The following is a 288,358-nucleotide window of genomic DNA, read 5'->3' on the forward strand; positions in this document are numbered from 1 at the left end:
ATTGAATCTGTTTTCTCAACAATCTTTTCTGGAGATTCAGTATCTGACTCTGCACCCATTGGTGTTCTGCATAATGAACCTGGATTAAAAGTTAAATTAGGCATCATTGTTTTCTCTCGATGTATTTCAGTTAATTCTGAGTAAAAATTTTCAGCCACTTTCTGAATTTCTGCATTTAATGGAATAGTCAAACCTGGATGTCTAATTTCTCCTTGATCAAAAACAGGCTGAATAGGACCAATCGTTACTGGAACTGTTACTGCTTCCATGCCTTTAGTTAATTGCCGAATTAATTCTTCTTTTGATCGTAAATATTCTGAAGTACTTGGAGTTTCCTCATCTCTTCCAGTACCCATTAAACCTCTGGAGTGAGTCTCATTTCTTGAAACTGGAGTTTCAGGAAAATTTCTGCTTTCACCATATACACTAGAATTAGTTCTTGTTTCTAATCTTTTAGGAGTTTCTGTATTATTCGGGTAAAATCTGGGTGATTCTTCATTAAGGGGAGGTGCACTTGGCGTGGTTCCTGTAGAAACCAACGGGGTAGACCATGAACAAGCTGGTTGTAAAGGAGTCTGTTTTTTATTCGTAAGGTATATTTCTTCTAAAACTGGATCTTCCAAATCACTTTCTCCAATATTATTTTTCTTTTGGGTATTCTTTTGACCTGGTATTTCAGTAATCATTACTCTTACTGGATAGAGACCATCACACATGTCTGCCTGTCTCCATCGACGCATTCTATCCTCATGTGTTTCTCTTTTAAAATTTGATTTTGGAGGTCTTATTATACCACTTGCTTCTCGTTGTAGTTGAATCATCTCATCCTCCCATTCAACTAAAGCCTCAAATTGTGTTGGTCTAGGCTTCGGTACAAGAGCCAACATTTTTTCTCTCACATTTTTCAAAATTCTCATATTAAATGAGCCATCCTCTGGCCAAGCTAAAACACCATCATCCTTAGTATAAATCATCTAATTGTCAAACCAAAACAAGTGTGATAACCATATTCACCTTCCATATAGGCTGCAGGTGTTTTAGACTTATGAAGTAATTTTCCACCTCGCGTCTCAATTTTCTTATCGGGTGAAAAGAAATTTTTTATTTTCTGAAGCCATGTAGGCTTTTTCTCCTCTTTTTTGTAGTAATAACTCATGTTTTAATCAAATCCGTTTAATTTAAAATGATCGTAAATGTTTCCTGGTTGTTCCACAAAATCAGCCAATCCGTGCGCGAAACACCAACAAGCCAATCAGGTTAAGCTACGTCACCACCTTGCTCAACCAATAGAATTGTTGCTTTCCGAAAGAGCCAATCAGCTAACAGCTCGTCAGTATCACGTGAGCCAATCAGCGCGCAAGCTGTGACGTATGTTATCCAATCACAGCGCAAACCCTGTGACGTACACAGCCGCTGCAGCTTCTCGTCTCTCACTCCAAGCGCTCACCCCTCCTTCACAAAATATTTTCACTGCGCCATTTTAAGAAAACTTTTTCAATGAATTTCAATTAATAACAACAAATAAACAAACCATTTGTCTGATTCGCTAAAATAAGGTGATAGTTTATACAGTCATTCAAGTATTCTTTAACGTGGAATAGACGACGCTACTCTCACAGAATATTCAATCGTTGATAAAGTAAACTTTTACTCTACCCTTCTAACAGGTAATAACAAACTCGTTTCCCTCTGAATGCACATAAAGTAGCAATACAAAGTTTGACTCGGACGAATTTACCAATTCATTTACGCACTTACAAACAGAAAGTTTCCCTAACCACATACATGAAATCTTGGTAGGACTTTAACCAAACCATAGAAATCGACATTTGCCAGTAAAAATAGACGACGCTACCTTACCCTTCACACAAGCTCAGATAAATTCTACTACTCTTTTCGCAGTGAGTTTTAAAGCAGGCTCTAAGTCCCTATACTCGAAAGCTATGATTTCATAGACAATCCTCACTATACATTCTACCTAGCACACCTAAAATCCCTAAATTCGTGTTGTACGTCCGCAACACTAGTGATAACAATACCACTATTTTGAAACAGAACAAATGCACTGTGCAACTTCACTTTGTTACACCACTCATATGCCGGCACAACTAGGAGTTTTCACACTGCAGGAAAAAACCTTTCGACTACATGTAACAAGTGAACAAACTCAACATATGTTAAACATCAATCCTATGTAAATACCATGTAACATGTTGGTTGCCATAGCAACCGGACTCTGCTACCAGAGAATTGATCCAGCGCCCCTATAGAAAATATGTCATAAACAACGCTACCCAACTTCACAATACTCACCATTAATCATAAATCATTCACAAGGCCCATAAACCAACATGACATATTTTGAGCAACTTATATATACATTTATATACAGATGCAGTATAATGATTTCACCATGGTTTTTGTAAAGCTTCACGTTTAATTAAGCCACTTAGGCAAATGAATCTGCTGATGGTAACGACTTATGAAATAACAAGGTCAGCTTGTCTTTTCAAAAATCTTATTTATTAACTATTTATTCGAGGAAAGTGCATTTTATTAGAATCTCTTTACTCAAGCAGTATTATTTGAGGATTAGCAAAAGAACCAACAGTTTCAAGCAAAATCAATTAGCATGTTTTAATGAAGAATAAACAGTTTTTCATCACCTAAGCCCTAACTTCCCTGTCTAAGTCTCACTTCAGCTAAGGAATAAAAGTAAAAGTCATTTAGCCCTATTGATCCTTACGTGCTCCAAGAATGTCCGTCAGCACGTCACGCCTAACTGGAATCAGGAGTCGATGAGCAGCAAGAGCGCCCTCCCTCCCATGGGGACAGTTTTTATACCTTTTCTAACTAACTAAAGTATCATTATCGGACATTTTTTCTGTCAATCCAAAGTTTTGATTGGCTGAGCCATGTCAGACCACTGTCAGGTCACGCTCCTCTGACCAAGTCCGGGGCCTAATCATAGACCTTATTGTTCTTAGTCTCACCATTCTCTTTGCTTCCTCAAAACGATACTTTTGACGGGGAGAAACATTTACTTCCTAATCTTGGCAGGCCTTACAACATCCTGTCCTGTCCTTGGAAATGTCACCAAGAACACATTCAACTCGACCAGGATTTCTTCTGCATAAAGCGTTGTCAGCTCAGCAAAAATGTTCCGCGCATGTGTGAAAATTTCACTCTGGTCAAGTCTCGAAGGCTGCAGTGCTGGCAGCTATTTTCTTTAGGCCCACTCGCAGAACTAATGCATAAACAAACACAAAATACCAATTAATTTGAGAAATAAAGTTCCTTCTGTTACCCACCCACCTTTGCTAAATATTAACCCATTAATCTATGTTACCTAGCAGAGGCAAATGAAGCAACAAACAGATTTGTGCAACATTTAAGACAGAAAAACAAAACATGAGCACATAGAAATAAGCACATGCCATTATTTAAACAGCCGCATTTAATTCTGACAAAACAATAGACAAGATTAGTTTATTATTTTTCACTAACATGCATTTGCAACAAAAAGCCATTATATGAGCACATATATTAGTTTCCCACGTGTAATGATTTGCAATTTTACTCTAAGTTGATTAATAAAATTCACTCCATTCACGTTTTAGTATAATTATTTATTATGGAAGTTCAATTTTGCGAGTTGAAATAAATATATTTCCAAATTTCGCTCCATCATGGGCATGCAGGACACGGAGTGGGTCAGGTTTGCGGGAAAAGGCATAATGCGGGAATGAAGCATGGATTGTGGATTACGGAATTTGTTGTCCATGAAGGGCGCCCAGCAGAGTGCAAGAGAGAAAGTTGCACGTTGCCGAGACTACAGGACAATAATGAGCCTGGATGCATAGAACGTCAGTAGGCGCTGTCTCGGGGAAATTTTACTTGGGTTTGGGCTCTGGGGGATGGCAGGGTGCAAACACGAAAAAGGGGTGGGAGACAGAAAGGGCGCCAAAGGGAGTGGGGGATGGGTCACCAACGCAGGCGGTCAAGTAAGACACGGCGTAGGGGGTAGTGAGAAGAAAAAAGGGTGGTCATCAGAGGAAAGGAAGTTGTAAGAGTAGGAGGAGAACAGGGAGGATCGCCGATGGTACGGGCAGGCGAATTGGGTGTAAGGGGGGGGCGGAGGCGGCTCCACTACCAGGCAGGGCAGGGAGCGGCAAATAAAGGGGACGGGGCGGCGATGCGAGGCGAAGGGAGGAGTGAGCATGGAGAAGTATGCATCACTCCACATCTTCCGTCACTAGTCCGGTGTCCTCCCCTTGGTACTCCTGTTGTTTACGTCCTCTGCAGTATGGATCACTCCCTCTCATCGGTGTCATTCGGTAATAGCCAGATTTGATGGGGGGGCGGGGTGACAGGAGTAGCTAGGCAGGGGGCACAGTGGGGCGCGGCCGGAGCGAGTGACGCCCGGTCGGACAAAGGACTAGAGAGCAGGAAGGATTGGCAGGGATTTATACTACATCCGCGCGGAGAGTAAAGGGCAACAGTCGACTGAGCAGGGATACGCCTGTTTTCAAGACAAAGTGGCGGCAGTGATTATAATGGCGTGATTCATTTGCTCACCGGTGCTTAGAGGCAGCGGTGGGCAGTAGCACTTAGGCGAGTTTTACATGGCTGAGTGCGGGGTGCTTGTGACAGGTGAATTATGGTCCACTTTTCCCTGTTCAGGTTGTTCGAGTAATTATTGGTTCCAGTTGTATCACTGTGAGCGGGTAAACACCACTTGGCACGGAGGTGGCGACTGAGTCCATGGTTAGGGGCTTAGGCATGCTCCTGGTGTGAAGGGTGACGGGGAGGGGGCGGCAGCTAGGCCCTAATATACAGGTGTTTGCAGTTGGTGCGATGGAGGGAGGGGTTTGATTTAGAGTGCCGTCGTGCGTGGGACGTTGGGGTTGGCATGGGCGGTGGAGGTGAAAGGGGGCATGGGGACCACCGGACGGACATTTGGCAGCGCCGCGAGCGGGGGGAGGTAGGGGTCCAGGCGGAAAGTGGAAGGTGGAATACATTTCTCGAATAAATATTAGATTACATGAGACAAAAGTGTCAATGGGAAACGAGCAAAATACAAGAGGCAGCGAACTGTACATTATGGGAGGAAAGGTAGCATGTGTGCAAGTTACAAAGGAGCGGAAAAAGTACAAGTAAAGGTATAATACCGCAATAAAAGGCAGACACTAAAACACAAGTCCAAAGGTTGCCTAGGCAAGGGTCGCATGGGTGGGGGGGGAGGCGCAGGAGGGTTAAGCTCAAGGGGAGGCCATTAAAGGGGACTTTTCCAAGACAGTGGGAGTCTCACTTGAGACAAAAGGGGATGGGGGGGTCAGGAGCACGAGGTGTGTGCAAAAAAAAAAGGGAGGGGCGGAGTTTCAGGGCGAAGGGACGCGCAATTTTATTTATGTAATTGGTGCGTTTTATATAGCCCAGACTTTACCCGAAGGTGGGAGTCCTTCACAAATAAGGTTAATAGTGTGGCTTGTGGCGTTTTTGGATGAGGACGTCTTTGCAGAAGTGCGCCAAGGAAGACAACATTAGGAAAAGTCAGGAGAAAGCAGAGTGTCGAGCCCCACCCCTCCCTCTTTTCTCGTGCGTTTCGGCAAAGATCTTCACTCCCGCTCATCCTACCCTTCCCTCCCTCCCTACTATCCGGTAAATGAGAACGGCAATGAGACACCAAGCCTGAGCCTACCTTAGGTAATGCTTCGGCACATGGCTGAGCGTCATAGGGAATAGTATGAAGTGATTCATTGCGTGGGATGGCCGGTGATGTGTTGCAACATGCCGGAGTGCGGGCAGGAGATGGGTGGAGAGGTGTACATCCTGTGGCTGGGGGCAAGGAGAGGGGGGAGGGAGCTGACGAAAGGCTAGACGCTCGTGGAGAGTTGCGGATACGGGAGGGGGAGCGCAGGGGCAGAGGGTGTGGCGTAACTAGAGGGGGGGAAGCCTTTGCTGGTGCAGGAGGAGGACAGCGCAGGAGGAAAGGGGGGGCGGTCGGAACGGCTGCCATTGGAGCGGGCAAATTGGCAGTAGTGGAAAGGGCGGGGGAGCCCTGAAGTAAGGTGCCAGACTCCGAACGGCAGGGCATGCGGGCAGGCTTCACGCGTGGATGAGGCGGTGGGTGCGAAGTGGGTGCGGGGTGTGCATAGGGATGGGGGGGCACGCCCCAGTTCCTGTTTCGCTGATATCACTAGGCCAGTTTTGTCCCGCACCCGGAGTTGACTCTACGATAACTGAATGTAACTTAGTAAGTATGGCCCAAAGTTTATTGGTTACGTAAGTTGTTTTCCCGATGGGTGGTGGAGGTCGGCGCGTCCCCCGACGGATGCTGGTCTCCCTAATATCGCCGGTCAGAATATTTCAAAGTTACCGTCCTCTCCCCTTTATTTCGTTTTGCCTCCCCTTAATTTGCGGCACCCCCACTACAAGAAGATCTAGGTGCTCCCACAATTCTTCGCCCATCCTATTCCCTGCCTAAAAAGTAGGTTTGAAATTCTCCACCTGAGAACTGGCGAATGAGGACGCACGTTTCAGAGTCACCCAGCGCACACAAAAAAAAAAAATTCAACTAATGACACCTAGCAACTAATTAGCACCCAGTTCTCGGACACCTTCCGTTGAGAGTGAGAAGGATACTACAAGGACTGGGCAAATGAAGTGCCAGTCAAATGTAACAACAGTAAATTGGTTATTCAAAAAAAAAAAAATCCGCACATTTACAGCAGCTGACCGGAAATGTTTGTTCTCTGCCGTCAGTCTTTTCTTAGTGCTTTAGTCAAGTACGTGTAAGGGTCTCATATTCCCAGACATCTAACAGCCTATTCGCAGGAGGAAGGGGGGGGGGGCGCTCTCGGAATGGCTGCCATGAAGAGGGCTATTTCTTTATCTATGTGTTTTTATATAGCGCGGACTTTACCCGAAGGCGTCAGAGCGCTTCACAATAGGGACAAGAACGGATACATGAGAACATTGCAAGTGAACAAATTACAAAAGAGAAACGTTTAGTTATATGGAATAAACAGTGCTTTGAGTGAGCCGGTACTCGCCGGTGCGGCACTTCCAAATGCTTTAGTATCAGTATGCACATTTGAACACCAATTCAATTTCAATGACATTAAATGTGGGCCCCTGGCCGGATCCCTTTCACGGCCCAAAGCCCCCCCCCCCCAAGCCCTGCCCCCTAGTCCAACTAAAATTACAAAAGGTAACAATGGGTACATTACAGGAGGAAAAGTGATGTGTGGAGGTTACAAAGTACTAGTAGAGGTATAATACTGCAATAAATGGCAGACACTCCAACACAACAACAAACGTTACGTAGGCAATGGTGGCACGTGTGCAAGTATCGGAGGAAATAATATGTAAGACGTAGCAACAGTGTGATACAAGATAAAAGAGACGTGTGCATGTTACAAAAGAGTACCAAACACAGGTAGAAGGATAATACTGGTCCTGCAGGGGCTTGCGGCTGGGCCGTCAGGATTGACGGGTGCACCGAGATGTGGTGCGGAGTGTTGGAGGGTAAAGAAAGGTATACAACACCAGTTACGCAATGTCCTTTCCCCTGTTCTTCTTTCTTTTGTGTATATGTTTTCCCCTTCTCTTCTCGGAGTATCCGACTCCTATCCCCCCTAACACCCATGTTCAAACATCGCCCCCAGGGGTAGTCTTATCTGTCCGGCACTGACGTGGTGTAAGCCCTGCTGCTCTCATGGGGGGGGGGGGGGTACGCAGCTCAAGTAATGGCTGCCTGCCACTGCTGAGATCTGCTAGTCCATGTCAGATCAGTGACTGCGCCGACCAGCTGAAGTATTCATTGCCTCACGTATATAGTAGTTAGTGTCAAGTATGTTTCGTCACTGAACTTCTTTACTCATGTCTCAACGCTTCACCAGCACGTCCACCCCCTCTGACAGTTCTGAATTCACTTGTGACCTCTCTACTCCTAGGCCCATAAACACGCAAAGGAGGGGGTCCTCTTCAGAAAGAACGGGTTTCACCAGAACATGTAGGGTCTCAAAGAGGGTGAAATATGCTCTACTCCTTTGTGGCGGCGCATTTGTATTTGCTCCCTATAGGAGTAGTACATATGTAGACCGCAGGAGGCATTATATAAATAAAGACTCATAGTACTACTTCCATTTCAGTGGGGAGGAGGGCCAGGCAGCCCGCGAGCACGAGCCCCTGCTAAGGGTCGCAGGGACAGAAAGTGACACATGCTTCAAACATAAAGAGCATCCTATGAGTCCCACTCTATACCACCCAACGACAGCCTAGTTGTCCCAGGGGATCGCCACCAACGCATGACCCGGCACCTGTCTCCCCCGGAGGGTATATACCAAGGCGAACTAACAATATTCTTTCGAGACTCATTTGCAGAGTTGAACATTGCCAGTTATAATTATTCAAAATAGAAGGCCATTTGGGGGATAGCATTAAAGTCAAAGGGGTAACACAGGGTCCCTCGCAACATGGGTATTAACAATAAAGGACTTTGTGTCGGGGAAAAAAAAAAAATTACTTAGCATGCAAAAAGTGGATTCAAAGGATAACGCCAGCTGCATTGTTATTATAATAGAGGGCGTGGCTGAAATTACGTTTAAAAAAAAAAAAGGGGTGCTTAGCTTAGTGGGGTGCATGACTTGTTTATTTGTGTCTGTCATTGCACTATATATATATCACAAGAAGTAGCAGCATACTGACAAGAAGTCGGGTCTATGGGCTTTGTCAATGGAGGTTAGTTGCAGAAGTTGAATAAGCAGCAACTAAGGCTTGAGCTAAAGTATGTGGCAGGGTTGAAAAATTATGCGAATTGCTTATAATAAAATTATCCATTGATCGCTTTGTATACTTAGTAATAGAAAGGGTAGTATTCCAACATAACATAATACGAAAAGAGCCTCTGATTTAAGAACTAGGAATTCGCTAAGGTTTACCATCCCTGCCTAAATATGTTTTGTGGTTTGTTTTCATAGCCTCAAGGGTGGTGGTGCGGGATTACTAGCTGTGGTGAAATGGGAATGGAAATTCACAACCGGCCTTGGGGAGAGGGGCAAGGCTCATGCCTGGGGTTTGGGGTGGGGGATGTTGGAAGAATGATGAGCTCCTAACACCCTCTGCCCCCTTCCCCAGATACTCCATCAATGCCGGATGGGGGGGGGAGTACAAGGGTGGCATGAATTTGGTAAAGGGTCAGTGAAGAGGATAGAGCGTTCTTTGTAGGTCACACACTGAGAAGTAGTCCACATGCGTTTGGGGTAACAACATAGGGAATGTACGGCCCACAAGGGTTGTGAATAAGAGATTAGGTACTGGTGGTATATTGCAGTGGGAGTTATGCTACCATCAATAGACACGCCTGGGGCTCAACACTAGGAGGGTGCCGGTAGGGGACAACGGCAAAAAATAAATAAAAACGAATAAATAAAAAATAAATAAACAAAATAAATAAATCAATAATTAAATAATTTTTAAAAAAATAAAAAATTTGCCAATGCGGTTAACAAGGGCGTGTGCGACGAAGTCTGGGCACAGGTGGTGCGAGTAAGAGGGCTAATATGTTGCTTTTAATTTGGATTATAAGTAAGGAGCAGTGCAGTCGGACGGAGAAAGGGGCAGTGGTGGTGGAGGTCACGGACTGGGCGAAATAAAAAAATATATTTTTTTAAAACTGCAGGATGGGCAGCTGGCTTGAAAGTATAAGTAACACCGCCAAGACAGCGCTGGGGGGTACAGTAGCTAGGGTATGCACCACTGCTGCCAGGCTCATTGCCATAAGTGGGGGTTTTAAGAGCTACCATGGGCGTGAGATGGTAGGTTAACAGACAGGGTAATGCATATGTTGCAGGTTGGCCGACTTTGGCAACAGGGGAACATGGCTTCCAGGTCAGAGTTGGCTGGTCATTGGGTCGGATTGTTTGCGGCAAGGTACTACCAAGATAGTGCCCCCTTTGTCCAGACCAGGGGGGAGCACTTGCCGGGTCACAGATGCTGTGCTAGCGCCAATTCACCATAACAGATGCGAATATGCAGTAAGGACACACCGCAGTGGATGGGATCTAGGTAGTTGGAGTGAGTCTTTGGTGGCTCGCAGGCACACATGTCCTGAAAAGGAGAATAATTGGTAAGTGTAGGTATGGACCTACTACGACGCAAATGCACAGTGGGGGCACACGGCAGGTGGAGGGAGCTGAGCTGGTTAGAAGGTGTTTTGGTTGAATAATAAAAATTAAAAAAAAGGAAAGATAAGATAAGAAGTGAAAAATTTCAATGGTATGGCTAAATACTTGTGCTTCCCAAAAAAAAAAAAAGGCACCAATGTGAAATGTTTAGTCAAGCTTGCCAGTACAACTTCTTAGTTTGAGGCTAACTACGATGCAGGAGAGAGTATAAATAGATAATTATGCAAAAGAAAGACACAGGGACGGGAGAAAGGTATAATTTGCACATAATACTATAGAAGGTATATGGGAAGGCGTAAAAGGTTCCAGGTTATACAACAGAAGGAAGTTTCACATGGATGGAGTGTCGAGTTGGCAATGTGGTTATCAAACAGGGCAAATACGATAGCTGAGTAAAAGTTAAGCAGAAGGAGTTTTCTCTACAGGTTCATCAATGTTCACATGTTAGACAAGTTAAATAACGATTTAGCCTTTAGTTTGTGGGGAAAGAAAGGGCATGCAGCCCGGAGGCAATTAGCTTCTGCCCGGTGAAAAGTGTGAACAACTGAAGTATGAATTAATTGGTACGAAAGTAGTTAATACGGACCACACAGCATAACCTTTTCATTAACTCTAATAAAAGAGAGAGGGACCCCAAGACCAAAGGGATAGGGTTCCACAATTGACACAAGTCAAAATAAAATTCCCTTTGGGCGAATTACCAAAGAAACACAAGTTCTTACAGACATATACATATAGACTCATCAATATTAGATCATAACAAGGAAGCAATATCAAAAACAGTGAAAACACTATAATAAAAGTATATCTGCACAGTTTATTAGCATACACTATATTTAGTTAAAAAATGGGAAACATATACAAAACGGAACACTATAAAAAATTATACATTAAACATTCCTATTAAAAAAAGGAGGTACAAATAGAAGGCTAAATTCCAACAAAGGCTCAGAATTTTCCTTAGTCTGTTTTTCACGTATTCCTCCTTATGTATCAACGCGTTTCGGCGGTTTGTTTAGTATTTAACCACCTTCATCAGGACAAATGACAATAAATGTTTCCCAATGGTTCTCGATTCTTTTATATCGATCAAATTAGTGTCAGGGGTACTCTGCCTCCTTCTATATCTCAAAAGATATTCGTCCAGCGAATTATCTCTTCAAGGTTAAAATACTGTTGTCCTCCTAATACATCTTCATCGTGATTAGGGGATCTCGGCACTTATATTCTCCGATGTTTCCGGACTTGATAGCTAACAGCATGTACCAATATAAATATAAATATGGGATGATACGGCCACGCACGCGGATTCAGTGTTATCACATATGCACACTTTATTAGGGTTTTTGTTTAAAATTACCTTGCTAGTCAGGAATCTTGAGATCAAGGGACCATAGACCACACGTGAGATTACCAGCGTGTGCAGCCCTCTCGGCGAACGAGAATAGACGACCCGCGTGCTGGCAATCAAAGCTGGAAACGGTTTGACCGTTTCTTTGGTAATTCGCCCAAAGGGAATTTTATTTTGACTTGTAACCTTTTCATTAAGCCATATAAGAGAGATCAAATTAGCAGGTGATACTGAATAACTGTATATAGCATACAGGTGGATTGCCGGCATTGCCCAGTTAGGCTCCTGGCTGGGTACAGGTAATAACAGGCGGGAGTCCTTTACTAGAATACATCCTAACTCAGAAATATGGGATGCTGGAAAAAGGGAAATAGGGTGTGGAAATCGGTGCAAGAAGTATAAAAAAAAAAAAAAATGTAATGCTTATGCGTTATATGAAAGTAATTCCTAAGACATTTGAGTCACCATTGCTGTGTTTTTGTTCTACTTCACAGAGTGCAGAGCGGTGTTGGGCGATCAAGTACTGTGACCTTTCCAGGGCTACAGACAGAGCTGGCGGCAAGAAAGGGGGAATTCAGCATTGCTTTTCAACAGTCAAGGGTGCACTGCTTAAAGATTATATAATGCCGCAACTAGTCAACAAGTGCTAATGTTGTGATTATTGACTTCTGTGGGAAATAACTTCCCATCTATAGGTAGGGGCAACTCTTTTCTCGTTATAAAGACATTTTTAAAGGGGGTAGGTTTAGGTAGCATCGGGCACACCATGATTAACTTGCGGCAGCCGCACTATTACAGAGCAGATGGTGTGTACCTATCGGACACGGGAACAGATTTCCGGCTACGGAATATGCTAGCCGCATTGAATGCAAGGGGCTGTTGGTAGTTCGTAAGAATGGGGCCGCAGTAATGGCATGGGGGGGCCTCGCGGGCAGCGATAGCTTCCAGCGAGGCATGGGGGTACTTACAAAGCGATCCAAGAATAGTACAAAAAGCAGGTTGCAAAGCGGGCACAGACCGCAAACGGGCAGTCATGACCCAGGGGGTCACTGTCAAGCTCCCCGAGCTCTCTGTGTTCAGGTGAACCGGAAGTAAACAATTACACAACAGAGGGCAGAGCCTGGGACATGGAGGAAGTTGGGGTACCGGGTACCGGGGCACCTCGCAGAGATGGGTGGGGGAACAGCCAACCAGGTTTGGCGAGCAGGAAGCACATCGGCTTGCCCCGGTAACAAGAGGGTACGTACCGGAAGGGAAGAGGCCCCGGGCTGGGGTGGGAACAGACGCTTACCCGGAAGGAAATGTGTGGACACCGGAAGTGAAAAGGTCACCCGGCCGGGTGGGAACCGGCTGGTTACCCGGGAGTGAGTGGGCACCGGAAGCGAAAAGGGCCATCCGGTTGGGTTAAAGCAGACGCTTACCCAATTTGTTCAAAAGACCTACTTTGGAAGGAATGTAGCGCTCTGGTGTTCCGAGGGTCTCGGCTGAGCCCCGGAAGCACCTGCACGCAATGTATCACCTTCTGGCCAGGCGTGGCCAGAAGGCTATAAATAAATGGACGGAGGTCGCTCGGGACTTCCGGTCCGATCTAGTAACCTGTGTGCATGTCTGGTCATTCATGCGTGTCCCCTAGCTTGTGCCCGCACAATCACCCCAACCAGCACTGATGTGCCTGTGTTTTAACTCCCCAACACTCATGTGCCAAACTGTTGTCATAATTGCAAATGCTTGTTTTGGTAGGCATGGGGAGATTAAGTGATTTGTTCTCACACCTCTAACATCAGGTCATAGAAAATTGGTTATTATGTTACACTGAGAAACCCCACAAAAAAGATATATAAATTTAAAAAAACAACAACGCCAGAGTTTAATAAACGTGAGGGATTTGATACAGTAAAGAAGACATGCCGCCTGTTTCATCTCCTCCGTCTTCTATTTCAAAACCAAGCCCTTATGACGTATCACGTAAGGATCGAGTACGCCGTAAGGCGTGCCTTGCTTTGCGTGTGGCGCATGCGTGGTATGGGTGTTTGGGTACGCAGCTGACAGCTGGGGCCGGTCCAGAGACCTGACTATAGCGGACCTAACGCCAGGGTCCAGGCCGGAGCAGTGGAGAGGGCTTGGCAGCAGTACCGGGGCAAGTCAGATCGCCGTATTGGATCGAAGGAGGTAGCGCCTGGGAAGCCTCCACAGCAGCGAGAAAAAGCAGACACACTACCGCCGCCATGTACGGGCACTTGGACCCGCAGCGTTCCCCGTCCCGGGATTTTAACAGCATCGTCCAGCTATGCAGCGCCAATGTACAGAGGATCAGTGGCAACAGTGAGTATGATTGCAATGTGCACTTAAGTACTAGAGCAGAGGTCTTCCAGTCCTTTTATTCCGAGGTCACCCACCCTTCAAAGAAAAAATGTACTTGCACGTGACATGAATAGCTAACATTGTTTCACAATTTCTATAGCAGATTCAGTGTATTTCGTGAAAGCTATGAGCTTGTTCGCGGCACATTAGCCGCCTTCTTCAATAAAGTTTAGGCAAACTGATAATTCAGTAGTGCATTTTAATTGGTCCCAAAAAATAACTTGGAAGAGAGCAAAAAATGTCGTCTGCCTCTTTTAAGGACATCCAAAAGGAAACATTGTTATTATTTTTTTTCTAACAGTCAAGTAGGTGAAGTAAAAAATATTGTGAACACGCTGAAGATTTGTTTTTATTGAATTATGAGTATGTTACAGTTTAATTCTTTAGAAATCAATGTACAGGCATATTTTTATTTGCAACAATGTAATAGTAAAAAAGCAGCAGCATCTTTTGTAGTGTCCTGTATCAATTTGAAAAGGCATACTTTGTATTTGTTAGCAACATAATGAGGAAGATAAAGTACGAAAGGAGTGCTTAACGCAAATCGGAAAGATGTTTTCTTCAATTAATTAGACTATATAAATGATGATAAAAAAAATCCTGAATTATTTTAGTAGCCTCTCTCTAGACTAGAGTAAACCTTTTATAAAGTTGCATGGGGACTTTAGTCTTGGATTCAGCTATTCGCATTAGGGTGTTTTCTTCCTTCCAATAATCTCAAAACACCACTCGTGCCTACTACGAGAGCCATGTTCTCAAAAGAGAACTTAGACCACCAAAGTGATTATATGTGTTCATAGAAAGGTAGCATTATTACTTTTTTATAATCTACATCATTATTAGAGAAATACACACTAACATTTAAATTGGTAGATCACATGAGCCAATCCAACACCCTCGTTTGTGACCAATATCTTAATCAGTATCGACAACATTCGTGAACGTGCTTGCTCTTCAATGTTTCAGTTAAAGATTCTTCAGTGGGGCAATAACAGACGGTTTCAAACTTGAATCATTAAAGAATCCTATAGTTGATAGGCTGAGATATTCTAACATTTCAAGAGACAAAGGATTTCACATTCTGAAAGGACAGGTTGCAAATACGACAGGAGTACCCCAGATAAGGATTGTAATAAAAGATTCATATTTTTTGAAGCTTTGAGCTTGTTTTAAACTTTGGAAATTCAAAACATAAAGACTCGTTGGCCCATTTCTGGGTCAGAAAATAAAGACACATGCCGTTACACAGGATTTCCACGTTACTCATGTTTAAATAACTTGATAATGTGAGTTGTTTCATAGTGTGATAATATGCTACCTGACTCCGAAAGGATGAGAACGCTCCCAGACTTTAAGAGCTGACATTTTTTAACAATTGATGTTCATTATTACCTTTTTGTTTTATTACAGTAGCACAGTTGACATTTCCACCGTTTAAGTGATTTTCAGGTTTCACATTTAAAAACTATTACAATGCATGGGGAATTGGAAATGGTTGTGCCAGAGAGTAGCATATAACGGACCAAAGAGATAAGTGTAGGAGGGTCAGAAGTTCATTAGAGGATGCAAGCACGCCCTCTAACAACTGCTAAGTGAAGGATCGTGGCTCCACTCTCAAGATCTGTGCTAGAGCTCTGTGGTCATCTCACCACCTTCAGAACAACTTTGCTTCATGTTCTCCCCACCCCCTTCTTCAGTATTGGCTAGGACTAAACACTGCATATGTTACTTGCCTTTCAAGCCCTCATTGAGCATTCTAGAGTACAAGCACGTGACCGCTTTAAAGGTCCCTGCTGCCATCATAGTGTACTGGCAGGCCATTGATGTCTTAGGTTCTACTAGGCCTTCCTTCCAGTGCGCCTGCATCGCTCTAGTCACCGCTGCATGTAGCAAAAAATCTCCTTTCGGCAAGTCGAATCTCTCCTGGAGAGTCTGATAGGGCAGCATGGCCCCGTCCCCATAAAGGTCACCCAACATTTGCACCCCAGCGTCCTCCCAAGTCTGCAGTCGCGACCAGTCCCAGCCATGAGGTAATGCCGTAATCATCCCAAGTGGTATCTCGGGAGCGTACGGATGAAACACTCCTGCTCTGCGTTTAGAGCGATTCCAGCAGTCTGATTGTTTTCTCCTCTGTGAGAAGGTCTCTGAGGTCTAATTTCTGTTGCAAAGCTATGTAGGAAAGGACGTGGCGTGGTGTTCCCCTGCCCCTCGCATGTTCCAGACCCCTAAATTCTCGCGCTATTTCTTGTGTGAAGACCTGTAGTTGGGCCGCTAGATAGTATAGCTCAAAGTCTGGGACCGCCAGTCCACCCTCAGCGTTGGGTCGTATAAGCGTTGCCTGCGCCGTCCCGTACGCCAAAGAAAGGACACTATTAAAGACTTTAGCAAGCTGAAAGTGGAACTAGGTATCCACACCGGTAACGTTCGAAAATAATATAAGAAACGGGGGAATGCCACCATTTTTAAGAGGGATATACAGCCCGTTACTGATAACGGGAGCGTGGTCCAGAAGGCCATGCTACCTTTTAGTGCCCTCACGCCCCGGCCCACATTTCCCTCCAGCATGTCCGCCGCCATATGATAAATGAGTACGCCTAAATATTTTAATCAGGTGGGTTCCCAATTCACTGCTCGGGTCAAGCATGGTCTGGTTTCTCCCTGTCTCACCGGGAACAGACATGTCTTGGACCAGTTGACTCTCAGGCCCGAGATGTCCCCAAACCTTGATAGTAGGTCCTCCGCCCCTGCCATTGCTCCGTCCGCATCTTCCAGGAAGAGCAGTAGGTCGTCTGCGTAGAGGGACACATATTGTTGCCCATCTCTGCCTACCAGGCCTCCGTAGTGGTTCCCAGACCTAAGTTCAACCGCCAGAGGCTCCACCGCCAGGGCGATCAGTAGTGGGGATAACGAGCATCCCTGCCTTGTCCCTCGCTCTACCGGGTATTGTGACGATAGCAACAAACCTATTCTCACCCTGGCCACCGCAGACGTGTACAGTACCTTCGTCCATTGCAAATAGCCCTCTCCTAACCCAAATCGATCCAAGACTTTGTATAGGTACTCCCACTCAAGACTATCGAAGGCTTTCTCTATATCCACCGACAAAATCATTGGCTTGTGCGCCTCCGGGTGATCACCGTCCAGTAGCCAAAGAATTCTCATAATGAGAGGGATCACTTGCTAAGTATATATATTTATAACATCTTAATTATTTTGTAAAATACAGCACAGCCTGGGCATTGTTAAAATTGTGTGAGGTGCATGTGCTTGTTGAACTGAAGATTCTACTCCACACTCAACCTTCAGTAATAGGCATTGAGTGTTCAACCTGACTGCTCCTGAATTTCAAAGTTTAAAGAGTGTTTACTTGGCAATTAACTGAGTTTACAAACGTTTTTGGCTCATGTGGTTGCACGCATAATCTTAATACTTATCACAAGGATTGCCTAGTTTCCTCTTATTTTCAAATTCCAGGATTAAATTGTTGACCTGTTTGTGGAATCCAGTGCGTGTGTGAGATGTGGTGTCAAGGGCAGTCAATTAGAGCAGAGGCAGAAGCTTAAAAGCCAGGCGTGTACGCAGTGTGATTGGTGTTTCCCATTCTCTAACCTCTGATACAGAGTGGCTCTTACTCTCACATCTCAGCAATGTGACTTATTGATGTAACTGCTAGTGTTGGGATTTCTTAGCACACCAAGCTTGGCACACAGCTCATAAAAAGCCTCATAACACTTTGAATAGGCTGGGCACCAATTATATTTGCTGCACGCCTTTCTTTTAGAAAACGCTGTTGCAGCATCTGCAACCATGCTAAATGAGTGATAAACCCCAGTAATGATTGACAATGCCTGAAGGTACTAACCTGCTTATGTGTCTGAGTCACAATCCAGGCTGTGAAAACCTACACCTCACCCGGGCTGTGACTCATTTCATTGGTCAGGCAAATTGACCTTATCCAGGCCAACATGAGCAGATTTTGTTCTTGACACTGTTCACTTTGCTAATTCTTTGGTTTTTAACCTGCACGTTTGTCGTTCTTCTTTTAAAAATTTTTAATCAGAAATCGAAATTGCTCACTTACTGCACTGAATGTTGTTGCTACCGGGGTTGTGACACGGTCACTCCCTACACTGCTTCTCACCCAATAGGAGGGTTGACGTCAGCTGGGAGGGGGGCGGAGCCCTTGACGCCGGAACAGGATTTAAATGCATGCCTGCGGCGCGAGCACTCGTTTGAGCAGATTTTGTTTGTGACACTGCTCACTTTGCTAATTCTTTGCTTTTTAACCTGCACATTCGTCGTTCTTCTTCTAAAAAATTAAAATTGAAAATTGAAATTGCTCACTTACTGCATTGAATGTTGTTGCTACCGGGGTTGTGACTAGGTCACTCCCTTCACTGCTTATCACCGAATAGGAGGGTTGGACGTCAGCTGGGAGGGGGGCGGAGCAGTTGACTTGGGAACAGGCTTTAAATTCATGCCTGCGGCGCGAGCGCTCATTTGAGCAGATTTTGTTTGTGACACTGCTCACTTTGCTAATTCTTTGCTTTTTAACCTGTACATTCGTGGTTCTTCTTTTAAAAAATTGAAATTGCTCACCTACTGCATTGAATGTTGTTGCTACGGGGGTTGTGACTAGCTCACTCCCTACACCGCTTTTCACCTAATAGGAGGGTTGGACGTCAGCTGGGAGTGGGGCGGAGCCATTGACGCCGGAACAGGCTTTAAATTCATGCCTGCGGCGCGCCTAAGGCAAACCCGTCCGCGCCAGGCCGGGGCATGTTACTCTGCCCAAAATATTATTACTCAGCGGCTAGTCTTCAAAATATAGCACCCAAAAAAATGCCACTGCTAGAAACTCATCTGGTACAAAAAATTGCAAAACCTGGAGCTCCTAAATCCTAATCCTAGACCTTACACCCTCACCACAAATATAGGTTAACAGCTCACTAGCCCGGCAGCCCTGCCTACAATTGCTACGAATATAGGTCTGAATAAACGGCTAGCTAAGGACCTCAGTGTGATGTATCTAAACACGTGCTCTATGGCCAAGCATCAACTAGAAATTTTTAATATATGGACTACTGATTTCCCAGACTTGGTACTATTGACTGAAACTTGGCTCATAGAAGAATGATCCCCAGAGATTCTAACAGCCCTTCCTGACAATTATTTGCTTTTTCATACTGACAGACTGCCAGGCAAAAGAGGGGGTGGAGTGGCGGCTGTTATTAAAAAAAAAAAGAACTATCCATTACTACTATGCCTCACTTTGAACTGCCATCAGTTGATTCCTTAGTAGTTAAATTGGACCTACACAACAGTACTCTCCTGTGTGTGGTGTTTAGACCCCCCAAATCTATGCCTGATTTTCCCAAAGCTCTAGCAAATCATATTGCGTCTTTGACCACACATTACGACAAACATTTGGTCGCAGGTGATCTGAACTGTTGGGCTAATGAAGCAGATGGAGGTACTTTGTCTAAGAAACATACGGAGTCCCTCACCAGCATCAACCTCACCCAACCTATTCATTTACGTACCCATACCGGAGGCCACACTCTTGACCAAGTGTGGTCTACTAATGTTACCTTATACAACTTGGTAAATTAACCATGTGCATGGTCAGATCACTATGGGCCAGATGTAGGTGGCCAAATACCGAGCGGTAATGCAGAAATTCGCAGAATTTCTGTGTTACCGACCGGTATTTGTCTGAGTGCAATGTAGGTGAGTTTAAACCTACTTGCAAAATAAGGAATTGCAAAATAGCGATTCCTTATTTTGCTCTTGCATTTAAGGACTCGGAAATACCGATTCCTTAAATGCAATGTACGTAGCATTAAAAAAAAGTGCACTTCAGCCTTAAGGAATTGCTAATTACCACCAACTTCAAGTTGGTGGTAAGGAGCGATTTCCTTTAAAAAAAAACAACTTTTTTTGCTTTTTTAAATGTGCCATGTGGCACACATCCATGGTGCTCCCGCTATTTGCGATTCTGTAATACCGAATCGCTAATAGTGTATATCTACCCATTCATCCCTATGGGCCTCCTAGCCCATAGGAATGAATAGCTAGGTATTCCTTAATGATGAAACTCAATTACCGATTCGTTATTAAGGAATCGTTAATATTTTAGCGATTCCTACCTACATTCAATCTAGCGATTCCTTAATAGCGATCTGGTAAAAATCGCTATTAAGGACTCGCTAAATTGAAGCTACCTACATCTGGCCCTATATCATTAGCTTTAAACTGAATAATCTGTCACTTTTGAAACAATTATCCCACTCTAGAAGAACCTTCTGAAATTGGAATCGTGTTGATCTAAAAGCATTCCTGGATACTCTCTCCTTTGAGCAGGTTTCCTCTGAAGGAGATTTAGACCGTAGGGAAAGAGAGATCACTGACTGGCAAAGGAAGGCATTTAACATCCATGCCCCCTTCAGACTAAAAACTCTCTCCTTAGGCAACATGAAGCATCTAAATGGTTCACAAAGGAGTTGGAAGCTTTAAAACTTCATGTATGCCAAGCCGAACAGAAATTCCGGAAATTGTACTCTATAGAGGCCAAAACAAAATATATAGCAAAACTATATGAGTACAAAATAGCTATTGTGGAGGCCAAAAGAGCTTTCTTCACTAATAACGTACTCAACTCTGATAATAGCTCTAAGGAAATTTTCAGGATTGTGAAAGAACTTTCCAATCCAAGCCGCGTGGCTCCAGCTGTTAAAGCCACTCAGGAACTATGTAATGATCTGAACTCTTCGTGGAAAAAATAAAAAAAATTAAATACTCAATTGTTTGTTACAAAAATAATATTGAAGACGTGTGGTTCCTCCTAATCCTTCCTCTCTCGACACCTTTTCTATGCTAGATAAAGAATGCTTCCTGGAATTGGTAGCGAAGTTTAAATCTGGCTCCCCCAAGGAGGAATGCCCCATTAATATAAAGAAAGCAATTTATCGGGCTTTCCCCGATACCTTTCTTGAGCTCTCGAATCTCTCTCTGTCTCGGGGAACTGAACCGTCACCCTTTAAGGAAGCGGTAGTCATCCCACTTAAAAAAAAAAAAACAAGGTTTAGATCCTAAGAAGTTGGAAAATTACAGACCTATACATTGCTCCAGTTTCCAGCAAAATTACTGGAAACTCATGTTGCATCCCGTCTCAGTTCTCTTCTAGAAGCATCCAAGTTTCTGGACACTCACCAGACTGGTTTGCACCCTGCGCATTCCACCGAATCTGTGATCCTATCCGTCCTGGACGATCTTAAAGGACAGGCCGGCATTGATCACACTCTGGTTCTGATCCTCCTTGACTTGTCTGCGGCATTTGACACCGTGACCCACAACATTTTGTTGGACCATATTGTTGCAGCGGGTCTTGGGGGCTCTGCACTCGACTGGTTTGGATCCTTTTTAGAGAACCGCAAACAATCGGTGTAGCTTTTGCCCCACAAATCTAACACTGTTGAAATGAGCTGTGGCGTCCCGCAGGGCTCCTCCCTGTCGCCGATCCTTTTTAATATTTACATACGTCCCCTAATTTCGAGTCTTCGGCAGATGGTGGTAAAAGTCTTTAATTACGCTGACGATATGCAGCTGATTTTTACTCTGGAGAACTCCACCGAATGCAAAGATTTTGTTAGGAGCTCTATGATGTATGTAAAAACCTGGATGGATAATAACCAACTAAAACAACTCTGAAAAAACTGAGATAGTCATCCCAAGCAACAAACTTACTCACTGGACACACACTTACTGGCCACCTGAGTTAGGTGCGGCCCAAATCCTCAAACCAGCGATCAAGAGTTTGGGTCTTCATATTGACTCTGACCTCTTTATTAGCACCCAAATTAACGCTGTTACTTCTGCCTGCTTTGCCTAACTTCGTAAACTGCGTAGCATCAGACGCTTCTTTAGTAGAGAGGCCAGCATTCAAATTGTGATTGCCCTCATACTTTTAAAGTTAGATTATGGAAATGCCCTCTATCTTGGCATTGCACTATATCTGAGACACCGTCTTCAGATGATTCAAATTCAAGCTGCTAGAATCATCCATCTTAAGGATAGGAGATGTCACATGAAATGAAATGAAATGAGTCTTATAATGCGCTACTAAGCCCGGAGGCATCAAGGCGCCTAAAAAAGAAATCAAAATGACAAAATAACCAGCACTACGGATACGCCTTAGAGAATAACCACGTTTTTAGGGCTTTCCGAAAGTTCTGGACCGACGGTTGGGATTTGATTTCAAAGGGAAGGCTATTCCACAACTTGGGGGCTACTGTTGAAAACGCCTTCCCGCCGCATTTAGTTCTACGAGCGCGAGGCACCACCAACAGACTCTTGGTTGAGGAACGGAGAGCTCTCTCCGGTACATATGGGCACAGCAGTTTCCTCACGCCCTCAGCCCCATTGCCAGCAAGCGCCCCAAAGGTCACACAGAGAGTCTTGAAGGCAATCCTGGACTCAATAGGGAGCCAGTGCAGATTTTTCCTGGCAGCCGTGGCGGAGGATAATCTAGGAGCATCCAGTACAAATTTGTCCGCCGCGTTCTGGACAGTCTGTAGGCGCTGCATCAGACCTTTGTTAGCACCAGCATAAAGAACATTACAATAATCAAGTCGCGAGGCAACCAGTGCAACGACGACCTGCTTGCGAGCCTGAGGGGACAAATAGTGCTTAATTTTTCGAAGAATTTTAAAAATGCCCCAGCAGGTAGCGACTGTTCTATTGACCTGCTGTACCATTGAGAGATCTGGGTCAATAATTACCCCCAGATTCTTCGCAGAATCTGTAGGTGTGGGGCAGACTCCCAGCGAAGGGGGCCACCATTCGGCCGTCCAGATGTTAGTGTTTCCACCAAAGACCAAAATTTCGGTCTTCTCCCCATTCAGTTTGAGTGAATTGTTAATCATCCACTTAGCAACCGCCTCCATGCAGCTTCTAAAATTATGAATGGGAGCGTGCACCGAGCGAGAGAGGGACACCAAAATCTGTGTATCATCAGCATTGGAGACTACCTCCATCCCAAACGATCTCACCAGCCTGGCAAATGGGGCCACATAGATGTTGAACAGGGTCGGAGTTAATGCCGACCCTTCAGGGACCCCACATCGCACAGGTGTGGGAGGAGATAAAAAGTCTCCCAGCTTAACCCTCTGCTCCCTCTGATCCAGGAAAGAAGCCAGCAAGCTCAAATCCACGCCATCTACCCCTATCTCCCTCTACCCCTATCTCCTATCTCCCTGTAAGAACCGAGGGAGACAGGGTATCGAAGGCGGCTGTCAGATCTAATAATATCAGCAGGGAGGTATGGCCCTGATCAACCTCAGTGCGGATGTTGTCAAGCACTATCGTCAGGGCCGTCTCCGTGCTGTGGGCTCTCCTGAATCCATGTTGGGACTGATCTAACAGACCCGAGGTATCCAAGAACGCCACCAGATGCTTGTTTAGATGGGTCTCCAGCATCTTGGCTGGGGCCGGGAGCAAGGAAATAGGGCGGAAGTTCTTAAGTACTTCAGGGTCTAATGTGGGCTTCTTAAGAAGGGGCTTGACTACAGCACTCTTCCACTGGTAGGGGAAAATACCATCCTTCATTGCCCTGTTCATGATGTCCAAAAGCAGAGGCAACAGGGTATCTCTGCATTCCTTGAGGACTTTAAGAGGACAGGGATCTAATGGAGACCCTGACCTCATCTTGCTTAAGAGCAAGTCAAGTTCCTGCAGGGAAAGCGGTGGAAACACAGACAGGCTCACAGTGGTGGTGGGGGCATCAACTTCGAAGGGGAGGAGAACAGGACCAGGAGAAGGGGGGTGCATTAAGGCCTTTTGTGAATCAAGGGCCGAGTAGATGTCTGCTATTTTCGTATGAAAATATCCTGCGATTTTATCACAGAGGCCTTGTGAGTACACAATAGGATCAGGCATCTGTAATGTACAGAGGGAATCAACTATCTTAAAAAGTTCTCTCGGGGAGGTAAGAGTGGTCGTTAGATGGGCGAAATATTCTTGTTTCACCTTAATGACCTCCGCCTTATATTCCTTAAGGAGAGATTTGTGTTTCTCCCTCTCTAGGGGGTTCCAGCTCACCCGCCATAGCCTTTCCTGCCTCCTACACCCCTGCCTCAGGAGTCTTAAAGGCTACGAGAACCACGGGGCTGATGGTCTCTGTCGGGCAGAATAACGCAAGGTTACAGGGGCTAGCACATTTACTGCTGTCATAATAGCATTCGTTAATTCGAAAGCAGCTATGTTAACATCTTTGGCTGAGCTGATGGCAGATATCTGAATTAGAGGGGCAAGGGAGGAATTAGTAATCTTCCTAAAATCTCTTCTAGGTTCCATTTTACTAGGACCAATCCACTTACGGTTGCTAGGAAAAGCCTGAAGTTCCAATGAACGGCCAGATGGTCGGACCAGCTCAGTGGAATAGGTAGATCTGTTTTTAACCTAGGATCGTTCGAAAACACCCCATCCAGGATGTGACCCGCCTGGTGAGTAGGAGATTTACCCAGCTGCTGAAGACCATAGGCGGACAAGGAGTCCACGAGAGAAAGAGAATCTCTGGAAGCAACATTGTCCAAGTGAAAATTTAAATCGCCCAAGACCGTCAATTGGGCGCAGCCAAAATAGGGTTCCAGGATGTTAAGCAAGGACTGGCTAACGTCAGTTCTAGGACCCGGGGGTCTATAGATCAGTATGCCCATAAAAGGGGCAGCACTGGGAAGACCAATTGAAAAGTGAAGAGCTTGGAAGGGATCTAAGGAACCAGACGGTTCAGAAATACGACAGGTATGGGATGTATTATAGAGAATCCCTAGCCCACCTCCTCTGCGCCCACCTCCTCTATCCAGCCTGACCAGCGCATATCCTTCCGGAATAGCGGCCACCAGGTCAGGGCCGGAAGAGTCTGAAGCCCAGGTTTTAGTTATGAACACCCAAGTGGGCCTTCTTACCAGGACAAAGTCACTAAAAGCTATGTTATTTTTCACCAAAGATCTTGCATTAATGAGGAAACCACTTTCGATCGTGGGACTAGTGATACGGGGTAAGAGAGCGGGAAGAGGAGACCTAGAGGGGTCACCTATCAGCAACTTGCAACGGCTGGCAAAGCAGCCACAGCAAGGTGAATTTCGCAAAACCTCCGGAGAACAGGAAAAGTGACATGGTAACCGGGATGGTTTATAGGCACAAATATCCTGATAGGAATATTTAAAAATTACGTGAATATCTACATCAGGTCCGCGTGCCTCCCCATAGGTCCCGTCCATTATCCCATCCTTAGCGCGGACTGGCGCAGACGGGCTGGACTCTGACGTGACTCCGGTGTTACTACGGCACAACCACTGCGCGCAAACGGGCGCTTGAAGGGCCGCTTTAAATGCAGGTCTAGCCTGTCCTGATGACAGCTAGCACGCCAACATAAATGGCGCCGCCAGGCGTCCACTTCTACCCCCAAGATGGCCGCTACACAGAGGGCGTGAGGCCGGGGACCCGCCAAAGGCGGTGAGTACACCGATTATAGTGCAAGAATGAGGGCGATACGGTTAAAATCAGGGGAAAGTGCCGAAATAATTAAATAACACAAAGACAAGAAAGGGTTGTTTAAAAGCGCTATCGCGTTTTTGCAAAGGAGAGCCTAAAAGCGCCTGCCTGCGTCGCGCGAGTTATCTAGTCAAGGGAGCCCGCCTATACTGCCCGCCTTAAATGCAGGTCTAGCCTGTCCTGATGACAGCTAGCCCGCCAACCAAAATGGCACCGCTAGGCGTCCACTTCTACCCCCAAGATGGCGCTACACAGAGGGCGTGAGGCCGGGGACCCGCCAAAGGCGGGGAGTACACCGATTATAGTGCAAGAATGAGGGCGATATGGTTAAAATCAGGGAAAAGTGTCGAAATAATTAAATAACACAAAGACAAGAAAGGGTTGTTTAAAAGCGCTATCGCGTTTTTGCAAAGGAGAGCCTAAAAGCGCCTGCCTGCACGCAAGCGTTGCGCGAGTTATCTAGTCATTACCCTGCTACTTAAAGATCTCCACTGGCTTCCATTGGAGCAGCGTGTGATGTTTAAAATCGGCTGCATCCTTTTCAAAGCAATTCAAGAAACCGGCCCAAGTTTCATTCTCTCATGCATCAGAAAGCACCTACCTCAGCGTAACCTGAGATCGAAACATCTGAATCTTTTGATGGTGCCTAGAATTAAACTGAAACAAATTGGTGGGACCCGGTTCTCCCATCTGGGCCCGAAGTTCTGGAACTCATTGCCTATTTCTATTCGGCTGGAGGCTAACTACATGCGGTTAAGGAAATCTCTAAAAACCTGCCTGTTCTCCCTGGTCTATAATTAGCTGATACTCTTTCTGTTTTCACTTCTTTTTCTGCTCAAACCCACCAGCGCCAAGAGACCTGTAGGTGAACATGCGCCCACATAGATTCCCAAATAACATAACATAACCTGGCACATTTGTATGTGTGTGCATGTTACGATTTGTAGAGAGCAAACCTAGCTCAAGGACATAGTAGCACTAAACAGGGGGCACAGTTTAATGGAAGATGTAATTATTGGGGACAGGTTAAGAGAAGACTATCGAATCGGGGGTAGTACTCCTTGAAGAGGTGTGACCTCAGCTTTTTCTGAAGTACAGGAGAGTTGATGTTGATCTGATGTTGATAGGGATGCTGTTCCAGATCCTGAGAGCATGATCAGAGAAGGCTTGCTTTTCTGGTTTCATTCTTGCAGTGGTTTGTCTCTAGTTTGGTGACGTCCAGACTTCTGGTCTGAGGCTGTCTCCCCGAAATGGCTGGTTTCCAGGTTGAATCCTTTATAACTGATGCACCTGATCTTGAAGATGATCCTGGCTCGAAGGGTGAGCCAGTTTAGGTCTTATTATAATGTAAGTGTGGTGTGGTCAAAGCCCTCAATGAGCTGTGCTGTTGTGTGTATGATACCTTTCATGGGTATTAGAATGGTATCGGGGAGACAGTTCAGCAGGATGTTGTCTCTGTCAAGATGGGAGAGGAGTACTTTCTTCAAAAGAGAAAGTTGAAGAAAAGCAATCTTGGACTTCTGAACAATGTGTGTGTTCTGTTTCCAAATCAGCCCTGATTCTCTTGCCACAACAATTTTAATGTGCTGAATGTAAGATTTACAGTGCTGACTAAAAGTGGCAGTTTGATCCAGGTCACCTAGAGTTAAGGATCCATCCAAGTACAGACCCACTAAGTAACTCAACGGTGTCCATGATGCAATTATTATGCACATAGGTTAATTCCCTTTGCAGTTCAGGTTGGAATGTTCCTAATGGAGCAGAACCAAGTCTAATTTGAACTTGGCTGGTTTAATTTAAGATAGCACAGTGGGCAAAAAACGATGGACTGGGATCCGTCCAGAGTAAATAGCAATGACTGATATACCTCAAGCATTTCATCCATCATGTCCTTTACATTCCTCAATGTGACACCTTACGTATGATGGCTGATCTCAGACGTGTGTCCCGTGCTCATTGTGCTACTGGAACCAAGTTGCACCCAATTGAAAAGCCCCAAATAGACCCAAACCTCTCTTGGATTGCTTGTGTTCCAGTTCAAAGAGGGCCTGACTTGGCGTTTTGTGCTGGACTAATCTGACGTAGCATGGTGGGCAAAAATAATGACCGATTGGGATGCGACCCCAGGTCATTTTTAGAGGCTAAGAATAATTTCAGCTTTCTGCCACTTTTGTCTTCTTCATCCATTAGCCTAAATACATTGCTTGATACTGCGAGTTGTATGCAGTAAATAGAGGATGGTCTGAGGTGATAGCAGATCTAGCACAAGTTCTCCCAGTTGTCATCATCTATTAGTTCCTCTTTGTGATATCCCTGAACTAGGAATATCCTAGTTTATCAAGGACTTCACCATCTATGGGTATACAACAATTGTCATGTTAGTACTGAATTAAAATGAAGACTTTGTTCTGTTGAAAATCAATTGGATACTTTCAGTTCTGTGAATGTGGCTTTATTTGGCTTACCCAGCCACTGCCAAACATGCTGTTAACCCTTATCTCCAGCATCTCCTAAACCTCCCTTTGAATTTCCCAATGGGATACTTGTGAGACAATGTAAGGACGAAAGTGAAATGGTCTGCATTACCATTTTCCACTTCATTCACCATACTTTCTCTCAGCCTGCTTGGGGAAAAGTGGCCTAAAATGAAGGTGGCATGGTATGCCACTCTACATTTTGGTTCTCATAGTGCTCATCTGAGATTCAGTCCTTTTTTCACAGTTTTTAAAGAGCCCAGGAATCTGTGGTTCTTGACTTTTCTCTTCACCACAGACCAGCTGGTCACCTCAGTTATCTGTACGTTTTCATCATATTGACATAACAACTGTGTTAACTGACTTGCCCTCCTGTGCAGTTTTGCTGCCATAGGGCTCCTTGACCGCTCTGTAGTGTCTGATCCATGCAGCTTCTTTCTTGCCTTGCCTCTTTGGGTACAATCATAAAACCTTCTGCCTCTCTTCTGAGGTGCATGTCCAAATATGGTGGTCATATTAGATCTTTGGTTTCTGCTGTTTCTTTTTCCTTTCAGTGATTAAAGTCAAGAACACTTTACATTACTGGTCTTCAAACTATGGGATGGGTTTGCCGGGGTATGCAATGTGATGTCCAGAGGAGTACTTAATCTGTTCTAGGATAAAGTAAACAAACATCATGGTTAAACAAGCATTTGCAATGCAATCTCTCGCATTTGTGAAAGTTAGAGCTATTGGCGTTGGGAACGACATTGTTTTTTACTATGGTTTGTTTTGTTTGCAGCGGATGATCATATTTGCGTGGTGCAATTGCCATTCGTATTACCTCATGGCGCTGGAGAACCAGACGATGGGAAATAGGCTACAAGGGAGGGGAGTTGGAAAATATATGACACAAATGGAAAAAGAAATCAAAAAAATAGAGAAGGAGTTGCTGTAAAGGGTTGGAAAAATGCATGGCGGGAGAGAGCGTGATCTTGGAGCAGGGTATGAGTATGAGAGAAAGGAAGAAAGGAATGGTTGGAGAAGAATGGGACAGGGGAGAAGGAATATGAGAGGAAGTGGGAAACTGAGGGCGGTTGTGAGTTTGTGAGGAAGAGATTAGAGCAGAAGTGACAAAAGAGAGAGCTGGGGGGAGTTTAATTGGGAAGAACCCTGGTGGGACACTTTTTTTCTGTTAAAACAATAGAATAAGGCCTAAAACTCTTACATCTAACTTGTATCAATTTTAGTGCCTTGTGTCGGCATAGACCAAGTACCATGTATGCTTGCCTAACTAGTACATTATATTTTTACTTACCTGCTGCATCGCACCAAATATTTGACATCAATTAAAATGCACTTCATTAAGCATGACTTATTCAATAAATATTTGCCTCAAAACAGATTTTCCAGTTGTCAGCTATGCGTGTAGAAAACATTGGTCACTAAAATTGAAGGGCACTATAAAACTAATAACTGGCTTCAAATAGTGAGGCACATTTTGCAGTGCTATAAAAAGTGTGAGGAGCATCCATCCCAAATGGTACATATTTCAGCCACATTAATAAGAAAGGCTGAGTTTGTCACCTCTTTAGTTAAAGCAGTTATATGCATGGTGCAACCATATTATGCCGGTAGCCATTAAGCTAATCTGCCATCGTGAAGCAAATATGAAAGGAGGTCTTGTAATGCAGTCATCCTAAAATACATCTAAGCAAGGGAGGCATAGGCATTTACATTAATTAACCACATTTCTCGTGACCTGTTAAAAGACATATATAGTGTTGTATATTAATTATTTCCTTCATTTATAGTATGCATTTTTACTATATGTTGCAGGAGGCTTACAAGATACTAAAGTTGTGGTTGAGCGATAAAACAAAACAATTAGAAACAATACAGTTCTCAGCCTGTTCTCTGATACCAGCTAAGCTGTGACAGAGCAACAGGAGTGTAAACACAGAATCTCGAATGTGGTCAGTAAAACCAGACCAATAGACATTGACATACACTGGATTTCAAGATAATTCAAACGTTATTTTTTTGTGTAAAATACACAGCAAAAATATACTGTTTTTCTCAGGATTTAGACCAATATTGGGGACAGAATGGAGAGCTTTTTGGGGGGTTTTTACAAAAAATTTCAGAGCAAATTGTTTTGCAGCAACGGCGATATTTAAGTTCCTGGATGAAATATACTCATAATGATGGAAGACGCAATATGTCGGTTAAGGTAACTATGTGATAGAACATCCTGTGCCAAGCTGAAGAGAGATACATTTCCAGAAACCCAATACAAGTTGATCGCTATCAAGTCTTGTACTTAAACCCTTCTTAAAAGTGGAAAGTTAAATTCTGATCTCTGGGCAAAAACAAAAGTTTTCATGGGGTTGTAATTAAGAGTTATGTGATATGGTATTTTCTACTTGTGGTAAATTCCATTCTATACTCCGTCTAACTTTTGATGCATGCCTAAGTATCCAAATAGAATTAAAGGTGGCTCTAGCACTCGTTTGTGTCTCACAAGGCACTGTCTCAAAAAAAGGAATAAGCTACACAAAACGTATATAAGTTAAAGGCATTGCCTATTTAGGTATTGTGAGCTTACCTGCTATAGGTATTCTCATTCTTGAAGCTCTAACATGATGCATTATGGAACCACCTTAGTACAATATTTACAATAATTAATACTGCAGTTAATATTGTGTGCTTTGCATATGTCTAGCGAACGCAAATGTTCATATGGGGGGAGGAGTCGGGTTGGCGCAGTGCCAGTAAGAAGTACTGCCAGCACTGATCACAATCTCCATCGTTGCTAACAGCTTGTGCTTCTAGGATGCAGCGCACTCACTAAGAGGGGTTGGTCCCCAACTCAATTTGTCAGCCCTGTGCGACCTGTTAACTGCCAACGTCTGTAAGTTAAACCAATCAACGTGTTGAACTGTAATACCTCTTTGTGGGTGTTTGTCCGACCGCAATAACACACAGAAAAGTTTCTCTAGTCCTTGGCTCCTGAGTGCCAAGTGAGGGGGTGAATAAACATTTTTAAAAGTGCAGCTGCCTTGGTGAAAGATGAAACTCTGTTCGCTGTGTCAAAACAATGGCAGGATGAGAACTGCAAACGTTAAAAGTGAAGTCAGATTCACGCATTAGATTAAGTGGTGTTTGCTGGCAAAGCTGCCCCACTGTCCCTGTAGCCTCGTATGTGTGCTCTCTGCTGCCCAGACAGCAAACAAAAAAGAAAATAGTGCCACAAACTACCATAAAAGAAAAGTTAGAGCACATGTAACAGGGGCAGTCAGCTGGGAGGGTCGTAAACAGCAAAAGTAGGTAAGAAGTAACCATATTCACTAATCGGAAGCAGCCATTTACTAAGGGCATTAATTGGTGTTAATTGCAAACGTAGGAGGTGCTTTAAGCCCATGTTCTGGATACAGCACGTCTCTAAGAGACCGTGCATGGGCTGCCTAGGCTAGACTTAAAAAGCAGTGCCGTGATTTTCAAGAAAAAAAACAGAACGGCCAGTGGCCACTTTGAAATGAACCAGCACAATGTGTTTTATTCTTTTAGTCCTAGCTGACGGTACGCGTCGAGGGGGGTTGCTAATTTACATCCAGCTTCACGCCCCTCATTTTAAAATCATAGCATGTTTCCAGTCATTTATAAGTGTACTTTTAAAAGCGATAACTATAATGTTTGAAATATTAACTATGTTTGGGGCTACTTAGTTACATCCTGTGAAACACCTTCGGTCACTCACAATATTATAGTCTACAGTTGGTTGCATTTTGGGACTTGTTGTTTCACTTTAAACATGGAAAGTGTTTTTCTGTTTCACGTAGGATTTGTTATTAGACTATCCTTTAAAATACCAATCAAACCTCACACTCTTACTTGAAATGTTTGGCTTGCTTACTATGTTTTACACAATGTATATTTTTTGTGATGCTGTAAAGAACAACATTGACAGTTCTGTCTGTATAAGTGAGGGTGTGTGTCCTTTTGTCCAAATAGAATTACATATTCATGATGTTGACAGCCTAGAAGACTATGGTTACAGCTTGGTCTCGGTGCTTTACCTTCAGCTCAAATGAGCTGTAGGGCACTTTTCACCGTGAATGCTGAGTTGGAGAAGGAACTTTTCCCTCTGACATCCAAGTTTCTCAGCAAATACAGAATACTTTTTTTCACAACAAATTTGATTGAGTTTTCAGTTGTAATATTCGGACCAACATGGCCCTCTGATACAAATAAAGCATCCCAAACACACTGCCCATGCTAAGTGACACAGTTATAGGAAATATCAATCAATCCTATTGCCCCTCCCATGATCCACATAGCAATCGCATGGTTTGGCATTAAATTATTGTATTTCTGCATCACGTAGGGATTCCACAGTGAGGAACAGAGCAAGAACCAGACCCCTGTAGTCTGCCCACTGCTGCCAAATCTTGGTTGTTTTTTGTCGGCACCCCCTGCCCGATATGCTGCGACTGCCGTACCCATACAATGATACATTCCTTTCTTCCAGGTACCCACAGAGAGTGGTGTTGCATGCTTCCATAACCTTGCAATATCCCTTTCACCAGGGTTAGGCCCTTTTATATCTGTTACCACCTATCCCCTTGGTACTATGGAGCAGGAGCATCTTGCTGTTGAACGGGACCTCCCAGGGCAAGACCTCCTCCAGGCACGACACCACACCCCGCCAGAAGCCCGTCAGGGCAGTGTAATCCCACACCGTATGTAGAAAGGTGCCCTCGCTCATGCCACAGCGAAGCCATACCGCTGAGGCAATAGCACCCATGCACCATAGGTGATGTCTGGTAAAATAAACTAAGTACAAGTATTTTAATTGGATGATCCGAAGTCGAGATGGGATCGCCACCTTGTGGTACCTTCAGGGCCTCTGTCCAGTTGTTGGCTATGTGGATATATCCCTCAGTCATGTCTGTCAATGACCTAGCAGTGTGGTGGCACTATGTGTTTAGTGATTCCTTGATCTGTTTTATCCTGTTTGCCCAAATCCCCCATCAATAATTTACCTTCCAATGGATTGAACTCTAGTATAGCTTGGAGATCTCCAAGAGAGGGAGTTAGAGCGTGGCACATCTGTAAGTATTTATAGAATTGATGTCAATGTAACTGAAAATTGGTATGTAGCTCTTGAAAGGACTTTAGGACCATGCCTCTCATTACATCTCCCAGAGTGGATATACCTGTCGTGTCCCACAGTCAAACCCCAGAAGGCGGACACCACCCGGCCCAGGAAAACCCCCACCCCATAGTTTTGTCATCTAGGTCACCTTCCCCCACCAACTCCTCTGCCGAAGCGATCGCCTCCATAAATGAATCACTACTTGAGTCGCCAGGGAAGGGGATATCTCAACTTCCTTCCCTATAGAAAGTCTTGTCTCGGCACATCACCCATCGCCCAGCGTTCCGTCGCATTAGCTGGATTAGTCTGCAATGCATACCACCATTCATTTATAAGTAATAAAAAGTAATAAATGAGATGCATCATAATAGGAGTATACGTCTGGTGCTGCAATGCTGTCATTCTAGTTAGACTGAAAACATGTACGGAGGGCGATACATACCACTACGCCACTCCAGAGAAACTGGGTCAGAACTGTATTCACTTGTCTTAGCCATTCCCCAGGAATGGTAAAGGGATACCTTTTGTAGGTGCTAAAAAATCTGAGGCATTGGCCCCACCTTAAATATCCTCGAGCGACTCAGCAGAGATAAGGGAAGCAGGGACCAGTGCTGACCTCCTCCCTCACATGGGTAAGCTGGGGACTATATTGTGGGCCCAGGATGTGCCAGGATCAGGAGTAATATACACACCCAGATATTTAAACCTGTAGGTAGCCAATGTCACCTCGGATACCGCGGTGGTCTCATTAATAAAGAATGCCACTGACCTGTCGACATTCATATGCAGCCCCAAAGTCTCACCAAAGAGCTGCATAATTTGCAAGATACGAGGGCCAGAGGATCGGTAAGAACAAATAAAACATCATCTGCGTATAAGGCTATTCTGTCAGACCACTCCATGGACCACTCAAACCCTCTCACCAAGGATCGGAGCGCATCCATGCCGCTAAAGGTTCTATTGCCAGGGCAAATAATAAAGGAGACAGGAGGCATCCCTGCCAGGTGCCCCAGCCTATTTCAAAGGGGGCAGAGATTGCTCCAGCAACCCGAACCATGGCTGTTTTTGTGGTGTATAAAAGCCCAACATATGATATGAAGCGCGGGCTGAAATTGATACTAAAGAGGAGAACAAAGAAGTATTGCCAACTGAACAAGCCAAAGGCTTTATCTACATCAGACAGTAACACAGCGGCGGGCTTTCGTATCGGTCCACCATAGCCAATGATTGATAGACTCGCTCTGTATTATGGCAAGTAGTACTCTGAAGCATAAAGCCCACCTGATCGGGGTGGATTAGGTCCGGCATGTGTTGCATCAGTCTATTGGCCAGGGTTTTGACCAAGAGTTTTACCTCAAAACTGATGAGAGAAATTGTCCGGTATTATGAAAGGCCTCCGGTGGGCGCCCAGGTTTGAGGAAGATTACGATTTTTGCATGTCGGTGGTCCAGCCAGAGGATGGCGTCTTTCAAAACCGCATGAATGGCATCCAGCAAAGCACTCCCTAGATGCAGCACAAATAGCTTTACAAATTCACTGGGGAAGCCATTAGACCCAGGAGCTCGCCCAGTTCGTATCTCGGCCAGAGCCTTCGCCAGCTCCTCTATTGTGATCTTTTGATGTAGTTGGGTACGGGCTGTAACCGACCAGGATCGTGGTGGGATATCCCTGCACTTATTCGGTACCAATTTGATCATTCTCGGCATACCACTCGCCATAGTAGGCTGAAAGGCTCCGGGCAACCTCCCGGGGACCCAACAGTAGCTCCTCATGAGAATCCTGCTCCACTGGCACTGGTGCCATTGCGTTAGTGGCTCGGCATAGTTTATGGAGTGTTCGACTAGATTAGTTGCAACTTTGTGTGGGTTGCCATGCTAGTTTTTCCCCATTGAGAAGGTGTTGCTGGTTTAGCTGTTGGGTCAGACTTAACTGAAATCTTGCTGCCTCATCCCCCGCCACAACCCCCTCCTCCACCAATCCTTGGCTGTCCCTCCAATTTTTCTATTTGCTCTTCTAAGTCTACCCGTTTTCGAGCTGTACACCTGCATTCTCCCACACAGAAGCTGATGTTGACATCTCTAAGAGTCGTTTTAAGTGCCTCCCATAATACTTCCTTGGAGGGCGCTGTGGTTGCATTAAGTGAAAAGTATTCCTCAATTGCACATTGAAGGAGTGTTCTATATGATGGGTTCTGGAGGTGCCATGGCGACATGCGCCACCGAAACCTTGAGCGTCTTGGTGCACATGGAGCTCCAGCAACACCGGGAGTGATCCGACATCCCCCGCGGTTGAATATTGAGAGTTGATGCTCTATGGAGATAAGTATTAGGACTCAATAGGTAGTTTAGCCTGGAAAAAAGTACCACGAATCCGCAAATAATATATGTAGCCCCTCTCATCAGGGTAATAGGATCTCCATGCATCAGACCAGCCCAGTGTAGTTTCGATGGCGGCCAGTTTGGATTCCTGCAGATCATTCTGTCCGCTTCAAGCACGCCATCTATCGACCCCAGTGTCAATGACGTCATTCCAGTCCCACCTACCAAAGAGAGACCATTGGTTCAGTCCCGCATAAACGGATAATACACTCCATAAAGGAGGCCCTAATTGTCGGGCATAAACACTGCCTAGCGTTAGTAGCTCCTTGCGTAGCGTACCAGTCACTATTACATTTTAAACCTCAACACAAATGCCAATACTGATGTACATTCACCCATTCATTCAAACCCGATGATCACACTCCTTAATTGCCATGGCCATATCATTATTCATGATTCTTTTTTTAATTCGTTTGTTTTTTCAAAAAGATTTATTTCCTAAAATAAGTTTTCATTTTGACAGAACCTGAGCATCAAATGGTTTTGTAATATGTTTGTGTATTGTGATATCTGAGTATTGTCCTTGTGTTTGGTTCATTGTTGTGTATATTGTAATCGGTATGTCCCTGTGCATTGTAATGTTTTTGATACATTGATTGCATGAAATTGATAAATACCTTTTTTGGAAAAAAAAACTAATAAAAAAAGAATCATGAGTAACAATATGGTCATGGCAATTCAGGTGTATGATCATCGGTTTTGAATGATTGGGTGAATGTACATCAGTATTAACATTTGTATTGAGGTTTAAATTATAGATGGCCTAGCTTTACTGATTATGGGCCGAATCCGATACAGTTTAGGAGTCACTATTACATAGTGGCCTTAGACATCGGTCCAGAATCTATGGGGTTGGAAAGGCACCCTGCGGTGAACTAAGATGCCAGTACCTTCTGAACCCCATGTGACTCTTGAATGGAATACTTTTGTGTAACCATGACTAGTTAGGCAGGGAACCTTAGAGCACAGGAGATGGGTTTCCTGCAAGAGCAAAATATAGAATAGAATAGAATAGAATAAGATTTATATAGCGCTAAAAGTCGAGTTGGAAATAGTGACACTAAACCCAAAAAGGGTATCAAGGCGCAAGAACCTGAGAAATACCAAGAGCAAGAATAATCATAGCCAGTTCGTAGAGTTAGAGGAGAAAAGCAGAGCCAAATTCCTAAGGAACTAACACGAAGAAGGAAACAGCCACGTTTTCAGCAATTTGCGAAAGATGGACAGTGAAGGTTGGGTGGCCAGTTCAGGCGGGAGCGAGTTCCAGAGCCTAGGAACAAGCCAAGAAAAAGCTCTACCGCCCCACCTCGCTTTGCTGATTCTCGGCACCTCCAGCATATTCCTTGAGGCAGATCGGAGAGCTCGGTTTGGAGTATAGGTCTTCAACAGGCCCTTAACCCCTTCTGGACCTGATCCAAAAAAAACACTGTGAGCAAGACACAGAACTTTAAATGAAATTCTTGCCTGGACAGGCAACCAATGCAGTTCTTTTCTTGCTGCCGTCGCTGATGAATGTCTCGGGAGATTCGAGACTAATCGCGCTGCAGCATTTTGGATAACCTGGAGTTTGTATATCTCCTTCTGGTTAATCCCACAGTAGAGGGCGTTACAGTAATCAATCCTGGATAGCACCAGGGCGACCATCGATTGTTTGCGCGCCTTGGGAGATCAGAACGGGGCTATCTTCCTCAGAGTGCAGATAATAGAACAGCAGGTAGTGACCGTTCTATTTACCTGTCGGTCAAAAGATAAGGTGGAATCAATAATGACGCCCAAATTCTTTACGAATTTTGCCGGCCGAGGGCATTCGCCCAGAGCTGTGGGCCACCATTCCTCGTTCCACAGATCCTGGTTCTTACCTATTACCAACACCTCCGTTTTCTCACCGTTAAGCTTGAGATAGTTTCTTACCATCCAGGAAGCAACCCTCTCCATACAGGCCTTGAATTTAGCCGCACCGTCTTCCCCTGACTGATTTGCCGAGACAATAATCTGTGTGTCATCAGCGTACGATAACACCTGATAGCCAAAGTCCCTTATAATTTTGGCCAGGGGGGGTCACATAAACGTTGAACAACACTGGACTTAGCGCTGAGCCCTGTGGAACTCCACATTGTACTGCCATAGTGGGGGACATAAACTCACCCAGCTTCACTTTTTGTTTTCTCGAGTGCAAAAAGGAGGAGAGGAGTTTCAGAGCACTGCCTCCTACCCCTATCCCCCTTAACCTCTCCACTAGGATAGAGGGGGACAGGGTATCAAAAGCTGCTGCTAGATCCAGCATAACCAACAGCGTGGTTTGGCCCTTATCCACCTCAGTTCTAATGCTATTTACTACCACCGTAAGGGCGGTTTCCGTACTAAGAGATGCACGGAAACCATGCTGAGATGGGTCCAGGCAGTTTTCCTTATCCAGAAACGCTGTCAAATGCCGATTTAAGTGCACTTCCAGCATTTTTGCTGGGGCTGGTAGTAGCGAAATCGGCCTAAATTTTTTTAGCACCTCTGGATTTAAGGAGGGCTTCTTTAACAGTGGCTTAACCACGGCAAGCTTCCACAGCTGGGGAAAAACCCCCTCTGTAATGGCACCATTTAAGATGTCAAGAAGTGGTGGCAATAAGGTGGCTCTGCAAGACTTTAAAATTCTCAGCGGGCAGGGGTCTAAGGGAGAGCAAGATTTGAGGGAATCAAGAATAGAATTTGCTTCCTCTAGGGATAACAACGGAAAATTCACAAAAGAGGGGCTAGGGGCCTCAGTTGTCTCTATACAGTTGAGATGTGAGGACGCTGTATCATAGTCCACTTCATTGTTCATCCTCTGGTTATGAATGTCCAGTGCTGTATGAATATCAGCTATCTTGGTCGAGAAGAAGTCAGCAATATTATTGCACAACAGTTGTGATTCCGTCACCGAAGAAGCTGACTTCGGGACCGATAGGGAATTAATGATTTGAAAGAGCTCCCTAGCTGATTTTGACCCAGTTGTAATTTTAATAAAGTGATTCCTTTTTTCCTCAATTATTGCTTTTTTATAGTCCTTTAATGAGAGTTTGTGTTGTGACTTCTCAAACTCATTCGGCCTGGCTAGCCATGCCCTCTCCTTTTGTCTACATCTCTGTCTAAGTCCTCTGAGTCGTTCAGAGTACCAGGGGGCCGAGGGAGATTTTCTGGCCGTATAACGTTTTTTAAGCGGTGCCAAGATATCTAATGCGCTTTCCAGTCCGTTTGACCAGCATTGCGTCGCAAAGTCTGAGCCGGGTTCTAGACAGGAATCGCTTATAGGAAGAAGCAATGATAGCGTGTCGTTATTGACATTTCGATAATTTCTCACAACCTCCCAGGGATTATTGTTATTATTAGCCGGATCAGCAATCGTGGCCCTATTCACAATGAAAGGGACAGCGTAGTGGTCAGATCACGTGAGAGGAATAGGAGGCAATGTAGTCAGCCTGTCGTCATATCTGCATCCAGTTGTTTTGCCTGCAGATGCAAAACACGTTTGAGGGTTTACTTGTACTTATACCAAGGTCTGCTTGTCTCTGGTGTATTATTAGGGTTTGGGTAGTGGTTCATTCTAATGATATCCAAGAGAATGCTGGTGTGGTGTTGACTGTTCTAATGGCCACAGCCTAAGGGTATCTGGTGATGCTCAGCACCAGCAACATAATGATCTGCTTTCCCCTACTGGTAGAGTGCACAGGGGAGTGATGAGGTAAAACTTCACCTGCTGAAAGGATATGCCTACTTCTTAGAGGAGGAACAAAGGGAGCCCTAGACCGCTTCAGTTGTTAGCCAGATAGCATACATGGAATGTGCTACAGCAGTTCTTAAGGCCTCATCTCTTGTTGGCTTGCATATAAATTCCAGTTTCTCAAAGCTGGCTTTATATGCCTCAGTGGCCAGCAAGACAAATCACACAAGCCAACCTCCAGATCTCCATGATTTAAAGTTTGGAAGTACCAGTCTCTGCCAGGCACAACCTGGAATGGCACTGTATTCCCCGGTGGAGAAGCCCTCATTGTCTGCATATTTATACTTGGAACGACCTTTCTGTATCGGAGTTCCCAAACCCCTGGGTATATCGCCTTCTTGTTGGAGATATCCAAGGCATTGTGTACAATTGTCTGTAGTTCCTAGTGTGAGATAACACGGGCCTCAGATCCTTGTTACTCATTGGTACAGAGGCTGTTAGGCTAATTTACTATGTTTAAATACTGAGTGGAAGAGGGTGAGATCCCACCTTCCCCTGATTATCAAGGTATGCAGTGCACCACTTAAATCTAAATAATCCAGTCAAAAGAAAGTTCACACTGAAGCTTGCAGACTGCCAGCCAATTGATAGCCACCTTAAAGCCCTCCTGTTCTTGCCCCTAGGGCTTCACATGGTCTTCAGGAATACCATTAGGTTGAACATGGCTGATTTGACTTTATAGTCACAAGGGCTAGCACTTAAGCTGTTTCAAACTATTGATCCATATTGTGGACTGCAGGGACCACCTATTCGAGTTGTTGCTCCAATTTGTTCTTAAAAACATGTTTATTGAGATATCTCATTCTGTGATGGTGGGTGTCACTTTTGGAGTATTCTAGGCTCTACCCTAAGTTGTACCCACTTTCCGTTGTTATCTTGTCAGGCCTTCAACAGTAGAAACTCATGGTCCATTTGCTTTAGTCTGCGGCAGACTGGAGGTGTTATTGTTGCTACTTGTGGATAGGTCTGAACTCACTTCTTTTCATCTGTTCAAGAGTATGGGCAGTGTGTTCGAGCCTTGTGCTATAGCACTCACCCTATCTCTTCCAAATCAACTGCCAAAAATGCTGGCCCCATGCCCTCAGGCATGGGGCCAGCAGTCTGCAGTCTGGTGGGAAAAGGACCATGCACCTCTTGAGTGCTTTCTGTTTTAGTGTAAATGTAAACATTTTTCAGTTTTCAAAACCTTCTCATTCACCTCTTCTCAAAAGGAGTTCTGTTGAGAATTCCACCAATCTGTCACAACTGGACTATCCAGCGTGATAGCTAATATTCACTAATGTTATGGAGCAAAGCTTGGCTTTAATTCCAACCAGTGCCATTAGGAGAAATACAGAGACTGGAAGCATAATCCTTTTGCTTGTCCACAGCCTGCCCCAGAGACCGTAAATCCATATCTCAATGATAGTTATGATAACCAGAACCCTGAGTGTAAAGCAATCTTCCTAGCCTCTGAAAACTTAGTCCCAATGTGAACAAAGCACAATTGACCTAAGGTTGTTGGTCACTGCAACTTAATTGCAGCTTGGCCAACGCACTGTGAGGTTTTATCTCTACTTAACCTCCAGCTCTTCCAAAGTTCGGAAACAAGGTGAATATCTCCCATGCTTCCTCGGTGGATAAATCTCTAGCAGATTCCCGTCTCTTTATTTGATGCTCCTTTTGTGTACGAGGATTCTTAAGGCTTTCAGTGTAAAGAAATAAGCTTGTCCTTGTCAATCTTGTCCCCAGTTCTGAATCGGCAACAATAAGGGATCCAAAATGTCTTGTTTGACACCTGCTTGGGTTGTAAAACTAATAACATAATTCACTAGTTGTTACCTTTAACCTTGCATCTTTGGGTCCTAGGTAGGAGGTGTGGAATGGAGTCTGACTTGGGACTTTCAACTTTCCTAGTAGCTTACTGAACCCTTCTCAAACTTCAAGGTGAATTAAAGCTAGAGTATCCCTTTCTCAAAGAGAGCTAAACAGTGCTCCTACACATCACTGGACTACTGTGGTCACTATTTTGTCTCCTCAAAAATAGGTGGGTAACAGAGGCTTAAATGGTAATCAGTGTAAAAACAGAATAAATAAGAGAGTCCAATGTGAGTTTAGAATCATCTGGTCCAGAAGCCGATTGTCCACAACAGTCCTGCAAACTGAAGGAATTGCCACCCAGCGCTCTCAGTGATTGCAACGTTTGTATAGCTGGTCCCCCTGCCTAATGATCACCTACAGATGTAAATAGCTGTTTGACCACGTATCTTTGGAAAATTAGACATTCAAGTCTATTACCTGCATCAATACATAAACAGCGCAGCAGAAGAACAATTTCACTTGGGCTTTTCCGCACATTTGAGCCTTTTTTTCTTCCTACCTTGGCTCACCATGGTTGTCCAAATCCCATTTACCCCTTCTCCCCTACTTTCTGGTACTCCTCAAGCATTTGGGGAGAATACACCAACAAAAGTAATATAGAATTTCCCACAAGCATAATGTTTTATGGATGGTCTGTCTACATTACATATTCGAATTGCAATAAGGCTGCTTTCACCTTTCTATTCTTCTGAGGTCTATAATATTTGTATAATTGAGCTGAATAATTATTCATCTAACTGTTCAACCTCCTTAAAGATTGTGAATTTGTGTTGCCTGTGAGAAAAGGGTTGATAAGGCCACTTACTAGTCTTGTAACTGATCACTGCGATTAGACAGATTTGGTCCAGGTTTTCGTATTCTCTCTGCATTTTTCATACATATTCTGAAAAGAAAGGCCCAGCAAATTTGGCCTGACTTCCTAAACAGTTTTCATTATTTTGAGCGTTTTGCTACTGCTTTTAAACTTTTTATTCATCTGTATGGAGAAAAACTAAAACTGTGGTTGAACTCCCGGCAGTGAGCAGCAGTGACTGTTTCTTGTGAGCCTATGAATTAAACTTCATTTTCAGTTGGCGGCAAAGGAAAACTGTATTTAGCTTTGTTCTGCTGTCATGTGCTGGGTCACATGAAAGTGTTTGTTTTAATTGGCATATTAATGTAGGCTTCGCCAGACAACATGTGTTCTTTTCCACATGACTTGAGTGAAATATGTCTGTAAGAGTTAGGATTACTATTTGGGGTGGGTGACTATGCACTTCAAGGAATAATCACAACCCTTGTCAGGCAGGGTGAACCATGAAAGTCACTAAAGTAAGTTTGAGCTCAACCCCCTGGTAGCTACTGCACAGAGCAGACAGGCTTAGCTTAGGATAATGTGTACAGTATTTCTGCAGTAATAAAGTCAAAATACAAAACAGTAACAATCATTGGAAAAGAATAAAATGTATTAAATAAAGTGACACCAACATGACAAATCCAATAAGGGGAACCGGAGATGTGAGTTTTTAATTTTTAAGTAGAAATAGCGCCAAAAAGCACAAAGCACCAGTGTTAGTCAATAGTTTTGGTAGACCGAGATGCTGGGCACACTTTGAGGTTGACCGCAATGGAGTGCGGATCGGGTACACCAACCAGGTTCATCCTGGTCAAAGATTTTACCTTATGACTTGAGCTTTTAAGTCCCAACCCACCACAGGAATACTCTTCTAAAGACCCCAGGATTTCATGGGAGGCACTTAGCAACTCACAGGGTATCAGGCTGAGGCCAACAGCAGGGTCCAATCCAGGCCCAGTTGCCACTTGTCAGTTGGGTACTACCATGAATGGGCCTCTCGCAACTTCTTCTTGACGTATAGGCACGCAGGTCAGCCAGCTGACCCTAGGAGTCAAAGTGTTTGTCCCGGGCATGAGAGCAGATCCAGTTCTTTAGGGTATTTCGGTTCACTGGCAGCAGTTCCAGTCATCTTCTAAGCTTTCTGCAGTTCAGAAAGTGGTCTGAAGTGGGTACCTGGCGGTGCCACATTTATGGCTGGAATCCGCTAGAAGGGTGGGCTGTCTTGTGGGCATCCGCTAACCAATAGGGGAAAAGTTCCTCAGTCCAGTCTTACCATTTTTCGATAGTTGTGTTTGCCTTGCTGCAAACAGGCCCAATATGCCTTGTGTCATGGCATTTACAATATGGTGAAGTTCCTCTGCCTCACTGAACTGTGGCTCTGAGGGCTGGTGTGTATGTGGGCAGTCAATTTCAATTTTATTTATTATGGTTTGGCTCTTGGTAAGGGCCACATAAAATTCAAAAGACGAATACAAACAGAAAAAAAACAGAAATTCAATCATACATACAAGACAAATTTCATCCATAGAAAAATTGACAAGAGAAAACAATGTCAGACCTCTCCAGATTCCTTAATAAATAGCTAAAAAACATTAAAAAAAGTTAAAAATATAAAAGCAAAAAAATTTCATTAGGACAGTGTAGAAATCGTAAAAAAGTATTCACATCAGTAATACCCAATTGGAGACATGATTTTAACCATTTAGACTGCAATGAGCGAAGAGCAGGACAAATCAACATGACATGCATACGATCCTGAATACTCAAGTTACAAAAATTGCACATGGAAGAGGTTCCATTCCATTTAGATAGAAGTGAATTTAAGGGCACTAAATCATATCGTAAAAGAAACCATAATCTACGAACACCATGTGGCATGTTCCATGTGGCATAAGGTTGGGCCAACTTCATAGCATAAGAATTAAGGAGAAGATCGCAACCCCCTTTTTCTTGTATTGTGTTCTTGTCTATTTGATAGCATAGTTCCCACGATGCCTGTTTTAGCAGGAGTTTTAGCTGTGACGATGAATGGAGGAATAAAACACTTTCATCTAGCATTAAAAGTGACACAGCTCTTCTGAAACTCCTTACTAATCGGGAGAACTCTTTAAAGTTGCCCAACAATTCCTTTTTAAGGAGGGCTCTCATCGACCCCAATTCGGCTCTAGCCAAGCAAGCCACCCATCTTACCAGGGCACATAGTCCCTGAACCCAGCTGCTCCTAAGGCCAAAATCAAGCCTACATGCTGCCAAAGAGCACGAGGTAATAAGGGTGGATACGGATCTTAAGAGTTTCCCTTCAATTTTATTACAAAAATCCCAATGCTTCAACTCTATAAGTTCTATGCCATATAGTATCGTAGGGGGAATCTTTGCCCTAAACACTTCAAGAAGACAAGCAAAGTGTCTCTTTCCGGTGGCAGAGTAGAGAGAATTTAAACCTTTGCCATGCGCAAGTGCTTTGCGTGAAATGTGCTCGATATGGGGTCTCTCACTCAAATTGGCCGCAATGATTTTACCCAAAAAGGTATAGGTTTTAACAACCTCTAGTTTCTGACCACCAATAAGCCATCCGAAATTTTCAGAACGGCATTTCTTTTTTCCAGTAATACACATAATTTTGCTTTTAGATATATTAATCTTCATAAAATGGGCATCAGCAAAAACGTGTAAAGCTTGCAACCGATTAGCGAGACCTTTGGGGGTTAAATCCAACACCAGAATATCATCAGCATACATGAGACAAGAGATAGGGGTCCCCCCTACCACCGGAGCTATACCCGCACAAGCTGACAAAGAAGCGGGAAGATCTGCGGTGTATAATGAGAAAAGTAGTGGTGCCAGCAGACAGCCTTGTTTGAGGCCGTTCAAAGAAGGAATTTTATGCGAGAGTCCCCTCTCTCCCCCCTGGAGAACACTACACCACGTTTCTGAATGAAGTACTCGTAACAGATCCAATAGATATAGTGGTAAACCAAGGGCTGCTAACTTTCTCCACAACGTTCGACGATCAACTTTATCGAACGCCGTGGAGAAATCAATAAACGCGGCGAACACCACTCCTCCTCTTACACATGTATATTTATCAGAGATCACATGTAGGGTGGTGTGGTTGTCTAACGTACCATGTCCCCTACGGAAACCCGTCTGTTCACAGGGTAAAATATTATTCTCCTCGACCCAATTTTCAAGCAAGCTTAAAATACATTTGGCAAAAACCTTTCCAACTGAGTCGAGGAGAGCGATCAAACGGTAATTCATGGGGCAGTCCCTAACTCCCTTCTTAAAAATAGGGACCAGTATACTTCCCTTCCAAGAGGCAGGGACCATTTTAGTATCAAAGCAGGATTTGAACAATTGGTAAAGAATCTTACTCCAGAGCGAAGGTTCCTGCTTTAAAACCGTCATAGGGAGTTCATCAGGTCCCATTGCGCCGGACAAACGCATGTTTTTTATGGCCATTTCTATTGATTTCTCTGTAGGGTAATTAATAGGCTCCTCAGATGTTAGATCAGGGACACTATCTACAGCCGAAGCTGCATTCCCTGCATACAACTTCCTAATATGAGCGGACATACCTCTTCAGAGATAGGAATGGGAAGAGGGGTGCTTCTGGTGCCGCATCCCCTCCCAATTATGGACCAAAATTCTCTAGTTTTGCCATGCACAACTGCCTCCCGCAAGTTTATCCATACTAGGTCTTCCTTCTCCTTTTGTAGTCTCGCTTTTAATCTGATTCTCCTTCTTTTTAACCTCGATATTTCTTTGGCTCGTTCACCTGATCTACCTAGATATTGCACTCGGACTAATTTTATTTATTTCCTTATTCAGGATGCGCAATTCACTAGGAACAAATACCTTTTTCCCAGAACCACTAATCTTTTTTACATCCAGAGTGATCTTTCTCATACATTTTTCAAAATTAGCAATTTCAGAACCATACCAGCCATTTAGTTCTAGTATAGTTTTGCATAAAATATCATGCACACATCTGATGGTAGTAAAGTTCCAACAACACCTACCCGCAGATCCCTGGAAGGTGACGTCATTGTTACCAAAAGACCAAGACTTGGGTGGAGGTTTGAAAGAGAGAGTTATAGTAATTATGCTATGATCACTTAAGGATGTAGGGGATATCATAAGATCCTGGACATATGGGAAAATGTCATAGTCAGAGATCACATAGTCGAGAATGGAGGCACTAAAAGGAGACTTATGAGTAAATTTCGCGGGCACATCAGAGGGAAATCTCCCATTTAAAATGAGCCCCTCAACTGCGGATAATTCCTCCAGGAGAATCTTCCCTCTTTTATTAGTTATTATTTTATCAGGGAACAGCGATTGTGGGATGAACTGGGCCTCTTCTTTGGGTGTATTTCTGAATAAATTTAAACTAGCGTTAGAGATTTTACAGTTCAGATCTCCAACTAAGATAACATCAGGTGGAGAAGAAACATTCTTGATCTGTCCGATATACAGAAATACGCGCTTCAATAAAATATTATAACACTCTTCAGGAGGGATATACACATTGATAATTACGACACCCGATTTGTTTGGAAAACTGGGGAGATTCGCTATTGTTATCGCTTGAAATAGATTACTAGGATCAATGTAATGCGTAAATCTCCAGCACAGTTTATTGGTTAACAAGCAAACTATTACCCCTTTAGCATGACCTTTCCTGGATGGGGCAGCAGGGGCTTCCAACACATAATAATCCTTCCCTACATGGATGTTGTCGGGGCACCATGTTTCTTGGATGCAGATCACATTTGCTCCCAGCGAGAATAAAAAATCAAGCTTCTCAGGACTACTATGTATCCCGGCCGCATTCCAGGAGATAATTTTTAATTGATTATTAAAGATGATGGAATAATTTGGAATTATCTGTGCTCTTAGATGCAAGGGCACTATGTAGCCAATTCCACCGGTGATTCTCCTCTAATGGCGCAGAGTTTTGGATTAGTGGACGAGGCAATGCCTTGGAGACCGACCGTTTCCCCTTAGATACCCAAATCTTTAGATCCTCAAACGGGGTAGATGCCCCATCCAACTTATCACCCTTTTGGGTCATCCCGTGGGGAAGAGAGGTCTTAACAGAACCAAGAATAGGCAAAACATCAATACCTCTACATTGGAAAATCTCCACTTGCTGTAATATCAGATTTACAATGAATTTAGAATAAAATTTCACTCTTATACCAGTTACACTATCTTCACCTAATAGGGAAACTAACTCAATATCACTTGATTGAATAAGGTGAAGACTTTCCTGGTCATTAAAACATTTAAGCAACCATGATCTATTTAGGGGCAAATTTACATCAAATAGAGGAACAAAGTCCAAAACACAGGTGTCCACATAAGTCATTGTTTTTGTTTTGTTCGCCTGGGGAGAGCGGAGTGGGCCTTTACTGGCCCCAACCATAGGAGCAAAAGAAGGAGCCAAAGGGTTGAGATCCCCCAGTGCAACCGGAGTAATGCTCCCTGTCTCTACCAAAGGGGGGGCAGTCGGGCCATGTCCACCTCTCTGAGGCAAATTTTCCAAAATCAAAGGCAGAGTATTACAGTTAGTCTCTGGACCATAATTTGAGAGGCAGGATTCACTTGCCATTTTAGTGGTCACCAAGTTAGAGTCAATGGCATTCTCCTCATTATCAATTAGAACGATAGAGTCTTGAAAGATTATCTGCCTTTGTCTTTTCTTCCTGTATTTACGCAAAGGTTTTATTTTTTTCCCTTTGTCATTTCTATGTTTCCGTTTTTTTTTGTAATTTCTTGATCCTCATCTTCTTGTTGCTCTATTTTTCCAGGTTTGAAAATTGGGAATAATTCCTGTACTAAGGTACCTACTGCACCAGACAGGTTTTCTTCCTCTATTTCAAAATCAGAGTTTTTTACACAATTAGTTGCCGCAGAAACTGGCGGGGCCGTGCTGTTATTTTCTTGATCCATAGCTGAAGGCTTTGTATCGAGCTTCTCTGGAGGCACATTTGTATTCCCCGTTACCAGGCCGATATCAGTCGTGGTCGAAGAAGCACTCCTCATTTCAGGAGCCTTGTGCAGCATTGCCTTCAATATTTTGGTAACTGAATCCAAGATACAGTCCGAACTGCCCACAAATTTGCCCAAAAGACATAATATAGAGGATAACAAATGTTCAAGGGCAATCAGAGACTCCGATATTGGTTTTTCTCCAGTAGCAGCAGGAGGACAAATACCTGATAGATTGAACTCAGGGGTTGTAGAAACGTTTAACAACGCGGACATATCCTGCGCATTTATGGAAGGAGTGCTACTATATAACAATAGGCCAGATGGGGTAGCGCCCACTGATGGCTGAATAATTTCTGAAGATTTCAGACTTCCTACACCCACATATCGGCCACAAAGTTCCAGGTCAATGGATGACAAGGAAAGATCTTCACCTGACCTAACATACGCAGTAGAAGCCTGTGGGGCAGGAGAGTTTTTAATTTGGTTTTCTTCCATAGAGTGAACATGAGGCCCCGTGGGACCATCAGAAACAAAGAGAACAGGGCTAGTCCCTGCAGTTATTTCTATTTGTGATGGGTCTATCAGTGTTGGGGGAGAGACCATATTATCAACCACTTGAGATGGACCAACCTGTGTAATAGAAGATAAGCCATCATTTGCGTCAACAGATATTTTCTTATCCACTACTTTTTCCCACAGGTCGAAAAGCTGACATTGTCCCTTTAGCGAGTAATTATTCACTGATTTATTTCTCAAGGGGTTTGATTTTGTTTTTGCACAGGTCCTTCCCCCCACTAATCTCCCAGAACGGAGTTTCTTTGTCATCCTCAGAATTATTTTCCCAAAGGGGTATCGTCGTTAAAAAAGGGTATATCCACTGAAGTTGTAATATAGGCAATGATAAATGAACCGTAAAAGAATGTAAAAAATGGAGAGGAGAGATCAATTGATCTCGAGTAAATAACTATGGAGACAAAGGAGTTTGCTGTACCTTCTCGGGTGACACCTCGTTCTCAACCGGTATAGTGGTAGGTATGAAATGAAAATAACCTGGCCCAGCCCAGCCTACCTCAGTCACCGAGGGCCACAGAGGGCCCGCCCTTTGGCCGGGTTTAGCCCCGGGCGCTCCCGCGACACGGGGGTGACGCGCCTTTTCAGCGCCGCCTGGCGCGCTCTGGTGCCGAGATTCCCGCCTCAAGGGCTGGCGGGATATGTAGTTTTATGCCCCCCTCTACTCGGCGGCCGCGTGGATGAGAGATGCGGCGAGAGGGGGGCAAGCGGCAGACTCAGGCACAAGAAAGATTTCTTCCACGTGGCTCGGGCCAACAGTGTCCACTCGAGGTAAGGGGCTCAGAAGAGTTTCCACAGCGTCACCCGCTCCACCGGGGTGACGCGCCTTTTCAGCGCCACCTGGCGTGCTCTGGTGCCGAGATTCCCGCCGCAAGGGCTGGCGGGAAATGTAGTTTTATGCCCCCCTCTACTCGGCGGCCGCGTGGATGAGAGATGCGGCGGCGAGAGGGGGACAAGCGGCAGACTCGGGCACAAGAAAGATTTCTTCCACGTGGCTCGGGCCAACAGTGTCCACTCGAGGTAAGGGGCTCAGAAGAGTTTCCACAGCATCACCCGCTCCACCGGGGTGACGCGCCTTTTCAGCGCCACCTGGCGCGCTCTGGTGCCGAGATTCCCGCCGCAAGGGCTGGCGGGATATGTAGTTTTATGCCCCCCCTCTACTCGGCGGCCACGTGGATGAGAGATGCGGCGGCGAGAGGGGGACAAGCGGCAGACTCAGGCACAAGAAAGATTTCTTCCACGTGGCTCGGGCCAACAGTGTCCACTCGAGGTAAGGGGCTCAGAAGAGTTTCCACAGCGTCACCCGCTCCACCGGGGTGACGCGCCTTTTCAGTGCCACCTGGCGCGCTCTGGTGCCGAGATTCCCGCCGCAAGGGCTGGCAGGATATGTAGTTTTATGCCCCCCTCTACTCTGCGGCCGCGTGGATGAGAGATGCGGCGGCGAGAGGGGGACAAGCGGCAGACTCAGGCACAAGAAAGATTTCTTCCACGTGGCTCGGGCCAACAGTGTCCACTCGAGGTAAGGGGCTCAGAAGAGTTTCCACAGCGTCACAGTTGGGCAGTCTACTATTGTAATCCTAGTGTCCTCCCACATCTAACACTAAAATTCAGTTTGAGGCAGATCCTGTACCCACAACAAACCTAGAGGCCAAAAGCCTAGCTTTTCGAGTAGTCCCACTAGGCCACAGGTTTGGCTAGACTCAAACCTATTCAATGTCAGGTTACCGTCCCGGGTGATAGTGCACTCAAGAAATCTGCATAACATAACAGACAAGTCTGGTAGGACAAACCAGACAGTAGGTACACAACAATTGTCTTTGCATCCTATTCTCTCCCTTTTCAAGTTTTCCTGAAGTGTTAAATGTGGTTTAACAGACTTGTAAAACAGGATTTGACGCTGTAATATCAGAAAGGACGGCCGCAGTCCCTACCCTTGCTTATTTTCATAGAGTTCTGAGAATGTATCTGTGCCCCTTGAGGCCAGCCTATTATTTGCTCCTGGGAAGCATTTCACACCTTTTTCACACCTATTTAGAATTGAGAGCTGGCAGAGATTTACAGTAATCTTAACATGCTGGCAATTCAGGCAGGTAAAGGGTAACTTTCTAATAGTTAACTTTCTCATATACTTATTAGAAATCTGACTCACAATTGAATTGTATTTTTTTTATAAGTAATAAAAATGTTTGTTTAATTATATTTCTTGCTGCTCCCATTCCTGAAATATAGTATTAGTATTTTCATCTGTACTCTGGTTTTCTACATAGGATACTTCAGAAGAACGGGGGACCCCACATCAATAAAGGGCAGGTAGATGGGGAAAAACTGAGTATCAAACGGGAAAAGAACCTGCCGGAAGGTTTAAAAGGTTGGCCTATAATAGGTCCAAATTAAGAGTCACTCTGAACCCTAAGAGGATATCTCATAAATGCATCACAATTAGAATTGTAGCAAAAAAGTTTATTATGGGTTATCATGATTCATTTTTTTCTTTTTTTGTATTTTTTTTAGATACAAGAAAATATGTGCAACAATGACAACAATAAATAAATATACACTAAATCTTTAGGGTTATTTGCTAAACAGGGCCCAAGTTTCCACAAGAACTATCACCAGACACACAAGCAGTCTTTTCCTGTTTTCTACTTAGGATAGCCAAGCCTGCCACAGTAGAAATAGCTTTTAGGGCATTGTCATTGAAGGGACTTTGTAATATTCATTTTCTACATGTCCTACTTCAAATTGCCCTGCACCTTACCTAGTGGGCTCCAATGCTTTACTTGTTAATAGTATTTATTTGGAGAGGTCGCAGTACCTCATTTTGCACTGCTAATGTAATGGTGGCACAAAAGGTGCTGCTGTCCGCTAGTGGCTTGTAACTTCCAGGACGTTGTATACATTTTGTGCCATATACTAGGCACTTGTAGGCAAGATAATTATACCAATTAGGAGTATTCCAATTCAACAGTATTTAAAGGGGGGGGCAGCACAGGCACTTTACTACTGGCTAGCAGGGGCAGGGCTGGCTCTAGACTGTTGCGTTCCACCACACCATGCGCTGAACTTGAAGGGTGCCTCATTACGAAATATTTTAAGGAATTAAAAGAACCAGCTGCAGAGTTCCTTATCTGCCCAACAATTCTAAGTGGTAATAAAAATGTCAAGATACGTTTGTGACTAATATACCTGCTGGAGAGATCTGAGTTGTCTAGTGGCAGTTTTTACTCATCATAAAGTAGTGTAAAGGTTAATGTGGATACTGCAAAGCGCTGGTAACCTGCAGAATCGTATTTCTTGTAGATAGCTCAGTGGGTTACTGCTTTTGTCACAGAGCACATTCTTTTGCTTGCAGTTAATAATTTACAATCCTTCTAATATAGCGCAGTGTGCTGTGAACTGGCATGAAAGAGCTGCACTTTAGCACCTTACTTCCGTTCCACAGTCTTTCATTGACAAAATGGGCTTCTATGGGTAGAAATAAATTCTTATTGGTAATGCTAACCTGTAATGCCCAGCATAAGTTAGCAGTCTAGTGCTGAAGCCTGTATTCACACTTAACACCCACCCACCACTGATGTCACTGGTCATGTGACACAGCATCAATAAAAGAGGCCGAGCGCACGTGCTCTGGGCCAGTTGCACCAGACATCCAGTGTCAGCATGTGTGTGCCTGCCAGCATGTGGGCCTAGGGCCCTTCACAGCTCCTTACAATGGCGACGAGGCGGTAACGCGATGCCACGCGTGCCAGCCGTGAAAACATCGTGAAGGAAAAAGGAAAGGGGTGCTGCCTGCAGCAAACAAGGCACACCCCTAAGAAGACGTGAGCCGGCCGCCGCGAGGCCCACGAGGCGTGTGAAGAGCCTCGGGCCTGGAGGAAAAGAGGGAGGTGACTGGGAGCTCACCCCGCACCTCCTGTGCCCAGCGTGTGTGCCCCCTGCCTGGGGCGAAGAAAGAGACCAGCGCGGAGCCCAACCGCGTGGCTGAACAGGCCCGTCGGCCGAAGGTGAGCCCTGGCCGTGACCGGCAATGTAAGCGGAGCCCACTCGCATGGCGTAAATGTGGCCGAAAATAGACGTTATATAAAGGCAGACCAGCGGAGCCCACCCACGGCCTGCCTACTGGGACGCGGCGTTGGCCGCAACTGCCCCGGCGATAAAGCAAGGCTCGCGGAGCCCACCCGCGGCCTGCCTACTGGGACGCGGCGTTGGCCGCAACTGCCCCGGCGATAAAGCAAGGCTCGCGGAGCCCACCCGCGGCCTGCCAACAGTGTCCCCCGCCGCGTGTGTAAAGTGCGGCGGCGAAGGAATGAACTGTATATAACAGCAGGACCAGCGGAGCCCACCCGCGGCCTGCCTGCGGCGTCCCCCATCCCCCGCCGCTGAGCGTGTGTTGAATGTGGCGGCGGGGCGGAGAATTTAAAAAGAAAGCACCCGCAGCGTGAGGGGAGCTGCTGGGCGCCTAGAGGAATAAACTGAATTGTCAGCGGAGCCCACCCGCAAAGCGCCAACACCTCCCCACCCCGCGCAGCGTGTAATGTGTGAAGCTGCAGCGGTGGGGTGGAGAAACTAGGACCAGCGTTCGCCCGCAGCCGGTCAAAGCAGAAAGTTAGAAGCAGGTCGCCTGCGGCAACCCGGAGGATAATGCCAACACCTCCCTACCCCCTGCGCGGCCCGTGAAGGAAAGAGGGCTGCTGCAGGGAGGTTCGTTGAAAACAAAAGTAGCTCACCGTAGTGAAGCGGAGTTCCCTGAGAGAGCGCCTGACCAGCGCGCACTGTGGACGGCAGGAGCTGCTCAGGCCGATCGGAGAGCTGCAGGCTGTTTGAACGGGAGCAGCAGGAAAATGTGTGCCCCAACAGCATTTGCACAGGCACACAAAGAAAACAAAGAGGAAAGCACATACCTGTCTGTGACTGCCCCGGGAGTAAAGTAATGAGGACGGGCTGAGGTCAGAAGAAATCTGCACCGGCATTCCTCCAAAGAAAGTGATAAGGCATCGGAGGGGCCGGAGAGGAAGCGAGAACAGTGAATGGGAACAGGATAAGGCAACACTGCCACCTAGCGGCCAGCAGGCGATATCGCGCCCACCAGTTAAATAAGCAACATGATGGCTGCAATGAGGTGAAGGACATAGATACTTCAGACAAGTGCCAAAGATTAGTTAGCAGAAGCAGACTAAAGCTATAGAGAGGACAAAAGAAAGAATAGCAAAAGGAACTGAAAGGCAACACGAGGACAAAGCGAAGCCTGGCACAAGTGACGCCCAGAGACTGATGGAGAACCACCTGCTGGCAGGTGGCTACTCGCAAGAAGAGAGGAACGCGCCACAAAACCACTGGAAGAATTCCTAGGGAAAAGACTGCCATAATCACACGACGGAGAGAGCAGGTCAACGATCTAAAGCAGCAAGTACCCGACGACACGGACGAACAAAGGAGCAGAGTACACGCCCAGTAGGTGTCGACGCCACCGCAAGGAGTAAGAGGTGGATCTAAAGTGCGACACGGCTAGGAGCTGCGTAAGTGAAAGAGCAGCGACAGTGGTCAAGTGCAAGAAAGCACCAGGAACTGCGTAAGTGAAGGAGCAGCGACAGTGGTCAAGTGCAAGAAAGCACCAGGAGCTGCGTAAGTGAAAGAGCAGCGACAGGGGTCAAGTACAAGAAAGCACCAGGAGCTGCGTAAGTGAAAGAGCAGCGACAGTGGTCAAGTGCAAGAAAGCACCAGGAGCTGCGTAAGTGAAAGAGCAGCGACAGTGGTCAAGTGCAAGAAAGCACCAGGAGCTGCGGAAGTGAAGGAGCAGTGACAGTGGTCAAGTGCACGAAAGCACCAGGAGTGCCCAAAGTGCTCAAAAGGAGAGCGAGGAACGGAGGTCAGCACTGCAACGCCAGAAGCGCAGGCACTCTCCAGAAAGCTGAGGAAGACGTCAGGAGACCGCGCAGGAATGCGACAAGAGTGCAAGAATTCCACATCCCGCACGACAGGACCGCGCAGCACTGCGTCGGAACGTGCCAGGAGAGTCAGGAATCAGGAGCGCCAGAGTGACGCCACACGGCGACGCGCCAACGCCAAAACACCATGAAGGTGAATAGCGACCACGAAGAAGATAGCACAGCATCACGACTCATGCCGAAGGTGAAAGCCGACCACCAAGTATGGTCGCCAAGAAAAGAAAAGAAGCAACTGAGAGGATGGCGACAACCGGTCCAGTCACTAGAAGGAAAGACCAATGTCTGAGAGCCATGCCCAGAACAGAGGGAAAACAGGTGGAGTGCACGCCACCTGGAGAAGACTGGCTGGGAAGGCCAAGGCAGTACAGTGACCAAATCACGTCGCAAGAAGGAACAAGGAGAAGAAGGGCGTGATGCCATAAAGAAAAGGAAGAAGGAACAGTAGAAAAGGTCGCAACGCTAACCCTGGAAGTGAGTGACAAGAAGACAGTGTCCTAGGACAAGACCAGGATGACACGTGCAGAGTGCGCAACTGCATGGGGAAGCCTGGCCAGAGAAGATGAAGGAAAAGGGACCAGGGTACGTCGTGAGAAAAGGAGAAGAGAAGAAGAATGATCGTAGTGGCACACCGCCACCCAAGAAAGGAAGAAAGGAGAAATCGGAATGGCAAGCTGCCACTGCAAGAAGAAGTCGCCCCTGCGGAAAGAAGCAAAGTGACAAGCACTGGAACACCTGAGTGCAAAGGAAGACCAGCCTGGCAAGAGCACCGGCAGTGCAGACCAAAGACAACCACCTACGAGCCATCCATCCACATGGCGATCGCAGAAGAGAGCAAGCTAGACGGTTGGCGACATCAACCTCTGTGGTTTGAGCGGAAGAGTTGGATGACGAGACTACTCAGGCCTCTGGAGGTTGAGGACCTGACCTACATCGCACCAGCCCGTGACAAACCAGAATCGGAGGCCTCGAGGGACTCTGGTGGCAGCAAGTCCCGCACGGGAGACAGGTCTACCGATGCACGTCTGCAGGACCCAAGGGGATGAAAGCCTCGCGAGCGATGAGAAGAGTCTACAACCCAACCTTCAGGTGGAACTAGGACACGACGGTGAAGCTCGTGGAGCGCCCTGCTCACGGCCCGAAGGCTATGGTGGAGCACCACGACCGAAGACACCAGTCCAGTGGACGCCTGGCAAAGAGGTCCTCCCGGACATCTGGTGAGAGAGGAATACCGGCGAGAGGGGCATCCTAGTGAGAGGGATGTGTGCACCTACTCTATTCATCTGCCAAGAGTCAACATGAAAGCCTGCCCGGAAGAATATAACTAAGCCAGAAGAGAGAACAAAACTAGAAAACTGTCAACACCTGTATCATCTAGTTATCTCTCATTACCAACGGAGCAAAGCAAAGGCAGGGCTGAGAACAGCAGACAGACAGCACAGCCAAGGAAAGAACCCGCCGAACAACTGCGGACCGTGCCTCCGAGAACTGCAAGTACTACAAATACAAATACAAGAACTATACTGCCTGCGGTTTGCAAGCAGCCAAAGAGACTCATTGTGAAAACGCAAGTCCAGTGTTATTTTCTGTGTTTTCTTTCCCCCACAGGTTTTGGACTTTTTCTGTTTGGTTTAATTTTTAACCAATTTGGAAAGGGATGTAATGCCCAGCATAAGTTAGCAGTCTAGTGCTGAAGCCTGTATTCACACTTAACACCCACCCACCACTGATGTCACTGGTCATGTGACACAGCATCAATAAAAGAGGCCGAGCGCACGTGCTCTGGGCCAGTTGCACCAGACATCCAGTGTCAGCATGTGTGTGCCTGCCAGCATGTGGGCCTAGGGCCCTTCACAGCTCCTTACACTAACCCACCACTGTGTTACGTTTTAAATCCTGAGTTTGTGCTTCTTCAGACCAAACACTCGTAAATATACTGCTTACCAGTATGGATGACGTGTGGCCCCTACACCTTGTAGTCCCCATTGCAGTATGCAGCAATTCCTATACATTGATTTATGCACTTGTATCATTCATTGTTTCTGTGCAATGTGTTTGTGATGTAAAGACACATTACATTGGTATGAGTAGGGCTATAAAAGAAATTAAATACATGTGTGGGGGGTATGGCGACTGAGGAGACCCCTGGATGATAGTAGTGAGGGATTTCTGTGGAGAAGGTCATTGGTGGTGGGGTCTCCTACAAAGATTGTCGCACCAGGCACCGTCGGCGCTAAAGCCTGCCCTGACAAGAGGTAAAAATGCACAAAGTTCTAAAGCCAGCAAAAACATTGGGTCCGACATAAGGTAAAAAAAGCAGAGCTAGTCATGCAGAAAAAGTGGAATTCCTACAGTATTAATTCCGCTTTCCAATTAAGGTGGCTTTACTGCTCGACTTAAATGTATTCATTCAGCAAATAACTTGCAAGTCACAAGATGGTCCCACTTAGTAAATAGCTTAAAGAGATAGCATCTTCTGCTAAGTAAGATCTTCCTGTAGCTAGTGGAACAGAATAGCGAATTGAAAGCGGAAGAGAAAACACTGAACCTTTTTTAGTCCTTTTATGTCTGGGCTAGGACAGCATTAGCTATAGGAAGAAAAATACGTATAGTGTAAATAATACATATAGGAGAGCTTTGAGCCAGCCCCCTTCAGCTATTGTTTACTGGAAATGTCAATCGCATTGTGAATCAGCCCACAGTTCGGATAGTTAGAGTGAAGCAATGGTTTAGCCTGCTTCAGCCATTGCTGTGTAATTCATCTTGTGACGCAGCCCACAACACAGCCATTCAGTGACTAGTGTGTTAGTCAGCATTTTGCTTAGGCATAGAGAAGTTTCTGCAAGGAAAGGTAACAGAAGAATTAATCTTCATGGATTGTCCATGGCCTTCAGCACATTAGAAATCGGTCAGCGGCTCCTGTAATCAAAAGAAATCCAGTGACTGCAGCAATGATCTGTGGGCATGGGACCCTTCAGTATTTACGATGGAAACATGTTTTCGGGCTCCATGCAGGCCTTCCACTAGTAATTACACTAATTAATGCTTTCAGTGAACCGCTGGCCACGGCTATGAAGTGCAACCCCTCTGTAAAACAATACAGCACTCAGTGTTCATGAGTGCAAGATCTTTTCTGAACCGGCCTCCACAGATGGCTAACCTGCAGACGTCACAAGTAGTTTCTTGTTCTGTGTCTCGTGCCGAGCATGCTGTTTTATAATGGATGGGCCACACCCTTTAACATGACACTCATTCCAGCTTGCTGAGAGGGAAAAGCCACATCTTTATTGACACCGGGTACTGCACATTCAATTAAGTGGTGAGGCCCGGGGCTTATTCTCAATACAGAAGTAGCGCCTGGTGTCATACCCAACCCAATGATTCTCCAGTGGTTGACATTTAAGCTTTTAGTGTTTACACTGAAATAACATTTCAGTAAGCGCAGAAGAAAATGGCGAGAGGATGTGGCCTTGCGACCAGAGCTGCCGACTTTGGAGCTGGGAAACAAGGTTCGAGTCTCGGCAGGGACGCTCAACATTATGTGATTCTAGGCAAATCACTTAATCTCCCCGTTTTTCCCAAAAGTGAATGTGTCGTTGTAACATTCTGTGATTCTGGGCAAATCACATAATCTCGCCGTGTTTACCAAAAATGAATGTGGCATTGTGTGAAGTACCTGGTGCTCCAATACCTTCGGGTCGAGTTTGCGCTATATAAATCTTCAAAAAACGAAAAGATTGCCCATGAAGGAACATTGCCGTCCTGGCGTCCCACACAGTTTTTATCATTTTAATAAGGCGTTAAAAATTATTTTTGCAAAAGCTATATTCTGAATTTCGACGTGTGCCGCCTTCGATTGCATTGTTGCCTAAGTATAGGAAAATATGCCCTGCAGTGTGGTTATCGCAGTGAGCTGATCTTTCTGACGCTTACGAAGGTTTTCATCAGTCCCTGGTTCGTACCACTAGCTTTTAGTGTAACAATTCAATACAGCCCGGCCGTGCAATCCCTTACTGGTGTAGGGTCGGGCCCTAGGCCCTCCTGCTAATAATGAGTGAGACACAGGACACACTGCATACAGGGTACAACTGGCCCAGAGCACGTGCACTCGGCCACTTTTATTATAGCTGTGTCACCTGACTGGTGACATCAGTGGTGGGTGGGTGTTAAGTGTAATTGCATTCAAAACACTAGAATGCTGACTGACGCTGGGTCCTTACATCCCTCCGAAAATTGGTGAAAATCAAACCAAACGGAAAATGTCCAAAACCCTGTGGGGAAAAGAAAACACCACAATATAACATTGGACTCATGGTTTCAAACAAGTCTCTTTGGCTGCTTGCAGGCCGCAGACAGTGTAGTTCCTGCATCTAGGATAAACCGTTCTCTGTGGCTTGTTCATAGTTTGTCCGTGCCGTCTGGATGTTGTTCTCAGCCCTGCCTTTTACTTTGCTCTCTTGGTGACGCTGAATAGTTAAAGAGAGAGATGGATGACATGGGTGTTGTTTGTCTTCTGCATTCTTTTCTCCATGCTGGTTCCATGATGTTTCCGGGCAGGCTTCAGTGTGTCTCTTGGCAGGTGAAGAGAGTAGGTGCAAACATCCCTCTCACTAGGATGCCCCTCTCGCCGGCGTTCTTCTCTCACCAGATGTCCGGGAGGACCTCTATGCCAGGTTTCCACTGGACTGGTGTTTTCGGTCGCGTTGCTCTACCATAGCCTTCGGGCCGTGAGCAGGGCGCTCCACGAGCCTCAACGTTGTGTCCTAGTTCCACCTGAAGGTTGGGTTGTCGACTCTTTCCCTTGCTCGCAAGGCTTTCATCCCCTTGGGTCCTGCAGACACGCAACTGTGGATCTGTCTCCCGTGCGGGACTTGCTGCCACCAGAGTCCCTTGAGGCCTCTGCTTCCTGGGTTGCCACGGGCTGGTGTGAGGTGGTCAGTTCCTTGGCTTCCGGAGCCCTGAGCAGTCTCGCCATCCAATCTTCCATTCAACCCCAGAGGTAGATGTCGCCAACAGTCTAGCTTGCTCTCTTCTGCGATCGCCATGTGGATGGATGGCTCATAGGTAGATGTCCTTGGTCTGCGCGGCCGGTGCTCTTGCCAGGCCGTGTTCTCCAACGCACTCGGGTGTTCCAGTGCCTGTCACCTTTCTTCTTTCCGCAGGGGCGGCTTCTTCTTGCAGTGGCAGCGGGCCACTCTGGTTTCTTCTTCCTTCTTTTCTCAGTGGCAGTGGCCACTCTACTTCTTCTCGCGATGTAACCTGGCCCTGTCTTCTTTCATGTTCTCTGGCCAGGATTCCTCCGTGCAGCGCGCGCACTCTGCACGTGTCCTCCTGGTCTTGTCCTAGTCCTAGGACACTGTCTTCTTGTCACTCAACTCCCAGGGTTAGCGTCGCAACCTTCACTTCCTCTTTCGATCGCCTCCATTAATTGTGATGTTGAAGTTCGTTGGTCCATGTCCACAGACTGCGCCTTGGCTGAACTTCTTGGACCTCGTGCTGGTCCCTTCTGCCGAGGTCTGGCAGGTAAGCCTTGTGGTGCGAACATCTGGCCGGTCGACTTCGTGCTTTGTGACCAGGCTGAGTGGCCCGGTTGCTCATGTGTTGAGACTTCAATGCTGCGGGTTGTCTGCGCAACCATTTTCCTTGCGTCGCAGTTCGGCGTGCTTTGTGCGCTCTTCAGGTCTTCATTATGACTTGCTTCTTTGGGCTAGTGCTGTCTGCACTGTTGCGCATTTGTGTCATGCGCTGTCGCACTTCCTAGTGCCGGGTTTCAGAACCATTGTCGGTTCGTGTGGTGGTACGCCTGTCTTTGCCATACTGCTGCAGCAATGGCCTGTGGCCACCAGGCATCGCTGTGTCCTCTTCTGGCGTGGCGTAGGTGATTCTTGGGTGTTGCATTTGGAGGGTTGCGTCACCACTCCGTTGACCTTCTTCTGGTCTTGCTTCTCTTGTTCGTTGCTGGTTGCAATCCTTTTGAACTTCTCTGGGTGCACTTGCTGGGTGCTTTTGGGTGTCTGCTGAGGAGTTCTTGCACTCCTGGTCCTGGGGTGTTCTTTGCGCTTCTGTGTCTTCGGATGCTTGCTGCACACCTTTCCTCAGTGGCTTCCTCCGTTCCATGCGCTGACGTGTACTTTCCGCGTCCGTGGTACACCTACGCACTATTCCTTTGGCGTCTTGCTTTTGTTGCATGATTCATTGTAAACTTCCTTGGACATGACGGCGGGCAGGTTGCTGCCCTTTGTAGTCTCTTTGCTGCTGTGTGTCTACTTTTATTCTTTGGCAGTCTGTCCTGCTTGGCAGTCTCCACTGTGTCCTAGTGTTTTGTTCCTTTCTCTGCCAGTGCTTGTTGTTTTCCAATCATGGGCTGCACTAGTGTATTGTGGCCACTAGATGGCAGTGTATCCTTTATTTCGTCGTGGGCCCGGGTTTGCTGTGACCTTGATGCTTCCTGCTTTCTGCTGGGAACGGAGCATCGGCTGATCAGATCTGGAGTTGCTGTTCGCACTTTGCTGGTGGGGAGCTTGCTTTTCTGGACTCCCGAGGGTCTCTCACTCATTCTCCCATGGTGGGCCACATCCTCATACGGCTGCTTCGCCACAGGACTCACTCTGCCCTACGGCGAGTCTCTTACTAGTCCATCAGCCTCCCCTGGGCTCTGCGAGCACCACAACACGTTCAGTGCACGGGGGGCTCTTCTCATTCAACTTGTGTGACTTCTGCCTCTGCATACGGTCTCTGTTGGGAGATGCACTCGGCCCTGGGCAGCAGATGCTTTCGCAAGTCAGTCGCGTGAGGGGCTCGTGTTTCCTGGTGGACTCCGCATTAAATGTGATGCGCAGGTCTAAATGTGCTCTGCTGTCTTTCCCTTGAGCTCCCCTCCCACCGCAGCAACTTCACTCGTTCTTACGCTGCGGGGTGGGGGGGTGGCGAAACATTAGCACTGTTTATTTTCCCGTTGTACTCGGGCAGGAGTGGGCGCTGAAGGACGGCTCTACTTCGGCCGCCGAAATACCCTGCTGCATCGAGTCAGCCTTGTTTTCTTGGTTCTTCCGCCCCTCGCAGCAGACCTCATTACACTTGGGCTGCGTGGGGGCTGGCGCCGCTCCGATCGGCTGAGGGCGGCATGCTTTTACTTTCCGCTCCGACCCCCACCGCAGCGGCCTCCTGCATTTTAACGCTGCGCGGGGTAGGGGTGTGCAGGGGTGTCACCGGGCACTGTGTAACGTGGCTAGTAGACACTGTCCACATTTATTGCGGGTAGGCTCTGCTTCAGTTTTCCACTCCCCCGGTGCTCTTCACACGCCCCTTCACTGTTGAGGCATATAGCGCTTCGCTGCGGGGCTAAAGGAGCGGGGTGAGCTCCCTCTGGCTCTCGTTGTGCTGGGGCCAAAGTTAGTGTTTATAGCGGGTGGGCTCTGCTTTATATATGTTCTCGGCGGCGCTATCTGGTGGCCGCCATTATCACGGTTATGATTGTTGCGGGTGGGCTCCGCTTTTGATGTCCGCATATGTATGGGCTCACCTTCAGCCGACGGGCCTTCACCTTCCACGCGGGTGGGCTCCGTGGAGGTCGCCTCACAGTTGGGGCTGTCGCGGCCGACGCGGGTGAGCTCCAGTCGGTCCGCTTAAACACGGGCTCAGTTGCGGCCGGTACAGGTGGGCTCTGGCTAGTCCGCTCTCTCCGGTGGGATCGCCGGGTTGCGGTCACCGCGGGTGGGCTCTGCGTGGTCAGCACTTTCTCTCCTCCAAAGCACTCTTCGCATGGGGCAGGTCGTTGCGGCGCATGACGTGCGGGGTAGGCTTCCGGTCACCTCGACATCTGCGCATACGACTGGGGCACGGCACACGCCCCGTGGGCCTCTCAGCGGCCAGCGCCGATCGTCGTACGGGGTGCCCTCAGGCGGGCAGCATTCTTTTCCCCATTTCCATCGATTTTCTTTTAGCTGCGGCACGCGTGTCTAGCGTCCGCCCTCGTCGCCATCGTAGGGTCGGGCCCTAGGCCCTCATGCTAATAATGAGTGAGACACAGGACACACTGCATACAGGGTACAACTGGCCCAGAGCACGTGCGCTCGGCCACCTTTGTTATAGCTGTGTCACCTGACTGGTGACATCAGTGGTGGGTGGGTGTTAAGTGTAATTGCATTCAAAACACTAGAATGCTGACTGACGCTGGGTCCTTACAACTGGGATCTACCACTGCAGTCAAGCATGCTACAGCGTTTCTGCAGCAGGTTCAGTGGCACCGGGGCATAGATTTGAGGGGCCCACTGCAGCCTGGTAATTGCTATATATTATGCGTCCCGCAGAAGCCAGAGCCCCCATTTCTTTCTTTGAACTGTGGCCCATGACACACTGGATACGCTTCTGCACAGGTAGATACTGTGGTATGTTTGGCCGTTAGCAAAATATAGCGGTATGAATCAGTTTGTGTTTTTTATTGAGTTGTGTTTTTTCAGAACGTTAATTGTTAAACATCTGCTAAAAAGTTGTTTAGGATAAAATAACCGTATGGTTTTCAGACGATTTTCATTTGATGGTTGTTTCATCAAATATTTACTACATTTAACAAGCTTTTTTCTGTTTGCTTAATTCTACTTACCATAGTTACTACACAAATATAGTTTTCGAAAGGTGGAAGCCATTTACTTTCTGTAAATAAGAGGGCTTCTTAACCTGGGGCCATATTACAAAAGGTGCCCTTGGGGCATGTTGGTATTAGAGAAGGGGCCTCAGACGCTTGTGCAGCCCCTTTTGTAATACCGAAATTGCTGGCGCACATATAGTGTCAGTGCTTTCTCAAGAGGGAATTCCCACTTTTGCATGGGGGCGTGCCCTCATGCAAATGAGGGAATTCTTTTGCCTCTGCGTCCGCGATGTATTATCGACGCGGGTGCAGAGGCAAGAGGCTGTCAAGAGGCGCACTGTCAGTGTGCCATCTAACAGGAGGCACAGTGGCACACTGTCAGTGCGCCCCTTGATAGCATCCCTCTAGAGTGAGAAATAGGGGGGTCCTATGGACGACCCAGACATCCCATTGCAGGCGGGCGCAGTCACTCACTGCACTCGCCTTGAAGAGGATCTCAAATTCCTTTCTAAATTGAGTCAAATCAGATTCAAGAATCACTCTGTTTCATGTTCTTCTCAACCTGCTTAGAGATCTCACCTGCTTTCTCTTTGTGATGCTGTTTGTGCCACTGGCATTAAGTTGCTCCATTTGGTAGGTCAGTGACCTACCGACCACCACGATTTAGCATTTTTGTATGTTTAGTTGGAGGTGACCACTGGCTTGGCTTCTTTGCAATATCTGGCTTTTCATGTTTCTCTATTTCAGTTTGAAAACGTGCATGTGATACTATAATGTGTATCCCTACTGAATGACCTCACTAAGGTGCTGGGGAACTGCTGAAATTGCCATTGGGTGGTCTGAGGCGGCAAGTATTTTTATGGGCAGACACAAGGCTTTTAAGAAGAAAGGGTGATTTGCTTTTGGGTTGGTGAAGCACTTTGCAAGAAACTGTTTAATTCTTGTCTTAACAGCTTTCCTGAGTGAGTTCTTCCACTGTATGTTTGGAAGTCTCTGGCATTGCACCTTGTACATCATCACTCCTAATTTAATGAGTTCTGGCTGACTTGGCATACTTTGTTCCTTCCAAGAATTATGTCACAAGTCCCTGCATTAGGTGCTCCATAGTTACTCTAGTATGTTGCTCTCCAGCAGAGTCCCACCGTAATAAGTGGCTGTGTCACTCAATTTTGGAAGGAGACAAGGCCACTTATTACGGTGGTTGAACTTTTATTTGTTGGAGACTATCCTCTCTGCATGGACTATTGTGTTAGAGCCATTTTCTGTAGGCGTATTTTCATCTTGACAAAAGGTGGCTATATCTAATTTTCATGTTCTGAAAAAAATCTTCATAAGGACTATTGTGTTCTATTATTTGGTGTTCTGACATTAATTCTATTTAAAAGATGTCAATCATTGCCATATTAACCTTGGAGCACCTCTAATATAAGAACATTATTTTTTATCATATTGCAAATTCATAACTTGACATTTAAGCCCTGATGAAGTTCCAAAAGGTTCTATCTTTGGGTAACGAAACGCATTGGCTGTTTTTATGAACTATTTTGAAATAAAAGAAGAGATTAAAGAAATAACACCGGACTACATGTGTTGTGTGTCGCCAGACATCTTGGGCATCAGAAAACTACATTATCCCAATAAACCCAACTTGGCTTTGCCGTGGACACGGAACCACCACTAACATCGTGGCATTAGCCTTGTTGATGGACGTGGCTAACATGGCAAAGTAGTCCCTATTTCTATGTTTTATAGACTACCCCACAGCTTTCGACCACATAGACTGTGCCAAACTATGGAAAAACTGGAAAGCTGGGGGTTTCCAAAACCCCTTCTAGACCAGCTGATACTACTGCACACTGAAACCTGGATCAGGATTAAACTAGGTGCAGGGGCGCACCTCTCAAAGTGAATCCCCACCTCTAAAGAGTTAAAGCAAGGGTGAAATTAGGAAAAACTTTGTTGTCAAACCTGTTATATGCGGACGACCTAGTGTTGATAAGTCGGACCGCATCGGGCTACAACATCTTTTGAACACAAAAACAATCAGTGGAAAGGAGGGGCGCGTATCTAAAAAGTTGGCACAAGATCCGAAGCTCTGAGGCAGGGTCCCTAAATTTGCATCTTTGGATTGAGCTTTTTCGCCACGAAAAATGACCTGCCAGGGAGTATCTGTTCGACTCCCTAAAGTTATTGTGATTGAAGGACCTTTGGGGAGCCTCTACAGACCACCACACCTTCAAAAAAACGGTATCAAAGGTAACAAAAAGGGTATCCGTTCTAGAAGACAAAGGAACACTGGCTAAAAGGGCTCATGGACAGTTCTTAGCGATTACGAAGCAGTCAAACCGCAACCTTACCTGAAAATAGGAGTCTAAACGAGGACAAAAGAAATATTCCTAAAGTTGCGGCAGGGCATCGTTCCGATCATCCCACACCTTCCACCTTGGGAAAGGAGACCAGGACCGCAGTCCTGTCGCCTATGTGGAAGAGGAAACTAGGATCTTGGCCACGTCATCTGCATTTGCCCCAACTTAAAGGATGTAAGAAAGACTTTACTACGACCATTACTCGAGCAGAATGGCACCAGGACTTGTAGGCAGGCAATGAAGTTCTGCTTCAATCCAGCTGAGGCACAACTAAACTGCAGGCTCACAATAGTTTTCGACACAGTAACCAAGAGACTCAAACGCACATCACAAGTGGACACTGGTTAAACAAAAATAGCGGAGCCAGGCTGTACTCTGTCAGACTCAGCAAGCCTAGCAATAGCACCCTACTGACGCACAGGCACTCTAGAGCCAATGAAGGTTGTATGCGCAAAAACGTGAACTTTAAGAGGATATATAACAGCTGTTCAGCTCGGAAAGTGCCTGCCACCTCAGTTTTCCCTGACGCACAAGCACCTTAGACCGTTGAAGAGCATAACGCCCAAATTCGTAATTTTAATATAATGTATAATAATGGCTTTAGCATTGTTTTATTTATTGATTATGTACAAGAAACCTTCATTGTTATGAGTATGCAAAGGTTTTAATTAATCTTTCATAATAAAACTACTTACTTACGTTCTTACTCAGGAAACTGTCAGGCCTGTGTCAACTGGGAAAAACGTTTTTGGTCTCAAAGTTCACAATGTCACATTAGTCCCTGGCACAGAAGCAAACTATTTTGTGCGTGGATGTATCCCTTGTGAAAGGGGGGAATGCTGTCACTCACAGTTAAGTTAGCCCTTTGCTGAAGAAGGCTGACCCTCTGCCCCATGTTGTAGTGAACTGAAGAAAAATGTAAATGACACAAAAACACAGTGGCGTTATAGGGTTCACTGAAACCCCATTTAAGTAAGCCTATTTACATGTAAATCCAAACATCTTGGCTAATACCAGACCTAAAAAAACAACATTTAAATCCTAACTACCCTAGTCTGCAAAGTAATTGGAGTTGAATGCCTTACTGATTAATCGGTAAATATGGAGCACCCTGAAACAGACGCCACCCATCTTAAAAGCTTGTCAAATCACTCCGCAACGTAACTACACAAGAGCAAGTTACATTGGTTCTGGCGGATGCCTGTGTTTGGTGAATACATTGTTTGTTTTTCTATGAAATTATCAGCCTGATTCATCAAGCTCCCGTTTTGCGAGCCCCTAATAGCGATTCATAAGGAATCGCTATTAAGGACTTGCAAAACGGGATTCATGTAGGAATTGCAAAAAATATTGCGATTCCTACATGTTCCTTATTTGCGATTAGCAATTGCAAATAAGGAATAACTCCCCATTCATTCCTATGGGCCTGTAGGCCAATAGGAATGCATGGGGAGTTATTCCTTATTTGCGATTAGCAATTAGCTAATCGCAAATAAGGATGCGATTTCAAGGGTGCAGGGGTGTCCAAAGGACACCCTGTAGCACCCCTGAAATGTAATCTACATTGGTGTTGCGCACACACATGTCCAAAGGACATGTGTGTGTGTAACATGCAACATAGAAAAATGCATTTAAATGCATTTTTCTAAGTTTTTGCTATTTACCACGAGGTCTGACCTCTCGGTAAATAGCGGCCCAAATTTGCAATTTCGCAATTTTAAAATGATTCATGAATTGCATTTAACGAATCTCAAATAGAGATTCCTTAAATGCAAATCTTCGCAAATGTGCGAATTCTGTAATAGCGAATTTTGCATTTGGGATGATGAATCCCAAATGCAAAAATTGCACTCGCAAAAGGCAAGATTCTGAGAATCTTGCCCTTTGCAAGTGCAATTTAGCTTGATGAATCAGGCTGTACATCTTTAATCTGTAGGACTTTGTGCAGAATTTGAACTTCAAACGTGGCCTAGCCGTGACCCCTTTTGTGTGTTTTTCCTTGCGTTTTAATCAAGGCTGTATGACTTAAGCAGAGTTTATTCCATTTCCAATCATTGGATTGTGATAGTTATTTAGGCCAGGTACTAGTGTTAGTCACTTGCCTCATTACCACTTAGAGGTCATCTAGCTTCGGTAGAGGCCAATCACTGCATCTTTTCTTTTGGATTGTCGGTAGATGTGTCATATCAGGCCAGTTACTGAAATGTTGGTGTGGCTAGGGCACAGTCACAGTCATTTATCTGAAATAGCTGCGGAGTTGGGACAGAATCGTTTCTGTTAGCTTTACATATAGAAGTCAGTGGAGCAGAGACTGAATCTGTAATGTGTCACATTGTATAGTTATTAAACATAAATTAACAAATTAAACTCCTATTTCTAGATCAACATATTTCAGTGGCCTTAAAATTAATTTTTAAATGAAAAAACAATGTTGAAGATAGAATTCATTGTTGTAGGAGTTTTATTAAGGCCTTAATGCGCTTAAGAATGTTTTTCATTAATATCGAAATAGTCATTTCATTTTAACCCTTTATTAATTTACTTTTTAGCAGCTGTCTCAGTGACAGCTTGTCATCGATACGTTAAAAAGTATAAGCATAGAGAGCGAGTTGGATTTAGGACCCTCCCTCAACCTGTCCATTCAGCCATTTGCTTTCGTTCATGTGTTTTCTTGGTTTACCATTGCTTGCACGGGCTTCCCATGATTAGTGGGTTCAAGAAGTAGTCCTACACAACTCCCATCCCAGCCTCCCTCACTTTCACTATTAGTTTCTACTCAGTTCTCCATCATCCCACCCACCAATTTTATTCTTCTTGTTGCGTCCCAGCAGCCTAATGTTTCTCTCCCTCCTGGTGCTTGATGTTCTCGTTCTCTCTCCCACTGCATTGGCTCATCTGTTTTTTACTTTCTTTAAATGTCCAGCCCTTCGCAAACATTGGAGATTCTAGGAAAAAGAAGAAAGGAGGTTTGTGCAGGTAGTCATAAATTTGCTTTCTTACTTTCATGAAAAGGCAATTTGAATCCAGTTGCAGAAGTTCAGACAATACTGCCTCATCGAAAACCCCTTGAACAAGCATCGGCAAAGCCAATAGGTCTCGCCTATGCGAAATCTGTTGGATTTGTATACGTTTCTTTTCTTTTAGCTATGTTCTACAGCAGTGCAGCTGCTGTGCAGCATGGCTGAAGGTAAAAAGACAAGGGGTATTATGTGGCCACGTCTGGTGAGGCAACACAAAAAAAATAAGAATTCAACCCTTCTGTGCAGCAGCAGCACTGCTGTACAACATAGCTAAAACACATTGATGCACTCAAATAGTGCTCACTTATTCAAGTTATTTGGCGTTGACAATGTTTTTTTTATTTTTTTTAGCGTCAGGAAGGGTGCAGTTGTCACAGGGCAAGCATCAGTAGGGGAGGGGTGACCGGGGAAGGAACAAGAAAAGTGAGGCAAGCAACAAAGGGGCCAAGCAATGACATGGAAGGGGGCATGAGTCAAAGAAAAACAGGTAAGCAACACCGGAGGGGGAAGGAGGAGGGGAAGAAACACCAACAGACAAGCAACAACGTGGAGACACTACGGAGGTGCAAGCAACTGCAACAATGGGATAAAGAGGAAAAAAGTATTTCAATCCCAGTACGAGCAGTGGGAGGGCACTAAAAAGAAGCAATCCGTGCTTGGTCCATGCTCCATGGAAGGGAGAAACCAACAGGGAGAAGGTGAAACCAGCACGCTCTGACTAATCAGCAGCCAAGAAATAAGAATGTCGTGCAAGAAACAGCATATACGCTGTCTCAGGGAAGCCCTAAAACTTGAGGTTGATCACCTTTTTAATCTGGGGGCAGGGAATGCGGATGCCACTCTTGCCTATTATTTCTACAGAAATACAGAGCCTGTCTAGGAGCATTTCAACTTTGAACTCTGCCAGGCTTTGCTTTCATCCAAAAGCCTTGCTGGATCAACTGGAATAGAGCAGAGAAATTGCAGTCATTGCATGGAGCCCAATGTTTTGCTTATTATGCCTGTTGGCAAATTACCACTCCAGGGGTTTGTATGGCCATCTCCACTCAATCTGCAAATCCAGGCCTTACATAGGATACTGGCCTTAGATTACATCCACGTTTATGTTGGACCAGAAGTATTTTCTTCTGGGAGATGGTTTCGATCTGTTTTTCAACATCCGAGAAACAAAGGAAAGGATCAAGAGAGTATGAGGTGGGAAATTGTTATACTATTCCCCAAACCTGGAGATGTAAAATGAAGGAGTGTGTTTGCATCTTTCAAATTCTCAGTCGAGGGTCAGGAGGGAGAGAGGCCTGGTTGAAGCTCAGTATGATGTCCGTATAGAGTGATTAGATTCAATGATGCCAATAAAAATGTGTCAAGCACATTCAACCCAATAGCATGTGCATGGCCTTTGCCACAGTTTCAGTCTGTGAGACGCAAAGACCTGGTCACATGTCAACTGAGGTATAACTCAATCTGAAGTAATGCCATTATACAATTTTGAAGAGTTAATTTCATAGTTTGTGATTTATTAAAACAAGAGCAAAAGAAAAGCAGCCAACACGTGTTTCGTCGCTTATGGAAATAATCCTGCGACTTCCTCAGGGCTCGGGAAGATACAAAGAGTACTATCAACATGTGGTTAAACAAAGCAAATGCAGTAACGGAAAGAAAATAAACAGTTTTCTCAGAAGTAGTGGTAACTCGACACCTTAAAAGTAGAAACCCTATAAATTCAAGCAATGCAACCTTGTGTGGCTAAGTGAGATAAAGAAACAAAATGCAGTTCCTTTGTAACATTGTGAGCACTGTGTATGATGAAAGTACTAAGGTAGTGATTGGTGAGGTATTTACATTTCTATTATTCTAGACACAATCTGTAGTTCAATGGTATTCAAGAAAGGAAAAAAGTAGAGGTTGAAGGCAACTTGCCCAAGTCGGGAAAGGAAAGAAGCCCAGATTAAAAAAGAAAAACATGTGTCCCAATATAAATGAGGGGGGGTAAAAATGATTTTTTTTTTTTTAAATCAATGAATACCAATAAAATGCTACCTGAATAAGAAGTTGATAATCATGTAGTCTGTGAGGGATAAGGGTGAAAAAGATAAGGGCGGGTTTGAGTGACTATATATATTGGGGAGGACTGTGGTGGTAGAAATGTGAAAACAATGGAATGAGCGCTTACCGCTCTGCCGGTGATAATTCCAACCCGGCTGGTTAAGGCTTCAACACTCAAATAATGAGCAGGATACGTAAGAAAAAAAAGTGTAGTAGAATCTAAATGCGGATAGAAAAGTAAAACTACAAGTTATTGCTATCCTCTGCATAATACAACAGTACAAGTGATATTGTTAACACTCACAAACCGGATCTTACCATAGATACGGTGATCTGGTCAAAAATCAAAGAGCTGCGAGTGTTCTAAGAAGGACTAGAGTCCTCGTTGCGAATTTGCCGGTAAAATTAGGCTGAGATGAACTCATGGTTGATGTAATGCCATCAATTCCATCTATGAGTAAAGGTGGTGTTCTTACCTCCGGCCGGTGCGCTGTGATGTCTCGCGACCCCCTCTATTCCGAATGCTTCTCCAGGTGCGGAAAAGCTACCTGACCCGGAAGTAGTTTTAAATGTTCAGAGTAGCCAAAAACTAGAATGCTGACCCATCGTTGTGCAAACTTTGTTACCTATGTCAATGACAAAAAGGTCAAGTGTAAATCTCTTCTAAAATGGATAACCAGTGTGAGAAAGAAGGCGATAATAGTCTAATCGTTATCATTTGAACTATGTATCTACGCTCTGGTCGAGGAGAAAGTTGCGTCGTTCGTCACAAAGTTGCATATAATAGTATAAAGGACCAAAATTAAGGAAATTGGCACGAGGTCAAAAATTATCTTAAGTGGGTTGCACTCGTACCAAGATCAGGGGGAAAAAGGAGGAGAACCAAGAGGAAAATTAAAGTAACAGGTATATTAGAGTGAAAGAGATATTGCGCGAGTAGCCATAAAAGTGAAGAGTGGATAAATGCTCGAATAAAAACTCATTGAGAAAAGAATGATGGGCAGCCAAAGGATATGACTGAATATAAGTAGTCAAGAAGCGGGTGCAGTAGTTAAGACTACAAAACTATAGAAAAGAAAATGCTAGAGTATAAAAAGTCAAAAAGTCGGTATGTTGGTTGTGACAAGTAGATAGAGATAAAAGGGGAAGAGCATAGAAGAAATGTTGTATGATACACTGCAATTAGATTAACCCTTACTGACAGTCTCAAACATTGTCACAAAATCAGAGACGAGTATAGAGAGATGTCTCGATATAAAAATGAGTATTATTTCCATAAACACGTATTGGCTGGTTTTCTTTTGCTCTTGTTTGAATAAATCACGAACTATGAAATGAACTCTTCACAGGTCCTACCTAACCCCAAAGCAGATCCAGCGCAGGTTTCCGGAGGCCCAACACTGTTGCCCACGATGCAAAACTGATGAGGCTGGCATTCTCCATATGCTTTGGGCTTGCCCTAACCTTAGGGATTACTGGGGGATGCTCCGCTCTATACTTGGGGAGATCACACGTCTCATAATTCACGACAATCCTATAGAGTGTCTATTGGGTCTGTGCAAAAGAACTAGTACCTTGAGGGTACAGCAACGTTTCCTAGATTTGGCTCTTGTATTGGCTGAAAGGACGCTCACTATGAGATGGAAATTGCTCGATGCCTCCCCCATTATCGGTGTGGCAAGATGATATGATCAGCTGGGGTGGGGCCGAAAGTGCAGCTCTTAGGCGGGAGGAGACATGAAGACTGTGGAAACACCCCATATCCATGGACTGGGACATCATGCTAGAGGAACTTAGGCCGAAAGACCTCCTACTTGAACGCCTCAACCCCACCCCATGATGTTCCCAGTCACACGTCTGGGCCAATAGTGGCGGGTACCGAAGAGACCGCACCAGTAATCTTATAGCACACCAGCATTGGTAGACAGACTCAGGCACCTCACAGAGAAGACAGGATGGGAGGTATTCAAGAAAGGACAGACCAGGAGAGAAGGAGAGTGGGAGGGTGGGTGGAAGGGTTTGTGTTTTTGGGATTGTTATAATAATTGTGAACTGTAATTCTTTCCAGAGATATAAGACTCATTTGCACATATATGTCAATCATTTTATTTTCGCACTGACTACGGTATGATGTACTGAGTACGCACTGTGCTATTACGTCTGTATTACATGGAGATTTGTGCACAATCTGAAAATCAGGAAAAATGGAAATGTTATAACTTCCTTGATAGGACACATGGTTGTTATTCTGTAACGCTCAAAGTTTGTTTAAAAAAAAAAAAATGAAATGAACTCTTCAAAATTGTATATTGACATTACTTCATATTGAATTATACCTCAGTTTACGTTGCCCAGGTCTTTGCGCCTCAAAACTTGGTGTAGGGCATCCTTTCACTTATCTAGGGGTTTAAGGGATTTTCCACTTTCCAGTTTAGGCACCGTACTTAAACAATCTCCGGATCAACAATTGCGTCTATACAGCTGAGCGCCACACTTCCCGAGTTACTCAAAACCCTTTAGCGAGTGCACATTTACGGTTTCAATCTGTATCTGTATGCCCCATCAGAATCCCGTACACTGACTTCAGAATATCTTGGAGTTAAGTGGAATATATAAATATTCCTATGTCCTTCAAAATAAGTAAAAGCTATGAAATTGGTAATTAACCCAATGTGTCCTTGAATCGCTTAAAAAGTAACTTTTCTCATTACTGAGATTTGATGAACAGAAGAATGTGTTCAGTATCTTGCTGACACATCTCTACCTTCTGCCAGTGCCCCGGGCGCATTTCATAAATTGAAAGTACTTGTACAATAAGAGATGTATGTTCCTGGTATTCCCATTTTTGCCATCTCTCTGCAGGCATAGTGTTCTTGTTGGAGACCGGGAAGGAAAGAGAAGGAATATTTTGATTAATTAAACATTTTGACCCCTATAGTACCATCAAATCCCCACACATAAAAACAATTATATACTGATTGTGTTCTATCACAGTTCTTGCCTGACCATAGTGTGTCAGTTCTGCATAGGTTCTCAATAGTCTGTATTTCTACTGTTTACTCACTGCTGGTTCAGTGGGATTGGAATTTGGGCCATGGTTTTACACAACACTGCTTCAGCCAGAACACCCCTTTTCTCATGTAGTTGAAGGCCAAATGCAGCATCGAAGGTTAGGAAACAAGAAGTCACAATCTTGGCCCAGGAAGTCATTTTTCTGCATAGTCTGTGCCTATGCTTCTGAGGCAAGTGCAAAATTGTTGATTGCAACTAGAGCAAACGTAACTATACGGTTTAGAGATTTGTGCATGCACCCCAAGTATTACATAAGGATTAATGTCTCTTCAATCCTGAGGTAAGTTGTGGTAACTTAATGGCCATGAGAGCAGTACCAATCGTAGTACGTCCAGCACATAATTTTGCATTACTTAGCTATAGTCACTGACCACATGCATAGCATTGGTCTAGAGAGCCTTAGATGCAGCAATGAAGAGTTTAATCATTTCATTCACCTTTAACACGTGCCATGAACTAGGTCCTAAAAAGGAGGCCAATAAAACATTACATGTGGTAGAATATCTAGGGTGTGTGGTAGAATATCGAGGGTGTGTGGTAGACTATTGAGGGTATCCAAGATAAGATACAATGCGCAATGTATATGATAACCATAGCTGAGACTGGTCATCCATTCTGTTACAGTTCTTAGGCACGAAAGACATATGCTTAAAACTGCATTTTTGTTGGACATACTTTATAGTACCACAGAACACAAGCACACATTTATTAATAGTACTTTATGTGAAGTCATATAGAGAGTGTTAAGGAAATTCAGTGATGCAATGCACCTTTTCAGGAACAACAACGCGGTGGCAATTGGGAGTTTTAACAGTGTACTACACTGCAACTGTTGAGAAAAGGTGGAGGTTGGTCAGGAATGAAAGTCTTATCTTGTTTAGCACTGACAGTGTAGTGATCAAAGTCAATAGGGGCTTGAACTATGCTGTCCAACAAAATTAATAATGTGAGTTAGCTGGAGGGCAGAATTACAACCCACTGCAGCCCACATGCAAGTATAATCTTTCTTTGTTCTCCTACTGCAACATGCTACAACAAGGACTATTGTCTGGTACGAGGGACCTCTAGTCATGGCATAAAGGACTGTCGCCTTGCACGAGGAAAGTGATGATTGCAGTTTTTAAAAACTTGTAGAGAATGTGAAGGTTTCAGTTAGCTGAGAGATTTTTTTATTTTGAGTTTTTTGTAAAGCTCATGTCCTTTGTAGGTGCAAAGCACGAAACAATCGGCAAGACTTGTCAGGCAATCTGCACAAGCATATCCAAATCGACAAGGTTTGGCTTGCATATTTACTTACAAGCTATGCCTTCTGGCTTTGCCAATGATTGTTTATTGGTGTGATTAATGCCTTTTTTTTAATTATTTTTCTACATTTAATTATAGGGAATCGCCTTACCCCCAAATCTCTTCCCCATTTTTTTTATTCTGATTTGTATGTATTTCTGATGTGTTTTTTCTTTTTTTTTTAATACCCCAATTTTTTTAGCCCAATGTTTGATTATTTAGAGCCTTTATTAATTTTGCGTGGAGTATTGATTTTTTTCCACATCTTTCCAATTGTGACGTTCATAATCACTACAAATGCAACTAGAGTCTAACATCAAATCCGTCAGTAAGGGTATAGAAAAAAACTTGTTTATGCTTATAACAAAAAATAAGCAATGTCAGCCTCACCTTCTCCAAGAAGTCATTTACTTGTTGTATGTGCCATAGTAGAGATACTGTGTAGAATGTTTCAATATAGTCTGTAACAGTGTCGTTGATTTGAGTCTGGGTTCTGGCATTGATGATGTCTATTCACGTCTTTTCTGTATTCCCGACCCTTGATGTTTCAGCTTTTTTTTGTTATACGTTTCAGCAGGGAGACAGCCAAAATAGAGCCATTTTTGTCTTAAAAAAACGTGAGTGTCCTTCCTTAATCGGGTTTATTGGCATGTATGTATGTGATCAAAACAACCCATTCTTTGTAGCAACCCTATCTATGGCAGCTGTATTTTATGTCAGTCATGTCCCAGCTGATTGATTTGAAGCCTCAACCTCAAGCTCCTTAATACGGTCCTAAATGCAGCATAACCATAACTGGCAAAATAGTACACCACACAGTCCACCAGTTAACCCTGTTAAAATGTTGTTTTTCTCTCCCGTCTTTACCAGCTGAACCTAAATTCTTTCTGCAGCCCTTTTCAATTGGGCTCCTAAATGTCAGCCTGAATGCTGTTTCGCTTGGGGCAGCCATGTTGTAGATCCTATGGGGAAATTATAGAGCGAGGGCCCTATTTCTTAGAGGTTCCAGCAATATTGAACTGGGTATAAATTGTTCGACTAAGAAGCTCAGCAAATGTTCTATGCCCCCCCAACTAGGACCATATCAAATCTTGTATGCAGTTTTTGTAAGGAGGAAAGGAACGAGTTCTCCCTGCCTACCACATTCTTATGTTCTAAAACTTGAGCTCGGTCTATAAAGTGAAGAACATCGGTATTTTATGTTTTTTATGAAACCGGTCTTTAAACCCTAAATAATGCAGTGGTTAATAATGCTAATTTACAACTCTACATTCTTAGAAAGATCTTATAATTCTGTCAGACAGCCAACTGTATAGAACTGACAAGGCAATTGGTGATTGCACTGTGAGTTATTGCAATATTATTTACAGTGTACTCCCAAGAAAATAATCTTCAGATTCACACAGCATTGCTTTGCCTCATGCCTAAAAATTGTGAGCAAATAAACCCAGCACTGAAACCCCCCACTAACTGCTATTTGAGGCAAGGATACAATTTGGAATACAATTCTGAATCATATGATTTGCGCACAAAGCCTTCTGGAACTTAGTCCCAAGGGAAATCATCGCCCGTGTTAAGTGTCCCTCCCACAACCTGGTTCTAATAGACCGAAGAAAGCTAAAGAAAGCCCTACACTAACTTTGATCTGAACTCATGCTGCCAACTTTCTATCAAGAGAGGTAGATAGTTGTATATCCTTCTCTTCGTACCATTGCAAGCAATTTCTATAATATACACTCACAAAAACAACTTACTGGCATATTATCAAGAACTATCACTTCTCTATTTTTCCATCTCCTCTTTGATCTTTCACAAACTGTACTGAGAAAATAATCGGTCTGCTGAAGCTCTTTGAATTAAGGGGGCATGGCTTGACCACAAAAGATGGTAAATGCGTAAGCACTTAGCTCCGAGCCGGCCCAATTGTAATCCTGCAGCATTCGGGGAGCTGAGATGGCGGCTGAATTGGGGATTGCCCCAGGGATGCTGACCAATCATAGTTCGCCCATTACTTGGGGCCTTGGTGCTGCTGGATTCTATGGAGGAGGCGGTGGCCAGCTGTGCTCTGCAGCGTGGATGGGCGAGAGCATTGGGGGGGGACTAGGAGTGGCCTGACTGGCTTTGAACCAGAGCAGGGGGTTCCAGAAGTCACGTGCCGCTGGTAACACAGCCTGAGTGCAGAAACAGTGTGGTGCTGGGCCCGCCACACAATACCGGAGCTGCAACGGCAAGATCGGTGCCGCCTTGCACGTGTCTGGAGGGGGACGGATTTGCAGCCCAAGATGGCGCTTGGGCATTGGTACGCTGATGGCTGAGGGAGTGGCTGGGAACTCACTTTCCCCAAGGAAAACTATGCCTGCAGCGGGGCGGCTGGCATGAGGCCCCTGACTTGGGGCCTGCTTTTCCTGGTGCAGGCGGTGTGAGGTCTGCACCTGCTGTAAGAGCCCCGCCCCTATAGGTGAGGGGAGCCAGGCTTGTGATACCCGTTGGGCCTTGGTCAGGGAAGAGACTGGATTTAACATCCATTGGACAGACTATAAGGTCCGGGCCACCCATGGGAGAGTGAATTACCCCCTGACTGGCTTTTAGCCGCTATGCTTATGGAGGGATCTGGCCTCCTTTGGAAGAACTTAGGCCTGTCCCTGGGGCATAGATCTGCAGCCTGTGTTGACCCCGTTCTGCAGTCTTATTAACTGAGACATCACCTCTGGCGTAGTTCACTGGCTGTAATAGTTGGGGGTGCCATTTAATCTGAGCTGTGATGAGACACCCCTTGTTCTTATACGATCTGCTGGAGCATGCTGGAACTCTGCTCCTCCACCAGGACTATGGGGAAGAGAAACAAGCCCTCCAACACTATTTGGTCACTGTTGAGCTGAGTTGGGCCATCTGTTTTGTTCTGCTTAACGTTCTGATCATATGCATAGCCCTTTTGTGAGAAAATCTTGGTAGGACCTTTTCTCGCTTTACATAGGAGGGTAAGGCATTGGAGGAAATTCCCTCTCTCCTTTCTTGGACGCACAGCATTATTTAAGATGGTCACTGTCTCCAGATTTTCTTACACACTCCAGAAGTTACCCTTGTGGATCGTGGCTCATTATACCACTGTATAGGAGTGTGTTTGATGGAAAATGTTCCATCCTGGTTCTGCAGAATTACCACTGGGCCTCCTAGTTGAATGATGAATTGGCATTTGTCCCCAGAGAAGAACGCACACTAATGGTAGATTGCCAAGCTTTTAGAGGTTACAGATACCCTGCAGGTCTATATCGAAAGCACATGAAGGAGTCCTTTTCATCGCCTGCCAGGGCTGCTGTTCAAGCTTGGAAGACTGTGTGCAGTAATGTGATGTAGTCTGAACTGGATTAAAAAAGACCTCTTCCCAGTTCCTATTCTCTAGAAGGCCTAGATCGTAACCTACCTGACACTCAGCTTGGCCAAACCCCTTGGAAAAAATAAGAATATATACACTCACATTCAACGTAAAGACTTTAAGGAGGATTCCATTTAGTTAATGCCCTGAGGACCGTGGAGGGGATTTTTCTGTAAATCCGGTAGCAATGTCCTTTGATTACTGCTTTTTGGGAATGAATTGTTAAGCGTCTATCCGATTACAGAATCCTCTTTCCCCATGTCTGCTAAAAGGATTATTTTGGATTAGTGTGAAATGATGCCCCAGCTGGATACCCTCAACTATTTCTGTTGAGTTGGGTTGATGGTTACTGAGAGACAGGTGTATCACATTTATGGGGTAGACAGACCGTCTTGGACTTTGGTATGTGATGTTTTCAAATGGATTGCGGCATGGTGACTGAAAAAGATCATGCACCCCAGTCATGGCTGCCCATGTAAGTTTGTCAAGTTATATGGGGTGGGGGGTCAGATGGACTACCATGGCTTTGCACATGTTCAATGGTTGGAGGGGAATGGGTGAGACTGCTGGACACAATGTTAGTTCAGAGTGCCAATTTTTCCTACCCCTATTTTGAATAGGGCGCACTCAGCCAGTTTCTTACTTTGCGATATGCTTGTCACCGTGGTGGCATGTTTGGCTGTCTGTGTTTACGTTTGGCTGTATGTGTTTACAAAATACTTTTGTTAGAGTTCTGCTTGATATATAGTGAAATAAAATGTCTTTAAATGAAGAAAAGGGCCAAACTAGCATCTCACTGCTGCCTCTCAATTAATTACATAAGAGCGAAACATAGCACTTCTCTCCTCTTTCAAGGGAGGATTGAAGCATATGTAATATATTGCCTCAAACGAGTTCCTGACGGTGGCTTGATCAGTCTGGATCCTTTCCATTCTTTCTGTTTTAACATATTTAGAAAGGTCTGTCAATTTTAAGATTTCTTGGATCACCAATGTCGATCTCATGTTTCTTCTGAGAGAGGACCACCAATTCTCTGTAGCACTGCATAGAAATGCGGGCCAGGTTTTTGGCTTAAAGCTTAATAGAGATAAGTGTAGTTCAGAGATTTGATTCTTTAATTCAGTAATGGTGTCTTTTGTTTCTGAACATTTATTGTTCATCTTAAGTAACCCTTACTGTCAGTTTCCTTGGGTGTTCTCTGATGATGTTAATATCCTAACAGATATAACTTCCAAGCATGTCATTGAGACGTGGATTGCTTTACAATATCTGGTAATGTCACTTCGATTCATTTAAATATTTCATTGTCAAGTGCTCCAGCAGAACAATGATTCCTTTCTGCAATTAGTAGTTTATTGAAAAGGAGACCGAATGTACCCATCTTACTTGGTTGTATTTTCTTAAGGACATTTCCTCTGGTCTTTGCAGCATATTTTGTATAATAGATTATATTACTGCTGCCCTTATGTAGATTCTGCTCTGTTGCCTGGTATTGTCAACTCTGATTGCAACCATAGCCTGCCTTTCTCTTCTCTAAATGCCCCTAGAGGTCAGCAAGCTCAGTTTATTCTAGCTTTACTTATTAATTTAATTACTAACAATTGAAGCTCGCCTAAGAAAGCTGGTTACTAGAGAGACCCATGAATAAGAATTACCAGCATTCCTATACCTATGTATGAGTTGCCAGGGTCCAAATTTCCTCAGGTGCAGTCAGTTCAAAATGCCCACCTTCAGGCAACACCAGCCCTCAGTCAGATGAAGGAGGAGTATTAGGGTGGGTACTGCGGTGAAGGAGACCTGGAACTAGAGGTACCTGTAATCAATAGATAATGACAATATCAATTGATGGCATATATTTAGAATATGATACCGGGGGTGTGGATACACCCCCAACCACTCGCACAGCTTGATTGCGCCATTTGGGCCTATATCTTTTCTTTTTTAGTCATCAATGTATTCTTTATGTACTTACTTCTTTTCGTCTTTTTTCCACATTTATTTGAAATATACATCCACATATGGAAATATATGCCATTGTCCAAGTTTCTGATATTCATGCTGTGTCCATCCGGACCTCTCTACATAAATACGACTGAAGCAGAGTTCGTCAAAAGGCAGCGTTTATTCTAAAAAAAACAATGCATTTCGGGCTGCAAGCGCACTTCTTCGGGGGTCACTATAAGAAACAATAAAACATGTCTCAATTACACATATACCATAATATTGCGTTTAGCTCTGTGAAACAGCGCAAATTCATATGCAATTTATGTTTGGATGTATATTTCAAATAAATGTGGAAAAAAGACGAAAAGAAGAAAGTACATAAAGAATACATTGATGACTAAAAAAGGAAGGATATAGGCCCAAATGGCGCAATCAAGCTGCGCGAGTGGTTGGGGGCGTATCCACACCCCCGGTATCATATGGAGTTTTAGTCTTTGGTGTCACAACGGGTTGGCACCCACCATTCTTCACGCGGTTAAAGGAGAAAAGACAAGTTTGCATAGTAAAAGTGAAAAAGCAAAAACATAAGGTGTGTATCCCACCCCCATATTATATATTTAGAGTAAGCACCATCATCAAATACCTGTGGAAAGAAGTTCTCTAACTTAGAACTGCCATCTAGATATTCAGGAACTGTTGAACCACGTTCCTTACAAATGGGAAGCATTTCTTTTCATAGGCATCAAAGTAATACTTAAAATTGGCATTCTAGCTCAGTAGTTAAAGTTCACCCAAGATTCTATTGTCTCAGGTTCTCTTTTTGCAGGGTAATGCTTCCTTGGTTTAAGGTTTTACAGTTGCATTTTTATTGTGAATCGATTTTAAAAATGGGGATTTTCCATTCTACTCATTTTGATCTTATCAACTAGGTCCACATCCACTGAGATCTCATCAGGTGAATCCACATTACTTCAGAAACTCACCACATTAGGATCTCATCAACTGAATCCACACTACTTCAGAGACTCACCACATTAGGAAGTTTTTTGGATTTCGATTGTTCAGAATGCTGGGGAGTACCCACTCATCTCGATCCATACAAGCTTGCAAAGTGCATGATGGCAAATGGGATTTTGGCAAGAAAGCAAGATCTCTCTTTTTTCCAGACTTGCGAGATCTTGCACTCTTGGTCATACGCTTGCTCATTTCTCAGCCTCTTTTGCAAAATAATATTTCAGAAGGCTAAACAACAAAATAACAAATGGACCAATGGATACACACTTTATCTTCTGAGCATCACCCAGTCTCCGCTCCTTGCCTAGCTGATATCTCGTGGGATCTTCAACTACTTGAGGCTGACTTATAAAAGCTTACTGACATCACCTCAGAATTGGCTAATGACTTTGTGGCCTACAGGTCGTTAGGGAAGAACAGACCTAATCAAGGGACAGCCACTAACTACTGCACTACTACTCTGTCTTCTCCCCTCTTATTGAAGAGATTATCGCCCTACGCAATTTCTCCCCTCCCCCAAATGCGTAGATCTGTTCCCTGCCTGATGCTGCCTCCAGACAGTGTAGATTTAAGATCTCCCTAACATATGCGGACTTTCACTCCCTCCTTCTTACTTACAACTCCACTCACACAGTCAATTTGGGTAAACAACTCCATATTCAGTCTATCTCCCCTAATTCTCTCAGAATACCCAGACACAACCCTAATATTATAAACACCTCCAACCTCAAACAAGTTCTCATCACACAATCTACCTCATCTGACTCAACTAGCCACTTGAAATGCATACTTCTCAATTGTAGATCTGCTGTGAAACACTCCGCGGATATCGAAGACCTTCTCTTGGTGCAGGACCATGACCTTCTAATACTTATAGAAACCTGGCTTAAGGAGTCTGCAGGTCCAGTCCTAGACATCCTAGTCCCTCCTAGCCATAACATCATCAGACTTACTGTGAAACAGTCACTCACTGCTACTCTCCTATCTTGCGTATACATGTGCATAGACATCTCAAGCAACCTCAGGCCTCTATGCACCTTGCACACATTCTTCCATCCGCCGGGTGAGAACTTCACTTTTGTTGAACAAACTATGGAAACCATCTCCTCAAATGTGGATCAGCACTGTCCACAAATCTTCCTTGTGACTTCAATCTTCACTGGAATGACGTTAATGACCCTGCAGTGAATAACCTCAAAACCTTCCTAGTTGACCTTAGCATGATTCAAATATGTGGCACCCCCACTCACAATCTGGGCACGATCCTGGACCTTATTATCTCTAAACCCAACTTTATTTAACTTCACTCCATTGTCCTGTGTGACTGGACTGATCACCACTACATCTCCTTCCGCATCATGGAACTGTGGACTAAGTTAAAATCTGAGCCTAAGAAACCTAGGCACTGGAAACGATCCATCTGAAATGCAAACCTGGATGAAATGATATCCCTTAGCAACATGACCTTACCACCTCCTACTCAAATGTTTGGGGTCCACTGAGCACTACAAAAACTCCATATCGAGCATTCTGGATGCTATCTCCCTCTTGCAACTAAAAAAAAGGTCCAGCAAAGACTCCAAACCTTGATTCAGCGAGGGGTTAAATACAGATAGACGCTATCTAAGACTAGCCAAACAATCCTGGAGAGGCTCGCCGACTCCTGAACCCCTTCTGAACCTCAGATTTAGGAGGAGCATGTACAACAAACACATTAAGAGCGCTAAAGCGATCTTCTTCAGAAATCAACTTGATAAAGCCAGACACAGGCCAAAAAAGCTTTTTGGATTAATTAACCGCATGCGTGCGGCCGCTTTTCCCGCTTAATGCGGCATTTTTAAAATTACCGCGATTCATGACGAGCTCAGCTCGTCATTAGCAGACGGCAGGTAACGCTGATGACGAGCTGAGCTCGTCATCAGCATGCAAGGGGTTAAACTACTATCCAACAATCTTCCCATTCTTTCGCCAATGGCCTCCGTTACACAGCCAAACTGTGATGATTTCTCTGACTTCTTCCTTGGAAAGATGGATAAGATTAAAACTGATCTCCAAACCTCGATGAACCAGCTGGCAGACCCTTCCCCTCCCTCCACCCAGTCACCCCCTGTTCAAGGGTACAATACCAAAAATAGTGCCTCCTAGATCATTTTCACACCCTTTGACAAAATCTCTATACTTAACATACTTACTACACTTAAACCCTCTAACCACTTCAATGAGCCGCTACCGCCCAGTTTCTTCAATGAAATGAAGAGGTCCCTAGGTCCAATCTGGATGAAGATTGTAAATGCCTCCTTACAGCAAGATTTGATTCCTGACTGTCTAAAGGCTGGCCTGATTACTCCCATTCTTAAAAAAAACCCTCTGCTGAGCAAGACAACCCTAATAACTTCCGCCCAATCACTACCATTCCTACGCTATTGAATCTGCTAGAGAAATGTGTCCATGTCCAACTTTGTAGCCATATTAATCAATTCCAGCTTCTTGATCGATCCTAATCGGGCTTTCACCAGGGTCATTGCACCAAAACGGCCATTACCCACATCATGGATGACGCTCTAAAAATACTGGATCAGGACGAAGCTTGCCTTCTAATCCTCCTTGACCTCTCGTCAGCTTTTGATAGGTCGAACATGACAACCTCTTGGATATACTGCAACAGAGGATTGGTCTCTCAGGATCAGTTCTGAACTGGTTTGCTTCATTTCTTCAGAACAGATCGCAGAGAATTAGAAAATCACTCCCTCTCCAACTCTTCTCCGATCACTCTGGGGGTCCCTCAAGGGTCTCGCTCTCACCAACACTCTTCAACTTGTTCATGGAGCCCTTAATGCAAATGCTCCAATCATCCAATATACTGTATCACATGTACGCGGACGATACCCAATTGTACCTGAAAATCTTGTCCCCCGATGACATCAATTTACTCAATTCGATCCTACTCAAAACCCAACTCTGGTTGACTTCCAATCATCTAAATTAAACTCCATCAAAACGGAATTCCTCCTTATCGCCCCTCCCAAACAGACCTCTACTATCACTGAATACATGAAGCAGCTTACGGCTCTCAACTGTGTTACGCACATCATTGACTCTACCAAATCTCTCTGAAAAATACTTGATAAGGCCCTGAGCATGCAGGAACACATCAGCACTGCCACCAAAGGAGCGAACTTCCAAATGAGCATACTAAGAAAGTTAAAACCCTTCCTTCCTCCAGAAGACTTGAAGTCTGCTGTTCAAGCACTAGTCCTCTCCAGGTTGGAGTATGGAAGCTCAACTCTCTGTGGGCTTCTGAGCTACAAGTTTGCCCCGCTGAGGGCCTCTCTGAACTCGGCGGCTAGGCTCATCACAGGATCCAAAAGAAATAACCACATCACGCCGGATTTGAAATCTCTAAACTGGCTACCTATTGAGGCTAGGATTCATCTTAAAATTGCTTGCATGGGGCACAACGCCCTTCACCTTAACACTTCTTAGTACCTTGCCCGGAAACTGGAATTCTCAGGTGGTTGCAGATCTTTGAGGAGCTCAAACACTTTATTGCTGAAACCACAAAAATTTCAAAGAAAGAAAACCTATAACCGAGCCTTCTCCGGTATCGCCCCGAGAATATGGAATCCCTAAACGTCCTCTTTCAAAAAAGAAGTCAAAGCACTTCTTATGCATACACTCTGAACCTGGATTAGAACTACTCCCCCCGTAAACAATGCGCTGAGACCCCCTCTGGACACGTCTGCTCCTTTACTGTATTTACTGTATTTTTGTGTTGTTCTGTTACTGCGGTACTCTTGTTACTCGTTTATTCTGCCCTGTCGAATTGTTGTTCCCTTATTATGTGAAGCACTCCGAAACCAGCTTGGGTCACGTTAGCACTATATAAAACATTATAAATAAATTTAAAAAAACAATAAAAAATGGCATTGATTACCTTCATTAAATTAAATAATGTGGCAATCATTCTTGGTTGTTACCTGAGCGAGAATTGGGACTAATGTCCCTAGATGTCAATATTCTGATCAATTCATGTCTCAACATAATGTCTTTAAGAAATGAACACTCAATAGATGTTTCCAAAACATTACTTTGTGCTACTCAGTAGTGTTTACAAAACATAGTTTCTTGGAACTTCTTCATTTAGCTCCAGGGAAGTGTGTATAACAACATAACACTCATTTAGCTTTGGGGGGACAAGGCACACTCTTATCAAAGTCCCAGAGGACACTGCTGTTATGAAAGGTGCATAATAACCTCTTATTGTGAAATAACAAGAACTGAGTGGCTCTTCTGTTTCTGAGTCAGAGTGTGGATCTGTATCCATATGCAATGCACCCCCTGCAGATCAGAATTACTGCAGCAGGATCGTCTTGCTCCTAACGCTTATTATGTATATGAGCATAACTCATGATGAGTGAGACACCTGTCCATTCTCCTTTGTGCTTAGGAGTTCTGTCCAGGTGGGCCTCCCACCAACTGAGAAGTTGGGTTCACAACACTATGTATACTTTATATAACTAACAGGGTGCACAATCTGCTTTTGGCAAGTAAGCTCTTCCTTGCATCTCTCCCCCTCCCCTCTACCTACCATCCATTATTTCTTCTCTCTTCTAAAGTTCTCTAGCTTCTTTCCTTAAACTCCCTTTTGGTCATGCAGCACAGGTAGCCTGATAAAACACACAGTACTGGTCTCATGCTAAACATAATTAGGATACATAGTATTATTGTAACCGGGATCCCTTGTCCTGGACCCCAGCCCCCACCAATCTCGCCAGTAGAAAACGAAATCCCACCATCTGTTCTTCTCCATTACCTTGTACTCTTTCTTCAGAGACCACAGTCTTATGTTTGTTGATTTTCCACAGTGCCTGCCATTTCTGGATGACCACACGTGTCATGCCTCTCTTTCAAATGCAGTATTTTTTGTCCATCAGTTCTTTCATTTCCACAACCTCTGTGATGGGGCAGTAGGTGGTTGATGACATTGTCTTTGTACAAATTTGGGTCCCAATGTAGGGGCTTTTCTCAAGGTACAGGGAAGACACCAGCTGCAATTGCTCCACCAGTATGGTAGTGAGGAGGCTGCACAGCCCCTTACTAGTACCGACTGTTACCTTTACGTCAATTGTAGAATTCCAGGGTGGCAATTTGCCCTGGATGATGAAAGATCAAGAAAGTGTGGAATCCAGGCATCACCCTTCAGGAGCTCGAGTGGGACTTTAAGTATGACGATCCTGGTGCTCTGAACAAGGACACGTAAGACTAGGCTACAGACCAATTCATATAAAATGCACCATGTCCTTTAATGCACTCTTCCTCGTCATGCACTGCATCTGCTAGTCATACAGTCTCGTTGGTAGCCTTTTTGTGGTGAGTTCTTAAATAAGTTGGTTAAGGAGGCATATCCTAATTACAATTGACTGTAGTACCCTTCCATAAATAATAGTGGTCGCATTTGAGAGACACTAGTGGGGAAAGGGCACCTGACAATCCCATCTATTTTAGACGCTGACCAATGCCATGAATTTGCTTGAGCAAGCACATCTGTAATTTTGAGAGGCCTTGTACCCCTGCTATGCTAACTCTCTTAATAAAGTTAAGAAGTTTTCCCTGAGAGACTTCGAAGAAGGGGAGACCAAGAATAGATTGTCTACATACTGCATTAATACATACCCCATTGTAAACATATTGCTATCCATGTCCTCCTTTGGGACCTGGAAGAGAGTGGGTGACTCTGTATATCCTGGGGTACCCAGTAGATGTGAATTGAAACCCCTTAAGTGTTAATACAAGAAGGAGCTAACTATCAGGATAGATGGGGGATGCAAAAGAAAGTAGAACACCGGTCTAGAACAGGGAAATATGTTACTGTAGCAGAGTTTGTTGCTCACTGTGCTACTTGGAACTAAGCTGAAGAGGCCCATTTAGGCTGAACCTGGTGTTGGGTTGCTTTTGTTCTGGTTCAGAAAGGACTTGGCGGTTTGTGCTGGACTGTTCCCACTGGAGGAGGACCAAGACATATGGTTTGGTCTAATATGAGATGCCGTTGTAGGCAAAAAACGATGGGTTGGAATGCTACCTCAAGCAATTGCCAGTGGTTAGACTGTTTGCTAGCATTCCTTCCATCACCTTTTTTGTGTTTGATATATGTAAACAAGTCTGGATTGGGGATAACTAGGAAAGCAGGAAGAGCTGTGTTAACTGCTGGAAGAATTCGCACAAAGCAGTTACTTTCCTTCTTTCTTAGTTGTTTAACATACAAAATAGGGATATTACCTTGACCGATGCTGGGTACGATAATCCTGTGGGCTATTAGGGCTGACAATTCAGGTTGAATGTCCTCCTCTGCATCCTGCAGAGGATTGTAAGATCTTAGACAATAGCTTTTATTCATCCAGATGTGCACTGGTTGCGGACATTGTATTTGTCCTATTTTGTTTCCATGGGTGGACCAAAGGAAAGGGAATTAACTAGTCAAATGGTCTTCCATTGAATTAAGTGTCCCTACCAGGGAAGCTTGATGTGTGACATGTAATACCACAGATTTGTCATGGGGAGGTCGAGGAGAACCCTCATCTGCAGTGCCGCACATGGTACATCCCAATATATAGAGTAGGGCCCTTAATATTGGATTGACAAAAGAAATTGGACCGAAACAGGTTGGTAAACCGGATGGTATTGACATAACTTGTGATCCCTACTCTGTCTGTCTGTCTGTCTGTCTGTATCTATCTCATTCAATCAAGGCATTCTGTACTTTGCCGTTCAATGTGAAGGAGTTGGAAGATTCATCTTGAACTGTGTAACAAGTATTCCACTGATAATGAACTAAGTGAACCACTGGGAGGTACTCCTGTAAGATACAAATGTAGGTGCAAAAGGGATTGCTCTCATAGAATACACATACGTGTAGGTAATATTGTTCACTAAACATTCCAAGTTTAGCAGGATTTTTAGGGGGGTTGATTGGCAATAGGGCAATAAATATCATTGCATACCAGGATGAGGCCACACTTCCTAGATTTCCAAAATTAAGTAAAAATTGGTAAATTAATCCTTGAATCAAGCCTTATTATGTGTTTCCATGGTCAACTTTAAATTCCTAAATTTTAAATGGAAGCAAAGAGAAAAGGAGGAAAACTGTGAGCTGGTAAATCTAACAGGGGTTGGCACTGCACAAGAGTCTGTATATATTATCTACAACATACTAGTGATGTCCACCACCGGAGCAGTGTGCTGTAGCATGTGTAAAGGGTGATCATTACAATTAAGCTGATCAGAGCCTACTCTCTTTACAAGAAATAAATCAATAGAAATTTTGCAGTTTTAGTTATTTTAGGTAACTATACCCCGTGCCCTAAGGTAACTAGAATCGCGCCTCCGCCATGCACAGTTTTCTCATCAGTAATTTTATTGCAAATGTTGCAGTGATATTATCATAGATGTCATAGAAGAGGTCATGACCGATGTAATATGCGGGGTATTTAGCAGTGTATGGTGAGGGTGCAAGTTATAGTTACATTAGGACACGAGTTATCGTTTTGTTTTTTTACATAACTAACTGCTGAATTTATATGGTTGTATATGTGTAAAACCTGAACCTAACTATAACATCCCTGTAACCTTTGGCTTTTACAGTTTTTAAATTCTATTTCCTAACTATAACGTCCCTGTAAACTTTGTTTTTTTAGTTAATTTGACGTTTTTTTCTAATGTTATGTAATATTATTTAATTACCATACGTTAATCCAACCGCCACCGTTTGGCTTCTGGCCAGGCCCTGAGGTCAACCCCTGCATGCAGCCATCTACACTCTGCCAACGGCCTTTGGCTGTGCACAGTGGGGGGTTGGCCACAAGGCCTGGTCTGCGGCCAGGTCCTGTGGCAAACCCCCCAAAGGCAGCAAACCTGCGTTCCCCCTCCCCTGGCCACTTTTGATCCCTGGGACTCCATCCTCCATGGCCTGGCTAATTTGTTAAGGGGAAGGGGAAGGGGGTACAGGACCCCGGTCCGCTATTGACCCTAGACACCCCATCCCCTGGGTACTCGCTACATATTTCAGGGGGAGGGGGGCATGTGGTTCATCTTCCTAGGCCAATCTCGACCCTGGGGACACAATCCCCTGGACCCTGGCACCATATTTAATGGGTAGGGGGTACACAGCCCCCCCTCCCTGGCCTTATATCGGCCCTGGGGACCCTACCCGCTGGGGCCCAGCACATTTTGTGGGGTAGGGAGGCACATGCATGAGTGGCTGTGTTGGTCTGTGAGTGGGTTTACAAGTGGTTATGTGAGTGTGTGTGTTGCCAGTAGGTAGTTATAGTTCTGATGGATACATCTGCCTGTGGATTCCTCACCTTTTGAATATCTCCAGTGCCAGCATTCCGCAGAAACTTTTTCCTAGCTCTCTACGCCGACGAGGTCGTCACAATGCCATGGCTCCGCTCACGACTCCGTATGAGGTCACTGGAGCCATAAGAGAGCCTTGTCGGTGTGATGACGTCAGTTCCCTTTTTTCCGCGACGTCGACGCATAACGGTTTTCTGGGACTCCTCCTACTGTTTCGAGTTACTTTGTTATTTCTCCAGGTTTCTACTGTAGCTTTCCGATGACGAGGAAGTCAGGATTCAAGCCCTGTAGAGAGTGTGGGGTTATATGTCCATCACTGACCCCAATGAGGACTGTTTGTGGTGTTTATCATCAGACCACGACGTCGAAGGATGTTCATGCTGTCGCAAGATGAACCCGAAAGCTTTGAAGGAACGAGAGGCCAAGCTCTTCATGGCGAAAGCAAGAAAAGAGAAGAGGGGTCGGAAAAGGTCCATGTCGGAATCATCGATCTCGCATGCTTCGAAGTCGAGGAAGTACAAAAAGAAGAGGAGGCATGGCTCTCAGTGTCGTTCGTTGAAGTGAAGGGCTTCGAGATCACCTTCTCCGGTGCCTCGATGTCGTCAAAAGAACTTGGTATCTCCATCGCCTTCACCATCTCCTCGGGTGACTGCGGTATATTATTCTTCACCCAAAGGTAACCTGGCGCGGTCGCCAACGTGAGGAACTCTCCGGCTTTGGGAGGCTTGCCGGCGCAGGACGAACCTTCTCCTGAGCATGAGACTGTGCCTGTGGCTTCACCTGTGGATCCGCCTGTTCCGGCGCCGGATGTACCTCATTTGGATCCTGACTCTGCTCCGTATCCTCCATTTCCTGGACCGGGTTCAGATACCGCGCATTTGTTTTTTAAAGCTATGTATGGCGTTTTTGCCAAGGCAGCCTTCCTCTCCGGAGCACCTTCAGGTCCTGTGGGTCCGCTGGCCTTCAATTTGGACATGCATCAACATTATGTTCAGGCACCCTTAGTGCCATTTATGCAGACGGCGCCGTCATGGCAGTTTCCGGCTCTGAGGTTTTTGATACCGTATGCGCATTCCCCTGCGCCTTCTGGTGGCCTATACTCTCGACTTCGTACGGCGCTGGTTCCTGCTACGAACCCTCCATCGACGCCGGCTCCGGAGCTGTCGGCGCCGTGTGTGGTGCGCCGACGCCGTAACCGAAGTTGCGTTCGAGAAGAGAGGCACAGAGACTGTTGGAGGAAGAACAAGTTCAAAGGGAAGAGGCTGAAGAAGGCAAAATTGAGTCAGTCGATTAATTTGAGGGGCTTCAGGAGGCAAGTGGCATGGACACCTCTCCAGAGTGGGAGCTTTCTTCTTCAAAGGCCTCACCACCTCAAGAGGTGGCTCCCTATCATACAGTTATTAGAAAAGCTGCGGAGCTTATGGGCTTGCAATGCCTACAGCAGAGTACAAGCAAGATTTGCTCACAAAGGTTTTGCATTCTCCATCTTCAATAATTGAGCCACTGTTGCCATTTAATGAGGCTTTAATTGAGCCTATTCTAGAAATGTGGCGTAAACCTCTTTCTGCTCCTGCTGTTTCGAAATCCGTGGCAAGGAGATATAGGACAGCTCCAGGAGACCCTGCCTTTCTCTCATCTCATCCATCCCCTGAAAGTTTAGTGGTACAGGCGTCCTGTTCTAAACAGTCTACAGGTTCATTTCCTCAAGCTCCTGCCGATAGGGACTCTAAAAAATTGGAGCAATCGTCCAAGAAGGTCTTTTCTTCTTCTAGCATGGCGTTAAAGTTAACCAATGCTACCTGTTTGTTGGGAAGATACATACACACCCTGATGAATTCTGTTAAACAATTAGCACCCATGCTGCCTGATGAAGAGCGTGGTAATTTTATATAGGTATTGTCGGATGCACAGGCTGCAGCTCGTCAGGTTATACAATCTGGTCTTGACACAGCTGATTCGGTGGCCAGGGCTATGAGCTCCTCCATCGTTACCAGGAGACAGGCTTGGCTTAGATCCTCTGGGTTTTTCTCCAGCTGTGCAAGCTACCCTCCAAGATCTGCCGTTTGATTGATCAAAGCTTTTCGGGGAGAAGGCTGCTTCTGCGTGTCAGAGATTCAAGGATAGCAAGGCCACGGCAAACTCCTTAGGGTTGCAAACTCAGTCAAGGGGGTTTGGATATAGGAAGTATCAAGGGTTTGGAAGGTCTTACTTTCGTAGCCACCGACAGCCTCCGCAACAACAGCAGCAGCAAAACCCTCTTTACAAATCCTACAGAGGGAGAAATAGGGATCTCCAACGTGGATCGGCTCATCAACTCTCCTCCTCGTCTACCTCCCCTACTTCCCCAGGTAACGCAGGAAAGCAGCCCTAGATCCCCCACCCTGGAACATGTAGGGCCTGTGGGTGATCAGCTGTCCCACTTTCTACAGGATTGGAAATCGATCACTTCGGACGTTTGGGTTTTAAATCTTGTAGAGAATGGGTATGCCCTTCCCTTTCGGGAATTCCCTCCTCCTTACCCTCCTTGCTGAGGATTCTGTTCAGAAGATCATTTGCTTCTTCTCCAGAAGGAGGTCCTTGCCTTATTGCAAAAATGTGCGATAGAGTTGGTCCCAAGTAGGAGAGGGGTCAGGGATGCTACTCCTGGTATTTTCTGATTCCCAAAAAGGATGGCAGGTTGCGTCCGATTCTGGACCTCAGGGTCTTGAATTTTTACCTGAAACAGGAGAAATTCAAGTTGCTGACCCTTATTCAGGTTCTTCTGGTGCAGCAACAAGAGGACTGGATGATGTCGATCGATTTGCAAGATGCGTATTTTTCCATCCCCATCCTGAAGTCGCACAGGAAGTATCTCCATTTCACGGTAGAATCGCAGCACTACCAGTTTGCGGTTCTCCTGTTTGGTCTTACTTCTGCACCTTGAGTCTTCACAAAGGTGAAGGCAGTGGTGGGAGCTCATCTCATGAGGTTGGGGATTCCAATTTTCCCTTATCTGGACGACTGGCTGCTGAAAGGGTAGTCACCAGAGATGGTGCTTCATCATCTGTGAGTAACAGCTCAGCTGTTGTTCAATTTGGGCTTTTCAATAAATGTGCCCAAATCTCACCTGGTGCCCTCTCAGGGCATCCTGTTCATAGGGGCGGTACTGGATACTACTGTGTGTCAAGCTTTTCCACCTCCACGAAGGATTCTCGACATTCAGGAGATGATTCCTGTGTTTCACGATGGAGCGGTTGTTCCGGTCCTGAAGGTCCTTCGCCTACTCGGTCTGTTCACTTCTTGCATACTGTTGGTCAGTCATGCACGCTGGCACAAGAGGGCACTCCAGTGGTGCCTCCACAGGCAGTGGTATCAACACAACGGAGATCTAAGGGAGTCAGTCAGAATCTCCAGAGACGGAGCAGCAGAGCTGACTTGGTGCAGCGTGCAGGGCAACCTGTCTCAAGGAAAGCCTTTTCAGCCCCCTCCTCCGGTGGCAACAGTGATCATGGATGCCTCCACTCTAGGGTGGGGTGCTCCTCTGGGGGATCTGGAGGTCAAAGGTCTTTGGTCTCCAGAGGAAAGGCTGCTTCACATCAACCTTCTGGAATTGCGGGTGATACGTTTGGCACTAAAGCCTTTCCTTCCTTCCCTTCGCGGTCATTCGGTTCAGGTCCTGACGGACAACACTACCGCGATGTGGTACATCAACAAACAGGGAGGCGTTTGGTCGTATCGTCTCTTTCGAGAGGCTCTGCGACTCTGGTCCTGGGCTCAGAACCATCAGATTTGTGTGTTTGCAAATCATCTAGCTGGAGTGCTGAATGTTCGTGTGGATAGTCTCAGTTGGCATTACTCGGCCGATTACGAGTGGCAGCTTCATCCGTAGGTGGTCTGTCACATCTTCGAGATGTGGTTGTCTCCTCGTTTGGACCTATTTGCCACTCACGACAACGCGCACTGCCCGAGGTTCTGCAGTCTCCAGTATATGATGCAGAGAGCGCCGGGGGACGCGTTTCAAATGGATTGGAGCTTGCAACTCCTTTACGCGTTTCCTCCCATACCCTTGATTCCTTGGGTTCTGAGGAAAATTCGCGAAGACCGGGCCCAAGTTATATTGATCGCCCGGGATTGGCCAAGCAGGGTGTGGTACACAGATCTACTTCACCTCATCGCACCCTCTGCTCCGTCTCCCTCTGAGGGCACGCCACCTCTCGCAGTCGCAGGGGCAGGTTCTGTACCCCCACCTCCAGAGCCTGCAGCTTCATGCCTGGAGATTGAACCTGGCAACAGGAGTTCCTTCTCTCTCCCGCCGGATGTAGTGGATGTTAATTTGTCGTCCAGGCGACACTCCACTAAGTCTATTTACTCCTCCAGATGGTCTAGATTTGTCAAATGGTGTGGAGAGAGGTCCATTGATCCTATTAAGGCCCACTTGTCAGATGTTCTTCAGTTTTCACTTTTCTTGACTCAGCAGGGTTGTGCTGTGGCCACTGTTGAGGGCTATTTGTCGTCTTTATCGGCGTTTCTTTGTTTGCCAGATCAGCCGTCTTTGTTTAAATCTCCCATTGTTTAAGGATTTATTAAGGGCCGTACCAATAGGTTTCCGCCATCCCCCCTTTGTTATGCCTCAATGGGATTTAAATCTTGTTTTGACTTTTTTAATGGGTTCCACATTTAAACCCTTATAGTCCTTTGTGACTCCTGTCTTTTAAAACTGTCTTTCTTGTGGCTATTACCTCAGCCAGGAGGGTAGGTGAGCTTCAGGCTCTCAGTATAAAACCCCTGTTTTTGACCATTCATGCTGAAAGGATGGTCCTCAGGACCAGGGCTGCTTTTCTGCCTAAGGTGGTTACTCCCATCCATCTAGGGCAGTCCATTATTTTTTCTGTGTTCTATCCGCCCCCCTCATCCTTCCGAGGAGGAGAGACTTCATTGTTTGGATCCTAAAAGAGCGGTTCGCTTTTATTTGGATAGGACTAAAGCCTTGCCATTGAACAATCAGCTCTTTGTGGGCTACGCTGGATGCATGAAGGGCAAGGCTGTGCACAAGCGCACTCTTTTCAGATGGATCATCTTGTGCATCAAGATCTGCTACACCCTGGCTGGTATGGAACCGCCTGAAGGTATTACAGCTCATTCTACCAGAGCCAAATCATCCACCTCTGCTTTGGCCAGAGGTGTTCCTGTAGGCTGCGACTTGGGCCTCCCTCCACACATTTGCAAATCATTATTGTATGGATTCCGAGATGAGGAGGGAGGACCATTTTGCGCGCTCTGTCCTGCAGGATTTTTTGGTATAGAAGGGTGGACACCCTCCTCCGGGAGTGGTACTGCTGTGGGATTCTAGTCAAAAGGTGAGGAATTCACAGGCAGATGTATCCATCAGAAGAACAAGTTACTTTCCTTCGCTAAAGCTTTTTCTGGTCGATACAGTATCTGCCTGTGGATTCCTCACTGACCCATCCTCCTCCCCGTTGTCCACCCTTTTATACCTTAAAAGTGGCATTGCTTAGCATGGTTTTTTTGCATTGTCTCTTCTATCTGCCTTTGTGTGGTTTATAGGAAATGCTTTTATTCTTTGGCTTTCCTTTCTTTTTTTTTTTGACACTGTGTATTTGTATGAATATTGTGTATGTGTATACTTTGAATCTGCTGTTAGTCCACCCGTTAGCCTCGGAGGCACAGAAGAAATGGGTGGAACTGACGTCATCACGCCAACGAGGCTCTCTTATGGCTCCAGTGATGTCATACGGAGTCGCGATTGGAGCCATGGCATTGTGTCGACCTCGTCGGCGTGGAGAGCTAGGAAAGTTTGCGCGTAATGATGGAGCAGGGGATATTCAAAAGATGAGGAATCCACAGGCAGATACTGTATCCACCAGAAAAAGCGTTACCGAAGGTAAGTAACTTGTTTTTAAGGACCTAGTTTCCATAGAAAAATAATTTTTTGTTTTGCCAATAACTTTGGGGCGGTTTGACGAATCCTCACGGAATTTGAAAATTAGTTTGCCACACATTTCATCTGCTGTTGTGAAAGTTTTTGGGTGATCTGTCAAGCGGGCCGAGAAAAGGGGTTTTTCCAAAACGCGTTTTCCCCCATGCAATTTCCCATAGGTATTTTGAACATGACTACAGCCCGAACTACTGGACGGAATTACACCAAATTTGGCAGAAAGCTAGCTCTTGGTAGCCTATTTTCTCAAAGCTTGGTGATCTAGAAGTTAACCTCCCTCTACCATAGATTTGGGCTGATCACAGAGCTCATCCCCTTCTGGATTCCTTTGCATAATAGTCCTTGCATTGCCACATCTGCAGTGTAGGTGAAATCACGGAGATGGGCTAAGGTTATCTCACCAAGTTTCACTACAGCGCTTGCTCTGAGTCGTCCCATACCTGATAGTTTCCCCACTGTAACCAACACTCAAGTTGGCGATTGGATTCTGGGAGCACTAGATTCCATTGCACTAGTGGTAGAGAGAACAGCTCGTAGAACTAAACCTACTGCTGACTGGTTCAATGAAGAATTAGCCATGCTCAAAAAGAAATGTAAGCACGGTGAGTGCACATGGCGTAGGAATTTTGGTCAGACCAGCACGGAGGCATATTGTTCTGCTTTGAAAATCTATCATAGTCTCAACATGCAAGTGCGGCGTGAATTTTATGCTAATAAAATTGAATCATTTCAAAATTCTGCTTGGAAAACCTTCTCTATTGTTACAGGGCTTACATCACTGCCTCAAGTCTTTGTTGCAACTTCTTCATCTGAGGACAGTTGAGATATGCCTATGAATTTTTTCTCGGACAAAGTTGCCTCTATTTTTTCGTCTTTTCCAGAGGCGGCTAGAAATGCGTGGATGCGTGGTTTGGGCCTTCCACTGAAAGCATCCGCCTGCTCCAGTTTGAACCCTTTGAAGAGGGTGAACTGCAGATTTGTATGTCATCGATCAAGTCGGGTTCTGCTCTCTACCACTTTGCTCTGGGCATTTTGGTGTGTGGAACTGCTGAACTTGCCCCTGTATTCAAAGTGCTGCTCAACAGCTCTTTCATGACTGCTCAGGTACCCCAGAGCTGGAAGCATGCCTCTGTAGTGCCATCGCTTAAAAAGCCTACTGTTGATACATCTAAGCCAGAGTACTATAGGTCGATCTCTCTGCTTCCCTTCCTGTTGAAAGTGACAGAGAAGTATATCAACTGGCAACTGTCAAGATTCATTGAGGAGAACATAATGTGGCTTTAGCCCGCAGTATAGTACTGAGTCAGCTCTTATGTTAGCCTCCGAGTCCATGCTCCAGATTATGGACAGAGGGGACACTGCAGCTTTATTGCTGCTGGATTTAAGTGCAGCCTTCAACACCGTATCCCACGGCCGCTTATTAGAGCGGTTATGGGGCTACGGTGTAGACCACAAGGCTTTAAAGTGTCTGACATCTTTTTTGTGTGGTCGCACCTTCCAAGTCCTCTAGTAGCCCTTCTGTTATAAGGTGGCTCCTTTGTTGCAGGGTGTCCCACAAGGCTCTTCATTGAGCCCTACCATATTGAACTTGTATATTCGCCCCCTTTCAAACATAATCATGCAGTATGGCTTTGAAATAATATCTTACCCTGACAACATTAAGTTAATTGCCACCTTGTCACAGAACTCTGCCACTAATGCTGACTCCTTGAGGGCTTGCCTGTCAGAGGTGTCCCAATGGATGGACCTCAACTGCCTGAAGTTTAAACGCAGATAAGACAGAGGTCCTGATCCTAGATAGACAGCCCTCAATATGGTCCCCAGCATGTTGGCCAGAGTCTCTTGGTTCCTTTCCCCAGCCTAAACCCAAGGTTAGAATCAAATCACAGCCTTAGCTGGCAAGTGTTTTGGAACCATTAAATCCCTCAGAATCTTTATTCATCTTTTACCTGTACCGGCCCAGAAGAGAGTGATTTAAGCTTTTGTGATCTCCAGTCTCGACTACTGCAACGTCCTTTATTAGGGAGCCTCTCATGCTCTCTGTGGATACGCGCTTTTCCTACAAAGCCCTATGTTTCTGTTATAGGATTTTTAGGAAGACTGGTCAGGCTTACCTGCACCCTCTTCTTACACCTTATTGCTCTAGGAGATGTCTCTGGTCTTCAGAAGCACTGTTAGTGCAGGTTCCCAGAGTTCAGAAGGCTCCCTGTGGTGGAAGATCTTTTACCTTTCTTGCAGCCAAGCTCTGCAACTCCCTCCCATTGCAGCTGAAGAAATCTTCACCTATTTTGGAAAAATCTCAAAACTTGGCTTTTCAGATTGATTGTTTCCTGAGTCTGACATCTCTTCAGCTGCCTCTGACCTCTATTGCTGGGACACTCCTTTCAGGAGTAGCTCTGCACTTTATAAATCACATTTCGTTTCATTATATGTGGTGTAGAAAGCGTGCTTTTTGTGACTTGATGGAAATCCATTCGGTAGTTTTAGTGATATTAACCAAACTAGTATATCTAGGGACGCAGATCCTCCGTAGAGTCGACATTACCCGTGTTGAAATCAGATTGGCTGCCAACATGTCAACCAGGAAGTGCTGGCAGCCATTTTGGGACTCTGCCTCAGCCATGTCCCATGTAAAAATAAAGAAAAGGGGGAGGGTAGGAATACCCTGATCCCCTCGCCCTGGTGCTGGGGTCCCACAGATACCCCGCCAGGACGCCCTGGTGCTGGGGTCCCACAGATACCCCGCCAGGACAAAAAAGTTTTTAAATAAAAAACATTAAAAAACATTTGCATCAAAATCGCAAAAGTCATTAAAAATAAAGAAATAAACAGCATGGTCTACAGCGATTGGTTTTATTGAAGCCCCCGGGTGGACCTTGTCCTGGAAGCTAATTTTAATATATATATATATATTATGAGGAAGAGCGCGCATACGCCCCCCTCCCAATTGCTGCTATGCGCTCCGTGGAGTGCCACCTCCCCATGGACAGGCAATTGATCAGATATGAGGGGAGTGGCCTTGTGGCCCCCCTCTGTTGGCCTTTTCAGGCCCCAGGGACCGCAACCTCCTCCGGGCTTGATTGCAAAAATAAGAGGGTGCAACACAGCCCCCCCCCCTTTTAGTTATTAATTGCCTGGGGACCACCACCTCCCTGGGGCAGGCCCTACAAGAAAAAAGAAGGGGGTTGCACACCTCTCCCCTCCCGGAGCCAGTAATGGCCCCCGGAGACCGCCACCCCCAAAACCAGCTCCTTATGTCCCATGGTGTCCACCCCTGAGACATAGCTGTTTGCTTTGAGTGAGGGTGTCTTCTTTTTCAAAATAATTGTTTATTAATCAATATTTATTAATTAAATTAATAGGTTTTAATTGTTGATACACAATTGATTAGTTAATGCATTGCCAAATTACATTTTATTACTTCCAGATTACTACATGTTAAAATATTTTGCATTTATACAGTATTTTGGAAACAAATTACAAATATTTTAAAGATTTGTTAAATTTCCCTGTACTTTACTATAGAGCGATCTCCACCCCGGTGACGGAGATCTCCACCAAGAGGTGAAAGTTTACTTGCAGCAACTCTACACTCATGAACTCAGTTGTATGATGCTCCAGTTCCTGATTTGAGGTGGTAGAGACTTGAATGTCTACACCAGGAATGGTCAAATTACAGTTCAGTGGCCAATAACTACCCTCCTGACCTATACATGTGAGCTGCTCTTTACTGGACCAAGAATACATTTTTAGAAAAATGTTGGAAATTGGAACGTCCAAAGCAGCTGAAGCATGCATCAATTTCATAGTAAAGTCTTTGCACCCCTGCAGATCTATCCATTGAGCAGATCATTGCTGCTATCAACACAGACAGAGACATGCACGCACTCAAGGATATAATTGCAACTCAATCATGGAGAATGCATACTCGACCTCTCACAGATGACGTTGAATATCAAAAATGTGCAAGAAGAATTTTCTGTCACTCAAGAAAATATTCTACTAAGAGTTTCGAGGATTTTCCTACCTGAGAGCTTGAGACGATAAGTCATTGAACTAGCACACGAAGGACATCATGGCATTGTAGCCGCCAAAGGAGCCCTCTGAGACAGAATGTGGTTTCCTTGCCTTAAGCGAGTTGAGAAGGAACTAAAGCATGTCATGTGTGTAACTAGTAATCTCCCAAGACAACACAGCATCCGCATAATATGTCTGAACTTCCAAAACCAGCATGGAAGAAAATTGCAGTTGATTTATTTGGCCCCTTAAATGGCCATCATCTCATGGTAGTTATTTATGAGTACTCCCTATCATCGACCACCCATGACCGTCATCGAGAGGTTAGACAATAATATTGCAGCGTAGGTTGTTCCCTCCATCCTCCAATCAGACAGTGTTTCACCCTTCAATAGTAGAGAATTCAAGGACTTTCTTGGTCATTTGAATGTCAAGCATCAGAAAAGCACACATTTCTGGCCACAGGCAAACTGCTTTGTTGAACGATTTATGGGCACCCTGAAGATAGTGATTCAGCATGCTGTACTCAAAGTACTAGATCTGAAGTCCGGCTTCTGTCCAGCCCTTCGTGCCTATCGGTCAACACCCTATTCTACAATAGGGGAAAGCCCTACCACTTAGCTTTGTCCCAATGGCTTTCCCGAACAGCAATCACAGTGGAATACAAGCCCAGTAACAGACACTGATGACATCCGTGTTACGGACACTTCTTGCAAAAGTAAGATAATAGTTTATGCAGATAAGTACTGCTGCTTTTGGGGCACGGTTTTAGGGGCCAGAGACCAGGTCCTAGTCATACAAAAACAGAAACCTAAGACTGATTCTGAACCACTGAGAGTCGTGATAAGTAAAGGATGTATGGTGGCCGCTTAACATCCCAGAAAGTCAGTTATGAGAGACTCGTCACATTTCAAGCATCTGACTCCATGTTCATCGGCTCAAGAACGTACGAGTGAGACCAGTTCACCTGAATGCCCAAGTCAAGCATCTGAGGCTACATCTATGATACCAGATGACCGTGCAATTACTTCACCTCGTATGATTTGATCTGGGAGATTGGTGGTCCTAAGTAGACCCCTCACAAATTTACATTATAAGTTGGGAGGTATTTGGGTGGTGTATTTGTGTGTGGTCACCAAACTCTATGTCGTAGTGTGTACTGTGAACGGTTGCATACCAAAGAATAAAGACTTGTATTACAGCTCCATGTGCGGAATAGTCTTTTGTGTGCTCCAGAGCTGGGGGGGATGCTACAGTCTTTTCCTCTGCATTGTTCTGATACTTGTACAAGTGCATCAAAGGCACCAGAGTTGGTGGCAAGCAGTGAGTAGTGAGAGTTCAGAGGGAGATCTCTGCCATGCCTAGCACAGAATGAAAACAATGCAAATAAATAGTAAGTGGGCCTGAACTCGCTGCCTCATTCAAGCCACCGTCTGCCACAGGTTCCATGTATCTTTCAAAAGCAAAAATGTGCGCTGTTCACGGCGTCCAGTGAGCATCGTGATTCTAGTGCAGTTTACACTTCTTAGACAGATTCACCAATTACGTGCTCGCCCCACTTGTATTTCTTCAGCGTTGTAAGTATTTGGACCCGACCTCGGCCCCCTTGAGACAGAAAATCTAATCCTCTGGGAAGAGCACGGAAATAATGATTCTCTTCCAGGGGATCCTCATCAATAGTCATAAGCATTAGAATATTCCCGCCCATGCGCGGGACCCCCGGAAACAATATATTATATGTGCCCCACATATATATAGACATATATATATATAAATATATATATATATATATAAAAATAAGCAATTGCAGCCAAATAAAACCATAGAGCTGGAATATGCCGTGAAGAATTTCCACCATACAGTGTATTTTGCATTAGAAACATGAGAAACAACACCAATGCTTGTTTAGAAACTGTTTTAATGCTTAGAAAACAGTAGAAATTCTCATAACACACTGTAAGCATATACAGCTCCCAGGCTGCATTGCAAATCCCCAGTCTAAAAAGACTGAAAAGCTAACCTGTAGCTGAATGTACTAAAACTGACGCCGTGCCTTTAAGGCACCTCTGCCCCTAGCTTCCCATCATGCCTCAGGGGTTACAGTTAGGTCAGTTGTTCTTTCCGGCTCCTTCAGGACGGACCCTGGATACACAGCTCCACATTTTTCTGCCTTTTTCAGTCAGAAAATCTTCTATAGAACAATTTTTTGATTTACTTTGACTTTTAACAACAGGGTCAAGTAAATAGCTGCTTAGCAGTCGATTTTTTGTGAGGTTTTCCTGTCAGGATGCCCTCATTATTTGATGATTGCCCTTCTTGTGGCCACAAGAAGGCAAAAACAGACTCTCATGAGGTCTGTATTTTATGTTTGCCAGAGGATCATGATCCTAAAGACTGTTCACATTGTAAAAATCTGTCTGACAGGACTCTTAGAGACAGAGAGAGGAACAGGCTCTCTGGTCTGGCCCAGAGATCCATGAGAGGAAGATCTACAGAGAGGAAGAGTTCAAAGAGACCCAGAACTCCCTCCAAAGGCAAGTCAGAGCGTCCATCAACCTCAGCACCGGGCTCGGCGCTGAAAAAACGGCATCTGATAGACATTGCGAGAGAAAAAGCTCCGTCGACGTCGGGACCGGCGTCGATGAGGGAGTCGTCGTCGAGAAGTTCACCGACGACGAAGAAAGCTCCGCCGTCGTCAACTAGGCGACGATCGGCGTCGAGAGAAGCCACGAGATCATCGTCGACGAGAAGATCGACGTCAAGATTTGAATCACCTCCGCCGTCGTCAACCAGGCGACGATCGGCGTCGAGGCACAGATCACACCCGCCGTCGTCTCAACGTCGACAGGCTCCTAAGAGTGTGACACCTCCGCCGACGTCTCCACGGAGGCGCTCGGCGTCGAGGAGTAAGAGCCCCCTCGGACGCTCGCCGTCGAGGAAGGGATCGTCATCGACGGCACGTCGGTGCTCGACGTCGCATGTCAGGTCAACGTCGAGGGCATCGTCGACGACAGGACAACGACGATTGGCATCTCCGTCGCCGACAGACCAAGGTCGGTCGACGTCGAGACCTCCGTCGACGGCAGGGCAACGCCGTTCGACGTCGAGACCTCCGTCGACGGCAGGGCAACGCCGTTCGACGTCGAGACCTCCGTCGAAGGCAGGACGACGCCGTTCGACGTCAAGGGAGAAGACTCAGTCGTCGGCTCATCATCGCCGATCGACGTCGAGGGACCACAGGTCAACGTCGAAGCATTCAACGTCAAAGGTTATCACTCCGTCGACGCCGCAGAGGCGTTCGACGTCGAGGGAAAGGCTTTTGAGACGTCCTCCAACACCGGTGAGACGGAGATCTCCTTCAGTGCCTTCGACAGTCCTAGTGACACAATCTGCTTCGCTCCATTCCTCCTTAAGTGCCTCGGGTTCATCGAGATCCTCTTCTAGGAGTAGGAGTCCTGTGCAAAAGAGTCCCCAGCGGCGGTACATCACACAGACAAGACTCTCGCCAAGATGGTATGGTCCGTTGAGTAATTGGAAGGATTCTGGGGCAACAGAGAGACTACATAGGTACTTGAGTCCAGTCCACAGGTCCCCTCTTCAGCAGCTGGCAGAAGAGGCAGATGGACAGAGTCCTACCATTCACCGATCACGCTCACGAGAGAGAAGAGCGGACAGGTCGCATACCCCCAGGGTCTCCCGATCACCAAGGAGGGAACAACCCAGATCTCGAACACCGAGAAAGGAGGTACGGACTGAGAGATCGAGATCTCCAGTGCATCATAGGAAATCACGTTCTCCTCGAAGGGAGGAACGACCTAGGAGATCACCAGTGAGGAAGGAGCATTCTCACCACAGGAGAAGAACTCCATCATCCTCCTCTCCATCTTCATCTAGATCTTCTAAAGGGGATTACTCTCCAACGCTGGCAGACAGCCCTCGCTCAAGAGCTTCCCCGCTTGTATCTGGACGTCTTGCAAAGGGGTGCTCACAAACTGAATATGGAGATGGCTATTCCAGAGGTGTCCACTACTGTGATTTTTGAGACCCTTCATCACAAATCATATACACGGCCTTTGCTCCCATTGGTTCCAGGGATAATGGACCCAATCAAAGAGGTTTTCCTCACGCCAGCAACGATCAGGGCAGTACCGGCACGTATCCAGAAGAAATATAGGCCGGCCGACTCAGATCCTATCTTTGTTAAAGGAGAGCCTGCGGCGGACTCAGTTATAGTAACCTCAGCTAAGAAGAATCTCACAGTCGCTCCTTCTTCGTCAGTTCCTCCTGACAAAGACAGCAAGACGCAAGATTCTTGGGGACGCAAGGTATGCAGCACAGCAGCTTCATCCCTGAAAGTCTCTAGTGCATCAGCCCTTCTGGGAAGGTACGATAGAGCCCTATGGGACTCCATGGAACGATTCAAAGGGAAATTGCCCAAGGAGGACCAGAAGGACTTTGAGGAGACAGTGACGGAGGGCTGTTTGGTGGCAAACCAAATGATTAGTTCATCAGCAGATAACGCCCTTCTAGCAGGACATGCCTACTCACATGGGATATGTGCGAGGAGATCCTCTTGGCTACGTTTAACTGGACTCAAACCAGATGCCCAGCAGCGCATCCTCAATCTACCTTTTTCCGGATCTTCACTCTTCGGGGAGCATGCCGATCAGGAAATTACCCGTATGAAGACTGAGTTAGATACAGTGAAGGCAGTTGGTCTGGAAAAACAGAAAGGGCTGTTCAAACGACGCTTCAAGACCAACAAGAACCGGGGAGGCCAACAGAGGGTTCAAACCCCTCAATGGTCTCAAAACAAGCCACAAGGAAAGCCGCAATACAGAGGAGGAAGGTCGAGCAGAGGCAGAGGCGGACATAATCAGTCCTCTACCACGCCTAGAGGAGGCAAGGCCTGAGCAGTGGCTTCCTCTGGAGCCGTTACCCACTCCAGTGGGAGGAAGTGCTGCACAACACCTGGCAGAGTGGGTCAGCATCACAAAAGATCGGTGGGTGCTGAATATACTGCGCAATGGATATGCGCTACGTTTCCGGAAGAAACCACAACCGATTCCTCCAAAAAAGTCTCGCTCGTACCAACTAGAGCTCCTCAAAAGGGAAGTGAGCGTCCTCTTAAAGAAAAACGCAATCGAAGAGGTACCCCTATCCCAAAGGGGGAAAGGAGTGTACTCAAGATATTTCCTTGTCCCCAAAAGAGATCAAAAAGGCAAATTCAGACCTATTTTGGATCTTCGACTCCTCAACAAAGTGGTTGTCAAAGAGAAGTTTTGCATGTTGGCACTCCACCAAATATGTCCTCATCTACAAATCGGAGATTGGATGTGTTCGGTGGATTTACAAGACTTGTACTTCCACATTCCTATTACACCAGGTCATCGAAAGTACTTGAGGTTCCTGGTAGGGACCAAGCATTATCAGTTCAAAGTGCTTCCTTTCGGACTCAAATCCGCACCAAGGGTCTTCACCAAGTGCATGGCAGTGGTAGCGGCGTGTCTACACAAAAAAGGTCTCTTTGTGTACCCATATCTAGACGACTGGCTCCTGAAGAGTCCGTCCCCTCGTCAAGCCACCAAAGACTGTCACCTGTGTCTCCAACAACTACACAGGCTCGGCCTTCACGTGAACACAGTAAAATCGGTCCTGCAGCCCACGCAAACTATCCACTATCTGGGAGCAGTTCTAGACACAAAGTTAGGAAGAGCGTTTCCTTCGCAGGAGAGACTGTCTTCCATGGGGCAAAAATGCAAAAAGTTGCTTCAGTTTCCTCGTCCAAAGGTGCGAGAAGTAGCGTCTCTATTGGGCTCCATGGCGTCCTGCATCTTCCTAATACAGAATGCCAGGTTGAGGATGCGGCCTCTTCAAGAGTCTGTGGAGGATCAGTGGGACCAAGCGACTGGAGATTGGGAGGATCGAATCATCCTGTCTCAAGCAGCACTGACCTCAATACAGTGGTGGACTCGCCCTCGGAATGTCCTGCAGGGAGTCCCTTTTCAGCAACCTCTTCCTTCGCTGTCTGTGGTAACGGACGCATCTCTGGAAGGCTGGGGTGCTCACATGGGTCATCTTCAGATTCAAGGTCGCTGGTCGACCAACCTTCAGACATACCACATCAACATGCTGGAGCTTCGAGCAGTTCATCTGGCGCTCAAAGCGTTCTTTCCAGCAATAACAACGGACAAAATCCTGGTTCAGACGGACAACACTACAACTATGTTCTATCTGAACAAGCAGGGAGGAACTCGATCTCGCCCTCTGTCTCTGGAGGCCCAGACAATCTGGCACTGGCTTCTGGCTCGGGGACTGTCGGTGGTGGCAGTACACCTTCCAGGCGAGCTAAACACAAAAGCAGACGCACTCAGCAGGCACTTCGAAGATCAGCCAGACTGGGTGCTAAACGACGAAGTAGTCGAAGAACTCTTCCGTTGCTGGGGTCGTCCAGACATAGACTTATTTGCGGACGACGAAAACGCCAAATGCCACGCCTTCGCGTCCAGGTTCCACCGGCCAGGGACTCAAGGGAACGCTCTCCTGCTGGAGTGGACAGGAATGTTCGCTTATGCTTTTCCCCCTCTGGCACTGATTCCGAAGGTGGTGGCCAAGCTCATCAGATCGAGCATGGACATGATCCTAATTGCTCCGGATTGGCCGCGACAATGGTGGTATCCAGACCTGTTACATCTGTCGCTGTGTCCACGCAGACGTCTGCCGTGCAGGCCAGACCTGCTGAGCAAGATGAACGGGAGGATCCTGCATCCCAACCTCCCGTCGCTGAACCTGACTGCATGGCTCCTGAGGTCTTGCAATATGGACACTTAAATCTGCCTCCGGAATGTATGAATATTTTAAGAGAGGCAAAGAGACCTTCCACAAGGGCGTCTTATGCGTTCAAGTGGAAAAGATTTTTCATTTGGTGTAAGGACCATGGCTTTGATCCCACCAAAGGACAAGAAGAGGTAGTTCTTCCATACCTCCTATACTTAGCGACATCAGGGTTGAAATACGCTTCTATTAGGGTTCATCTATCCGCCATAGTAGCGTACAGAAAATCACCTACACAAACGTCGTTTTTTCAAGTCCCAGTGGTGAAAGATTTCCTTCAGGGATTAAAGAAGGTCTATCCCCCTGTGAGAAATCCTTCTCCTCCCTGGGAGTTGAACCTGGTTCTCTCCAGACTGATGTCTACACCGTTTGAGCCTATACACAAGGCCTCCTTGCAGCATCTCACTTGGAAGGCGGCCTTCTTGGTGACAATAACCTCTGCGCGCAGGGTTAGCGAGATACAAGCACTCTGCACCAAGGAACCTTACACTGTGTTTCACCACAACAGAGTAGTAATGAGGGCTCACCCTTCTTTTCTTCCAAAGGTGGTATCGGATTTTCATATAAATCAAACGATTACCCTTCCTTCGTTCTTTCCTAACCCATCGACCCCAGCTGAGAGGTCGTTGCACTCGTTAGATCTTAAACGGGTGCTAAAGTTTTACCTAGAAAGAACGAAGGACACCAGAAAGACAGACCAACTCTTTGTCAATTATGGTGCTATGAGGACCTGGTTTGCAGCAGCCAAAAGATCCATCTCCAGATGGATTGTCTCTTGTATCAAACTAGCATACCAGCTGGCTGGCAAACCTTTGTTGCAATCACCCAAAGCTCATTCCACTAGAGGGAAAGCAGCCACAATAGCTTTTTTGCATGACATTCCTATGTCAGAAATATGCAAGGCTGCGACATGGAAATCAGTCCATACCTTTACAAGGCATTATTGCCTAGAGTCTGATTCCAGAGCGGATTCTCAAGTAGGGCAAGCCTCCTTGAGAAACCTATTTGGGTAGAATAAGGCCTATTTTTGGGTCTACGGATATGAATGTTATCTGTTGATTCCTTTGCCCGCAGGGATGAGGTGAGGCTCGCTACTCTATTCTAATGCTTATGACTATTGATGAGGATCCCCTGGAAGAGAAGGATTAGTTACTTACCTGTAATCCTAGTTCTCTTCCAGGGGTATCCTCATCAAAGTCATAAGCAACCCTCCCGCCTCCCCGGGCAAAGGACTTTGTTTATTAATAGGAGATGTTTTTTAACCTGTTATTACCATGGTTTGGTTTTCAGTCTCCGAAAAGAACAACTGACCTAACTGTAACCCCTGAGGCATGATGGGAAGCTAGGGGCAGAGGTGCCTTAAAGGCACGGCGTCAGTTTTAGTACATTCAGCTACAGGTTAGCTTTTCAGTCTTTTTAGACTGGGGATTTGCAATGCAGCCTGGGAGCTGTATATGCTTACAGTGTGTTATGAGAATTTCTACTGTTTTCTAAGCATTAAAACAGTTTCTAAACAAGCATTGGTGTTGTTTCTCATGTTTCTAATGCAAAATACACTGTATGGTGGAAATTCTTCACGGCATATTCCAGCTCTATGGTTTTATTTGGCTGCAATTGCTTATTTTTATATATATATATATATTTATATATATATGTCTATATATATGTGGGGCACATATAATATATTGTTTCCGGGGTCCCGCGCATGGGCGGGAATACTCTAATGCTTATGACTTTGATGAGGATACCCCTGGAAGAGAACTAGGATTACAGGTAAGTAACTAATCCATACTGCTGTCCTATACACCCATAAAATAGGCATATTGCAGCAACGAGTCTGCATTGTAAAATGTTAATTTTATCTGAGAGAAAGAGATATTAGAAAAGGGTATAGGGAATACCTTGGCGAGAGAAGGAGCAAGAAGGTCATCAAATTTAATTTCGCCCGAAGGCGCTATCCTAGCAATAGCGGACCTTGGGCCCGACCTTACAGCAATACCTTTAGTGAACCAAGAAGCATGGTATGTGTCAAGTGCATCCTCTGGGTGGCTTAAGTTCTATCGCACGGAACAGCATTATAGTTTGTTAAATCAAACACAAGAGAAGGTTTTCTCACAGCGCACATCCTAAACTCCTGTATTTCAAGGTCCTTTCAATGATGGAAAAGGAGGCAAAGTCAAATAAAATATTTTCCTTGGATTGCCCTGTATGGTATGGTCATGTAGGGAAGCCGGGATTGCTGCCTGGTTTTCTGACTTAACTTTGTGCAATTCAGCCAGTAGATGGGTATTTTTTCCCCTCTTTTATTTAAAAGTTAATGCATTATCTTCAATTCTTGGCACATGCAGTTAGCGCGTGGGTGGCTGATAGAAGCCACATGAAGGCTTAGTTCATTTTGGATCGAGGCTTCAAGAGAACATTAAGCTGAGCCTGAGTCAGGCATCTGGCTATAGCTTGCATCAAGACTTTAGTGGTTCTTTCACATTATGGCAGTTAAGGGCACAAATACATAAGAAGCTTATGACTATCATCATCCATTTTAGTGAATCTGGAGTCCCAACACCGCAGTGCAGGATTCTTTGTTTCAAGATTCATAACTTTCTCGTTACGACATCATTTAGTGAGTAGACTAAGATTCTTGGTGTTCGTTCCCTTGTCTAGTGGTGGAGGTTGGGTGTTTTTGTCTGTCCACCTCCGTGAAATGCACACCTTGTTGCGGGAGTCTTTGCCAAGGATGTTTTATAGCATTGGCTATTTTAACTGAGCCTATTTCTAAGCATCTCTAAAGTTTACAGACAAGAGACTAAATACATAAGGCTATTGTGAGCCCTAATATTCTATTTAGTTCCTGTTCAATAATCGTTACTTCCTTTGTACACTTGATTCGCCAAAGGTTAACAAGCTGGGAAGGGTTGCCCCAGGGCGCGGTAGAGGGATAGAGACTCAGGTACACCAATTTCACAGAATTGTCAAATCTGGGGATTCTTCTAGACACTAGGGACATAATTCAGAGGACAATATGGAAGGATTAACTCAAAATTGTTCCATGACTATCCACACCATGTACATGTTTCGCTTTCCCTACATTCATATTATACCCCCAACACATCTTCCTCCTCCCCCACACAATTTGATCCCTACCCTGATGTCATCAAAGCAGGCTCGGTCACACCACATACCATAATTTTTTGGCCCCATGGTCAATATTTAGAGTACTCCTGGTCTACACCAAGATGTAAACCTCAGCTTAGAAATGGTGAATAGCAAATGAGTGGTGAGTTATATTTAGCAGTAGATCTATAAATAAGTAAATATACACATGTATATTTACCTTTGTGGATCGGACCCTTTGCTAAAATTACTTGCTAAAGTTAATCTCCTGGTGATTAGGACTAGCCGAAGTAGGCAACTGTTAAGAAATGTGGTTTAATACTTTATTTTGTGTCTGGAAAGCACAATTATGAATATTCTACAGCCTCATACATGTGTCAGCTGGTGTGTAATAATGTGAAAAAGATTTTTGGGTTGTAGTGAATTCAACGGATTTCCACATAGATTTTGCAAACTGTCATATTCATTCTAAATACGTCATTGACTCTTTTCACTTACTTCAACATCTTCAAGAATTGAAATGGAAATTCACCCTGGTCAGTCAGTTATTTTTAGTTCCTGGATTATTTGTGAATTGAGTCTGCAACAGACACATCTCTGTGACTTGCCCAAACAAAGCAATTTGTTGTGTTTATCTGTAAGAGTTCTTTGAAGATGTTGATCTTTATAGTGCAACTTTAGTTATGGTAAGAGCGTTCACTTTTTCACACTTGACTTTCCGGTAGTGAGGGCAGCAGTCACAGACTTCTCCGAGAGGGAGTGTGCAGAGCAGAGATCAGAACTCAACAGTCCACCAGCAGACACAATAACATAATTTCCAGCATTTTATGGAAAACGAAGATTCTTTGTTATATTATGTTGCTGGTCACTTAAAAAGCGCACAGCTACTCCCAGGAGTGTCCCGGTGCCGAGAAAAAGAAACCAGTGACAGAACAATACCGGCACACGTATATCAGCTGCTGTATTGTGAGAAAAGCCAGGTTTTTAAGCCACGCCTAAAGCGGAGAAGATCCTGAGCCTGACGTAAAGATGGCGGCAGGCTGTTCCAAAGCTGAGAGGCTACCACCTGAAAGGAACGTCCACCCAGACGGAATCGAGAGAACCTCGGAACAGTCGAAAGCTGCTGGGTGGAAGACCTCAAATTTCTAGATGGAGCATAGTGCTGTATTCTGTATCTCCAGTATGAGGCCTCCATATTGTGGAAGGCCTTGTAGGCCAATATCAGGTCTTTAAAATGTGTCCTCTTACGCACTGGAAGCCAGTGTAGGGACTTCAAATAAGGAGTCATGTGTGTCCTGAAGCATTGCTTCATGACACACATGCTTCATGAAGTATGGCTCTTGCTGCGTCGTTTCGCATCACCTGTAATCGGCCACGAAGACAGTCGGGGAGGCCTAAGTACAGGACATTCACATAATCGAGGTGGGAAACAATCAATGCTTGGACCACTGTTTTCCTATGAGGAACTGGGAGTAGTGGAAGGAAATTCCTCAACATTTTCAGTAGGCCAAAGCATGTGCCGGCCACTGCTTGGAACTGGGACTTCATGGACATGTCCGCATCCAATTTGACCCCAAGGTTTTTGACCCTGGTAGCTAAATTAGCAAGGGGAGACATATTCTGTGGCCACCAATTGCGCCATTCCTCACCTGGGTTGTGTCCCAAAAAAACAAAAATTCAGACTTTCAGAATTGCACAACAATTGGTCCTATTTAAACCAGGCGAACACCTTAGACAGGCAGATGTTTATCTCGGTCCCATTCAGGGCCATATACTTTTCGCAGGTGAACAATAGCTGCGTATTGTCGGAGTAAGATATTACTTTGGCGCCGTATTGTTCTGCCAAAAGCGCCATGGGTGCCATAAACACATTGAAGATGGTAGGGCTCAGGTAGGGAAATAGCGGCTGAAAAGGTGGGCGACCAGACAGTTTGCTGGTGGCTTTCCAGGTAAGAAGTGAACCACTGAAGAACCGTGCTACCAATGCCACTGCCCTGAAGTCTGCGCAGAAGAAGAGCATGGGGAACGGTATCGAAGGCCGCAAAGAGGTCAAACAATATTCGTACGGCCTTGCCTCCTCTGTCAAGTGTTGTTTTAATGGATTCTGAAACTTCCAGTAGGGCTGTTTCCATACTGTAGTTGGCTCTGAACCCTGACTGGCTAGGATGTAGTATGTTATTGGCCTCAACAAAAGACCCTATTTACATATTTCTCGAAAGCCTTGGAGAAGAAAGGCAGCAACGAAATTGGCCTGTAGTTGCTAGCTACAGAAGGGTTGGCTGAACGTTTCTTTAAGAGAGTTAGGATTCTCCCATGTTTCCAGCTTTCAGGAACCACTAACCCTCTGATAAAGAGAGGGTCAGAACCCGGTTAACAGCTGGGTTGATCACCTCTGCAATGGTTGCTAGTGTTTTCGCTGGGCAGGGTCTGAGGGGGAGTCTGATTTCAGTGATTTCAGTATCTTCAGGGAGTCAGCCATAATTATGGGGGGGAATTGCAGGAGAGTCCCTCCAACGTTGGAAAAAACAGGAGGTGACCCGTCTGTGTTGCCCCGCGTAGCAGTGGGGATTTCCCCAAGCGAGGCTTGAATGGTTGTAATTTTTTAATAAAAGTATTGCGCATTCAGATTCGTCCATTCATTTGTAGGGGTAAAAAGGCTGTTAGTGGAACTGGGGGGGAGAAATCTTTGACAATTTTGAACAGTTACTTGCTACTGTTCCCAGCTTGCTTGATTTTAGAGAACAGAAAGTTCTTTTTTTCCTCGCGAACTTTGGCGTAATGGGCTTTTAGAGTCTGGAGGAAGAATTTTAATTCCTCTGATAAAATGGCGTATAAATTGGTTCTATCAAGACGTTTGCAGGGGCTTCTGCTTTTCCTGAGAACCTCATTGAACCAAGGGGCATAGGCTGTGCAGCCATTTGCCACTAGGGTCTTAGGGGGGGCAAGTTCATTCGCACGTACCTCTAGCCAATATTCTAGAGAGTGTAAGTTGCTTTTTAAGTGGCCACTAAAAGAGATAGGGTGTTCCTTAAGTGCTCTGGCTAATGCCTCTGAAGTCAACTGATTGAAAGGCCTGAAACTTGTGGCATGTGGTTTGCAGTGGGATTAAGACTGTGCTGATTCTTTGCATAATCTAAAAGAAAGTAGTAAGTGGTCAGACCAGATGAGAGGAGAAGGTGGGTTCATTTCAATCCTGTCAGTTGAGAAAATTTGGGCGAGGATATGGCCCTTTTCATGTGTAGGGGGAAAAAACCTAAGGAGTCAAATTGAGGATATATAGGGATTCATATAGTTTCAAGAACTCTGGATCAGTAGATTGAGCCATGTGGACGTTAAAATCACAGAATACCTAGCATTACTTGTATTTTGCAGCAATAGGCGAAATGGCATTGCTTAAAGAATTCAAGAACCGGCCCTGGTGGGTGGTAAATTACAATGCCAGCAATTGACTGATGGGCAGATACTGATAACAAAAAGCTAAGACTCTCGGCTCCTTCTACCTCAATAGTGGGTAGAGATATGCAAGAAAAGGAGTTTCTTTAAATAATAGCCACTCCCCGACCTCCAGGTCTATCCTTTCTAATTATCAGGTGGTCAGGGGGAATTGCATTCGCGAGCATGGGATTGGAGCCTTCATTTAGCCATGTCTCGGTCAAAAACATGACATCAGATATGAAATCATTAAGAGGTCAAAGATTTGGAACTCATGCTTTTTCATGGAGCGTGTGTTCAGGAGTATTGCTTTTAGGTCGTTTTCAATCTCTGAATCCTGGACTTGGTGGGGGGGTAGAGGGGCAGGGGGGGGGGGGGGGAGGGAGGGGGGTTTGGCCAAGGTCTATTACCTCATTATGCAACATGCGTCGGGGGGGCAGGGGTGGGGAGAGAGCGCCCACTTAGTCAATACAACTAAGGCCATTTGTGTCAGCAGCAAGAGAGAAGTGGGAGCAGCAGCTCGCACACTTACCTATTGCCAATAGACTGTCTCTGCTGTAACATAATCAATGGTCTCTTGTGTGCAAGTTCGGTGGTGTGTAGGCAGCAGCGTTTCCGGCACCGGACGCCTCTGGGACGCTGACAGGTGCAGACGGGCTTGCCTTAGGCACGCCTTCGGCAATATCACAGCTGAACTTTATACTAAATAATCCAATCGGTAAGATATAATGAATTGTCATAACTTGCATTCTGAAAGTGAGGTGCCACCTCCTGTTATTGTAGGGATCCTGTTACTACCATCCTCAATACAATATGGGCTTAAACAGGGGAAAGAATCTGGTGCAGATGTCTTAAATGTTATCACTGGCTCGGAAGCAACTAATTTTAGTGTTATCTTAGCAAATAGTCGCAAGCAGGTGTGTTCTCACATACAGGCTAAGCTCCATTGTTTACCTGCTAGTCGTTTATGGCCATCTGGACAGTGCTATAGATATGAATTTCATTTCCACACTGACAGCAATGACTTTTTTTTTTTTTTTATGGAAACCCCAGCGGCTACCTCGCTAGGCTGAAGGTCTGCGAGATAGACTTACTGAAGCGTAACTGTCCGCCACTACCTCTCATCAGAAGTAGTGGCTGCAGGCAGGCTCCCAGCACTGGCAGTTGTGGCCTCCAGGCTAATCAGGGCTCTCCACTATGTGGACAATGCGGCCTTTGTCTCCATCTCTGTTTCACCAGGTCTCTCAATGTCGCATCGGGCTGTGGTATGACACCTTAATACATGCTCTGAAAAGTCTTGACCCAGCTCACTCATAATCTGTGCAGAGAGACGGTGGGGGGGTCCTTCTAAGTCACCCCTGGTCACCCCTGTGTCACACATTTACATTCTAAACTATACAAAGTAGTGATTGATGAAATAATTGAATTAATCTAAGTCACTGATAATTACTCTTGCTTCATCCCAGTCCATCATTATTTTGGACACCATACCACCTTGATTTGGACCCAGCCATTTGTGTGTGCATGCTGAGCTCGCAGCAGGTGGGGGAACGATCCCCCGCTCTTGAGGACCCTAGTTAGTGCTCATCAGCCAGTTATAACTTGGTTCCAGTGACACAATGTACACGGGGCCCATGTCTAGGCATACCCTTCCCACTTAGGATGACAGACTAAAGTATACAAAAAAAAGTCATGGTTGGAATGCTTGAATTAATCTCAGCCACTGGCTATTACATTTGCATTGTCGTCTTTCTCTGATTGCTTCTGCTGGAAAAACGCTGGGCTCCACCTGGATAGTCTATCCTCCTTCACGGCAGGCATACTCCTTCCCACTCTCAGCAGGCAGGAAACCTTCTAGGCTGTTTAGTCATACTCTCACCTTCAATATAAAGTGTTGCCTTCAGGTGATGTTCCCACACCTCTGGGAGACTCAGTCAGACACCATCCCTTGTTAGGAATCAGTTCTTTGAGTACCCAGTGAAGCACTCCATTCATTGGTCGAGAAGAACTTGATACTGGAACTAATTTGTGTGGCTTGGCTCCCATTCTTAGATACATATTCTAGACAAGGGATGTGAAACTGCTGTCAAAAGGCTTCAGAACAAGTTTGGTTTGGTTAGCTTTAAGAAATAATTTTCAGGCTGCTTGAAATACACAACCTTAATAAAAAGTGAGGGTTTGTAGAGCAGATAGCAGTGGGGCTGGCTCCAAGCAAGAGTACCCAAAATGTGGGCGCAATGAAGTATATGTTCTCTGCTCCTTGCTGTCACCAACGTCCCTGAAGCAGTAACCAAGATGAAAAAAGGGCAGGCCCTCCTTAGAAATGCCCTCACCTTGAACAACCCAAACTGCTGTCCCACCCCTCACCCTGCCATCTACCAAATGGTGGTGCTCTCAAAGAGCTAATCAGCAGTTCTTTGTTGAGGTTCTTATTGAATTTCTAAGGGAAGCCCCGTCTCCAGCCTCCACACTTCTCTGTCCGGGTCGCCACCCTGTAGCGGTAGGAATGCATGCAATATTCTTCCACTCTTCGGGGGAAGCTGTCCTCATCCTTATTCCACAAGTTGTGCCAAGCTAAACCAGCACCCCCTAAAATGAATCCTATTGGCCCCTGTACTCATGAGGCTTAAACAGCACTCTGAGTCCTACTACCATATATGTGACACACACACACTCACTGCACAAATACGCATCTGACATGCACACAGGATTTCAGTGCAAAGTTCTGGGTTTCACCTCATAGTGGAACTAAACAAACCAGTGGACAGTCTACTGCACTTTCACAAGAAAAAGTTATAGCCGTACAAGAGATCAAAAAATGCAGTGTGCTTTACTGCTAATTTTTTATATCCCCAGGTCATCGTTAGCACCACGCTACCTACTATGAGAATACATTTGTTGTGCCCAAACAGGCACTGAACCGGTCCTGGACTTGGATTTGTCAGGAGAGGTCTTGCCATCTATGCACTACTAGGTTAGGGAGATCCTAGGATCAAATCTAAAGCCACCATACCAGTTTTACTAGCTGCGAGGCACTCAGGGCAGGGATACATGTCTGTTTACCATGTAGGGAGCATTCCCTTCCCATTAGTGCCCTTGGGGCTACCTATACTTAATTTGCCTTTAAATGTAATTTCTTTGAAAAGGAAAGCAAACTATAATTTTGTAACACACTTAACATTTTCAAATTTTTATTTGTCTAGCTGCTCAAATACGGAACATGGTCAGTCAGCTAGGTACAAAGCAAGACAACAGTCAACTTCTGGAAAATCTGTAAGTATAATATTACCAATAAAATAAATTTTTAATCTGTGTCGGTCTTGTGTGTAAAATCCATTCACTGTTAAAAGATGGCTAAACCAGTTGGACATGGTGTATTTTCTTGTTTGTCAAGTAGTCGTGTGTTCTAAAGCATTATAAAATTATTGTGAGACTAATAAGCTACATGATTAGTGGAATTTATTATGTGAAGTTTCTTTAGGTATTCCCAAAGCCAAATAGAGGTTATCCTTCCTGATGGGCTGACAAAGTAGCTGAAACACATACCGTGTAACTTTGTACCTGTAAACTCTATTCTTCTTTTACACTTGGACCTCAGTTAGGGTTCTTGTTTCTTATTTTTGAGAAATCTGGTAACGTTGAAACAATTGTGAACATCTTTCAGTCCAAGGCAATGCGTCAAACATTAACCCCTTCCATGCTTATGACGAGCCCAGCTAGTCATGAGGCACAGTGGCGCTGTGCTCATGGCGAGCTGGGCTAGTCATAACGGTCGCGGTCCGCCCACGCGCAGTTGATTCCCCGCCTGTGCAGGAGAATCAATCACTGGGCAGAGTCGTGACGAGCCCAGCTCGTCATGAGCACAGCTCCACTGTGCCTCATGACGAGCTGGGCTCACCACGAGCACCGCGGCGCCGCTGCCCCCCACGCCTCCCGCGCCGTGGGGGAATTACCCCTGCGGCGAAGGGGTTAAATCCATCGGCCCTGCCATAGTACAAAAGTACTGCAACAATGTTTTGAATTTGTCGAAATGTTTAACTAGCCTCCTCAGTAGTTTCTACAGCGTCCTCCACTCCCAAATTCATAGATTCTAAAAACCAGCATACGATTGGAGCTTGTCTGGATACTTGAAGGCGCATAGCAGGACGACAATTCCTGCAAACAGAATTCCCTGTTTTCCTGCTAATTTTAATCCAGGTGTTTTTAACCACTGCCTTTTCCTCACATGCAGAATTAAACCAATAGTTTCTTTGCTGTTAAGCATTATATCATATGAAATAAATTACTAGCCACAGCTTTGCTAAAGGATATTAGTTAGGCCGAAGAATGGATTTCTTTTTGAAGTGGATTTGATAGTTAACCATTGCTATTGCTATATTTAATACTGTTGGTTTTTTGAAGACTTACCTTTTGGGATTTTCGGTGTTTGTATTTTATTTTACCTTCTTTGTAGTTTGTTTCCTGAAAACCTTTTAAAAGTAGTTATTATAATCCATGTACAGTATTTGTGGTTTTTGGATTGCTTTGACATTTGATGTTGCCAAACTCGAACATTTTCTATGTGCTTTTTCCTAAGGTTTGCAGTTTTAGAAAAGAGGTAGTGATTGATACGTACTTGACATGCTCTTTGTGAATCCAACCTTCCTGACATCCACACAGACCTGTCTATGACTTGTCCTTGTTTTGGTGTTGGCATTGAAGTGTTCACAACTCTTATGTACCTGGCCTATTTTCTGAGTTTGAAACAAAATTACACAAACAGTATGTAATAATCTGCCAAACTGCCATGGTGTTACTTTTAATTTTTGCTAGTGATTTTAAGGGTCTAGGAAGCAACATCTTAATATCTTTTATTCTTGGATAGTGAGGCCTTTGATGAAGGAGGGGTGGACATATGAGAGATACTGCAGGTAGGAAGGTAGTTTCCCCTTTTATACAGCTGATTCAAGTATGCAGACACATTCTCCAGTGTGTAATGTTGAAACATGTGACTGCGGCATACTTGAAAGGATGCATTCTATCAGTGAAAATATATGGCAGGGCCTCGGAAAGTGTTGTAGGATTCAGATGCTCTAAAAAAAATGAGTCACAGTTCACTTAAAAAAAAATACATTTCTAGATCGATTGTCGGTAGATAATTTGCACTTGTCCAAAAATGATATTTCATAAAACCTTTAAATACAATAATTCTCCTGGTCCTCCTGGCCCCCGCTCAGTGTTATTTTAACTTCTGGTTTCATAATGTCACGGTTAATTAGATGGTTAGATGGAGTGACCTAAAAACTAAGAAGAAGTCTGGGTAACTTGATATTTTAATTGGCATTGAGTGCTGAGTAAAATTATTTCACTTATAGGACTATTTTACTAACGCCTACTGGCCTATTTTGCTAAGATGTATTTGAAATCTCTGTGTTCTTTTGAGCCATGGAGTTCTGGGAAGAGCCATGGAGTTCTGTGAAGGGTTAATGTCATTCTCATATTGAACAACTGTAAACATTAAATAAATTCGGGGAAAGTGAAGAATCGGAGGGATTACCACTGTAACACCTCAAGGGGGATTAAAAAGGAGAGTCTTGCTTTTAATGTAGGACTACAATTTTGAAAGAAAAGTTTGTGACCAGTTCATGACGGAACTGCCAAACCCCGCTAACTACTGCAGCATGAACTTAAGAGTATAAGTTGATGGTATCAAATACCTAGTCTGTGATATGCTTCAAGTTTGAAAGTGCTGTTTTGAACACATGATAGGGATGGGTGCTGGACTGCATTGCATCCAGTGAACTATGCCTGGCTAGGTATGCTCACAGTTAAGAAGCCGTAGTCCGCCCAGCGTTGAAGAAATCTCAATTCATCAGCGTTTCAGTTAAGTTTGCAAGATGTATCTTTTTAGAAACTTCTTGAAAGAGGACATTAATCCACCTGCCGGTTTTCAATGACAGGAAGTTGCCGAAACTTGAAAATACCATCATTTATAGCAGTTATTGGAAGCATTTAGAGTAGTCACATGAGTAAAAATGTAGTTACCTCAAGTGGCGGGTGCAGGAATTAGATCATGAGAAGCAGTAAAATTGAAAGGGCCATTCGTTTGTATATTAATGGAAAACTCTTTTCCCTTTGTTTTCACTTGAGGAATTTCTCAAAATCGCATCTCGGGTGTCAACAGCCTATCCCGCCTCACGAGGAGGCAAGAGCTTCAGGTTAATGCATTATAGAGTCTAATTAGAAGATGGCTACTGCAGTTTAATGATTTGACATTAGCACAAATACATTTCAACACCAATGAGTTCACTCAGTGTGGAAGTATAGCAATTGAGGTTGTCTTATATATGGGGACTGTTTGTTTTTGATGGCTTGTTTGTAATTCCATTCTCAAAAGAGATCAGCAAAACTTCCAGTTAGCGCAAAGCATTAATAATGTCCAGTATTGGTTATTACTCTGGTATCGGATCATGAAGTCAAATGTATCCTTTAATAGCAAGACACTCTCATGCCTGATATGATCTTATTTAACGAAGCATACGTTCTGCCTTAACTAACTTATTGTTCTTGTAAAAACCCAATAAATGCAAGAAGGTAGAGAGTACAAAGTAGTGTCAGAGATGAGCTGGTCGTGGCAGAATCTTCATGGAAGTGTAGTAGTTTCAAAGTTCTCCAGTATTACATCTTTCATAGATTCACATGCTTGTATCTTCCCCGTCGTCATGGTGGGAGTCTCACGATAACAGAATGACCAAAGCAGTATCATAGAGAAGAAAACTGCATAGAAAAGCCCCTAGGGACTGTAGTATTTGGTAACCAGACCTCCTCATTGTTTGGTCCAAAAGTCAGCCAATCAGCATTGCTGCCCTGCCCTCACACTCCCCAGCAGCAACTTCCTGCCTCAGATTTCCAACCGCCTTCGTGTGAGAAAGGAGTCTCCCTGAGCTCTGCTCAGTTTGCTGTTCCAGTGTGAACTATTGACCTTTGTTTTTTTTAACTATATTATCTTCTGGATTAAGGTATTGTGTGTACCTATTTCTTTTATGATGGCTGAAAGCTCTAAAAAGAGGCTTTTCAGGCCTTGCAGATCCTGTGGAAAGGCTAGGATTTTCTCTGAAGACCCTCACAAGGACTGCTTATACTGTCTCCATCCAAAGCATGTGGCTAAGGATTGTAAATATTGTAGAACCTTCTCTGCTAAAACTCTTGAGGGACAGAGAGGCTCGTCTGCTGTTGTGGCTTCAGAAAAAGAAGGCCGCATCAGATTCAGATTCTGGTGAGGAGTCTACTACTTTAACGCCTAAGAAGAGAAAGGCCTCACATTCTGAGGAAATGGTGGAGTCTAAGAAGGCTAAATCTAAGGTGAAGGAAGCCTCATCTCTCCCTCCTGCTCCCATCAAGAAGTCGTCAGGTCAGAAAGGGGCAGGGTCTGCTCCGTCGACCAGTTCCCTGGTTTCTGCTGTAAAATCTGTGGTAAAGACTTCAGCTCCGTCGACGACTTCTCCGTCGACGACGACTATTTCGACGACGACAGCTGCGTCGACGACGGGAACTAAGACCGTATTGACGACGACTACGTCGACGAGTCTGATCATACCGTCGACGAAGAAACCGTCGTCGACGGCGAAATCGGCGTCGAAGTCGTCGACGATGGCTTTAGTGACGTCGGCTCCGTCGACGACGACTCCGTCAACGACGAGTGTAATTTCAACGGCAAAGGCGTTTAAATCATCGCAATCGAAGACCTTGATATCCTTTCGCTCATTTCAGTTGTCTAGAGGTTCGGCGACCATAAGCAAATCTGCAGAATTCACGTCGTGGATGCAGATTTCGCCTCTACCTCCATCTTCTTTGCTGGAACAGGATTTAGAAGGAGAGGAGTCGTCTGGAATGGCCTACAGTCCTTCGCAACTTAAAATAAAGAGTCAGGACATAGAAGATGAGGAGGTGTTTTCCTTTAAGGAGAGAGCTCAGTCTCAATCTGCAAGATACAAATATTTCCAGGAGACTTGTGACTATGCTGAGGAAGATGAGCAGCAGGAAGAGTCGCGAGAGGAGTCGCGAGAAGAGTCAGTCTCCATTCCTACAGCTTTGGTTTCTGACCTGAGGTTCATGATTAACGACTATTATCGTCGTTTCCCAGAGGCGGATAAGCCGGCACCATCTACGCCAGCGCCTGCAACACAGCCTCCGATAACCCATTCTACTCCTCACACGCAGTCTGTGAGGTCACCTCCAGTGGTCACGATCAGAGATGACCTAACGGACACTGACGATGACGAACAACCTGAGGAAGGTGAAATCCTTCAAGATTCTACGGGACAGGATTGGCATGAATACATTTTGGCGTCTCATCCTTCACCTACTCCATCGCCAACCACTTCTCCTCCACAGGATATCGGAGGTTTCCATGACATTATGGAAAAAGCAGCCAAGAGATTTGACCTGGACATGGAGGTCTAAGAAACTGAATGTTTCTTATATGATTTTAAAGATGACGCCAGAAAGTCTGCTCGCTCAATCCCGATCATCCCTCACCTTTGGGAAGAAGGACTAAAAATTTTGAAGACGCCGGCCTCCATCGCAGTTTCGGTTCCTAGAATCGAAAAGAAGTATAGAGCTCCAGAGTCTTCTCCGGCCTGCCTGATAGGACACCTGAGACCGGAGTCGGTGGTGACACAAGCAGCTCAGAGGAATTCTAAGAACCCAGTGGCTACTTCTATGGTGCCGCCAAACAAAGAGGGAAGGAGGATGGATGGAGCCGGGAAGAGGTTTGCGGTCATGGCAGCCTCCACTATTAAAGCGGCCAATGCGATGGCCTTGATTAGCCGTTTTAACAGGCAAATGTGGTCGGATTTGGCACCCCTTATGGCTGCACTCCCAGAGGATAAAAAAGAGGAAGCAGCTGCTATTTTCCGGGATGGGGCAAAGTCGGCCGCGGAATCCATTGATGTTGCCATGGATGTTTCTTCTATGGCCTTCAGGCAGATGGCAGGAGCAGTTTCTCTCCGAAGACAGGGTTGGCTGAAGGCTACATCATTTCATCCGGAGGTGCAGGCGAAGATTGTCGACATGGCATTCGATGGTGAAAATCTCTTTGGCAAGCATGTTGATGAGGCGCTGCAGGGCATCAAGTCAGACACGGACACCGCTAGGGCGCTAGGATCCCTTCAGCAAGGAAGGTTCCAGTCCTTTCGTAAAAGAGGTGCAAGGGGCCAGTTTAATCAGAGATCTTCATTTCCATCCAAAAGATATCAGCCTTATAACCAGCAGGGATATAAGCAATACAATACAGGCAATCAATATAGGCCTTCAAATTCCTCTTTCCAACAGCAACTTAGAGGCAACTTCTCCAATAGAGGAAGGAATCAACAATCTAACAGGCAACAATGATTTAATGCTGGCGCTCCCCACACAGCAGATCCCGGAAAACGACCATTATCTGTCTCTCTTCTTCGACAATTGGATGTCCATAACATCGGACAAATGGGTTTTGGATGTTATAAGCAAAGGCCATACCCTGGAGTTTGTACAAATACCACCAGATCATCCCCCGGTGCTCAGACACCATCAACATCGACAGGAACTGCAAAAGGAGGTCCTTTCACTTTTGCAGAAGGGGGCTCAACAACACCGAGGGAAAGGCTTCTATTCGCATTTCTTCCTCATCAAGAAGAAGCAAACTACGAAGTGGAGACAGGTATTGGATTTGAGGGATCTGAATCAATATATAAAGAAAATACCCTTCCAAATGCTCTCGTTACAGGAGATCCTCCTACTGTTAAGAAGGAAAGACTTCATGGCTTCGTTGTAACTCATGGATGCATATTTCCATATTCCAATCCATCGGAAGCACAGGAAATACCTAAGATTTGCCGTGGAGAGTCGCCATTTCCAATTCAAATTGTTGCCATTTGGCCTCAAATCGGCCCGAGGGTGTTTACCAAATGCATGGCCCCGGTGGCGGCCCACTTATGGTTGAAGGGGCATTGCATTTACCCGTATCTAGACGATTGGCTGGTGACAGGACCATCATTCACAAGAGCCAGAAGGTCCCTTCAGTGCTGCATCCGCCTTTTCCATCGGTTAGGATTAAGGACCAACTTGGAAAAGTCTTCACTGATTCCAGCTCAGGGCATTCAATTCCTAGGGGCTTGGATATGCACAAAAGAAACAAAAGCTTACCCTTCCGAGGAAAGGATGAGAAAAATAATAAGCCTTGCAACATCCCTTCAAACAAAAAGGTTCACTTCGGTGCGGATGTACAAATCCTTGTTGGGGATGATGTCCTCTTGCATCCCACTGGTTCCAAACTGCCGTCTTCAAATGAGACCCTTGCAGAAACATCTAGACGAACAGTGGGTTCAATCCAAAGGAACCTTCGAAGATCGGATTACCATCACTCACCGTATGAAGGTGGCCATGTCATGGTGGAAGGTTCAGAAGAACTTGAATCAGGGTCTCAACTTTGTACCTCAGAATCACAAATACGTGATGACGACGGACGCTTCGTTGCAAGGATGTGGCGCGCACCTCCAGGAGTTGGAGATCCAGGGCCACTGGTCGGAGTGGGAAGCACAGCTTCACATAAATATGTTGGAGCTCAAAGCGGTGTTTCTGGGACTTCAAGCTTTCCTGTCCAGAATACAGGATTCGTCGGTGCTCATTCAGACAGACAGCACCACGACCATGTTTTATCTTCTGAAGCAAGGAGGAACGAGATCCAAACCACTTTCACTGAATTTGGAAATGGCTGATAAACCACAACATTTCTATTCAGGTGCAGCATATACAGGGCATCCTCAACACACGAGCAGACGTCTTAAGTCGCACGACGAGTGTGTTGCACGAGTGGGAACTGAACGACACTCAGCTTCGCAGAGTATTCCAAAGATGGGGCACACCAACATTCAACATGTTCGCAACCCGGGACAATTCGAAATGCAATCAGTTTGCGTCCAGGTACCCTCAGCGGGATTCCAAAGGAGATGCGTTTCACATGAACTGGACGGGAATGTTCGCTTACGCGTTCCCACCAATTCCTTTAATATCACGAGTGATTCGCATAATGAGATCAGACCATGTCATGTCATTCTGATAGCACCAGCTTGGCCGAGGCAGGCATGGTTTTCAGATCTTCTGCAGGTGTCGAAAGGCAACAAGGTGCAATTCCCGACATTCCAGAGCCTCATATCAATGAGCAACGGACAAATTCTGCATCCGGACCTAGCATCGCTAAAATTATCCGCATGGAACCTCATGAGCGGGAATTTCAAGCCATGAGTATTCCACAAAACTGCAGACAAATACTTTTCGCAATCCAGAGCTACGTCAACCAACAAGACATACGCAGCCAAATGGACACGCTTCTGTCACTGGTGTACCAGTCAAAGTCTACATCTGTTGTCGGTACCCCCAGAAGGTATTCTGCCTTACATGTTGTCGTTATGAAAAGCAGGTCTGTCTCATGCTTCGCTGAAGGTGCATTTGGCGGCGATTTCAAGAATCAGGAGAATGCCCGACGAGCCGTCTCTCTGGTCTCACAGACTGATAAAGGAGTTCGTTAGAGGGCTCTTTAGAGCTTTTCCACCCATTCTACGACCGCCAGTACCCTGGCATCTCAATACAGTCTTGATGCAGTTTATGAGGCCACCATTTGAGCCTATACACAAGACAGACTTACAATTCCTCTCTTGGAAGACAGCTCTGCTGCTAGCTCTAACCTCGGCGAGGAGAGTTCGCGTAATTCAAGCCTTTTCAGTGGAAGAGCCTTTTCTGCAATTTCGACAGGACAGGGTTATACTACGGACAAATCCTACGTTTATACCCAAGGTCCCTTCATCTTTTCATTTGAATGAGCCAATTATTATTTTAATTTTTTTTAAAGGTTTTTTTATTGAAGAAAAACAAGAGAATATACATAAATCGGGTGTCATACACCTAACACGATACATCAAAAGGTGGGCAAGTATACAATGCGTTCAAAGCAACTTTACCGACGGATGCAATTGTGGCAACGATACATAAGTTAAAGGGGAAATACGAACATCAATCCGACAAAACAGCAGTCCGCAAAGGCAGCCCACCCACGATACAGGATATTAAGGATCTCATTAGAGACTCGACAAATAAGAAAATCGGTACAGGATAATCGACCCGTCTCTTGTGAAAGAAGAAAGGAAGAAGAAAAAAAGGCCATAGAACTAAACTAATATAAAATAATAAACCCCTCCCCATTCCCCCCACCCTACACCTCTGCAATGGCTACGGCCCATCCCCACTAGCAGCGTGCCTGTCGCCCCGGAACTGGTCCTAAAAGAAGGAAAGAAGAAAGTGGAGGAGGGAATAACAAACAGGCCCCCGGTCCCCTTGCCCCCCGCCGGCAGCAACCCACCCCATAAATCTCCAGGATAAGAAAACACAACAAGTAAAATCCAACAGGGGGGGAAGCGTATAAAAACCACCCCCCTCCCGCGCAATCATGAGGTACAGTCCCATGTCAAATGAAGTCATTATTCAAACCCATACGGTTAAAGTCAACCCGGGCCACTACGATTCTTCATGCAAGCCCAGTCCATTTGAACCGCCATCACAACAGGAAGAGCAAGAAATAGGAAAATTTCCAAAGCGACACGGAAGGAGTGATAACAGGATAGATGTTTACAAAGTCCAAAAGTCAAACAAAGTTCACTGCCCACCAGCAATAAATCAGCAGAGCGTTTTGAGTCCATTTGGAAGAAAAGGGGCAGGTTATTAATCCAACTGTCCTTTGAAAACTCACGATGAAATATAGGACTAGTCACATCCATTCCAGGCGATATCGACATAGGGCAAAACACACATCCGATAGTTTTGGGCTCGCTCGTTGCCAACTGGGGTTCACAAAGAATTACAAAGTCTGGCTTCCGCACCGGGTCCTCGGTAGCAATTGGAGCTCGTTCCGCGGGGAAAGAATCTTGATGAACACCCAAAAAAGGGTCGGAATCCGGCCTCCGGCAGATGATATCAGCCGTTACAATCATCCTCTGGACAATGGCGGTGACTTGTACGTGGAGCTCCCCAATGGCGGCCATGATAGTATGTAGCGACGGTGTACATTCAGCCCGCGCCATCGCCCCTCACTGAGCGACCGGGCAGGTCTCTGAACCCCGGAGGTCGACTACTCCGGGGCACCAAGCAAAGGCTATGTAGATGACAACCGTGGGCACCTCCAAAAGCACGGTCTCAACACCGTCGTCGCCAGCGGGGAACCAAGCCCTTCGACCCCGGGAGCTCAGCGGGGCCTCCGGGCAGCGGATCCCCGACCAAAGCAGTCGATATGCAAAGCCGCCGCAGTTGCGGGATAAAGCTGTCACCGAACCACCACCCAAAACGGACAAGAAAGACGCCACTTCTGGAGACCGGAAGCCACCCACGTCCCGCAGCCGATGTTGTTCAACTCCAACCCGGCTGGGTTGGAACTCGAGGCCCCGGCTTCAACTCCGGGTTAGGCCGAGAATGGCGCACGGCATATCTTCGTCATTTGAGCAGCTAGAAAGTCCGGTATCGCACCTTTGGAGTCAGGCGCACTTCAGCTGCACGGGAGTCCGGTGGGAATTCAGGATGAGAGTCAGGATTTATGAGCAACCGGCGGAGGTCGGCGGAGCCGGGAGCCTATGCGGCCATCTTGGTTGCTAGCGTAGCTCCTCCCTCCGAGCCAATTATTTTGCCTACTTTCTTCAGCAATCCCTCATCTGAAGCAGAAAGAGCGTTGCAGTCTTTGGACATCGCTAGATGTTTGAAATTCTACATCGAACGAACAAGAACATTCCGCAAATCTAAACAGTTATTTATTGCATTTGAAGGTCAGAGAAAAGGGCTCCCTCTGTCAAGACTGAGTATCGCCAGATGGATATCATCGGCTATCATTAAGTGTCATGAAAAAGCTGGAAAGCCGCTTCATTCCAGAGTGACTGCTCATTCCACAAGAAAGATGGCCACATCAATAGCCTTATTTGCAGGAGTGTCTCTACCTGACATCTGCAGAGCGGCGACTTGGTAGAGTGTGCATTCATTTACCAAGCACTACTGTCTCGACACTGCGTGGAAAGAGGACACGGCAGTGGGACAAGCTGTTCTGAAACGTCTCTTTCAATAAGGTATTCTTTGGTTCTTTGTTAATACTCTATACAATGTGTATATATATATATATATATCTATATATATCTATATGTATGTATGTATGTATGTATGTATAGATATTCTTATATAGCGCGATTTCTGTCACCCAACGGGCATCCTGGCGCTTAGACTGTCCTGACACCTACACATACATGATGTTTTCTAGCAGCAGATGCATTTACATTGACATGGGGAACAGGTGAGTTTTCAAGGCTTTTTTAAAAGAGTTAAAATTTTCCAGACCTCAGACCTAAAGGGAGGGAGTTCCATAATTTTGCAGCCGCAAATCTAAAAGACCGACCACCAGTCCGGGACCTCAGAATCTTAGGTACAACCACCAGATGAGAAGAGGCTGAACGTAGCAGTCTGGACGGGGTGTACCAAGAAAAAAGGTCCCGCAAAGGGGGCGGACCCTGCCCATGTAAGGCCCTAAACACCAAGCATAATGCTTTAAAATCAATTCGCTGGGAGACTGGCAACCAATGAAGGTCCCTAAGTGCCTTAGCGGAGGAGTCCAGGCGACGGCGTGAAAGGGCCAGTTTGGCGGCAAAATTCTGCACCCGCTGTAATTTACCGACTAAGTTAGCCGGGGCTCCCAAAAGTAGTGCGTTGCAGTAGTCAATGCGACTTAGAATTATGCTCCGCACTACCTCTGATCTTACCTGTGACGGGAGCAGGGGCAAGATCTTGCGCCGCGAGCAAAGCAATGCCATGCAGGTGGCCACCGTTCGATTCACTGATGCATCAAGCTGCAGGCCAGCGCTGAACACTACCCCCAAGTTACGAACCGAATCCGTGGGCGAGCTAGCGCCCTGGAAATCGGGAGGCCAGAAATCCGGCGGTAGTGGTCTGGGGATACGGTCCAGGGAGCAGTGCAACACCTCAGTTTTTGCGCTGTTGAACTGCAGGGAGTTATTACCCAGCCATTCAGCCGTGGTGTTCATACAGCGATGAAAGGCCTGCTGGGACACCCCATCCTTACCCTCAAGGGAAAAGATGAGCTGGGTGTCGTCAGCGTAGTTGGTAACCGTAATGCCAAAGGATTTAATCAACATGATCAGGGGGCGGAGGTAGAGATTGAAAAGAATGGGACTGATGGCTGACCCTTGCGGTACGCCCTGACCAACCCTTCTGATGTTTGATTTAAAGGGTGGTATGGCCACTAGCTGGTGTCTATGATCAAGATATGACATCAGCCATTCAAGGGCCAGCCCAGATACTCCAACCTCCGCCAATCTCCTGATCAATATTGTATGGCTGACCGTGTCGAACGCGGCCGACATGTCGAGCAGCACTAAAAAGGCTGCCCGACCCTGGTCGGCCCGCGTTCGCAGGTCATCAAGAACGGTCACCAAAGCCGCTTCTGTCCCATGCGCTGGTCTGAAGCCAAATTGGCCACATCCAAACAGTTGTTGACCTCCAGAAAGTTGGAGAGATGTTTAGTGGCCCATTTCTCAAGAATCTTGATAGGAAATGGCAACAGAGAGATGGGTCTGTAGTTGGCTGGACAGGCGGGGTCCAGATTTTCCTTCTTGAGTAAAGGAGACAACCGCCAATTTCCAGCTGTCTGGGACCCGCGCCGAGCTGAGAGACTGGCAGCAAATGGAGAAAAGAGGTGGAAAAAGCTCTTCCCGGCACAGCTTCCAAAATTTTGGTGGGAGCGGGTCAGACGGTGAGCCTGAGGATATACCATCGGCCAATGCACAGAAGGCTTCGTACGATGGTAAGGGCAAGATGTTAATTTCCGCTAGCTTGGCGCCCTCCTCAACCCTCTCAGCACAGATGGGATGATGCGCAGTCTGGCCAGATGACGAGGCAAGATTATTTAAGATGGTAACAATCTTATCCTCAAAGGCCTGTGCCAACGAGTCACAGAGAGCTTGGGAGGCAGGTATGTTGTTTTTAGTACAGGCTGGGTGGGCCAGATCTTTTACGACCTTAAATAGGGTCTGAGACTTATTTGCCGCTGCCAGCAATAGTTCTTCCAAATGTCTGGCCTTGGCCAGCTTGATCTGGGCCTTGTAGGTCGCCAGAGCTTGTTTAAAACGAGCTCTACATGGTTCCAGATACTGTTTCCTCCAAGCACGCTCAGCCTGTTTACACTGAAGAATCTGATATTGTTATAGATGGTTTTCTATTCTTATCTGCCCTGTGTATTTTCAGATCATGTTCTAACGATATTTCAGCTGCAGAACTTCCTTCTGGGTTCTATCCTGGAAACGCTGCAGGCTTTGTGGGTACTACTTACTACTCTGATACAAGCATGTGAATCTATGAAAGATGTAATACTGGAGAAGGAATTAGTTACTTACCTGTACACTATAGTTCTCCAGTATTATCTTTCATAGATTAACATGCGCCCGCCCACCTCCCCGTTTCTCAGGCAGAACCTATTGTCTCGGTATTTATCAGGTCTCTCACTTGGGGCCGGAAATCTGAGGCAGGAAGTTGCTGCTGGGGAGTGTGAGGGCAGGGCAGCAATGCTGATTGGCAGACTTTTGGACCAAACAATGAGGAGGTCTGGTTACCAAATACTACAGTCCCTAGGGGCTTTTCTATGCAGTTTTCTTCTCTATGATACTGCTTTGGTCATTCTGTTACCGTTAGACTCCCACCATGACGACGGGGAAGATACAAGCATGTGAATCTATGAAAGATAATACTGGAGAACTATAGTGTACAGGTAAGTAACTAATTCCATTTCCAGTGATGGTGTTGCTTTATTCCCCAGCCTATCAAAATGTTATACAATAAACAGGTACATATTCTGTTTAAATTTAATTCTGAAACTGTGACACTGGCACTGGCTCTTCTGAGAGTTCTTATTATAGCTTGATGTTAACGGTAACAATTTTCTTTTAAAGTCAACAGATACAGCATTCCACTAATCAGATTGCAAAGGACACAAACAAATTATTAAAGGAGCTCGGATCCCTCCCCCTTCCGCTCTCTTCTTCTGAACAGGTTAGTAATTCATAATAGAAACTTTTTTGATGGAGCTTGGCCATTTAAAACCATCTGTACAGAATGCTTCTTGGTGTGTAATGTGAACGTGTATTGTACAACCTGCGTATCATATGAAACCAAATGGTATAGCAAACCTGGGCCCTAATTAGATCATGGGAATGAGATGTATTCCAACAGAGTTCTGATTTAGGACGGAGGAGCCACACCCACCAGTGGTGGCACGTTTCATCATAAGGCACCCTTCTCATTCAGGACAGACGACGTGCCGGAATGGACTTCAAAAAGTAAGACTGTCTTGTAGTTGGAATTTCTTCAATCTTTTCAATTGGGAGGTGGGATCCCGCAGTCGTACATGTGTTGAACTGTGTAATTGTTCACCTAACAAATTTTGCTGATTATGTCTCTGATACAATTTAAAAAAGAAAAGATGGCATTGTTACCACAGCCACTGGTCTGGTAGATGTGGGAACAGAAGTAATTCCTACTGCCATGAGCTCCTTATTTTGTGGAACCCATTCAGGTGCGCCATCGTACTCCTCAAGAGTGGGGGTGAGGAGCACATTGGAGGGATCTCTCTGTTAGTGCCTTGAATCACACATTTGGTATGTCTGTGCTCATGAACATATGGTTTCCTAAAACAATATTCTTGTTATTAAAGACTTTTCTACAAATCCTGCGATCCAGGGTGGTGATGGTCCATACAGAAAACATCATGGGATACTTTTACATAATGTAATTAGAGGTAGTCCCTCTCCCCAAAGTTACGCTGGCTGGTAATGTCATTCATCCTTTACAGACATTCATTGCAAGGGAACTCTGTATTCTTTCCAGATGCGTATGTGCTGGGTATGTCCTGTAGTAACAACATGTTATGTTAACTGCCTCTTTGGTGTCAAATCCCTTGTGTTTTCCTGAATATGAAACGTGTGAAGGGTCTTGTTCTTAAGTTTTGATACATTGCTCACTCAGGGTATTGGGTTCCATTGGGCGATGGGCTACTCCCAGAGAGGTACTCCTTTTATTGTGAGTGAATACAGCCTCCTTGACCAGGCTGTGCAGTACTTGAGGCCGGTAGCAACTGTTTATTAGTTTGGGCATTCTGGCCTTCTTAACTAAACTGCAAATTTTGGCAGTCTGGCATTACCTTCCCCTGATTTCCCCTGGTTGTATTCGGTGTTCATGAGAGTTCTTTGATAGATAAAAAGTGGTCATCCCATGGTTGCGATCTCCTCTATGTAGTCTCTATGTAGTCTGAGGTAGAAGTTTGCTCCAAAACGTTTAGTGTTAGTCAGTGCTGTTGTCTCCTCCCCTTCCTTCCTGCACCGCTCTCCCATTTCCTTCCTACTTACTGTAAAGCCAAGTACAAGAGTCTGCATTTGAATTCACATTCAGTGATTGGAACAGGAAAGGATCCTTTGTGCTCACTGAAACGTCACCAAGCCATTTCCAAGGGATGACCTTGTTGCTACAGAGGAGCAACACTTGAAAATGTACTTTAGCCGAGGGCTGCCCACCTTACAGACATGGACTCTCTGCCACCCCCAATACAATCTTGTTTTGCTGGAGAATCAAGAGTACTTAAACATGAATTGGTACTACATGATACCCAGGTTCTGAGGAATACAGGGTAACCCCATTGATGGTGAATCGAGAGTAACATCTCCTAATTGGCCAGAGGACATTTGGGTTCTTATCCACATAAACAAGAACTGTGCCCATGTGGCCTAGGTGCAAGGGGTATGCTGTACAAGATTAGGAAATTCACTTTTATTCAATTATTAACCCCCAAAACCTGAAAAAACAACTTTGCATTAGAGTTGCAGGTTTGTTTGTATCCAACTTTGCGGGATATATACGCTGATCTCTTTAGTTTATCCACTGTACTTTTTACATAAAAAAAAAGCTGTGCCTGTGCAAACCAGTGTAGGTAAGGGTGAAACTTTGTTGGTGTCCCCTGGAGAGATCCAGCATACCTCCAAGAGGAGTTCAGAAGGACTGAGTCTGCCTACACCACACCCAGCCCAATGAAGTGTAAGAGCGAGTTCGACCCTATTGTGCTACATGGGCGTGTGTGTTGCTGCACACACCGCTTCCTCCATAACCACTCCTGACAAAGTTTGAGTGGCTGCACTCTGGTGAGGAGGCCTGTGTGCCACCTCATGCATCAATGCACCTGTGAGAATCTCCAAAAGCAACCACACCCTTATGTGTTACGGCCAGTTGTGCTATCACATAAGCTCCCATCTGAGAAGTCCCTATGAACAACTGGAGTTTGTGAAAAAAATTATCTTCTGCCTCAGTACCATTGTTGTTCCCCAGCCGACATGAATAATTCTCTGTGGGATCACAACAGGGCTATGTTCTATTTTTTTTTTTTTTCTTAAATATTTTATTGAACAAAAGCAGAGTAAGTGATCAGTTGGCAATCATTAATTACAAAAATGTATATATAGGGCATACATTACAGCAGTACCTCACTAGTTTCGAGTGCGAGGAGGACCAATCCTGGTCACCGCCATATCAGCTGTAGGGGAACTACAAAGCTTGCCTCTATAGACATTCCAGTAACCCCATTTCTTATCCCATTTCTTAGGGCATCCACTGACCTTATACATAGTTTTTTCTGATAACATACATGTATCCATTGCAGTGACCCATCTGATCAGGAGCGGTTTATTTGGTGAGCCCCATTGTATTGCTATTTCACTTTTTAATAAGAGAAAGCCCAAAGCCGCCCATTGTAGTTCCAGTTCAGTGAGATCTGTGGGGTCCCACACATTAAGGAGTCTGCCTTTGGGAGATAGAGGGACAGGCTTTCCCAGTGCATCAGACATCTTATGGGTCGCTCGCTCCCACAGGTCTTGAATCATCGGGCAGCCCCAGATAGTGTGGTAAAAAGTGCCTACAAGCCCACAGTTACGGAGACAGATCGGTTGTGCGCCTACCAATTCTGACTAGGAGGGGAGCAGACATGTATGTTCTATGTAGTATCTTCAATTGTCATTCATCGTCTTCTAAGGCCCCAACGTCACCCTGCCATTTGTCTCTCAGAAGCTGGAAGGAGTTAGGCATGTTATTACTTAGCTTACGGTAGGTGTAGGATATCGCCTTGGCCTGAAGGGGTTCCGATAGTAGTCTGTCCTCCAGAGGTGAGGACTGTGGGAGAGAAGAGAGATCAGGGACATTAGTGAGTATGGCATGTTTGATTTGGAGGTAGCAGAAGGCCTCAGAGTGGGCTAAAACATATTTCTTTTGGAGCTCTGTGAACGTCAACAGTTTGCCCTTATGGATCATGTCTCCCAGGATAGAGATGCCGATCATGTCCCATTTATCAAATCCCTGATAATGACATAGGGAGCCCAGTGTATGTGAGGCCCAGAGCGGAGTGGCTAATGTGTGAGTGTCAGACCAGCCTAGGCGTTTATTTGCTCAGTGGCAGATTGCTAGTGTTTGTGACATCGGGCCTATATAGCGATTGCGGGAAGGCTTACTATATAAGGCACCAAGGTAACCCTCTCGGCCTGTCTGATATCGTTCAAGGTGAAAAGCAGGGTTGGTTGGCAGACCATACAACCAAGAGTTGGCAGCAACCAATTGGGATGCCCTATAATAAAGTTGAATATTTGGCAAGGCAATACCACCATCGTACCACCCCTGCATGAGCGAAGGGAGAGCTATGCGGGGAGAACCGCTGTCCCATAGAAGGAGGCGGAGGTCTCCTTCCAGTGCATTAAAATAGGATTCGGCAATGGGAAATGGGCAATTCTGCAAGGCGTATAAAAAGCGGGGAAGTGCGAGCATTTTAAAAAGTGCTGCTCTGCCTGGGAGGGACAGAGGCAGTGATCTCCAATGTGATATGTCGTTATGGAGTCTTTGTAGTGGGCCCTTTAGGTTACGGTCATAGAAGACTTTAGGGTCTGGGGTGACAAAGACGCCGAGGTATTTGAATCCATCCTGGGCCACAGCAATCAAGTATCCCTTCGGAAGGGGGGGGGGGGGGGGCATGCAGTCATGCAGTCCGTATAACACTGATTTGGACCAATTTATGGAGAAGCCCGAGTATTTGCCAAAATTGGTGATGACGTGCAGTAGACTATTGATAGAGGATTTGGGGGAAGAGATGTAGACGAGAATGTTGTCTGCATATAGTGAGATCTTATCAATTGTATGGTCATTCCACCGAAGGCCTCTGATAGAGTTATCAGTTCTACCCAATGGGCCAGTGGCTCCAGGGTGAGTGCGAACAGTAATGGGGAGAGGACTATGTTCTCTTGACTATCGTCTTGATGAATGACACTGCAAGGGAAAACTAGAACACACTTGCTTCCAGCACAGACCATGTCGGACTTTGGCTGCTCTCGTCATTCTACTGCAGCACCCACTGAGAACTCTGAAAAAGTCTTACTATAACTGAACTGTTATTCCTGCACCCACTTAATCCAATGCTACTACAAGTTGACTGTAGTTTAAACTACACCCTGGTTGGATCCCCGTTTCAGATGTGTGCAGCATGTTAAGTACCTAGTCACTGTTTATTTGCATGTTTGTAGAGCGCTATGAATAAACTCTCGTAGGTGTATCTCCGCGCGTTAGAATAAATGCAATACTTAGCAAAGTAACACATGATCCATAGACTTTATAAAGTTATTAAGCATAATTTTGATGTAAATAAGTCTTAGGTTTTACACACAAAAAAATAGCACTACTTGGACAATATATTGTGGTTAATGAGCTAGCCGTGTGAAGTGCTGTACTCCACACTTGTTGGCAAGATTAAGCCTTTTTTTCTTCAACCTCACTACTGCCTGAAAGTCAAAACCTGAAGAGAAGGTACTTAGCTGTGCATTGTTCTTTCAGTGGAGTCTGTGATTGTTTAGGTAGAAAACAAGTTTAGGCAGTTGTTCTTAAAACATTCTAAAAAACTCATAAAACAGTTAAACGCGATGACTTAACCCCATCTAACCGGCCCGACACCCCCGCTACTACAGTTCATCATTAAAACTCTGTTTGACAGGCTGTACAAACTGAGCAATTCCTACTGCCACATCTAAAGATCGCATTTCTTATAACTCTGCAGGTTTCCTCCTTTGAACAGTTTCATATTTAAAAATGTAATACAGTTCGAAAGATTTAAAAAAACACAGTCCATAAGTTTATGCAGTAGAGAGCATTTTACACCTCCGATCTTGATAAGCTCCTTCGGTTAATCCAAGCCGACCCTCCGAAATTGGTTAGAATACCGACACCGTGTCTACAATATGCAGACAACATCATCTTGCTAGCACAAACTCCCGTAGGCCTGCTGAAACTGGTTACGGAATTGGGAGCCTACACTACCCTGAAGTTATGTGTTTCTCCAAATCCAATTAAATATATCGAAAAGGCACGCTTTTTCCTGGAAATTGGGTAAGCAACCACTGACAAGGGTTGTGTGCTATAAATACCTCGGCTTTCTAGATTGCAAGCTTAACTTTGTTACACTTGGACCAAGGCCGTACGAAAGCCAAACAATTGTTATTCGCTTTCAAAACCCTAAGGAAAAAACTCATAGGATGCTCCACCGGCCATCTGCTGAAAGTGATTGCCGCTAAATTTCTACCTTCCATCTCGGAAATTCTGAACATTAAAGATTCCACAGTCCTAAACATGGCACCATCCACACTTTTTAAGAGACTTTCAATACCGCCACATACCTCACAGGCACAAATCCGCCTAGAGTATGGACTAAAAAATCAGATCATGGCCAGGCAAGGCGCGTTATTAAAATATTACTGGAGGATGAGGGAAGCAGAAGGCAACACCCTAGCCCATCATTGTTGGGTCGAGATCGGAAACGAAATGAGTCTAGGCAATTCACCCATAACAGCCCTGAAGGAATCCCTGTTGGCACTACAGCTAGAGGATGCCTGGCTCACCCCTGCAACGTACTCCGGATTTAAAAGCGTGGTCAATAACGCCATTAAGCGGACCTCTTTATTAACAGATAAAACTACCTTTACAAAAAAACATCCTGCCTGGGGTGTGATACAGCCCTCCTGCAACAATGCCTGATGGAACATTTCTCCCACCAGAAAAAGTATTATCTGACGTTGCTACGAATTAGATCTTTCCCCTCAAAGGACCTGACCCCAAAATGGAAACAAACCTGGCCATCCAAGGTATGCCGCCTCTGTGGTCAAGGGCAAGAGTCACTACTACATCTACTATGTACTTGCCCTTTCTTATTGGAAACTCAAAAATCCATCCTTCGGGAGGCTCTAAGGAAGGAACAAATAAGAACATGGAGAGCAGTAGTTATTATTAAGTGTCTTGGAGGGTCGTCGATTCCCCTGTCCTGCAGAGCCATAAAACTTTAGAAAATCGTGGCAAAAGAACTGGAAAACAGCGACTCCAGCCAAGTAGCCAATTAATTGGCACATATTTTCTAAATGTACTGTTATACTTGTCATTATTTTAATTAAATTAGCTGCCCCTTATTGTGATGATGACCTCAAGGCATTTTTAAAATGTATACTTAAAGCATTGCATTTCAGGATGGTTGTCCATCCTTTTATGATTTTTAATGAATCAAATAAAAGTATATTTGACTTGACTTGACATTTTACACTCAGGGGGCAGGGACAGAGACCGCTGTTATCCTGGACCCTGGCCCAACATGGGCAGGAGGAATGGATTGGATTACATCCAACTCTAGCCCCTTTTATTACGTAAGCCAGGGTCTGGTAACTTCTTCAAATATGTCCTGGCCTACATTAGAAATTGAAAAGCTGATATGCTGTCCTTGCTCAGATAGGTCAGGTCATTAGTCTTGGTCACTATCACTGCAGACTCTTTCAATACTTGTTTGTCTGGGAAGGGGAAGCAGGCTTAATTGTGCCACAGTCTGAATGTAGGTTCTAATAAAGGTCGATCTACTCCTTATTTTCTTTGCCCACCTTGTTTCACTACCTTGGATTTCATCCCAGCAGAGTTTAGATACTTTAATCACGTCATCGTCCTCTGAGAGGCTATTGAAGTATCTTGCGGCCAGAGTAAAGACCCACTGGTGTGTGGTCCCTGTGCTTCAAAGGACAGCATGTAGCAAAGTACCACTTTTTGACATGATCACCTCCTTTTTTTGCTCATTTGTACTTATGCTTTTGATTGAAAGTGTACTGGGTCCCTGCTAACCAAACCTCAGTGCCAGTGTTCTTTGCATAAAATGATAAAATATTGATTGTAACCTAATTGGCAAGGACTTTAGCACCCCTGTAAGACCATGGTAAATGGTACCCTTGGTACCGAGGGCATGGGTACTAAACAGGGCCCCTAAGAGCTGCAGCATGTATTATTCCACCCAAAGGTACCCATACTCAAACTGCATGCAGACAGCTTTTGCAGGGTGCGTGAAATGGTGCAAACCATTCTCGAAACACAACATTGCCCACTCCATATGTGCAATGCCAAAGGACACTGCATATACTATATGTAAGTCACCGCTGCAGCAGGCTTTTAGATCCTTGAGGCAAGGTGCATTATAGTACACGTGAAGGTACACCTGCATTAGCAGATATGTCCCTGTGATGCCTAGTTCCATTACTAGACATTGCAGGTGATCAGGAAGGCATTTTAAATGTAGGTACTGGGCACTGGTCATTACGAGTTACTTAGCTACATTTTGGCAACACTGAAAATAATGGTGTTTGGTATCAGACAGCTTGTGTTAAAATCAATACCTATGCCAATATTGGATTTATGAAGATATGTTCCCAGAGGGCACTTTAGAGGTGCCCCCCTGTAACCTTGCTACTCTGTTAACGTGTTGGCTGACTTGTATCCTCCAGGCTGCCACCACAGAGGAGTTTCTAACCCACTGCAAGGGCGAGTCTGCTCTCTGAGAGGTCCGGAATAGTGCCCGCTTGGTGGAAGGTGTTCTCACCTCCTCCAGCGAGGGTGGCTAGTGATTTAGCATATCTAGGCCAGAGGCGTCAAACGCACTGCCGCCTTTGATATGCAACTCCGACTCACCCCCTGACCTGGTGAATGCCACCCCTTGCCCTGGGGGCCATTTGGCACCAGAGCAGGTGGGAAATTAGATATTTAGGAGATGTGAATCACTCACAGACTAGTTACACCCCTACGGTGTGCTACCTTAAGTTGGCAGCCATGAAGGGTTTCACCATCTTGTTTTTTAGTGAAATAGTGACTTCTGGGTCAGGGTTATGCCCAGTCACCACAGAAAATGGTCATATAGGGGGTGTAGTCACCCTAGTGGTAGGTAGCCCACTGCCTACTGCTATATACTCCCCTACATGCCCCTAAATTGAGTATTTAGGGCCCCCAGACTGACAAATTAAACTTCCTGAGAACTGAAGAAGGACAAAGAAGAGACAATACTGTGAGAACTAACGACCTGCACAGAAACTGGTGCCGAACTCTTGTTGCTTGCTCCCTAACACTTGAAAATATCGGTCTCGTCCTGAGGCTGTACATCCTCCCCAACAATTGGAGGACTTTCCAGCACTTCCACAACCAGCTATTATCTCCCTCGGGGTAGAGGAAGCCATACCCCTCTATCTGCAGGCACCAACCACATCTGCCCGGTTCACGGTGTTGCTGGACTTTGGGCCTACTAAGGGAACAACACTTCAGGAGGAGGTTTATGTGTCTCTAAGAGGTCAGCCTTGTCTTTCTGCCACGTTCCCAGATGCTAGACCCTCCAGGATCCCTCCCCCCCCCGCACCAATACCTTGAGTACCAGGGTGCTTGCATCAGCAAAGGCTTGTTCTTTGTCCAGCCCGGACTCCACTGCCTTGGAAGCCTTCCTGCACGATCAGGGACTTCAAAACCGACCCACGAACAGTGTGGTCCTGCTGTCTTGTTTTCACCTCCGCTACACGCGACCGACAACCGTGAGAGCCTCGACCTCAAGTAGCCAGCCAGCCAAGCACCTCTGCTGCCGAGCTCCCTATTCACAACTTCTATGTCCCCTTGGCCTAGGGGTCCCCATGACCTGAGCCCCCCTTTTGGTTTAGTCAGACTTGTCCCCAAGTCCCTCATAGCAGCCTCTTTGTTTCAGGCCTCCTTGAATTTATCTGTGTAGCACTCAAGGCTATCACCCCCGACCAGCAATGTTGCACCAGGTTGGGTATAAGAAAACTACTGGTGGTACTTTGGACCTTTGCCCCTACCACCATAAGTCCCAAAGTGCATACATTAAATCTGACTGCAAGTATCTGCTTGCTGGGTGTGTTTTTCCTCCCATAGGATAACATTATAGCATTCGAGGCTCAACCCTCAAAAAAATGTATTAAAGTATTTTACTGTTTTTCTTCTAAATTCGATATCTCTGAAATTAATTAAGTTATTCTAAATGCTTAACACTTCCCTCTGATAAGCCTAAGCTGCTCGACCACACTACCATAAACAGAGCACTTTATTATAATAGGCCCTGTAAACCACTTGAGGGTCGTCTGGACTGTTTGAATGGTGTGCCCTTATATTGGCAACGCTACATAAAGCCAGCTTCCTTCACAGTGGCAATACATGTCACAGGGATGGCCAATTGTTCTAGAGGCGCACCTCTCCTGAAGACCTTGCGGGTACTGATGGTAAGTTGTGACAGATAAAGGTCTATGATGTCAGCACTGCTTACTAAAGACATTTATTGTTCACTACTTCGTAAAAGATGGCGCAGAACCAGCACTATGGGGAAGCCAGGTGGGAGGCTTTGTCTGCAGAGGAAGTAAACATGCTCTGTACAGATAGGTTGATCCAGATGCTGGACGTCAAAAAGCAGAAGTATTGTATGAGCTAATGAGACTGGCTCACCCAGAGACAGTTGCTGAAACTGCTAGAAGCAAGACACGTCATAGATGGACCCCTCTCTTGGCTTCCCTGCATTCCATTTGCCCCGCTAGCCATATCCAGAATTTTACTGTTCACCCTGTGCCTTTAGATAGTGAAGCACTAGCTCATAGAAGGCTATAATTAGATTTAGGCAATAGAGTTTCAAATAGTTGGGCCAAAAATGTTGTGGCTTCAGGTTGAGGAACAATTTAGAGCACCAGAAATGGGGCAGAATGTACAGAAAGAAAAGTTCTGAAATAAAAAAACAGAATTAGAAGAGTTGATGCTTGCCTTTGCTTTTGGAGCTTGAGAAGATCAAGTTAGAAATTTTGAAGGCAGTACCTGCACACCAGTTTTGAGTGTACCTCTAAATAGGAACCACACACACTGGACTCCCTTGCTCAGCACCTAGCTAACCTCTTCCTTGAATTAAAGACTAGGAAGTGACATGTGCCATGCAGATCGTAATTTACATTGAGAAAACTGCTCTACTGATACAAGTACAGTTAATTGTTAGTGAAGCTGTAATGAAGCTGCATCACTAGTACATGAGAGCTGCTAGTGAATTAATAAGCAACTATATCCAGTCAGTTGCTGACTTGAATAAGTAAAGAATCCATTAAAAAAAGTAATCTGAGTCCTGGGCTTTTCTTGTAAACAAAGTAATCGTTTCTAATACCTACAATTGATGCCTGGAAGAGTCAAATCATAATCCATAATTAAGTGACGCTTGATCTCCTTTTAATGAGAAAGTTTAATCAATATATATTTCTACCTCTTCGTTCACACGCATAGATACATAATTGGCACCTAGATATATTTAGAGTTGATTTACCAACAGCCCGTGTCACCATAAAAGTATGCATGGCATTTGTTTTGAAACTTCAGCCCCCATAGCGCACTGTGAGATGCTCAGTGGACCACAAGCCCGTTTGCCCACGTATGGAGGCGCCCCAGTATGTGAGCACCCAAATGCACTTATTCATGTCCACATTTGCGTTGCAAAAACCGACAAAACGGGGCAATAGTTGGTATTACACTTCGTGATCCCCTAAATATACACACTCCCACTTGTTAGGACTGCCGACATCTTTTTACAAATAGGATTACCCGGGAATGACTAATAAGCATCCGTTTATTGCCCTGCATCTTGTACCTAACATCGGTATAATACTCTGGACACTTTGCGCATGTGCGCAGTAGTCCATGCTTTCATTTTCAATAACAAAGCCTGCGCACATGCCTTGCGCTGAGACACTTTCATCTCGCGCATGCGCTAGTCAGCTAATCACGTCCTCCTTTTAACACGGGCAAAGAGGAGAGACAACGCCTTGAGAGTCATACGCTACTATAGCAACGAACGGCAGTACTTGACCGGAAAGGCCTTATAGGGAGAGTCAGGCAACTAGGCGACGCTTTACATAGCAGGCCGCAAGACACCGGATGGCCCACACCAGCTCCCAATCACTATTATTAGGCACCAATTACCTCAGACTGGCTCACTATAAAAACGCCTGATAATACCACTCACTCGATGTCGAGGAGAGGAAGAGGACGCATACAGGTGGAGCAGTGAAGAGCAGATCTCCATACAGGAAGAGTGTGAATGTGGGAGAGAATGTGTTTTCTTTTTCAAGTACTGGCTAAAACAGAAAGAACCTTTGTTCTTTTTTTATAGGAACTATATATTTACAGAGTATGTTCTTATCTCTTTTTCTCCTCATTTTTTGAAATTCCCAGTCTAGCTCTGGACCAAAGGGGTCCCCTGCCCTCACCCTCCTATGGGGCACTTAGCTCCTTTTATAGGGTAAGCAAAGATAAATACAAAGTCCTATAAATTGTGCACAGATGTATGACTCACAATTTGTTTGCACCTATAGCCTATCACATTTAGTGTTTTTATACAAGGCTATTTGGTTTCTTTGTGCAATGGTTTTTCTACAAAAAAATTGAATATCTCATTTCAGGCTTTAGAAACCAAGGCCATCTTGCAGTGGAGTGTGTTCCATCACCCCACACAGTGGATTTCCTCCTACCGTAGTTCGGTGAGAGTGGAGCCCTTAGTTACTTATTTATAGGTTCTGATGAATGCCACGGACCCAATTGGGCCACCAGGCAGAAACATGTTGACCCTTTGACATCGGTGGGGGGACTATTATATCCCCAACACATCGACCACGTTTTTAAGACACCATACAGATGCCAGCAATATTAAAATTAATGTGACATCTGCGATGGATTTTTAACTCACTTTTTCTTTATTTTGGGCCCCCACTTAGTTTAGAAGTGCATCCCTGTCGTCAGGTGCAGGCCCGCCCTCTATCAAACCAAGTTTTTAGAGGGCGAGGACTGGTCAATGATGAAGCATGACACCAGGTGGTGTGTGAGATCAGTCCTTCACTTTTGTGAGATGCCTGCACTCACTAACTAGAAATAATTGCACTTAGTCCCTTTGCACTGGGAGCAGCTCTGTTGTGTTAAAACATTATTGTTGGAGGCTGCTAGCTCCTGGTACCCCGTGCCTCTGGTTCCCTAGGTCCAGACACATTCTAGACGGCTGTGATTACACAAAGTTTAAAATATCCCAACATTACTAAAAAATTTTAGGGTGCCTCCTGCATCTTTTTTATTAGATAATATGCATTTGTAGAAGTCATTCAATGGTAATGAGGATCTTCTAAATGCCACACTGAAGCGATTGTACTATATGGGTACAGAAAATCCATGTGGACATGATCAGAGGCAAGAGCACTAGAGGGCAGACCTCACTGTGGGTCAAAGGTCTTTGAATGAGGTTTTAGATGGATCATGGATCTGGCTGCCAATAGTTGCCATAGATGTAGACTCGCTGATCATTCATAAGAATGTAGTAGACCTGGAGGGATTGCAAGAGAAGTGGACTGAATGTCTTATTTGTGACATTCACTGGTCTAAAGAGGTAAGGAGGACTATGGCTCTAGAGAGTGACATTTTTACTCACATAGTCTTTTATAGCACAAACCTGCCCTTGTAGGTATCGGAGTGCTTTACAGATTTACCAAGAGCAACACAGAGATGGCAGTAAAGTCAGTGTAAATGTATATTGCTTCGTATGGGCGACAGTTGAGGGATTTCAGTTCAGGGGTCATGTGGTTGTTTCTTTTTGAGCCAGTGATGTCTTCCAGCAGCATTGTGCGAGGCCCTTAGTGGTAGCAGTTTATATCAGGGCAGTCCAGCGAGGGTAGCACTTCCATAGTCCAGCCTAGGAATCACTAAGGCTTGCACTGCATGCTTGGAATCATAGGGAGGGGGATTTGAGGGTGGGGGGGAAGGATTTGACTTTTCTTAGAGTGTTCATTTGGGAATTCATTCCTTTGATGGCGGCACTGATGTGCTTCTGCATGTTGAGTTTCTTGTCAAGAATTAGTCCTGATGATCTCGCTTAGTCAATGACCTGAGGAATGTAGTTGAGGGCTGTAATATGTTCCAACCAATCTTCAATGAAAAGCGGCTGGTTGGGTGGAGCATTTAGGAAGAATTCGTTTTTTTAAGTGTTTAGTATGAGGTAATTGGATGCTAGCCAATTCTAAGTTATCTGTAGAGTTGTGTAGAGGGCTCTGATGTCTTCTGGGTTGGAGACTTTTTAAGTTTAGTTGGGTATCATCAGTGTACATATGATGATTGTTAGATGAACTCAGCATTTCCGTTAGCAGCTCCATGAACAGGTTAAAAAGAGTGGACGAGAGTGAGGAGCCCTGAGGGACACGTAATATGACTGGAATGGTCCGCGATAATGAGTGATTAACCTTAACTCTTTGAGTCCTGTTATGGAGGTAGGAGGTGAACCAGTTACGGACTGTTCCGATACTTCCATCTTGTGTCCAAGAGGTCTAGTAGGTTTTCATGCTTGACCATGTCGAATGCTGATGATGGGTCCAGGAGGATTAGGAGACATGATTGGTTCTGATCTAGCATTTTTAGTACATTGTCCAATATGTTTGTCTTAGCCAATTAAGTGCTGTGTTATAGCCGAAAGCCAGATTAAATAGGCCTAATAGTGGGAATTGTTCAATGTGGTTGCAGAGATGGATGTGAACACATTTTTCAAAGAGCTTTGTCAAGGTAGGAATATTAGAGTTAGGTTGGGAGTTGTGTAAATCAGTTTGATCTGCTTTAAGTTTCTTTCAGATAGGGGAAACCTGACCGGATTAAAGGCAGTCTGGAATAGTGCCTTGAAGGAGGTAGGCATTAGCAATCTTGGTCCATAGTGAGAATATCGAGGGCATGATTTCATTCCTGGGATGTAGAGGGTCGTTAAAATGGTTTGAGGGTTGCCGTGATGTAAGAATCTTGTGGATATCACTATCCTCAAAGGTTCTGAAAGAGTTCCAAGATGCATTGTTTTTGGGGAAGTGCCCAGAGGGACACTGGTGATCGGTAGACTGGGAGACTGAGAGAATGGGTTGAGGTGGGAGAAGTGCTTGTTCCAGGGGGGTCTGCAGGTCTTTTTTCATGCATTTCATCTTCCGAAGAAAGAAGGAGGCAAATTCCTCACATTTGGTAGTTGACTAGATCCAGCAAGGGACGGTATGGGTGTGCCATTGAATTGACTTTTTATGAGCTCCTAAAGGGTTTTGGGGTTGTTACTGGCTTAATCCAACTGGTTTCTGAAGGAATTGGCTTTCGTAGTTATGATGCTTTTGTAATATCTATATTTCAATGATCTCAGGTGTTTGAAAGTCACAGCTTGCGTTTAGCTGAACCTCAATGTTAAGGCAGCCATTATACCAAAGTTTGGAGTCTTTTGTGAATACTCTTTTTAGCTGACGTGAAGCGATGGAGTAAAGGCTAGCCTCCATTGAGCCAGTGTAGTGATTTGTGAGATCATGTTCATCTGCCATGTCGCCAGGAGGTGGCAGGATGTTGTGGGAGATAGAGGTTGGTTCATTGCAGTTGATGTTGTTAATGTTCCTTCTCCAGAGTCTAGGTTTAGTTGATTGAGCTGTACTAATAGTCACAGCTTGCGTGATGAGGAATGTGATGCGGTCAGGGTCGGTCTGATCACGGGGGGGATGGATTCCAGTTTAATTGAATTGGGCTTTACAATGATAAGATCTAGGGTTGATCCTTTGTTGCGTGTTGGCCTGTCATAGAATTGAGTCTGATTAAGGTCCGCAATTAAGGTTTTGAAGCAGTTAACCGCAGGATCGTTTAGGTCGTTTCAGTGGAGGTTGGTGTCTCCGAGGTAGATTTGAGTACCCTGATGCCCATTGTTAGTTGCAATGATTTCCATGTTCTGTTTTATGAAAACCTGATGGTCTCCTAGAGGATGGTAGATTGTGTGTAGTTTGCAAAGTGTTTTGTTGTTGCAAGATATATCGAGGCATAGGTATTCACAAGGGGATAGAGAGGGGGTTAGTGTATGTTTTACTGACAGGTTAAGGCTGTGGATGCAAGCGATGCCACCACCTAGTCTAAAGGGTCTGTCCAATCTGGCAGTGCCATAGTTGGAAGGGACTAATATGTCCAGGATAGAAGCAGAGGAGTCATTTAGCCAGTTTTTGGTTAGAATAAGGTCAAGCTCATGTGTGAGGATCCGGTCCGGAGTACCACCAGCATGTCTAGAAGCTGATCTGCAGTTGATTGACATGCATTTTAAGTGGGGCTTGAGGTGTGTTGGGTCAGTCTGTGTGAAGGTAACTCGGCTGAGGTTGTGCTTGTTGACCGCTCTCGAGTTGAGCCTAGGAGCTCTGAGGGTTCACCGAGATGGGATGGATTTTTCCCTGGTTAACAATGTTGTCAGGGTGGAGAGAGTTTTATGATAAGAGGAGGGCTTGGATATCTATGTCACATAGATGGATGTTCTGTCTAATCGGTTGTTTGGACTCATTGGGTCTAGTTTTCTACTTCGTGTGCCTGGGCGAAGCAGTGGGAAAGGTCAGGATGTGGGGGATGTGGAATTCAACAGGCTTTTGAAGTGGGTGACATTTCTAATGGGCACGTAGTATACATTTCCATGGGATGAGCAATTTCGGATCTAATTGTTAGTGGACTAGGCAGAGGGTGTTAGAGGCTTTTTGAATCAGACTAGGGAGCAGTGGGGGATGTCAGCAATCTAGACAAACCTGGTTTAGACCCAATCTGTGTTTCAAAAGCAGTTGATGGGATTGTCATAATATTGGGTTGGGTAGGATCCGGAGTTAGTGATGGGGTACTGAAATTCACAGGAACACCACCAATCCTAGTACATTCTGTATGTATCCCAACTTTCAAATTAGTTTGCATAGAGTTATGTATAATGGCTTTTAAATCTGCAACACTGGTTTTAGTTTATATAATTTATCTTTTAAATAAAACACACATTTTTATTTATATTACAATTCTTAACAGGTGCAAAGAAGCTAGAGCTAATGATGCCGACATTGGCAGTTATCTTAGTAATTGGCCAGGGTTAGACTGAGATGTATGGACCACATCACGGCTCGACAGAAATGTATTTACCGCATAAGGAATTCAATTTTCCATGGATCAGGCTGCATGTGTGGATTCTTCGGTGTTAAAAAAACGAAAAAGGCTGAAGAATGTGCCTTATCAGTAATTTACTGGCAGGAGTCGCTGACTCATTTATCTATGTGGGCAGCATAGTCCAACTGTCCAAGAAGGTCTTTAGACTTCATAGACTGTGAAGGAACACGAGAGAGAACTAATTTTGCAAGGAACATGCCAAGTCACGTGTTTTACAATGGTGCAAGGATTATTGGAGGTTTCCACCCTCATTATCGCTGTTCTTGATTAAGCAAACTCTAAATGGGTACCATTTAACAAGGAAAGGTATAATTAGATTTCAGTACTTGGTTTATTTAAAGTGAAACTAATGCAGCTTAAAGACGCCAAACTGAAATGATTTGGGGATTTCCAGTTCTCAATGTTAAAAGAAGAGTGGAATGGTATTAAACATGCCAGTGGAAGCAAAGATCTAAACCGGGCAATTATTCATGCTGGTGAGTATATTTTCATTAAGCAAGAATGAGCAGAATGTGGAGAGAATTTACAGATATGGTGAAGTGTTGCAAGTGGAGGAACTGTGCAACTGGTCTGGACCTCTATTTGATTTGAACAAATCTGTGTTTCTCTATCTGATTAGGCTTCTTTCGATTCCTTACCTTTGAACTACCCCAGGCGTCAGACTAGATCCAGAAGATTTTTGCAAGCAGTACCCCAGCGCACCGTGAGGTGGAATCTATTGGCTTTGCGTGCGTCATCGGCGTTGACATCCGCAGCATCTGTATAGGCGGCACCCATATGCATTGACATCAGTTCTTTACTTTCCGCACCAGCCAGCTCTGATCTGTAGAGGTGTTACCCCGTCAATCACTTTTTGACTGGAATTATTTTTACTTTTTGTTGACTTTTTTAAAGGTTTTTTCTTCCGGTGTGGCAGGGATGTCCTCCAAGAAGGCCCGCATCTTGTATGCCCGTGGTGCCTTGAGCGCAGCCATGACCTAAAGTTGTGCACTGACTGGCGCTCCATGAATCCCAAGTCCTTGTAGGAGCGATTCTTCAATCTCATGGCAGTTCGGCGTGGTTGGACTCTTTGGGGAAGTTGATGTTTTCTTCTGCCACCATGACAATGTGGTCCGTGAACACTGCATGCCTTTTGGGTTGTTATTCCCATGCTTTGTGGGACATGGAAGAGCAAACGCTGCCAATCGTTCCGGAGGAGGCCCTGGCCGTACCCTCTCAAGCTGTTGCAGATGGGAGTGATAGAGCAAAGTACACTATCCATTGTGGACTTAATACAACTAACTCACTGGGCAGAGTGGTTTTTATTGATTGTGGCCTTGGGGCGCCATGCCTGGTTGAGGATGACTAGTTTTTCAGGGGACGTCCAATCCTCTGTTATGGAAATGCCCTTTGATAGCACCTATCTCTTTGGAGACTTGACAGATTTGTCGCTGGAGCGTATCAAGGACAGCCTTACTATGGCCAGTTCGTTGGGCCTTTCTATGGATTCAAGGCACCCTCATTCCACCATTCTCTGCTTTCGTGGCTACGAAAGGAGCTTCCAGCCATGCCAATTCGCTCCCAGCCACCGAGCCGTGCATGATTCTGCCTTCTGCATGGCCAAGGGCGCGGTACACACAGAAGTCTTGGGTCAACCATCCAGCAGCCTGGTCAGTCCACACCCCCTCCCCCCACCCACAACCGCATGGGCATCCAGTTGGCAGCAGAATTACCTACTCCACTGGCAATCTATAACATCAGATAGATGGGTTTTGCAAATCATCCGAAGGGGCTACTTCCTCTCCTTCGAGACAACCCTGCCTCCATCTCACAACCGGCTCATGGAGAGTCATCTGTTCCTTCTCCGCAAGGAAGTCAAATCAACTCAAGTTTAATTGGGTGCATAAAAAATGACCATAAAAGCATATTATATTATAAAAACAATACATTATTCACGAATACATTTATGTACAATTTTTCCACAAATTATTCATAAAAGGCATTTATACCCTACTTTTTATACATTAAAAAATACAGTTTAACAGAATGGAATCTTTTCGGTTTCATAATTCAAGTTTTATAGATAAGCTAGATCCTTTCTTCGTATAATGGCCATCAATATAAAACTAATAACCGCATTACAAGATGATACTTTTTCCAAATTACAAATCTGATAAAAGGCAGCTTTAAAAGAATACAGACTATTAACAATAAAAAGGGGTCGTAAAATAGATGTTCTAATGTCTCTGTAGAAATTACAAAAAAATAGGAAATTGAGAGTAGTTTGAAAAGATCTGCCATCCCACGGGCACTTTGGTAAATTAGAGCTCCACTTACCCATCTTTGGGAATGCAACCTGGAAGTGGAGCATATTCAGCCTTAATCTAGTTAATAAAATCTATGTTGTATATTAGTTTTAAAAATAAGATACAGCTGAATACCCAATAATAAGGGCCCTTCAAGGTAGGAGCTTATACAGGGGTCTTAAGATTCACGACCAAATGACATTCAATTAAAAGAACACGAATATGGTTTAGCCATGTTATTTTCCCACAATGATCCAGGGTGAGGTAGTCCAGAATTATATCCCTCGTAAAATGTGTCTCCCCCCGGACCAAATTCGATGCCACAAAGTTAAGGCGGCTATACTAATCAGATCATTTACGTACGGTGTATCTGTCTCCCTATGGACTATGAAAGTGGCTGTAGAATTTGGTACGGATAACCACCTTCTTAAAAAATTATCTTCCAGAGTTTATAGTGGGGAGGTATCTGCCATACCTCACAAGCGTCCTCCATAACAAACCCCAGTAATACACTTAGACCCATATAATTTTAAAATTTCCCGTACTGGATTATTACCAATTTTGTGTGAAAATCTAAAAATAGCCTTGTTTGATGTGACGTATTTTAATTTACATAAATTAATGTGTGAACTTCATATATCTTTAGTATTAAAAAATATCCCCAAATAAGAAAATGTAAAAGTCCTCACTATAGATACTCCATCAATATTGAGTGTTGTATTCCTAGTTTTCTTTTTCCCGCACGTTATGACTAGGGTTTTACTCAAATTAATTTTCAGGTGTTTTTCAGTCATGAAGGTTGTGAAATTATCCATTAGGATTTGCAGGCCATTTGCTGTCCTAGAAATTAGGACAGCATCTTTGGCATATAATAAAACTGGGGTAACGCGCTTATCAACTTTAGGAGCATCAGCTCTCAGACTCTGTAATAACGAGTCAACACCGTTTATATAAAGTGAGACTAAAAAGGGGGCAAGGGTGCAACCTTGTCTAATCCCACGAGTAATTCTAAAGTGCTTTGCGCATTCACCATTCTCGCTGAAACATATCTTTGAGGTTAAGTGAGCATTTATTTGCGATAAAAAGCTAATAATGTCCTGTGGGGCACCCATCCCTTCGAGAGTCTCCCATAATTTAGAATGATTTATTAAATCATACGCACTAGATAAATCAACAAAACAAAGGTGGAGTGAGCCTTCCCTGGCGAGGGTGTATTTCCCTATAAGCAGCTCAAGGTTAACACACTGCCCCTTCTAAAACCGTAGTGGGCTACGGACAAGATATTTGTTTCCTTTACCCAGCGTTCCAATCTGGCAAGCATCATTCTGCCCATTACTTTAGATGTTGAGTCAAGAAGGGATATTGGACTGTAGCAGCAGCGCTGCCTCTATCACCTTTTTTAAAAATGGGGACAATCACACTCTCATCCCAGGTTGCAGGTATCACCCCATTGATAGTTGCGTTAATAAAATGATAAAGGATAGGTACCCAAAACTCAGTTATGCTTAAAAAGTTCAATTGGGACCCCATCCAGGCCTGCATCCTTCCCGCTGGCACTGTTCTAAAGGGCGATTTTAATCTCATCATGGGAAATGATTTCTAATTTAATATTGTTTAATAAAATAATGTTGCGATTCTCTGCTATGCTAATAGTCTGCTGTGTGGAATTAAAAATGGCTTCAAAATGAGTTAGCCAATCGTTGGGCGTCACTAATGTATCAACTTTAGCGTACTGAATATCTTTAAATAATGGATGATCCATGGTTTTCATTTTTAGTCTCAGCTGCTTTAATCAAACTATCCCATGCATTATCTCTAATTTCCATTTTCTTCTGGTTTATTGCTTGTTTATATCATTTCCGTAGGGTACTGATATCTTACCTATTCCTGCGGATTGCTTTTAATGCTTCCTTTAAATCCCTATTAAGTCTAGAGCACTGCTGATTAAACCATCTTGGGCAATATTCCCTGTTTATCCTAGTCTTGCGTTTCAGGTCTTTAGAGACTTCAGCTGAGATGTTTAAGAAGGCCTTAACAATGTCATTTCCACTAGAAGAGTTATCTAGACATGTTATGTGGTGACTCGTTTTTTGGACTATCTTTTCTGGAAAAACCATAGGATCAACACCTGTCCGTTTTATAGAGATCCCATTTTCACCCTGTGTTTTTATTTCAACAGCATGGGCACACGCTTTTGCTATGTGAAATATACTGGAATTGAATATTAGCAGCAGAGGATGGTGATCACTAAGTAGACTGGGCTGTACACTACACTTGTATACAAGTGGCCTACAGTTCCTTGAAATTAAAAAATGGTCAATGCATGAAGATGACCTATCTCTCCCAAATGTATAATTAACGCACATTCCCTCATAAGCATCCAGCTGCATGATTTCCAAGAAAGTCACAACTCTCCTGGTCAAGGGAGCCATAGAAAAGGTGATGATGCCAGAAATGGGTTGTAGTTACTATACCCCCTAGTTTCTGGTCCACAAAAAGTTCTGAGGCCTTTGTTCTATACTAGACCTGCGTCCCTCAGCTACTTCCTCAAGATGGAAAAGTTCAAAATGCTCATGTTAGATCAAGTCCTGTCTGCACTGACCCAGAAGACTGGATGATAGTGTTGGAGTAGCAAGACGCTTATTTCCACATTCCTGTCCTGCCTGCCCACCGGCGTTACCTCCGGTTTACAGTAGGAAAAGAGCATTTTCAGTTCACTGTGCTCGCTCTTAGCCTTACTAGTGCCCCCAGGTGTTTACCAAGGTGATGGCAGGGGTTGCGGTGCACCTGCGGAGTTCAGGGGTACTAGTCTTTCTCTATCTCGACGACTGGCTGTTAAAGGCGGGCTCACCCCAGGCTGTCCTCTCCTACCTGCAGACTAAGGCGAGCCTCCTACACTCCCTGGGAATCACTATCAACATGCTGAAGTCACACCTGACTCCCTTTCAGACATTCCCTTTCATCAGAGGTGTTCTGGACACAGTGCTGTTTCGGGCTTATTGCCACCCACCCGAAGTCTCCAACATCATCTTAGCAGCCAGGCGTTCCTCCCCCAAGATGGTATACGCCTGTCGTTGGAAACAAATGGTGGCATGGTGTGCAGTAAAAATCATTGATCTCCCGCTTTTCTTACTTTTCATTCTTTCCCTTGCCTGGCAGGACTCTGCTCTTGGCACTCTTAAGGGCTATCGTTCTGCCTTTTTGCGGCTGCCTGACCCGCGCTTCCTTTTCATATCCTCTATTGTACATAGTTATCTGAAAAGTCTTGTTAATCTTTTTCCTCCTTCACCATTCATCATGCCTCAGTGGGACCTTAATCAGGTATTAACATTCTTGATGTGTGCTCCTTTTTAGGCTCTCCATAATTGTCCCCTGAGGCTGCTTACAATTAAAACCACTTTCCTTGTGACTATCACATCTGCCAGTAAAGTGAGTGAGCTGCAGGACTTGTCATCCAAGCTGCTTTACCTCTCAGGCTAGCCTGACAAACTGGTGCTTCTCACAAGAGCCTCCTTTCTCCCGAAAGTGGTCACTCCATTTCATGTAGTCCAGTCCATCACTGCCTACTTTTTATGGTCTACCTCATCCCTCTAAGGAAGAGGAGCGCCTCACCTTCTGGATCCAAATGGAGCGTTGTCATTCTACCTTGACCGCATACAAGAGTTTTGGGTGGACGACCAACTCTTCGTGGTGTATGTTGGTATGAAGAAAGGTCAGGCTGTGCAGAAGCAGACCATTTCCAGATGTGTTGTGCTCTGCATTAAAATCTGCTACGCTTCGGCCAAGAAGAAACCTCCGAAGGTTTGCCTGCTCATTCCACCAGGCCTAAAACTGCAACCACTGCATAGGCCCATGAAGTTCCTGTCCTTGACATCCATCTGCCAGGCAGCAACATGGGCTTCCCTGCACAGCTTGACAGTCAGGATGGTCCTGCAGGGCTTACTTGTTGGAAATTGGTCTGCAGACCCACTGCCGGCTATGGTATCACTTTGGTATCTACTGTAAGGTAAGGAATCTGCAGCTAGACAATGTCTTGAAGTCTCTAGCAGATGAATAAAGCCTTACCTGTCTAACTGCAGATTCTTTACTGACCCAAATATCCTCCCCGCTCTTCAAACAGATTGTTAGGGACAGGGCCTTAGTTTACCACCCCACTGGCCAGTGTTATTCATGGCTCCGCGCTTCTGCCATGGAAAGTCGTGAAAAGAAACTGACGTCGGTGTGACTGGGTGGCCCCTATGTAGGTGACACATATGTCACTTCGGGTCGGCAAAGCACACAGAGCCAATCAACGCAACTTAACAATCGGGAGTACTGCTCACAAAAAAATCTTCCGGATCCAATCTGACGCTTGGGGAAATTCTAAGGTAAGGAATCTGAGGCTAGAAGTTGCCTCTACCAGAGAAGGCATTACTGAAGGTAAGTAACTTTTTCTATGGTCCCTTAATAATCTCTGTACCCAAACACTGTCTTGAGATACCGGTATACATTGTATATTTGTGCACTGCTCACATGGGTTAGCTAGTCTGTGTTAAGGTTACATTCTAAAATGATAAGATGGTGCCTGATGCTTCTGTGTCACTGGTTCATAATTTATATAGTGCATGCCGTACCATAGGCGTCCATAGGGCCCTCATTTTCATGGTACCCACTCACTTTGGCATGAAGGCGACCCTTTGGAACAACAGTGGAGATCCCTCTTATATAGTATTTGATGCAACTGATTTTCCTTTTGACAAACTGTGGCATGCTTGCTGTTATATTATAATAAAGGCAACTTATTTAAATATCACCTTAAAAGGAAGGCATTATGTTTCGCATATATAGTACTAAGGAAGTGATATTGACAACTAAACTAAAAAGTAGGTAGATGGTAAGGTAGATGTTGAATGCTCATGCACTAAGAAGTATATACTTTTAGTATATTACACCATTTGCCTTAGGACTGGTTGGCATAAAGAAATAAAGGTAAATCATTTTTCGTTAAGTGGTTATAGCAGAAAATGTTGAAAAGTTCTACATTAGTTTTTTAGAAATGGCCATTGTTTTTGTATTTTTATGATACTCTGCGCTGTTTATGTGAAGTACTTTAATAAAAGTAGGAATGTTTCTGTTAAAAATACCATTCTTTTTTAATAAGAACTAATTTACCTTGATAATTAAACAGTCTATCGTCTTAATGGACAATGTATTCAATATTCTTGAATTTTTTGTTGCAGCGCCAGCAGAAGCTTCAAAAGGAACGTTTAATGAATGATTTTTCTTCAGCCTTGAACAATTTCCAAACCATTCAGAGAAAAGTTTCGGAAAAGGAAAAGGAGACCGTGGCAAGAGCACGAGCTGGCTCACGGCTTTCTGTGAGTTCCCTTTTAATAAGAGTGAAATTGCAATGTTTTACTGCATTTTTACTTCAGGAATGTCAACTTCATGTGATTAAAGTTTGCCAACTGGCCGAGCATGCACATGTGTACAAACCTAGAAATCCCTAGAACCCTTTTCTGGAAAAATACTAGTTCTTGTTTAATATGGTTCTTTAATAAATTCATCTATATATTTGTTTGGGTTCAGGTGATATTTATGATCCACAGATAGTACCAGGAATAACCGTAGAAACCTTCACAGGTGGTCCATGATGTTGGGAAGACAGACATTATCATTTAAATCTAGGCATAAAAAAGGAAGATCTTAACGTGTAAATTCTACTTTTTTGATGTTAAGGTGAATACTTTTAAAAGTCGTTGAAGTTTTCAAAGTAGTATCCCCTTTGGAAAAGGGTATATTCATGATTCTTTACAGCTGAGAAAAAACAAGAACCATATGCTCCATTAAAATCAACAAGCTCAGCTCTTGGAAAATGTAAAAATTGCTACTTTGGCCCATGTCAACAAATCACTTTGGTAAGGGGATTAGTTGTAATCTATGTATGGCTTGAAAACAAGGAGAAGAACTCATAAAGTCCTAAGAGACAGAGCACCAAAGTCAACAATGAAATCAAAATTGAGAATCACAATATCAAATCATCACATCAAGTACATAATAAAAAAATATCAAGGTACCACAGTGCCCTGCAACAATTAAGACATAATCAAAATACATGATTCCTACACATAATATCTCACGATTAGGACAGCAATCAAACACCATGTGAAGGAGCATGAATAAGGCAGTCGAACTATGCCTTTACAGGGTTAATTTGAAAAGATTGTGAACAAGGCAAGGAACAATAAACTCTGGCCTCTATGCTTCTTGTCCTAGTTCAAATTTAACACAACTTTATGCGTCAACGTGTTTCGGTGGAACTAAATCGATAATGCCACCTTCGTCAGGACTAACAAGGATATTCCTTCCTTTATTTTCCCAATTTCAATCAATGTATCCAACATAAAACATATAGAATTAAAAAACATTTTTTTTGCACAATTTACATATAACAAAACTTTGTTATACACAAGAACATTATATCAACCATAACATTATTTAGTTTTGTTTTTTTTTAAAAAGGGGAGAAAAGGGACAACTGCTGTTCACATGCCTATACTTCCTATCCACTCCACTCACATCATACACCTCTACATATCTCTCCACAAGAAAGTCCACAATGTTACACAAAATATATGTTTATATTCAGACTAATTAGGGCTAATCCAGTAAATCCACTCATTTATATGCAGAGGCTAATACATATTTGGATAGGTCCTTAAGTGGTTCGGTTTTAATATCCAAACTAAATTTATACACAATACTAGGCGGACCCATTACCTTTATTTAACTCATAGTATCTTAATGTGTTCAATAAGTATGATTGACCGGAGCTGGATATCCATTTAAAAGGCACATGCCTGAAGAAATAACAGATATAAACCTCAATGAATCTGGTTAAATAAAACTATTGAGAATATAACTGTGCAATACTTATCAGAATGGAACCCTTCCTGTGGTCCTCACCTCGAAATGTATGGTAAAAATCGACATATTTCAAACAGCTGCGTCTTCAAAGCGAAAGAGACAGGCACCACTGCTGCGAGTAAACTCCCCTGGACAGAAGAAGCATATCTGATTATCAGAAATACATCAAACACCCACCCCGAGACCTCTTTGCGGTCATCCAAGCCCGCTAATGAACATCTAATTGTTGAAGCTACGCCTCCCATTACGGGCATCCTTAGTACTGACTTTAACAAATTGGCAACATATAGCCAAGCGGTAGCAGGGAATTTCCCATTTTCTTCCACACAAACATAGCTTACTGTACAACAATTTGTGTGACACCAGTGAAAAAACTTCTACGGGATGCAGTCTCCTTGAAAGAGCAGCAACAAACCACATATAATATCTTGAGTTTTGCTTCACATTTAAAAGCAGCTACTTGCGCTACAATTACTGAGTAGTGCCACTGAACAACAAAAATAAGAAGTAATGTCTCCCATAGAGCACCAAAGTGATGGCTATACTACATTGTTTGGCAGACTGGTTCTTAATTGTGGTTAACAAGATTTGCACTCAAAGCACAATGAATAATCAGCCATTGATCAAGAATGGTGCACCTACTCTGTGTAAATCAAGGATGTCGGACTGTCTATTACTTCAGCCTGCTGTAAAGCCTTTGTTAAATGACTCGGCTCCACAAGCTATTTCAGGGAATAAGAGTCCTAAAAATCCAAACCAAGACAGTCAAAATCAAGATGCACAAAATTCAAATGAAACATGAAAACCAGAAATGACTAACCAAGCTTTGGACTTTAAACCACTTTATCAATCATAGGGACCCAAGACGTATTAAATTGGCAGAACTTACTAAAAAAATAAGGTATTTTCCAGACCTTGGTTCAGTGACCTCAGCTGACCTTTTCTTAGTTCACTTTCTTGCAGATAAAAACAGCAATGCTGAATCAACTCGAGCAGCTTGGTCTTTTGAGGAGATGTAAGCGAGACCTGGGCCCTTAAAGAGGAGCTGGGGAAATGGGTCATTCTACTATAATAAATATCCGCCTATATGAGCAAGAGTAGCATCAATCTTAAAACAATTGAGAAAAGAGAACAGCTTACTTAACACCAACACTTCATATAACGATGACCAACAGCCGTTCTTACAGCTCATGAAACATCACTAGCATCACCCTCCACTTAAAAACCTCAAAATACGATCTCAATACTCTTGTAAACAGCATTCTAGAGATTTTCAATGTGTCTTTACAGGAGATTTCAAGAAGACCTTCAAAATCATTCTGGAAGTGAACAGTTCCAACGAATGGCCCAATGAAGCTTTATTAATTTCTTTGCCTATATTTCAAAGAGAATGTGAAGTCCCTCTTAGCAATGTAATCTTCTAAATCCTTCATAGCGGAATCAGGACTTTGTTGTTTCAATGTCTGTTTTCTGAATGGTCAACCTGCAAGTAAGACATTTCTTACAACAAACGCAAGCTCTACTAAATACTTTACCATTATCCACTTCTCATATTTCTATATGTGCAAACACTACAAAGTTATTTCAAGAGTAAAAAGTGATCACAGCTCACAGGTGATTCCTCTAAATACTTGCTTTTGTGTTATTAGACACTACCATCTCTGACGGCCTCTTCAACTGCCATAAACAACAAGGTCACCGGAAACTCTATTCTGCCAGTGAAGATAGCAATGTTCCACACTAATTCAATGTTTGGAAAGGAGTTAAGTTAATTCAGAAAACTCCAAGGAAATGATGGCATGCGGAGAGAAGCGTGGATAAAATAAAAATGATCATTGACCATTTCTCATTTCAAGACACCAGATTCAACTCACAGCCTTGAGGAAGACCGTATTATAGACTGCCTAGTGAATTATTGATTATAAAGAAGAAATACAGATGATCCTTAAGACAATTACTCTCTACCCCCATAAACCATAGAGCATTCTGATACCTTCAAACAACTCGGTGTCCTACAGAAAGTCTTTCAGGAGAATAAAAATTGATGAATCAAATAAAGAAAAGGACAATATAGCCAAAATAGTTGAAACGAAAGATAGAAAAAAATTGTGGGGACAGGCTCATACTCACATAGGCTGGCCACAGATTATGGCATTTTGTTAGACATACGGGAAACATACCTTACGACTACAATTTTCCATGTTGCACACTAAATCCATATGTTGCATAAGGGGATGGAAATATCAGAGAAGCAGCTTCAGTCATCATTAATTAAAAGTAAGACCATCAAGCCCCCGACCCTAATGGGATTCCAGTCATAATGAAACCAAACCCAAAGATGTGAAGCAGAATTTTAAAGCCTGTGTTCAATCATGTATTGTGGTCTAGTGAGATACCAGTTTTGTGGCAAGGTTCAATAATCCAACCTTTCACAAAAAAGGAAGGGACCCTGGTAACTTCCATTTGATATATTGTCCCCACTCTCTAATAAAGGTGTACGACAAAATCTTAGCCATACTTCTTGCTAAGTGGCTGCAACCTCTGTTGCTGGTCCTCAAAGTTCGCCCTGACTAGTCAGGATTTACCCCCGGCCGTTCCACCTATCACAACCTGCGCACATACTTGCAGTCATACACCATCTTGACCCTCAAATATCAGCTATGGCTGCCTTATTGGACGCCACTAAGGCCTTTGATTCATTGGAATTGGGCTATCTCTTTCCCCTTCTGGTTAGACTAGGTCTTAGCGCCAGCTTTATCAAGCAGGTACAACTCCTCTATTCTTTGCCTACGGCACCGGTGCACATGAACAGGCTGATATCTGAGTCTATCCCAATCACTCATGATGCAAGAGAGGCCCGTCCTATTCCTGTTTGCCATAGCAATGGAGCCACTGGTGGTACAGCTACATCAGCCTCACAAGGACAGGGGACTAGTGATCTTGATGTACGCGGACGAAAGAAAACCTCGCTCGTTTGACTCGTTAGGTAGTTAACTTTGGTGGTTATTCAGTTATACCCATAAATTGTGCAAAATCTATCATATTCCCTCTCACTGATAGCACATATCAGTTCACAATAGACTACCGACCTAGTTTGCAACTTGTAATATGGCTCAGTCGTGATACAGAATAACTCTGACAGGCAAATTACGGCCATGCCATGACCTTGTTGAAGGACAGGGTAGCCATTTGGACCAAAATCCTTCTTTCCCTCACGGATCATATTGCAATTACAAAGATGGTAGTCCTACCTACATTCCTATACCTTTTTGATAACATTCCGCTCACAACTAGATTCCTTAGGCACTTGAAGTCCAATATGGTTACCTTAATTTGGGAAGGTACACAACCTAGAGTATCCTGGGATCTTCTCACTCTCCCACTCACTCTAGGAGGCATGGGTGCCCCGGATTTAGCATTATATGCTAACTCTGCCCAAGCCAAGTTCCTCCACTATTGGCTGTCACCAACTCCTTTTCAGCCACATGCCTCCGTTGAGTTTGACCGTGCTGCTCTGGATTCGCGATCGGTAGCACTGTACCGCCCTACATAAATTCCAAGAAAAGAGATTAGTACTGTTGAATGCATTTGTTGAGCTTGGGCGGGCCTAAACAAGAGAGAGCAAAGCTGCCACATCTCTATGCCCCTTCTATCCCGCTGGTTAACAACCCTCCGATGCTGCCACTATTAGATAGGGATTCTTGCCTCTCACCACAAGATTACGGTATTCTCAGGCCGCTATCCAGAGGGGTAATTCCTCCCAACCTTCTACACTACTATATACCCTCCTATATGATCAATGGCAGGCTCAATGTCATGCCGTCCACTCAATGTTACCTGCTGTGCCCAAGGCCCTCCTGCCACTGGAACACATCCTCACCAATTTGTCCCCGCAAAAAGTAGTTGCAGGCTTATATAACCGTATGTAATCTTTCTCTCCGATCATAGTTCCGAAGGAGCAGGAATTGTGAGAGCCAGATATTGATCCACCTATAATAACGCGCAATGGGCCTAATGTTGTGGAAAACTGAAACTTGTGTCCCCATTTTATAAATTGCAGTGAATTCATTTTAAATTCTTACATCGTGTCTACCACACCCCCCAACAACTGTTTTGAATAGGATTAATTGATGATCCATCTTTCCTGCATTGCAAAGCATCACAGGCTTCCTTCTTGAACCTCGCTTGGCTGAGCCTGAGGGTGGCGTTCTATGAGAGGAGGTATTTGCCCATACACAGATAATTACTGCTTACATGGTCCCAAGTCTCCCTATTACCATTTACGGGGTTATGTTAAAGACTCTCATTAGTCACATCCCGTATTATTGCAATGTTGCTGTTACTTACGAAGAGGAGAGTGGCCATACAGTTGAGTAGGGAATCCGCCGCCCCTACAATCAAAGCATGGATAACATATTACGTATTGCCAAGAGCAACTGTACATCTTCTAGGAACTTATGCCCCTTTGCTCCAGACCTGCAGATATATGGGAACCGTTCAGCTCTTGGTTCCATTACAGGGACTCCGATACCTCAACTCTACTCCAGTGTCTCATTTGACTGCACAGGCTTAGCCTGTACCTCGTGACTCATAAAACTTGTGGGAAATAGATGGCTAATGTCAACATTGTTATTTTTATCTCACAGATACCTATCATACAATTATATGTCCTTAATAATGCCCTTTTCATATCTGTGGATTTTATCAGGTAGATAATGTGGCATGTAACATGTCATATGTATGATATTGCATATGATTATGTACCGGAGTGCTCTTCATTACGTCCACTGCTGTTCAATGTCCCTCATGTCCCCCCTTTTCTTTTTCTTTGCCCTCCCTCCAACTTCCCTACTGTGCTGGTGTTACTGTTATGTTGTACTGTTTTAATTGACAAATACAAATTTTTAAAAAAACTTCCATTTGATACCCCTTCTAGATGTTGAAGGAAAACTCTTCGAGAATATTTATTATTACTTCTGATTGGGTAACAACAAATACCTTGCTGCTGGTCTATTAAACGGGTTTCAGAGCAGGATGTGCCACTTCAGACAATACAGTAGCATAGACATTATACCTTAGACGATCACTCTGTCTATTTTTTTGACTACTCATCTGCCTTTGAGAAAGTAAATTGCAACTGCCTTTGGTCAAAGCTCTTAGCACTGAGTCGGATGTCAATCTGTTGCACTGGCTAATTGCACTACACTCCCACTCTTGGTTGCACAACAATTTGTCGGACAAGCGGCATGTTTCTCCCAAAATTACCATAAATATGGGATTATGCAAGGCTGTGTGCTAGCTCTGTCGCTCTTTTCATTATATATTTCTGACTTGGATAGCCATATGCAAAATTCTGAATTCCTCCCACTGAAATTGGGAACTTGTCCCGTTCGCTATTTAACATATGCGGATGACCATATAATGTTATGTTATGTTATATGGGGGTTATCTATAGCGCTCGGCTACTCCGAAGAGTGTCCCGGCGCTTAAGATCCTTCAATAGACCGGGGTGTGGGAGAGCCAAGTACCTTTATTGAGTGAACAGCAGGGTCTTTAGGCACTTCCTGAAAGCCAGCAGATTGTCCGTGGTTCTAAGGGACACGGGAAGGTTGTTCCATAACTGGGGGGCGAGACGTTTGAAAGAGCGCCCACCACATCTGGCCCGCCTTATGGCAGGAACCGTGGCCAAGGCAAGGGAGGCCGATCTGAGTGGTCTGGAAGGCAGGTAAAAGTTCACCCGTCTCTGGAGATAGGAGGCTCCCAGGCCGTGGAGTGCCTTGAAAGCCAACGTCATTGTTTTGAAAATGATCCGTTTTTTTATCGGAAGCCAGTGAAGGGTGGTAAGAAGGGCACTAGCACTGGCCCTTCTAGTCAGACCAAAAATGGCGCGTGCTGCCGAGTTTTGGACGACTTGAAGGCGAGACAGGAGGAAATCAGGGAGACCCAAGTAAAGAACATTGGCATAGTCTAAGCGAGCACCGACCAGTGCCTGTACTGTAACTCTTCTATGATCAACTGAAAGGAGGGGCAGAAATTTCCGAATCATCTTTAAGATGGCGAAACGTTTGCCCACCAGGCCCGATATCTGGTGTTTAAAAGAGAGGCCATTATCAATGTGAATCCTGAGATTTTTGGCGACAACCGAGTCACTTGCTGGGGGAAACATGGCGGGAGGGCACCAGTCCTTCCAGCTAGGATCAGGAGGGCCGCCAAAAAAAAGAATTTCCGACTTAGCAGAGTTGCACTTGAGGCAGTTCAGCTGAAACCAGCCGAAAACTGCCTCAAGGCAGTCTCTGATGTTCTTGCCATTAAAGTCGGAGCCTTTGTTGCACGTGAAAAGAAGCTGAGTATCATCAGCGTACGACACGGTCTGAGCTCCGAGAGCCTCTGCCAGAGCCGCCAGTGGGGACCTGTAGATGTTAAAAAGCGTGGGGCTTAATATAGAGCCCTGAGGCACTCCCACTTCCAAAGGCGGCATCATGGCAGAGAAAGGGGGCGCCCAGACCGTTTGTTGGCGATCAGCAAGGAAAGATTTAAACCAGCTGAACACCGACCCCCTTAGACCGATCTCCCAGAGTCTAAAAAGGAGACGGTCATAGGGGACGGTGTCAAATGCCGCCGCGAAAGGTCGAGCATCACCAGCATGGCTCTTCCGCCAGCATCCAAAGTTTCTCTTAAGACCTCAGTGACTTCGAGCAGTGCAGTCTCAGTGCTCATATTGGAGCGAAACCCAGATTGGGATGGATGCAGAATATTATTCGATTCCAGAAAATTAGCAAGAGTGATATGCACATGCTTCTCAGCTACTTTCGCTAGGGTAGGCAAAAGCGAGATAGGTCTATAATTTGCGTGTACTTTAGGGTCGAGATTAGTTTTTTTTAGAAGAGGTAGTATCAGGGCTTGTTTCCACCGCTTAGGGACCATTCCAGTGCTCAAGGAAAGATTAAGTACAGGGTTGACTAGGGGGTTGAGCACATGTGCCACCTGTGCAATCAGTTTTGCGGGCAGGGATCATAGGGGGAACCAGATTTTAGATTGGACAGTAAGTTAAGAGAGGCTTGGGAAGTAATAGGTGGAAAGACCCAAAGTGAGGGGTTCAGCTGGTTGAGAGAGAAAGGAGACACAGGCAAATTGCTAATCGCCGGAGCAGTCGCTGTAGTGAAAAAGGCTTGAATGAGCTGAATTTTGTTGGCAAAAAAATTGGCTAGCTCAGCAATCCAAGACTCGGAGTGGGTGTTCCTAGGGGTACACCAGGAGGGGGAGGTGAAATCCTTAACTATTCTAAAAATCTCTTTACAAGAGTTGGAGGCAGCTTCAATTCTTGAAGGACTCTCAGGCTCCAATCTGATTACGAAACACAAAAAGATGATGGACGGAATGTTGAACATTGACAAACATTCACCCCCAGTCACAGATCTGGGTTTAATCCATCGTTATTTTGCTCAACACGCCACCCCAGTTCAGACATAGCCATATGCAAATCAGTCTTGACCCTGTGCCTCATGGGAACAGTCCAGACCGAACTGCCAGGCCATGTATTCCCTGGACAGGAATCAAGCATCCTAGGACCGGTTTCGGGTTTTCAGCCAGGATAGCTGGACTCCAGTGGCGTAGTGAGCACGAGACCCACGTCTGGGAATACCCTTCCCACTTAGGGTGAACATGCAACACAAAAAGATGATGGACGGAATGTTGAACATTACAACATTAATTTACAGCACAGTGAATTTAACTGGAATAATGGTCTATCTGCCAACATCAACAAAACAAAAGTTATATATTTTAGGAAGAGTTCTCATATATTCATATGGAACCTAGGACATAATACAGTGGAGACAGCAAATTCATACGTTTATTTGGGATTTCATTTGGATAAAAAGTTCACTTCAGTATATCATCTAAATACATTACAAACAAAGGCTACTACTGTAACAAAAACCCTAGAAATGTTTTCACAAGTATATGGAGTGTTTATTATTAGGCTCACTATAACAGCTCATAAGGGAAAACTGATTCCAGTCTTGACTTATGCCTCAATAGTATTAAATAAAAAGAAGTTACCTAAACTTGGATCAAGTTTCATCCAAAATTATTGCCTTCTATTCAACTTACAAAGCTCATCCCTGCATGCAGTGATTAGACTCTTAACTTAGCCTTCCATCAATTGAGGTGGTTCAACCGACTCAAAAAATCAATTATTTCTCTGAATGTGCCTCTGCAAATACAGATTCTTCGAGAGGCTAGATCAATTAATAGTTGATACAGAACTCCAGGAGTAGGTCCAGTCTCTCTGCTAATCAAATGACTGCTGCTCTCCTAGATCATAACTTGCAATCAATGATGGATCTTCAGAAAATGCCTAAGTCCATCCACAAAATTGTCATCTAGGAATCCAATCTGGCATTCTTTTGCATAAGGGACTTGTTAAAAAAACTTGAACTCCTATGTAATCTGTCTTGGCCCAATCACAATGCATTTGCTCTTTGAATTATTTATTTATTTATTATTGAAATGATGGAGCACTTCCACTGACATACCCAAACCTTATTTGCACTCCCTCCACCAAAGCTGACTCCTCAACCCTTCTTGCCCTGGAAAAATCACACTCATGCTGGCTGTGTGTGGTGCAGCCACTAAGGAAAGCCATTCTTCTCCCTTTTCCTCAAGTATAGGCTCTGAGGTGAGTTATTCTCCCTCTTCACCTTAAGTGTACATTGATTATCTCTCAAATAATGTGCAATAAGTAAATAAAAATCGAATACAGAGCAAGAATATTAAACTTTTTCTGCCTTAATTTTGAAAAGAAAAACCTTGTGCTGTTTTATGCTTAACTGTTGAACCTGGCAGACGTGGCATGGATTCCCCTGACTTCTTTGCTTTCTGACCTCCTGTTTTGCTGAATTCATTTTTGCTGGCTTTAGGATTCTGGGCACTTTAACTGCTAGCCGCAATTGGCTTATTTAATTTACTTATAAGTCCCTAGTAAAGTGCATTACATGTGTCCAGGGCCTGTACATGTAAATTAAATGCTACTAGTGGGCCTGTAGCACTGTTAGTGCCACCCACTTCAGTCTGAGGCCTGCCACTGCAGGGTCAGTGTATGCAGTTTAAACTGCTATTTCGACCTGGCAACCCACTTGCCAACCTTAAATCTTCCCTTTTAATACATATAAGTCAACCCTAATGTAGGCCCTGAACAGCCCCAGGGGCTGGGTGCAGTGTAGTTTAAATCTTGGACATGTACTTCTAAGTTTTACATGTGCAGGCTGTGAAAAACTCCTAAATTTGTTTTTCACTACGGCAAGTTCTATCTTGCCCATAGGTTAACATCGGAGATTGCCTTATTGCCTCTTATAAGTGTAATTTTCTAGTGGTAGCAGATAGAAATTTGGAGTTTGGTGTCTCAAGACTTTTTTGGTGAAGTCCGATTTTAAATTGTAAGTCTGAAAATACCACTTTCTGAAAGTTGACATTTTCTTACTTTAACCATTCTTTGGCTCTGCCTGTCTCTGAATACACGTCTGGCGTGGGTGACAGCTGGGGTTTATGCATCCTCTCTAGACAGATAAACACAAAGGGAGCTGAAGTCTGACATTCAAACCCTGATGGCCCATCCCCAGGCTGATGGGCCTTCCTGAGCTAGATGAAAGGGAGACGCTTACACTTGCACCTGAACAGTGCTGTGCTTGTCCCAACACAAAGAACTAGAGCCAAGACAGGAAGGGCAGAGACCTTGTGTACTTCAAAGGCCTCTCTTTGAAGTCTCCCTCACTCAAAAGGCACAACTGGGTTTAAGTACTGGACCCCTGACACCACCAACGCTGTACATTCTGGACCTGAGGAGACACTGCCAGGAAAAGGACTACTGTGCTGCTGAAAGGACTGACACTCTGCTGGACTCTGTTGGATCCTTGCTCTGCTGTGCCTTCCCTGCTGCCCCTTGCCTGGTGGTTGGAAGGACTGGACCTGAATCTCTACATCTCCAGAACCAAGCAACTCAGAGGGCTTGCAGGCTTGCCTTCTGTTCTGAAGTATCTGGGACATCAAAGACTTCCTTCAGCTTTGCTCCAGCTGCTGGACTCTGCTAGCTGTGTGTCCTGCCCTGCCAAAAGGTGCCAATCCAATGCTGGGCCTTGAAAGGGGGTTCTGTTGCTGTTGTTTTTTAATCTACGCATTGCCTGCTTTGCGCTAGTCAGAACCAATGCATTCTTCTTTGATGTTCGATGTAGCGCTTCTTCGAGGACATCCCAGCGAGGCTCGACGATGAGCGGGACCCGGCTGTGAGGCCCAACGACACTTCACCTGCATAGTTAGGAGTTCGACAACGTGGGACCCTAATGTGAGGCTCGATGACGACGCATTGCCTTCATCACAATGGAGTTCAACGCAGCACCCATCTGCGAGGCCTAACTATGATGCAACTACCTTACTGCTTGACTCATCTTGCTCTTGCCGTAGATGCATCTTCTGAGAAGGTAATGTTTTCAGCGGGCCTCCGTGACTTCTATATCCGACCCTCACTCCATCACTGTTTGCTTGACTCTTCTGAATTTGACCTGGTCCAGCGCCACCATATAGCCCGAGTTGATGTTTTATGACTCTAGATGCAATATTTCAAGATATTCTTTAAAATAAATCATAACTCCGGTCTTACTTTCAGAATTTTAGTCATCTTGGTCTTGTGTTGTCCATTAAATTAAACTCTATTTGTCTAACATGTATGTTTGTGTGGTGTGTTTCTCTGTTTTACTGTATTTAATTGATGCATGAATACTTTACAGTTAAGCCTGCCTCCTCTGTACCAAGCTACCAGAGGATGAGCACATTTTATCTGTATCTGACTTACCTTGACTAGAGTGGTGGTCCCTACTTGTACAGGGTGCATAGCTCCGCCAACTAGAACCCCATTTCTAACAATAACATTCAGTTTGACTTGTTCCTGAAAAAAAGATGTGTTAATCGCTGCAAAAGGAGGAATCATCTTCCCTTTTTAGGTCTCGCACCTGCGACGCAGCGCGAAGTGCTGTCTCAATGCGATACCTATAGTCGTCGACTATGCTTTCAAGGGCTCTCAAGGGAGACAGGAGATGGGCATGCGCAGGCTGCAGGCCGGATCGGTGAACGCGCGCGTTCACCACATACACTCCCGCGCTGTGCCCATCTCCTGCCTCCCTTGCAAGCCTCGTGAAGTAACTTTCACTTTCCCTCCCCCTTCTGCCGCGGGCTCCACGGCCTGTCAACACGCACCGTACACGCGCCTCTAAGACCGGCTCCCTGGCACGACCAAGCCCCCCTCCCCCGTGACGTGACCGCGGCGCCCAATGACACCGGCCATTTGTTTGCCCGAGAGGCTCCCCGCACGCTGCCATACAAGGGGCTTGTTTGGGCTGATACTGGTCTGTGTTGGGTTGAATTTGGGCTTACACTTGGACAGCTTTGGGTTTCGAATGGCTCTCAGAATCTGGCAATACTGGTCCCAAGTACAGGCTCAGCTCAACTATGCTAACCGCGACAGTCTAGCTCCACAAAACAGCCACCTCTGCAAGACCACAAAATGCATCCATGCCAAAAGACCCGATTTTTAGCTGTCTCCCGCCAGAAACTGCCTCTCGTTCAATAAAGTGAATGGGAAAAAGGTACTCCTCCGATTATTTTTCCCAAAATCTTCCACTTGTAAGCTCTTACGTGTTAGCAAGTAGTCCTTGCTGAGGAGAAGAAGCGCCTACAATTCCGAGCGACTCACCCCCTAGGCACCTCAATGAAGATCTCAAACTGGCAGTATGAGATGAAGCTCAAACGGCATGTGATGATGTCCATCGAGCTTTGAAACAAGTTCCTACCCAACCGTAACTGCAAGTATTCCTCCCTCTTGAACTACTACCGCAGTACTTATGCCGGGATTTATATAACTTGAGGTTACCATCGTCACTCACCTTGCTCCGAATCAACTGACCCTTTAAGAGGGAGCACGGCCCCTATCTCACCCTGCAGCATAGTTCACCCAAGACGATTCCATTTCACCAACCCCGTGCAGAACTACAACAACAACAAAAAAACGCTATCACGCTTTACAAGTTATCGTCTTTAGCTAAACCAATCACTGCACCAGAATGATCCGGCAGCTCTGTATCGTCCAGTAAACGCTAAGCACACAAATCCGAACACGAGAGGCTGACTGAATTAGATATGAGAGCATAAAGTTGTACGAATGAACTAGAGTGTCATATAACAACATTAGAAAGTGACTTCGCTGGCGCCATGCTGCTAGGATAAAAGCATTGGTTGTTGCTGCATATATTTGTCTGAAGCTGCATGAAATAAGGCAAAGTATGGATTTTGAGTGCTATATTCATGGATATACGAAACAATGCTTGTGAAAAACAAGCAATGGCAAAACCAGCAGCTCTCGAATTTTCCACTATTGGCTTTGTCAATTCCTTTAGCTGATGATGTGCAGCAATGGCAAAAATAACGTTTTTTCCTGATTCAGTGCAGCATAAAAAAACAAAGCCTAATGAAACCAGCATTTGCAATGCAATAGGTCTCGCATTTACTCGAGTTTGAGCTATTGGCATTGTAAATGACAATGCCTTTTATTTATGTTTTGGTTTTCTAATCGTAAATTAAAGGCATTGTCATTTAGAATATTAATAGCTTAAACTCGCGTAAATGCGAGACCTATTTCATTGCAAATGCTTGTTTGGGTAATGTGGAGGTGAAGAAAGACGGTGGTTGAGTGAATGTTCAGCCCCCATGTGAGCTGCTCTCCCCCTTACCATCATCATGTTTTGGCTCACAACTAATGTCCTGCTAACTGTCCAGTGTGTCCCTGGGATAGGGGGCCACAGCGCAGCACAGACTGCTCCGGTGAAAGCTTGATAATATATGTGGGTGCTGTTGTCACTCCAGGGTCTTCCCTGCTTGAAACTTCCCTATTGTTTGCAGCATTGCCAGGTGGTACGGAGATCCTCATCATTGTAGCTTGTCATTCCTAAATGGTGTGATGCAGGATCGAATTAGATGTTGGGTTAAGAGTTTGGGTGCTACCAGGTATTCTGCTGGTCACGACAGAGGTGCCCCTCTTAGACTGTGAGCACGATCAATGAAGATTCCAGCCTGGAGGTGAAGTAGAATGAACTCCTGTTTGGGGCTCAGCATGTTGCATGGCTTGTGCTAGTTGGACTACGTGATTTATCTGTTTTGATAATGAGCAGACACAAAGCTGCTGGGAGGGCATTTTTCACAAGATTTTGCCCATAGTGAGGCAAAGTATGCAGGTTAAGTCTTTTCCTGAAGCAAGCAATTTATAGGCCTATGGCTTGACTGATTTAACTGGCCGTAGCTCTGTTTAACATTCCAAGATTTTTTCTGTTTTTGCTAGCAATAGCCACTTTGATTCTGTCATTGATCCAAAACACCCTGGTAGGTCTTTTCACATAGCAGCACGGCAGGAGCCTATAGTTCACTTGGCAAGTTTATAGTCCAACAAGGAGACACACAAAGATACAAGAAAGCCAAGTAAGTGAAGTAAACTTTTTCCCACTTAAACCCATTTAGACAAGTAGAGAAAGGAGGGCAAGGGTAGCTCACATGACTTCTGTTTTTCATAAATCGATTTCCGGGATAAAGCTGGTGGCACTGCTCCTTGTGACACGACTAAACCATACGAGATTGCATGATAGCTTACAGTCACCTGCTGTCTGAAAAGGATTCCTCCCTGATCTATTTCTTCAAATATGACAATAAAACTACTCCTGCCTTAGACATCGTGAATTTACCAAATGGGTAAGTCATGTTTTGGAAAACTGACACGGGCGTGAGTGACCTGCCTAGTTCTAGCTGACCAACCACGGCTGAGTCTAATATTAAGGGGGGAGAATCCAGCAACTATCTAATGCTGCCCTTATCCCTGAATTTGGTCACATAGAGCTAGCGCCAACAGAAATTGGGCAACTTTGAATCTCCACCTCCGAGTCAGTGGCAGTCGTCTGTTTGTATTTTGCCTCAAATATGAAAGATTTTGGATACCTGGCTAATTCAACAGGAGTGTCTACTTCCAGAATACATAGGGGAGGAAGGAATTTGGAGTGCGCTGTAGGCCGTTTTGAGCCGCGAACATGAGCAAAACCAGGTCGAAAATATTATTCCCGTTGAACTGCTTGTTGGTGTCCACCGGTGAATATGAATTCTTTTGTTTTTTTTAGCTTTTTATTTCAGTTACCAATAGTATACAAACATGTTAAGATGACAGGAGCTGGTACAGAATCACATTATTGCTCATAATCTTTCCTGTGCGACATATTCATTATTGTATTTGGTATTTCGCCGTCCTAGGCCTCTTCTCGCTGTCCATCCCCACTCTCATGTGTCAAACCTAGTATAAAATAGTTTTGTCCCATACTCCCCACCCAGGCCTTTTCATGTGTGCCTGCCTGCTTCTCGCACAGCCTGCGGTCGGTTCTCTAGCGGTCATCTTCATTAATATCAGTAACTAATATCAGATTGTTCGTGGGATATTTACAATTCTTTTCTCGTGCTTCGTTTATGATTTTGGGTTGTGATGGGAGATGATTCTGTTGCTCTGCTCTAAGTTATGTACCACCTCACGTACGTGCAGCTATCTTGAGTCGAAGTTCTCTGGCGACTCATATTGATTCTGAATTCTTACTAGAAGCAGCTTCTCTTCCCCAGATGACTGAGGAGACCACTGGGTAGTATTTGCCAATTACAGATTACTTAGATAAAGGTACGGATCCTACCGGATTTACAGAAGATGACAGTATGGGCTCAGGCATTGTACATTTGCCTCATCGTGAAGCATGCAAATATTTTCTGTGGAGAGCAGTTTTAGGAAGAATTTACTTTGCTGCCCAAAGCTGAAGTCTCATTGCAATGGGATAAGTCTGCTAACAGTCTCACACTCATTTATAGAAAGGACTCTACTAATGCTATGAGACCTGTGAAACCCAGTTAAAACTTAATCTTACATTCCTCAATTCCTAACAGTGACACTTCCCAACAAAAAAGTATGGGCGCTCAGGAGCCTACATTGTCTTCAATATGTAATCTGATCCTAGTCTAGAGGAAGCACCTGCCCACAAAGGCAGCAAATCTGAAGTCTAAGTGCTCAGTATGTATAACAACTCACCATAACTACAATTACATACATATTCCTGATGTTCACTTTAATATTGTTATTCACAAAAAGTCAACAGGATTATCCTTTTCTAGCCCCTCTGGAAAAGCAGGCATTCTTATGTTGTCATGCCTTGAATAATTTGCCTGCTCCATAATCCTTGATTGAGCTGTCATTTATTTGATTATGTAGGTCAGAAATTCTGGCTTACATGGAGGAGTTTGCTCAAACATTTAGGCCAGCTACAAATCGATTTTGATTTTCCTTCCCTTTAAAGACAATCTGTGTGAACATAGTTATTTCAGCTATAAGATCATCTCTAACATATTTGGCCTGCTTCTCACATCATCCTAAAAGCATATAACGTCCTGGTCTTGTTTAGCTCATTTAAAGGTTCGGGATTCCTGCTGACTGTTGCGTAAGAGTAGTTGCCATAACGATTAAAAAATAAATGGGTCTGGAATAGGATGTCTGCTCTTATGCTGCTTGCCTGGTCCTGGTCTGTTTTTGTGCAATCCAGTCAAATAATGTCTGCTTCTGTACAACTTTAGTTTGTCAGGTTTAGTTGAACTGATCCCACTCTAAGTACATATGCCCCTGAAGAATTCAAGATGAAAACTGTCTACTTTCAAAGGAATTTTTGGGTTGAAAAAGACTTTCAGTCTTGCTGCTCTTGTAATCCCTTTCTATAACCCGACTGTTGTGTTTGTGGCAAAGAAATGTCAAGTTTTGTAATTGCAGTGTTTTGTTTTCTTTTTAGACAGGAAAGGGTACAAATTAGCCAAGATTTATGTTGCATCATGCAAAAGCGTCCATGTGCACACAAACCTTAGTAGACTTGTGCAAAAGTGAACTTGAGGCAAAATGCTTAGCGACTGATGTAGCCTGCCAGGGTTTTCATCATACACATGCTTTAATACTCTGCTTACATTGGGATGATTAACACATCATAGAATGAAGAACATCAGGTGTTAATTGAGTGATTTCTTAAAAGATGTCTGACACCCATTCCTAGCACTGTTATGTACATTGCTGTTTCACTTATGTATGAACATGCAGGTTGTTCAAATTAAACAACTGAATTCAATATTTGTATTGCCTCATTTGATATTAAAACCAATGCAGTATATTAAATTGTTGTGTACCCATTTTGCTAAACTATATTTTAACATAGATCAATTTCAATAAGTTTGTTTGTTAATTTATGTGATGTTAAATGGTTATTCATATTAGCAAGTAATATTTTACTTTATTTTAGGAAGATCAGAGACAAAAAGATGAGCAGTTGGTTTCCTTCGACAAGTAAGTTCTTTCCATATTTATGTTACAATTTTGTATATTCTTTTCACAACCACGAGTATGACCAGAAAGCTTGCTGTCACTTTATTATTTATTATGACTGTATATCAAAATCTAAGAAGTAAGTGGAAGACCACCTAATTTGTGTAATTACAACTTCAATATACATGCAGCAAATAAATTACAAAAAACTAACATAGAATTTGAAAAAAAGAAATCTACACAAAGTATGTGCATGAATCATCATAAATGTATTTTATTGGGGCTATTTGTAAAGCACAAACCTTTCTCCAGAGCGCAGCAGAGAACTATATATTTAGCAACATGCACTATGTTCCTCTCAAAAAGCTCTTTGTCCACTTATGTGGGGTATAAAGGTGTGTCTATTTGTCTGTCAGTCTGTCTACTTCTCTTGCCGGAATTGGAAAAGGAGAATTATCAGATAAGAAATGTATAATACTTTTGGCAAGTACATTTCCTTGTCTACTACAGTTCCACATCATAGCGCTACTTACACCACCACCCCTAACCATTTCTAACTGTTTGTCTTCCGTACACACCTCTTCTTATGACTGATCTCTCTGTTAATCCTCTATACCACCTCTCCCAATTCCACCCTTCACCTTCATCAACCAAACCCTACGACAATTAACCAATACTGCTGTCATCTCTCCCCTCGCCCATACAAACATCATCTTAAAAATCAACGTCATAACCTCCTCCTTGTGACACCAGCTCTCACCTGTTTTCTTTTCACACATCCTCCCCATACTCCCTTTCTGACAGAGACTTTTGCATAGATGTTTGAAATTTGAGATGTGATTTGGGAGCTGTAGACCTTGTCCAGAAAGACCAAAAGAGCAGGTACTTTGTTTTTGATCTAAATATGTGAATATTACCATGGCCGTAACAAATCCAGTTAACCATCTCATTCTAGATCTTTATGATCCCAGAATTTTCTATACGGTCACTGTGGCTTATAACTGGCAGGCATTGCAATATCAGGGATTACACATGTTCTTTCTATTTCCCAAATTGACTTCTTTTACATACGGGAGACAGATTCTCAGAAGACACATCCAGTTTGTGTTGGAAGGATGTTTGCTGCTCTATAAAACAGAAGGAGTGCATGCATTGTACTTAGCCTAAATTCAGAATAAAGTGCTCACTAAAGTGCTATCAATCCATCTGTGTATTTAGTGTCAGCAGCTTTATCCTGATGATTTGTTAATGATATACCTAACCCGATAACAGGCCCTTGGTTTTCTGTACTATTTATCACTCTTTACTTTATGAAATTCAGTCTAAGTTCCTCCAAAGGACTCCTGTTTATTAGAGTAATTGTGGACTGCAAAGTGGTCAGAGCCTTTGCTCCAGAAAAAAATAAAACTGTAATCACACATTGGCTTACTTGGCAGACGGTTGATCTCCGTGTGTATTTCAAATGAGAAAAAGCTACAAAACAAGGGCACCAGGGTTTCAAACTTCTTGACTGTAGTGTATTTGTAAAAGATGAACTTTGAAATCTTAAATGCATTCTTAAACGGGCTCGTACTTATTTTCTCCCAAGTCGAAGTTGGAAAAACTTTACTCGTTTGATTTACAGCACAGACTTCCACAAAATGAAATTACCTCTATTCCTCACCCCAAAGCTTATTTGACTCAGTGACTAGTCTGTCCTTTCCACATTCCTCAGCCTTAAACTCTGACTATAGGCTCCTCTGGGTTCAGTTAGGTAGCTGCCTGTTTTACCTTCAATCTACTGATTGTAATCTCAAACACACTATTACACAAACATTCTAAAATGGAAGGCTTCATTTCTAGTAGTTTAACCCTTCCTACCTATTTTTCAGGGAATGCTTGTTGTGTGCATGGACAACATACTGCAATATTTTATTGTAATTGAAGTGGAACCCATTACCTCTTCCTCTGAGAGCTGCCAGTGCACCTGTTGGATAGGACCATGCTTCACAGCATCACAGTCTATGCAGTTCACTTGCAAGGAACAAGCAAGGTTTGGGCATGGTGTTATCTTTTCTCAGTTAAACTCTTAATAATTGGAAACTTTATTCTTAAGTCCAAGAAAAAGGCTCTGACCGTGGGAATAGAATCCAGCTCCAATAACAGCAAGGGACTTTTCGCCATCATCAAGGAATTCACCAAATCAACAGCCACTGCCTACACTAGCACCCCTCCATAAGAACTCTGCAACATCCTCTTCGACTTCTTCCATGTAAAAAATCACCAAGATCGATGGCAACTTCGAACCCCAGCCACCCCCCATTGACCTTTCCAGCCTGGTAACCTCCTCAACCAAAGACTCCCACCTGACAACGCTTTATCCATCGAGGACACTGCAACAGTAGTGAAGACAATCCACTCAGGGGCACCCACTGTCCCCTGCCATATCTACAACCTGGGAAGAGCCATGATCAGGGCTGTAGTCACTTCAACATCCACATCTCCCTCAAGACAGCCACCTTCCCAGATACCTAAAAACTCGCTGAAGTCACCGCCCTCCTCAAAAAAAAAAAAAAAATCAGCCGACCCTGAAGTACTCAGCAACTATCTACCCATCTTGCTGCTCCCTTTCCCAGCAAAATGAATTGAGATGATAATCAACAGACAGCTCTCTGGCCACATAGAAAGCCACAAACTCCTGGATGACTCGCAATCAAAATTCCAAAACAACCATAGAACCGAAACCTATCACACCACTGCCACAGATGACATACTCGCCATTCTCCATGGTGGACAGACCTCCACCTTCATCCTCCTCAACCCCTCTGCCTCCTTTGACACCATCTCCCACCACACACTCATTGCTAGATTACACACAGACCGAATAAAAGGGCCAGCTCTCGAATGGATAGCCTCCTTCAACAAGGAAGGCTCACACCGTTCACATCAGAACCCAAGGACCTCATATGCGGAGTCCCACAGGGACCATCTGTTCATGACTCCACAGGCTAACTACATATGATTCACACTGAATCAACCGCATCTCCTACACGAATGATAACCAGCTCATAGTTTTCCCTGTCAGATGGCACAATCCCCACCAAGACAAACTTCAACCAATTGCTGACCAGCATGGCCAATTAGATGAAATAAAACTTCCTCAAGTTCAACGTGAACAAAACTGAAGTGCTGTTCTTTCAGAATAAGAGCTTACCGTAGGACACCTTGGCATGCGGAACTTGGAACCACACTCGCCACAAATGACCAAGCTAGGAATGTAGGCCTCATCCTTGACACCAACCTCACCATGAAGTCCCAGTTTATTGCCATCACCTCCTCTTGCTTCCACATCCCCTGCATGTTACAAAACACCTTCAAGTGACTCCTGCTGGATACCAGATGTACCATTATGCAGTCCTTAATAACAGATTGGTCTACAGCAACACACTCTATGCCAGCATCCCATCTTCTTCGCAGACTTTAAACCGTCCAAAATGCTCCTACCAGACTCGTCCTCAACCTCCTGCGCAGAACCAACACCACTTATCAGCGAGCTCCACTAGCTTCCTATCCAGAAGCCTTGCCAGTTCTCACACATGCATTCATACTACAACACACGGGACCCGCATATTTCAGTCACTGGCTTCACTTCTACCAACCCACCAGACAACGTTACTCAGCATCACTCTCACTCGCGCGCACACACCCAGCATTTAGAGAAGCAAAATGGAAGGTCGATCATTCTCCTACCAAGACTCCAAATCCTGGAACAACCTCCCCCAACACATCAGGGCTTCCTCCTCACTTCTAGAGTTCCGCAAGAATCTGAAGACCTGCCTTTTCAATTAGTCTTCTTGCAGGACCATCAAGACTGCCTGTACGCAGGCCTTGCCTCTCCAGACGCCTACACTCACCTATATAGCGCCTGGATACCCTCACAGGTGAGATACAACGCTCTACAAATCCACCTTGTATTAAAAGTGGCTTCAGAATCTTTGACCTATTCCTCACTTCAGTCTCTTTGCCATTATGGGCAGTGACTAATGTCCTTTTTCTCTCTTTTGGGTGGGATGAGGCTGGGACTCATTAAAAGTTGCTTTATAATTTAATCAAAAATTAGAGACTCCCTAAGAGATGCATCCTAATTGAATTGGTCGAGAGATCCTTTGTGCCTTTCCGTAATCTCATGAGCCACAAAACCTTTCTCAAGTTCAGAAGTCCGATTACTACACTGCTCGCTCAAACTTGAATCGTTGGCGTATAGATTTTGTGCAAAGCAAACAGTCAAAAGTTAGCAACTGAGTGCATGGTGATCATTGCTTAGCCACATAAGATTAGAAAGATTCTTTTTTTTATTTTCTTTCAATTTGCATCCTAAACATTGACTGGTTCCTTTGGATGCCAGAAAGAAGGAGCAGTAATTCAACATCCCGCATATGAGCATCTGTTTTCATCATAATCAACAACTTCCAGATCAACAGAGCTGCACTTTGCTCTGAGCTGGCAGTAGTCCTTACTTGGAGGTTATGATTCTGAACAGTGAAAATTCAAGTAGTATATATTTTTAGCCAACCTAGTACTCTTTTAGCTTTAAAAGTAATGTGTAGGCCAATGTACTTCTTAACAAGATGACAACTAGGTGGCAGCAGATAGTAGACATTAGTAGGCATTTGGGTCAAGTGATGTTTTCACCTGCAGCATTTTTAGTTGTCACTTCCGCTTTGATATTACATTTGTGACTCAGTATTGTTGAAATTTGATTGTGATTTTGTAAAAAAAAAAGTATTTCTTTTTACAGTAATGAAGACTGGAATCAAATGCAATCTCAAGAAGAAGCAATAACAGAGGAGGACCTTGAATTAATTAAAGAACGAGAAAGTGCCATACAGAAGTTGGAGGTGTGGACATATCTTTGAACATAAACATACGTAAACAAAATTTCCCTTGAACACAGTGGGTGTTAGGCATTTTGCGGATGTTATGAATAGGACATTGTAGAATGTCCTAAAAAGATGAGGCCCATGGTAGTTTAATGCAACAGGGTCTCAGATGTTCCCTATCCATTACTAATTTTGTATAAAGCACTGCAAATATTACCATTTGCAACACATGATTTCTACTGTGAATTTCTTTATTACTAACCTTGTCAACAGACTGCAGCTCCGGACCCTCCTTCCTCCTGACTTGTAGAAAATACCAAAGCTGCAGGGTGACCCAACAGACTATAGCTCTCTTGGCAAGAGTTTTGAGAGCCAGGATTCCATCCACTTGCATGCTGATATGCTCCCATCACTTTTACAGCTTGCATTTCTTCTGATAGGATTTTTATTGGATATGGGCCTCTCCTCTTCCTTCTCTTCATGTTTAACCCTTTTCTTCGGATGATCAATTGCAAGAAACCATGTTTGTGTCAAAGTAGGCAGGCAGTAAGGTCTCTGACTCACACCTATTGCTTTTGAAATGGCAGTCAACAACACTTGTGAAATTTGAATTTGAATTTGACACATACAGGCTATCCAGAGGTTTGTAATGAATAGTGAATAACCCATTAGTCATGGGACTCTCATTCATCCTAGCTCCAGTTGGTTAGCCGCAACAGAGACAGAGATGTTCTTGAGTACAAACTTGCTCTTTTGGTGCGGGATGATCAATTATCCAGTGATAATATTTCAAATAGTAGTTAGTCATTGGTGGATCATACCCTAAGGTGTTGGTACCCTGATCTCCTGTGGGATTGCTTTGGGTCAATAAGTAGAAGAAGACACCCTGAGCTTGTTAGGCCCTTTTTGTCTACAGGCCCTATCAAATTGATCAGGCAAACCAGATTCTCAAATTTATCTTGAATCAAAGCGCATCACAAAAATATTGCATCCACTATATCATATACCACTGTATCCTCAAGGTAAGTAGATGTTCAGTTAATAGTAAATCTGCTTACCTCGTTGCTGTTCATTTGGGTGTTTGAATCTTTGTCCTTTTGGATATGGAAGGATGCACTAATTAGGGGCCTATGTTTGGAATCCTCTGGGGAGAAGATAATCTCCCTTTATGCTGACAACTTATTTCTGAACTTGGTGTATTTTACATCATCCCAGCCTAGAATGTTCTCTAGATTTGACATTTTTGGATCATACTCCGAATTTCATGTTACTTGTGACAAATCAGTGCTTTTCATCTCTGCGTGGCCGGGATGGGGGATTCTGTAGCTTCCATTGATGGTTTCAAATACAAGGGAGCTGAGGGGTCTATGTCTAGTGTGATGGGAAGGATTTCTGGACTGCAACTTGGGCCTGGTGCTGGCCCTGGCCAAATTTAGAACAGATGAAATAATGGTGCTAGCTATCCGTCTCACTGCTGTTTCATAGGGCAACCTTGTATAAGATGATAATGTTCCTCAAACTGACCTAGGTTCTACAAAACCCTCCCTACTGGTGGTTCCAGACATCCTGTTCAAGGAAGCCAATGAGACGCTTTATACTCTTAAGGTACAGGGGTACTCCCAGAATATCCTTGACCATGCTCTATAGAGGAGTTAATGATAGTAGAATTATGCTGACAGATTCATTCAGATACGACTCCTCTTTAGAGCTGTTGGTGGCGTATGAGTGGGCCTTTTCGCCTCTATAGGAACTCTCCCCTAGACAGCCTCACATTTGGTGGACTTTGGTACCTGTAAGTGATATAAGTAAAAAGGAAGGTAACACAAATGCCTGAACATATGGGTATCATGGTTCGGATGTGGAGGGACACTACAAAACTACTAGGCTGGGGAAATTATTAATGGGCTGCACCCCATTAAGGATAGAGGATAACTACCAGAGCTGAAATGTTTGTCTGGTTTCCGTGAGAGCGATTTGAATGGTTTTCCAATCCTGGTAGATGTATAAAGGCATAGGGCCATATTATCTTAAATCCAGGAGGACTTTGGGCTAGTAGAATCAGAAGTACTCAGATTAGTTATATTCTGATATGCAGTAGTTGTTCATATTCACGGGGATATCGGAGGTACTGTCAGAAAGGGCTATTAATTTCTAAAACATTACTCAATAACATGTCCCCATCGGACAGGCTGTGAGGTAAATGCTTCCTAGACATGGGTGCCCTGACACCACAGACTGGGAGGTGGCCAAGCAACATCATGCAGAGGTGGCCACAAAGGCTGGGATTCATTTACTGCAACGGAAAATCCTGCACTACTACACTAGATCCCAACTGCATACTTTTGATGCTTAATAATGATCACTGCCTTAAGGGGTGTGGATAAGCAGGGGCATGTTATCCTGTCCTTTGAAAGTGTCCAAAATTAGTTCATCTTGGCTGATAAACTCACTAGTGTCACTGACACACCACCTGAAAAAGAGGTTTGTTAAATGCTGCTGGGTGTCTTGAGTGAGAAAGGTCCAAGAAGATAGTCTTAGTTGTTTTACAAGAGGCGTTTAGCAAAACAGGAAGAGTTTGTTAAATTAAACCGAGCGGCCGGAAGAACAGTTACAGATGGAGGGGGAGAGGGGGGGTGTCTGAGAACTGTCTCAATTTACAACGGTCTGCAGCCTCTTTTTATACAGTTCATCGTAGATAATAAAGTATTTCCAGTGATCCATGTATGGTAAGGAATGTAAGCTGCTGCCTTTGGAGTCCTAAATTAATTGACTAATAGAGATTACGGGTGGGTATCAATCTTGCTTGGAGACAACGTGGCCAGTGGTTAACGAGTCCAGGTATCCGGCATAGAGAGCGCATGATCACTGCGTGTTCTGTGTCTTGATGGGCTATATGTTCCTAACTCATGTGGCATCTGACTTTATGGTGTGTTGAGAGCGCATATTCCCCTCCGGTCATGTGTGCTTTATTGGGGCCAATCTCCCTGGACCCTTGTAGTGGTGCTGGGCCCATCTGTGAGATTGATCTAGGGTTTCCTGTTAATGTATCCGTCTGCCAGCTATGTGACCCATCAATCAGGGACACCTGGGCCGGGGTGTCAGAGTCTGCCTGACTATGTACTTGCGAGTCGGGGTTAATTTGCTGGGTAGGGGATTGGCCTCCGCCAAGCGGTAGGCCGGGGGGTTGGACAGACCCCGGCCAGGTGGAAACTCTTTGATGAAATAACAGCTGAGGCTGGCAAAGCAGTCCATCCCTAAAAGGACCAAGCATGCCCAATCAATCGGAGTGCATGGTGCCGACAGGGCCCTCCCCTGGCAGGCCATCTTGCGCTGGGATGCCGGCTTTATCCCTTCGTGCTCCCCGGGAAGGCAGGCTCGGTGGAAAGGCAGATCAGGAGGGGCTGGGAGGCAGGGCCCTTGCTTCGTCTGCCTCAGAATCACCAGACTTCAAGGGGGTCCGAAGTAATCTCTACCTAGTAATCTGAAGGAAAAATACCCCCTTTCTAGTAATCTGTGCGTACCGAGTGACAGAGGGAACCGAAGGCGCAAATGCACTCAAACTCCTAGAGTCCTGGCTGGGATCGGGGAGGCAAATGAGTCCTCATTGGGACTTCCAGGTCGGTGGGCTTTCTGGTAGTGCCATTGGAAAGCATTGCCTACGGTCAGATGGCTAAGGGGCCTCGGCGCGACCAGGTAGCCGGCCATCTGGTCATACTATGCCTTAAACCAAAGGGCTTCCGCTTGCCTTTGGAGGGCTCTGTGCGCCGGGGGCACGGAACCCCAGCAGCGCTTCAGGCACGGGGTCCGCAGGCACCTTAACATGCAGGTGAAGTGGGGGAAGACTCTCCGGGCCTAAACGAGCCACTGTCCGGGCCCTTGACGGTGCAGCAGACCGGAGGATGGAGCCGAGAGTGTGAGGGCAGGGCAGGGTCATAGCTCCTGAGCCCTGATGCACCTGGCCTCCTGGAGGCCTGGCTGGACTCGAGAGTCCCATTTGGGACTTCCATGGTGGCTCGGACATCTGGTAGTGACATGGGAAAGCATTGTGCATGACCAGATGGCCGGGCTCGAAGGGCGGCCATCGGATCATGCTGTGCCTTAACGAACAGGGCTTACGCTTCTCCTTGGAGGGGATGAGGGCTCTGCGTATATATTGCACCCATCTTTATCATATTGTACTCTAGCATTGTATCAAACAATCCACCCTTCTTCCTTAATACCTTTCCTTTCACAAATTTCCAAGTCCTAATGTAATGCATACCAATTTATATCATTAATTGCATAACGTATCAAGACATAACTAAATATATATGCTACACTTGTACTATCACGGTACCCAGAATGCTTACAATCTTACAATTACTAAAACAATATAAATTAGTAACCTGCCTTGTTGGCTTTGACAAGACTTGTTAACAGTTTTGTGCGTGACTTCGTGTTCTGTGGCAACCAATTCAAGATGGCACTATTCTGACCTACAATTAGTTATGAGATTTGACTTTGTAACATTGTAGAATCTTGTCAGGGCTGTCTTATAATGCCTCTAGATTTTTCACAAATGTAAACTCTGGTGTATATAAATGGATCAAATGGTAATCTGAACAATCTTCTCATTGTATGTTTTCAGTTAGCTTTTATTAATGCCATATTTGCAAATCTTCCCTAGTTTATTTGGGGTTTATGTTCCATAATTATATTTTCTTTTTTTTTGTTCAAACCTCTCTGATTTGTCATATAAAGAAATTAAAGTTATTGGCATTCAAGTTATAAGCACTTCTTGAAAGATCATTCACTTTCCTTCCTGTTTGAAACTCCGTTCTTTCCTGACATCGTGATCCCCTGCCCTCACCAGCTAAAGTAATGACAATCAAATTGTCTCCAAAATTCTGCTAAGGTACAGCTTCCCATTGTTTCTCACATTGGTTTGGTCTGTTCAAATACCAGAGTGTATAGACATTTAAATATAGCTATAAATACAGAGACGTCCAGCATAACATAATTTCACTGTGAGAGTACAGTTGTAGAGTTGTTCAAACTCTACAACTGTACTCTCACCTGAGAGTAAAGCAAACCTCTACAGTTCCACAAATGTATAGGCTCAAAATATGTGTGTGTATATGTGTAAATTACAAGTGTACCTTGTTTAGGCAGATCCTTCATAATCTACTTGACTATTTTGACATTTTGATAGACCTAATGATTTTATATATCGATTAGTGCACTGTTCGTAAATGATTACAGAGAGAGAATCTGAACAGGTTGTGTGTGACCAGAGCGAGGTCATGAAAAAAGTCAACAAGACTGCTTCATGTTGCCCACACAAATCCCCAAGGGGATGACCTGCTTCATTGTAGGGCAGTGCTCCTCGTCGGGCCAGCGCTGCAATGCCCTACTGGTCCCCCAAAGGGTCATTTTAGAGAAGATCTTTTTTTAGAAATGGCCATATGATGAATGCAAGCGAGGTGGTAAGTGCAGTGGAGTAGTGAGTGTGTGGCTGTGGATTAAAACTGATTGAAGAGGTAGCAAGCAATCCTTTAATAAGTGTCCGGAATAAAAACCTATTACAGGCAAATGCTACCATAAAGGCTTGAAAGGAACCCTGGTAGTCAGTTTTCAACAACTGGGTAAAGAAAAGTACCCTTTAGTCGTGAGTGAAAAGCCTCCCTCATGTCTCTCTCTTAGTAATTGGTCAACACGTTTTGCGCCTATCTAGTGGTCTTAAGGATCCGTGACACTTAGTCAGGACCAAAAAAATACATGATTAACTAACCCACACATATATTTTGCCCCTAAAGTGCTACCTACTGAGTGTACTGTGTGTATGGTGCAAGGTTCAACCGAACCACAAAATTCTAAAAGACTTGTCAGGTGACACGGAGGTGCCGTGCTCAAGCGTGTTAAGAGTTTGAACAGTGCGGAGCGGTTGTCTGCCCCTACCCTCTGCCTCCCCAGAATCTTTGGGAGATTATCCAGTCATGTCATTGTCTTTGGAAGCCTATTTTTGCCTTCTAAAACTATATTATGTTTTCAGATATGCCTCCATTTAGCATCCAAAACCTGAAAGCGGTTGCCCATATACAGTTCTTATAAGACAAACTACTAGTCCTCCTAAAGCTGTAATGATGTCGTCTCATCTGTTTCCTTCACCAGGCAGACATTTTGGATGTCAATCAAATATTTAAAGACTTGGCTGTGATGATCCATGACCAAGGAGACATGATAGGTAAGTGTTTGAACATTTGCCAACTAAGATAAAGTAATTGGTCCTTCAATAGATATCTCACATGGTCGGTAAATAAATAACTATATTCACTAAACCCCACTACTGTACAGTGTTGTCGTCAATGATTGTTCACCACATATAATAGACCAGAGTGACCAGGTGGTCAGCCAACTGCAAGGGAAGATTGGAAACAACCATAGGATACATCCTCCACCATCAATAAATCAATACCAAATAGTACCCTATTTTTATAAATGTCTAGGCCATTGACTAATCCACAATCTTGATTGTTTATTATATTTGACCCTCACACACCCTATTGGTGTTATGCTTCATCATCGGGTCTCATTTTGGTCTCTTAAAAACCAGGATGTGGCTCTACTGTGTTCCAAGGAGCACTTGGGATAATTTCCTGCCAATGACTTCACAATAAAAATACATCAGAACACCTTTGTATCTCTTTATTTTTGGCGTTCGTGGTATGATAAAAACCATAAAAGGATTGCTTATGGAGAAAATGGACTTACACATGCAAGTAAACATGATTCAGCGCTCAGCATTAAAGGCCACTTTAGTGCACTAGATGAATGCCGTTCATGGTGATTTTAGTGCCAGGTGCTTGTCTGCACTGTACAATCATCTCGAATGGCACAATGCAAGCGGGCGCTGCTTCCTTTCTGCTGCTAGAGTAGATTTTTACTCTAGCTGCAGCTTTCTCAACGGGAATGGGCGATTTCTCAATGCGAGCAGTCGCAAGCATATGCGGCCACTCGCAATGAGAAATCTGACCGCCCGTGTTGAGAAATCTTGCCGGGAGGTTGATTTTCCGCCCTGGCCAACTTGATGTGGACAAACGTGAATGAGGAAAAATCTCACCGGGAGGTGGACTTTCCTTGCTCGCCAACTTGACGTTGACGAACGCGAGTGCAGAGTTTTCCGGAACTCTGAGAGTTCCCCGCCCAGACAATATGAAAAGCATGCAAATGACTAAATCGCCATATACCACAACGACCTAGTATTGGGTCACTGAACTTTCAGGATATCCTGGTACATGGATGAAGAGGGAGACATGCCCCTGTAATCCCACCTTAATCAAGGGTGTCAAGTCACCTATTGCACCTATTATTTGCCTTTCTCCTTCCCTTACAATCATCGATTTGACCCTTTGCATTCTGTTCATGGTCCTAGCCCAATAGACGTTAGGCTGGCTGACATTATTAGACATTATTAGACAGTATTATAGCAGGGCATTTAGTCGTTTTTTCTTGATGAAAGTCCTGAACCCTATGAGGTGTGTGAGGGTTTACATAATCAACAAGCAAGATTGTGGATTTGTGAATGGTTTAGCCTATAACTTTATAACAATAAGAAACTGTTTGGTATTGATTTGTCATCAATGATCTCATTTCATATGTTGCAGTGATTTTATCAGTGATCATAGTTCATATCATGAGTGATGTAATATGTAGGGTAATTAGCAGTGCCTGCGAGAGTGTGAGTTATGGTTACCTTAGGGCACAGATATATAACTGTTGAATTTCTATGGTTTTGTTAGTTTGAAACAGCATATAACATCTCTTCAACCTTTTAATGCAAAGAAAGATAGTATCATACCTAACTATATTTTCACTTTAACCTTTGGGTTTTTTTTCCAGTGGATTTCTAGTTTTTTCTTTAACTTGCATCCAACCCCTCTCTGGCAAGCAACCCAACGCTGCACACAGCCTTCTGGCCACGGTGCAGGTGGTCTTGCAGGTCCTGGCCGTACTCAGGCAGACATACTTACATTGTCAAAGAGTCACGACACCAAAATCTAAAAAGTGGGCCTATTGGCTTTATCAAGGGGTGAGCATATCAGTATATCAAAAGCAAATCTATCATCTTTCTCCATAAATCACCAATATTTTTTATCAAATGTATGTTTCAGTAATTCACACAATGCAGTGTTTAATAATAGTGATCATTATAAAAATCTTTATGAACATTTAATGTAAAAAATAAAATCCACATGGCTGTGGGTCTTTATTTTAACATAATTGGGTCAAGCCCCGGAGATGGGTCCTCTACCTATTCCATCAGTGTCTGCGCGCAACCTCGGTGTGATCTTCGATAACCAACTCACTTTCAAACATCATGTTGTGAAAGTTGCGGCCACCTGTACTACCATCATCAGGTGGCTGAGGAAGATCACTTGGATGCTGCCTACAGACACTTTGAGGACCGTGGTCCAGGCCCTTGTCATCTCACGCCTGGACTATGGGAACATCCTGCTCTTAGGTGCTGCCAAAGAGGTTACCAGGAAATATCAAGTGGTTCAAAATATGGCAGTCCGTCTGATTTGCCAACTTCCCGCAAGATCATCGGTCACTCATCACAGGCGCAACCTGCATTGGCTGCGCATTGAAAGCAGAGTGCACTTTAAAGCACTCTGCTACATGCATAAAATCATGACTGATAGAGCCCCGTGCTATCTTGCTGCCTTAGTCCAACAATATGTTCCCCCCCGTACACTCAGGTCCTCGTCACAAAACAAATTTAAAATTCCACGCATTAACAGAGCCAAAATGGGTGGCCGCTCGTTTGCCCTGTTGGCCCCATCCTTATGGAATTCTCTCCCTCAACCCTTGCGCACGGAATCGTGCTTTCTGAAATTCCGTAAAGGAATAAAAACATGGCTTTTTAACAATTAATGTCCCTCCCTCTTTTCACCGATCAGTTTGCTTTAGCGCCGGGAAACCTCCGGGTAGCTGTGCGCTTAATAAATGTAATAATAAATAAATAAAAAGCCTAGCGCAGCATGCAGCACTTCTCTTGGAGATGACCTTTTGGAATCGGTCATCTCTTTTCAATCACTCTTGCTTGTGCTGGCAACCACCATGCTGGACCGAGCAGCAGCGTGTGCAGGTTTTCAATTAGCGTGGCCGCGCGCGCTTGTTTACATTTGCCTGCTCGCGCCCGCAAGTTGGATGCCGTCACAAGCACGAGTGTTTCAAAAGTCCCTTTCACTTTCTTGCCGGCTGATTATGTCTATGTGCTAATAAGCTATGGACAAGACTCAATTGGAGACAAAGGCTTGGGGATTGTTTACATCGGTCGTTTTCACCACAATGGGGTCTACTCGCTGACTAAAAGGACTGTTTGTTCCCCTTTGAAGTATCTGTGAGTATCACAAGCATGAGTGTTTCAAAATGTACATTCTTTTTTGGGTTGGAATATATGGCTGACAAAGCCTGCTTAATTTTACTGCCCTTTTCATGTGTTCCAACATAGCTGCAATTTTGGAACCTGGAGGGAGCATGTACTGTAGTGCTGCATGCGCCTTCCTTGTGTTGACGACTTTCTTTTATAGAGCCCACCAACACGACAAAAGTGCTTGTTATTATACTGATTTCCCACCAATAGGTGTTTTTACGTCCTGGAACAAAGGCAGGTTATTTCAATGTAAGCAGAAGTTTCTGTAGATTTTCTTCCGTTTCACTTGCTCTCTTTTCTACTCTAGCTGTCTAGTGGTTATGATGCTGACTTTAAGAATGCTCAGTGCGTTGTACTACTCTGCCTGGTTTTTCATGAATATTTACAACAAGGGGTGGTGATGGACAGAGTCTCTGAATTAAGCAGAATACTCTCACCCAGTCAAGAGATCAGGGCTAGATCCAACACCGTTTTTTAGCTCACTGCACCATCCGGATTCAAGCAAGCCGGGCCGAAGACGGCTGTAATGCCAGAAACCGGTCCCCGGAAGCTTGTTTCCTTTCCAGTGAAAAATTGGCTTGGTAGTTTGGTCTGCCCTGTTCCCATGATGCACTGGGGCCAGGGACAGACTAATTTGCATATAGCCAGGTTCTGAACTGGGATGGTGCAGTGAGCTAAAAAACGGTGATGGATCAAGCCCTGATCTGTTGACTGGGTAGGAGTGTTCTGATTAACTCAGATACTCTGTCCATCACCACCCCCTTTTGAAATATTTTGGCCACCACAAGTGTGGAAGGGTATGCTCAGACATGAGTCCCTTGCTCACTGCACCATCAGGATTCAAGCAAGCCGGGCCGAAGACGGCTGTAATGCCAGAAACCGGTCCCCGGAAGCTTGTTTCCTTTCCAGTGAAAAATTGGCTTGGTAGTTTGGTCTGCCCTGTTCCCATGATGCACTGGGCCAGGGACAGACTAATTTGCATATAGCCAGGTTCTGAACTGGGATGGTGCAGTGAGCTAAAAAACGGTGATGGATCAAGCCCTGATCTGTTGACTGGGTAGGAGTGTTCTGATTAACTCAGATACTCTGTCCATCACCACCCCCTTTTGAAATGGTTTTTCATGAATGCAGCTACGGAGGAGGGGTGTCTCCGCTCTACCTCTGCCTATCTACGCTAGTGTGTTCTTTCTTTTTTATTTGGAAGACTTGTGTCTTTTATTGTTTCTCTGTTTTTCTTTTTACTTTTCTTACTCTCCTTGTTTCTTCCTGTCGCTCACTCCACTCTCAACGTCTCTCGTGTCTATATCAACTTTTCTCTCTTCAGTCTCCTCATTTTATAATATCTTTTTCTTCATCTGTGCCTCATAGATATCTCTTCCATCGCTCCGTCTCCCCTGCCAATATCAAACTCACTTGTTCGTGTGCTGTTTCTTTCTTTTAGTTTCTCAAGAGCCTCGTTTTTGTTTACTGTTTCACTCGTTCTTAGTCCCTCCTCCCCTTTTGTTCTCGTATAACTCTTTATTCTCTGGTTCTATTGAACTTCGATTGCTCATCAAGGTAGGCTACAATGATCAAAGTACAGCTAATGAAAACCTAGTATTATTCATAATTTGGGGATTTTCTTCTTGGATAGCACAGTTTTCAGAAAGAAACATAAATGCGACTGGATTGATATGTTTGGGACGTTTCTGGCTTGATAACAGGAATTCACAACCCAGGACAGGTGTCTGTATTTTGTTGATGCTAAACAATTTCACAGGTAACTTTTGTTTCGTTCTCGGACAACTTCTCAAATCATGTTCCTCAGCTACACTGTACTTTGGACAAGGCCGAGGGCAAACCCCTCAACACTGGGGCTCGACGTCCTTTCCAGCTGCTTGTCCCAGTGGAAAGCGTATGGGCTCCCTAAGACTTACTTTGCATTCTTTCTCCTGAGCTTGGCAGTAGTTTCGAAGACTTGGTTAGCAATGTTAACATGGCCTAGCATGTTGGCTATATTCAGTACCATTCAAATTATGTAGTGTGGAGGACAAAATCAGGCAGCTGGGTTCATTCTGATGGAACAATTAGGTGGATGAGCATGTTGGAGTGTTACTTAAAGGGCTTGAAGGTTTTTCTTAAAAGGAGCACATGTGAATGAATCTCAGTAGTAACAAAGCTCCACCTTTTTCTAGGTGAAAAATATTTGAAAAATAAACTATGCCTTTTATAATGGTTGTAAATATTAAATTCAATGTGCGATTCTGAGATACCTAAAAATGCTTGTTTTCCTGTAGTATTCAGCATTTTTTAATAGTTTTCTTTTTTAAAACTATGCCTAGCAAATGAGAATTGGTCAAACCAATAAAAAAGGCACCCGAATTATACAGGCGAGACCTATTGGCTTTGCCAGTGCTTGTTTTTGTTAAAGCTGTTTGTGGGAAGAAAGACAGACTTTTTGTTGTACTTTACATAAAACCAACATGCCGCTGAGTCTTTCTTTCAACATTTTTCACCCCAGAAAATGCAGTCTAAAACAACCACAGGAGAGCCATGCACTCCAGCTGAAGTACATAGATCTCCATCTGGGAGTGTTTTTTGAGAAATATGGTAAGTTCTACAGGGGTCATGGATTCAATGACCCAGGAGACTTACTGTTTGTTTTTAACTTTGCTTGGGGCTTGCAGCACTCCCTGCAGCCCCATGCAGCATTAAAAAAGTGTTTGTGGTTCCACTGTCCCTTTTAGGGATATCACCAAGCTAAAATAATTAAAGAGCCCCCACAGTGCATTATTGGGTGCTCCTTTGAGGAACAATGAATAATAAATTAGAGTTTTTTTAAAATTTTATTTTGGGTGTCCCAGTGCCCACCCGGGACACCCTTTTTAGGTTTTGCATGCGCTGTGCTTTTGATATCTATTATATTTAATATAAATCTTATGAGGGGCTTACATCCCACCCTTAGTTTTTATTTTGTATGTGCTTTCCACTTACCGTTCCTCTGTTTCTATCGGTTGTAGCATATTATTACCTGCTGTTTCTGTTATCAGTGTCCCAAGTACTCATGTTCATCTGCTTTTGTGGCATTTGTTTTAGGTTTTGGCTGCTGTTTTGTTTTGTCCTCCACCTACAGCCTGCATTTGTCTGACGCCTTTTACTAAAATCTCCCCATGTGAGTTTGCATTCCAAGCACTCACCATACAGCCTATCCTGTACCTTGACCCCCACAGCTTTTACGGACCGGCTGACACCATAAAAGCTCGGCTTTTGCTCCACTGTTTATATTTGTTCTTAATACAAACTCTTCTGCTCTTAGATTGCCTTCTCCATTAGTTTGGGCATTACGTCAGATTAATCCATCCACAGCTCATTTATCGGCTTAGTAACACGTGCTCTGCTGAGTCATGCTTATATGCACGATTTTCCCAGACAAGTCCAGCCTCCTTGCCAGAGCCTGCCGCCTCTTCCACAGCTACAGTATCTGTCACAAGTGTACTTAACCATGCGCTGCAAAGTTTACAGAAGCATATTTCAGCACCAGCTACCTTCGGCCCGAGCTCTGGACGGACTGTAGCATCATCACGTTGTCTTACGAACATTTCTTTCCCCTCGCAATTGTTCGAATGTAAGAGAAAACTACAATCCTAGTGTGAGTGAGCGGTGGTCGCACAGCTCAGTCTTTCTCTTTAAGGTCTGCTGAACGATTACAAAGTAGTTTCTTGTCTTTGCTGGTTGAGCTGTTGGTTTAAGGGGTGGTAGGGCACTGGATCCGGCCTGCTTCAAACGTGGATGATTCAGGAAGAGCTTGTATGGTCAGGGACTAGCGACCACCCCCTCCCTGTCTTGTGCACTAACACAATTAAACAATTAAAGCAATTGGACATGCAAGGAGTTTTCTTTGGAAGGAGGGGGGTCTCACGACCCCCCAGCCGTATTTATTAAAAACATGAAAACAAATTAAAAAAACAATATTTACAGGTATCAAAGGGCTAACCTTAACAAATGTCTAATACAGCGTGTTTCTTAACCAAATCTAACATCCTACTTCTGAATTTTCTGCATGTCCTAACTTTTCAGCCTACGGCAAGGTAGCTAACCGTTGTCAAATCCTTATTAACCAGCTACGCCCTCACGTATGAGTGCACATGTGCAGAGGGCCCGTTTACCGAGAGGGTACTTCCTCCCCCTCCTGGTTACCCCCATACGCTCCATGAACTCCATTAACAAAAAGGGGGGGCCCTTGCACTCTGCGCCGTTTAATGACGTCAAAGTGCACGTGCTGGGTGGCTAATCAGCCCAAAGGAAGCGTGACTCCCTCCCCTCCCCCATCCAACCAAGCGGATGTACCTCTCCTGGAGTTCTAGGAGAGACCACTGGTCCCTCCCCCTGGACGAACCCATTCAAGGATGGTGACGCCCCCTAAGGACCTTAAATTGACTGCTCACCGATCATGACCTTACCGCCACAGGCCAGCATAGTTGACCGACTACCTAGCCCCCCCTATCCTCCTCCTCTGAAAGGTCATGCCTACTTAGAACACTCCCAGCCATGCTAAAGTGTTCTCCAGAAAAAGTTTGTTGCCTGCCCTTGTCAGGTGGACTTCATCTTGCAAGAAGAACGGTTCCCCCCAGATACACCCATGTGGTATATTCTGTAGTTGAGGTGACTGAAATTATTTCTCTATCTTGTTGTTGATCCTCTTTACCGAGTGATTCAACGCCCTATCAGAGTCCCCCCCCCTCAATTTGAGCCTAGGAATCATCTGAGACCACACTATGGTGCAGCCTTGGCGTGTTTTAGCTAGCCAGTTTACCTCTGAAATTATCTCTTCCATCAGGACCCTCCTGTCCAATTTCACAAGCTCGTTGCCACCCATATGTAAGATAACCACTGTGGGCGGTGGGGTGTGTCTATTGAGCAACTCTGTAAAGAACCCTCTAAACTGACTGAGGCATAGACCCCCCCTACCATGAAAGGAAACCCTGAAACCTCCCTGTTCTGCCCTCTGCCTATAATTACCTGAAAAGAAAACCGATTTAACGCGCTTCACAAATGAGTGACCAACCACCCATACTTCTTGAGTCTCCTTCCTCTGCTCCTGTGTCTGCCGTGCTGAAGATACTTGCTGTTGGTGATCCGGCATCAGTTTCTGGCCTGCGTGACAGGCTCGAGAAACTGAAATAGAAGCAGACAAACAGACAGGCGTCAGGGTACGTACTTGTCGCCTCACAACATGTGCAGCCGCACATAACGCTTGTAACAGTTGGAAGACCATCTCCCAATCCTTTTTACCCTGTTCGCATGCAACCCTCTAGCAGTCGCTTCAGTGGCCGACCCTATCCTGAAGGAATGCGTCCCAAAATCCTTTGGATTGAAACCAGTCCTGTCCATTGTCATTGCCAATACTCGTTAGAATGGGAACCTGGTCAGTGGGGTACCGTCTGCATGCATTAACAATGCTCCCTCCTGCTCGCTGTCTGATAAAGGCTTCTACGTGGAACACTGGGCAGCAAGGATTATCCCGTGCCCGATGGAGAACCAGCCCATCGCCCCGGGCCTCCTGATCAGTTTTTGATTTACGTATGGTAATCAACAGCTTATCGCCCAATACCTTTGTGTGTTCCAGCCGAAGACCCCCTAGGCCTGTCAAACTTGCTGCTAGCCACAAGTTCACCAACCCGAAATGCCCCATAAAAGGCCAAAGTAATGGCGGCTCTGAGCAAGAGTCCCTCCCCTGATGAGCTGCAGGTGTCAGACAAGGCATTCAATACTGATGCCAGCCGTTCCAAACCTATCGGTTACCTAGAATCTGTGACAGTTGCTCGTAGGCGCCGCCACCCCTTTAGTGCCTTCCGCACGATGAAACTATTTGTGGGATCTCTGGCCCCCTTGAGCTGTGCAAAGATAGAGACGGCCGCCCTGTGTCTGCTAGCGGTCGCCGCTGAGCGCCCTTCCTTATGTAGTGCCTCTAGGTACTGAGTGAACTTCCCCTCCTGATCCAATTTCTCTACCCAGTCCCGTCCCAAAAAGGAGCAATAAGACAAAAACGCCCCTTCGTAAGCTGCTCTGGTCCTGGGCGCTAAGCTAGCTGCCACGAGGTTCTGTAGCTGGGGGCACCAATTTGCCAGAGTGTTGCTGGGAAGTGTGCAGGAGTCGCCTCTGCTGATGGTAGATGTTCCCTGAATACCTGCATCTTAAAGAGAGAGAGTGCATCAGCTGCGTTATTTAACACCCCAGGGACATGTTTGGCCCTAGACTGTACATTGAGTTTCATGCAAACCAGAATAATTTCCTTCAGTAGGCGGAGTATAAACTTACACCGTGCCGCCTGCCGGTTGATACAATCGACTACCGTCATGTTATCTGACCAAAAGATTACAGATTGATTACACAACTGATCTGGCCAAACTGTTAATGCCACCCAGATTGGAAATAGCTCCAAGAAACCGATGTTAGCTGTCAGGCCGCTCTCCTCCCACCAAACCGGCCACCGTTGGGCCACCCACTTGTTTCCAAGTATGGCGCCAAACCCCACACTGCCCGCAGCATCGGTCCATAGACCTAACTCTGCAGACGTCGTGGGGGGACCGCACCACACTACTCTGCCGTTGAAACCCTCCAGAAATGCGATGCAAATACGCATGTCCTGGCGGACCTCGGCTGGCAATCTAGTGCGATGGTGTTTCTCCCGCAGGCCCATCATGGCCTGCGAGATTGAGAGGGAGAAGGGGCGCGCCATGGGTATAACTCTTAGTGCGACATTCAATTGGCCCACAGTCTGATGTAGCGTCACTTTGTCTTTGGCCAGACATTGCTGGGGAGCTGCTCTAAACTTCGTGATTTTGTCTTTCGGTAACCTGAAAAGTAAAACAAAAGATTTCCCGATGGGAGATATTATTTCCTGCTCATAAGTCAGGGCACAACTCTCAAACACCATTCATACCATTCATTTTTGTGGAACGGGAAAACACTCGCCAAAAAGGAAAACCACCCAGTCTAATGATACTGTAAAAAATATACACTTTATTCTAGAATATACAACACTAATCAATAAATAAAAGTTAAAAAACATAAAAAACACAATGGAATGCACAGTTAAAAGCCACCTAATGTGGACGTGGAGAAAATTAATCTAAAGAGACATTTATATCTGTCTTTAGTCTGTCATTTCGGACCATCATTTGTCAACACTACGAGGAAAAATATTCCTTTAGTTCAGTTAGAATGTTGGCAATGCCGAATATGACTTTGAAGTTGGCGTCGACGCGTTTCGGAAGCTTAAGAAATGATAATGGCTTCCTTCCTCAGGACAGTTTGTATACGTATTCTCCACAAGCTGATAGAAAACCTAATGCATAAATAACATAAAATGTAACTATTAGAACCCTTTTACATTTTACACATTTTCCTATTTTTGACAGAACTATTTTGGCTACACACCCAATGTTTATGCTCTATTTTGTAAATCGTGATAAAGGTGGTACAACAACAATTCATAATCTCTGTGGGTTTGTCGGTGGTGCTATAGCCTTATTTTTTACTCAATTCCCAATTGAGATAATAAGCATTTCATGCACAAAGTTGGTTATGCACCTAGTTACGTTCATGATAGAAAAATAATAAACACAGGACAACATATTATGCTGGCAAAAGATCTATGTATCTAAATCCAGAAAGGCTTTCTTACACTCCCTCCATATTGTTTAACATTGCGAGATTAACATCTATAAAACGGGTTCACATAATAGCTACACATAAGTGTTCCCAATTAAAAACCACATCTTTACACCCCAAGCAATATGCCCTTCATTTACCAAACCTAATTGCATTAGAATAGACCATCACTCTTTCTAATTTCTATAAAAACATTTTGCTTTTTGGTTCATGTTCTCCTCGTTCTCTTGTCAAAAATACCACATTCATGCGTCACCCATGCACACTGGCAGCGGTAATTCACTGACCGTAATGATTGTAATTTTCGTAAAGAGGCCACAACATATATAATGATCCTCAGCTTCACTTCCGTGACAGTCACCTGGCTTTTCTTTCCTCTCCTACCTATGAAGGAAGGAGGAAAGAAAAGCCAGGTGACTGTCACGGAAGTGAAGCTGAGGATCATTATATATGTTGTGGCCTCTTTACGAAAATTACAATCATTACGGTCAGTGAATTACCGCTGCCAGTGTGCATGGGTGACGCATGAATGTGGTATTTTTGACAAGAGAACGAGGAGAACATGAACCAAAAAGCAAAATGTTTTTATAGAAATTAGAAAGAGTGATGGTCTATTCTAATGCAATTAGGTTTGGTAAATGAAGGGCATATTGCTTGGGGTGTAAAGATGTGGTTTTTAATTGGGAACACTTATGTGTAGCTATTATGTGAACCCGTTTTATAGATGTTAATCTCGCAATGTTAAACAATATGGAGGGAGTGTAAGAAAGCCTTTCTGGATTTAGATACATAGATCTTTTGCCAGCATAATATGTTGTCCTGTGTTTATTATTTTTCTATCATGAACGTAACTAGGTGCATAACCAACTTTGTGCATGAAATGCTTATTATCTCAATTGGGAATTGAGTAAAAAATAAGGCTATAGCACCACCGACAAACCCACAGAGATTATGAATTGTTGTTGTACCACCTTTATCACGATTTACAAAATAGAGCATAAACATTGGGTGTGTAGCCAAAATAGTTCTGTCAAAAATAGGAAAATGTGTAAAATGTAAAAGGGTTCTAATAGTTACATTTTATGTTATTTATGCATTAGGTTTTCTATCAGCTTGTGGAGAATACGTATACAAACTGTCCTGAGGAAGGAAGCCATTATCATTTCTTAAGCTTCCGAAACGCGTCGACGCCAACTTCAAAGTCATATTCGGCATTGCCAACATTCTAACTGAACTAAAGGAATATTTTTCCTCGTAGTGTTGACAAATGATGGTCCGAAATGACAGACTAAAGACAGATATAAATGTCTCTTTAGATTAATTTTCTCCACGTCCACATTAGGTGGCTTTTAACTGTGCATTCCATTGTGTTTTTTATGTTTTTTAACTTTTATTTATTGATTAGTGTTGTATATTCTAGAATAAAGTGTATATTTTTTACAGTATCATTAGACTGGGTGGTTTTCCTTTTTGGCGAGTGTTTTCCCGTTCCACAAAAATGAATGGTATGAATGGTGTTTGAGAGTTGTGCCCTGACTTATGAGCAGGAAATAATATCTCCCATCGGGAAATCTTTTGTTTTACTTTTCAAGTATATTGGTGCTCTATTTCCCTTTGGGTTACTAAGAGCCCCTCTCTTTCCTTTTTACCTTTCGGTAACCTGAAACAACCCTCCACTGAATCCAATTCTATGCCTAAAAATTCCAATGTGGTTGCTGGACCCACCGTCTTTCCAGGTGCCAGCGGGACCCAGAAAGCCCGCATGAGCATGCAAAATTCCTGCAATGCCCACGCACACTCCCGTGAGCCCGCTGACCCAAGAAAGAGAAAGTCATCCAGGTAATGCATGACATGATGGTGTCCTGTCGTTTGCCTAAAAACCCATTCCAGAAAGGAACTAAATTTCTCAAAATAGGCGCATGAAACAGAACAACCCATGGGCATACGCATATCCATATAGAATATACCTTGAAAAAAGAAGCCTAGCAGAAGCTGATCTAGTGGATGAACCGGCAGTAGCTGAAAAGCAGATTCGATGTCTGACTTGGCTAGCAAGGCCCCTGGACCGAGAGTCCTCAACATAACCACTGCCTGGTCAAAAGGCGCATATTTAACACTACAAATATCTCCATTTATTGCGTCATATAACGATGCGCCTCTAGGTGCTGACTGGTTATGAATGAGCCTGTACTCGTCCTCCTCCTTCTTTGGCACTACGCCAAGGGGCGAGCAAACAAAATTAGGCACAGGGATGTCATTGAAAGGACCCGCTATCCTGCCCAGGAGCAACTCTTTAGAAATTTTTGTCGTCACCAACTCTGGGTTGTGCCTAACTGACAGTTGATTCCTGCATTCTTGTGTCCCGGTATATACCACCGCTGAGATCCTAAAGCCCTGCAAAAAACCTTCTTGCAACATCCGCGCAGAGGCATGGTCTGGGTACCTGTTCAGCCAAGGAGTCATAGCCAGAACGTCGATGGGTGAATGAGCTACCAGCCGACCACCCCCCCCTAATCCTGTTTCTTTCTTCCCCTGTTTCCAGAGGCGTTACCTTTTGAGCGGCAGGTTGTTTCAGGGTGGGAAGGGTGGTTACAGATGGAGCATGCATGCATGAACTTACAAGTGCCTTGTGCCATGGTGCATGAACGCTTGTTAAAATCCCAACACACTCCTTTTCGCCCACCACTGCCCCCTAACTTAGTGGCCGTGCCACCCCCCTGTGCAGGCTGAAAGGGCTGCTGGGGTTTGACGGGGTGATTTTTGTTCCAACTTGGCCCAAATTAGGGGAACGCTCCGCTGTAATTGCCATGAACACTGAAAAGGCCCTGATCCAATTGATCAATGTCTTCTCCACCCTGAATCTTGCCATTTCTCCCCGCCATTCGCTAGGCAACATCCAGTCTTTCTGTTTCCTAGCATACTCCATTCCCCTATTATCCACTAGCAAAGAAAATATATTGAAATATTTGCCCGCCCAGATCAAATCCTTCACTTCTTGTGTGACATGTTGGGCCAGATTTTCCATCCTGGAGGGTATTGGACCTACCCCTAGTACTGGCAATGCCACCTCCTTACCACTTTCAGCGACTCGCGTTGGTTCAACAATCTTGTCTTCTCCAGTTTCACTGCCCGAACATGTTGCTTGAGGAGAAATAGGCGCGCTTGCCCCCCCCGCCATTACCCCCCCTCCCACCACCCCGAGCAATCATGATCCTAGCTACCATTTTTCTCCTTGGCGCCCACCGAAGAAGGTAACATCCCACAAATCCCTAGCCAGGGGAGTACAGCCGCTAGCTGCGCTGCCAGCTCTGGGGGTACCTGACCAACCACTGGAGGTGCTGGAACTGGGATGGGGGATCCCGTGCCCAGTATCGGGATAGGTGCCGGGTTCAACACAGGTACCACTGGAACCCCCGCTGGGACCACCTGGGGCACTATGTTTGGTGCTGGCGCCGGTGTGGCCGGGGCCGGTGTCACTGGTAAACTTGTCGGGATTGGAGGAGTAGGTATAGGAGCCACCGGCAGTGTAAGCCCTCCCTCAGGGACCACCCCAGGCGGCCCCCCCTTCTCCTTGTGGCTTGGGGACCCGACCGCTACCCTTCTTGGCCCTGACCCGCTTGGGCAAAGCATCTAATTCCACCCTGGGCTGCGGGGGCACTATTATCCGCTTGGGTCTACCAGATGGCCCCGCCTGATCATCAAACCTCTGTCTGAGATCTGCCACGTTCTTACAATCTCCTGTCCATTGCTGTCATCTTGCGCATCATGCCCTGCAGTATATGCTCCATGCGGGAACGCTTAGCGCCACGTCCGCTAGCCATCCTCTTTTGCCTTGTAACAGGTAAACCACCTACACTTATGCCAACCTATGAGCACGATGTGTTCCTGTACCCACCAGGGCCTGCCTGGCTTTTACCTGTATCAAGTTGGAGGCACACAGGCTGGCCGTAAGCACCACACAACTGTGACCGCGACACACCAGCTAGCCTGGGTGTTGGGCGAGCGCACTCAAGCCCAGCGGCCCGACAGAAGCCGTGAAATGCAGGCCTGCCTGTGTCCTCGGATAGCGTTGTCCACCGTGCCACTCTCCGCTAGCTCCGCCCGCAGTGTCTCCAAGGAAGTCCTATGATGAAAAGATAATAAGCATATAGCACTGTCACATCTAAAAGAACTCTCAATCTTACAGCTGTAACCAAGCCCCTTTTTCATGAGAAACAGTGCCACAAATCAGTCTAAAACACAATATCCCTGCAAGACTTGTGCTAGTTACCAGGTTCCCTTAGACAGTTCCATCCAGCACCCTCCATTTTCATCAAAAGACTGTGCTCACTGTGTTTATACCATTAGTCTCTCTGGCCTGTCGAGCTGTGTGATTCTCTACCAGATAAGAAGCAGCAACTATGATTTGAATATAATTGAATAAGTTCCACTTAACGCTGTATCCACTAAATATCAGCAACAAAGGTTTGCATATAATAGTGCAACAGTTCCACTGAAACCTCTGACCCCAAAATGATCACTTTATCCCCCTATGGGTCTCCCATCCATGTACTAACCACGCCCGACCTTGCTTTCAAATATCCGCCTCACCCCCCCCCCCCCCTTCAGTTCTGCCCTTCCGGTTCACGGCTCACGCTCCTCCTTCGAAGCGGACCCTGTCTCCCTGACCCGAGACTTCAAATTAACTTCGTTGCTGGGGGATTGAGCCCAGGACCTGCCGCGCTCACTACAAAACATCTCTCCAGACCCCGAGCAAGGGGCAGAAACCTAGGGGTTGGTAGGGAGCTACTGAATGAAATTGCCCCCACCATCCGCCCCTCGGGCCACGTCGCGCGCCCACTCTTACCGCTTGTTAAACTCTTGAGTCTCCTTCGAGAGGCAAACTAACCGCCGGCCTGAGTCGCCTCAAACTCCGCTTGCGCGAGCTTAAAATTGGGTGCTGCCTGCCGGCTCCCGCTCTCCTCGCTGGACGCTCTGCTTCCAGCCTCGGGATGTGCGCGTTAAAGAATTGCTGCTGCTGGCGATCTCCCAATGGAGTCCTACGTCCTGCAATACAAAAACAAAGATTAATCTGCCCCTTGGAGGGCACGGTGCAAGCCTGGGGTGCGCAGGGGGCAAGAGGGCGCCTCCTGCGCTCTCCCGGCCTTTCAACCCCTATGGGGGAAGACCAGTTACAACTGGCCCGCCCCCTCTGGCTCCCCCCCTTTGACCCGGAAGCAATTAGATTGATTCCGGGTCAATGTGTGAGCCGGCACCAATCGGTGATGGGGTGCGTCCGCCGCGTCATCAAGACGCGGCGGAGGGGCATGCCCCACCACCAAGGGTGCAGGGGGAGGGGGGGCTGCCATATGTGCGGGGGGCCGAGCGGCTCCCCCTTTCCTTTCTTTGCAGTTCAAGTTGAATCCTGTTCAGGGTTTGTAGCTCACTTTCATTCGTACTGGACAGATAGCAGAAGTCAGTAAAACCTAGTTTCCCGTTACTGCGCTCTGTACCTCCCTTGTGCCCTGCAGAATTCGTTCTCTAAACCTACTGGTTGGTATTCAGAATGGAGCAGCTCTCATACCAGCCACTAATGTCAATTTCGTTCCAATATTTTGACTGTATTTTAAATGGAAAATGTATACATGAATGTAAACCTATTTACCCAACAAAGGTCATTTTATCGAGGTGCGGGTGCCATCTGCTGCTACTCAAGTCGCTTGTTTCATGTGCTTGTTAAAACATGTTGCACAGTGGAGCTTGCTGCTGTACAACATAACTGTTTTTTTTATTTTTATAAAAGATATAATGCGGCCAGCATTGACCACGTCATAGGGCTTTTTTCTGCTTTTTACTTTAACCCACAGCAGCTCATTCTGCGGTGTAACAAGTGTTTCTGTGTAATGTATTGGGGCTTATGTAAAAAAATCCAATACCTTTGGGTCCAGTTTGCGCTATATAAAAGCTCCCCAAATATTAATTGAATAAAAAATGTGTTACAGTGCTGCTGTGTAACATGTATTTTTTAAACGCAATGTAAGCTTATGGACGTGCACTCATAAAAGGCACTGTGAAGAATTTGTTAATCCGTTCTGGAAGGTGTGAATTGGGTGTGACAATGAGTTTCAAAACTTGCTGATGAAAAAGACGCTGATAGTGAACGAAGAGCTTCCATATCTGGTTAAATAAAACAGAGATGGGCACACACAGAAATAAATGCATAGCGCTAAACAAACAAGTGCATTGCATCGAGAGAAAAGCAGAGGCAGATAGGCATGTAAATAGGCATGTAAATATGTTGACACGCATGCAGAACAGTATTCACAGCACCAGGATATCCTCCTGGGTGATAGTGCGCTATACAAATCTGCATAACATGACATATCTACGTAGACACACATATTAACACTTTTGCACATAGATGGACATATACATACATGCATACATACACATACTGACATGTAGACAGATGTGTATACACACAAAGTGAGACATACTACTTCGTACATAGAGAAACAGCTATTTATGAGACTGACACATCTTTTTTGTTTAATTTATTTTATTATCAACTGCCCACCCTAAAATTTACGGAAATAAACGTATTATTAACCTCATGGGCAAAGCCCATTGTAATTGCCAATGCTGGTATATAATTATTAGGGACGCATGCAGCCCAATCCCTAAGGCCTTTACAGACCCCAGAGACCCCATCCCTGGGCTGTACTCCTTTATTAATGGGAGGGGACATGCCACTCCTGCCCGAGCCTTTACAGGCCAAGGGACCCCATCTCCCGGGGCCGTGATTTCTTTTTTACGTAAGGGAGGGCATGCGTCTCCCCTCTCTGAACATTTACAGGTCCCTAAGATCCCATCACCGGGTCCTTATTTTAAAAATGTTATTTTATAAGGTGGGGTGCACAGCCTTTCTATCAGTTTTTACCTGGGGCACCCACAACACACAGGATGTTGGGGTCCACGGGGGTTGCCCGGATATGCTCCTGCCCAGCAGGAAAATATAAATATTTATATTTCAAGAGATCAGGTAGAAAAACAAATGTTTTGCATCGGATGGAGCAGGCAGGTTTTCCTTACCCCACTCTTGCAGGCAGGGAAACGGTGTCCCTTATGTTGGCTCCCCAGCAGGCGGGCAACTAGAGACAAATTTTGGGGGGGGCTGAACATTTTTTGGGGGGGGCTAATTCTTCCAGCCGTAACCAGAGTGGCTGTAAGAAGGGGTGAAAACATAACAAAAAACATAACAAAAGCCTCATTTACATTTAAATTGTCTTTTACAGACCTGTGAAGTACTCGGGTGCAATTAAACGTCGCCAGCCACGAAGCTGTGTCAGCCCGGGATATAACAGAGAAGCTAGGGCATTAGGAGGCTTGGGAGGGGCGCCGCCTGCCTCTTTCACACCTCTAAATTCATCAAAATGCTGCGTTCTATAACATGATAAACGCACCTCGGTGGTCATCAGACACAAAATTGAAACACTTCCCACAATGGATCAAAACAAAGACAACACACTTCCAACTACACCCCCTCTATATTGAAGCACTCTAATCATCGGCAAGAGCTTCAGTGCCTCCACATAAGGGTAGTAAGTGCTATATAAATGTTGCAGTACAATACAGCAGTGACCTGTTCTGTCATAGAAAGAGTATTATCAACCTGTGATGTCCAGGTTCCTTACCGTTTTCTTTGGAGTAGGGGCAGGACAGAGAGTACAGGCCACCAGCTGCCCTTCCAGTTTAAGTTGGCTTCCCCAAAAAGGATGAACTCTGTCTTTCCCCGTTCTGTTTTAAACAGTGGTCCTGCATCCATGTACTAACTGTACACATGCAGTCCACAAGGTTGTGTCTTGTTGCTTCCAAATTGTCTGCAGTTCATATAATTGAGTTTCATCCGTGTATGATACAGTGTCAGTGTTCCTGGCTCTTACAATGACCGTCAGTGGGGCCATGTAGATGTTAAATAAAGTCAGGCTAGGGGACAAGTCCTGGGGAATGCCACAAGTAGCCGAGACTGGTTCGGATTTGAACAGATTTGGATGGTGAGTAGACTGGGATTTTCCTGCCAAGAATGACTGAAACAAACCAAATGCCTTTGAACATGGGCCAATCTAGCACAGCCATTTAATCAAGTGATCTAGTGTCAAAAGTTGCTGAGAGGTCAAGAAGGCTGAAGACAGGGGATCTGCCTGTATGCAAGGTTAACCTGATATTATCAGTCACAGATAGCAGAGTTGTTTCTGTACCATAAGTGGCCCTATAACCTATTATTCTATTCCGGATAGTATAATAATTGTAAATTAATTAATTTTTCAAAGGTTTTGGCTAGAAATTGAAGTAAAGAAATAGGGCCAAAAAGCCTCCCCCTTTTCAGCAGAACAACACATGCATATTGATACTTTGAAATATTTGGATAATTAATATGTCAAGAGACATATCAAACAGATCTGTTAAGTGAGAGCCAAGTATAGTAGTGTTAGAAGAAAAGAATGATGAGGACAGAGGTCTTCGAGAGACTGAACTGATATGATGTATAGCCTTTTACACTGAGTATCATTATGGTTTTAAAAGATGCTAGGGATAAACCTGATGTTGGATGCTGTTTTCCCATCTCCAACAGAAGACAGTCAGGAGTAGGTTGAGACAAATTTAAAATATATATATATAATGGTTGGAACAAAATAACAAGCATTTACAATGCAACGGTTTCACCTTTGTAAAAGTTAGAGCTATTGGCATTGTAAATGACAAACTTTTTATTTATGTGTTGGTTTTGAAAACAGATAAATAAATGGCATTGTTATTTACAATGCCAATAGCCTAATCTCCCGCAAATGCGAGACCTATTGCATTTGCACACACACACACACAGAGCCACACACACACATAGAGCCAAACACACACACACAGCCACACACATATACACACAGCCACACACAGAGCCACACACATACACACACACATAGCCACACAGCTCTCTGTAGGCACAGCTATGTCACACTAAGCAAATGTAAAACTTGGCAGCTATTTGTGGTTGTTTTACACCTCTATACGTTCAAGACAATGGACTGCGGAGGTCACCTGAATCAAAACCAAGAGAAATCGCAATGAACGGAGATCCCGAGGTGATCTCTCCAACTTCGCAGTGCAAGGGCGCACGGCAGAAGTGAACTTCACACAGTCAGGGCAGAGGTGCACTTCAGACAGGTAAGGCAGGGGTACATTTCACAGACAAATGTTTAAAAAAAATTCACATAGGCAGGGCTGAGGTACATTTAACAGAGAGGACATAGATGCACTTCACACAGGCAGCACTGAGGCAAATTTCATACAGATAGCGCTGAGGTACACAGACAGGGCAGGGGTGCTCTTCACAGACAGGACAAAGGTGCACTTCACACAGATACATTCCATATAGACAGGGCAGAGGGACACTTCACACATGCAGGGATGAGGTAAACTTTACACAGACAGGGCAGAGATGCACATCAAACAGGGAAAAGGTGAACTTCACACATGCAGGGATTATGTGCAGATCACAGGCAGGGCAGAGGTGCACATCACAGACAGGCAGAGGTGCACTTTACAGAGGCAGGGAAGAGGTGCACTTCACACGGGCAGAGGTGCACATCACAGACCGGCAGAGGTGCACTTTACAGAGGCAGGGAAGAGGTGCACTTCACACGGACAGAATGGCACATCACACATACAGGACTGAGGTACATTTCACACAAGCACGGCTGGTGTGTGCGTGCCAAACAAGCAGAACAGGTGTGCAATTCACGAGGGTAGGTTAGAAATGCATTTTACCGGGACGGCAAGTGCACAGACCTGACCCTCGCGGGGCATGTGCCCGTGTTACACATGCACCGCAGTCCCATTTAAAGCAGGCGTCATATGGACACATTTTATACAGGCAGGCAGAGGTACCTTGCACTGACTCTCGTGGGGTAGATATCCATACGTGGAGTTGGGAGGGGGTGAGGCAGCAGCCCCGGAGATGTGCCCTGGCAGGAAGCGCTCTGGTAGAACAGGGAGTTGTGTAGAGGAAACTGGAGTGAGAGAACAGGGGTAAAGCCTGGACAGGGGTCGTGTTTAGGAATAGAAACAGAGTGTAGGGACGGTGGTAGAGTGTAGGGACGGTGGTAGAGTGTAGGGACGGTGGTAGAGTGTAGGGACGGTGGTAGAGTGTAGTGATGGTGGTAGAGTGTAGGGACGGTGGTAGAGTGCGGAAAGATGGTAGAGAGTAGAGACGGTTGTAGAGTGCGGAAAGATGGTAGAGAGTAGAGACGGTTGTAGAGTGCGGGACGGAGGTCGAGAGTAGAGACGGTTGTAGAGTGCAGGCGGTGGTAGAGTGTCGAGACGGTGGTAGAGTTCCAGACGGAGGTCTTAACTCTGCTAACACGACATCGCCCCTACTTTAAAACTCTCCACCCTGCTCCTGTTGCCACTTTGTCCCCCTCCTGCTCACTACCTGTCCTGCACCTCTGCCCTTTCCTCTTTCTGCCCCTCTCTGACGCCTGTCGGCTACCTTTAATCACTTTCTAACCCGTGTGCCCTTCCCTTCGCCTGTCATTTACCTCTGCCCTGTTCCTGCCCTGGCTCCTCGTGCCCTGCCCTGTTTGTGCCCTCGCTCCTCATGCCCTGCTTCTCCCTGCCCCTCGCCTGCCCCCGAGTGCTCAGACCTGTAGCTCAGCAGCGGAGCTCTCTCCACAGCCCAGACACCAAGGGCCGGGGGATGTGTGAATGGACGCGCACTTGGGGGCCTTTCACAAACAAAAGTGACACTCGGGAGGGAAAGCGTGGCGGAGGGGGCGGGGTTAGGAAAGGACAAAGTGAGAGCAGACTCACCAGAGCACAGGCGCCCCCTATCTCCGCAGAGATGACGTTGCCCCCACCCCTCCCGAGGAAAACACACACATACCAACATGCACCAGGGCTGACCCGCGAGGGGCTGCTTTCCAACCCCCCCAGAGCTGGGACCACCAGGGGGGCTGCTTGGGAAAACAAGCACGCCAAATGAGAGGACGTCTGAGAAAACAGGCTGTAGTGGGCGGAGAGGGGCCCCTACAAATCAAGGAGTGGACAGGGAGTCCCCACGGGGAATGAGGGAAAGGAAAAAGCTGCAATAAAGTATTCGCAGCTGGGAGGAGAGGGGCGGCAGACACAATTAACTCAGACTTTCTGCTGGTGTGCCCTGCGGGTAGCCTGCAGGCACGACCACTGAACAAGACAAGCTTCCGTGGGCAGCGAGAGGTGCCCGGTCGTGCTTTCACTCCTCTCCGAGCCCACACACTCCAGTGTTCACGTTTACCTCTTTTGTACTTTTCTCAAAAACATTTCCGCCAAGTACCTGGTCTTCACCCGTGAGATGGCGGTTACAGTGCACCCCATCATGCCATTTCCTTTCACCTGTGAGATGAAGCTTGCACCTCGTTCTGCTAATGTCTGTCATCTGCACCTCATCTTCATTTATGAGATGAAGCTATCAAATGTCAGCTGCGGTTTCACTGCACCCTGTCTGGGGGAGGGGAGTGGGGCGAATCTTGCATCTCATCCTGCCCGTGCCTCTGACCTGGGAGTTGAAAGGCTAAGATCGTTCCGCCAAACTTCACCTGGCAAGTGACCTCTGTGCTTTCTTCATAACCTACCCCTTAAGCGGGCGAGGAAGCAGAAGGCTCGGAAGGTGCAGGGCGACTGAGGTGCGGACACTGGGCTAGGGGCTTTCCAGACCGTGCTCCACCAGTGCTCGTAGTAAGTCCTGTGGTCGCAGGCTGTGTTTAAGGCGCACTTGCAGCGCGTGCACCGACTCCCGCTGCAGCGCCTCGTTCTCCTCTGGCAGAGCCCGCAGAAGCTCGGGCAGAACAGCAAGACGCAGGGGTTCGAGGTCGGACTCGCCCCCCTCACACAGGGCACCCAGCAGCTGCACACTCAGCAGCCTGTGCTCCGTCCCGCAGTCTCGGAGACAGGCCCGCGCGCTGCGAAAAGTCCAACCGGCCCCCGCGCTGGGCCGTGCGGGAGAGCAGAGCTCGCAAAGGCGACCCGCACTCCCGGGGGCTGCACAGGCGGCGCAGGATCACCTCATCCTCCTCCATGAGCTGCGCTGTGCGGGAGCGGCTGGAGGAAGCGGGCTGTAGGCTGTTTCTCTCGGGGACCAGGGAAGCGTGGAGGCTACGTGGTTCAGGCAGAGGTGGGTGGAACGGCGCATGGACAGCGGGAGGAGGGGGGGGCGGGAAAGGAACGTAATTCATCACCGTCCCATCTCCGGTACCTCAGAGCTCCTTCAGATACATGCGGCAGGGGGGGGGGTGAGTCCTGGTGCGGAGCAGTGGGGCCATAGGGGTCAATCAAGCCTGGACTTCCTCGGCCGGCGGTCGGCCGCCAAATGGCCAAAAAAAACTCAACCAGCCCAAAAAAAAAGCCCCGCCCACCGTCGCATGACGTGGGCAAAAGAGAAAAATTCTCGGGAACGCCCCCGAATCTGGTCCGGCCTTGACGGACAGATCCGGCACCCAATGGCTAGCCTCCATTTATGGAGCTAGCCAATGGGAGCCGGGGGACGTTCCCGAGTTCCTTATTGAAAGCAAAGGATTTCGCCTGCGCCGAAAAGCTGCGCAGAGCGCAGCCTTCGGCAGGCGAAACCCAAAAAGGGGCACAGGGATGTACTGTCTACACACAGAGGGCTAATGACAGGCCTGGTACAGCATTTTGTAAAAGCCATTAAGGGTGAGTTTGAAAATTGCTTTATCGGTATCAGATTTAAAGTGATGCTATTGCTGTTCAAGACATTTATACTCGCATTTACTCACTTTCAATTCAGGAGTATACTATTTAGCTTTTGTTGTACATCTGTGAACGCCCTCACTGACCTTGTCAGCGTGCCTTGCTCCCCCTGCCGTACACTTCCACCTGATGGTCTGCCCGCTTGAGCTGTAGGTTCTGTGTTCGAGACCCTCCTCCACCTGCATGCTTCCAACTGCACCTCATCCCTGGTGGCCCAGTGCTGAGCCTGTCTATTGTTTCTGTTCTGCTGTTACTTTTTCATAGCGTTTTTCTGGCTTTAATTTTTCTGTATTTAATTTTTCAGTTTTAAATTTTTCAGTTTTCATTCTCTTGTTTTATTTTTAGCCTTTTGCTCTGTGTTCCCCCATTCCTGCCCTCACCTCTGCTCATTCCCCACAGCCTGCCCCCGTCTGTTTCCCGCCTACCATCTGACCAGTCCTCCCCAACACTACTTACTAGCATCCTCTGCACGGTGAAGGGAGCGACCTCACTGACCTTGTGAGGGTGCATTGCTCACCCTGCTGCGCAGCTCCACCTGGTAGTGGTCTGCCCTCTTGAGCTCTAGGTTTTGTGTTTGAGGCCATCCTCCACCTGCAGGCTCCCATCTGCCCCTCATTCCTGTTGGCCCAGTGATGAGCATGTCTCTTGTTTCTCTTCTGCTGTTTCCTTTTGCATAGCCTGTCCGTCTTTCATTTTTCTGTTTTTATTTTCTTGTTTAATTTGTTGCCTTTTCTTGTCCTTTTAATTTGACCCTGGTTTGCCTTGCTTTCTTTCCCTTTCCCCTTCTCTGTGTCCTCCTTCTCGCCCTCGCTGCTACTTGTTCCCCTTGACCCCGCCCCCTCCGGTGCCGTTTCCCACTTCCCAGCTGACCAGCCTTCCTGCCTACCCAACACTTCTTAATGGTGGCCGCTGTGTGGGCATGCTGCCAGCGCTCCGAAGGTGTGCCAAAGACTAGCACGTCCGCGCCAAGACCACTCAATGCCACGGTTCCCGCAGCCTCCACGATGTGCCGCCAGCACCGTCCACACACTCAACAACAGAAGGACACCCAAGGCCCGTTCACCTGCCATAACTTCATCTTCTCTTGCCCCACCGACCGCGTGATCCACAAGAACAGGTCTTGACCACCTCAGCTGCATCCTACTCAACACCTGCTCCCTCCACAGACTCGCCGTGGCGATCTGGGACCTGCTCAACTCCGTCTCCCCGGATGTCACCTTTTTCATCGAAGCCTGACTGAACCACACCTCAACCCTGGACATCTCAAGCGCCATCCCTGACAGCTACAAGATCATCCACAAGGACCATGTCAGACTGCCGGGAGGAGGCATTCCCATCGTACACAAAAACATACTTCGCCTCGAAACAAGCTCCAACGACCACCCACCCAACATGGAACACCTCCACTTCCAGCTCCAGACAACCTGAACTCCACCCTCCGCGGCACCCTCATCTACAGACCTCCCGGAGCCCATCCCTCCCTTTAGCGAAGGAATAGCCGACATCATCGCTCACCTCTCTCTACCCTCAACAGACTACATCCTCCTCGGTGACCTCAATTGTCCCATTGGACAACCTCGACGACCACAACACATCATCCCTACTGAAAATCCTCGCCACCATCAGACTGAAACAACTGGTCTCTTCCTCAACCCACACAGCAGGACACAAACTCAATCCCAGCTTCCCCATAGGCAACAACATCTCTGTCAGCCACACCTCCGAACTGCATTGGACAGACCACCACTGCGTCCACTTCTCCGTCATCAAACCCACGAAAAACCACTGCGAACTGTGCAGAAGCTGGAACAAGATCTTTGAAGACCTACTTGCAGCCTCCTTTAGCAAAGCCTCACCGCTGACCACCGCTGACGCAAAGGCCTCAGCACGAAACCTCCACTGATGGATCTCCAACTGTGATGACACACTGGCCCCCCCCTTAGGAATCCCTTCGGCAAGCAGCACTCCGGGAAAGCCAGCTGGTTCTCCCCCACCGTCCAAGAGTCCAAGCGCACTTGCAGACAGCACGAAAGAAGCTAAGGGAGCCGCAAGACCTCGGCGGCCCACACAGCCCTCAAGACAGCAGTCACCGCATACCACCACCTCATCAGAACCACCAATAAAACTGCCATACCGGAACGCATCAACGCCAACGCACATAACAGCAAAGAACTCTTCACTGTGCTCAAATAATTTTCCAAATCCTGCTCGGGCACCACAGATTCCCCCCTCCTCCAAGATCTCTGCATTAACCTTGCCACCTTTTTCCACCCCTTTGATTTTAGGCATTTACGACAGCTACACAGTCCAAGACTCACCCACCACAACCACTGCACCCACTGCACCCAAAGGCTCCAGATCCCACCGACTCTGCTCACTGCTCACTTACCCTCACTGCTGATAACACCCTAAGGATCATGAAAACCATCCTTTCTGGGGCCCCTTCAGATTCCTGCCCCACCACATTTTCAACCGAGCAGGTGCCGCCATTGCCCCCGAATTCTACTGCACCATCAACTGCTCCATCGAATCCACCATCTTCCCTGAAGACTGGAAACACACAGAGATCAACCCCCTGCTGAAGAAATCCTCTGCGGACCCAGCGGACCACAAGAACTACAGACTCCTCTCTCTGCTCCCCTTCCCAGACAGTCATTGAGAAGCCCATCAATGTCCAACTCACAGAATTTATCGAAACAAACTACACCCTGGACCACTCCCAATCTGGCTACAGGAGTAGCCACAGCACAGAGACTGCACGCCTCGCCACGACATCTGCACTGTTCTCCTGGACCTCACTGCCCCCTTGGACACCATCTACCACCACACCCTCTGCACAAGGCTCCACAACACCAGCATCTGTGACAAAGAGCTAGAGTGTATCCACTCCTTCCTCACCGGTCGAACCCAGAGAGTCAGGGTCCGACCATTCTCCTCAAATCCTACAGATATCAACTGCGGACTTTCGCAGGGCTCCTCTCTGAGCCCCCCCTCTTCAGCATCTACATGGCCCTGCTCACAGCCATCGGCAGAAACCACGGAATCAACATAGTCTCCTACGCCAACAACACACAGCTGATCCTTCCCCTCACCAACAAACCGACAGCCGCTAAGAGAAACTTCCACGAGGGGATGAAGGCAGTAGCTGCCTAGATGAAGGAGAGCTGCCTAAAACTCAACTCTGACAAAACCCAAGTCCTCATCCTGGGCTCTAATCCCTCTGTGTGGGACGACTCCTGGTGGCCAGCAGCACTCAGAACTCCCCAACACCCACCAACCACGCACGCAACCTCTGCATCATCCTCGACTTCTCTCTCTATATGAATCGCCAAATTAATGCTGTATCCTCCTTCTGCTTTTTCACGCTCTGCCTACTCTGAAAGATCTTCAAATGGATCCCCACCGAGTCCAGTAGAACTCCGATTTCGCAGAGCCATCAAGACCTGGCTGTTCAATCAATAAAGTTTCCAGTACTTCGGCAACTTCAGTTCTCAAGCACACTGCCTTATCTAGCGCCGGGAAACTCTTTTTGGGTAGCTGTCGCGCTCTGCAAGCTTGACAAATAAATAAATAAATAAATAGAACTGTCAGCCAGGTGCTCATCAGCAGCAAGCTCGACTACTGCAACACACTCAACGCCAGCAAGACCCAAAAACTCCAAAAGAAATTGCAGCACATCCTGAATTCCTCTGCCAGACTTAATCTTAGGCATCCCCTGTTGAAACCACATCTCTGGTCACCTGAGAGACCTCCACTGGCCCCTGATCAACCAAAAAAATCATCCTCAAGCTCCTCAAGCACACCTACAAAGCCCTACACAACCTGAAAACCTAAACCTCCGCCTCTCCATCTACACACCGACCAGACATCTCTGCTCCTCCCATCTGGCACTGACCACTATCCCACTGTTCTGCAAGACATCGGCTGGAGGAAGATCCTTCTCCTATGTCGCTGCAAAGACCTGTAACTCCATACGTTTGCACTTCAGGCAATCACCATCACGTCCTCAATTCAGGAAGGACCACAAGACCTGGCTCTTTGACTGAATTGCAGAACCCCCTCCTCCTCCAGCACCTTGAGGCCCTTATGGGTGAGTAGCAACCCTGATTGATTGATTGATTGATTCATCATTTAGTAGCGCTATACTATCAATAGTCTCCACAAGAGTTGCACTAAACTGAGTAACAGCCACATTATTGTTATTAATCATATTAGACATCTGAAGATTTTCTGATCAAATATTCCTGTTGATTCTCTTCAATATTTTAAAATTGGGAGCCTTGACTTCTGGGAGTTTCAACGGAGTGGTGTCAAATGTATCGGAAAACTTTAAGTGCTGATCAGCCCATAAATGGGAGACCAGCGAGTCTACTGACAATGACAATATATTAGTAAAAGTAGGTCAAGAGTGTGGCGAGCTTTGTGTAGTGGGCTTCTGAATATTTGGAGTAAATGTATTGCTTTCGCATCATCCCTCATATTATATTTGTGGAGTCCAACTGATCTTCAAAATGGAAGCTGTAGTCTCATAGAACAAAAAAGTAATCCAACCTGAGAGAATGCGGGACTAATACTTATACTAACTGAGCGCTAGAAATGTTCTTAGGTTTAGGTGGTCTATATATGAATGCACCTCCTGGATATTTTGCAAACTTGACTTTTATGTTTTTTTACAAAAAGCTGAATTAAGTATTGTTGTTGTTGAGTGCACTTCCTATTGTGATGGATATGTATAGATATCCAAAAAATAAGAATTTCAAAATTATCTTTTCGGGAAAAATCTGCTAATATACATTGGTGTTCCTGATTGAAAATTAGAGCTAAGCATCTACCGGTCTTATTTTTCTAGTCCACTTTCAAAATACTGCAATTATTTAGGTAGGCATCTGACATTGAAATATATGTAATGTACTGTGCCCTTGGGTGTCGAGGACTCAAACCATTTTAAACTATCTGGTAAAGAGTGTTGAGTTGGTACACCATTGATATGTAGGTTCTTTCCTTGGTGTCCAGTTACCTAACCTATAAAGTCTGAGATGAAGCATAGTGAGCATGACATTTGTCAGTTAATGCTAAGCTTGGGCGGAATTTGCGGCGTTCCGCTACGCGGAACTCCGCGAACTGCAAAAAAATTCTGCTACACGGAGCTCCGCAAGCTGCAGAGTAAGTTGGAAAAATGCTTTTTGCTGTGATTTTCAATACCTGGTGCTTGTCTGCACTGTGCTATCATCGCTAACCGCACCATGCGCAGCGCAAGCGGGCGCTGCTTCCATTCTGCTGCTCTAATAGATTTTTACTTGAGCGGCAGCTTTCTCAACAGGAACGGACAGCTTCTCAGCGTGAGCGGTCGCGAGCATACGCGACCACTCGTAGGGAGAAATCTGACCACCTGCATTGAGAAATCTCACCGGGAAGTTGATTTTCCACGCTCGCGCTCACCAACTTGATGTTGATAGCAAACGAGGAAAAATCTCACCGGGATGTGGATTTTCCTCACACCCGCTCTCCAACTTAACGTTGACGAATGTGAGCAAGAGAAAAAACTCTGCTCTGCTAAGCGGAGCAGGGTTTTTCATAACTCCGCAAGCTCTGCGCAACGCAGAGTTTGGAAATCTCCGTAAACTACGCGAGCGCAGTGGAGTTCACCGCCCAGACTTAGTTAATACATGAAAAAAGTCCTACAGTAGCCACAAGGGCGCATTCACAGCAATTAGTCTTTACCTTTATAGGTAGGCTTGGTTCCACAAGCTGTACATCAGTATAGGTCAGAGTCGGATTGGGAAGGCGGTTAATCAGGCATTTGCCGAAGGTCCGGTGCCTACGGATGACACGTGGGACATTTTTTAAGGGCCTCTGCTTCATTCCTGCCCAGCCAGGCCCTCGCACTTCAGGTTATGGTGGGTGGGCGAGGGTGGTAAGTGTGACAATCGGCCTTACTGGAGCCCAGGTGTTGCTCCATTTATTGGGCCATTCTTATCTCAGCGCCCCGTGGGGCTGGCTTGGCCCAGGCGCATTGCAATGCCGCTGACCCCTCCTCTGCCAGGCTATCACATTTAGGCAATGAAGGCTGCGAGTATGCAGGGACCTCTCTGGAGGGGCCAGGATTTTCTGGCTATGGGCCATCTTCACCTCCGCCCCCACTGCAGCAGAAGTAGCAATGGAGGGCTGGGGAGGTAGTGAAGTAAAAGAAGCCTTCCTGAAGGGTGTGTGTGTATTTGCATAGCCCTCGCTATGCGGCAACCTTTATTAATCTTTTATTAAACTAGAGGAAATTGAGTTACAGTTAAACCTTTAGCAAATGAGAAACCAGGTTCCAGCTCCGGCGTCCTCTCAACATCTTTGATTCTGGGTAAATCATTTGCTCTCCCAACGCTTAAAGTAAAAATTAATTTGGTCTTATGTAGTCTAACTTTTGCTCATGTAAATCGTTCCAATGGGCTAGCGCTGAGTTCACCGTATGTAAAACTGTAAAAAAACAGCAATTAGAAAAAAACTGCAATTTACACAGATTCTGCAAGGACCAGAGCATGATACTTAGAGTGCAATGTCTGTATAAAAATATCCATATTGTGTTTTATACGCCAACATTAATTTTCTGTCTTTTGTTTAGTTTAACTACCAGTCATGGATGAATAAAGCATCTTTCGAAAATATTTTTAAAGTGCTTTTGCTGTACGTTGATTTTTGAAAATACATACTGATCAGAGTAAAAAATACAGACTTTTGGTGATTTTCTTCATTTTCACACTGGCCAGGATATTAATATACAGGTCATGTCAGTAAAAAAAACATCCAGGTGGCTACTCTGGTAAGATTAGGTATTATGCCCATTGGGCCATTCATTTCACCTCACCCATATGGGCTAAATGCAGTGCTTCTAGTTTTTACCAATATTACTGATTCTATAGGCTTCAAAATGCTTAGGTTACCAAACATTCTTCTAAAAATAAGTCAAATGAGACTAACCAAATGATGTATCATGAAAGTGCCTGATCCTCAAACGTAAACCACTTTTTTGGGACTTGCCCGGGCCTAATTGCAATCCCAATCCGACCCTGGTATAGGTAACTCTCCCACTTGGATTTAGTTCTAACTGGTCAGGAATCCTGGCGTAATCCATGCGCCTTCCAGGCGCAGAGAAGCTTGCCTTAGGCATGCCCGCATTTAAATTCAGATTTTCTTCATGAAGCTAAACCGCAACTTGGATACATTCAATCTCTTCCCCCTAAAATGGTGGCCTATAAGGTAGAACAAAGCCTTCAGAAAGGAGTGAAAGAGGTCTCAGAAAAAAGACCTCACCCAACCGATCCCTGCACTCAGATCAAATTGGTAGTAAAGTGCAAGAGGTGCGAGAAATAGCAGTGAAGTGCAGAAGCTCTAGATAAATATTAACAAATTGATGCAGGATCGTGACTAATGCCTAGAAATAACTCCATGCTATCAAGAGATGCAACATCAAGAGACGCAATGAATTAAAGATTGTACATATCGTACAAATTGAACTTGATATTAAGAAGGCTGCGAGATTAATTTAGAAATAAATATTTACAGTCAAAAAAACAAGTATTAGTAATTGCCAATCCATCGTTTTTGCATTATGAATACTTGCTTATAATAATCAGTGTAGTAAAGGTTCTCACAATTACTGCGTGCATAAAACATTGTAGGAACTAAATTGACATTAAAGAGCCATATTTTAAAAATCTGTGATTTGCAGAGGCCATTATGGATAATGGATGGCACTTGGCAACTGAGAGATGATACGGTTTGTAGCTGTGGGAGAGGTTAATCAACCAGAGAACGCTAAAGATGAGGCAGCCTGTTAAATGATCTTTAGATTGGCCAAAAGGTTAGGCCACAAACCAATCAAGGAGATGACTCGGTGGTATAGGAGCAAGTGCTTTTCAGATGGTATACATGGCACAGGAGTTTGTGCTGTCCCAGGGAAGTTGCAGGTATCTGAAAACAAATGTTTGTGTAGGTTCATAGCGATACCCCAAACTACCCCAAGTTTTATTTCACATTTGGAATTGGATATGGATTTCTTTGGAGTATTTTGTTGTTATAGCTCCTTTTCTGCTATGCTTAAAGTTAAGTAGCACTCCTAAGGCGGGTTTTTCGATGGAGGTTTTATAGGACTGATTAAATCTTGGTGACATGACGGCCATTCCATGGTTGGCTTATGTCAAAAGAAGTTTTTACAATCTAGGATTGATTACCCTTTTTGATTCCCCCAAATGTATCGCCCACAAAATAAAGACCGGGTCAAAAATATCTTCACTTCATACAGGAAGGAAATCAGAATTGGGAGGACCCTTCATATGTGCTCAATTATTAGTTGTGTGCAAATCTTCAATGTCCAACTCTTTAATGTCCTAGGCATGCAACTTTATTTAACCTTTCTTATTAATCCTGAGCATAGATTTTACGCGACGAGATTAATTACTCAGTAGCCTTTCCCTTAGCTGGTTCTTGGTTTGCCTCTCTTCCATGATGCCCATGTCTCCTCTCAATCTACTGTGCACTTTATGCTATTTTGCACTTTGTACCACATGTTAAGAGCCCGATTTCTATGGCCGATTCTTTTGCACAAGCACTTTACCTGATATAAAGAAGGGCTGGGATACCTCTATATATAGCCTCACTGGAAATTTGCTTTTCTGTACTTAGATATTTCATTGCTGCTATAAAGCTAAGGAAAAATTATGTGTCTTAAATCACAAATTGTGGAATTGTATTTATTTGTACGTTGTTGTAAAAGGATTTTTAACTGGATTGTCTGTTTTTATTCCGCACATGATTGTGAAGTTTGTATCTATTTTGTACATTTATTTGGCCGAATAAAGATTATTGTACTGAACTGAGCTATTCCCAATTCGCCACCCCTTGCTATGTTCAATGTTTCACTTTTTTGTTGCAAGCATATGCCTGCTATGCTTTTGGGACTGTTTTCTGTTTTTCTACTACTATTTTTGAGTTGTTTAATTTTTGTGTGTATTACTGTGGGTGGATGAGTAGGTAAATGGATAACTGGATGCATGAGTGCAAGGATGTGTAACAGAGTGCTTGTATGATGAGTTATTGGCTACCGAAGGTTGCCAATTACTAAAGAGTTACTGCATGTTTTACGAGTTATTCCTATGCCTCGAAATGAACATTTTCTGCCTCTAGTGTCTTAAGGCCATTTCCGCAACCATCAGCTCCTCGAGGGACCACTTCAGTGTCTACCATTTCCTCCACCTTTTTGTGGTCTACCCACAGCAGTCCCACCTCCTGGAACACAGACTCAATTATGTGCTCCAAAGTGGACTTGGTATCCGGAATCGCTGCAAGGATTCCTGCACTGTCCATAGCCCCTGGGTGAACACCACACGCTCTCCGGCAGATCTGCAGTTGTCCCCTGCGGGACTGGCTTCTCGCCATTGGTACAACCCATCCTCTATGCAGGGTTCTAGCACCTGGTCCATGAGGATTCATGCCAGACGCTCTTCTGGCCAGCCACCACACACCCCAAGTTTGGCCTAGGGTCTCCTCCAGCACACTTGCTACACTATAAATGCTGTATTGGTCTCCCTTCACTGCTGCTGTTGGGAGGTTAGGCCGCCCCACAGCCAGCATGCCACAGCTCTCCCTCACCCACAAAAGTCTGCGCAACCCCCCTGGCAGAAGTCAGATCTCCATCCACCGTCCCAAGGGGGGTGCGTCGGAAGGCACACACCAGCCCCTGGAGAGGCGCCTCTATTGCAGGGGGAAACATCCTTTACCCCGCATGCCATTACCCCACATTTTTTTATACGCAAAATCTTTACAATGCAGGGCTTTACACCGCAAACTATTACAATGCATTCTCCAAAGTAACGCTCCTGTGTAGTTAGAATAGTAAATTGCGTTTTAATGGGGAATGCGTTGTAATGGATTGCATTGTAAAGCCCTGCGTTGCAAAAGATTTTGCGGTGTAAAAACTGCGGGGTAATGGCACGTGGAGTAAAAGTGTGCAGGGTAAAGTGTCCTATTCACCCCAGGGCATGAGCACCCTGCCCCACTCCTCACTCACTGAGAGGTCCCGGACCAGGGATCCAGGGCTTTCAGACCCCTCACTCCGTAAGGTCCTCCTTCCCCTCTGCTGGTCGTGGGACACAGCTGACACCTTCTACCCCACTCCCTGTGGGCCTGACTGCTGAACAGAAGCCACTCCGGACCTCCAAGTGTCTTCACTGATAAGGGGCACTCTCTCAGATTGCCCTTAAGGCCCCCACTTCATCGAGTTGCTCCTCTGGTTACCATTCACTGCTGCAGCCCCAGGTTTATTGGGCCTTCTCAAGGACGATGCTTCCTGCTCCGAAAGGAGGGCAGGGCCGGACTGGCCATAGCGGGCACCGGGCATTTCTCCGGTAGGCCGCTAGGGTGGGGGCCAGTTTGGCCCCTCGGAGGCCGATTTTGTTACCAGGGGTCGGCAATATCGGCCCCCTCTAACAAAATCGGCCGAAACGTTGCAAACTGCTCGGCTGCACTCGAGGGGGCGCAGCTGAGCAGTGTGTCAGGCCCTGTTTCTGTTCTCAGTGCGGCCCTGAAGGAGGGGGGGGCCTCACTAAGTCAAGGCCCCCCTAATTCTTTAAATATAGCCACTGGAGGGCATCTCTGGTTCCCGGCCTCAGCCACAGAGTCCTTGGGGCTCAAAGCTCACACCCGAAATCCCTGTTGCAGCAGGCTCCTAGTCACCCGTGCTATTGGCCTGCTGCCATCTTGGCTGCTGTCACCGACCTCGCCTCTGTATAGACCGACCAGAAATCCCTACTTAGCAGTGTGATGTGCATACTCTTTCTGCATTTACTCCCTTCTCTGTTCACTAAATAGCCAGTGTTGAGTCATTGTCACGTAGAGTACAAGCTTTACCTAGCATCTGTATGCCAGGGTTGGAAGGTACATACTTACTGTGCTACGTTTGAAAAACTGGGAGCTAAAAGAGATGGAGCACAATAGTTGCATGGGGAAAGCTGGAGCTGGGAAGGGGAAAACCCCACACTGCGGCCGTTAAATCTGGGTTTTGAGTGATTTAGACAGATGAGTCTTTTCAGCACAGTCTCTGTGATAAGTACACTGTGTGGTATTGTGCTGTGCTTTGCAGTAAAGCCTTTGAGCGAAATAAATTGTGGGGATAGCTCTCCACTGATGCCTCGGAAGAGGTCTTAGCGAATGACGTACTGATAATGTTAATGTTGCTATGAAGGACACTTAGTGGTATGTGGCTGAGACCTGTAATTAGAGAAACTTGTGGAATGAATCAAAGAACAATTCAGGTAATGTTACTTGGGATGATTTAGGATCACTCACATAGTAGATGATTATATCCCGTATAGCGATACCTAAAAAGTGCAAAATTCACACATAAGCACACTGTAAACATGGCAGCTCTCTGTAACTGAAGCACTCATGTCTGATTAGAAGGACCGTTAGTAACGTAATGGCCTAAGGTACTGAAGCCTGCATCAGGAAAGTGCCAATTGTACCTTTTCAAAACTCTGAGGGCATGTGCAGCATGAACAAGCACTGGCAAAGGTTATCGTTCAGACTTGCATTTCATTTAGAAGTCAGACAAACCTATTGGCTCGTGCAATGTTCAAAAAGACAAGTCCTATTCATTTTATCAGTATTTCTTATTCAGTGGAGTACTTGCAGGGCTGGAGGATCACGTACATGGGTTATGCTTGTTCCTTTTTGTATTCTATCAGCAGTAAGCATCTTACTTGCATCTTATTTAAGGTTTAAATGGAGGATATTTACAAGTGTAAACATAAGATACAAATTTTGCTTTGCAGATAGTATAGAAGCAAATGTGGAAAGCGCAGAAGTGCACGTAGAAAGAGCCAGTGAACAATTACAGAGAGCTTCATATTACCAGGTAAGCATGCCTTTAGTGCTCGACAGTCTTCAGTGCTAGTTGAGTTCTGCTTTGCATATTTGTAGAGTGCACTGTCACCTAGAAGGGCATCTTGGTGCAGAGTCGGCGTATTGTATTGTATTGTATTGTATTTTTAATTTTTAAGGCACAACAGATACCCAAAAAGGGTTTTCCAGGGCCAGCTAGGAAGGACCAAGAAGAAGGGGACAATGATTGATTCTAGCCTCGCTAAAGTCAGCTGGAGGCATTATTGAAAGGGGCAGTTTCGGTTTCTACTGGAATTCATGAATGTAAGATGAAGCTCTGATGTGTAGTAGCAGGTCATTCAGGCTTTTAGGGCGATGTAGGAGAAGGCTCGACCTCCTGCTGTGGACCTGCTTGTGCATTAGGATGTGTGCAAGTAGAAGTCCTGCAAGTTGGGGTATCTTGATGGTCTGTGTGGATGGCTTGTGAAAAGAGATGCGGCTATTGAGGTAGGCTGGGCTCTTGTGTAGTGCTCTGAAGTTGTGAGTGAGGATGTTGAACTGTGCTTCTTTGTGTATTGGGAGCCAGTGGAGTTTCTTGAGGTGTGGTACCATATGCGTGAGGTGTGGGACCATATGTGTGAGGTGTGGGACGTTAAGAGTGGTTCTTGCAGTTGTGTTCTGAATGGTTTGTGGTCATTTGGTGAGTTGTTTGTTGATCCCTCGGTATAGGGTGTTCCCATAGTCCAACTTGCTAGAGATGAGGGTGTGAGTTACCTGTTTGCATGTGATGGTAGGACACAATATGAAGAATTTCTTCAGCATCTTAAGAGTTTGGAAGCATGAGATTATTGCAGCGTAACCTTAGGTGGCTATATTGAGATTGCTGTCAGTGACGATCCCCAGGATGTTAGTTGGTGTGTCACATAGCTCAGCTGGCCACCAGGCTGAGTCTCATGGTTATGGGTTCTTCCTGAAGATCACAATTTCTGTCTTGTTGGTGTTAAGTTTGAGGCAGTTGGTCCTCCGCTAGTCAGCGACTTTGGTCATTTAGGCAGTGAAATTAATCCAGGTGTTGAGAGACTCGTCCGTGCGAGAGAGTATGAGCTGAGTGTCGGCAGCGTAGGAGAGGATATTGATGTTGTGAAAGTGGATGATGATAGCAGGAGGGATCATGTATGTACTGAAGAAGGTCAAGCTTCGTGATGTTCCTTGCGATACTTCACAGATGGGGTCGTGGGCATCATAAGAGTAGGGGGGCCAGACAGACAGATTGGGTCCGCCCAGACAGGAGGGAGCAGATGCAGTGAAGGGTGGGTCCTCTGATTCCAACCTTGTGTATGCATTGGATGGGGTGGGATACCATGTCGATATCAGCTGAGATGTCCAGAAGGATGTTGCAGCTGTCTCCTCTGTACATGATCATGCAGATATCTTCTGTGATTGTGCTGATGGCTGTTTCTGTGCTATAACTGGGTCTGAAACTGGACTGTGTGGCGTCCGTTGAGACAGTTTGTGGCATTTCTTGATGGGGTTTCTCTAGGGCTTAGGCTTAGGCTATGGCAGCAAGGGCATTGGTCTGTAGTTGGCGAGCATTGATTGGTCCGCAGATGTCCTTTACAGGAGGGAGAACAATGCTGCGTGTTTCCATGCATCTAGAAAGGTGGCAGAGGTGATGGTGGAGTTCAGGCTAAAGATGAGCCTTGTGCTGGTAGACAGAAGTCCTCTGGTGAAGGTGTGATGGGGCATGGGTCCGATGGGCCTGAAATTTGATGGACTGTATGGGGGGCAGGGGTTTCTTCTGTGTTGGTGCCGTACCATGTGGATGTAGTAGTTCCCTTGGATGTGACGGGGAGTCTTGCTGAGAGGTCTGTCTGGTCCAGTTGAAGGTGGAAATTGCCTTTTATGGACGTTATCTTTCTGCAGGAGAACTGCAAGAGTTGGTTGTCGAAGTCAGTGAGAGGGTGATGCTGTTGGAGGTGGCTGCTGGTGAAGTCTTTCACAGTGGCGAAGTTCTCTGCTGCTGTTGATGCTGGCGTCACAGCAGTCTGCTAGTGTATTTCTTTTAGTTTTCTGGATCTCCTGGTGGTAGCATCTGAGGTTGGATTAGTAGGTGTTTCTATCCATGTTGCCTTGACTCGTTTTTCACCTGTGCATCAGTTTTTTGCAATGATGCTTCGTCATCCAGAATTTCTCCGTGTAGCAGCTGGCTTGAGTTCTGGAATTAGTGGATTTGCTACGTTTGAGCAAAGCCAGAGAGTCTGCTCAGGTGGTTATCCAGTTGTTGATTACATCTGGTAGGCTGCTGGTGTGTTTGGGCTTGTGCTTCATGAGCCAGGCTGTCCAGTCTTCTTTTGGGATGTTCTTGAAGTATTCACTATGTGGCCCAGCATTGCTCGGTATGTATTGGTGCAGGACTGGGATGGTGAACTTGGCCAAGGCGTGCTCTGTCCATGTGATCAGCATGGGCTTGTCTACTGAAACATTGTTGAATTAGCTGAAGGAGGTGTCTCGCAGAATTAGTCTCTCCTTTCATGAATTTTCTGAGGTGTGGGGTTCCCAGGTCTTTAAGTTATTTGGTTGTGTTTGGGTTAGAGGTTTCTTCCAGGTGGAAGGTCAGGTCTCCGAGGAGGATGGCTGTCCTGGTGTTGAGGATGTTGGGTGCGACGAAGTTCGCGATGGTATCAGCGAAGATGGTGTGTGGTCTTGGTGTTCTGTAGAGGAGTGTGCCTCTCAGGGTAAAGTTGACTGTGATTTCGAGATGAAAACAGGTGTTCCAGATAGCTGGTGGTAGTGTCCATAGAGGTGGTGCAGCTGATGGCATCCTTGAAGACTACAGCAATTCCATCTCAGGCTTGTGCTGAATGTCCTGCCTGACGATCTTGTATCTGGGAGGGATGGCTGTGGCGAAGTCAGGTGCTGACGCAGAATTCAGGCAGGTCTCAGTGAGGAATAACAGGTCTGGCTCATGGTCATGCAGCAGGTCCCTTATCTAGTGGATTTTTTAGAGAAAGATTGCGTTTAGAGGAGCACATACAAGTGTGGAGCGTTGTGCAGTTAGTATGAGTGATTTTGGTGTTAGGTGCTGTTGGTGCGAGAGTGGTGAGCTGTGTTGTGGAAGAGTCATTGCTTACTTCTGTAGTTAGAAATCCGTGACCTTTGAAGAGTTGGATCTTTTTTTACTTAAAAAACAGCGCCTTCATGTTGTGAATGGTATTTCTGTCTACTCCTGTCCCGATATTTGTTTCTTGTATTCTAATGTTCTCTTCTCCTTTTATCTGTATTAGAGTAAATCCCGCAAGAAGATTTGCATCTTAATCTTAGTCTTGTCCATCGCCGCAATCATCTTGGGCCTGATCATCTGGTGGGTAACTAAAAGCTGAAGAGGTGGAGGGAAAGTAGCTGACACCGATTGAAGATTTATATGCCACGGCTTTCAGATGGTGTTAGAACCACTTGAATGTCCAACAAGGAGAACGAAGAAGCGCACTTACTAGAAATCCTGATAGTAAAATCTTTTAAAACATCTGCAAACTAAAGACTACTACTTTAAATTAGTGAGCCATGAAAATATGTATCTGTAATGTACAAATAGTATCGCTGTATGAAATTAAACTGTTAACTTATACATTTATCATTGAGTTATCTGCTTTCCATCTACCCTTCTGACTATTTGACTTCAAATGCACCTGTGTACTGAAGACCATTCCATCAGAAAAGATTAGATTTGAATAGTTTCTGTGTAGTCTAAGTAACTTTGTGTAAACAGATTAATCTGCTTTGAAGCTAGTAGAATTTAGTTGATGTTGAAAGGATTTTAATATCGATAACTATGAATAGTCTGCATAGAAGGGAATGTAAATTCTCTTCATTTTGTTTTCTTGTTCCATTGCCGCACAGTAAACATTCTAGACCTCAGTAATCTACATAAAGTCAGGATGAAAGTGGCCTGGGTTGGCCAAAGGTTTTTAAGAACAAATGTGTACCTAGCAAAACTATATCACCCTAAAATGTATCATTCCTTTTTTTGTAGTCTCTGATGTTCTGAATCGCATTTCATTTTTGGAGTAGTTGGCCAATTATATGTTTAAATATATTTTAACACTAAAACTATTATGTTTGTTATGTAGACTTGAGCACACAATTATCTGCAATTATCCGATTCATGAAAGAGTGCAAGAAGAACAAAAAATTGAACCTTTCTAATGGCTTCTTCCTTCCTGAAGGGTTTTTGTCATGAATCCTTCCCAGGCTTCACCTGGAACTTTTTTTCCACAATTCCAGTTCCCCATTCCAGGTGATTCTTTTGTTGGACCAGTCTCGTACTCAAGACCTCATTTTCAGATTGATGAAGCAATTTCTTAAAAGTGCAACCCCCCTCCCCCCCACATCATAGAAGTCATGTTTGGAGCTTGCTGAGGTGTCTGTGGAAGAGGTGTGGCGCAGCGGCCAGGGTGACTGACACTGGACGCTGGGGATCACGGTTCGATCCCCGGCTCTGGTGGCAGGGGTCTGCCCAGCACCATACGACTCTGGGCAATAGCTCGCTTAATCTTACCGACGGCCCCCAGCGCCTTGACACCTTCGAGTAATTGTTTGCGCTTTACAAATACTGGACATTCACATTTTACATTTACATTCTGTCAATTGTTAATATTGATAGTGCCTAGGGCTCAAACATGAGGCCAGCACATTTACACAGTGTGCCCTCAAATACCTTGGGGCAATTGTGAGTGAGGGATGGGAAGCAAGCTCTCTATTGCCATGCACAATGAATTGTTTAAGTCCTAATCCAAATTGAAATCCCCTCACAGAAGCTGTACTTCAGTGAGGGAAATGCCCCATTACCACAAACATAACCCGGGAAAAATAAATTAATTGTCCTTTTGGCTTTACAATTCTGGCAGTAAGAATTGAAAGAGAGGTCCAAGGAAAACCAATTGAACTCTACTGAATATGCAGCCACTTGTAAGCTTTCCACCACCTTGTGCCTCAAAAGATGTAGTGAGTTGTTCTAGAGGCCATGATTGCTATTTAACATTTTCCCACCTGGGAGCTTCTTATGTCTAAAGCAGCTGCTAGCTTCATCATGATGTTAGCACCTTTATATATTAGCATTCATACCATTCTGCTACCAGCGCCTTGGGCATCTTACTCTGATCCAGCACCATAGCTGTTGTTTCATGTAACATTTTTCTCTCCTGTGTCATTACTGACGCAAAACAAAAAAACAGCCAGCTAATTGGTGGATTACAAGCTGCCTGAGCTTAAGAGGGTCACCAGGCCAGAGTCATTTTCCAGGTTTCTGGACGTCCTTAGGTTTGACTCAGCTGCTGTGTACACTATACCTCAAGTGAAGAAGATAAACGCAGTGGAGAATCCCCCTCCTCACCACCCTACCAACACACCCACTACAGAGAGCACCGGCTTGATCCCTTTTCTTGACCTACAAACAGTCTGCATCAGTTATACCTAACCTTAAGGAGATTTACTTCCATCTAAAGACCACTTTCAGAGAAGCATGCCTATTTGGCAGGCAAAGTTGAGGGGTCTGTAGCAGTATTGGACCATCTACACTCCATAAGGCAAAATCTAATCTCTCAGAGAAATTTTTAACCCACACCATACATCGATCTATTTAATCTTTCGTTGAGCCGCAACTGAAGAATATTCATGCATTTTGGCAAAAACATTATTTCAATCCTGCTGCAAGCTGACTGCTTCGGGCACTTAGCAGACTGTCAATTAACGACTAGTGGAAGATGTATTTACAGTTTCTGTTGAAAGTTTTTGGTTGTTGTCTTTTTTAGAGAGGGCATGTGGGGCGTCCTTGTGGTGGAATTTCTTGACAACAGTAAGTGCAGACTGTTTTGCACTTGAATGCAGTAAATGCATGCTCTTTTGTTCATTGGAATTCTCTCAGGCTCCTTGACCAATATGTACAGTATAGCAGCTTCACTATGCATTCCCTCCAGTTTCTCTCATCTGGAGAATTGTTAGAAAATCAGAAGACATCCTTTTTAAGCATTACTCGAAGTGCTGAGCAAGCTGCACTCAGTTCCTAGATTTTATTAAGCTCAGAATGGAGATATAGCCAGAGAGTATCTTTTCTCTCTCTCTCTCTCGCTCGCACTCTCTCTCTAAAATATAAATAAACAAAAATTAGCCTGTGCCTCCTTCTGGGGTTTCCGTATAAATTATAGTTCAAAATGAAAAGGCACTCTAAAGAAATCATGGTTATTTTTTAATGAAAAACGAAATCCGCATACAAAGCGCCAGGACGCATTTCGACCTTAAGCCTTTTCTCATACAAAGCGGCCGCCATAATTGTTGTCTACTTATGTAGTGCGTCAACTATTTTACAAACAAGGTGTTCTTGTTCACGCAGTACCTTCACACACACAACTTTCCCACTTTGCGACAATGTGGTTCACATGAAAAATGCATTACTTAAATTCTTATGCATATTTAGACATGATTATTTTGCAGCATTACATTTTTCATATGTATTTATAGATACTTAGCTACAGTTGTAAATTGCAAAACCAACATCATTATGTTTGCATTAACTTGTGATCTAGTGTGCTTTTTGCCTTATTTGTCTCTTCCTCAGGTGAACTCATTATTTTTGTGAATTCTCCATCATTTTGAAGTACATAATATTTATTTCCACCTGGTGTCCCATATATAGTTTTGGCTGCCTGGGGGTCTACTGCTCCTGGCTAATTTATTCGGCACACTACGCCTGAAAGAGTATTGTCTCGACTTATACTGTGTGCTCCATTGTGTCTTGACAAAGCTGTACCTCTCTGATGAGCTCTAACTAATGCGAAACACTTGTCAGGGTTTACTTATATTTATTCATTACATTTTATTAATTCCAGGAGGACTTGAATGGTATTTTATCAATCCAAAGTTGTGTAATACTGTGCCTGGAGGGGTAAAAGGCTTTTAGTATTTTCTCAGCTCGGCGGGGATTGAACTGTCCTAATCGTTTGGTTGAAGACTTTGATGGACCGTCTACTATTCCAGAGTTGAAGCCATTTCAAGCAAAGGACATTTTAAATTCAGTTGAAGAAGGGTTTACCCCCCTCTTTACTCCAGCCGATGGGGATTTTATGCCAAATGATTTTAGATAAAAAGATTCAGCCCTGGCAGATAACATTGCTTAAATTGTGCTGTGTGCCACATCCCCTACATTGAACGGTTTCAGTATCCGGAGTACCTGGATGGCTTTTCAGATTACGTGTGTTTCCGCAACCAGTCTTCCTATTGTCAAAACATTCAATACATTCTTGGATAATCTTCTGAATTACCTTCCTAAATCATCCTTTGTATGCCATTCTGCTACTGAGATTAGGTTTGGATCTTACTTTTGTGTATGTTTGTGGATCCTTGTGTTCACATTCATTGCAGTACCTAGCCATGAAGGAATTGTTTTTTTCTTTGCTCAGAGCTGCCATTACACTGTAGGAGTTGCGTTCACTCTCTGCCTCTCCTTCCTGTTCTGTCTTTTTTGAGCTAGGGTTGCCATGAAAGTAAAATCCTCTTTAAGCTGAATCTATAAGATTACTTTCAGCAACAAAGGGAAGAACATCAATGTTTCTTCTTCATCCCTCCCATTCAAGATGAAGAAACAGCTCCATAGTTTAGAGGACATGGATGATCCTGGAAGACTAGATTTATTGGCTTTGCAGGAACTTAATTAGACTTGTTCATAAGAAGACTGTCTAAGATGGTTAGCATAGTCCTTCAAAGAATGCAACAGATACTAATTAGTACGTCCATTCTTCTTCAGAGCATGCTCAGCAAGAGGGAACTCGGATACCCTGGGTACTACTGATAGGAGCACTAGTGGCCATATCTGTGAACCCTCCACTTGATTCTCTCTACATAGTTTCACCAAACGTTACTACCTTGATTCAGATGCAAGGAACAAGTTATAGCTTGGCGGGGCAGTTCTGTTAGAGATCCGCAGTACAATAATTAATATTGGTGAGCTTAGCTCTACGTCCTTGTGTGTTCCTGCCTTAGGAGTGTCTCGTGATGACAAATTTGCAGAAACAAGTATCTGTTGGTAATTTAAGTTACTTACCTTATTGTAACAACGTATCTAGTGAAGATTTCGTTTTCCCATAAAGTTCTCATCATCCTTCCATTTCCGCTCTGAATGCTGTTAATTATTCTGTAACATTCTTTTAAAAATATTTTGTTTAGCTCCACTTTATTCTCTGATCTCTGTGGAGCTATAAATATTCTAAGAAATTAGCTTCCCCTGTGCTGTCTTTGTGGGCTCACTTAGTCTTACCCTACGATTATATATTTCGGATTTGTACCTGATGCCACAACAGTGTGACATAGCACCAGTGAAGTAGACAATTGTTAGAGTATTTGGATTATTCTGTGCTCCCAGCAAAGTACATCAGTAAGGTTCACTCCTTTTATTTGAAATATAAAACTCTTATGTATAAACTATTTTTGCTTTTCATTAAATTATACATTAATGCTGGTATTAAAACAGGTAGCAAATAACGATGACGTGAAAGTTAAAAACTGTTTTATGTGTAAAAAAGTGCAAAACAGAACACAAACCACAAGTTGTGGGATTTACCTCCACTCAGAGGAACCTGTGTAGTTTGTGTAATAAAAGATCCACACCCCATGGGTCTCGGGAGGGGGGTGAATGCGAAAATGGCACACCTAGCTGTTCCTGCTCCGGACCCCCGAACTCCACGGGGTCCGGAGCAGGAACAGCTAGGTGCCACGAGGGTGCTAGGGGTTGCGGGCGGTGTGCCATTTTCGCCTCCACCCCCCTCCCGAGACTCGTGGGGCGTGGATCTTTTATTACACAAACTACACAGGTTCCTCTGAGTGGAGGTAAATCCCAAAACTTGTGGTTTGTGTTCTGTTTTGCACTTTTTTACACATAAAACAGTTTTTAACTTTCACGTCCTTAGGTTAGGGTGGGCCTTAGCGCGCCCATACCGCCAAGGTACACGCTACATGGTCCTGACGAATGCCCACGTAATTCTTACACTTAGGAAGGGCAGAAACATGTTGACCCCACTTTAAGTGGAAACTCCCATCATAATCTGCGGTAGTTTTTCCACACATATCCTTTTTTAACCATGTCTCAACTGACCAACAAATAAATCATTGTGATTGGTCCAGTTTTAGACATTTTTAACATCACTTTTCACACCATTGTCACAAAAACCAGCTCCGCAGTAATCTGGCGTTGCAGCACACCAGGGAGGCACTCGGCTTCTCCTGGTGGGCCCGATGATGAAGCATGTCACCAACCAGGTTGGTGAGTGAGGGCTTCCAAAAAAAAAAACAAGATTTCCAATGTGTTAATGAAAAGGGTTTTTTCACACTTCTTCTCACAGTCCTTTCACAGTCTTTGCCGCTGTGTGTTCATGTAGATACCAGTGCACTTGACACTCTTTTGTTTTGTATACATAACCTGGGGGAATAAGAGTGTCTTACACCCTCTCTCTCTCTGATTGTTTCATAAGATCAGATATCCATCAGAAAGAATGTTTCCAAAGGTAAGTTATTTAACAGGCAATGTTAATTATATTATTAAGACATACTTTAATTTCTGCCTTAAAAGTTATTTATTTTAATAGGAAAAAGTCAGCCACAGAAAAAGTTGTTGTATTTGTGTGTTAACAGTGAACTTTAGTAAAGCATACCCATCCAGTCCCAATTGGTGAGGAAGTAGCTTAGATGAAAAGCACAAAACCGTCGCCTCTTGTTGCCAAATCCCCACTTTAGAACACTAGAGTTTTGTCTATGGAATTAGTGCCTTCACCACTGCAGCTTGTTCTGGTGGGGGGCACGGTGAGCAAATTCTACACACAGTGCTCATCGTTTGCAGTTATAAATGAAACAAAGTGTGATCATGGACTTGATCAGCCTACAAGGTGCGTCAGATGGTGTCAGCATCACGGCATTGGGAAAACATCAGGACACAGAAATCACTATTGGAATTCTGGCAGAAGAATCGCTCTGTGGCCACAAAACTGACTCCTCGGAGTTTGTCTTCAAGATTTAGGTATACATGTATACCTTTCGTCGCAAGTCTGAAGAAATATGTAATGGGGCAGTCAGTCACATCTTGTTAAAGTTAGTACAGCGTTCATGGACTCTAAATAAATGTATAACCAGATATATAGGCACTACATGTATTGGTTGTGTACAGCCATCAAATTATATTTAAATATATAATTTGTTTCTTAAAATTGTTGTATTTTGTCAGCGAAGTGTGGTGTTCTTTTGAGCTCTGTATTTATTGTATAAAAAGAACAAAAGTTGTTCAAATGAATTAACCAATTTTACAGCCAGTTAATGATGCTAAATCTTAAGCTTGTAAAAAGGCGTGCCATGGTATTTCTTTCCTAGACTCTTGTTTTTCGCTTCTCAATTTCCCTGGTCGCATTTATTAGATCTTTGTCAGTGTAATTAATGCTTGGCAACTTAATTTAGTCTTCCAAGACACATAGATGCAGCAAATCTTGTCCGGATTGCAATAATGTTCGATATTTTGAGTAACACTTTACATATTTTGCATCAGGATTGTACTGTCATTAAAGAGAGCTCTTCTTTTGTTTGCTGCAGATGTAGTGAGAACATAAAGTAAAAGGAGTGAAGGCCAGGTTGCACGTGGGGGTGGATTTTTGGGTCTTTCATTTCTTTTTACCAGTGCACACCAACATGCTTATTGTTAAAACGTGGGTTTGTATTCTTTCTTATTGAGATACACTACAAACTATGATTTCTTTCATTATGTACAAATCTTAAGCATCTGTCAGATTACCAGAGCCCATGAAGCTTTGGCGCCACAGTTGTTACTTCTTTGTAATGGTGCACAGTCATTCCAGCTTATAACATTTGTTAATAAACACATTGAGAAGCTTTTTGAGCAGGTCCTCTTTTTGTTTTGTCCTTGTGACATATTTTCACAAAAATGAGTCTTTGCCACCATGAAGTAACACTACAAAATACATATTAATTGAAATAATTAGATTAGTTTACCATCATCTAAAATAAAGGCCTTAAATCAGTACTTTCAGATTCAGAGATAAAAATAAATTAATGTATTACTCTATTAAATAAACATGCATTCCCTTAGGTTTGAGTTTTCTCATTTCCATTCCAAATCTTGTTTCCAATACATTAATTGAAAAGTTTTCTTTAATGGAAGGTATCACAATATAGTTTACATCTTTTGTTCGCCACGGGATAATTGCAATTATTTGAAAAAAGTGTAGTTCTTTTGTTGATGATCAGTTTTCCCCAGAAATTCGAAATATAAGATTTATTGTAAGTATTTACTTTTTAAAGGAAGCGTTTTCAGTTGAACACAATTTAAATGTAGAGCCCCACAATACATTTTTAGCCAGCCAAGGTAAGTAAAAAGGAGATGGAATAGATCATAATAGACATAATATTACTTTAATACTTTTTCAGATTCTGTAGTTTGCTCTTTAGGATACCCTCTCCCCCCAACGTACCCCCAACTGTGACAAATATGCATGTGTATAGATGGTAAAGTGCTTAATTATTGAACAAAGGGATTCCAAAAGCATTTGGCAAAAATAGCTTCCGACGTGCAAAATGTATTTCCAGAAGCAGCTTACGTTCCTACTCCCACCTCGTGTTGAACCTGGCTAATTTCCGTATTAGGAGAACCAGTTGTGAAGTTTGGAAGAAAGTGGTTGGGCTAGCAGATCGGATGACAGAACGATTGTAAAGAGAAACAAGCAATGGACCTTCAGTAATGGCGTATTTTCATATGTTATGTGAAGTCAACATTTATTTTAAATGTTCTATATGAATGAATGAGAAGTGTCTGCTTTGTGGTGCTGTTGGCAATTCTTCCAAGCAGAAGATGATTCTTCCAAGCAGAAGATGATGTTAGTGGTTCTAGTTTGAAGTCTCGACAGAAAGAAAAATGTACTTGGGTATAACAATGCCTTTGTTTCATGTGCCTGGTTAGCAACAGATTTTGTCACTGACCGCATCCTCGCACTCCGCCCCCCCCCCCGCCACCCCCCCCACCAAATCCTACCATATGACTACTTCAATGCCTTTTAACAAGAGTAGGTTCAATCATACTCTGGCCTCTACTTATGTTGAGCATACATCTACACTTGTTGTGATCAGCATCTTAAGCATTTTTCACTGCTTGGACACTAGCTTTCACACATGTGAAATTTACTTTTCTGGCCTTAAAACACTAAAGATGCAGTCACACATGCTCAGCACATTCATTGGGTATGAGGCATTCTTCAATCTGACAGATTTATGAAGGTCCATGTACCCTATAAACCTCCTGTTGTGCTCTGAAGTATGTCTGACCACTAAATTGCCATTAATACGGAGTTGTATTCTGGTCGAAGAATGTGCTTGGCTCATCTGTTTTTTTTTTTTTTGTATTTATCTTATTTTTAATTTTTTGTGTTTTACTGCTATAATAAAGGCCTTATAAATATATAGTTCTGATTAGTCATTGACCTTTATCTATTGGTATAACTTTTTATGATGAGGTATCCGAGTTCACCACCTCCTAGAGAAGCCCACAATGCTCAATCACACTAACCATTGAACAACCATGACCCAAATAGGCACACTTGGCACCAATTGAGCAGTACCATGGTGCCCAAATGCCTGGAACGCTAGAGAAAATTTCATCAGAGAACTGCCCAATAACCCCTAAATGATTTTGCAGAAGACCTCAAGGCTACAGCTAAGAAGGTTTCAAAATCAGGTAGCAGAGAAAACTAAAACTCAAAAATAACATCTCCCTATGTAGGTAACTTTCTGATAATTACAGCCGCAGATTCCTCACATCTTGACTATCCCATTTGTGAGCTTGGAAGGGAAGCGTTTTGATAGCTCTCCCATGCAAATGGTGGTGTTGGCTCCAATACTGCTCTGCACATGGTACCGCATGACTTCACTGGTGCCATAACGCATCTCCATTTGCATACTGACGTTAGTTCCCTTTTTTCTGCACCTTTGATGTGTAACTGTTGTTAAAACTCTCCATAAGGGATGCTCGTTTTTCAACATTTTCCTAGTTAGAGCTCCAATAGGTGCAGGTTTTCTCTGAATGTCACCACCTTTGCAGTCTAGTTTCAAGCCTTGTAAAAGCATATGACAGTAAGATGTGTATTAATGACCCGCATGACATTTGTCTTTGGTGATTAGGATCGGACCGTGATGTCCTACCTGTTTCAGCTGCCAGAAGATGAATTCGAAGGCCCTAAAGGAGAGATAAGGCAAAATATTCATGGCCAGAGATGAGAACAGAGTTTGTTTTAAGTCTCGGCAAATATCCAGATCGCCATCACCTCATTCTTCAAATTAGGCCGAAAAGAAGCGTCATGTGTTTCGACATCAGTCATCAAAAAATAAGCTAAAGAGGTCGGTGTCTCTGCAACCAACCTCTGAGGAAGATTGGCAGGAAGTCAGGCCGGCTCCATCTCCGATGCTATCTTTTATGCCAGCGCCTCTTCCGATTCCAGGATCTGCGGTGCCAGGCCTGGCAAAAGTCTTCAGATCCAGTTCCTCGACCCCAAGTGTACCCAGCCTTTCCTACTCCAGATATGGATACCATTCAGCTCCTGAGCACTATGTTTAGTAAATTTAATAGGGCAATGGTTCCATCTGGTATGCCTGTTGGCCAGGTGGGTCCTCCAACTCACTCCCTGGAAGGCTTCCCAGCACCATACCAGCAGGCGCCATTTATGACATTCATGCCGATGGCCCAGATTCCCTGTTCGACTCTAGTGCTGATAAAATTTCCCAGAAGACGACACCATCCCCTTTAGTGATTTCTTTCTCAGCTTTCACTGGTGCCGGCTACATCAGCACAAATGTCTCATACTTTGACGCCAGTGGCATTATTGACATTTCTTGTGATGTTACTAATGCCGGTGTCAATGACATTGGCACCTCAACCTTCTCCAGGGTCACTTCCTCTGGATACTTTCTCGCTAGTACCTTAACACAGATCCAGGAGAGAAGCACAAAGACTGGTTGAGGAAGTGCAGTTTTTCTTTGGGGAACAAGATTCCCCAAGAATTAAGGATATGCTGATGACCAGCCTTAATGGATATGGACTTTGAAGGTTTAAAAGGTGTTAGTGGTTTGGATGCTTCACAAGAGTGTAAAATGCTTTCTCCAATTCCAACTCCGGAAGCTATAACATATCATTCGATCATCCATAATGTTGCAGAAATGTTGGATCTTCGGCTCCCTACTATGGAGCCAACATCTAAAATTACTGAAGTGCTGCACTCTTCTTCATAGTCATCCGAACCTTTATTCCCTTTCATTTAAAGCTAGAGAGAACCTCTTTTGGATATTTGGTGGAAGCCACAACTGTTTCCATACAGATAGCCAGGCGCTATAAACCAACCCCTGGTGATCCTGTGTTTATCTTCACATCCTACACCAGACAGCTTGAAGCTGGCACTAGGTTAATTTATCACTTTGCTCCATTTTCTTAGACTCTCTATCCGTAGGCAATCCGCCACAAATATTTTCTGGAAGTGCATGGCTCTTAAGTCTACCAATATTACAGGCCTACTGGATAGGTGCTGTAATGCCCTTCTGGATTCGTTGCAGACTGTTATACTTAAGTTGCCTGAGGGGTGTAAGAGTCATTTCTCAGAACTGCTGAATGATAGACTGCAGCCCACCTGGTTATACAATCTGGACTGGATACAACTGGTTCTGTTGCAAGGGCAATGAGCACTTCGGTTTCTGTGCGTAGGCGTGCATGGTTGAGGGGTTCTGTTTTTTCACTGAATGTACAGAACACCCTTATGGGTTTACCTTTTGCTGCATCTTGCCTATTCAGAGCTAAGGCAGGTTTTGCCTTGGAACCTTTTAAGGACCACAAAGCCACAGCTCGTTCCTTTGGACTTCAGTCACAGCCAAGGGATTATAGGCAAATCTTGAGAAATGTTGAGGCTTTTGTAGAGGTTTTTCATTTTGTTGATGCCAACAGCAGTCATCTGATCCCCCTCTATAAGAGCTACAGAGGGCTTGGTAGAGGAAGACAGGAAGCTCTTCCCCCTCCCACCAGCTTCCGCCTCAACCTCCTTTGCAAATAATAAGGAAAGCAGCCCTAATTTTCCCATCTTAAAGCATGATTTACTAGTGGGAGGATAGGTGTCCAAATTTCTACATGAATTGCAGTACTTAACGTCCGACCTTTGGATGCTAAGTATTGTGGAAAAGGGCTATGCCATACCCTTCTAAGAATTTCCCTCATACTGTCTTCAATCACACTTTTTGCCTGCAGACTATCTTCGGCTCCTCCAACAGGAGGTCTCATCCCTACTCCTAAAGGGTGAAGTGGGGTTGGTTACAGAGCAGGAATGTGTTCAGGGATGTTACTCACGTTATTTTCTAATCCTCAAGAAATACTTGTTTTCTTCCGATCCTGGACCTCAGGAGTTTAAACTGGGTTTTCAAACGGAAAAAATGTTAGATGCTGACCCTAGCTAAGGTTCTTCTTGTGCTGGAGATAGAAAACTGTATGGTTTCACTCGACTTGCACAGTGCCTATTTCCACGTTCCTATTCTGTAATCACAAAAGAAATATTTTTGCTTCACAGAGAAAAAGTTCTAGTCCTGAACTTCTTATGCTTGCAAAGTCTACTACCAGCCTTTTAGTTGTCGGTCATGTATGTGGGCACACAAAGGCCCTCCAAAGGTGTGTTATAGCAAATCAACTGACTGGAGTACTCAATGTACTTGTGGACAGTAACAGTTGGCGCCATTTATCTGATCACGAGCGGTATCGCTGTACGAAAGCGGTACTCTACATCTTCCAAATATGGCGGATTCCTAACATAGACTTCTCAAGCGAACATGGACTGGCCGTTGTTCTGCAGCCTCCAGTATCCAATGCAGGGAGAACTGGGGGATAAGTTTTGATTGAGCTGGAGCTCCCAGCTGCTTTACCCATTTCCTTCCATAGCCTTAATTCCTTGGGTGCTGAGATAGATTTGCCTCCACCGGGCCCAAGTAATCTTGATTGCCCTAGACTGGACAAGAAGCGTATGGTATGCAGTTCTCATTCACCACTCCTTTGCCTGCACTCTTTCTCAGTGCAGACCTCCTCTTGAAGGGTCAGATTTCTTCAGAGCCTGGGCCTACATGCCTGGAGATTCAACGGGGCATCTTGAGTTCCTTTTCACTTCCCTCTTAAGTGGTGGATGTTGTTTTGTCATCCAGACACCACTCCACCAAATCTGTTTATGCTGGCAGATGGGCTAAATGTGTTAAATAGTGTGATGATGATTCATTAGATCAGAGTTCTCCAAAGGGAGTCCTGGAGGGCCTGATCGATGCCAGGGTTTTGAAATAACTACATTTATCTGAATGGTGACATGCCACAAATCTGGCATGGATCCAGCCCTCCAGGGCAGACTTTGGAAAACCTTGTATTTGATCATTTAAACGTTCTTCTGTCTGATATGTTGTATTTTGTACTCTTGTTAACCCAGCAGTTGCCACGGTTTAACCCCTTCCATGCTCATGTCGGAACGGTTCCGTCATGAGCGTCGGTTGAGCTGTGCTCATGACGAAACCGTTCCGTCATGAGCCCATAGGCTCATTAGAACCTTCAGCACAGCGCGAAAATTCGTGCAGCGCTGAAGGGGTTAAATGTTATTTATCCGCCCTTTCAGCTTTTACCTGTTTTGCAAGATCACCCTTCCATATTTTAAGCTCCTATAGTTTTGAGATTCATTAAGATGCTTAAAAATAAATATCCATCCACTCCCTTCGATTTTGGAGCAGAGACGGAATATGGCATATTTCCTGATGGTGATAACGACACAGACCGGGTGGCTCATTGCAGTTCGGCAGCCGCTCGACCCACTCCCCGGCAGCTGTAGGCCGCCGCTATTGCGGTAAAGAGCAAGGAAACCGCAGGAGGAGCACGGGTGGCTTGCATTACGCTGACCTGTCCGGCCCAGCACTGCTCCAGCTCTAGACCCTGACTACAGAGGGAAGCAAGCAGAGTAAGCTGGTGAGTCATCAGGTGGCACAGCGACGTACCTGCAGTCCCCCAACTCAGCACCAGCTGGAGGCCAAATAGCAAGGAAGGACAACGCCTGCAGTCGGAGGGGGTGATGTCAGCAGATCTGCTAGCGGGAGCCAGAAGAGAGGAGCGGGTCCCCGGTGCCCCAGTTGATACACCGGCCGATTACAGCAGGAACCCAGAGGGGGTGAGTAGGCTCAAGGGGACTCCCTGAGGCACACCAGCTCCTGACTCACAGCACGGGTGTGAGGGGCCCCAAGAAACTAAGCCACAACGCGGAGGAGAGGTTCTTACCTCACCCCGCCTGACTCCAAAATGGCGGACGATACACCCCACGCGGGGGGATAGCACAGGGGGCTCCCCAGGGGTCCTTTGAGGGTAAGAGGGGGAATAGGGGGCATCCTGAAAGAACTTGGGAGTTGTGAAGAGGACCAGGCATACAGAGACGCAGGGGCAATCATTCCTTGCCTGACCCCAAGATGGCCGCCATGGGAAACATGCATCACGAGGAGCCCCACCATTTCATGTGCTGAGAAGGGCCAAGGCACCCACCGGGGTAGCCTCCACAGAAGCACAACAAAGTACAAAAGCACAGTGCGGGATCACTTGGTAAGTTGATGGGCCCAGGATTCCCTGGTGGTGGGTGGAGACCGCATCTATGCCACCTAAAAAAGCCATAACCAAGGTGTCAAACTACTTTACACCAGCAGAGAAAAAACAAACTGGAGTGCAAGGGAGTGCCGAATCCGGAATGGTGCTGACCAAGGAGGACCTGTTGGTGTCCTTGAAGGATTTCAAGATGGAGCTGCGTAATGAACTAAAGGGTGATCTCCAGGCCTCAATGGAACAAATGAAACCAGACATGTCAGAAAGATGTGGACTCTTTTGGACGCGTATGTTGGAGACGGAGGCCCAAACACCAGAGCTAGATAAAAGACTGACGGTCACCCAAGACAAGGTACAGCTCCTACATACTCAGCTACAGTCGGCCCTACGAAAGAACAAAGACCTGGAAAACAGGGCAAGGAGAGACAGTATACGCGTCAGACACCTGGAGGAGGCGAGGAGGGACCCAATCTGGAGGCTTTTGTAGAGGGGCTCTTTGCAAAGATCCTTGGTCCAAATCAAATTAAGATCAAAATAGAGCGCTCAGGGTCGAGCCAGCCACCCCCAAGGAGAGAAGGCGCACCAGAGACCTATTAGACAAGCTCCACTCATTCAAAGTCAAGGGACCCATACTTAAGGAGTCCAGAAAGAAAGATGCAATCAGGGGTTTTCGATGCTCACTCTTCCAAGACCTGGCGCAGGCGACCCTTCAACGACGTCAAGCCTTCAGGACACTCACAAAAAACTGCGAGCAGACCAGGTTAGATACCCTTGGACATAACCCATTTGGGCTGGCCTTCGAATACCAGAACAAACAACGTCATGTCACAGAGCCCAAGGAAAAGCTGAAGATCTTGGGCTTGCCGAACCTGAGGAGGAAGCCTCCAGTTCGGCAGAAAGAGCAGAGGAGATGACTCGCCCAACAGCAACATCATGGAGAGCGTTTTCTAAGGGACGCCAAACAAAGACTTGAACCACGACGAAGAGGTGCAGCTAATCAGCCACAGGCTAGACTTAATGACAGAGGTCTGAGATGGGGGGGGTAATCTGAGGTGCGAGACATGCCGTCATGGGTGCGAACTATGAGGGTTAACTGGGACGAAGACAACCTGGCTATACACCTCGACTCAGGCTTGCATGAATCTCTAACACACAACTGAACTCTACGTGATCAGCTACTTTGCATGTTCTATAGTGACTGCTGGGCAATGGGCTAAGACCGAGGCCACAGCCGAATGCCCGTAGCCTGGAAGGATGCCACAGTGGGGAACCGGGAGGTCCCCCTTACTAGGTTTTGTTACACCTAATTTGTTGGTTGAATATTCTAAAAGGGATGTTATTTTATGGGAGGGGGGGTGGAGAAGGAAGGTCAAGGAGATACAGGTGGATCTACCTTGCTGCAGCGAAGGGAGTTAGAGAATTGGAGGCAGGGGTACTTCTGGGGTCACAGGGTGTAGGGGTAGCTCTGTGAAATAACAATTGCTTCATGGAACATGAAAAGGCTGAACTCTCCATTCAAATGTCAAAAGTACCTGCTGTTTTGGAAAGAAATCCTGAGCCATATTAGGGAGGAGATGGTGGGGTTTCCTATATCGATTGACCAGGGGATAACGATTCTAGGACTCCGTCCGAGGTCCCTTAAAGCCATGACGCACTCAGACTGGCGCTTGATCTTTCACATGGTTACTGCAGCGAAACCGGTTATAGCGCTTAATTGAAAGAAGGCTTTTACCCCCCCACCATTTGTCCTCGCTATGGCTCACTCTTCTATGGTATGTGCTTCATCTTTCATGCCTTTCTGAAGGTTGGTTTTGGCGAAGGCTGGGTCTTTGGTGAGGGAGAGTATCAGTTGTGTGTCGTTGGCGTAGGAGATGATGTTGATGTGTTTGCGTGCGATGGTGGCGAGGGAGCTCATGTAGAAGTTGAAGAGGGTTGGGCTGAGTGAGGATCCTTGGGGTACGCCGCAGATGACCTCGGTGGCCACGGAAGGGGGGAGGCGGACTCTCTGGGTACTGCCGGAGAGGAACGAGGTGATCCATTCCAGGGCCTTTCCTTGGATTCCGGTGTTGTCGAGGCGGTTTATTAAGGTGCGGTGGCAGACGGTATCAAAGGCTGCTATAAGGTCTAGGAGGATGAGAGCGACTGTTTCTCCGATGTCCATCAGGGTTCTGATGTTGTCTGTGGCAGCGATGAGGTCGGTCTCGGTGCTGTGGTTGGCTCGAAATCCGGACTGGCAAGGTTCGAGCGAGTTGGTTACCTCGAGGAATGCGGTCAACTGTTTGTTGATGGTCTTTTCGATGACTTTCGCCGGGAAGGGGAGAACAGAGATGGGGCGGATGTTTTTGAGGTCCTTGGGGTCCTCTGTGGGTTTCTTCAGAAGGGCGTTGATTTCTGCATGTTTGCAGCTCTCAGGGAAGGTGGCTGAAGTGAAGGAGCTGTTAATGACGTTCCGAAGGTGGGGTGCGATGATGGTGTCGGCTTTGTTGAAGATGTGATGGGGCATGGGTCGGAGGGAGAGTGGATGGTGTTCATGATGTGAATGGTGTCTTCACTGCTGAGAGGGGTCCATGCGCTGAGGGTGGTGGTGGGGGTCGCAGGTTTGGTGGCCGGAGGTGGTGTTTGGGAATCCGAAGCTTTCGTCTATATCTGCGATCTTGCAGTGGAAGAACCTGGTGAGGGAGTTGCAGAGGTCTTGTGAAGGTGTGATGTCGTTGTTGCTGGCGTTGGGGTTGGAGAGTTCTTTGACGATGCTGAAGAGTTCCTCGCTGTTGTGGGTGTTGTTGTCCAGTCGCTCTTTGAACGATGTCCTCTTGGTGGCCCGGATGAGCTGGTGGTATTCGCGGGTGGCGTTTTTGAGGGATGTCATATTTTCTGTTGTCCGTTCGTGGCGCCATGTTTTTTCGAGTGTTCGGCAGGATTTCTTTGTGGCTTTGAGGGCGTCTGTGAACCTTGAGGGTTTTCTGATGCCGGTCTTGCCTTGGGGGTTCTTTAGTGGAGCGAGGTCGTTGGCGCAGTTGGTGATTCACTGTGCGTGGTTGTGGGCTGCGTTGTTGGTGTCAGGTAGGTTGGTGTCGACTGGTGGGTTCTGGCTCAGTGATGTGGTTAGCTGGTCTGTGGTGATTTTGCTCCAGCATCTGCGGGGGATCCGATGCGTGAGGTGGTGAGATGTGGTCTTCTTGAAGGTGAAGTGTATGCAGCTGTGGTCGGTCCAGTGTAGTCCGGTGAAGTGGTTAAAGGAGACGTGGTTACTGGCGGAGAAGATGGCGTCGAGCGTGTGGCCAGCGAGGTGGGTGGGGGTGTCCACCAGTTGCTTGAGTCCGAAGTTGGCGAGATTGTCAAGAAGGGTGGTGGTGGCGTTGTCGTTGTTTTTCTCCAGGTGGAAGTTCAGGTCTCCTAGGAGGATGTATTCTGGTGAGGCTAGGGTGTGCGGGCTGATGAAGTCTGCGATGGTTTCGCTGAATTGTGTGCGCGGGCCCGGGGGTCTGTAGATGAGCGTTCCTCTGAGGGTGGTCTGGGGGTCGGTGTGGATCTGGAAGTGTAGGTGTTCGGCGGTGGAGAAGATGTCTCCGGCGTTGGTCGTGATGCTGATGGTGTTCCTGTAGATGATGGCGGCGACTCCTCCCGTTTTGTTGATGCGGTCGTTCCGGGTGGTTTTGTAGCCGTCTGGGATGGCTATGGCTATGGTGATGTCGGGGGCTGAGGAGGCGTTCATCCAGGTTTCCGTAATGAAGGCGACATCTGGTGCTGTTAGGTTTGGTGGGGGTGCGGGGTTGGGGGCAGGTGGATTTGCAGGCTTGACAGGTGAAGGGTCCGTGGGTGCGCTTTGGGGTGGCTTGGTAGCATGCGAGTGGTCGTCCGGTGTTGAGGGCGGCGGCTTATCTCATTCGGGTGTCCTGGTTCCGGTGGGAGCCAGGGGTTCTGGCACTGGGCACGGTCCTGGCGCAGACAGGCGCAGACGGGCTTGCCTTTGGCGTGCCTTCGGCGCGCATCCGCTGCGCTTCCGCGCAGTGTCCTCCATAAATGACGAAGTGGGAGGGAGGAGCAGCTGGGAGGCGGGGGCGGGACGGCCAATGGGCGTTAGGAGGGGGCGTGGTACAGAAGAGAAAGGGGCGGGTCCGCAGGTTAGCAGCGGCAGGGAGCGGGTGGGCACAAAAGCGGGAACAGTCACGGAGACATTTAGAAAATACACTGGCAATCGGGAAACAATCAGGGCACAAAGTGAAAACAATACTGTGTACAGATAACAAAATACTCAGAAAAACACGGGCCTACAGCAGGTGGTGCAGCGGCGAACTCGCGGCAGCAGCGGTAAAGGGCAGAAGTCCTGGTCGCACACGGGGAGCCTTGCAGTGCGTGGAGCGACCGGCCCTGCGAACAGGGTCAAGGGTCACCTATCATGGCCTTAAAGCCCCATAAGTCGACAGGGACTGACTGATTGCTTGCTCACTTCTATAAGACATGCGCATCCGAACTGATACCGCATATCATTGCTTTATTCGATGACGTAGCGACCACACAGGAGGTGACCCTGTCCATGGTGGAGGCACTGATTAAGGTGATACCAAAATCAGGGAAGAATCCCCAACATTGTGCATCCTACAGACCAATAGCACTACTTAATCTGGACGCCAAACTCTATTAGCCAATCCTGGCATCACGCCTAGAAAATGTTATGCCTGACATTATCCACCCGGACCAATCCGGTTTTATAAAAGGAAGACAAACACTCGACAATATATGCGAGACACTGCATTTTATAGAAAAGGTGTCCAAGTTTAAAATCCCGGCCGTATTGGTAGGGCTGGATGCAGAGAAAGCCTTGGACAGGGTGGATTGGCACTTTCTGTTTCTCACTCTGGAACGTTTTGACTTTGGGGAAAAGTTTATCAAAATTATTAGAGCTAACTCTGCGAGCCCACGTTCTAGAGTCCAGGTGAATGGAGTGAGCTTGTGCCCCTTTGAACTAGGCCAAAGCACACAACAGGGGTGCCCCTTTCCCCCCTTATTGTTTGCCCTGAGCATTGAGCCGCTGGCAGCTCAACTCCGGGCAACAACTGAAATCCAGGGGATTAATTTTGGGAAGAACATAAAGTCTCGCTTTTTGCTGATTCATGTTTTGCGTGGGCCAAACATACACTAACGTACTTAGGGATTCAGATCACCCCTGCATAGAAGGTCTGTTTAAAGCAAATTTTCCGCCTTTACTCTAACAGGTATGGAAAGAGCTAAAGTGATGGAAACCACTGTTCATTTCCTGGCTAGGGCGGATAAACGTAGTCAAAAGGACCATCCTCCCCAATCAATCAATCATTGCATTTATAGAGCGCACTACTCACCCAGAGGGTCTCAAGGCGCTTGGGGGGGGGGGGGGGGGGGTGGCCGCTACTGCTCGAACAGCCAGGTCTTGAGCTTCTTCCTGAAGGAGAGGTGATCTTGGGTCAGGCGGAGGTCGGTAGGGAGGGTGTTCCAGGTCTTGGCGGCCAGGTAGGAGAAGGACCTTCCTCCTGTTGTTGCTCTTCGGATGCGGGGGACGGCGGCGAGGGCGTGGTTGGTCGATCGGAGGTGGCGTTTGGGAGCGTAGAAGTTGAGGCGGTTGTTGAGGTAGCTCGGGCCTTGGTCGTGTAGGGCTTTGTGTGCGTGGGTGAGGAGACGGAAGGTGATTCTTTTGTTGACGGGGAGCCAGTGCAGGTCTCTCAGGTGTCCGGAGATGTGGCTGCGTCGGGGGATGTCGAGGATGAGTCTGGCTGAGGCGTTCTGTATCCGCTGGAGTCTTTTCTGGAGCTTGGCGGTGGTTCCGGCGTAGAGGGCGTTGCCGTAGTCCAGTCGGCTGGTGACGAGGGCCTGGGTGACCGTCTTCCTGGTCTCGGTGGGGATCCACCGGAAAATCTTTCGTAGCATGCGCAGGATGTAGAAACAGGACGTGGAGACGGCGTTGACTTGTCTGGTCATGGAGAGGGAGGAGTCCAGGATGAAGCCCAGGTTGCGTGCGTGGTCTGTCGGTTTGGGTGCGGTGCCCAGGGCGGGGGGCCACCAGGAGTCATCCCAGGCGGAGGGCGAGGAGCCCAGGATGAGGACTTCCGTCTTGTCTGAGTTCAGTTTCAGGCGGCTGGTCGTCATCCACTCGGCTACATCTTTCATCCCTTCGTGGAGGTTGGTTCTGGCGGCGGCGGGGTCGTTGGTCAGGGAGAGGATCAGTTGGGTGTCGTCGGCGTAGGAGATGATGTTGAGGTTGTGCTGGCGTGCGATGGCCGCCAGGGGGCTCATGTAGACGTTGAAGAGGGTGGGGCTGAGCGAGGAGCCCTGAGGAACGCCGCAGATGACTTCCGTGGCTGCCGATCTGAACGGTGGTAGGCGGACTCTCTGTGTCCTTCCAGCGAGGAAGGAGATGATCCACTCTAGTGCCTTCTCCTGGATTCCTATGTCGCTGAGGCGCTGCACTAGGGTGCGGTGGCAAACAGTGTCGAACGCTGTGGAGAGGTCAAGGAGGATGAGGGCCGCTGTTCACCGTTGTCCAGCAGGGCTCGGATGTCATCGGTGGCAGCGATGAGGGCGGTCTCGGTGCTGTGGTTGGCTCGGAAGCCTGACTGTGAGGGGTCGAGGGATCCATTCGTCTCGAGGAAGGCGGCCAGCTGCTTGTTGACGGTCTTCTCGATGACTTTGGCTGGGAACGGGAGGAGCGAGATGGGGCGGTAATTCTTGAGTTCGGTGGGGTCCGCTGTTGGTTTCTTTAGTAGGGCGCTGAGTTCGGCGTGCTTCCAGCTCTCAGGGAAGGTGGCTGTGTCGAAGGAGGTGTTGATGATGTACCGCAGGTGGGGTGCGATGATGGCGTCGGCTTTGTTGAAGACGTGGTGGGGGCAAGGGTCGGTCGGAGATCCGGAGTGGATAGAGTTCATCGTGCCGATGGTGTCTTCTGTGTTGATCTGGGTCCAGGCGTTGAGGGTGGTGGTGGGGGGCGTTGGTGCGGTCGTGGGGAGCGTTGTTCGTGGGCTGAAGCTGTTGTGTATGTCAGCGATCTTGTTGTGGAAGTAGGAGGCGAGGGAGTTGCAGAGGTCTTGCGAAGGGGTGATGTTGTTGTTTCCGGCGTTGGGGTTGGATAGCTCTTTCACGATGTTGAAGAGTTCCTTGCAGTTGTGTGCGTTGTTGTCCAGTCGGTCCTTGAATGCTGTTTTCTTGGTGGCGTGGATCAGTTGATGGTGCTTCCGGGTAGCGAGCTTGAGGGTGGTCATGTTGTCCGGTGTTGGCTCCCTTCTCCAGGCTTTCTCGAGGGCTCGGCAGTTCTTTGAGTTCGTCAGTGAACCATGGGGCCTTCTTGCTGCCGGGTCTGCTAGGTGGGGTCCTCAGTGGGGCGAGGTCGTCTGCGCAGTTGCTGATCCACTTCGTGAGGTTATCGGCGGCCTGGCTGGGGTTCGCTGAGCTGGCGGGAGGGTGCTGGCTCAGGGAAGCGGCGAGCTGGTCTGCCGTGATCTTGTTCCAGTTTCTTCGAGCAACCTGTTGCTGGTGGTGGTGGATCGTGGTCCTTCTGAAGCTGAAGTGGACGCAGCTGTGGTCCGTCCAGTGGAGTCCGGTGGCGTGGCTGAAGATGATGTCCTTGCTGGATGAGAAGACGGCGTCGAGTGTGTGTCCGGCGAGGTGGGTGGGGGTGGTCACCAGCTGCTTAAGTCCGAGGTTGGCGAGGTTGTCAAGCAGGGCGGTGGTGTTGCGGTCGTTGTTGTTCTCCAGGTGGAAGTTGATGTCACCCAGGAGGATGTAGTCAGCGGAGGGGAGGGCATGCGGGCAGACGAAGTCTGCGATGTCTTCGCTGAATTGTGTGCGTGGTCCCGGGGGTCGGTAGATGAGGGTGCCTCTGAGGGTGGTTTTTGGGTCCGTGTGGATCTGGAAGTGCAGGTGTTCGGCGGTTTTCAGGGTGTCGTCGGTGTTGGTCGTGATGCGGATGGTGTCCCTGTAGATGATGGCGATGCCTCCTCCAGTCTGGTTGCTGCGGTCTCTTCGGGTGATCTTGTAGCCCTCTGGAATGGCGATGGCGATGTCGGGCGCTGAGGAGTCGTTCATCCAGGTTTCCGTGAGGAAGGCGACGTCAGGATCTGTGGTGTCGAGGAGGTTCCAGAGTTCGATGGTGTGTCTGTGGACGGAGCGGGTGTTGAGCAGGATGCACTTGAGGTTGTTGCTGCTGGTGTTCGGCTTGGCGGGTGCTGGTGTAGTGTAGGTCCGGTTGCAGGAGAACTTGCAGGTGTGACAGCTGAAGGGTCCGTGGGTTCGTCTCGGGGTGGCTCGGTAGCATCCCGGGATTCGGTCGGTGTTGAGTGCGTTGAGGGTGGTGGCGTCATACGGCGGGTGGGCTGGGGTCTGCGGGAGCCAGGGGTCCTGGCGCTGGGCGCGGTCCGGTCGCGGACGGGCGCAGACGGGCTTACCTTTGGCGCGCCTTCGGCGCACAATCGGCGCCCCCGCTGCGCGTGCGCACGGTCGCCATATATGGCCAAGTGCGAGGGAGGGCGGAGCAGCTGGGAGGCGGGAGCGGGGAGGGCACAGAAGAGAAAGGGGTGTGGTTATTGGCGGAGGCGGGAAGCGGGGAGCGAGGAGACCGGGGGGAGTGTCAACAGGAGGACAGGCGAGAAATCAACAATACAATACAATCCTAATACAAAACAATTACAAGCAGGAAAAAGGGGCACACAGCAAGGAAAACGGGGAGCCTACAGTAGTGGAAGCAGTGAGCACAGCGCTAGACTGCCGGAGACCACGCCGCTCGGTGGCAGGGGGCGTGGTCACACGGCGGCAGCAGGTCAGCGAGGCAGGCGGGTGGCGGGAGGCACGCAGCAGCTGGTGGCCGTGCAGCGCGGGGGGTGTCCTAAGCTAGGTCACACTCACCTGCGTCGCACGGTCGCCATATATGGCCAAGTGCGAGGGAGGGCGGAGCAGCTGGGAGGCGGGAGCGGGGAGGGCACAGAAGAGAAAGGGGCGTGGTTATCGGCGGAGGCGGGGAGCGAGGAGACCGGGGGGAGCGTCAACAGGGGGACAGGCGAGGAATCAACAATAAAATACAATACAATCCTAATACAAAACAATTACAAGCAGGAAAAAGGGGCACACTGCAAGGAAAACGGGGAGCCTACAGTAGTGGCAGCAGTGAGCACAGCGCTAGACCGCCGGAGACCACGCCGCTCGGTGGCAGGGGGCGTGGTCACACGGCGGTGGCAGGTCAGCGAGGCAGGCGGGTGGCGGGAGGCACGCAGCAGCTGGTGGCCGTGCAGCGCGGGGGTGTCCTAAGCTAGGTCACACTCACCTGCGTCGCACGGTCGCCATATATGGCCAAGTGCGAGGGAGGGCACAGAAGAGAAAGGGGCGTGGTTATCGGCGGGAAGCGGGGAGCGAGGAGACCGGGGGGAGCGTCAACAGGGGGACAGGCGAGGAATCAACAATAAAATACAATACAATCCTAATACAAAACAATTACAAGCAGGAAAAAGGGGCACACAGCAAGGAAAACGGGGAGCCTACAGTAGTGGAAGCAGTGAGCACAGCGCTAGACCGCCGGAGACCACACCGCTCGGTGGCAGGGGGCGTGGTCACACGGCGGCGGCAGGTCAGCGAGGCAGGCGGGTGGCGGGAGGCACGCAGCAGCTGGTGGCCGTGCGGCGCGGCGGGTGTCCTGTTTCAAACACTCCTGACGGACCTGGAGAAAGACTTTTTTACCAGGGGTACGCTCCATGATCCTCCGTTACATCTGGCAAGATGGGAGAGCTCATCTACCCTTCCAGGTGCTGAGGAAGCCAAGGACTAAGGGGGGAGCGGCACTACCAAACTTTGGGCTTTACTATAAGGCAGCACAACTGAGAGTGGTACCGGAATGGTCTGTGAGGGAGTCAGACAAGCACTGGCTCCACATGGATCGGGCTATTGTGGGTAGGACAATCTGGGACGTCCTCTGGAAGCCCAAAAAAGACAGACCCCCTAATGCTTATTTAAGCACCCCCACCCAGACAACTCTCAAGGTATGGGACGAAGTGACTCGTGGCCAGGGGTGGACCTCTTTTCCATCTCATATAGCCCCATACATTTTTTTTTGTTTGTTTATGAATTTTTTATTGGCATTTTAGATTAAAATACAATACATAGGTCATAAATAAGTGGAAAAAATAAGAACAACAATAGGGGTTACTGAAACAATTGCACTGAGTAATAAACAAATAATAAAATGGATATATAGAAAAGGAAAAAGGGAGATACATGCGGAATAGAAAGGAAGAGAGAAGAAAGAAAAGAAAGAAAAAGGCAAAAGAGGGGAAGGGAGAAGAAAGAGAGGGAAAGGTAAGAGTAAGTGGGAAAACTGAGAATCATTCAAGGAAGAGAGTTGGATGAAAGATAAGTGGTAAAAGGGAGTCAAAGGAGATCGGATTTAATTTTCAGGGGGACAGAAGAGGATGAAGCGATAGCAATCCTATGTTCATCGCAGACAAAATTCCACCAGGTGAGAACAGAAATTTTAACCCAGAGTTTCCACCGGCACTGATGGCGGGCCTGTTTGATTCTTGGTGGGAGGGGGGCTGCTTGGTTCCTTCTGATCTGTTTCACATCTACGAAATTCATAACTTTGAAAATTGCCAGCAGGATTTTAGCATTCCACCAACGGAACACTTCCACTACCTTCAGCTGAAACACTGGGCACTCCATCCTCCAGTAAGGGAGGCGGCAACCCGGGAGCTGACCCAGATAGAATCCTTTGTAAGGAAGGCAGGTCCCACAAGAGAGAGAACTTCATATTTATGTGACCTTCTGATTGCCCCAACGATTGCACCAAGGCCGCAGAACACTCACTTTTGGGAGCAGACCCTGAGGAGAGAACTGATGGAGGGGGAGTGGAAACATTTATGGGCGGTTATCGCCAAGCACAACCACTCAATAGAGCTAAGGGAAGCCCACTACAAAACGTTATTTGATTGGTATCTACACCCTACTAAACTCAAAAAGATCTTTCCCCAAACCTCAGACCTTTGTTGGAGGGGATGTGGCCTGTTGGGGGACTTCCGCCATATCTGGTGGTACTACCCATCCATTAAACCATTCTAGGAGGAAATTCTGGCCCAGACGAAAAAGATTCTGGAGTACCCCTAACTGAGCACATTCGATACGATCCTATTAGATCTAGAAGATGCCACTCTAGAACACCAAACCAGGGCAGTCAAAGCAATCATGAGGTCATGTATAGGGGTGACTAAAAAGACCAAAGCGGCAAATTGGAAGAAGTGCTGGCACAATTGTTCTCTCGATTGTGGAGACTAATTAAGTTTGAAAAGATGGCAGGCATCTTCAGGGATGACTATAAGAATTTTGAGTATAAATGGGGCCCCTTGGTGACATACATCACAAAAGACCTCCTGCTGGCAGTCTGTCCTCCAACACTGAGAGGTCTTCACCTATTTCAGTTTTAGGACACTTGAAAGGGTATTCTCGTTTCACTCCCAGCCAACGCTGACAGGGGGCATTTTGGGGGACACTGGAAGGAATTTACTTTGCGCGTTAGGGCTCAGCAAGGTTAAGTAAAGCACAGCTTCTCCACCACAGGGGAGAGGGAAGGGAGGGGGTGGTTTTTTTTTTCTTCTCATAGTTATGAAAATTTAATCTTGGCGCGACATGAACCTGCAAAAAGCAATTGTACTCTGTAATTCCCACATCTTAAGATACTGTGTAAACTTTAGCTGGGGGGAAGCCTGCGGGATAACTTGAGAGGCTGAGCGCCGGATTGTATGAATCTGGAAACATTTTCAATAAAACAGATGTTTGACAAAAAACTGAACCGGGTTAATGAAATTGATTGGCAATTGAGATTCACAAGTGTGGCTGCCATTAGACAGCGGACCAAAGAGAGGTCTCAAAAGTGCTACGGAGGCGGCCCGGTTAGTTTTGAGTGTGGCCTGCGGCGTTCTTGGAGGGCCCACTCGTTACCATCAGCCTGGGGTGCCTTGCCTTGATTGCTTTCAGGAGATTCTCCCGGGCAACTCCCAGCACTTAGGATAATCAACAAGCCCAGGATATATATTAACAGGAACCAAGGAATAAGGGACTCAAGAGGGGAATTTTCGACAATGACTCTAGCCTGTGCAAAGGGAATAAGGAAAGCTTAACTTGGAAGACAGGGTGATCAGCAGTACCACAACACGCACGAAATAGACGCACGCCAGTCAGGGAATCACTGACCCGCTTCCAGAATACCTTTGCCTCTCAGAGAAGAAGAGGAAGCATAGACCTCTAGTGCTCAAACCCACTACTCAGAATTACAAGGACTACCACTTGGAGACCAGGTGTTTTCCAACCTCCCGTCTTTCCTTTCACGTGGGTGCCTAGGAAAGAGCTCCCTTGCTGTAATGACTAAGAAAAGTGCTTGCCTGCCAAGGCCAGAGCAGAAATCAAAATCTGTAACAGGTGACACACCTTCAAGCGGGGATACCTTGGGGAGAGCGCCCTCCCAGACAAATGTTGGCAAAACATATGACTTGCATGGGTATGAGCCCAGAACCCTTCTTTCCTAGAGAGCAGCCCTGATGGCAAAAGCCAGGAAGCCGAGGACCCCAAGGGCGCTGAAGCTTTCACAGCTACAATTACAACTATAAACTAGGGACAACCTAAGGCAGCCAAGGAGACATGCAGCGAGGTTGAGACCGGTCCAGCCCCCCCCAATCATGGGATAGGAGCCATGCCACCTATCCTCCACAATCCTATTATCCAGCCGCCCCATGGCCTAAAGCCAGACCTGGAGGAGGAAAAGATCCTAATTTCACCACAGCTTGGGAGCCTTTCCAGCTCCAATCATTGAGCGCACCTCAAGCCAGGCAACAAACTTTCAAGAAGACCCCCTTGCTGCTATTGCCTGGGGATCACTGGATGATATCGCCAGCCCGCACAAAATATCAAGAATTATTGCTGGCAACTTGCACACACCAAGAACAGACACAGATTTAAAGGCAGTGCCACCACAGGACACAAATATCTTCAAGCGCAAGGTAGGATCATGCATCATCATAGACTCCTCCTCCAAGTCTGAGCTAAGCTATTCCCTTCAAAGATCACCCTCTCTACTGCCTTTTGAACTTTCATGCGCTCAGGATAACCAGCTAAGGTCAGTCACCACTTCCCTCCCTCCAGCCATAAATGCTTTAACATGACAATCAGAGAAGCTCGAAATACAAATGGAGATCCTCCAAGTCATGGCAACAACATTGGCCGACATGGCAATGGAAGTTGACAGGATTTGGGCAATCAGTAGCACTTCAATTCCTCCCTCTGAATTTTGGTGCCCAGAGATAGTCGACAAACTGGCATCCATCCCAACGGTACTCTCATTGCTGGTGGAGGAGCTAAAACGTAGTATTAAAATCTGCTCAGACCCCGTAAGCCCAGCCAAGGGCGTAAAGGACCTCACAGCAGCCAGTAGGGACATAGATCCTGAATCCATCCAACGTCACCTGCCGACAACAAGTAAAGCAATTTGGCCTCTGCACCCTCCACCCCCGAGACCAAGATAGGAGGCAGCAATCTTATAGCAGACCTCGCCCCCCACAACATAGGGGGAGATAGGCTTGCAGGGTGCATGTCAGACAGCCCCACCAAGGATGCGAAGAGATAAGAAGAGACTCAAAAAACAACAAAAGCACTCAAAGCAACTATTATTGAGAATTTCCCAGCGAAATCCAACTAATCTGGGACCCAAAAATGAACCATCAAGGCAGACCACTGAAATAGTAAATAACCACCCTCTCTTCCTTATATTCTGCAATAATGCCCTCACCCAGGTCTTACCAGGATCAGGCCTCCCAGCATCACAAACAATTACTGCACACCATGGGGTCCTTCTCCACACACCCTATTGAGACGGGGATCGTCACGCATGGAGACATAATAACACAGGCTGAGATCACAAAGCCTGGGACACCTACCATATACAACGTCCATTCATGGGCCACAAACGCCCAAGACAACAAACAACATACGCCTTACAGTGAGCCAATGACAGCCAACAAAAGTCAGCATCCCGTGGGCTTTGACCCAATGCTCACTCAGCTCTGCTACTCCAAGTCCAGAAGCACAGTAATAAACAAAGCCAAGGAAGCCAGTGTAGGGGCCGGACGGCATAGGGGGAGCCCCCTCAAATGGGAAAAGCGCCATAACCTGTGCCTCAAGCCCCAGCAGAGTCTCTAGCGCCCCTGGGCAAGGAATACAACAATCAAGAAGCCCATGCTACAACAATGGAAGCTCAACAGGCTAACACCGCCCCCAGGAAAACAGAACACACAAGACCAGCCGAAGGGACCTAAGCTATCTTCTGTTGCCACCTGCAAGTTACACAGAGCACGCTGAAACATACAGACAGAACTTCAACAATACGAAGGCCTCCTTATGACGATTCCAGCTTTAGACCAAACATTCCAGCTCTAGGGGGAGGCCAGTCAGGAAAGATGAGCATGATTCCGCTGTAAACTTCAAAAGGCAATATCAACACTCTCAACAGATCAAACATCCTAAAGGTTCTCCAACACAACCAGTCGCTGTCTCATATCACCAGCAGGGACATTGTCAGGGTGCAATTTGTTTCTTTACCCTTGTAACCAGGGAAGGATCAAGCTATTATAACTTAGCACAACTTGAGCACAGCAGTAAGTGTGCACAATGAAAAAGAACAATTCACAGAATGGGGGATTGACATTTGGATGCTTGAAAACGAGAAGTGTTGGATTAAAAATCATGCTTTCGCATTGTTTTTTGTAATGTATTTGTGGCACCATTTTGTGTACAGGCGCCATTTTGTATCATGATCAAAATCAATATTTTGTCTATTCCAAGAAAGGGCCTTCTCTGAGTTGTTTCTTCAAAGCGGAGTTTTGCTACACTAATGAATATACTGTTCTTATTAGCGCAGAGAGGGTTTCTTACTTCGCATGGCACCAAGATACAGCATGGGCACCTCATATGAGACTTTTGTCTGCTTTGACGCTCTATAAGAGATTGGCTATAGTAAAGTGTAGTGCCCATCAGAAGGTCACTGATGATGTAGGTAGGAGAAATGCTTTTGCCGATCAGACAGCTAAAGAAACGGCCCAAACTAAAATGAAAAGAATGTTTGTAGCAGGTCCCGCTAGGTGGGTGCCTGAAGTTACCATGTTTGAGGATACACTTGAGAATGTGAAGGAAACACAAAGTGAGGCCACAATAGAGGAATTAGCAATTTGGCAAGAAAGTAAAGCACAATTGAATGATGAGGGGTGTTGGAATGATAAGTCAGGGAAGCAGAGATGGATGTTGTCAGATGCATATGTTCTTCCTGTAGTCTCGATAGCCCATGGTCCAGCTCTTATCAGTGCTAAGGGTATTTGCAAGTTGTTAGACCCTGTATGGCAGAATGATAACATTTCGAAGACAGCTGCACATTTAGTAAAGTATTGCATGGTGTGCATGATGCACAATCCTGGAAAGGGTACCCTTACACCACCCCGTAATATTGCACCACTCACTTTCCCTTTTGAGGTCCTCCAGATGGACTATATTGAATTAGATAGGTGCAATAATTTGAAGTACGTTTTGGTGGTTGTTTGCGCCTTCAGTACATAGGTTGAGGCTTAGCCCACTAAAGACAATACGGCCATAACCAGCCATAACCACTGCAAAGGTACCCCTGAAGGAGTTCTTTCCTCGTTTCCGCTTGCCCTGTTTGATCTGCCAAGTGATAACAGAAGTCATTTTAAAGCCAAAGTAATCCAATTAATTTGTGATGGATTGAGTATCAAGCAAAAGTTTCATGCTGCCAATCATCCACAGTCAGCAGGTTTGGTTGAGAAGTACAATGGTACTCTCAAACTGAAGCTGGCAAACATTCAGGAGACTACAGGGTTACAGTGGCCAGATACTTTACCATTAGATCTTATTCAACGAGAACTAAGGCACATTCTAGGACAGGATTGTTGCCGTACGAGGTCGCGTTTGTACGCCCGGCAAATGTCTGGGTCGTCCTGCACCCTCGGCGGTTTTCAGATATTGAGTATCCATTGTTAATAGATCACCTTTGCCAGTTAACTGAAAATTTGCGTTCTATTTACCAACAGTTCCAAGAGTCCCTACTCGCTACACAAGAGGGACCCAAACAGCCTGGGGATTCAATTTTAATACGCAATTTTCAGCGAAGGAAGAGTTTGGAGCCGCGAGGGAGGGGACCGGAACAGGTCCTCTTATCAACACTTACTACAATCAAGGTTGTTGGCCGTAAGAAGTGGATCCAAGCGACTCATTGTCACAGGGTCCCACTGCCTCTGCCCTATAATCAATGGATGAAGGATGAAGTAGGGGACTCTAAGTGCGAGTCATTGCCCCGGTTGTCCCCTTCAGTGATGCAAGGTTGACCTGGACCAAAACAGATGAGGAAAATGATGAAGTGCTGAATGCAGCAGTTCCTCCTTAAATACGGGCAATCCAGGAGCCCCTTTTTGTTGATCCTTCTGTGCCTGGAGTCACTAGGTACAATTTGCGATCTCAGCAGAGAAACTGCACTAAAGGAGAAGTCCGATTAGGTAGGGATGGACTGTGTAAGGTAGGATGTACTTTGCTGTAGTACCAACAGAACTAGTCTAGGTTGAGGTGAGACTTGTGCACTGTTTGAACATTGGACAGGATATGTTGATGGTATCCCTTTGGGGGTACATTAGGCTGATCAATGTCGGAACCCGAGCTTAGGACAGAGCAAGCTCCCCCACCGGTGCTCAAGAGCGCCAACATTTTGATCGACAATAGGAGACTACACCAGTGAGGCTCTGGCAGACACTGGGAACTTGTATATTTCCCTTGCTGGCTTTTTGTCCTTTTGTTTATTATTCGCTATGCATCCCATTGGCAAAATGGTTGCTGATGAAGAGCAGCTAGTGATCTCCCCAGTTCATACATGTGCATTTTGGTCAACCAAGAGAAAAATGCGAAGTATTATTTTTGTGATTTTACTGTTCTTGATTTTAGGTGGGGTGATCTGGGTCCTTGAACGAGATCAGACTGCCCCTTTAAATGTTGAGAACAAGGTTACTTCTCAATTCCGTACACAAAGGACAGCCCAGAGTAATGTATTTCTGGACACGCATAAAATATTTTTTGGGAGCAGGTACAGCTTGTTATCTGCTCCCCTGTAATGGATTCTGATTTCCTGTTGTGTTCTAGTCCAGATTCTCCCCTTATATTGCTCTTATTGCACCACTCTTCTTGCCTGAAGAGACTATCAATTCATGATACTAATGCAACAATTATGATTCAGAAGGAACTTTATGACCTCATGCAAATAGATTAGGGTATTTTTTAGACTTCTTCCCTCCTTACTACTTCCCTTCCTGAAGCTGAAGATATGGAGTTCTCCTAAGACAGTTTATTCATGGCTTATTGAATTATATGTTTTCTTATTATAACTTAGCTCATGCTAAAAGGAGGGTATGTTGGATTACAAATCATGCTTTCACATTGTTTATGTAAGTTAGCATTAGCAGTGCCATTTTGTGTACAGGTGCCATTTTGTATCCTGATTAAAACCAATCTTTTGTCTATTCCGAGAAACGGCCTTCTCTGAGCTATGTTTCTTCAAAACTGAGCTTTGCTACACTAATGAATGTACTGTTCTGATTAGCGCATAAATATCCTTTTAGATAGAAGCCTTCTCCCACTTGTCTAGTGGCGGGCATGGACAGAATGACCTTGACTGGTAGATAGTGTGTGCCCGGCCCCAGATATCTAAACGTACTCCTTTGTAATTTATTGTCGAGCTGCATCTCTCTGGAAAATTCCATGTTGGGCGTGCTTACATTGGTTTCTAAATGTACATAATCTATCGCTAAGCTTGCTGATGTCAGTCCCTCTTCAGCACTCCTAGCGACTGGGCCGACAGGGCTCCACTCTGAGTGTACTTTGAATCAACTACTACTGGTTTGTATTCTCTACTGTCTGACCGACTCTTTATTTGGTATGGAAGGCTGAGAGATGGTCGTGAGTGACCCTGGTCACCCTAATTGGGTCATTTCCTTCAGTTGGTGCCTGAACATGTACTCCTTAGGGTGAGTGGCCCATCCCTTCCGCAGACGGAGGGAGGGAGAGGCCATCGTGGGGTCGAACGGACGGACGGATCAGGGATCCCTGCACGAAGAGTTCTGGTACCCGCAGCTGCCCTTTCTGTCCCGCCTGGTGGTGCCTCTCTCAGTGGTCATCCCAAATGGAGTCCGGAACGATGAAACCCTTGGATCTGACCATTAGGTCTGAAGAGTCAGCAGTGGAGAATAACTTTGTTTGACCTGCACATATCAGGGGAGTTTATTTTGGTTGTTTGTGGATATGGTACAATTTTGGTTTCTAGTTGGTACGGTTGAAGGATTGTCTTTGGGATGAAAACAGTTGCAATTGTTTTCCTAGGCATGAAATAGTGAACTTGTTTTCAGAATGCCTAGTATAAGAAAGCTGTTTTCTTTGTGTTGTTGTTGTTCTACTGATGCTTGATTGGAAGAAAGTCAGTCGGCGCCTGCAGAATGCACTCCTAATTTTGATATGTATGTGAAGCATGGTCTTGGCCCTATTATGGTTAGGACATTATGGCATGAATATACGAGGGACAATGCCAAGTTACAATGGCCGTTGACAGGTACTTTCGATGAACAAAAGATTGAGTATTTACAAGAACAGTTGTTCAAGAGAAGAAGTAGGCCTTCTATGTTTGATTCCCTCAGGACATGGCAGAAAGCAGCTAAGCAGAGGCGATTGAAGGCAGAGAAGGAAGCTTGGAAAGGAAGAATGCAGACATTGACTCAGTAGTCTGTAGCATATGAGAGGGAAAAACAGGAAAAGGGTGTTGAATGTGAAGATAGAAGGTTACGATTACAAATTGATAAATCATATGTGGTTCAGGAAGAAGATTACATTTTTGTGGGAGAATTGCTAGACACCCGACCCCGCCTCCATATGCCCCGCAAAGAATATATCCCACTGTTCCGGTGCCCTTTCAGCTGCCCGTTACAGTTGCGTCTACTGTTTCTGCTTCTGTATCTACTGCTGTTAGTTCAATGGCCTCGGCTCCTCTTCTGTTTCTTTGAAATCTGCAGCAACTGCGTCTGTTCGTACCCCTGCTACACCTATTGTCTCAGCGTCCTTTTACCAGCTCTTTCTTGAATTGAATTGAATTGAATATGCACTTGTATAGCGCATGGCTACCCAAGGGCATCCCAGCGCATATTGTGACACCTTGCACACCTAATCTGATCATGGAAAGAGGAAGATTTTAAGCGGAAGGAGGAAAGAGAAAGGTTTTAAGCTGCTTCCTAAATCTAAGATAAATAGATTCCAGTCGTAGATACTTTGAAAGCTGGTTCCAGAACTTGGCTGCATTATAGGAAAACCGCCGACCCCCAGTTCGTGACCACTTGATCACAGGAACTACGAGTAGCCATTTGTTATTGGATCTAAGAGTTCTATTGGGGCAGTATAACTGCAGCATTGACTGAAACAGTGAAGAACCCGTTCCAGAAATCGAGTTATAGACAATACACATAGCCTTAAACCTAGTTCTTTCCTGGATAGGGAGCCAATGCAGCTGAACAAGAGCAGGTCTGGCTGAGACACGTTTGGGCGTGTTCATTAGAAGGCGAGCTGCACAATTCTGAAACATTTGCAGTATCTTATTGGTTCCTAATGGAGCACCCAAATAGACTGCATTCGCATAGTCAAGGCGAGATAATATGAGTGCCTGGACCAAAATAAGTCTGGGGTCAAAAGGAAGAAGGGGGAGAATCTTCCTTAGCATCCTTAGTAGTCCGTAGCAATTTGCTGCGACTTTGCAAGCCTGTATTTTGAAATCCAAATTGCAGTCGAATCAAATTACCAGGCTCTTAATTTGTTTCTTAGGGACAGGAGGAGAACCTAAGCAACTGGGCCACAAAAGATCTATATTCGCAGGGGCAGAGTGGCCCAGGAGCATAAGTTCTGTCTTTGCTCCATTCAGCTTTAGGAAAGACTTGTCCATCCATTCAGATACCTTCACAAGGCATGAAGTTAAGGCAGGCACAGATTTATCTTGCTGACTGAGGGAGACCACCTGTTGAGTGTCGTCCGCTTAGGTGACAACGTGGATCCCCCACGGAAGTACCACATCTGCCAGAGATCTGCTGATGTTAAACATGGTCAGACTTAAAGAAGATCCCTGGGGGACTCCACATCGCAGAGGTATCTGCTCTGATACGGCATCCTCCTCGTAGACAGAAAAAGATCTGTCCTCGAGAAAGGAATGCAGCCATCTCAGGGCGACTCCTGTCACCCCTACTTCACTGAGCCTTTAGACCATAAGTTGATGATTAACAGTATCAAAGGCTACGTTGAGATCTAACAAAATAAGAACAGCGCAGCCTCGATTGTCCAAGATTTTCTAGATTCTTCAATCACCGCAAGTAAGGCAGTCTCCGTACCCTGTTGGCGTCTAAAACCTGTCTGAGTAGGATAAAGGCAGTTGTTTCCCTCAAAAAAAACTGCCAATACAGAGTTAACCTTGTTTTCAGCAAGTTTGCTTATTCCTGGCAGCAAGGAAATGGGCCGATATTTAGCCCATTCCTCCGGGTCAAGACACAACCATCAACGGCGTTCATGCCTGTGGGGTCTGTTGCTTCTCCTACTTTGGTTTTACATCCTCCGACATTAGTAAGTAGCGGGACACCAGTATGTGGATTTGAGTATAGGGATTGGACGAAATTTAAGGAGCGCATGGGACCGTTAGTGCGATCTGATGTGGGAGATGATGAGAAACAGGTAATAGCCAATCAGGCTGCCCAATGGGCCCGTAATCCTATTTATAGTGTAGAGGGCGACTATGAGAGATCTTGAGCCTATCATACAACAGCATGCCCTTAAACATATGTGTGCAACCTTAATTGGTCTTTGGCAGCAGTGTTTTAAAGCAGAAGCACCTCAAATTGTATATGACATTAGAGATTGGGTGTATATCAGTGAATTGGGGCCAGGACAGGTTTTTTTTAATGTTGCGACAATAATAGCTTATAGGGGAAGATTACATGAGAACAGTCCCAGGTCAGTGTCTCAGTTTCCAATGAGAGAGGTTCATCCCATATATCACCCAGAGATAAAAGAATTAACAGATAGTTGTGGCAATGTTACTCAAGCGGCAGTGGCAGCCAGGTTCCAGGAGCAATGGGTTTATACTCTGTGGAAAAGTAGTGAAATACTGTCCCTTAAGACTCATTTACCTGCCCCTAGAAAAAATCCTACTGCATGTTATAAAGACTTAACTGAAGCTGCTTCTTCCACTGTAATGACTCTTGCTGATATTGAAATGTTTTTTGGTTTACTGGTTCCGGTTGATATTTGGAGGTAGGTGTAATCTCAAGATCATGTTGTGGAATTGGGAGGTACATGGGATCAAATTAAAGCATGGGACCGGGAGAGAAAGTGAGGTGACAAGCCTCGGGCAAAAATGTTAACGTTGCCAGGCCGCATTATTACCTATATGCATTCCCTTATTCCGCCAAGAAAGGTTGATTGGGATAAATTATCAGCTTGTTGAGAAAATAAAGATGAGTGTGTGTCTGATTTTTTTCAATTGGTTTGAAGGTACATTTTTGGATTACAGTGGGCAGGATTTGTCTATTGAGGGAGGTGTTCGGTTGTTTGTTAATAGATTTGTTTCTAATTTGCTTCCTGAAATTGCGACTCTATTGCAGGCCTCTGAAAGTACTGTTATATGGCCTTAGGGACATTGTCGCCATTGCTAAGTTAGCATGAGCTTTGCTGCCATGATGCTGCTTTTGCGTACCTTAGGACATGACTTCGTCTTTGCAAGAATCTGTTTGTGCCTTTCCAATGAGAACGGGCTGCCTTTTGCGTTCCCTGCCTTTCCTGGAGTTTAGTCTGAACACGGTGTGCAAGGACGATAAACAATGCCTCATGTTATTCTTTTCTGGTCAGTCCCTAACACCTAGACATAACATGCTCCACACAGCTGCAGTACAGAAGACTCGTGCTTTGATATTACATTGTTGCATGTTGTTTAAACACACTTGGAGAAAGCCGTTCCATGGAGAAGAGCTCCGCTGTTCCTATGATGTAAACCTTACATCCCGGCTTTAAGGTATGGCGTCTGCTGTCAAATCCCAGAGCTTTTCCTTTATATAAAATAGATTTCTTCTAGCCAAAGGGAGGGTGGTTAGGTCTAATTGCCCTTTTTTCCACAATCTTTATAAAATGACTTCTCCCTTTGTATTCTATGGAATTGTAACAATGCTAAATGTGCTGAGTTTATGCTTTTTTCTGCAGGTAGTGGCTGGTATACTGTAATTTAGAGCAGGATAGTTAAAATAAAAAGTTTGAACTATTTCTGTGACTCCGCCTATTCTCATTGTGGACAAGTACGAGTGAGTGAGCGAAAGAGTATGTCTTGCTCCTGCGATTACTGAGAGAGTCGGAAGTGTTGTGTTCGGGGTTGTCTAATCATTTGTAACTTTGTGATATTTGGAGGAGAACGAATGAGATACTATTGCTAGTCGGTTTGGGATTTTGGGTACTAATGTGGTAGGTTGGTACATCCCTAAACACTGAGGTCCTGTTTTCCTGCGCATAGTTAAGTGTATGTGCAGAATCCCTGCAACCGTACTTGGTCCATCTATTCCCCTTCTGTTATTTTGAATATGGCACAGTATTATGAACATAGAGATAATGAAGAAAAAGAGAGGACAGAGAAGAGGCACAAGGATTTAAAGACGAAGGTGTTGTTACAGCAGGCTGTTAGGGGAAATGGTAGACGACATGGTGGTCCTGCCCGACAGCTTCCACGCACTAGTAGGCACCCGAATAATACGCCTTTGGGTCTGAATCAGTGTGTGTACTGTATGGAAGAGGGACATTGGCGTGGTGAGGGTCCTATGCTTTTGCAAAAGGTAGCAGTCCGTAGAGGACGGGATTGTTGTGGTTGAGGTCGTGGAGATGATAGAGCTGATAGAGCTCAAAATGCTGCAGCGTCCCAGGGTCGTTCTGATAATAATAATTTTGATGAACCTCAGGATGGACAGTACTACCATGATGACCATGATATTGATGCAGCGACAGGAATGTGTTATACCTAGGACAGCCAGGGACAGAGTGGGGGATCAGTTCAGAGACCTGTAGACCCGCGTGGTCACTACATAACGGCAGAACTGCAAGGTTTGACTAAGAAATCTTTGGTGGACACAGGTGCGACAAAAAGTTCTGTTTCTCGAAACATGATCCCTGGGGCGTCTCTGTCTCGCCCTAATAATGTTTCGGTAGGTTCTTCTGGTATACCGGTTGTGAGCCCCATTTCAAGACCCCTTGTGTTGACTATTGCTCATTTCACTGTGGATTTGCCATTCCTGTTGACATTTAATTGTGGTAAAAATTTGATGGGTTTGGATTTGTTGAAGAAATTGCATGCTACGATTTATCGTTCTCCGGCAGGTGTTTATATGACAATGGGTCCAGATGTAGTGCACGCTAAACAGTGTTTGTCCAAAGATGCACTCAATCCTGTTGAATTTAAAGATGTGCCACCCACTTTGTGGGCGACAGGTGATACATACATGGGACTGTTGCAGATACCACTGGTCTCAATACACGTTAAGGATGGCACTATTTTGCCTCCTATTCCTCCGTATAAAATACGGCAGGCAGGTGAGCGAGCCTTATTGCAAATTATAGAGGACTTGATTAAGAAAGGAGTGGTTGATGAGCAGAAGATGTTTATCATTTTCAAATTGATTTGCGCGAAGTTAATAAAATTGTGGTTCCCCAGTTTCCAGTGGTCCCTGACATTACCACTCTTTTGACAATGATTCCTTCTTCTGCTACATTCTTTTCTGTCATTGATTTGAAAAATGCGTTCTTCAGTATTCCAATTCATCCAGATAGCAGATATCTGTTTGGGTTCACCCTAGCTGGTAGTAGCTTTAGGTTCTGATGAGCTCCTCAGGACTATGCAGAGAGTCCAAGCATTTATAGTCAGGCCCTAAAAGGCCAATTGGATTCCCTTTCGCTTGCCACATAAATTGTATTGGTGCAGTATGTTGATGACCTCCTTATCACTTCTGATACTGAACAGGGTTGTAGAGATAGTATAGTTAAATTGTTATTGCATTTGGCCCAACATGGACATAAGGTGTCCCTTTCTAAATTTCAGTATTGTCGACAGGAGGTCACCTACTTAGGTCACCTACTGTCAAAGGAGGGTAGGGCAGTAGTTACCGAACTACTCCTTATTAATTAAACCCTTGCTTGTACTAACTACTAAAGACGTGCATGAGCCACTGCCTTGGACGCCTGAATGTCCGCAGTCTTTTGAGCAATTGAAAACTGCGCTTTGTTCAGCTCCAATACTCTGCACTCCCAAATACAATAAGTTGTTTGTTTTGTACGTCCATGAGATGGCTGGTTGTGCGCTTTCTGTTTTAACACAAACATTTGGAGATAAGCAACAGTGCTTATTTCTCTGCTGTTCTTGACCCTGTCGCATGAGCCCTCCCAAGCTATCTAAAAGCGGTCACTTCTGTGGCCATCTCAATAGGACAATCAGCTGAGCCCATACTGTGGATACACTTATGAATAAGACAAAGACACAGCACCTCACCAGTGCACGTCTAACTGGCTATGAATTAACATTGTTTGCCAAACATATCATTATTTAAAAGATGTGCTACTCTGAACCCAGCCAATTTACTGCCCCTCCCTTCTGAGAGTGCTGAGATTGATAAACATGACTGTATCTTCTGGACAGAAGAAGAGACGAAAGGATGAGTAGACTTGACTGATGTTCCCTAATCCGACCCACAAGGGGAACTATATGTCGATGGCTCTTGCTTTCAATTACCAGATGGCACCACAACTGCTGCGTATGCTATCACCACGCTGCACACAGTAGTTGAGACAGCACAAGTCCTTATCAATCCGCCCAAGCTGCTGAGCTTGTTGCCTTAATACGAGCTTGCGTATTGAGTGAGGGACTGGTTGTCAATATCTATACTGACAGCCAGTATGCCTTTGGAGTCGCACATAACTTTGGGCAACTCTGAGCATAGAGAGGGTTTCTTACTTCGCATGGCACCAAGATACAGCATGGGCACCTCATAATGAGACTTTTATCTGTTTTGACACTCCCTAAGAGATTGTCTATAGTAAAGTGTAGTGCCCATCAGAAAGTCACTGACTATGTAGGTAGGGGAAATGCTTTTGCCAATCAGACAGCTAAAGAAACAGTCCACACTAAAATGAAAAGAATGTTTGTAGCAGGTCCCGCTAGGTGGGTGCCTGAAGTTACCATGTTTGAGGATACACTTGAGAATGTGAAGGAAATACAAAGTGAGGCCACAATAGACGAATTAGCAATATGGCATTAAAGTACAGCATTGGCAAGTTGTTGGACCCTCTATGGCAGCATGATAACATTTACGAAGACAGGTGCACATTTAATGAAGTATTGCATGGTGTGCGTGATGCACAATCCTGGAAAGGTTACCCCTACACTACCCGGTAATTATGCACAACTCACTTTCAATTTTGAGGTCTTCCAGATGGAGTATATTGAGTTAGATAGGTGCAGTAATTTGAAGTACGTTGTGTGGTTGTTTGTGCCTTCAGTAAATGGGTTGAGGCTTATCCCACTAAAGACAATACAGCGGTAACAACTGCAAAGGTGCTCCTGAAGGAGTTATTTCCTTGTTTCAGCTTGCCCCGTTTGATCTGGAGTGATAACGGAACTCATTTCAATGCCAAAGTAATCCAAATAATTTGTGATGGCTTGAGTATCAAGCAAAGGTTTCATGCTGCCAATCATCCACAGTCGGCAGGTTTTTTTTTAATAGACTCTTTTTTATTGAAAAAGGCATGTAGACATTAAGAACACAGCATTTTACAGGTAATCAATAACACACAGTGCAATAAGACTAGGGGTGGGCAGAAGTCGCGTAATGGACTTTCGCGGGGAGGCACGGAAATTAAACCAATTTCCATGCCTCTCTGCAAATTTCCATTATGTGGCACCCGCCCTGGCCGCCAGCCTCCGGCCCGCAATATTAAAAAGATTAAAGCCTTAAATAAGATTAAAGACACTTACCTTATAGCGGGGACATCTCTTCCGGGTCTATCGCGCCTTCTTCTTGAAACTGTGCATGTGCGGGAGCCTGCGCATGCGTATTCCTCGGGCGGCGGGCAGCCAACTTCCGTTCCACCCCTGAGTGTGCGGAAATTTGCCGCATTTTTCCGCCTTCTTTGTGGAAGGCGAAAGGGGCAAATTACCGCACATTCCGTGGGCGGAACGGAAATGTCCGCCCACCCCTAAATAAGACATAAAAAAACATTGCCACAGTACAACATGATTGTCCTTGGGAGTACCCTGCTATCCAATATTAGCAACAGTATCATCCTGGCTCCTCTGCGGTACACAGATCTCCCCCCGGAACGTGTTCCATGGCCCCCATATCTGCGACCACTTCTTCGGGCATCCCCTGGAAACATAAATAGGTACCTCTATCACCATACACCAGTTCATATCCCTGGCCCAGTCAGCAATGCGATGTGGGAATCGGAGCCCTCCACAATTGTGCGATATTTCGCTTGGCCACCATGAAACTCAAAGTAACCCAAATCCCCTCTTTGGCATTAAGGTCAGTGGGGTCCCATATGTTCAACAAGATCAATTTGATGTTGCACTGTATCTGCTGACCCAATGCCTCCTCCATCATGCGTACCACCCCCTCCCAGAATTTCTAAATTGTCGCACATTCCCAGAGGGTATGGATGAAGATGCCTTCTTGCCCGCATTGTTGTGCACAGCTACTGTCTTAGACGTAGCTCATATGGACCAGTGAGGGTCCTGACAAGTACGTTCTATGGAGGATTTTTAGCTGGACTACTCTGAGTCTGGAGGAGATGGCAACTTCACGGGGAGAAGCGACTGCGGCCCGCCACTCCTCATCCTCCAAGCCAGCTACATCATGGTCCCACTTACCACTCAGGCGGGTCTGGGGATCGGTCATGTTATTAATAAGCTTCTTATATATGAGAGAAATGGCTTTTTCGGGCAAGTCACCATCTAGGATATTGTCCTCCAAAGGGGAAGAATCAGGGAGGACCGTGCCTTTTGGGAGAACTGCAAGCAAGACGTGTCTAATTTGGATGTACCGGAACTGTTCAGAGTTGGCCATTTCAAATTCTTGACGCAATTGGGAAAAGGGTTTGACATCGCCTGATTTCCAAAGGTACCCTATTCTGGAACTACCAATGATATCCCATTTGTCAAAACCCAAGGAGCGCAACAGCCGACTCAGCTGGTCACAATGCCAGAGCGTCGTAGCTTGAGTGAGCTTGCCCTCCCCACCCAGGCTTCTGGTAGCGTCCTTCCAAACTTGCACATCATGTTTGGTCGGGCCGGACAAGACGAATTTCTGAGATTTCGCAGGTTTGGTTGAGAAGTACAATGGTACACTCAAACTGAAGCTGGCAAAAATTCAGGAGACTACAGGGTTACAGTGGCCAGATGCTTTAACATTAGCGTTTTTGTTAACGAGAACTACTGCACATTCTAGGACAGGATTGTCACGGTACGAGATCGTGTTTGTACGCCCGGAAAATGTCTGGGGCGTCCCGCGCCCTCAGCGGTTTTCAGATATTGAGTCTCCATTGTTAATGGATTACCTTTGCCAGTTAACTGAAAATTTGCATTCTATTCACCAACAGGTCCGAGAGTCTCTACCTGCTACACCAGAGGGGCCGCGATGCAAGGGACCGGAACAGGTCCTCTTATCTACATGTACTGCAGTCAAGGTTGTCGGCCGTAAGAACTGGATACATTCGACACATTGTCGCAGGGTCCCACTGCCTCTGCCCTATGTTTCAGGGAAAAGTGGTCCCAGTATACACTCTTAAAAGAACAAAAACAGATTATTTTTACTGTACAAAAGGACATTATACATGGAATTAGTGAGAGATGTTATTTATTCACATCCTCACAAGAGCACATATATGAAAAAATATATTACACATGAACGTTGTGCCCGAAAGAGAGGGTGAGGTTGGGGTAGTGGGGAAGGTAGGTGATTTTGTGAGGATTGAAGTAGTGTAGACAGTTCAAAGGGTTAGGTGTAGTCACAAAATCAACAGTTGACATCCCATAGGCATATCATTAGGCCACATAAAATTGTGCTTAAAGATGTGTCCAAGACTCTGGAAGTGTATAAACACACCAGTCCCAACATAACCAAAGAAGAAAACAAGGCCCTAATGACACTGAAGAACAATAAAGACATTGTTATCAAGCCCGCAGATAAGGGGGGAGCTATCGTGGTACAAGACACTGAAAAGTATAAATTGGAGATCCTCAACCAACTTGGTGATGGTGTAAGCAACCAGAAATTACGTACTGACCCTTCTAAAGATCTGTCACTCGAGATCCTCACCTTGACGAAGGAAGGAAGAGAACAAGGTTTTCTGAATGAGCATGAATTCTGTTATCTAAACCAGAGTGACCCTCGGTTGCCCACAATATACACTTAAAATTCATAAGAGCATGCAGACGCCACCTGGGAGACCAATCGTGTCCAGATGTGGCTCAATTCTTGAGCCACTCTGTAGATATATTGATGTTTTTTTTAAACCTGTTGCTGAAACAACTGACACATACTTAAGAGACACACTTCAGACTATCAACTTGGTAGACAAAGACAAAGAGAAACAACGACTAGTGACGTGATATTATATCACTGTACACCAGTATCCCTCAAACTAAAGCCCTTGAGGTGATTCAGCAGGCATTGGACCGACGCCCAGCACCGATGACAGGATCCACTAGTTTCATTATAGCCTTACTCGCCATCGCCATGATGAAGAACTTTTTCTTTTTTCAAGGGAGTTTCTACCTACATACGAAGGGCGTCGCGATGGGGGCAGCCTTCGCGCCGGACTTAGCAATCATCTTTATGAATGACTTTGAACATAAGCATATACTGAATGTGACCAATCCCTACCACAACCAGGTCATGCTGTGGCGACACTATATCTACGACGTGCTGATGTTCTGGACAGGCACCAAAAGAGAGTTGGATTCCTTCCATTCCTGGCTTAACAAGCAAAGCAAAGACATCCAATTCACGATGCAGTCCGACAATAACCAAGTGGAATTTCTTGACATCACCATATTCCATGAAGACAACGAACTATCTACAAAACCTGTATCGGAAACCTGCGGAGAGGAATTCACTTTTACGCTACAACAGCCATCACCCTCGAAGGTTAAGGGATAACCTGCCGGTAGGCCAATTCCTGTGGATTCGCAGGAATTGTACCAAGAAAGATGACCACTTCAGAGAGTCCGAAGATCTGAGAATCAGACTCTTGTAGAGGGGCTACCCCAGACGCCTGGTCAAGTAAGGGCAGAAGAGGGCCTGGTACAGTCCTCGGGAAGTATAACTTACTGTACAGGACAAAAGTGATGAGAGTTTGCAGAGAATGATTTGTGTAACCACGTACTGCACCCAGAGTAATGCCATCCGGAAGATTATATATAAGCATTGGGGTCTGGTCTCTGACGGCATCGAACAACCATCCCCTCTGATGCATTCTTTTAAAAAAGCAAAAAGTGTCAGGGATCATGTGGTTCGTTCTTTTCTAGACAGTCCTGAACAACCGACACTACAATCAATGTGGAATTTACCAGTCACACTGGGACACTTTACATGCGGACAATGCAAGGCATGCAAACTGACTGTGCAGACTAAACAATTTCAATACAAACATCATACCATTGATCTCAAATCTATAACCAACTCCAATACAAATAACGTGATTTATTGCATCACATGCCCCTGTGGTCTTATCCATTGTAATGGGGTAGGGACTGGAGGGGAAGGAACGGAGTCAGTAGGCTGAAATAATGCTTTTAGAGAGGGTTTTTATTTTTAAGTAAGCTTTTTTTCTTCTGTTTGTTAGTCTTATTCTGGCGATCTCGTCGGGCTCCGTTCTGACGCCCTTTGGGAAAATCGGGAGTTCCAGGGTGTTGCGGCGTTGACAGGGGGTGTTGCAGCCAGAGTGATTGTGGTGCACTCAGCCTCCGGGTAATGTCCAGGATAACTCCAGCCAAAAGAAAAGAACAAACAAAGAAGAATCAGGGGGACGTCCAGAGCTTAGAGTTTAGGGACCAGGAGTGAAGGAAACCAAGTGCACAGTGTATTTACACAACAACGGCCGTGTCGGTAGTGCTCGTGAGGTAGGGGTACAGGGAGTCGATCAGGCGGTTCGTCAAGCAGTAGTCTGACCACTCCAACCCGCCCAACCCGCTACTTTGCCCCGTACCTTTGTAAGCCACGCCCCAACCGTGGGAGCGTGGCGGGGCGCTTCGCCGGAACGTTGGCCTCCTGGCTTGGTGATCTCAGCCGGGCTGATCCAGGCGTCGCTTCTCAGGTCCACACTCCGTCTCCTCTCCACACCGCACTCGTCCTCCGGGGAATCGTTGTCCGGCGTCTTCCGGGATGATCCTCCTTTTGGCGCGATGACGCCCGGGGTGGGCGGGGCCTCGTCTGTGCTGCAACCGGGATTAAAGGTGTAGTGTCCTGTTTCCTCCTCATATCCCCATGGATACACAGAATCAGCGGCTGACCAATCCTCCACAGACAGGGAAGGCTGCTGGATGGGAAGAGAAAAGGGCGAGAGGGGAACAGCTGACCACCAGTCACGGGAAACGGACTCCTCATACTCTTTGTCCTCACAGGGGCGGCCCGCCCCGTCACATCCATGCAGACACAGCAAAAGATTAAAGCATGAATTCTGCAACACTGAGGTGGAATAAGATGTGAGGTCCAGGGAGCATCACTGGTCGACCATTTTAAAACTGTTGGTCACGGACCAGAGGATCTACAACGGGTTGTCCTAGAGAAAGTGTCCTTGGGCCCGAGAGGAGGTAACATAGGATCCATCTTGAACCTCCGGGAAAGTAAATGGATGACCCGTTTTGACTCAATTAACAACAGGTTGAATGAACAAGAGGCCAGCTATGCCCAGCTAGTTTGTCTCAGTTAAAAACTGGGCCTAATGGTGGGACGCACACTAATCTGGTAACCGTGATCTTTGATCACTGCATACGAGTTCATGGGAATCGTATTTCACTTGGTACTACTCTGTTAATCGAGGTACCTGTTAATCGAGATACCTGTTCTCTTTGGATTTTTGTCATGTAACTGGTAGATCATGTAAACCGTATTTTACATTAAGAGACCAAATACTGTGAATTTTGTTTTTCGAATGGATTTTGTCTCCTTGCAGGTTAACAATGGATGAGAAAATGACCACCTGTATTGTCTTATTAATACATACCTGTAATCAGTTAATATGATGTTAACACTATGCGAATAGTGCGATTAGCTTTTTATGCCCAGTCATGAAATATGTATCTAGCAGACCCGGATCCTTCACCTTCTATCAGGGTCATTAGTGTATGTTAAATCTACAATATGCAATGGAGTTTCTTTGACCCCTGAGTTACGGGTTTCTGTTTTACTATCCAACGTTTATGAGAATTGTTTAGAATGTGATTTATTCCAGCTCAATCGTCTGTTTTACCAGCTACTGTTTAAATGTGAGTTAATCCAGCCCGGTCCCCCATTCAAAGTAGTCCCCATGTGCCCACCGTTTTTGGACACTTGACTGTAATCTACACACTTTAGGGAGCTTTACTCGGGAGGGAGTGACATATGCTGTTTTTTCTCCTAACAACACCCCTTCCAATTTTAGGTTTATCATTATAGAAGGATTGATACTATCCTCCTAATTTTATGGCCACCGGATTTTCAATCACCCACTGATAAACTGCTTCAGTCTATTGTCTCTGTCTACTGTGAATGGGACGCGGTGATGCGGTATTTTTCGGCAGCATCCAGCGGCTGCAGGTACATGCGCTGCACGCGCACTCGTACTAAAGTAAGATTCTTGGCCCGCCGGCATTTCCAAGAACCGGATCCCGAGGACTGACAGTGATGTTGTGAAGTTAGCAGTATAGTGGTTGTGGGTGGAGCTTAGGGGGTGGACAGGAAGAGGAGGGGACCGACGAGGGAGAGGCAGTTAGAGTAGGGACAGGGTGCAGACAAGTAGCGGTGAATAAAGCTCCTTGAAAGTAGAACCTGTGTCTGTGGTTCTTTGTAGCACGATGCTACAACTGGCGACGAGGGTGGGATAAGCAGGACTGCAGCCCACAGAATTGAATGGAAGCACCCTTTCCCCTGCAGCGTTGAAGAAAAAGGTCCGCTGCTGTGTGAGGCTGCCAGCCAAAGAAGAGAGCAAGAGTAGGTGACCCTGCCCCTCCTGTGAGTGTGGGGAGTCCGAGGGAGCCACTACCACGAGCGTTGGAACGCTCGAGCCAAGAAGAAGTTTTCGCGCCGAAAGCGCGAGCTCCGCCTGATGCGTGAGCCTTGGCACGCTATCGGCACCGAAGAAGCGGGAACGTCGAAAGTGAGTTGGGAGCCTACCCCAACCCAACCTGATGTCTGCTGTGGTCGGGGGAGAGTAAATCTTGGGGTAGATCGCCCCACAAGAGGCCTGCTGCTGAGCGCGAAACAATCGGAGCTTCAGTGACTCCGACGTCGGAAAATCTCACGCCCGATGCGTGAGACTTGGCAAGCCACCGCGGAGGACCCTGCAAAGTAAGGCGGGAGCCCACCCCAACCTCACCTGACGGTAGCGGTGACCTGAGGGAGCTGAATCCTGAGAATACTGCTCCTGAAAACGACTGCCGGTGAGTCCTGGGTGAAGGAAAAGAGTTGAATGAAGAGAGAGAAAGTAGTGCCTGTGGATGATCACGGCGGCCATCTTTGAGTCAGGCAACTTTCGGGACACCTTCCCTGTGCAAACTGTAGGCGGCCATTTTGAAGTCAGGCATCCCAAAAGAAACCAGCATTGGCACCTGAAAATAAAACAAGCATTGGCAAGGAAACAAGCATTGGTACCTGAAAAGAAACAAGCATTGGCAAAGAAACAAGCATTGGTACCTGAAAATAAACAAGCATTGGCAAAGAAACAAGCATTGGTACCTGAAAATAAACAAGCATTGGCAAAGAAACAAGCATTGGTACCTGAAAAGAAACAAGAATTGACAAAGAAACAAGCATTGGTGAGACCAAGGGAGTGTGAAAAAGACACAAACAAACCCCGCAAAGATGTCTGATGATGATAGACATCCGCCGCCACTGGCAGATGCCAAGCCTAAGGTTCCAGGTGGATCGCACCTGCGGGCGCCCGAACCCCTCAAAGTGACCACTGGGGGAACCATGGGTCCCAAGTGGCAAGAATGGTTCGAAGAATTCGAAGATTATATCGAAGGATCGGAAGTGATTGAGGACAAAAAGAAGTTGATTGCCCTGCCCAACTTGGCGGGGCGGGAGATAGTCAAAATAATCAAAGACCTTCCTGCCGCAGAGGCGGACACCTATGACAAAGTGCGTGACGCATTAAACAAGAGATTCCTTCACAAAAAGAACGTCGACTATGAACGCCATACATTTCACTCGGCTCGTCAAGGGAAGGAGGAACCAATGAGCGCTTTCATGATGCGACTGAGGAGACTAGCCAAGCATTGTGCATTTGATAATTTCTCAACAGATGCTGCAATTAAGTCACAAATAATTGATGGGTGTCACTCCGACCAATTGAGGAGAAGACTATTGAGAAAGGAACATAGCCTTGACGATATAGAGGAGATGACACGAATATTTGATCAAGCAGAAGAGTATGCAGCAGACATCGAAACGGGACACAAAGGAAGTCGCGAACAAGTGCGACGCGTGCACGCCAAGAATGAGAATCGAAGACGCTCGAGTGACAAACACTGGAGGTCACGTCCGTCATCACGTCGAGAGCGATCAAGACATCAGCGGCGAGAACAGTGGAAGAAGGAAAGGAGATCAAAGAACGTGAAGAAATGCTACCGTTGTGGGTATGATTACCCCCATGTAGACAGCTGTCCAGCCATGGGTCAAAGATGTCGGAAGTGTGGTCGAACGAATCATTTTGAAGTGATGTGTGGGGAATACAATAAGGAGAGACGAAGTGGTGCCACAAAGACAGCTCAGCCCGACTCACGGAGAGGTACCCCGAGAACGTCCCGATCCGGCACCCGAAGACACCATGCACGAGCTGTCCAAGACCAAGCTGAACAGTCTTCTAGGTCGTCACACTCCAGCCGAAAGTCACGTCGGTCCAGGTGGGAACGGAGGTCACCATCCCAGGAATCTAGACCGTCATCCAGAGACTCAACATATACCATTGAATATCTGAACTTAGCCGCAGATCCAGACCAGCTTAAGACATATCCCAGGCTGGACATCAAAGTTGGAAATCATGACACACAATTTGTACTAGACTCAGGTGCATCCCTGAACTATATTCCAGTCACCGAATATGAAAGAATGAAGCCGCGTCCTCCGCTGACCTTTGCACCAGTCAGAGTCTTTACATGGATGGCTAAGAAGCCACTTCCTTGCCTCGGGAAGTTTTCGACGACCCTCCAACATGAGGACACAACCATCCCAGCAATAATCCATGTCATTAAGGGCCCGGAAGCGGACTGTCTGCAGAGTCTCCCGACAGCTGAACGTCTTCATCTAGTGGAAATCCTTTTCAAGGTCAGCGGAAACCAAGATGTGACCCGCCAGTTTCCCAGACTATTTCAAGGACTAGGCAAGCTAAAGGATTGCCAAGTACGATTACACATTAATGAGCAAATCAGACCTGTCGCTCTGAGGAAAATTGAATTTTGCCTTGTTATGTGTGCCTACGTGTTCCCCATCCTATGTTATATGTGCATGATCGATATGCATATATCCCCCTATGATCGATTAAAGACGCAAGTATAGTTGTGTCCAACTCTAGTATGCCAGTTTCCAGTTCTCGTGAAAGCAACGAGTATTAGGCCTATGTTGCCCACGTTTTACATTATGCACGTTAAATTCATTGAATTGTCACCGTTTCTAGGCCTCAAAAGGGCCTGAGCACCAGATTCAAGCTCCAGTCTCCTGAATCCACTCCGAGGAGCGATGCAGCCCCCACCTGCATCCCTGACCCTTCACTTACTTCCTGCCGCGCAGCGCGGTGCCCGGCCTGGCTCTGCCTGCCTGTCTGCCAAGAATATGTTATGCCTCTAGTTATCAGTTCAGCTCTCCGTCTTCACATTCCTAAGCTACTGAACCGCATAAACAGCTTCAGCTATAGTCTAGTCTTTCTGTCTCCATGTAAGAGAATTACTGTATTAATATTCATGGAAGATTCATAGCACACACAATACATGAAGAATATATGCATGCACCAGTCTTAGTGTCAAGTAGCCTTTGCCCTGATAACTTTTAGATTCTATCAACATGTACTCCAAACACCAGATACCAGATATGCTATAGGTACATGTCGTCCTGACACCGCAGACTTTAGTCTCCTCTTCTAGTGCAGAAGTCATAGCCCTCAGTTCTCCCCGGTAACACGTCATGGCCCGTTTGCGCGCACCACTAGGTTAAAGGTTTCCAGCTGCTCAGGTAGCCCCCTCCATGTATCCACCCACTTTATGACACTTCTGTGACGTTCTCATCACATGTCTACGTGCACGCCCTGTGCACGCCTTCTTTTCACGCCCATGTGTTCTTATCTTACGCTTGTCACCAGTTACGCCTACTGTATGTAATGTAATTGCGATGTTTTACTATATATACCTTGTACTATTGATGAAACGTTGCAGCTGCCTTCCTTGCCATTCTATTTCAGGCTGTTCTGATCCTGTCCCTTCCCTTATGCCTGAATAAAGCCCGTTCGACTCCGATACATCGGATCTTGCCTCTTATTTATTGAGCTATCTGTTTTATTAATGTATTCAAAAATAGTACCGGTAATTAATTATTTATTTACCACAGAAATGGCGCCCGAATAAGGACGAGCCCCTTCCTCACGCGCCGGCGATGTAACGCAGGCCCCCTGACCCTTCTACAGCCGTGACGGAACTCTACCGTGCACGTGCAGATATTTCTGCTTCAAGTCTCCCTCAGGCCCACGGAGGAGACGGAGACTGCGGTCCGGCATCCAGACGAGGCGGTGTGGAATGCGGTTCGTCCCGACCAGAGCCCAAGCCGAGAGAGCAAGGTCCGAGGTATCCGGAGGCCCACCTGTAACCGAAGTACCGAAGTTCGAAGCGCGTAGTAGTAACCAGACGTCGTAGCAGTCCAGTCCAGTCCGAGACCTTCAGTTTCTGCTTCCCGGTGAGTACCGTTGCGGGGGAAGTATCTAGACAGGTTCATTAGTTTGTTCCTCGTCCGATGGGTTTGGGTACACAGATCCAGTCCGAACTATTCACCTAGGTGGATACGGTATGACGTGTCTCTTTACGAGACCGGTATGTTCTGTACTGTTTTAGCAGTGCATCCAGTAATTCTAGTAAGTCTGTTCTCGAGAAATTCAAGTTTTATGTTTTCAATGTATCAGGTAGTATTCTGTTCGAACTGTTATTTAATGTATTTCTATGTCGTGGTATGAGTGATTTGTTTGCCATTTCATTACTGTGATTATTGTATTGTGTTCACAAGTACAACCCGATCATGCCTCTGTTTTCGAAGTTACGTCAGATAAAGACCAGAAAAGGGTTACTCGAAGAATCAGTTCCTGTCCCTCCTAGGGACAGTCCTGGACATTTTATGTATCACAAGCATGGCTTAGATGCCATATTATATCTAGATTTATGGGTGGATTACACCAAACATCTCGAGGAGAAATATAGATGGCCTGTATCAGGTACATGGGATGCCGAGTGCATCATGCGAGTAGAAGAAGCGTTATGGAAAAAGAAAGCCAGACAATCCCAGAAAGATGCCATCGAGTTATGGCACAAAGAATCTCATAAAAGAACCGAAAAAGAATTCAGAAAAACAGAGTTAAGTAGGGAATCCGCAGAAAAAGCCCAAGAAAGGGAACTTCTAGAAGAAGGTGAACGAGTTAGAGCAGAACAGTCCGATAGACAGAGAAATGCCCTTATTAAAGGTATGTATCCTCTTCTTGCCGAGGGCTTGCCGAAGGCAACCCCGGAAGCACCCTGTAATTTACCGCCACCATTGGTCCCGATTAAGCTACGTCATAAACCGACCGCAGCTGAAATTTTTCTTTCGTCCTACTTGGACGATACAGTCCCAGAATATGCAAATCCTATTCCGCCTGCTCACCCGCAGCACCCTGTCAATAATGTAATTCCTGCTCCTCCAGCCACTGGTCCCGGGGGTCAAGTTAATGTGCCAGTACCCTCGGACCAACCCACAGTAAGTGTACCCGTTTTGCCAGCCACTCTACCAGCACGTACAGTATTAACTGACGATTCCAGTTCAGGAGGTGCGGGGGGAGGTGCACCTATCACCCCGCCTCAAGTAAGACGACTGACGCCCCGAGACGCAGCGTTACAGCGTACGCCAAAACTAGCTACATACGCAGACCTCAAGCGACTTCTTACCGACTGTATATATGATCCAGTCCCAGGCGAAGATCACATGGTATTATATTCAGTACGCTTAAGACGGGTTGCCAACTTTTTGGTCACCCTGCCCGACATGAAGGAACATCTAGACAGAATATATTGTTTTGTCCGTACAGGAGAAAATCCAGGAAGTATTCACGAAGCTATGGCACACCGGAAAGCCGAGATTCAACATATGATTTTACAGTTCTTGATTAACTGTTTAATAAGAGAGCAAGATTATCCTGATAAAGATAAAGACGAGATGAAAGGCCTGACTAGGTGGAGTGACAATATAGCCGAGGGAAAACACAAGACACTAGGTAGTATAGAAAGTATGTACAAGAAAATTCGTAGGGAAATTATAAGTATACACCAGAAGGAGGAAGCAAAAAGAGCAACCGAGAAAGAGAATGACTCTTCCAGTGAAGAGGTAGACAGCGAGAATCCCTCCAGAATAGCGTATGTAGGTAGAACTAGACTTTCCGACCGACATTCACGTCTAGATTACAAGAAAGTTTTTCCTCCTCCCGTACCAGAACAGTGTTCTCTTGAACAAGTATTCCAGGCCACCGATAAAATTCTGAAATCACGAATAGGTTATAGTGAGCTCAGTACCATGCATAAACAAGAACTAGCCCGATCAGCAGTCCGTTGGACTAGTGATTCTACCACGTTTCCAGATGAAATAGTGGCCCAAACGTTTCTGAAACTGCCCCCAGCCGAGCAGCGTCTGGTGGGTCCGTATATGATCCAACACCTCATTACATTGTATGAGGGTCAGCATTCTGATCCAGGTCCTTTACATGATGTGTTGAACGAGTTACTCTTAAACAGATGGAAAGGTCTAGGTACCGATTTAATTAGTGTCATACTAGAACAGCGCCACAAATACAGAACGTTCCTGAATCCACATTTTGTTCCTGTTCCACCCCCAGAAAGAAAATCATTCTACATAGACAGACAGAATCCGTTAAGAGAAGTACATCCAGTTAAGGGAGAGGGGGGTGGTCTAGAACGAGTATTTGTTTACACCCCCATCACGAAAATAGAACTTCTGGAAATGAAAAAGTTAATACCCTGTCACGATAAAGATCCAGCAGGGTTCCACCGTGAATTAAAGGACATGCTCGGTATGGGAGAATACACTTATCCCGATATCATTAAAATGTTAAAGGTCCTGTTGCCTGCGGGCACATATGAAAAACTCAAAGAAAAAGAATGGGAGGTGGGAGAGAAAAAGATAGATTGGACCGCATTAGAAACTGAAGATAACACACGAGTTCCAGGTACCGGTCTTGGGGAAAAAGCTAAAGCATTGCCCGAGTTACTGATACAAGTCTTGCCAAGATTACTAGCCACGAAAAAGGAAGACTGGGATGCCATCTCAGCCTGTAGACAGAAACAAGACGAAGATACTAGTGATTTTTATTCTAGATTTGAGAAATGTTTCATTATTAATAGTGGTCTGAAAACAAGTAGTGAATCGTATCCACATCTTTTTGTTACCAAGCTAGTCGAGAATTCAAGTCCACAAGTTATAAATCGAGTACTGAAAGTCGAAATTACCTGGCAAGCTAATACTCCGTCACAGATGCTCCAGATGCTACAGTACCACCAGAACAGAATTAGGGAGGAGCAGGAACATGAAAGGAGACGTATGAAAGACACGAAAATGAAAGTACTAGTTGCACAGTCTGTTCCACAAGACAGTCAGAAGAGGGGTCCGAATCAAGCTAGTCATCCTGCAGCTCCCGTTAAGGGGACATGCAATTACTGTAAACAGCCAGGTCATTATACAAATGAATGTGCGGTTCTGAAACATAACATAGCTACTGGTAAAACGAAAGAGAGACCACGTCCGCCTAGACAAGAACAAGTTTCACAGACTTCCCAGCCGCAGAACGCACAACAGACAGTTACAGTACCGCAGCCTATAGCTGCCACACAACACGTTACACAGCAGATGTACCAGTATGCACAGTCAGAGTATCCAGATTATCAGCCGTATTCATGAAACAGCCTAGAGAGGGAGGTTGGCTTGCCTCTCATCGAGATTCCTGTAGATCAAGAGGGTCCCTATGTGCATAGTCAAGTATTGGGGAAAGACAGAAAGTTTCTGATTGATACAGGGGCAAGTAGGACTACCATCAGTCATGACGAGGTTCCAGGGGCTCCGCTCTCAGGCTCTAGAAATGTTTCCCTTGGATTTTCAGGAAAGCCTATTGTTAATGAAATATCGAAACCAGTTACTCTAGAAGTTGGTCCATTATCCCGAACTACAGACTTGTTACTCACGAAATCGTGTCCAGAAAACTTACTAGGCATCAAGACCCTGAAAGAATTAGGAGCAGTTATATGCTGTTCCCCAGAAGGAGTACGATTGTTTTTAAGAGATTTTAAAGGTCATTATGTATTACGTGATTTCGATCCAAGATTATTGAATGTACCTCAGCATTTATGGGCGCAAGGTCCAACTGATGTAGGTTGTATGCACATTACACCCCATCGTGTTACTCTGAAACAAGGTGTTGTATTAACACGAATCCGACAGTACAAATTGCCACCTGAGGCTGTAGCAGCCTTATCCAAAATTATTGACGAGCTCATTGCTCAAGGAGTAGTTGTAGAAACTGACTCCAATGTATGTAATTCCCCTATCATTCCGATTCTGAAACGTACTGATCCAAATGCACCTCCAGTTTATCGATTAGTGATTGACCTTCGAGAACTTAATAAATGTATCATACCCCAGTACCCAGTGGTCCCAGATATTTCTTCCCTATTAACTGCCATTGATTCTGAAGCTACGTTCTTCACTGTTATCGATCTCAAGAACGCATTCTTTAGTGTCCCCATTCATCCAGACAGCCAATTCCTTTTCGGTTTCTGTTTAAATGGAAGGAGCTATAAATTCACACGAGCTCCTCAGGGTTTCACAGAAAGTCCTAGTATTTATAGTCAAGCACTTAAAAGACAACTAGACAATATTCACATGCCAACTGATACTGCTCTGCTTCAGTATGTCGATGATCTACTGATTACAGCCCGTTCTGAACGTGACTGCGAACGTGCGTCACTTATAGTCTTGTATTTCCTGGCCGAGATGGGGCACAAGGTGTCCCCGTCTAAATTGCAATTCTGTGTCCAGCAAGTGGTCTACCTAGGACACTTACTGTCCAAGAGGGGTAGGCAGTTGACACCTGACCGTATCCAGTTAATAGCACATCTTCCACAGCCCAAGACTCAGAAGGAGATACGAGCTTTTATCGGCCTCACTTCTTATTGCAGACAATGGATTCCTCAGTACGCATTTCTAGCTAAGCCACTGATACAGTTAACGACACAGGAGGCAGCCGTAACGACTGTCCTCCCTTGGACCCAAGAACACACACTTGTTTTCAATGAGTTAAAGAAAGCTTTATGCCAAGCACCTGTTCTAGCAACACCGAACTACAGTAAGCCTTTTACACTTTTTGTCACTGAACGTGATGGTACTGCATTATCCGTTCTCACACAAGATCAAGCAGGACAATACAAGCCCTGTGCTTATTTCTCTAGCACATTAGATCCAGTAGCCCAGGCTCTGCCTGCGTGCCTCAAGTCAGTTGCAGCCACAGCTCTAGCTATCAGACAGAGTGATTCCATAGTGTTAGGACATTCCCTGACAGTACAAGTTCCACACTCCGTGGAAGTTCTTTTAAACCGAACACAGACTCAGCACTTGACAATTGCACGTTTAACAGGTTATGAACTGACATTGTTTCAGCCACACATAGAAATCAGACGCTGCAACATTTTAAATCCAGCTACACTGTTACCCTCAGTTACTTCAAACCCTGCCACACATGACTGTGTGGAAGTTGTTAACACCATGACAAAGCCAAGACAAGACTTGACAGACATTGCATTACCTGATCCCGACCTGACACTTTATGTGGATGGTTCGTGTATGAGAACAAGTACAGGAGAACTAGTAGCCGCGTATGCAGTGACTACTGAAACTGAAGTTATAGAAACACATCGTATTGACACCCTGTCTGCTCAAGCAGCAGAGCTCGTCGCTCTGACCCAAGCCTGCATACGAGCTAAGAACCTAAAAGTAAATATATACACAGATTCACGTTATGCATTCGGAGTCGTACACGACTTTGGAGTGCTCTGGCAAGAAAGAGGTTTCATGACCTCTCATGGAACCAAGATTCAACATGGCCCCCTCATTCAAGCTCTGTTAGAAGCAATACATTTACCGACAGCTATCGCTATCATGAAGTGCAAGGCACATACGAAAGTCACTGACATCATTTCCCAGGGTAACGACCTGGCAGATCGAACAGCCAAGCTTACAGCTCAGACTCCAGACTTTCCAGTTAACACGACACAGACAGACATTCCCGATCAGACTACTTGTATGACAGTTAAGGACCCTACACAAGACGTACTAGATATACAGTTACATGCTACCCCAGATGAAATCAAGAAATGGTCTGAACAAGGAGGGGTCCAGACAGATCAAGGATGGTTGACGAAGGGAAAAGCCACATGGTTTCTCCCCGACTCTATGGTTCAAGTCATTATTAACACTGCACATAGTCCAGCACACTTAGGAGAAAAAGCCATGTTAGACAGTATTCAGAACCTTTGGTTTAACAAGCATTTACGAGCAGCAGCCAAGCAGAAAGTGCGTACCTGCATGATCTGTTGTCAGTTCAATCCAGGTAAAAGTGTCCCGGTGGAACAAGGTGGATTCCATCCTCCTGACCACCCTTTTGAAGTCCTCCAGATGGATTATATTCAGATGGAGCGATGTCGAGGTTTCAAGTATGTCCTCGTAGTTGTATGCGCTTTGTCCAGGTGGACAGAAGCCTATCCAGTCCCAGATTACACAGCTGCGACCACTGCCAGGCAGTTGGTTCGTGAGTTTTTCCCCCGCTATGGATTACCTAGGGTCGTGTATTCAGATAACGGCCAGCCATTCTCATCCGAGCTTATGAAACAAGTATCCCTTCTGTTAGGGTACCAGTGGAAATTCCATTGTGTACGACATCCTGAAGCAGCCGGTCTCGTAGAGAGACATAACCAGACTCTGAAAATCCGCATTGCCAAAGTATGCGCAGAGAAAGGCGTAGATTGGATAGTAGCACTGCCAGTCGCCCTTTTCTATATGAGAATGGTCGCTCACTCCCGTTCAGGTCTGTCCCCTTATGAGGTAGTGTTCGGTCGTCCCCCAAATATGTGGGGTACACCTAGACCACGTACAATTACAGATGTTGACAGTAATATGCTGACAGATTACCTTGCCTCCTTGATGTCTGCACTACACTCTTGTCGTTCACAGGTTGCCGCCGCTTTTCCAGACAACACCGAAGTGAAACCGCATGAGGTCAAACCAGGCGACCTCGTTTTGATTCGTAATTTTGATCGTTCAAGTCCGCTGGAGCCCCGCTGGAAGGAGCCGAGACTTGTCCTACTAACAACAAGGACCGCCGTGAAGATAGAAGGCAGGAAGGGGTGGTTGCACTCCAGTCATGTAAAGAGATTCCATGGACTTCGACCAAAGACTGTTTTCAAGGACTGCCCCGTTCTCAAGGACTGCCCAGACACTGAATCTAAACTTCCCCTGTTAGAGAAAACTCCGCAGCAGGAGTATAAAGAAAAGTTAAGGTCTAGTAAGTCAGCCAGTTTAATTGTCTAAGTCCCTCTCGGGTGAAACGGTTAGACAGGTTCCTGACATGTATGAGATAGACCAACACAGTGAGAGAGTTAGTCAAAACTCTAAGAGAATACATTATCAAAAGAATCTTCGAAGTAGATGCATTGTTACTCTGTATTTCATGATATTTCTGAGTCTTATGGTTACTTGCATAAGTTATGCCTTACATTTATGTTTTCCTATTAATTCACATGTACGTATGTTTTCTAATGTTACAGTAGAGCACACTTTTAGTGACCTGCCTCCTCACGAGTTATCCTATCGTCTTGCCATGCGAAATAATACGTTTATCCGTATGTTACACTATTCACACCAGACTAGCAATGCCACAAATTGTTGGGTGTGTGGTCGACTCCCCCCTTTCCAGACACCGAAGGGAGTTCTGCCACTCTTTCCCTATCCGTTTTCACACAATGGTTCGTGTGGAGCATGGTCCACGTTAACGTCATCCTCAAATGATATGTCCCTTCTGAATAGAACGTGTTTCCCAGACAAGGAAGGACTTTCCCATAGAACAGGACTAGATCTAGAAAATGAAGTATATGATCTAGGTAATTATTCCTCGAATTTCATGGTTTTGAATGTTCAGTCCGAAACTACTCCAGATTTGCCTGCTATTTCAGTCCTACCAGTGAAAGGTGAATTCTGTGTCAGAAAGAATGGTTCCGCACATGTAGGTCATAGTGATTGTACTACTATGGTCGAGTATAGTGACAGTGGGAAATCTATTTTCAAAGCTTCACGTCATTCTTATTTTGTATGTGGTCAGACCGCATATGTTCGTCTGCCCCTAGATTGGGATGGAACATGTTACATTGCCTTCCTACTGCCACCAGTTTTCCTAGCCCCATCTGATTATCACAGAAACACACATCTAGTACACGTTAGACATAGAAGGGAGATTGAGTCCCCAATTATCGATCAAACTGAAACTGCTCTAGAACAATATCAAGATTTCAATAAAGGTTTCTTTTTCTTCATAGGTCCTGTCCAGAATAGTAAGCTAATACGTAGGTTAACCAGAACCCTTGAAGCAGTAGTGAATGAGACTACTTCCGCTCTAGGTAACTTAACTGAAGAGCAATCTGCTATGAGATTTGTCGTGCTCCAAAATCGTCTCGTCCTTGACGTCATACTGGCCGATAGGGGAGGAGCTTGTAGAGTCATCGGATCTAGTTGCTGCATTTTCATTCCTAATAACGCACCGTCTGTTTATTCAGCTATAACCAGACTTCATAAAATAGCCCATCAGTTACACCAGAATCCAGGCACCTGGACATGGTCCGGTTGGCTCTGGAGTATCATATCTGCCTGGGGATGGAAAGTATTGTCATTCCTGGGTATAGCAGTAATGGTCATATTCAGTTGCTGTCTCTGTTTACAATGTGGCCCTGCGATTTGCGGCTTGTGTGCTACCTCTTGTATTCCTAGTCCTAAGTCCCGTTCCAAGACAATTCGAGATGAGCAAATGATACTTTATGAACAGATAGATGGTATCATGAATATTGATGTTTCCTGATGGAAACGTAGGGCACAAGGAGGGAATGAGGAAAATTGAATTTTGCCTTGTTATGTGTGCCTACGTGTTCCCCATCCTATGTTATATGTGCATGATCGATATGCATATATCCCCCTATGATCGATTAAAGACGCAAGTATAGTTGTGTCCAACTCTAGTATGCCAGTTTCCAGTTCTCGTGAAAGCAACGAGTATTAGGCCTATGTTGCCCACGTTTTACATTATGCACGTTAAATTCATTGAATTGTCACCGTTTCTAGGCCTCAAAAGGGCCTGAGCACCAGATTCAAGCTCCAGTCTCCTGAATCCACTCCGAGGAGCGATGCAGCCCCCACCTGCATCCCTGACCCTTCACTTACTTCCTGCCGCGCAGAGCGGTGCCCGGCCTGGCTCTGCCTGCCTGTCTGCCAAGAATATGTTATGCCTCTAGTTATCAGTTCAGCTCTCCGTCTTCACATTCCTAAGCTACTGAACCGCATAAACAGCTTCAGCTATAGTCTAGTCTTTCTGTCTCCATGTAAGAGAATTACTGTATTAATATTCATGGAAGATTCATAGCACACGCAATACATGAAGAATATATGCATGCACCAGTCTTAGTGTCAAGTAGCCTTTGCCCTGATAACTTTTAGATTCTATCAACATGTACTCCAAACACCAGATACCAGATATGCTATAGGTACATGTCGTCCTGACACCGCAGACTTTAGTCTCCTCTTCTAGTGCAGAAGTCATAGCCCTCAGTTCTCCCCGGTAACACGTCATGGCCCGTTTGCGCGCACCACTAGGTTAAAGGTTTCCAGCTGCTCAGGTAGCCCCCTCCATGTATCCACCCACTTTATGACACTTCTGTGACGTTCTCATCACATGTCTACGTGCACGCCCTGTGCACGCCTTCTTTTCACGCCCATGTGTTCTTATCTTACGCTTGTCACCAGTTACGCCTACTGTATGTAATGTAATTGCGATGTTTTACTATATATACCTTGTACTGTTGATGAAACGTTGCAGCTGCCTTCCTTGCCATTCTATTTCAGGCTGTTCTGATCCTGTCCCTTCCCTTATGCCTGAATAAAGCCCGTTCGACTCAGATACATCGGATCTTGCCTCTTATTTATTGAGCTATCTGTTTTATTAATGTATTCATAAATAGTACCGGTAATTAATTATTTATTTACCACAGCTCAACACCCTCGACGGGTACCATTCCATCTCCAAACCGCTGTAGAAGAAGAACTCCAGGACTTGCTAGCTGCCGATATCATCGAGCGCACTGAGGGTCCAACACCGTGGGTGTCCCCAGTAGTTATCGTTCCCAAAAAGGGCACGGCCAACAAAGTCAGACTCTGTGTGGACATGCGCCTGCCCAACACTGCAATCGAAAGAAAACGACATCCGGGGCCACACTTGAGTGATATGATCTCGGCCCTAAACGGAGCGAAGATATTTTCCAAGTTGGATTTAAATAAGGGGTACCACCAGTTAGAATTAGAGGCAAAGTCGAGATACATCACCACGTTTGCAACCCACCTGGGGTTGTTCAGATATAAGAGACTCAGTTTTGGGGTTTCCTCTGCAGCCGAAATATTCCAGGAAACCATTCGGCAGGTCATTCAAAACATTCCCAATGCCTTCAACTATAGCGACGACATCCTTGTCTATGGTTCAGATCTGCGAGAACATGACATTGCACTCAATCGTGTTTGCCACGCACTACTAGAAGCAAACCTGACTCTCAACAAAGAGAAGTGCGAATTCCATCAGGACACACTTATGGTATGGCCAGTTATTGCGCTCGCTATATCAGAGACTACGCAACAATCAGCCATCCCCTTCGCCTGCTGACCAAACAAGGCCAGCCGTTTGAGTGGACTCCCCAATGTGAGAAATCCTTCAAGGAAATCAAGAAGGCGGTAGCATCTGCGGATCACCTGTCCTATTTTAACCCAAAAAGAAAAACTGAAATAACTGTGGATGCCAGCCCTGTTGGTCTTGGTGCCATCTTGGCACAGTATGACAACGACTCAGATCCACGTCGAATAATCGCATATGCGAGTCGTAGCTTGACCGACCCGGAGCGGGCATACTCGCAGCCTGAAAAAGAAAGTCTTGCTGTAGTGTGGGCATGTGAACATTTTCATGTCTTCATATATGGAAAACATTTCACTTTAATTACAGATTACCAGGCTCTTGTCACCATTTACGGAAACCCACGGTCCAAGATGCCCCCGAGAATCGAAAGGTGGGGCCTAAGGTGTCACGTTTCCCCCGGCCGCTGGTAAATCACTGCCTGCTCTTCGATACTGAACGGGTTGGGAAACTACATATCCCATGATCCTTTGCGCGGCGCGTTCCTATGACGCTGTGCGACTGGAATGGATAATACGGCGTCTCACAGGGGGGGCGCTGCCGATTATTCCTGCTTGGCGAGGAGAGTTTCTGAGCGTGTATCCTGTCTCCTTTTGGAAGGTTCTCTGGACTTCGGCGGCGGTAAGCGTTGGTTCGCTTTGACCGATATCACAGAATGCTGTGGTGGGGCTTGGGAAGCGCCCGCTACTAGCGCTGTGATTCAGCGTTCTTTGCTTGGCTCTTTGGATTACCCTGGTGGGGCTTAGGAAGCGCCTACATCGGAAAGGTCCCCAGAAGTTTGTGCACGTGATCTCTGGATTACCCTGGTGGGGCTTAGGAAGCGCCCGTATGGTCAACTGTCATCGGCGAATAAGGTTTTCCATGATTGAGTGGGGTGCTAGAGTTGAGTAACTCTCTGGTGGAACTTGGTGTTCGTGTACTAGTTATACTAAAGACAGTCAGGGAGCGTCTTGCTCCGGGTTTTGCAGGACACCTGGGCTTAGGTGCCGCGAGACCCTTTATCGCACTATAAGTACTCATTAGCGCTTACAGAGAAGGATCTGTAGAGACGCTCTGTTTATACTTTAAGCTGGGCATATGTTTTTGTTCTTTCGTTTCTTTCGACAACAAACAATTAGGGAATGTATGCAATATAAATGGGGTTGACTCTTCCTGCATTACCCTGTGAACATTCGTTTCATACATTTCCTAGGAGGAGGAGCCTTTTGTTGTGAACTTACAGTTAAGGGATGTGATCGTCTTTTATTTTTGTCCTGGGCATTTTATTGGGCTATCTTCATCCCAAAGTCTGGGTAGGTGTCCTGATATCAGCTCTGTCCTTAAAGATTCCGGTCACATGGTGGGAGGGAACATGGGGGTTTTCTAATGTTTTCTGTCTTATGTCTTCTAGTAGCACATACCAGGGGATTTAGAAGCCGCCCTTTAGATCCTCCCTTCATTTATGCACACCTGTAGGATATGCAGGTGAGGTAACATGTGGTATATTGTTTAGCAGGTCTTCCAGCTTAGGGCTATAATTGCACTCATCCCTTGCTTGTATTATTGCAGGTTGCGGTTCCAGTTGCCCAGCTGTTCCCCTCCGGACACATATTTTTCCCCCGCTTGATCTCCTTAACAGTCTGTGACATTGACAGTCGGACTTGGGATGATCTAGAGGTGGGCCCCTTTATAGCATCAATCCAATCCTGAGGAGCAACCACGACAGACCTGACATAAGGCTACAGGAGTACACATTCACCATCATCCACAAGCCAGGGAAGTCTGAAAACCCAGCTGACTATATGTCCAGACACCCGGCTACATCATCAGTCTCTAAATCGTCCATTGCGGAAGAGTACATACATTTCGTGACCGATCATGCTCTTCCTCCCGCGATCCCAATGGACGCCATCAGAGAAAGTACAGCACAAGATATCGTCCTGCAGAAGGTCCTGCGCAGGATTCGACACAACAGGTGGAGGCATGATTCTCAGGATGAAGAGACTGATCCTGTCCTCAAACAAGAAATGCAGGCATTCCGGCATGTGTGCAGTGAGCTGTCAGCCACCACGGATGGCATAATACTGCGAGACCAGAGAATCATGATTCCCACTCAACTGAGACAAGGAGTGGTTGCCCTTGCCCATGAAGGACATCGGGGTATTGTGTCAACCAAACGCGCATTGAGAGAGCGAGTGTGGTTTCCGTATCTCGACCAAATGGTAGAAGCTACCTTGAAGGACTGTCATCTTTGTCAACTTACGAGCAAAAGTGACCCTCCAGCACCCCTAAACATGACCCCTCTACCACCTGGAGTGTGGCAAGAAATTGCTATTGATTTCTATGGACCCTTGGCATCGGGCAAGTATGTGCTGGCCATCATTGATGAACACTCTAGATACCCCATTGCACGCTTTGTGTCATCTACAAATGCCGTAAGCACTCTCAAGGTATTAGATGAAGTTTTTGCGGCCTGGGGAGTTCCCTCCAAGGTTAAGACAGACAATGGACCCCCGTTTAATGGACATGACTTTGCAGCTTTTGCGAAACATCTGGATTTCCATCATCGTAAGATTACACCCCTCTGGCCACAGGCCAATGGAACAATTGAAAGATTCATGGCCACGCTCAAAAAGACTTTTCAACATGCGACAGCGGAAGGGAAAGATCTACAAGTCGCCCTCAACGAGGTCCTCCGAGCTTACCGGACAACTCCTCACGCTACCACAGGAAAATGCCCGGCAACACTCATGCTGGGGCGTCCCATGAGGAATCGCATCCCAACGTGGGAAGGGGCCTTACGACCGTCATTGTCACCCACTCAAGACCATCAAGAAATGATGAATACAGACCAGCGCCGAAAAGACAAAATGAAGTCGTATGCAGATCACAGGAGAAGAGCGAGGTCACTCTCGTTACATGAAGGAGACCGGGTGCTTGTCAAGCAAGAACAGCAGAAAAAGACTGACTGCCTGTTCAAGGACGAACCGTTACTGGTCCCGAAAAGGAAAGGAACTATGTTGACTGCTGAATCAGAACAGAGACGAATCACGAGAAATATCTTGCACTTCAAGAAATTGCCACACGATGCCACCGAGGTTTCAATGAGTGAAATGGACAATCCTGGTTCGGAAGAACCACCTTCAGTCAGTCGTGAGAACACTGGTCCAATCAATGAAATACGGAGTGACACTAATCTGAGAACCAGGTCACCACGACCTCATCGTGACATACGTCCACCCAAAAGACTTATTGAAGAAATGGACTAAGAAGTCAGTGTGTTTATTTGTTTTGTTACAAAGGGGAGAGATGTTGTGAAGTTAGCAGTCTAGTGGTTGTGGGTGGAGCTTAGGGGGTGGACAGGAAGAGGAGGGGACCGACGAGGGAGAGGCAGTTGGACAGGGTGCAGACAAGTAGCGGTGAATAAAGCTCCTTGAAAGTAGAACCTGTGTCTGTGGTTCTTTGTAGCACGATGCTACAAGTTCTTCTCCCGCTGTAAGATTACTGACACGCTTGCGGCTGTTTTTTAGTGTTTCACATTAATGCTCAGCCTGTTTAAGGATTGCAATAGTGTAGGTGTCCTGTTTCTAGTTGTTTTTTTAGACTAAGGCACGGGGCTGTCAGATTTCATTCAACTAAACCGCCAAGGAGCGGTGAGTTTTGACCCCATTTGTTACCGTTTTTACCATGTACACATTTGGTTTCTTTCGGACGGAAGAATAATGCTTCCTTGCCCGTGTCCTTTTTCTGGCCCGGTTTTTAAACTGTATGCCCTTGTGTCGACAACTGTGCGCATACCCTGAGACAGGTATTTAACAATGTATTAACTGTCTATGTCTTGTCTTGAAGCGCTTGGTACTTCAGTTGGTCTGACTGGTTTAAGAATTAACCCACTCCTGTCTCCGTTTTTCAGATAACTCGATGCAATGACCTATATATTAAATTAAACGGCATTGATTTAGGAAACCATCGGTTCCTCTTTACGTAAGCAATGTTTTGAGTCATTGGCATAAACTTTTCGTGCTCTTGAATTGGCTAATGTTTAGGCACCTTTTCTCTGCGTAGGCCACTCATCCAATGCCTTATCTTTCTGGTTTTATTGCGCTCTCTGATCCTAGGAGCCTGTGGGCCCTTCATCTCTCCACTCAGCCCCCCATGTAGGGCTGTTCTCTTGTAACTATTGGGAATTTTATTGCCCATTACCTAATAGGTGCATTTTTGTTAGTTTATTGTGTTTTCATTTACCCTAGGTGCCCCACCCCCCTTCACACATCCTAGTCCTGAGGAAGACCCCATAGTAAGGTGGAATTCAGCCTATGCTGCTCAGGGGTCTAAACGGCGACTTTTGTATTTCGTGTCAAACCCAAGAACAACAGCTCATTGTGACTGTGTTTCACCATATGGGCATGGCTAACAACTGTTTAAAAATATATATATGTTATGTGGCCTAATGATATGCCTATGGGATGTCAACTGTTGATTTTGTGACTACACCCAACCCTTTGAACTGTCTACACTACTTCAATCCTCACAAAATCACCTACCTTCCCCACTACCCCAACCTCACCCTCTCTTCCAGGTACAACGTTCATGTGTAATGTATTTTTTCATATATGTGCTCTTGTGAGGATGTGAATAAATAACATCTCTCACTAATTCCATGTATAATATCCTTTTGTACAATATAAAGAATCTGTTTTTGTTCTTTTAAGAGTGTCCCTGCAACATTGAATACCCAGGTCCCAGTACTTTTGGGTAAACCCTTTATGTAATGGCCTCTGCCCTATGATCAATGGACAAAGGATGGAGTAGGGGACTCGAAGTGTGAGGCAGTGCTCCTGTTTGTCCCCTTCAGTGATGCACGGTTGACCTGGACCAAAACAGATGAGGAAAATGATGAAGTGCTGAATGCAGCGGTTTCTCCGGAAATACGGGCAATCCAGGTGCCCCTTATTGTTGGTCCTTCTGTGCCTGGAGTCACTAGGTACAATTTATGATCTCGGCAGAGAAACAGTGCACTAAAGGAGAAGTCAGATTAGGTAGGGATGGACAGTGTAAGGTAGGATGTACTTTGCCATAGCACCAACAGAACTAGTCTAGGGTGAGGTAAGACGTGTGCACTGTTTGAACATTAGACAGGATATGTTGATGGTATCCCTTTGGGGGTACATTATCCCGTTCGACGTGGGAACCTGAGCTTAGGACAGAGCAAGCTCCACCAACGGTGCTCAAGTGCGCCAACGTTTTGATGGACAGTAGGAGCCTGTACCAGTGAGGCTCTGACGGACACTAGGAACTTGTATATTCCCCTTGCTGGCTTTTTGCCCTTTAGTTTATTATTCATTATGCATCCCTTTGGCAGAAGGGTTGCTGATGAAGAGTAGCCAGTGATCTCTCCAGTTCATACATATGTATTTTGGTCAACCAAGAGAAAAATGCTATGCATTATTTCTGTGGTTTTACTGTTCTTGATTTTAGGTGGGGTGTCCTGGGTCCTTGAACGAGATAAGACTTCCCTGTTAAATGTTGAGAACAAGTTTACTTTTCAAATCCTAACAAAAATGACAGCCCAGAGAAATGTATTTCTGGACAAGCATAAAAGATTTTTTGGAGCAGGTACAGCTTGTTATCTTACTGAATCCGTTACAAGTTTATTGACTGCATACCCATTGTAACTTGTTACTTACACA

The 288,358-nt window shown here is 45.4% G+C and overlaps 1 protein-coding gene across 1 annotated transcript; it reads left to right on the top strand.

The window, feature by feature from the left end:
• Nucleotides 1-13,538: 13,538 nt before the first annotated feature.
• STX12 (syntaxin 12) lies at nucleotides 13,539-222,026 on the top strand. The gene is made up of 9 exons (XM_078682502.1): nucleotides 13,539-13,863; nucleotides 115,987-116,056; nucleotides 129,787-129,886; nucleotides 153,726-153,863; nucleotides 171,807-171,850; nucleotides 176,607-176,706; nucleotides 182,839-182,911; nucleotides 218,347-218,429; nucleotides 221,680-222,026. The coding sequence occupies exons 1-9, from the start codon at nucleotides 13,767-13,769 to the stop codon at nucleotides 221,773-221,775; spliced, it is 801 nt and encodes a 266-aa protein (XP_078538628.1). The 5' UTR covers nucleotides 13,539-13,766; the 3' UTR covers nucleotides 221,776-222,026.
• Nucleotides 222,027-288,358: the final 66,332 nt, after the last annotated feature.

The sequence above is a fragment of the Lissotriton helveticus genome, chromosome 3_1, assembly GCF_964261635.1.
Source record: "Lissotriton helveticus chromosome 3_1, aLisHel1.1, whole genome shotgun sequence".
NCBI classification, from domain to species: domain Eukaryota; kingdom Metazoa; phylum Chordata; class Amphibia; order Caudata; family Salamandridae; genus Lissotriton; species Lissotriton helveticus.

What these genes read in the sequence shown, in the direction of transcription:
- STX12 (XM_078682502.1), top strand. Translation starts at nt 13,767, where the DNA reads ATGTACGGGCACTTGGACCCGCAGCGTTCCCCGTCCCGGGATTTTAAC. An exon ending in CGCTCTCTTCTTCTGAACAG is followed by an intron (nt 129,887 to 153,725) that starts GTTAGTAATTCA and finishes TTTTTGTTGCAG; the next exon opens with CGCCAGCAGAAGCTTCAAAA. An exon ending in CAGTTGGTTTCCTTCGACAA is followed by an intron (nt 171,851 to 176,606) that starts GTAAGTTCTTTC and finishes TTCTTTTTACAG; the next exon opens with TAATGAAGACTGGAATCAAA.